This window comes from Lemur catta, chromosome 1 (genome assembly GCF_020740605.2).
Source record: "Lemur catta isolate mLemCat1 chromosome 1, mLemCat1.pri, whole genome shotgun sequence".
NCBI classification, from domain to species: domain Eukaryota; kingdom Metazoa; phylum Chordata; class Mammalia; order Primates; family Lemuridae; genus Lemur; species Lemur catta.
In genome coordinates, this window is record NC_059128.1 from 103302811 (window position 1) to 103588725 (window position 285915).

Here is a 285915-nt window from a genome sequence, read left to right on the forward strand (position 1 = left end):
GCCTTCAGAACTCACAAACCTAGACTTGATTCACGCACTGCAGATAGTAGCAAAGGCCCCAGCCCTCTGCCCAGCTCCATGGCCAGAAAAGTTTTGATACCAGGAAGTTTAGCTTTACCATACCACATTTTGCTTCGAATCGTCTCCTCCTTCTTCCCTGAGAGACCCAAGGCATCCCAGCAGACCAAGAAGGCGAAAGCAAGATGCCTCCAGAGAAAGTGTAGGGCTAGGTTCCTGGCCCACTGGGTGAAGCCAAGAGCCTCATGCTGCTCTGGGCAGTTGAAGAGCTCTTCCCCAGCCCTGCACCTAAGCCTGTGGCCCTGAAGCCAGCAGTGGAGCCCGGGCCAGGCTCAAGGACACTCGGTTTCATATGCTGGACAGCTATGGCCCCCAGTGTCTGCTCTGCGCAAAGTTAAGGCAAACTAAGAAACACCTGTCCCTGCCTTTAAGAACTAAGAATTCAAATGGTTTCAGAATCAATGAAAACACTTTCCATGTGCACAAGAACTCCCAACACACAATCCACTTCACCGACATCATCCCTGCCAGTCCTACATTCTCTCCTTCACTGAGGGAGGGAGCATAACTGCTTTTAAGAGAAGGAAACTGAGCTGGGTTCGGTGGCTCACACCTGTAATCCTAGCACTCTGGGAGGCCGAGGCGGGTGGATCACTTGAGCTCTGAATGTTCAAGACCAGCCTGAGCAAGAGCGAGACCCCATCTCTGTTAAAAAAAAAAAAAAAGAAAAGAAAAGAAAAGAAAAGAAAAGAAACCTTAGCTGGGTGTGCCGGTGTGCACCTGAGGCAGGAGGATGGCTTGAGGCCAGGAGTTGGAGGTTGCAGTGAGCTATGATGACGCCACTGCACTCTACCTGGGGCGACAGAGCGAGACTGTTTCAAATAAAGAGAAGGAAACTGAGGTATAAGAAGGGGAAGGGACCTGCCCAAGGTCAACTGCTAAATGGTAAAACCCAGATGGGAACCTGGGTTTTCTGACTCCAGTAACAACTGCTAACACCGTGGTTCCTATGTGCTGTGTGCATTTCATAGTCTCACCTGGACTCATTTAATCTTCACAATCCTATGAGATAGGAGCAATTATTCACCTTCCTTTACAATGAGGAAATGAAGACACAGAGAGGGGATGTGATCTGCCAGGATCACACAGACGGTTAGAGGCGGGGCTGGGATTGAAACTCAGGTGGTGTCTCTCTAGAGAAGCCACAGAACTTCTCTCAGCGTGATGTGCCCTTGCACTGCTAACTCCTATCTGTGGCTGGATTCTGGGTCCAACCATCCTCAGAAACATGCAGACAGGGCTCAGGTCACCAGCTGCTGGGCAGGAGGGCAGGCCAGGAGCCTCGCTCAACCTCCCAATCAATAGGGCAGCAGATGGAAACTGGGGTAGATGCCAGATAATTTTTTTTCCAGGCTGGAGGGGGCTTCAGGAGTAGTACTGAAGACCATCCTCCCCCCAACCCAGCCAACCTGGGGACAAAGGGCCAGGGCCAGATGGCAGCCCACTCCTGGTTGGCTGCAGGCAGCCAGGGCAGGTGAGAACTGGGTCCATGACTTGAGGCAATAGCTTTATAGAGAGAAAGGCAGCTAGACTGTGGGGCAACAGAGGAGAGCAGGTACTGAGACCAGTGTTTAGGCTTGAACTTTCCTGCCTTAGGCAGCACAGAGAAATCAAATCAGGACAGCATAAGTGGTGTCAGGTACCTGCCTGCTTCACTGGAGGCCAAGGCTGGCTCTTGAAGCTGGACCAAGGACAGAGGCACAATCCCCATACACAGCCACTGATGAGAAGTGGCCCAGCAGAGGCAGGAACAGATGTAGATGCCGACAGATCTGAAGGCGAGGCACGTTCCTGTCCTTTCTATCCCCAAGACTCCACATTCAGGGGAAGGGAGAGGCTAGGAGAAAGAAACAATGCAGAGGCTTCTATCTGAGTGAAAAATACCATGATGAGGTCACTTCTTGAGCCCCATGGGCAGCCGAGGCACAGCCAAATCCAAGAAGGCCCCTTGAAGAATCAAAGAAATGGACACACACAGACCTGAGTTCCATGGCCCTGAAGCAGCAGCAGAGGCCCTGGGCGTCCTCCCTAATGTTCCAACGAAAGCCTCTCACCTTTTAGGGCCCAATTCAGCTCATCCTTCCATACTCCAAGCTTCTCTGACCTCCTCCTCAGCCCTGATTCCGTGGCTACCCACGGCCCTCACAGGAGTGGTCCGCCCCAAACAAGAGGCCTGGGGGAGGTATACCGATTCAGTGAGGAGGTAACACATGCAGACATATGGCCACCCACAAACAGCTCACTTTCTTTCATGGATACGATGACCCAAGAATGCCAATTATAGAAGTAGCTCTCAGAGGCCATTCAGCCCCCAACAGCCCCCTCATGCTACACCCCACCCCTACTGTGAGGCCCCAGAGCCTGGAGTCCACTCAGGCCTCTTGGCTACTAACAACAATTCCTACTGCCGCCACCACCACCACCTATTGTTGGGGCAGAGAGACCAGGCCCACTGGGTTAAGCCAAGAGCCCCATGATGCTCTGGGCAATCTAAGAGCTCCTCCCTAGCCCTGCACCTAAGCCTATGGCCCTGAAGCCAGCAGTGGAGCCTGGGCCAGGCTAGTCTCCAAGACACTTGGTTTGATATAATGGACAGCTATGGCCCCCAGTGTCTGCTCTGTGCAAAGTTAAGGCAAACTAAGAAACACCTGCCCCTGCCTTTAAGGGGATGCGAATGAGGAAAGTGGGTGGGCTGGGGACACTGGAGGGCACCTGCCCTGTCTACAGAGCATCTCCTACTCAACTTTAGCCCATTTGACCATGGAGACGTATACCTAGTAGCAACAGGTAGGTCTGATTTTTCAAGAGAAGCTAAAAATTGAGTATTTGTTGAAACTCTGTTTTAAAATATTGGCAAATAATTCAAAGGTTAAAGACGATGGATATGGTCAAATAAAACTAGGTCTGTAGGCCACATCTGGGAACTCCAACATACCACGTGCTCACTGTGACTGTCTCACAGGCACAACGCCCTTAGCTACCACTGCACCTGGCCCAACTCTCAGAAGACCATGTCAGGGCTAGGGACTGCACCAGGAGAGGAGTGCAGAGGAAACCCTCCTTGGGCTGCGCAGACCATGCCTCACCCTCCCCACAGTGCTCAGCCCACCTCCAAATCTCTTCTAGCACATTCTCCTGCCTCTTCCTTCTAGGTACCAGCTCAGAGCCCACTGCCTCCCAGATGTCTACTCAGCCCACTGTGAAAAGAGAACTTCTCAAATTGCCACCACCCTTCTTGGCCCCAAGGATTAATGCTTGTCAGTGGCATCCCATTCTTGTGTCTCCTTTCTCTGTCTTTGTCATTCTAGGTGCATTTTTATTTGATTGGCCCTACCCTAAATTGCTAAGATCTGAGTCTGGCCAGCCAAGTTAAGTGAGGGACCAAAAAAGTAAAAATCCGCAAGGGAATAGTCAGTGATGGACATAGGACTGGCAGAGAGGAGATAGACCTTTTCTCCTCCTATCAGGGTACTCAGCTCACCTAAAAACATGACAGGTCCCAGGCTGTCTAGGGATAGCCCAGCATCTTTAGCCAACTTGGCCAACGTAGCACTGGGCTTGTGGTGGGAGCGCCATCTGGTGGCCACCTTGGACAGGGCCGAGTCAGCAGAAACTGTAGACTTCTTAAGACTTTCTGGAGGCCAGGCGCAGTGGCTCACACCTGCAATCTTAGCACTCCCTAGGTGGGAGGATCACTTGAGGTCAGGATTTGGAGACCAGCCTGAACAAGAGTGAAACCCTGTCCCTACTAAAAATAGAAAAATTAGCCGGGCGTGGTGGTGTGTGCCTGTAGTTCCAGCTACTTGGGAGGCTGAGGCAGGAGGATCCCTTGAGCCCAGGAGTTTGAGGTTGCTGTGAGCTAGGCTGACGCGCTGGCACTCTAGCCCAGGTGACAGAGTGAGACTCCGTCTCAAAAAAACAGACTTTCTGGAGACAAACTCCTTCCTCCACCCACTTTCGTGCTCCAAATCCATCTCTGAGCCTCTATTCTCAGTGCCCATGACCTGAGGCAGAGCAAGATCTCATGGCAGTCATGTGAAATCCATGTAGACTAACAAAATCTCCTGACTAGACATGGCCGGGAGGCGGACAGTCGAGTCCCAGCTTGGCCACTGATGAGGTAGGCAAGGCTCTTCCCCAGCTCAGGCCTCAGTTCGTTTATAAAATGATAAAGAGAGATCAAACGGCAGCTCTTCTTCTGGTTTATCTCCTCTCTAAACCAGGAACCGACAAAACTTTCTCATCCTATCTTCTGCATCTCCTTCTGTAGGTTGAATTAAACATGCTTTTTAAATGACGTCCACAGGATAGAGTGTGTCCCAGGACACTCTCAGGTCTGACGTGATCCGTAGGCCTGCGGGGGCTGCTTCAGTGAGGACACGCACGTGCAGCACGCAGACACGTTTTCAGCACAGAGCTCTCTTTCTTTCATGAATACAGTAATCCAAGAATCTTGATTCTTGGGATTAGAAGTAACTCTCAGAGAGTACTCAGTCCAACCTTAGCGCCCCTCACAAGAGCCCTTCCAGTGGCCATGTAGCTTCTGCTTACATACCTCCAGTGGCGATGAGCTCCCTCCTGAGCCACCCTTGTCCATCTAGTTTAGCTGACACAAAGCCTTCTTCTCCAGTGCCCAGTGATCCTAAATCTGCCCTGTGAGGCCACATGGACCATGTCTAATCCCCCTTCCTAAAGTTCTTCAAGCATTTCAATAGGGAGGTCATGTCCTTCTAAATCTGTTTTCAGGGTAAATAACCCCAGTTTCAAATAGGTCCCTCCTGGGGCTTTCCTTGGAGTCTCTCTAATCCTGGTTGATTCCCAGAACATGATCAGTCATTTGACAAACTTCCACAGAGCTCTTCCTAGGTCCTAAGCAGTCCAGGCTGTGTCCATTCCTTTCAAAGATCAAGCTGCAGATCAAAACACAACCCCTAGGGCGGAGGCTGAGCAGTAAAGGGCTAACAGACTGGTTTCTTTGCTCCCGAGTCTGGCACCTCCAAAGGCACTGTCTTACTGGGTTGAGACACCAAGCTGTTAAATCCCGTTGATCTTAGCCCAGGGTTATCCCTGGGTCAATTCCTAACCATCAGTAGTGGCTCTCTGGGATGCTGGTTTGAGAAAGATTGTGAGTTTGAATGTAGGCCCAGGAGGAGAAGAAACAAAACCCCATGCTGCATAAGAGCAATTAGTTTTCTGGTTCCCACTGCAGGACCTTAGACTTTCCTTGTTCCTATCTTTGTTAGGGTTATTTCATTGTCTGGGCCCCGACTCCACCTAGAACATTCACCAGCCCAACTCTGAATGCCTGGCCTCTGATGCACGCTGTCAATATCCACTTATATAAATTGAGGCAAAATATCAAATGGGACACAACTGAGGAAAAGTGACCTAAACCTCAGACAGTATGACTTAGAAGCCTAATTCCCCTCCAAGACCGCTCCTCCCAGGATGAGTGGTTAGCAGACCCGTCAGCTAGCCTGGCACAAGGCCCCAGGTGGGTGCACTGACGGCTGGCATCATGCTGATACAATCCCACCCAAGCCCTGGAAAGGCCTGTTTACCGCCACACAGTCACGTCCTACTAACCGGAAGCACTTGTCTGTACATGGGGATAATCTGATCCACTTCCCAGAGTTGTTATGAGGATCCACTGAGACGGCACATGTGAGTGCCCAGCTCAATGCCTGGCACAGAGGGGGTGCTTGATAAATGAGCACCATTGTACTGCGCTGCTGTTAGCTAAGTTTTTGCCAAGACAGAGGAGGCCAGTGCCTGGGTCGCTGCAAAGGCATCAAGCTTGGAGGAAGCTGAATTCTTCTCCCAGCGACCTCAGAGCTTATGGAAGCGAGACAGCCAGGCACAGGGAAACCAAGGGGACAACCTATTAGATAGGCTGGGTAAGCTGATAGAGAGGCCTGAACTCACTCCCCACCATCCTCACCAAACATTCACTGTCAAAGCCTGAGGCAGAGGAAACAAGAAGCCACCTCAGGGTAGGGCTCTGAGAGCTTGGTCTGGGGCCCCCGCCAGATGGGGCTGAGGAGAGGAACAGAACTGGGGCCCATGTGCCCAGCAAACTGTGCCAGCCCAGCCCATGCCAGCCCAGCCAAATCCGAGTTATATCGGGAGAAGGGATCTGTTCAGAAAACTCACCCATCTCTACATATTTGCATATTCTATTTCAGGGTCTCTTCCTTTTTTTCCCCCTTAGCTTCCTAGAAAAGTTCTTGTGATCATTTCCAACTTCACCTCTGCTGAACTGCAAAAGCTCACTCTCAATCCCACCTCCCTCCAACTACTACCCTACCCCTACCCCTTCTCTGCCCTCCCTGCATCCCTGCCTCTCACCTATTCAGTCCTCAACCCCTGCAATCTGGCTCTGGTTCCACCGGAACGTCTCCTCAAGGTCACCATGGCTCAAGTTGGCAAGTTCAAGGTCAGCCCTTCTGTTACTAGGTTTGTCTGTGGCATCTGACCCCACTGACCATGCTCTTTGTCCAGTCCCTTCCACTCCCTCAGCTTTGGTGACTCCTGCCCCACTTCTGTGTCTCCTGTCTATCAGTCACCATTTCCTATAAAGCCCAACTCCTTAGTGAGTACCCCCTTTTCCTCTGCTTTCCCTGAAAAGTTGAATTACCTTCTCACATGACAAAAGCCCAGTGTTCAACTCAGAACTTCAACTGATCACTATCTCAGCCCAGACACAGGTCTGTAAGACATCCCCACCTGGCTGGCCCATGGCACCTCACTCCAAGTCATCACCTAAGTCCCTTATTCTTGCCACACCCCCATCCACCTGATCACAGCCCGTCTGCCTCCCCACTCTCCCTCAGCCCCCAGAGCTCGTCTGTCCTTCACACCTCACAGCATCACCCCCCCCAGCTCCCCTGCTGCAGCTCCAGTGGAGGCCCCCACCGTGTCCCATCTGGAGGCTCCAGTCAGCCTCCTAGCTGGTTGCCCACCCCAGTCTCACTTCCCACAAATCCAGCCTCCACACAGCTGTCAGATTATCTCACACACGATCCGGTCCTGCTGCCCTGCCTAAAGCTGCCCCAGGAGTGTTCTTTGCCCTCAAGATAAAGTCCTAGGTCCTCAGCCGATGAGAGCCCTCATCACCTCCCATTCTTCTATGCTTCAGAGCCATGGGCAGCAGGAGGAAGGGCATCAGCTCTGGAGTCAGACAGATCTGAGTTTCTAGGCCTACCTGTCTACTTCTTAACCATGAGATTATGGACAGGTGATCTCACCCGTCTGAACCCTGGTGTCCCCATCTGTTCAAGGAGTCAATTGTACACTCATCTTTCCCAAAGATCTGATACCAATTGTAACTCCTAAACTCTCTCTGCCCACTCCTTCCCTTCCCCACTGCCAGGGCAGCCCACCATCCGTTCTAAGTGGATCACTGCCACAACTTCCTCCCTGCTCTCCCTTGAGCTTGCCCACCCCCACCCCAGTCTATGCATTACACAGCTGCCAGAGCAAACTTTCTAAAATACAAATCTGACTGACTCTGCCCTGATTAAAATTCTAGGACTCCCTATTACCCTTGGGGTAAGTCTAAACTCTTTATATGGCTTAAGATGATCCAGCCCCTGCCTACCTGCCTGTCTTGCTATCCACCCTCACGACAAGGCTGCAGGAGCTATATTTTTGCCCCAATCCCAGCCTGCTCAGCACACATACCTTCCTGCCCGATGCTTCCTTACCCTTCCCATTTCAGCTTAGATGCCACCTTCTCCAAGAAGCTTTCCCTCACACACACACACCCTCCCCTAGCCCAAGTTAGCCCCTCTTCCTGTGAGCCCCCACAGCCTCTGGACTTGCCTGGCCCACTTCTCATCAGGCTTGAGTGTAAACACTGGTTTGTCTGTCTTACCGACACCGTTGAGAGCAAGGATGCCATCATGTTTACCTGGCACAGAACAAGGGCTCAATGTTTGTTGAAAGGGTGAGAGGGACAATGGTTAGGAAGGAGTCCTTGGACCATGGAAAGCCCCTGGCTCAGTGGGGGCACTTATCAGACCCAACATACACTATTTAAAACATGGCCACAGGAAGCAAAGCCAACCTGCCAAGCCCCTGGAGGAAAGAGCTGACAAAGAAGGGAAAGGGAAACCATGGGGCGCCTCAATTCTGGGAAACAGTATAACTAGTATTGGGGGTCGGTTTCAGGGATTGGGCAGGATGACCCAAAAGTTCCACAGCACAAGTGAGAACCCCAGTGCCTAAAGGCAGTCCTTGGAGGCAGGGGGAGAGTTGCCGCAGTATGGAAACCAGCTGTGGGGAGGCTGTATCGTGGGGACAGGAAGGGCTGTGTCAGCCCCATTTGACCAACACAGACCCATGAGGATGGGACTGGCCTTTGTTTCTACCACAAGCAAGCAAGAGACACTGGGTTCAAGGACAGAGCTTCCTGGTCTTTGCTCCAAACCACAGGGAGGCAGCTGGGCTCCAGGCAGACCACTGAGGCACAAAGAGGGCTGGCGCCAAGAAGTCCAGAGAGTTTTGAAACTTTTCTGCCAATGCAAACACCTCTCTACATGAATCCCAGACTGAGCGGGAAACGCAGAGGGATTTATCAAACTTTCTGGAGGAGGCAAAGAACAACGTGATGTTCAGGCCGTATATGGAATAATGGGTCCCCCTGAGTACCTCCCTTTGAGAGCATCACTGATAAACTAGCGGTCATCCAGGGAAAAGGACATGCTGGGAACCCAAACCAGGACAGGTCTGAGGGGCAAGTGAGTCACCCACCACCACTCTCCCTAAGTAACTGTAGCCCTGCTCATTTAGAAGAGGGAGCAGGCTTGTTCTGAGTGGTTCCTTAGGGCAGAAAGGGGACTAAGGAGCAAATGCTCTGGGGAGCAGTTAAAGGACAGAATAGGCTGTCCCTAAGTGGTAAACCTCTTGTCCCAGGAGGACACAAGCAGAAGCTGAATGACCACGACTGGGAATGGTGGGGAAGGAACGTCTGCCAAGGCACAGGGCAGGAACAGACCTCTGAGCTCCTTCCTACCCACGTTAGGTCCCAAATGAACAGAGACTGAAGAAGTGTTTTCCTTACAAAGTACTCAAAGCACATGAAACTCACTTTCTCAACTTGGAAACGTCTGTGATGCCACAAAAACACCACAGGGAGTGCCATGCCAGGGAGAATGAGCACAGGCAGATGGAGCAGCAGCTTGGGGGTTGGTGCCCTCTTCAATATTAAAGCTGAGCTCTGTTCGTGTTGGTGTTGTTCAGTATTGTTATTTAACTGCTCTTGTGTTTATGCCTTCAGGACAGAGGAGAGGGTCCTGCCTCCTGGCACAGCTCTGAGACCTGGATTCCGGCATCATTACATGATAGGCATCAAAAAATGCTTGGTGAGAGTAGGCTAGGGAGGGGCGGCCTAAAGATTCTAAAAGGAATCTTTTAGAAGCCTTTGGGAGAGGGAGTGATGTGGAAGGCAAACTGCCCCCATGTGCTCCCCCTGGAAGTCCACCCAGTCACTCCCAAGGCTGTGGACATTTCAGAAGCATGAGCCTCTTCTGGCCATAGCTGTAACCCGGCAGCCATCCTGAAGACTGGGCAGCAGCCCTGCCCCAGCCTTAGGCATGTCCTGAGGCCGCCATACCCCAAAGCACCCAAGAGTCCAAGAGCTACCACTGGAAACTTCTGCCAAAGGTGAACATGGGTATCACACATCATCTCATAGCATGGATCTAAAATCCTCCATCCGGGGCCCAGACCCAGGGGCCAGCCCTGCGCCCTGATGCCACAGCACCAAGATCCACACACCTTGCTTGCCCCACTGCCTCCACCAGCTCAGATCAGCCAGAAAGGCCAAGCACTGGACAAAGCAGGAGAGTTGACCATCAGGTATATTGGGGAGGGGAAAGATGGAGGCACCTTCCTGAGTGCCTCCTGTGGCAACAGCCTCTACAACGTGCTAGGGGATCAGGGGGAACGGGAGGTTCATGGGGCTCCTCCGGCAAAGATGAGCTCCAGGGCCGCCTGGATGTCCCCCCCGGTGGCCTGCAGGGCCCTCAGGCTCAGCTCATCATCCTGGATGCCCATGTCGCGCAGCTGCTGCAGCTGGGGCTGCCACTGGCTCTGTGGAAAGACAGGAGCAGGCAGAGGCTGTTAGTTGGGACCCTAAAGAAGACTCACTTAGCTCTGTGCTTTCAGGGGAAGGAAAGAAAGATAGGAGTCCTACAGCAAAGTCACGGATGCTAAGTTCCACAGAACACAGGGCTTCTAGGAAGACTAAAAGATACGCTTGAGAGTGAAGAGAACAAATTCAGTTTTATGATTAAAAAAGGAAATTCTTAACATAAGGATAAAAAGAGAAAGCACAAATTATTCAATGCCTAAATTCCAAAAGACTAAATTACTTTCTTTCTCCTGCTATATGTATATACACACACAAAAATAAGTGGGGGTAGAGGAATAAATTTTATACTAGTTTTGTTTGGCTTCTTCTTCTGTTTTTTTTTTTGAAACAGGAAACAGGGTTTTGCTCTGTTGCCTGGGCTAGAGTGCGGTGGCATCATTATAGCTCACTGCAACCTCAAACTCCTGGGCTCCAGCGATCCTCCTGCCTCAGCCTCCAGAGTAGCTGGGACTACAGGTGCCCACCATGCCCCGCTAATTTTGGTTTTGTTTTTTTTAACATGATATACAGTGAAGTCTTACTCTCATCCACTCCTATTCCTACCCCAGATAACCAATTTTATTTTCTTTGAGGAAATATAAATATATATTCTTATATTTACCCTTTTCTTATACCCCCATTCTACATCCATTCCCCAACCCTCTTTTTTTTTTAACGTAATCAATCTACCCTGCAGACCTTTCTATGCTGATATATAAAACATTTTTTAATAATTATATAATATTCCAACCCGTGGAGGTCCTGCAATGTACCACAATTGGACTGTTTCCTATCTTTTGCCATGACAAAATAATTATTACAAATAATGCTGCCATGACTGACTCCATACAAATGTCATTTTCCACATGCACACACATCTCCAGGATAAATTCCTAGAAATGGGATTGCTAGGAATTACATGGGTTTAAGGATGTGTACTTCCTTTTCAGTGAATAGTTTATTCATATCCTTTTCCCACTTTTCTATGGGGTTACTGATCTTAAATTTCTAGAACCTCTATACATCAGGGAAATTGTGACCTTTATGTGATATGTGTTACATATTTTTTTCCCAGTTTATTGTTAACCCTTAGACTTTGCTTCTTTTTTTGTTTGGTTTGCCATGCAGAAATTTTCAACTTTTCAAGCTTAAAATGGATAACTCTTTTATTTAACGGCTCCCGGATTTTGAGTTTCAGCCATGAAAGGCCTTCTCTACTATGAGGATTTAAAGAAAGTCACCCACGTTTTCTTCTAGTACTTTCATGGCTTCATTAATCTATTTCGTAACAGGAGGGAAGTGCGCAACAGGGAAAACAACCTGCTCACACACAGGGAGAAGGCAACGCAAATGGAAAGGGGAAGAAACGCAAATTCAGAGAGGCGAGCAGGGGTGAGATGTGCAGAGCTTAAAACAAACCCACACGTATCAACTCAGATTCATTTTGCAGGCCAGGTGGAGCAGCAAATGCTCCTGAACCGGGGAACAAAGCAAACAGGCATCTCGCCAGGGAGGATGACAGAATGGAGAAGACAAGTTATCCACATGTCCTGCTCCCGTTCTCCTCACTGTCTACGAGGACCACATGGGGTAGTGAAAACCACATGAGCTTGAACCCTGTCTTTACCACTTCATGGCTCTATGACCTCGGACAAGTTCCAGGATTGAGGCTCACCCCACAGGCGTACTGTGAGCAGTAAAGGAAACAGACATGAAACAAGTAGCTCGTGTATGGAGGCACATGATATAACACTGCTCACCCTTGAGTCTCCCACTTAGCTGCCAGGGTGACCACTCCCCTCCTTAAAGCCTCCCATGGCTCCCTAGAGACTGCTAGATCAAGTCTAATCCATCTAGGTTGGCATTCGAGGCCCTTCACACGCAGGCTCCTGCTCTCTCTTTCTCTGGCTCCATCTCAGGATCTTCTACGCTAGGACACAGCATTCTAGCCTTGTAGTTTTGATATGTCACACAGACCTCATAGTTGCCTCCACCTGGAAATCATCCCCTCCCTACCTCAGACACCCCTGGTTAACCTCTAACGAATTCTTTTGACAATCGGCTTAAACACCCCTTCCTCAGAAAAGTTTTGCCTGACCCAGGACCCCACCTCCAGTGGCTGGGCTTCTCACCTTGCTGCTCCCCGGGTCAGTACGCGCCTGGTGCCCTCCACAGCAGGGAAGAGGACCAGCTCACCCCTGGCCCCGGCATCTGCCCCAGGCCTGTTACGTGCATACTCAATGCTCAGTCATCACTCACTGAATGAATGAATGCCTGCTTGACTAAAACTGCCGTGATTATCCAAGGCAGGTGGTCAGGGAAGTCAGGCCACCGTCACTAGGGGCAGGAGGAGACCACAGGGACCACTCTGAGATTGTGCCCTTGCTAGGAACACTCCTTCCTCACCTGTCACTGCCATGCTCCAGCTGTCCTAGAGTGAAGCCTGCCAACTAGGAAGGGCCTCCAGAGAGTAGAAAAAGGCTCGGCATCCAAAGTAACGAGGAAGCCACATGGAAACCAGGAAGTGGGAAGACTGACCTGAAGGCTGGGCTGCCCAGAGGCCTGCAGGGCGTGCTGTAGGGCTTGGCTGAAGAGATCATTGGTGATGGGCGTCCCTGACTGGACGCCAGAGGACATTGGTGAGGTCCCTGAGGAATGGCCCTAGAGAAAAATCAGTGGTGGTTGTCACCCTCAGAGCCATCACTGTCTCAGAGTAGATACCCACGTTGTCACATCACCCCACAATGCTCCTAGGGTAGCCAACTACTGCCTCCCAACAAGGGCCTGCCATGAGACAACTGCACAAAGCTCTCTATGTGGGCAGGAAAGATTTCATTCTCTTCTGCTCAGAGCCCCCTGACCCTGATCCAGCCTAGGACCCCAGCAATGGGAGAGATGGCCATGAAAGCTCGAATGACTTATCACCAGAAATGCTTAAGTCAGCAATGTCTGCTCCCTATCAGATATGAGGAAGGGCACACTGTGTGAGGGGAGGTTCTTCTGAACTACAAGGAGGAATCAATCAGGACTATGCTAAACCCTGGACTTCTGGTCCCTAAAGGCAAGTGAGGGTCACCCAAGCTACAGTAAGAATCCCCACCAGGGCTCCAGGGCTCAGCTCAAGCCAATTCTAGGGTTGGCAAAGGCAAATCTACACTACTGCTAGGGATCTTCTCCCTCAGGAGCTTGGCCTTGGTCTTCCCGGCCCTCTCTCCATACCTGGGTGCCAGGAGTCGGCGTATGAGAGCTGCTCTCCGGAGTGCTGGCCAGGGCCAGGGCAGTGGCCAGCTCGCTCTGGGTGATGGGCCGGGGCCCAGCGGCTCCACTGTAGCCAAGGGAGGCTGGGCGGGAGCTGTGTGTGCTGCTCGAGGGCGTGGACCGGGTGCTCTGGAGAAGGGAGGCACCAGAATCAGGGAAGCAACACCGTGAAATTCACAAATGAACCCCACCCTACTCCAGAAACAGTTCTCAGGGACACTCTCTAAGCTCCCAGGTTCAGAAGGGAATCCAGAAAAAGGAACAGCATGACATGGTCTTGGCCTCCTAAGGGCCTATGACCACCTCCCAGCCTTGGGCGTGCCTGGTCCCAGAGAGTGGCTCATTCCCAGCACCACCTTCCCCAAATACCAGGCAGACAGGCCACTTACCGGGTGAAAGTCATCCTCATCGTCTGAAAGCCCTTCAAACAGGAAGCCACCTGGAGGAGGGTGAACAGATTTCAGGAGGAAGAACAGAAAGGCACAGGCGCAGCTCCAGACTCTCAGCTCAAGTTACTCTCCAAATTCATATTTTTATCTCTCCCCTTGGAAAATTACAGGACAGATGCACTTCCTGACTCAAACCGAGAGTTCCCAAGGAACGCCCTCTGCCAACACTATACATAGCTGCTGAGTAAAGCAAATCCCTGGGCCACTGCCGGCTCCTGAGGCCTACTTGACGATCTTCTGGGGCTCACCTGGCATCTCCCGGTACGAGCTGGAGGGCATGCTCCGGGAAGAGGAGTCAGCCCCTGGCATCGGGGCGCTGCCTGCTACCGAGTGCAGAACCAGGATGATGGCATTGACCAGGGCCGGGTGAGCAGGCACCAATCTAGGACAGGGCAGGAAGAAACCCATCGGTGACTAAGAAGGAAAGAGTACCCTCAGCCATGACAGGAGTTCTGGGTGCCCCTCACAATGATGGAGCCACCTGTGCCTGCCCTCAGATTCCTCAGTCTTCAGCGTCTTCCACCAGGAAGCTTTATCCGCCTGTGGATCTGCCCCAGCCACAGCAGCAGGGCCTTCAGTTCCTGGGCTCTGCTGCACATTCTTGACCTTCGCTCAGGCAAGGCATGATCGGAGAGAGACAGCTCGGTGGCCAGGGCTCACCTCTGTTCTAGGCGTCTTTGCTCCTACACTAGGCAACCCTGGACAGGTCCCTTCTGTTTCCAGCGTGGGGCTATTTTCTTCACTTACAAAATAAGTGAAGAAAATAGCCCTTCCAGCTCTAGCATTTTATGAATCTGTATACCTGCTTCTCCTTCCTTCGGCTTAAAACCCTTCAAAGGCTCCCTAATATCTACTGAACGAAATCTAAACTGAACCTGGCAGGCAAAGCCCTCTCCCTCGGAATCCTGCATCCTCCTGACACTCTTTGTGTGTCCCTGCCCTTGCCCTGTCTCACCTCCTCACATTATGAGAAGGCAGACTGGTTGACAGACTGCAGATAGCCTCCAGGAGCAGATTCCAGCCAGGGTGACAATTAGGCTTCTGTTCTGACCACGGGAGGAGAGATGAGGGACTCTAATACAACAGTTACACTTACGTATCAAGCATGTTGGGATCAGCGAAGACAGAGAAGAGGTCCTTGTCCTGAAGAACCCCTGGAAGAGAACAGGGCTCACCTGAGAGAATGGAAATCTGGCCAGATCTAGGAGGGAGAAGATGCTTTAGGTCTCAGGGTAATAAGCTCAACAGGGACATAGGACCATTAACCTCATGAGAAGCAGGGGAAGCAAAGCACCAAGCCACACAACCCAAGCATTCTCCATCTTGTTCCAGTGGGGATGTTCCCCTGCTCTCCACACCCCCTTGCACTTACGTCACATACTGAGGACCAATACACTGGTCTCTTTCCCCTGGGTCTCTGCATTCTTCCCTTATTCATCAAGGTGTGCAGAACATCTTCCCTGATTGCTGTGATCTGGGCTAACTGTTGCTCTCATTTGGCATCCTCATACCCTAATTGATGATGTTAGGCCATTATCTCTCTGTGGGACTGAGAGCTCTTAGAGGACCGGGTATATCAAACACATCTTGATTACTCTCCCTCTTCCCACAAGACCAGTGACTCTTTAAAAGATGGTCAAAGTCTCTTTAGGGTAACTGCCTTCTCCTGATTTCTCCTTTTCCAACATCTCCTATTTTCTCAAATTCAGTCCTGCACTTACCGAGAGCAATGGGGTCACTGCTGAGGCCTGGAGTGGCCACAATGATCTGATCCAGAGATTCCTTATTGCTGAGCATCTTAAAGACCTGCAGGAGAAATGGGGAGGGCTGAGCACTTCAACTAGCTCAATGCACTCATCAAATACCCGCACTCTGCTGAAGGACTTCCTCCCACTAAGTGCTTGCACGTATACCACAGCACAATAGAAAAATAGCCCCAGAAACAGATGAACCTCTTTTTGCTCTGAGATCATAGCTTACTGGAGGGAAAACAAACAATTAAAAAAAAAAGAAAGAAAAGAAAAAAGCAAGACTACAGTAAACCTTCAATCTCTGTGGTGCTTTCCTCTGTCTACAGCTCTAATGCTTCCAAAATAAAAACTCTCATTACAAGCCAAATAACAAAGGTTTCTCCAGGTCCCAAAAATTCTTTTCAATCTCTGTACAATTACTATTTCATATTCATATGTATTGAGAAGTTCACAGCTGTATTAATTTTGCCTGTCAACTCTCCTATAGAAAGACATCAGCCCATTTTCCCAGTGAGGACATTGAGGTCAAGGGGTGGTAAGCAGGCAGTTCAGCCAAAGTTAAAGAATGAGGCCCAGCTGAGACAGTATGTAGATGCATTGGCTATCAACAAATTCAGTCCATGAGGTCAGTATCAAGAGAGGTTGTATCATTATCATTAAAGGGAATCAACAATGCCTGACTGAGAAAGGCTCTTTGGGGAAAGACAGAGCTCTACTGAGGCCCACAGACATGGCAAAAACTCCCCAAGAAACTCCTGGTTGCCATGGCAATGGGCTTCTAGCTCCCACTCCACAGCCCTTGCCTGCATTCACACCCTCTCCTGCAGTCCTGGCTGGGGGCCGTGGCACACACTCACCGCCTCCCTGTAGGAGGAGCTGCTGTGCAGGGCAGTATGCAGCACCCGGAACTCCCTCATGGCAGCCACTTTGTCCACAGGTTCTGGGGAACAAGACACTCAGAATTACCCCACAGCTCAGGTCCTGTCCCTGCCACAAACATGGCAACATCATTTTAGCATGTGCCCACGTGTGCCCTGGTGTGCACGTTCCCTTCCCTCATCCCCCTCTAAGAATGTGAATGCCCATTCATAAAAACCCATTTGTGCCACAGATGTGAAAACTGCACACTCTTGTAAGCATCTTCAGCAGATAAAACAAACAAACAAATTCAAGTTCCAGCAGAGAGGAATCTTACCACATGAAAGAGACTGCTCTGATCAACATGTCACTGTAAAAATCCTGGACTTCTTATATTTTAATCAACTCAGATTCTTACACAGTGATTTACAGTAAGTGAGCTGAGTCAGCTGAGAAGTGAGCAGGGCTGCTGTTCGGCCTTTTTCTCCCAGAGGCACCACAAGAGAGAACGGTTGGCCATGCTGTCCTTGATCAAAGGTGATCAGCACTGCAAAAGCCCCAGGGGCCACTGGTCCCTATAGCCAAGCTGTGTTTGTGGAGAGCACCATTTACCAGGACAGATATGCATGGACCCTTCAAGGGAACAACTTGTGCCAGGACGGGTAGCAAAAGAAGCTAAACAAGCTCTGGAAAACGTGGGCGAAATTCTGAAAGCTGCAGGCCGACTTCACTAATGTGGTAAAAACAACTGTTTTGCTGGCTGACATAAATGACTTCAATACTGTCAATGAAATCTGCAAACAGTATTTCAAAAGTAGTTTTCCTGCTAAAGCTGCTTACCAGGTTGTTACTTTGCCCAAAGGAGACCGAATTGAAATTGAAGCAGTAGCTGTCCAAGGACCTCTCACAACAGCATGACTGTCAGTGGGCCCAGTGTTTGTTTAGTTTGGAATTTTTACATTTTTTTACTTTTTTTTTTTTTTGAGACAGAGTCTCGCCGTGTTGCCCGGGCTAGAGTGAGTGCCGTGGCATCAGCCTAGCTCACAGCAACCTCAAACTCCTGGGCTTAAGCAATCCTACTGCCTCAGCCTCCCCAGTAGCTGGGACTACAGGCATGTGCCACCATGCCCGGCTAATTTTTTCTATATATATATTTTAGTTGGACAGATAATTTCTTTCTATTTTTAGTAGAGACGGGGTCTCACTCTTGCTCAGGCTGGTCTTGAATTCCTGACCTCGAGCAATCCACCCGCCTCGGCCTCCCAGAGTGCTAGGATTACAGGCGTGAGCCACCACGCCCGGCCTAGTTTGGAATTTTTAACATCTTAATTTTTACAATTGCTGATAGCATAAGTTTGACTAAAATATCTGGTTATTATGGAAATACCATATAATAAGGGTAGTTGAACATGAATTGACAATTAATGAATCCAGTTACTGATGTTACAAATTACACTTATGTACACGCGTATTATGAATGTAGGAAAGAGATACACAATAATCACCTAATTCAAACTAATTTAATGATGTGAAATATTTAATTCTCACGTCAGATGTGTGATTCTTCTTTTACTTGAGCAAAATTAAAGTATTTAAATTTGAATGGCAGAGTTCACGGAAAAGAAAGTGGAACAAAATTTTATATAGATGGTATTTTTCTAAAGTAAATAAAATAGACATGCAGATTTTAAAAAATAAGTGTGCCACAAGCCATCATAACAATACAGAGCTATGCTGACACAATGTTAAGAGAAAGAACCGGACCACAAAGTTGTATATGCATTCTCTGGTAAAACTATGTAAAATGTGTCAGTGTGCACCTGGTCCAAGGCTTGAGGGAACAACAGGAAGACAGCACTTAGGCAGGGTAACAGGATCGGGGTAACTGTTGTCACTTTGATATTTTCTTTCAGGTTTCTGTAATAGTATTTTGAATTAAAAAAAAAATACCAAGGACCAAGAAAACACACTGTACTTCTAAAGCTCTTAGCAAACTTTCAGCACATGCCCAATAGCAAGTGATCTTTGGACATTATGATTCAAATACATGGGAAAATTTAGCAGTTGTGTTAGTTTACTTGGTTATCCTACCATTTAGGACATCAGCCCATTTTAGAAGTGAAGAAATGTGGTAACAGGAGGGAAGTAGGTAGGAAATTCACCCTAGGTCACACTTTTTAAAGTGTGGTTACCCTCATCCAGGACTGCGACGCTGCCCAACTCCAGGGACACCACTTCCAAAGCAAGGCGAATAGCACCACTGGGGCTCAGGGTGGCAGCCACATCCTTACCTATAGTTCTGATTATGATATTCCTCTTTTGAAAAATATTTATCTTACGTAAATTACCTAATTTATTCATTCAACAAACATGTACTAAGCATTTACTCTACCCTGGCTTTGGGCAAGGCACAGGAATGTGAAAAATAGGAATCCCTGCCATCAAGGAACTCTTACAGCAGTAGGAGAAATGAGACTACCTCAAACACACAATTATAAAATATTAATACCATTCTGAGGACCTCAGCAGAGATGTGGACCCAAGCTAGGATGCTAGGAACACAGAGGCAGACAGCTATCACTGAGAGGGAGGGCTAGGACACAGAGCTGTCTCCCAGAGGAGACCATTTGAGAGAGGCATCAAAGGCAGGGCAGATGCTTACTGGGGGTAAAGGTAGTCCAAGCCTAAGTGAGAATATGTGAAAAGACATGGGAGAATAAAAGAATACAGGGCTTTGAAGGAACAGCAAGTAGTTCTTTGTGGCCAGAGCTTGGGGTACACATCCCTGTTCAAATAGCAAGCTAAGGTGATGTCCTGAGGGATCTATCACCTTCCATAAAGAACCACCAAAGGGATCCAGGTGGGAAGGGAGGTACTAAAGGGTTCTCCTCCTACAGGGTCTAATCTAGTGGGAGAATAAGAAATGTGCTTCCTTTTGGAAGAAAAGTGCTCAAGTAGAAAATATCTAAAATACTGTCACAAAACAATTTCTTCACAGATCTACAAGTTTATTTTCACCTCCCAACAAGAAGTCCATTTGTTGCAAAAATAAATCTCCAGGCAGAAGGTGGGAGGAAAAGGACTCTTAATATCTAATCAGCTAAAAGTAATGGTTGTCTTTGTAACATCTCTGAGCTAAGCTCACCCTTTCCAAGTGGAAAGCAGCCAGCCCCGTGGAAAGAACATGGGCTCTTGAGCCAAGAAAACCTAGGTCCATATCCCAGCTCTTGCATTCACTTCCTAAGTAGGTGACCTTGAATAAATACCTTACTAACCCTTTTTCTTCATCTAAGATATGTTAATGCTGCTACCTATCCTGCAGAGCCGCTGTAATGATTAAATGAGGTATAAAAGGGAAAAAAATCTGGCTCACAGAAGCCACAAATGTTATTTTCCTTCTGTCAATGCCATCCAGCCAAAGGGCCCGTATTTGAGTAAGCTGGGTTTACTGCTCAGTACAGAGAGAATGCACACCATAGGGAATCATGCGGTGTCTCAATAAGAGGATATTAAAAAGGACTTAGTATAGGATTTGGGTTTGGGCTGGGTGATTCAAGGGATAAGTTTAAAGAAACGAGGCTTTACTCTGGATTGGATACTGTCGGGAAGTGGGGGTGATTCTATAATTGGGTATCTTAATAATCCTTATCTGGATGGAAGGAAAAGTAGAGCAAGGTGAAAGCTACAATTATTAAAGAAGCAGCAGTCACTCTTTTCAGCCAGGATAGAGGGATATTTGGTCACTTCTGTGGCTTAGACAATGCTCAGGTTTTGTCTCTGTTTAGAAATTATAAGGATCTTGTTCTTGACTTCATCCATGACGGTCTCAGAGTGACCTTGTCTGATGCTGGTGATCTGTACAATTGTTCACGTTCCACAAAAGGACTCCAAGGTGTGGTTGTAAATGCCAGGCAACCCTCTAGATGTCACGGGCTCCCTTTCACTTTCTCACTTCCCATTAGCATACAAGAGATGATGTTTTTGTCCTTAATGTTTAGAATTGATAAAAGGGTAAATTTCAAGCTGATAACTAATCACAGCAATCACAAACATTATAAAAATATGCAAATCTGCTGGTTTAACAAAGCTACTCTCTGTTACACAGCTTAGCTTTATCCTTCGGGAGGCTTGTAAAACACAAATGCAAAATTTAAATTATAAATTCTAAGCAGGACTTTCTATTAATAAATCAAAAAGGCATTTGAGGCTTTGTATATTTTTTCCAAGAGCTATTTTAATACTGTTCAAATATTTTCAGGAAAGTAAATTACCAGTAGAGCAGGAGCAGTTAGCTGACTGAACAAATCACCACCCGAGGCAGTTTGCAGGAAGATTTGTTAACAAGAGAACAAAAATACAGCATTAGAGAACTGCCAGAAGTTTCCAGCTTTTTTTCTAATGAAAACAAATACAACAATAATAAAAGGATACAAAGTTCACTGAGAAATAAACTGTTAACCTAAAAGAGTTTAAGTAGACACACTCCCCATCCCATCAGAAAACAGTGGCTAATTAACTTAGAAAATAGAGAAACAAATCCCCCTCCCACAGTTGTGTTGGCAGCAAGAAAAAGTCAAAATTGGACCCTGCTTATCAGACAAGATCGGGTGCATTCAGAGCGTTATGGCCATAGAAAGGACCCTGCTTATCAATATGGTCTTATCCAGTAAGTAATAAAGACATCCCCTATCATCAGCTCCGTAAATCATGCCTCTGTTCTACTCAGGCCCGTGCCTTAACACACAGGCCCTTTCCTTACAGATACTACAGAAACTGTGCCTGGCTAAGGGCCATCCCTCACTCACCAGGTTTCTGATCAGGTTCGGGCCAAGACTTGCGCAAAACATGAACCGTGGACCCAGGCTGAATGCCATAGAAGTCAAGGGTCTGGTCATCTTTTAGCTTCCGGCCACAGTAGATCAGATCTAAAAAAAGAATTGTCCATTTATATTTTGCTCCTCAAAACAATTTAGGTGGTTTCTGTCCCCTGAGAACCTTATTTTGATTGGACAGATAGCTGGAGAATGATACATACTTTAAAAGATACTACATAATAAATACATTTTAAAAACAATTGTCAGCAAGTACAAACTCATAAAATGGATTTATACAGAACCTATCCACAGAAAAGCTCTGGAGCTTAACATTGTAGAGACTGTTCGATTTAAATAAATGGAAAAATTCAACAACCAAAAAGGATTAACCTAATCCAGGTATGACTAAAAACACCTTCCTGTCAATCAGATTCCTTAGCCATTATAAATTATCTTTTATTATGTTATATATATATATATTTTTTTTTTAAGACAGAGTCTCGCTCTTTTGCCTAATCTAAAGTGCCGTGGCATCAGCCTAGCTCATAGCAACCTCAAACTCCTAGGCTTAAGCGATCCTCCTGCCTCAGCCTCCCGAGTAGCTGGGACTACAGGCATGTGCCACCATGCCCAGCTAATTTTTTCTATATGTATTTTCAGTTGTCCATATAATTTCTTTCTATTTTAGTAGAGACAGGGTCTCTCTCTTGCTCAGGCTGGTTTCAAATTCCTGAGCTCAAACGATCCACCCGCCTCGGCCTCCCAGAGTGCTAGGATTACAGGCGTAAGCCACCAAGCCCAGCCTATTATGTTATATTTAAGTTCCTTCTTCTTCCACCTGCCTGCCCTTGCCATCTCCATTTTCTTTTTTAACGCCTTTGCTCTAATCAACCAAATAAAAATCCTTCTAATCATCCTTTAAAATCTACCTCAAAAGCCATATACTGAGGAGCCTCCCCTGAAAAACTCCTCCTTCCCTAGCCCACCCCAAATTTCTGCTCTTTCCCAGAAAAAATTCAACAATGTCATGGTTAAAGAACTTTGTGATAAAGTAGTTCTGTATAATACATGACTGAAATAGCAACCAATAGTTTTATTATATGATTTGTGTTTCTATAATATTTATGCAACACTCACTTCCCTGGAGTGTTAACATTAAGAGGCAACAAATCCCAAGCCCTTAATTTATTCTTATAATTCCAGAAGTAACCTCCCCCAAAAGAGATCAGAGCAGCAGCCCAACCCCAGTCCAGAGAGACTCACCAATCAGCTCAGGGTCTGGAACAGACTCCTGGAGTTTGCCAGCAATAAGCTGCTTCAGAAATGAAATACTATAGCCCCCTAGTGAGTATTCTCCCAGTTCTGTCTCTGGTAACCGAAGAATAGACTTTGGAGCCAGTGGCTGGTCAGCCAGCTTCACCGCCAGGTGCCAGTCTGAGAGAGACATCCTCTCTCTTTCGCGCTCTCTCTTTCTCCCTATAAAAGAACAAAGCCTCAGTGGTTAAGGTACAGACCACCAACCTACTCCACCTCCACCCACCAAAGGGTTGAATGAGAGACAAAGCAGTGTAACACTGTTAGAGAGGCAGAGGATGCAGCATTAGAAGGCCAGAACTAGAATGTGGGGATCTCTCTTTACTCATCCTGTGATAGACAGCTCTTTAGGCCTCAGTTTCTCCATCTTTAAAATGGACATAAAAACACCATCCAACCTAATAGCAATGTTGTGAGATTAAAATGAGATCATCCAACTCTCTCCCTTCTGTACACTCCTTATTTCCAAATTTCTTCATCTAGTTTCACTTGAACTGTTACAACAGCTTTATAACAAGTTTCCTGCCTCTTGCCTCTCCCTATCAAAGATCTGTGCTGCCACCTAACACATTATTCTAAAACACAGATCTGATTAAGTTACTTCTCTGCTTAGAACTTCTTCAATGGCTCCAAACCATCTATATGAATAAGTCTAAACCACATAGCCTGGCTTCAAAAATCACTAACATTCTGCCCCCTGCCAGCTTTCCTCCCCAACAGAGCCCTGCCCCACTGGGCCCCCACAACATGTAAGTACACCCCACTAAGCCTCCATTCATAACAAAGCGCTCCCCCATTTTACACCTCTGCTCATCTGTTAACTCTACATGTAATTTCTCTTCCCTTCTTGGCCTCTGGGCAAACTCCTACCAAGATCAACCCAAATTCAAGCACCTAGGTTCCCCCTCTCTTTCCTCTGTTGTTCCCACATCCCCTTAGGGCAAATATCTATCTCCCTCTCAGCCCCTTCTTCCAACTCAATTCTTGAAGGTCCCTGAAAGCAAAGACTAGAATTTTCACCTCTGTTGTCCTCATGCCTGGCATATATGAATGCCCAGAAAATAAATCAGAAACTCTGTGGGTGGAAGAATCTTGCAAAGCAAGACAAGATCTTGTTAGAGTCATCATTGCTTCCAAAGAGGCCTCTCGTAGGGAAGAGGAAAGAAAAGGCAGTGAGGCTGCCTAGCTGGCCTTAAAGCATCCTCAAAGTACCTTCCACCTCCAAGTTTATGACGAAGGAACAAGTCTTTTTAATATACCTTATCTCAATCCTCACAACTGTTCCCTGAGGCAGACATTACCATTCACATTTTACAGCTAAGGAAACCAAGACTCAGAAAGGTAAAGTCACTGGCCCAAGGTCACAGACAGCTAGTTGTGGAACGGGGACACTGCCCGGTGACGACCCCAGCGCTCCCGTGGGACTAGTTAACTATCTACCCACAACGAATCCGCGCTGCCCGGGGCCCAGCGCCCTCACCCGTCCCGCGGAAGGAACCCGGCCGCAGAGCCGCCGGTTGTAAACACTCACTCTGGCCCGCTCGCCGGAAACCGGAAGCTCCGCGCTGCATTCTGGGAGTTGCAGTTCCCGCTGCGGTCCCGCCCTCTATAAAGCGCCCGCCAGCAAGGGGCGCTAGTTGCAAAGCTTCCGGTTCCAGGGAGGGCGTGGCTCCTGGGCTGTTTGAAATCCCCGGCGCGAAGGCTTCACGAGGGAGGGCTCTATTTCCTATCAGTGTTCAGGGTCGCAAGTCGCGACAGGGAGGCCTGGTGTGGGCTTTTCCAATTGATGAACAGCTGCGTGATTCCCACGCTGTCCTGAGAAGCATATGGAGTCCGTCGTTTCTGCCGGGTTGTGGGAATGCCCGCTGCCGGAGGGTGGCGGACCCCGGATCCCCTCGCGCTACGACCCTTCCCTTTAGAAATGCCCTTTCCCAAGCGGCCGCTTCGTGCGGTTCCCCGCAGCCCTCATAAAAACGGCAGCCCTCGGGTGAAGTCAGCCTCTTTGGTGCTCCTCGTGGCGGACTTAACCTATGGGGGTGTACCAGGAACCAAACGGTGACCCCCCTCCAAAAGCTGGGTTCTTGGGAGCTACTAAATTGGGTTCCTGATACGCCCTCAACATGCAGTGGTGAGGTTCATCTAACAGTCATTCATAGAATCAGTTTGGGGAGGGGAATTTCCACTGAACTCTCATAGAGGAACTGCATATTTTCAATGACTGAAAAAGTTCTGCATGGCTAAAATTGGATTGTGTTTGCTCAGAAATCAGGATTAGCTAAAATATTGAAGAGGGACTATTTTTGATTGGACTCTCCTCAAGGACTTAATTCAAGAACTAAGGAAAGCAAAAAGAAAAAAGTGACTATAAGAAAATGATGAGGTTGATCAATGCAGCTAAAGCCTTATTCGACCCGGGCAAATGTGAAAGCTGAACTCTCCAGCATCCCAATGTACAGCCTGAGACTAGGGCTGCAATTGAGCAGCACAGCTTGACTGAGGAGAGCGAAGAGACTCGTAGGGTCTGGGAGGGCCTAACATTGAAGACTGGTCACTCTCTACTGTTCTAATAAATTATGTAGGGAGTTTTCAATGTCTTCGGGCTGAAGCCCAGGTTCCTAAGACTGTTCCCAAAGTACCCCTTCCCCACCCTACACATCTTTAGATATAACCCCTCTTTCACCTAACTAACCAGCCTTCTTCAGGCTCCTTCTTCTCCTATCTAAGTTACTTGCACCTGTGATAAGGAAAACCCCCATCAATTACTTAGCACAGCAGCCACCTGAGACCCCCCACCCCTCACGGAAGACCCACATTAGCATATTACTAACCTAACATCTAGCACATCAGCATAACACTAAACCTAATTACCTGGTGCAGGACACTAACCTAACCTATTACCTGGCAGGCATTAGTCACCTGAGACCCCTCCCCTTGGATCACCCCCAACTTAATAAAAATGGGAAAAATTGGGTAGACGGGGCTCAGAATTTGGTAGCAAGACCCCTCTGAGCCCGCCGGCAAATAAACCTTGATTCTCCGACTCTCTGTGTGCAGCTTGGTTTGTCCTCGGGACCACTCACTGTAACCCTTGCTGTAACACCTGCGCCTCATAATTTATTGTCTTAATAAACTTTGTTCATGGCCAGGCATGGTGGTTCACGCCTATAATCCCCGCACTTTGGGAGGCTGAGGCAGGAGGATTGCTTGAGCCCAGGATTTCCAGCCTGGGCAACGGAGGCAGACCCTGTCTCTATTTTTTTAAAAAATTAAAAATTAACACAAAAAAAATAAACTATGTTCAATATGGTGCCTAATTGCCTGCAGGAAAAGGCAGGGACCCTGTCTCATTTTGTTTTCCTCAAAGTGGAACTGAATATACTGTGTTCATGAATTTCTTATCTGGATTAATTTCATTATACTCTCCATGGGGGAATGGACTATGACTATATTGCCCTCCACTTTACCTTCAGCTGTTGACCAGAGCCTGGCACATGGTAGGTTAACAATATGTATGTGTTGAATGACTAATTCAGGCCAAAGCTATTGATATATACCAAACATAGCTGTCTTGCTGTAGCCTGTTGTTCCCAAGAGAGGGGGTAAGCCTCTCGGAGTTCTGAATCATTATAATGTTCAGAAACATTGTAATGATAAATTATTAAGTGAGCAAATGAATGATACCTTAAACAGATTCAAGTAGACCTACCATTCGATCCAGCAATCCCATTATTGGGCATCTACCCAGAAGAACAGAAGTCATTCTATGAAAAAGACACCTGCACCCCAATGTTTATAGCAGCATAATTCACAATTGCAAAGATGTGATAAATTATTAAGTGAGCAAATGAATGAAGGAATAACCCAGGACCAGTTTCTTTAGGTGCTGTGTTCTGAAGCAAGGGTCAGAGCCTAGAAAAAATTAGAAGCCTAGACACAACACAAAGTTGCATGACCAGATATTTGGTGAGAAGCAAAGTGTCCAGGACCAATCCTTCAGCCAACTCACATTTGGAGACATCATCAGCTCTTTCTGAGAAAGTACTAGGCAATTATTCATTAAACCTTTAAGAGATTACTGAGCCCAGTTATTAACTTGTGGAAAACAAATTATAAAGATTCATGTTTACATTTTTAAAATAATTTTACTCTTTTTAGGCCAGGCACAGTAATCCTAACACTCTGGGAGGCTGAGGTGGGAGGATCACTCGAGGTCAGGAGTTTGAGACCAACCTGAGCAAGAGAGAGACCCCCATCTCTACTAAAAATAGAAGGAAATGATCTGGACAGCTAAAAATATATATAGAAAAAGATTAGCCGGGCATGGTGGCACATGCCTATAGTCCCAGCTACTCGGGAGCCTGAGCCAGAAGAATTGCTTGAACCCAGGAGTTTGAGGTTGCTGTGAGCTAGGCTGATGCCACGGCACTCTAGCCTGGGCAACAAAGCAAGACTGTCTCAAAAAAAAAAATTTTTTTACTCTTTATAAAATTAGTTTGGGGATTTCTGGATCTGGCAACGTAGCAAAAGAAAATCATCTATAATTACTCCTACTGCAAACACAATGTTACATAAAATAATACAGATAGCTGTGGTCATAGGAGAAACGGGAAATCTTAAGATGCCAAAGATGAAAGAGGAACTGAAAACTTGGCAGTGAGCTTAAGAGCTGATGAGCACCTCCCCAGAAAAATTAGTAGTCCTAGAAAACTTGCTTGGGAGTTTTGTTTTAACACCAAAGCACTGGGCCCCTCAGAGACTGAAACCGACACCTCCACATGAAGTTGAAACTCTTAAATGATTTGTACCCCAAGTGAAAGGGCAGACTACCGAAAAAAAAGACCCGAAATCATACACCAGCACTAAGAGAAGGCCAGAAAAATCCTCTGTGCTTGTCTCTGAGAGGAGGGCAGTGGAAGGAGAACTGATGTGTGAAAAAATTGTCTTCCCTGAGAATTTGAAAACCACCTGTGCTTTGTGCAAGTTTGAGGTCAAACTTTACAAGATTTTCCAGGAATGTCCAAAACTAGTCCTGGAGCTCTTGGTTAAACAAATTTAAATGCTCTTTGGAGCAAGACTACCAAAACCCATGTCATCTGACAGGAAAGAAAAAAGCCAGCCTGAAAGTGATTTCACAGAAAGAATTAGCAAATAATCATGGAAATAATCCATTGTAAGAAAGAGCAGAAAAGCAAGAGTCATAACACCAAAAATGTCGGGTATTAGGAAGTCAATATGGAAGGAAATAAAATAAGCATGAAAAAATTTATTAAAGACACTACGAAAATATCAAGTCTTTAAGAAAGGATAAGAAATGATGAAAAATATTTGAGAGGAACCAAAAAAACTTTTAGAAATAAGTATTGTCACTGAAAAATTCAACTGATGTGGGTCCTTATCAAAAATATACATTGTGAATTTCTTCTCCCAGTTTGTGGCTTTTTTACTCCCTTAATGGTGTTTTTAAAGAATTTCTTAATTGTAATAAAGTCCAATTTATGACATTTTTGATGGTTAGTGTCTTTTATGTTCTATTTAAGAAATATTTGAAGCTATTGTCCTATGTTTTATCTTTCACATACTGGTCTATGATTAATTTCAAATTAATTCTTGTGTATGATGAGAATTAGGCATCAAGATTCTTATCTTCCATATGGGTATACAATTGATCCAGCGCTATTTGTTTTAAAAATTCTGTTCTCACTGAATTTCAGTGGCAGCTTTGTCATAAATCAGGTGACTGTGTATGTATGGGTCTATTCTGTCCCATGGGTATATTTTTCTGTCACTGTGCCAATACCATGCCTCTTGATTTCTGTAGCTTTAAAGTAGCTCTGATATCTGGTAGCATAAGTCCTCCAGCTTTTGCTTTAAGATGGGCATAGCTATTCTATCATCAATAGATGACAATTGTTCACTTTGGTTTTATGCATCTAAAAATATAATTTTATTGGATTAAATATATGTATTCAGCAAAATTTAGATTACACTGTACATTTGTTTAGTAATCTACATATGTCACTTAGCTTGACTATTTCCCCTGTGCTCAAATTATCTTTGAATGTGATATTTTTACTTTTTATTTTGAAATAATTTCAAGTTTACAGTAAAGTTGCAAAAATGTTACAAAATAACTCCCTCAAACCCTCAACCCAAAGTTCCCAGTTATTAATATTTTACAAAATTCACCTTATCATTCTTTCTCTCTCTCTTTCTAGGCATATTGGGTCCCCGCCACACCCCCTGACTGGAGCCATTTGAGAGCAGGTTGCAGACATGATGTCCCACTACCCTTAAATATTTCAGTGGGTATTTCCTGAAAACAAGGGCACATTCTACTACACAGCCACAATACAACCCATCAGAGAATCAAGAAATTAATATTAATATAGTACTACCATCTAATCTACAATCTCAAATTTTATCAACTGTCCTAGTTAGGTGGAGGCTGGTCACCTCTCTGCAATCTTCATAAGTTATATAGGAGTTTTTCAGAAGGATGGGGGAAGGGAAAGGGGAAGGGGAAGGGGAGAAAAGAAAAAACGACTGGGGTCAATTTTGGTAAATAGTATTTTTGTAGGAAATTATTTAATCTAGGTTTTCAATTCTGTTTGTCTAGAATTGCAAAAAGTAGTATCTTAGGATTTTAAAATTTTCTTCTGTTTCAATGGTTATGTCTTCTTCCTTGTTATTTCTTATATATTTATGCCATTTCCCTTTTGTTCTTTTTAAAAAATGTTTATGGGTACATAATAGTTGTACATATTTATTTATGAGGTAAATGTGATATTTTGATACAAGCATACAATGTGTAATGATCAAATCTGGGTAACTGGGATATCCACCACCTCAAACATTTATCATTTCTTTGTGTTGGGAGCATATCTTTCTGTTCATATCTCTGTTCTTAATTAGGTTAGTTAGTAGTTTGTCTGCTTGATTGGTTTTTTTCCCTAAGAAACAACAGTTTAGGCCTGGCTCGGTGGCTCACGCCTGTAATCCTAGCACTCTGGGAAGCCGAGGCGGGTGGATCGCTCAAGGTCAGGAGTTCAAGACCAGCCTGAGCAAGACCAAGACCCCATCTCTAGTAAAAATAGAAAGAAATTAGCCTGACAACTAAAAAATATATATATATAGAAAAAATTAGCCAGGCATGGTGGTGCATGCCTGTAGTCCGAGCTACTTGGGAGGCTGAGGCAGGAGGATTGCTTGAGCCCAGGAGTTTGAGGTTGCTGTGAGCTAGGCTGATGCCACGGCACTTTAGCCCCAGCGACAGAGCGAGACTCTGTCTCAAAAAAAAAAAAAGAAGAACAGTTTAAAAGAAAAAGAAAAAAGGAACAGCAAATTGGATTAATTTATTCTTTTTAGATTTTTTTGCTTTCTTTTCTTTTTTTAAATAATCCAATTTTTATTCAAATAGAATTACATTTAACAATTAAGGTTGTATGACTTAAAAACTTCAAAGCTGGGTTTTGGACTCAGATGAATAGTTTCATTGTCAATAGCCGTTAATATAATGTTCTTGATCTAGGACCAAATAAAGAAAAGGGACACAAACAATTTCTTTTCATTGACTTTTCTAGTGTAACTTAAATTTCATTAAATAATATGTCTTGAGGCCAGGTGCCATGGCTCAAATCTGTAATCCTAGCACTATGGGAGGCTGAGGCTGGAGGATCGCTTGAGGCCAGAAGTTGGAGACCAACCTGGGCAACATAGCAAGACCCTATCTCTACAAAAAAAAAATAATGTCTTTTATAAAACTATAAATGAAACAAACTGGATTTTAAAAGGCAGTGGGCATAAGGAGGGCTGCTATGCAATCCACCCTAGTCCCCACACTGAATATTTTTATTGTTTTTGTATCATAAAATGAAATTAAGCTCTAGTCTCATCCCAGTGTTGAGAGTTCACCTGATGAACCCCCACACCCTTCCTTGCCCATAGCATCCTGCAGATAGAAATTCTACCTCTAAGGGAATCAAGTTCTTTTTTTCCCCATTACCATGGTTCAAGAACTCACACTATAGCTTCAGAAGGTTATCCAATATTTATGAATTTTAGTCACAGAATTCTATAACTAAGCTTTTCCTTAAAGAAAGAAAACAGGTTCTCTTTCATTCTGTTTATTTAGGACAGCCTTCCTATGCCCGTTTGTTTTCCCGCTAGTGACTGTACTAATCTAATTCAAGCAAAGGTTAAGTGAGTGAAGTAAGACAGATGTGAGGAATCAGCCTGGGATCTGAGGCCCCCCACCCATGTGCCCTCGACTTACCTTTCCAGTCTTCCCCCACTGCTCCTCCCCAACCTTAAACTCTAGGTCAGACAGTCTACAAGCGACTTTCCAAACTCCAAACGTGGTTCAAGCTTTCCTTCTTGCATCCTGTTGCTCAAATTATTTCATTTCCTTGGAAACACTGCCTTCCTCTCAGCCCCATTCAGTCTTTACTTGTTTACATCCTATTCTTTGGAGACCCAGCCAGCCCAGCGGGGACAGCTCAACTCCTCAGGCAGCCTTTCTTAACACTTCCCACCTACAGGAGGTCACGGAAGCCCAGAGCCACAGCACGGCCCACGGCTGCCGTGCTCATGGGGCTAACTCCACTCTCTTTCCCCTTGTAGAACTTAAGATCTGTCTGGGTGAGGCCTGTAAAGTCTTCAAAGATTATAGCAACCATTTATTAAAAATATTCATCTGCTTCTGTTTTACAGTGCAAATATTCAGTAGGGCATCTTCCCCATTGCTCTCAAGATTTCATCTCTCTGCTGCTGTCCACTCATTCTGTCTTCTTTGGACCATGATAGAATTCCAGAACGTCCAGCAGTCTTTGTACTGCAAGAAGTAAGCAGAATGCCTTTCCCTGTCATAATTACTTTCAGCCACACACCTGGTAGAAGCATCAGCTTCCGACAGCAAGGATTTATGTCAGGATCTTTCGGCCTCCACATCCTACCTAAGAGTCTTCTTACAGAGGGCGACCCCGAGGTAAAACAGAGAAACTGGAGAGAGGTGAATCCCAGGCCTTGCTGTCTCCTGCCTGCTGGTGCGGCCAGGAGCATCTAATCCTGGATGGAGCACGGGGGACACACCTTGCTTAGGGCCTTCAACGGTGAGAGAAAGTCAGGGGCAAGGAAAACGCAGGAAACTGGGGGTGGGGGCAGGCAATCGTGCTTCAAAGGCTGAGGTGAAGCTGGGTGAAGGGAGAGCTGGGGGTGCCTGGACAAGACAGGGGTCACTTTCTCACCAGGCCGCGCAGTTTCACCAGTGGCCAGGCTATCTTCAGCTCCAAACACCATTTTGTCTGTTTTCTAACTCATTAATTTCTGCTTATATCTGTATTAGTTCCTTTTTTAAAAAAATAATAATTCCTTCCTTCTGCTTTCTTTTTGTATACTTGACCTTTTTTCTAGCTTTTTAGTTGATGTTTAATTCTACTGATACAAGTGTTTGAGGTAATCCATTTTCTTCTGACAACTAACTGCATTTGCACTATCTCAGAGATTCAGATGAGCTGTGTCTTCATTATTGCTGTTTCATGAAATTCTGTAATTTTGGTTTGTATTACCCTATTGACCCAAGAGCTGCTTAAGGGAGTTCTTAAAAGTTTCTAGGTGGAAAGGTCTTCTTGCTTTTAATTTTCTTATTAATTTATAATTTTATTGCATTGTAATCAGAGAATGTTGGCTTGTTTTTGTTTTTGTTTTTCCGTAGAGATGAGGTCTTGCTATGCTGCCCAGGCTGGAGCACAGTGGCTATTCACAGGTGCGAGCACAGCGTAGTGCAGCCTTGAACTCCTGGCCTCAGGCGATCCTCCTACCTCAGCCTCCCCAGTAGCTGGGACTACAGGTGCACATGGCTTTACTATTGCTATTTTTAAAGTTATTGAGGTACCCATGGACATAGAAAGTGGAATAATAGACACTGGAGACTTGGAAAAGTGGGAGGGTGGGAGGGAGGTGAAGCATGAGAAATCACTGACTGGGAACAATGTGCACTATTCAAATGATGACTATGCTAGAAGCCCAGACTTCCCACTATGCAATATATCCATGTAACAAAACTACACATGTACCCCCTAAATTTATTTTTTTAAAAACAGTTATTGAGGTTTTCTTTGTGATCTAATATATAATCAGAATGTTCACTTCCATTACTCAGTAGACAGTGCTCTGACCCAACAGGTCTCAGACCTGTCCGTAGTGTTTCCCCTGTCAGGACGGGAGCTTCTGCTTCTGGGGATAATGCTAGCTGATGCCACCTGTGTCCAGCCACCTCTAGGACCCTGATGTCCTCTGCTTTCTTCCACACAACTGGCTGCCTCCTGATCAGGTGGGAGCTCTAGAGCAGGCTCCCTGGTTTCGGATACTTATCTCCCTATTTACATGTAAATTGAAGCTTGAGTTGTTCCCTTTCTCCTAGAGTGGCCGTGGGGGAAGGCTGGGGTGGTTTCATTTGCTTTCATTGTTGGTTTTTATGGTTTTGAAGGACTGTGAAGGGATTTAGGCAGCTGCCATTACTCTACAGGAATCAGGAAGCTTTGTGTTTTCTCTTTAGCGTATCTTTCCTTTGCGGCTTTTTCTTCACTCCTGCTTTCCACTGGCTTAGTCAAAGTTTCTCCTTTGTCCTCAGGTTGGGGTAGGTAAAAATAAATTTAAAAAATGGGAAAAAAACACCAAATTTTCTCCTTCCCTTTCCATCCACATCGAAGTCACAGTTCTATTTCTGTTCTCTTCGTGGTAACCGGGTTCAAGGGCACAGTACGCTGTGATCACACCTGGGTAGCCACTGCGCTCCGGCCTGGGCGGCAAGCAAGAGCCTATCTGTAGGAAAAAAAACACAGTCTCTGATTACAATGCAATAACATAATAAATTAATAAGAAAATTAAAAGCAAGAAGACCTTTCCACCTAGAAAATTTTAAGAACTCTATTAAGCAACTCTTGGGTCAACAGCATGTACATTTAGCTTAGCAAAGTCTAAAGTTAATTACTGTCACCACCTTCCTTCCAAACAATATAAAGACCTTAGAGTGCTTTCACTCTCATCATCTCCCTCTCATAGTATTATTCATTCAACAAACATTTGCGAGCACTTAGCACCTACCACGTTGATACAGTAAGGAACAAAAGAAGGGGGGTGGGAAGGAATCCTGTTCTAATGGATTTTCCACTCTAGTGGGAGAGACAAACAAGATGCAGATTGACAATCCGCAGTATGCGCATAGTGAAAACTACTCAGGAGCCAAAAATAAAGCAGGATGGGGAATCTGAAGGGGGTTGAGAAAATCCTCACTGGAAAGGTGAATTCTGAATTAAGACCTGAAGGAAGTGAAAGAGAGCTAGTCATGCAGGTATCTTGGGGAAGAACATTCTAGGCAAAGAGAACAGCAAGTGCAAACGCCCTAAAGAACTTTTTGACATGTTTAAGGGAGAGAGCAAGGAGGCCCACAAGGCTACAGAGAAAGGAATGAGGGGAAGAGAGGTAGGATTTTGAGGTCCCAGAGCTATTAAGGAGAACAAAGTAGGACCCTGTAGTCCACACTGAGGATTTCAGCCTTTATTCTGAGATGGTGACCCATTCAAGAGTGCCGAGTGACATGTTGCCATATCCTGCATCAGGATCACTCTCGTTGCTGTATTAAGAACAGAATGCCGGGGTAAAGCCAGTTAGGAGGTAGGACAGCAATCCACACGTGAGACAGTGGTGACTGGCCCAGGGTAGTGTGGTGGGAGCTGATGGGAAGTGCCTGAATTCTGAGTGTGTTTTGAAAACAGAATGGACAGAATTTGTTGACTAGCCAGTGAGGTGGGACGAAAAGTGAGAGGTCAAGGATGACACCCAATATTTTGACCTGAGCAACTGCAAGAATAGAGTTGCCCTTAATTGACTGGAATTTAATTAATCACATGGCATAGTAGGCAGACTTCTAAGAATTCCTCCAATGACCATCTCCCTGGTATAATCCTTTCCTTCCTCTGAGGGTAGGTAGAACCTGCAATATGATCTCACTCCTATGATTATGTTCTGTTATTGGGCAAAAGGGAGATTATCCAGGTGCCACTAATCTAATCATAAGCCCTTGAAAATCACAGAGTTTTTCCAGCTACTGGGAAAAAGGGGCAGTCAGAGTGTATTAATAAGGGTTCTCCAGAAAGACAGACCAACAGGATAGATAGATAGATAGATAGATAGATAGATAGATAGATAGATAGATAGATAGATAGATATAGATAGAGGAAAGGAACTTTATTAGGGGAATAGGCTCATGCTATTATAGAGGCTAAGAGGTCCCACAACAGGCTCTCCACAAGCTGGAGACTCTGGGACTGGTAGCGGGACTCAGTCCAAGTCTAAAGGCTTCAGAACTGGGAAAGCCAATGATATAACTCTCAAAAGGAGACAGCTGGTGTAAGTCTTAGAATCTGAAAGCGGATAAGCTTGGAGTTTCCAAAGACAGGCTAGGAAGAATATACCCCCACTCGGGCAGATAGACATATTTGTCTTCTCTCTGTTTTTGCTGTCTCTCGGCCCCAGCAGGTTAGATGGTGCCCAGCTACATTGACAGTACATCCCCCCATCTAATCTACTCAGACTCACATGCTAATCTCCTCTGGAAACACCCTCACAGACATACCCCAAAATAATGCTTTGCCAGGTTTCTGGGTATTCCTTAACCCAGTTAAGTTGACATCTAAAATTAACCATCACAGAGAGCTTCTAAGCATGAGAGAGACACTGCACCAACGCTGCTTTGAAGATGGTGGGGGCCACATAAGGTGTCCAGGCAGCCTCTAACAAGAGCAGCACCACCTCACGGCCAGCAAGGACCAAGGTCCTCAGATCTACAGCCACAAGGAACTGGTTTCTGCCAACCCAGATGAGTTTAGAAGTGGGTTCTTCCCTAGTCTCCAGACAAGAGCCCAGCTTATAGACACCTTGATTTCCGCCTTGTGGTGCTCTGAGCAGAGAACCCAGCCAAGCCCAGACTTCTGACCTACACAGTTCTCAGATAATAAGTGGGTGTTGTTTTAAGCTGCTAAATTTGTGGTCACTTGTTACCCTGCAATAGAAAACAAATACACCTGTCCACACCCAATTCTTGGGGAGGCTGGGAAATGGTGTCTCCAGCTGAACACTCAGGTTCATTGTCAAACTTGGGAGAGGAGTTCTATAATGAAAGAAACAGGGGAAGCTGAGGCGGGAGGATTGCTTGAGCTCAGAGAGCCTGTAGTCCCAGCTACTTGGCAGTCTGAAGCAGGAGGATCGCTTGAGCCCAGGAGTTTGAGGTTGCAGTGAGCTATGATGAGGCCACTGCACTCTAGCCCAAGTAACAAAGCGAGACACTGTCTCAAAAAATAAAAATAAAATGGAAGAAAGAAAGAAAGAAAGGAAGGCAGGCAGAGAAAGGAACTCTCCCAGTCACACTCAGGAAACCTGTTTTCCCAGACCACGTTAAAACACTAGTTGATGAAGGTCTTGGTCTTGGATGCGAAAAAAGGCTATGACGTTAGGTTGCCACCACCGTGGCGAGGCAGAGGATGCCTGTACCACCATGATTCATCCTTTGAAGCTGGGCACACCACAGTCCCATAGAACCTAAGTTCTAGTAGCAATGGGGGAGGCAGTGGCTGTTGTGTAGGGAGGTATCACAGTCTACCTTTATGGGAGCTTGAGTAAACAACATGCTGTCACTCAGCCTCACCGGGACACATGTGTAGTGCCCTCTGGTGGACAGTGGTGGCACTTGAGCCAGGCTGATTAGAATCCCCCATTCCTCACCACCTCCACCGCCTTCCTGCCAGCCATCATCATCTCAGGGAAGAACCCTCCCAGGAGACTCCTAATTGGTCTCCCTGCCTCCACTTCAGCCCACCAGATTGACCTTGTAAAACCTTCATCAGGTCATGTTACTCCCCTGCTCAAAACTCAGCACAACTTCCCTTCTTAGGGTTAAGGCCAAAGTCCTCAATGTGGTCTGCTCCATATGAGCACCACCACCCACCCCAGCCACCTTTCTGTCCCCAAGTCCCACCCTCTTCCCCTTACTCTCTCCGCTCAGCCACATGGGGCTGCTGGCTCTCGCTCTGCAGCATAACACACGGAGCAGCCTTTGCAGTTGCTGTCTGGCCTGCCTGCAGTGCATGGACTACTCCTTCATCTCCTTCACTCCTGTGCTCAGACATCCCACACCACCTTATCATCCCAGATTAAAAAAACAAACAACCTTCGCCCAGCACTCCATACCCCCTCAACTGTAGTCATTCTTTACCATAACATTTAACACCATCTGACACATTGCATGTTTATTTACTTGTACATATTTATTACTTGTCTCTCCCTACTAAAATGTAAACTTCAAAAAAGCGGAAACTTTGTTTCGTTCCCAGTTGTGTCCCCAGCATCTAGAACAGTTCCTAGCATGTAGTAGGTGCTCAAAAATATATGTTGGATAAATAAATGAAATAAGACTTGAACAATGAACAGGCACTGTATGGTCTTCATTGTTTCATCTTGGATATCAAGGCTTGTCACTTTCGAAGACTGAAAAAGGTTAAAAAAGGAAAAAAGAAAAAGAAAAATAAGACTTGTCACAAAAGATTAACTCTCTAAACATTTATATAAAATTTTAAAAATTCCCATTATAATCCCAACAGTTTCTTTTTAATTGGATTAAATTATCTTGCACTTTGCTTGTAAAAAAGAAAGTCTTCCAAGTAGCCGATAAATGTAGGAAGAAGTACACTAAGGATGCACTTTGCTTACCACATATCAGAAGGCATTATAAAGCTACCATAACAACATCAATATAATATTGGCCAGTGAATAGGCAAATAATCCAGTGGAAGGAATACAATAGAAAATCCAGGAATAGGTATCTGTTTGTAAGATTATAACATATGAATGTTGAAATTTTAATTCAGTGGGAAATGGATGATTATATAATAAATGGTGATGGTATTATCTACCAGTAAAATAACTGGGCCTCTACTTCATATCACATACAAAAATAAGTTAGAAGTAGATTAAATGCTGAAACATAACTGGTATTTTTAGACCCCAACATAAATTCAGAATATCGTTAATTTGGTCCTCATGCCTATAAGAAGCCTTCTAACTGATACCATCACAGTTGCCATTGATAGTGCACATTCTTAATCCTTTGTCTTTAAAAAGCCCCACTTCACGGCTGGGCTTAGAGCCTCAAAGCCCAAGCAGAATGAGGAGGGAGTCTGTGGTGGGGGTGGGGTGCCAGGGATTGGTGGTACAAGAGTGGGGTGGTGGGGCCCAAGCAGGAGGAGGGTTTCCCCAGGGGGATTGGGGTAGTGGCTGTAGCTGCCCATCTGGGACTGTCAGAGTCCAAGCCAGGTGAAGGCAGTGTTCACGGAGGGGCAGGACAAGAGACTGATCAAATAAGTAAGTCATTTGAGGATAACAGGAACCAAGTTTCTCTCTATTAAAAATGAAAGGACACCTAGCACTCTGGGAGGCTGAGACGGGAGGATCGCTCAAGGTCAGGAGTTCAAGACCAGCCTGAGCAAGAGCGAGACCCCTGTCTCTACTTAAAAAATAGAAAGAAATTATCTGGACAACTAAAAATATATATAGAAAAAATTAACCAGGCATGGTGGCACATGCCTGTAGTCCCAGCTACTCGGGAGGCTGAGGAAGGAGGATCGCTTAAGCCCAGGAGTTTGAGGTTGCTGTGAGCTAGGCTGATGCCACGGCACTCTAGCCTGGGCAACAGAGTGAGACTCTGCCTCAAAAAAAAAAAAAAAAAAAGATAGAAAAGAAAAGAAGAAAAATGAAAGGACAAATATAGTAGTGGAGAAACTAGGATGAACCCTGTGGCGTTGGACTGGGATTGGAGGTATCAGGGGTGAATTCATGGTTTTCATTTGATATAAAGAGATGTAATATATGTGTAAATATGAGTATATGTGTATAAAACATATATTTTCTACATATATCCACTGAGAGGAACTGGGAGCAGCGACATCCTAAAGCAAGGAGCCTGCTAAGCACCCAGATCTTAGATTCTGAGTGCTAAGAAGCCTGGAAAACAGCATCTTAATCAAGTAAACCAAGTTATCAAAGTTAACATTGCCAGTAATGCAACAGACTGTGCACCACTTGATAGGATGCAATGGGAAGAACACAGAATTATTTCTGCTATATTTCTGTCAAAGATGCATAATTTGAATCTAGACATGAGGATACATCAGACAAACTCAGATCAACATTCTACAAAATAACTGGGCTGTTATCTCCAAAAGTGGTTATGAAGGTTAAGGAAAGACTGCAGAACTATCCCAGACGAAAGAGGGATGAAAACCAAAAGCAATGTGTGATCCTGGGTTGGATTCTTTTGCAAGGACATTATTGGGACAATTGGTGAAACTTCAGTGGGGTATGTCAATTAGATTACATTAAAATATCATTGTCACTGTCTTGGTTTTGATGGTTTTATTGTACTTATGTAAGGGAATGTTGCTGTTTGTAGGAAATACGGTGTAGTATTCTCATGATTGACAGGGCATATTGCTGGCAACATACTGTTAAATGGCTCAGGCCAAAAATCTTTTTTTGCAGTTGCCTTGCAATTTTTCTGTGGGTTTAAAATTATTCAAAATAAGAAGAAAGTGAAATAATCTTGTTTTAACCAGGAATCCAATGGGGAAAAAAAGAAACAAAAACAAAATTTTATGTGTACAATTGAAATTTATAAGCCAGGTGCACAGTGGCTCACACCTGTAATTCCAGCTACTCCAGAGACTGAGGCAGGAGGATCACTTGAGCCCAGGAGTTCAAGGCCACAGTGAGCTATGCAACACCCCAGACTGACAACAGAGCAAGATCCTTCCATCTCTAAAAACTAAAAAACAAAACAACAACAAAAAAGAACTTATAGTTATGAGTACCTGTATATGTACTTCAATATAAAAAAATAATTGTCAGCTCCCAGAAGGAATGATCTGATGCGTTTCCAGATAGAAAGTCACTGGGCATGAAAAGCCAACCTATAATCACCCATATCAGAAATCCATACTGTCCTTTCTAGCATTATTCCAAACACTTGTGGAAGAAGAATCAATTAGTAAAGGTTTGAGGATACACGAACGTGCTTGAGCACTGCTCCTATTATATTGATTCAGTGTGTTTCTGTATCCTGGAGAATGGCATCCCACCTTTGCAGAGTATTGTCTCTGCTTCAGCAGACTGCCTCAACACTCTCTCTATCAGGCAAGTACAGCACAGAATATGATCTGTAAATACCATGGCCATGAGTCTCTGGTCTGGTACAGATGTGGGATCCCATGCCAGTGGATCAAACACTCTGTAAACCCTTGGGTAGTAGTGCTGGCTCAGACCTGTGCACAGAAAATGCACACACATACCTGAAATATGTGTCTATTCCTGTGAGAATGAACCTCTGGCCCTTTCAGGATGGAAGGAATCCAATGTGGTCAAATTTCTACCAAGTGGTTAGCTGGTCTCCTCAAGGAATGGTATCACATCCAGAGCTCTGAGCTGGTCTTTGTTATTGGAAAGCTGGACATTTGGCTGAGGCAGTAGGTAGATCAGCCTTGGTAAGTGAAAGTCCAAATTTTTGGTCCCATGAGTGGCCTCCATCTCTGCCACTGTGGCCACATTATTCATGTGTCCTTAGTGCCAGCACTGGGCTAGAGTGTCTGAGAACAGAGGCTGGTTAAGGTCAATTGGCTGGGTCATTTTTGTCTTCTTTGTTATTTAAAGCCTTCTTAGCGGATGCTCTCTGGTAGGCATTAACATGTGACAAACCATCTTCACACTTCAGGCCCACTCCCATATGTCTATCCACATGGCCCTACCCCAGACCGATTTGTCTTCAGTCTTGCAATGTTCTTCCTTTCGGGCCTCTGACCAGTCAGCTGGGACATTTCCCATTGCCCATGAGTCTATATATATTCTAATTCAGGGCCACTTCTTTTTCTACACAAAGAGAATCACAAGGTGCACTGCTCAAAGTTCTGCCCCTTCACCGCTGTCTTTGAAAGCCACTTATGAGGGATGCTGTCCACTGCTCACTTGTTCCTTGCCCCTACATACTAAGCTGACCCATGGTTGCACCAAGCACAGGCTTTTTCCTCCCCCTCTTAGCTGGTCATATAGGACCCTCATACAGTCACAGACATGAGATGAGGAAGAGTCATTGGTTCCACAGTGGTGAGGACTATGGGAGTCTGAGCTATCCGCTCATGCAGCTTTCTCATGTCTTCTGGTCCTACTTGTCATTGGTACCAGACATACCACTTCAATATGATGATGGATTGTTGCTGGGCACTCCTGACCTTACGAATTGCTGGTTCTGAGAGGACTTACATCATGATGGGAAATTCCAGCTGCACAGATGTTTGATATCTCATGGTCAGCCCCTCTGTCTCTACAAAGGCCAGAGTTGTTTTTCAAAGAGAATTTCATTCTCCACTACAGATGACATGGTCTTGCTCCAGAGCCCCAGGGACCCTTCTAGAACTTGACACGAATTACACACAGCATCTTCCCCTGCCTCTGATAATCTCCAGCACCGTAGGGTCTGCTGAATGGTGTGATGCCATCAATGGGACTGTTTGCACCGTAGCCTGTACCTACTCAAAGCTCTGTCACACTCTGGGCCTGCTCGAGGCCTTCCTTGCTCGAAGCTGCCAGCCTCTCCTGACGGCTGGTGTATAGGCTGGAGCAGTATCCTTAGGTGTGGGATGTGCTGCTCTAGAACCTGGAAAGCCCCAGCAAGTGTTGTGCTTCCTTTTTAGTGTTAGAATGCGTAAGACGCAATAATTTGTCTTTCACTTTGAAGGGGATATTCTAACATGCCACTCATGACTGGAATCCTAAAAATTTTATGTATGTAGAAGGCCCCCGAGCCCTCACAGAGGGCCAGAGTGCACGTGTCTTTTTTTTTTTTTTTTTTCTTATTCTGAGACAGAGTCTCACTCTGTCACCCAGGTTGGAATACAGTGGCATGATCACAGCTCACTGCAGCCTCAAACTCCTGGGCTTAACCAATCCTCTTGCTTCAGCCTTCTGAGTAGCTAGGACTACAGGCACGCACCACCACACACACCTGGCTAATTTTTCTATTTTTTGTAGAGATGGGGTCTTCCTATGCTGCCCAGGTGGGTCTTGAACTCCTGGCCTCAAGTAAACTTGCCACCTCAGCCTCCCAAAGTGCTGGGATTATAGGCATGAGCCACCGCTCCCAGCCTAGGGTGCGTGTGTCTCACCAAGGCCTGCAGTGCACTCTCCGCTTCTTGTTCATCTGGCTCCTTTTCATAACGTCATCAATGCAATGGATTAGCATGACACTCTGAAGTATGACCAGATAGTCCAAACCTCTCCAGACTATGTTATGACATGGGATAGGTGACAACCCTGGGGGAAAACTTTCAGCGTATATTATATTATTGTCCATTCCATGTTAGTGCAAATGTTTTTCTGACTCTTTTTTAAAAAATTGGGATAGAAAAGAATACATTCGCCAAATCAGTTGTACAGCATGTACCTGCGGCCAAAGTCATCTGCTCCAGCAAAGACACCACACCCGGCACAGCAGCTGTAATCGGAGCTGTACTGCCTGGTTGAACTGAAGGTAGTCTACAGTCACCCTCCAAGATCCATCTGGTTTCTGCAGGGTCAAGAATGGTGAATTAAACAAATATATAATATATTAATAATAGAAACCACCATCCCTGCACCCTTTATATCCTAAGGAAGGAACTTATTTGTTAGTTCTAACAGTTTCCAACACTCCCAACACTTTCCCATGTTGACCCCCAGGAGTAAACCAATCCTGATTATATACTCAGGGACTGGGAAATGACCACTGAGTGGGCCCAAGGACCCAGTGGACTGTAAGCCAGACAGAAGACAGGATTCCACTTATTACCTGGCCCCCATGTGCCTCCCCAACTCTAACAGGTGGAGGCATGACAATCAATGTCTGCATTATCAGTGTCAACACAGACCCTACATCTAACAGACCTTGGTATGTCTGGGTATTTCTCTTTCCCCAGTGCACAGTTACCCACATAAATGGCCGTCAGTCTCCTTGAGAAGGAACTAGGGGAATCATTATCACGTATTCTTGCTATAGTATTAAGGGTCCTTCTACCTATGGACTCAGCCATCTCTTTAGTCGTGAGATTCCAAGTCTGAACACTATGGCCAGGAGCGGTGGCTCACTCCTATAATCCTAGCGTTCTGGGAGGCCAAGGTTGGAGGATCACTTGAGCTCAACAGTTTGAGATCAGCCTGAGCAACAGCAAGACCCTGTCTCTGCTAAAAACAGAAAAAATTAGCCAGGTTTGGTGGCACATGCCTGTAGTCCCAGCTACTTGTGAGGCTGAGGCAGGAGGATTGCTTGAGCCCGGGAGTTTGAGGTTGCTGTGAGCTAGGCTGACGCCACGGCATTCTACTCAGGGCAACAGAGTGAGACCCTGTCACATAAATAAATAAATAAATAAATAAATAAATAAATAAATAAATAAATAAAATTAAATAAACTTCCTTTGGCATGGGTCATCACTTTTTCCATGCTTCTAGTGTCCACCCTGGTGGTGAGTTTGTACCATCTCCTAGAGTCCTTGCCAAGCTATTAAATCCTGTACCTCGAGAGAGGGACCCTAAGTCAATTAAATCTTCCCTGTCCAATTTTATGTTCCTTTTCACTTCATCAGGCACTCTCAGAATCCAGTTCCACATGTATCTCCTTGGCTCCTACCAGGACACGTGGCTAGGTCTTGCTGCTTTTGTGGCATGTAGTCCCTTTCCTCCCTTATCAGGCCCAGCACTTCCCAGCTGGGTTACGCTGCAGCTAACCTAGTATAGGCTAAGAGGGGGAATGGGGGCAGATCCTGAGGGGGTCCCTGTTGCTTTGCTGGGGAGAGGCACTGCATTGTCTCCCAGCAGGGAGGGGTACTAGCTCTCACTCGGAGGAATGGGCCACTTTAGCCAGCTCAGAAGAGACAGAGGACTTTGTGCAGTCAAAATCTTCAGAAGCATCCACTCTGATATCTCCATTCCATGTTTCAGAGTCCCAGGTTTTTCCAACCAGGACTTTGACTTTGGCATAAAAAAATCTGCCTTATTTGAACATGTAACTGTCTTTGAAGTCAGGTGCTCAGACTATTAAGTCCTGGGTTTAGTCCTTGGTTTTCCCTGCTCTTTCACTGCAGGAGATGTGGGCTTCTTGGGTGAACAGAAAAGGCCTCTGCTGTTCATAACCTGGCTTTCAACTGCCCACTACTGGCCCTAAGTTATCTATTACCCTATACAGCACATCCATGAGCTTAGCAAGAGCCACCAATTCCATCATCCTTTTAGCTACTACTCCCTCCATACATCTCAAACACCTGGTACATTGTGCCCTCTAGAGTATCCCATTCTACTGGTACACTCTCCCAATTTGCCACTGGTTGTCCATTCTTCGCCTGCCTCCAATAGTGGGGTCCTCATTGTCAGATGGGTGGTGATCCAGTACCAAAACTCCGTCTTATCTTCTGCTTTCTCATCCACACCCGGTAGCAGCTGTTGAAGGCCAGGTTCTCAAAAAAGAGAAGGCAAGATAGAGTTTGGGATGCAAAATGTTTACTAGGTACCCACATTTGTGAAAGGAAGCGGGAGAAAGCAGGATTGGGCAGAGTCAACGTGTGCTGCAGGCTCAACCAAGTCTCAGCCAATCAGCGGGTGACTCTAGAGTGAGAAGTGCTCATCAGAGTTGTCCAGCATCAAGTCCAAGGGGCTGGACCTTGGTACCCCTGCCTAGCTCAGTGACCAGATGTGGCCTGCTCCAAGAAGGGCATGACCTCAGGTGAGACAGCTGTCTGCAGCTGAGGCAGGCTCTAAAGGAACTGAGAGCTGGCACTGTCTGCTGACCTCTCCCTGCAGCTGGGCACAGGTCCTTCATTGAATGTGATCTGGGCCACACATCACCTTGTGTCCCAAAATAACTTACATACATGAAAGGACATAAATCCAAAGTATACAGCTTGGTAATCTCACCCATGTAACCATCACCCAGCTCAAGAAACAGAAATTATTGGCACCACGGAAGCCCCCTTTACCCCTCCTCTCAGTCAATATCTCTTCCCCAAGGTTGTTGACCACTACCCTTCTTCTATCACCATAAACTCGTTTACCTGCCTTTTTTTATTTTAATTTTTAACTGTGGTGAAATACATATAACATAAAATTTACCATCGGAACCATTTTTAAGTGTACACTTCAGTAGTATTAAGTACAACCACATTGTTGTACAACTAGTCTCTAGAACTCTTCATTTCACAAAACTAAAACTCTGTACCTATTAAACAACTCCCCATTCCCTTTCTCCTCAGCCCCTGGCAACCACCATGCTACTTTCTCTCTCTATGAATTTCACTAATCTAGATACCTCATATAAGTGGAATCATAAAGTACTTTTCTTTCTGGGACTGGCTTATTTTACTTAGCATAATATACTTAAGGTTCGTCCATGTCATAGTGTGTGTCAGAATTTCCTTCCTAGGCCAAGCGTGGTGGCTCAAGCCTGTAATCTTAGCACTCTGGGAGGCCAAGGCAGGACAATTGCTTGAGCTCAGGAGTTCGAGACCAGCCTGAGCAAGAGTGAGTCTCTTAAAAAAAAATAGGGGAAAAAAAAGAATTTCTTTCCTTTTTAAGGCTGAATGGCATTCCATTGTATGTATATACCACATTTTGCTTACCCATTCATTTATCAGTAGACACTTGGGTTGCTTCACCTTTTGGCTATTGTGAATAATGCTGCTATGAACATGGGTGTACTCATTTATTTACCTGCTTTTGAACTTTATGTAAATGAAATGAATTATATTGTGTATTCTTTTGTGTCCTGTTTCTTTACCTCAACATTGTGTTTATGAAAAGCATCTATCTTGTTACATGTAGCAATAGTGTATTCTTTTTTTTTTTTTTTTTGAGACAAGGTCTCACTCTGTCACCCAGGCTAAAGTGCAGTGGTGTCATCATAGCTCACTGCAACCTCAAACTCCTGGGCTAAAGCAACCCTCCTGCCTCAGCCTCCCGAGAAGCTGGGACTACAGGTGTGCCACCACGCTCAGCTAAGTTTTCTATTTTCTGTAGAGACTGGGTCTCGCTCTTGCTCAGACTGGTCTTAAACTCCTAGCCTCGAGCAATCCTTCCACCTTGGCCTCCCAGAGTGCTAGGATTACAAGTGTGAGCCACTGTGCCTGGCCAATAGTTTCTTCTTTGTCATTGATACATCGTATTCCATGGTATGATCAAAATTTGTTTCTCCATTCTACGGTTGATGGACATCTAGGTTGTTTCTGCATTTTATCTATTATGAATAGTGTCACTATAAACGTTTTTGTTTGTGTCTTTTTGTTTGTATACATATATACATTCTGAGATTATACACCTAGGAGTTAAATTGCTGGGTCATAGATTATGTGTGTTTAGTTTTACTAGCTACTGTCAAATAGTTTTTCCAAAATGAATACACCAATTTACCCTCTCATGGAGCACTGAATGAGCATTCTAGTTGTTTCAAATCCTCAACAACACTTGATATCAGCAGTTATTTTAATTTTGGTCATTCTCATTGGTATATAGTGGCATCTCATTGTGGTTTTACTTTGTATTTCCCTGATGACTAATGAAGTTGAAAAACTTTTCATGTTTATCAGTCAACTGGATATTCCTTTTTGTGAAGTGCTTGCTCATGTTTTTTGCCCTTAATTTAGTTGTCTGTTTTTTTCTTATTGCTATGTAGTATTGTAGGATGTGTACGTATTTTTCAAAGGGCGATTCTCCACTGCAGATGGCATGGCCTTGCTCCAGAAACCCAAACACCCTCTGGGGCTTGCCACAAAGCACACACCGCACCTTCCCCCACCTTCTATGCAAATACGCATGTGTGCATATGTATTCTTGATAAGGGTCCACTGCTGGATACATGTACTGCAAATATATTCTCCCTCTCTGTGGCTTGCCTTTTTGCTCTCTTAATAGTGTTTTTTGATGAACAGTAGTTCTGCATTTTAATACATTCAAATTTTCTTTTTCCTTATGGTTAGTACTTTTTGTGTTCTGCTTACTACCTATTTTTTAAATACACATAAGAATAAACATGTGTCTATTGAAATAAAAATATTCTTTTGTGAGCCACCTAAGACTATCTTGTGAAACACCAGTGGCCTTGGTCGGCCCGCTGGATGAAGTCCACACTACCCACCATGAAACACATGATTGTGCACCTGCCGGGCTCCCCAGCCTCGTACCGCTGCTCCCTTCTCTGCACTTCACCCTTCAACTGTTCTGAGCAGCTCTCCCGTGGTGTGACATTGCTAGTCACCCTGCCCTTGTACCAGCAGTGTGGAAAGAGCAGTGTGTCAGCACTGTGGCGGATGCTCCTCCTCTTTCCCTCCAGAGCCCTGGTTTTGTTCAGGTGACCACCCTCCTCCACCCTCCTCCCGTGCTTCGGAGAAGATGCTGCCCCCCAGCCACAAGCGGGGCATCCTGACCACCTGGTCCAACCACAGCCTCACATTCCTCCTGCCATGGACATGGGACCCAATTCTGGCTAACGAGATGGGAGGGGCTCCTGGGAAAGTCATCCTTGCTGCTGCCAAAGACAATAGGAAGAAGTGGCCTGTTACTCTCTCACATTGGATGTTATCAGGCCTGAGGGCAAATCCCACACTGAGGACAGCAGAGCACAGACTTGTCCGAAAGAAGGTCGGGCGTTGATGATGTGGAGTGCCAGTGACCTTACTACACTCGAAGAACAACCTTCTGCTGGTCAACAGTTCCTCAAGATTGAAGCCAGTTTGAATCAGGGTTTCTGTCCCTTTCAAATGAAAACACCTCACTAGTTGGACCTCTCTGTCTCTCTGTCTCTGTCTCTCTCTCTATATATGTGTATGTATGTACACACATATACATACATATATATATACACACAGACACATATATATATTTTATAAATAAAATTATTTTTCTAGAACCCTTTGAGAATACAATGAAGACACACGATTAAATTTTACCCCTAAATACTTGAATATAAGGCCAGGCGCGCTGGCTCACGCCTGTAATCCTAGCACTCTGGGAGGCCAAGGCGGGTGGATTGTTTGAGCTCAGGAGTTCAAGACCAGCCTGAGCAAGAGCAAGACTCCATCTCTACTAAAAAATAGAAAGAAATTATATGGACAGCTAAAAATATATATAGAAAAAATTAGCCGGGCATGGTGGCTCGTGCCTGTAGTCCCAGCTACTTGGGAGACTGAGCCAGGAGGATGGCTTGAGCCCAGGAGTTTGAGGTTGCTGTGAGCTGGGCTGACGCCACAGCACTCTAGCCAGGGTGACAGAGTGGGACTCTGCCTCAAAAAAAAAAAAAAATACTTGAGTATATTTGTTTCCCAAAACAAGAATATTGTATTCTCTTACATAACAATAGCACAATTATATAATTTTAAAAATAACATTGACACAATAATATTATATAACCTAGAGGTCTTATTCAGATAGCATCAATTGTCTCAATAACCGTCTTCACTGCAAAAAGAGAAATAGTGCTTCTGGCTCAGGATCCAATCCAGGATCACACATTGCATTTAGCACACAAGTCTTTTTAGTTTCTTTCAGTCTGGAATAATTCCTCAGTCTTTCTTTGCCTTACATGATCCCTTGTCACTTGAAGAGTACAGGTCAGATATTTGGTAAAAAGTCCTTCGATTTAGGGTTATCTGGTTCTTTCTCTCATGATTAGATCCAGACTATGTATTTTTGGCAGGAATATCATAAAAATGATGCTACGTTCTTCTCAGTTCATTAAATCAGGAGGCACATAATATCCATCTGTCCTGTTACTGATGAAGTTAACTTCGATTTCTAGGTGTCTGTCAGATTTTCCACTGCAAAGTTATCCTTTGTCCATTTGTAATTAATAAGTATCTTGTGGGGAGCTATCTTGAGACTATATCCTGTTCCTCATAAAATTTTCACCCACTAGTTTTAGCTCCATTGATGGTGAAATGACAACTTCTTTAATTGAAAAAGTATACACAAGCCAATGGTTAAAAATCCCAAACGATATAGTGAATAGCACAGTGAAAGGTAATCTTCTGATATGAGATCCTCAGACTCCTTCCTCCTGTTCTTTGTGTCCTGTGGCAGAGACAATGCCACATGATACTGAAACTCATTTCATTTTCTTTTTTCTGAGCATGAAGGATGATAATATTTCCTGCCCTGCTTTGCAGTGAGGCTGGGACCATGAGACTGGTCCTGATTCAAGGGCTATGAACAGAAGTGATATGTGCACTCTTAGACCAAAGCATTTAGTGTCAGTATATGACTCTTTGGCTGTCCCTTCCTTTGTTGTAGCAATTACGGAGGCCATGCATTTTGATGGTGGAGCCACAAGATGGAAACAGCCTGGATCCCTGAATCACCACATGGAGAACAGCTGCCCTGAAGAGTTGCCCATCTTGCACTGAACAGGTACATGCACAATATAAGCCTCTGCTATGGTTAAGAACTGAGTTTTCTTTTCTTTCTTTCTTTCTTTTTTTTTTTTTTTTTTGAGACAGAGTCTGGCTCTTTTGCTCTGGCTAGAGTGCTGTGGCGTCAGCCTAGCTCACAGCAACCTCAAATTCCTGGGCTCAAGCAGTCCTTCTGCCTCAGCCTCCAGAGTAGCTGGGACTACAAGCATGCGCCACCATGCCTGGCTAATTTTTATATATGTATTTTTTTAGTTGTCCAGCTAATTTCTTTCTATTTTTTTAGTAGAGATGGGGTCTCGCTCTTGCTCAGGCTGGTCTTAAACTCCTGATCCCAAGCGATCCTCCCACCTCGGACTCCCAGAGTGCTAGGATTACAGGCAAAAGCCACCGCGCCCGGCCAAGAAGTGAGTTTTCAAGTTTAAGATGTTACTACAACATAATTTAGTCTATCCTGATAAAACCCTTTCAGAAATGTTCTTCACATATTCAAAAATATGTATTTATGCATAGTTTTACTGTATGTAAATAGGCACATTATGACATATTCTGTATCTCCCTTTTCTTACCTAACAATGTATTTTGAGATTTTTCTACATTAGAATATATAGCTTATTCTTTTTAAGATTTGCAAAGTGCTCCAAATCTTAATTTGTATGAATATATTTTAATGTATTTAAGAAGTACATTAATTTAAATTTTTTGAATAGCTATTACATACCGTATGGCTTAAAATTAAAACAGTTCAAAAAAGTATATACATGAGGCCGGGTGCAGTGGCTCAGGCTTGTAATCCCAGCACTTTGGGAAGCTGAGGCAGGAGGATTGCTTGAGGCCAGAAGTTCAAGGGCAACATAGCAAGACCCTGTCTCTACAAAAAAATTTTAAAAATTAGGCAGGCATGGTGGCATGTACCTGTAGTCCCACCTAGTTGGGAGCCTGAAGCAGGAGAATTGCTTGAGCCCAGGAATTTGAGGTTGCAGTGAGCTATGATGACGCCACTATACTCCAGCCTTGGCAACAGAAGAAGACCCTTTCTCAAATAAATAAATAAATAAATAAATGTATATATTAATACATGAAATTAAGCAGTGGTTCACAAGCAAAAAAAAAAAAAGTATATACGTGAAAAACCCTCCCTTTCACTGCTGCCATGAGCCAACAAATCCCCCATCAACGGTAACCAATACTTCCTGTTCCATATGTATACTTCCAGAGTTATGTTGTACATAGGATGTTTAAGTGAACCTCACTTAGTGTCATGTTTGGCTGAGACCCCAAAACAATAAGGTCACATTTCAAAGTTAGGTGCAAGTCCACTGACACAGGATTTGCAAAAGAAGATTTATAGAAAACCAGTTTTCACCTTTAGTTCACCACTCACTTCCAGTCTACAAAAGATTTTGGAGAGGTTGAAAAAAAGATAGTAGATTCAAGGTTGTTAGAGAAAGCTATCGGATACAGAGTCACTGAGTCACTGCCACCACTCCTAATCTCATCCTAAGGGATGCATGCTCCTTATCTCACACTAATATAAGGAGTTTTACTGGGATCACACAGCAGAACATAACACATATCCTTCTACTGTGAGAGACACAGTGGACTGAAGTCTGAGTTATGCCTGGGATATGCAAGGGGTGAAGGGCAAATGCAGGCGTCCTGTGGGATGCAGATGAGGCTGCGGTTTGGGATACACCAGCACTCACAATAATGGGTTTCTCCAGTCTAAATATGGTACAATCATGCAAGAGCTCTGGAGAAGGGTTGTCTTGGATCCTGTTCAAGAAAGCTGCCTAGAGAAGTGAGTGGACTTCAGCAGAAGGAGGTGTATCACTAGCTGTCTAGAGTCTCAAGAAAGAATTGTAAACAAACAACTGTAAAAGCAATGCAGTCACCTATGCAAAAGAAACTGCAGAGATGAGATCCTTAGTGATGGGAGGAGAGAGCTTTGAAGAATTCAGGATTACAGCCCACATACAAAAAGAGAAAGCCTCAAGCACCTGCCAACCCTAGAGAGTACAGATACCATTTACGACAGTACTAGTCAAATGTGAACCTTACTGTCTCCTCTATTACTTTCTCCATGTGTTCCAACCCTAACAGGCCTTATGACTGTGTGATTCACTTACTGCTAAAGCATGCCTAGATGAAGGTGCAAATGGAGGTTGAAGTCCAGTCTGAGTTCCATTTTCCAAATTGCACGCCCTGGCATGGGGTTATGTCTGCTTGGAAGAAGAGTTGCCTTTTTCTAATTCACAAGAGGTACAGTTCTCTTACCATGGTGTCACATGCACCCAGAAGGGGAATATTTTTCTAATCTACAGAAGCACCAGATGGACTAGCAGCCACCCAGCTTGGAAGGCTCAGCGTCAGTGGCTAGCAAGATGAGGAGAGGAGTAGAAGATTGAATGAGAAAGAAGCAAAGCTGCCACCCACTCCTTTTCCATAGTAGGTGACCCACCTCACAGAGGCCCACGATGGGAGAGAGGGCAAAGCCTCCCTCTTACATGAATTTCATAGCAATGGTTGTTAGAGAGGGGCTGGACATTTTTATTACCTGACTGATACTGTTTGGGCGACTAGGATGATAGGAGGACTTTTATAAAAATACCTAAGAGTGACCAGAAAAGTTGAGGGACTTGACCAAAGTTTCATCTAAGGGGACTGGGGAAAACTAGCCCTAGAGGATAAATTAAAGGGCAAAGAGAAGATAAAAAATAATTTTTTTTTTTTGAGATAGAGTCTCACTCTGTTGCCTGGGCTAGAGTGCCGTGGCGTCAGCCTAGCTCACAGCAACCTCAAACTCCTGGGCTCAAACAATCCTTCTGCCTCAGCCTCCCGAGTAGCTGGGACTACAGGCATGTGCCACCATGCCCAGCTAATTTTTTCTATATATATTTTTAGCTGTCCAAATAATTTCTTTCTATTTTTTAGTAGAGCCGGGGTCTCGCTCTTGCTCAGGCTGGTCTCGAACTCCTGACCTCGAGCGATCCTCCCGCCTCGGCCTCCCAGAGTGCTAGGATTACAGGCATGAGCCACTGCGCCCAGCCAGAAGATAAAAATTGAGATGTTTGCGGATTTACATTTTGTAGAAGAGACTCCCTACTAATATACATTCTCTCCTTTAGGCACAAAACTAGGCTGTATTTCCCTGTGGCCCTTGCAGTTTGGCATAACCTTTTGCCGAAACTCTCTCCAGTGTGATGTTGGATGGGTTAGGGTTAATGACAGGTGCCACTTGCAGGACTGGCGTACCACTCCCACCCCCGTCCCCCATGAAACTCTTTTCCTTTTTCCCCCTTCTGCCAACTTGATGCAGATGGTGACAATGGCTCAAATGATGACAGCTAGAAGGAATCATGAAATGATTGAAAGGGGGAGGGCTTCCCCACCAAGTTAAAACACCTGTCCAAGAGTACTATGTGAGCAGGAAATAAACCTCTATTTTGTTAATCCAGTATATTTTAGGTTTACTCATGTTAAAGGAATCACAAGTCTTTTAAATCTGGAAACAAAAGTAGAATTTTATGTCTTGCAGGGCAAGGAAGAACTGCAAGGAGACACGTAATCTCTGTAAACAAAGTAAAAGATAGGGTTTATCCAGGACTTGTGGAAAATATAAATGACTGCCTTTGATTGGATCACAGTAGAGTGGGGTTAGTCACTGATTAGATGGGTTTTCAAGAGCAGATCTATTGATGTAGGTGGGGTTTGATGACTGTGAGTGATTCAGCCCAAGACTGATACTAAGTGATTGGTCTTATAGCTTCCTGGGTAAGTGCCTGAGGGCATGAGTAGGTCCTTCAGGCAAGAGTGGAATTTTCCATCCTCATCTCCCCTTTTGCCCTCTTTGACAGGTCATGGAAGAGGCCTTTAGATATTGTCTAGAACAGTGATGGGCATTTTTTTCTGTAAAGGGCCAAAACATAAATATATTAGGCTGTGTGAGCCCTAATGGCTCTGTTATAACTCCACTGTTGTAGTACAAAAGCAACATAGATAATATGCAAATGATAGTTGTGCCTTTGTTCCAATAAAACTTTACTTATAAAAACAAGTGGTGGAGCCTGGTGCAGTGGCTCACGCCTGTAATCCTAGCACTCTGGGAGGCCGAGGCAGGTGGATTGTTTGAGCTCAGGAGTTCGAGACCAGCCTGAGCAAGAGCAAGACCCCGTCTCTACTAAAAATAGAAAGAAATTATATGGACAGTTAAAAATATATATATAGAAAAAATTAGCCGGGCATGGTGGTGTATACCTGTAGTCCCAGCTACTCCGGAGGCTGAGGCAGGAGGATTGCTCCAGCCCAGGAGTTTGAGGTTGCTGTGAGCTAGGCTGACACCACAGCACTCTAGCCCGGGCAACAGAGTGAGACTCTGTCTCAAAAAACCAACCAAACAAACAAACAAACAAAAAAACAGGTGGTGGGCCAGATTTGACCCATCGGTCATAGTTTGCTGACCCCTGTTTTTTCTTATGGGGTAAAACGGTGGTTGTGCTGATCATCAAGATTTCACTTTGTTTTTATTTTTTTATTTTTATTTATTTATTTATTTATTTTTGAGACAGAGTCTCACTCTGTTGCCCAGTCTAGAGTGCTGTGGCATCAGCCTAGCTCACACCAACCTCATAACTCCTAGGCTCAAGCAATCCTCCAACCTCAGCCTCCCGAGTAGCTGGGACTACAGGTACACGCCACCATGCCCAGCTAATTTTTTCTATATGTATTTTTAGTTATCCAGCTAATTTCTTTCTATTTTTTCAGTAGAGACGGGGTCTCACTCTTGTTCAGGCTGGTCTCGAACTCCTGAGCTCAAACAATCCGCCTGCCTCGGCCTCCCAGAGTGCTAGGATTATAGGCGTGAGCCACCGCACCCAGCCTTGTTTTTATTTTTGTTTTGTTGTTCTTGGTTTTTTGTTGTTGTTTGTTTTGAGATAAGGTCTCATTCTGTCATCCAGGCTGGAGTGCAGTGATCTGATCACAGCTCACTGTAGCCTTGAATTCCTGATTCCTGATTCCTGATTCCTGATTCCTTCAAGCAATCCTCTTACCTCAGCCTCCAGAGTAGCTGGGACTACAGGTGTGCTCTACAATGCCTGGCTAATTTTTCTTATTTTTTTTAGAGATGGGGTCTCACTATGTTGCCAGGCTGGTTTTGAACTCCTGGGCTCAAACAATCTTCCCAAAGTGCTGGTATTACAGGTGTGAGCCACTGTACCCAGCCTGCATTTTGTTTTTGATTCAGGATCATGTGTTGCACCATCTGATGAGACGGCCAACAAGCAGTAAAGTTTAAAATTCTCAACATCAACCTAGACAGTATATGGATGCAACATAAACAAATGTGCAACTAGTAGAATAAGAAAGGACTAGAAAGTGTACCAAAACCATAATACAAGTTTTCACAGATTAAACCCTCATAAAAGATCCTCTTCTTGACCTGAATTATGGGAATAAGACAAAAGAATATTGACCAGGTTGTTATTTTTTGAAATTTTTTTCAAATTTATCTGATCTTTTTGATAATGTTGAAAATTTCTTTTATTTTTTTAATTTTTTTTCTCTTTTTTTCTTTTTTCTTTCTTTCTTTATTTTTGAGACAGAGTCTCACTCTGTTGCCTGAGCTAGAGTGCCCTGGCATCAGCCTAGCTCACAGCAACCTCAAACTCCTGGGTTCAAGCCATCCTCCTGCCTCAGCCTCCCGAGTAGCTGGGACTACAGGCATGCGCCACCATGCCCAGATAATTTTTTCTATATATATTTTTAGTTGGCCAGATGATTTCTTTCTATTTTTTAGTAGAGGCGGTGTCTCACTCTTGCTCAGGCTGGTCTCGAACTCCTGACTCGAGCGATCCACCTGCCTCGGCCTCCCAGAGTGCTAGGATTACAGGCGTGGGCCACCGCGCCCAGCCAATGTTGAAAATTTCTGAGTGAACTTTGTGAATGTAAGTGCAATATTTCCCTTAGTACAGTACAAATTCCTTTTTGTAAGACAAGAAGAGTATCTAAGGACACCCTATTTTGGCTGACTATCTTCTATTTTAGTGCCTTATTTCAATAGCAAGTCTAAAGCTTTGTTAAGCTTTTAGTCATTTGTATAGTCATAACTTGAAGAACTCTCCCAAATTTATGTGTCCCCTGCAAGGCCTGGTGTAAAGTTGTCTGGGGGCAGAAAAACACTAACTTCTTTTATGCCAAGATTTAACTGTTTAAATCAGGAATGAAAGGATTTCTCTTTATATGACATTGACCAAAAGGGTATATGAATGAGGTCCTGCATTATTATAAATGCAGGAATCAGCTGCCATCAGTAGAAACTTATTGCCAATTTTCAGGGACTATCCAGGAGCCCTTTATTCCACAAAGCAAATACCACTCATTACAGGCTAACTAGGAACTGGGTTCAGGCCGGGATAATCCAGAGCTCTCAATATAGATCCTGGCAAAGATAGTGGATCTGAGACTACTTCGGTTTGAAACTAATTTAAAATTTCTGGAGTCGACATTTGAGTTTAACTGTGATTAGAAATGCTGAAAGGATCCATAGTTACATATGTGTGTCTCATCTGTCTTCTGGTCATTTAATGCACATCTGCCTATAGAGTGAATATTTGCAGTTGAAAAGTCCTTGGCATTTTCTTAAGGGAAGAAAAAGAGCTAAATATGGAGCACTTGATTGCTAAGTAGAGGAAAACTGAACACAATTAACACACTATGGAGCAAGAGAAACACAAGTCATGTGCAATCTGCAGCCAAGGACACAGCTTGGTTTCAGTAGGTCCCTGAGCTATTGAACACTCTTTCTCCTTTGGTGAGCTTAGCTACAGCTCAAAATAGAAAGAGTATTAGCAAGGAAGTTAGACTGTCCTGGGTTCAAAGACTGGCTCTATCAGCTCCAGACAGTATGCCCATAGACAAGTAGATAGTACACAGCCTAAGTTTCCTGATCTTACTAGTTAAGAAGACTAAATAACAATAATTAAAAGAAGGGGGGTGAGAAAAAATTTTTTAAAAAGCAATTAAAAGAAGACAAAATAATAAAATAAAATGTCTGAAAGATTAGTCGGGTGTGGTGGCTCGCACCTGTAGTCCCAGCTACTTGGGAGGCTGAGGCAGAAGGATCGTTTGAGCCCAGGCGTTAGAAGCTGTAGTGAGCTATAATGACACCACCACACTCTAACCTGGGTGACAGAGTGAGACCCTGTCTCAGAAAAAATTAAATAAATAAATAGGTCCCCACTTTAGGCCCTTTAGTTTGATTTCTGTGTAAGCAAAAATGTCCTACTGTAGGCATAACAATAAATGGTATTGGCAGTTTGGAGTTATTAGGTTTGTGATGGTGGTTACCAGTTATTATATTGAGTTTTTACTGGTTATGAAATTACTGATATCATTTGAGGAAATTACTAACAAAAGGAAATATACAACCTAAAGGGAAGTGAGTGCAACCCAGCAACTGGAATTAGCTACCTGTGGGCTAATTATGGACAAGTAATTGTAGTGTGCAAGGAGTTCAGGAAGACAAGAGTGCCAACAACAGAAATAGGAATAAGAAAAGGCCAGAGAGGTGGCTCATGCCTGTAATCCTAGCACTCTGGGATGCCGAGGCGGGAGGATTGTTTGAGCTCAGGAGTTCAAGACCAGCCTGAGCAAGAGCGAGACCCCATCTCTACTAAAAATAGAAAGAAATTAGCTGGACAACTAAAAATATATAGAAAAAATTAGCCGGGCATGGTGGCATATGCCTGTAGTCTCAGCTACTTGGGAGGCTGAGGAAGGAGGATTGCTTGAGCTCAGGAGTTTGAGGTTGCTGTGAGCTAGGCTGACACCCGGCACTCACTCTAGCCCAGGCAAAAGAGTGAGACTCTGTCTCAAAAAAAAAAAAAAAGAGAAAGAAAAGAAAAATTAGCCGGGCATGGTAGCACTTGCCTGTAGTCCCAGCTTCTCGGGAGGCTGAGGCAGGAGAATAGCTTGAGCCCATGAGTTTGAGGTTGCTGTGAGCTAGGCTGACACCACAGCACTCTAGCCTGGGTGACAGAGTGACACTCTATCTCAAAAAAAGAAAAATGTATATAATCCTATGGTATGCTATCTCTGGGTAAGAAATAAAAGGCAAGAAATAAGGAAATATACATGTGTATACTCATTTGTGCAAAAAGAAACGTGAGACAGATCAACCAAAAACTAATGAGATTGGTTACCTACAAGAGGTAGATGATAATGGGATGGAGAGAAAGGAAGATGGAAACAGATTAGAAAGCATGGAGGGAGGGGCACTTCTCTGACTACAAGTACAGACGTTTATAACCATGTTAGTGCTTCAAATACTAAAAAAAAAAAAAAATCAACAAGTTAGGGGTGGGGCCCCCAAATGGAACATAACTATGAACAAGTGACCCACCTGCCTTTCAAATGAATAATTTAACTACACTGAAGGGAGGAAAAACTAACCCAAGTAACTTTTGAACACTGTGTTGATTAGATAACTTCAGCCTAAAGCAAAACAAACAAACAAAAAACCTGGAAAAAATATTGAACTCTAGTTAGATTTGTTTTTCACACTGGAATGGGTTAACAATTCTGAAACTACTTTATGTGTATTCTAGGATGGAGCAAAGAAATAAATATATTGTGGTAAATAAGAGGCAGGTTTCTTGTTGTTGAGAAAGAGAGTTACAAATATGGAAAAGTGGAAGATAAGAATAAACCCTGTGGTGGTGTTGAACTGAAAATTAGAGATATCATTATATATTCATATATTTTTATTTTATTTCGAGACAGGTCTCACTGTCTCACTCAGGCTGGTCTCAAACTCCTGGCTTCAAGGAATCCTGCTGCTTCAGCCTCCCAAGTAGCTAGGACCACAGGTGCAAGCCACTGCACCCAGCTTGTATTTGTATTTATAATGTGGGGAGCGGGAAAGAGAAATGGCTTGAGATGTGTATACTTACATGCACATTCATATATATCTGAATTATAATATATAATATGCAACTATATATACATATATATGTGTATATATATAATTTCTTAGCTCTGTTGAAAGAGTCTAAAAGCAATAACACAATAATCTCCCACTAACCATGAGTACATCTCACACCCACATCTTATTCTCTTTAATACCATTCTCCACTGAAACGAATCAAGGCTCTTCGGAGAAATGGCTGAGTCCAGGGAAAGGACAAGATAAGCCTGGAACAATTTGTTCTGCCAGAAAATAAGGCAGTGATCAAAGAATGTTGGAGTCACGTCAAAAATAACAGAGAAGGTAGCTTGAAAGAGTTAGCCAGGTCTGCCTGGGAGAGGTTAGAATCAAGTACAGGTGGAGAGATTCCTAGTTATGTGGGCCTGCTGACGGTGACCAACTCACAGGGAGACAGCCTCTGGGGTCCTGAATGGGCAGAATGTTTACAGCAAGTGTCACAGCGGGTGGTCCCGAGGACAAACCAAGCGGCACACGGAGAGTCGGAGAATCAAGGTTTATTCGCCAGTGGGCTCAGAGGGGTCTCGCCACCAAATTCTGAAACCCGTCTACCTGATTTTTCCCACTCTTATTAAGTTGGAGTGGTCCGAGGGGTGGGGTCTCAGGTGGCTAAGGTAATAGATTAGTTGATGGGCCAGGTAATATGTTAGTATTATGCTGATATGGGTCTTCCGTGAGGGGTGGGGGTCTCAGGTGGCTTATGGGGGTTTTCCTTATCATTCCCCCCTTTGATGTCCTTACATGTCTACTATAGGGCATCATTTCCCAGTGGGTGATAGTCCTGTAAGGCCATTATGTGAGCTGTTGCTCTCCGGGTTACAGCTGTCTCTGAATTTTATAACCACGTTCAGTATGTAGGGGCCTGTAATGGTGCCAGTCCAGTATTTCTTTCCCTGCTGTGGCACACCTGAGCCTAACTATAACATGTCTTTGGCATGTAGGTGCGGACTGTGAAACCTCCCGTGGTCTGGAAGCTGGAGTAATATTATTAGTGGAGGGAATCCAAGTCCCATTATAACAAGTCTCAGGGCAGCATTTCTCTGCCATAGTTGTTAGGGCGAGTGTCCCAACCAGGAGGAGGGTAGGGACTAAGGCAGGAGTAGACATCCTATAATGAGTCAAAATACCACAGTTAGAGACGCCCTCTATAGTCTAGTCCAATCTCCCGGGGTTACTGAGAAGAGTCCAGTCCCCAGTAAGGTCACTACAACCCCAGTGAGGGCCAGGGCCAGTGGTCCCATTTACTGTTGTTCAGTCCTGGGTGTGGCTGTCCTCGTTAGGAGACGGTTAAGCTTGATCTTTAGTGGGTTCTGTTGGTCCTGATGTGCAGTCCAGAGATCAGTTTCGTTGTCTGGTTCAGCCTTTTTCACCCAGGAGTGATGGATCCACAGAGTGATACCTGTAACTTTAACAGCAGTGTGAGTAACTAGTATCACAGTATGGGACCCTTCCAGGCAGGCTCTAGGGCTGTTTTTTTCCAGTCCTTTACCCAGACTAGATCCCCAGGTTGGTGGGGGTGGACAGGAAGATCCAGGGCAATAGGGTTTTTTTCTAGGACGGTGTGGTTGATATGGCACATAGTTTTGGCTAAGGCTTGGAGGTGTGTGTTTATATTTAATTCCCCTAGTTGTCTGATGTCTCCCCTTAATCACTTGATGAGTTGGGGAGGTCTACCGAACAGGATTTCAAAGAGTGTGTGGGCCCCGGTGTGCACCTGACTCTGAACAGGGCTAGGCTTAGCATCTCTACCCAGGGTAATTGTGTTTCCTGACATAGTTTTGCTAGAGTGGTCTTGAGGGTCCAGTTCATGTGCTCTACTTTCCCTAAGCTCTGTGGCCTGTAGGCTGCATGTAGTTTCTATTTGATTTCTCGTGCCTTGGTGAGGGTTTGCATGACCTCCACAGTGAAGTTTGGTTCAACGTCACTGTCAAAGGAGAATGGTAGACCATATCTGGGGATGATTTTTCTTAATAGAAACTTTGTCACTTCCCTAGCCTTTTTGGTCCAGGTAGGGACTGCCTCAACCCAGCCTGAGAAAGTGCATATCACTACCAGCAGGTATTTATAGCCCCAACATGATTTTATTTCTGTGAAATCAACTTTCACACCCTCGAATGGAGAGGTTCCAGTGTACTGAATTCCTGAGGCGGGTCTTGGCCTGACCACTGTATTGTTTTTAGCACAGGTCTGGCAGCGGGCGCTGACTGTTGCAATGATGGATGGAAGTTTGGCGATGTAGTAGTACCGGGCGAGAAGCTGCGTGAGAGCTGATTTCCCTAAGTGAGTCAGGTTGTGATGTCAGGAGAAAATAGAGTATGTTAATTTATTGGGGATAAAGATGTTATGGTTCCATAGGTGCCACCACCCGTCTGCATCCTTCTTGGCCTTCTCCTGCTTTGCCCACTGGTTCTCTTCTGGGGTATATTTTGGTTCTCCAGGCCACTCGGGTGCCAACAAGATTTGGCACTGGGTTGGAGTGTTGTCCTCTGAACATTCTCCGGTGGCTGTATTTTTGGCTGCTTGGTCTGCCAGGCGATTGCCGGTGGCAATTGAATCTCTGCCCTTTTGATGCCCTCAACAGTGGATGACTGCAATTTCTTTTGGCTCCCAAACTGCCTCCAGCAGTTGGAGGATTTTATTTCTATTTTTGATCTCCTTTCCACCTGCAGTCAGCAGTCTCCTCTCCATGTATATTGCCCCGTGGATATGTATTGTGGCAAAGGCATATTTAGAATCTGTGTATATGTTTGCCTTCTTACCCCGGGCAGGCCTGAGGACTTGGATGAGGGCCCATAGCTCCGCCGTTTGTGCCGACCACCCTTGGGGCAAAGGGGCTGACATGATGACCTCACCAACTGTGGTGACTGTGAAGCCCACCAGTTGTTTCCCATTCTGGATAAAACTGCTGCCATCTGTGTAGAGTTCTAAGTCCAGTGCTGGCAGAGGACTATCTTTCAGGTCTGGCCGGCTGGCATAGACCTCCTCTACCGCCTCGGTGCAGTCATGGTCTGGGGGCCCTGGCTTGGTGGGTAGGAGGGTGGCGGGATTCAAGGTCCGCACAGTCTCCAGGGTGACCCGTGGATTTTCACATAGCAGTCTTTGGTATTGCGCTAACCGGTCGCTTGAGAGCCACCGGGGCCCCGAGGTGTTCATTAGAGATATTACTGTATGAGGGACTTGCACACAGAGTTTTGTCCCAGTGTGAGTCTGTCTGCTTCCTTGACTAGCAGGACGGTGGCCGCCAGTGCACGGAGGCAAGGTGGCCATCGTGCAGCTACCGGATCCAATTGTTTTGACAAGTAAGTCACTGGTCTCTGCCAGGGGCCCACAGTTTGAGTCAAAACCCCAGAGCCACTTGTTTCTTCTCATGTACAAACAGGTTAAAGTCTTTGGTGAGGTCCGGGAGCCCTAGTGTAGGGGCTCTTTTTAGTAAGTCTTTTATTTCCTGGAAAGCCTTTCCTGACTCTGGGCCCATTCCAATTCTTTGTTTTCAGGCCCGCCTAGGGCCTCATACACAGGCTTGGCTTTTAGGGAGAAACCTGGGAACTAGATATGGCAGAATCTGGCTGCGCCGAGGAATTCCCTGAGTTGTCTCCGTCTGGTTGACCTGGGAATTGTACAGACGGTCTGCTTCCACTCATGTCCCAGTGTTCGGCACCCCTGAGTGATGTGGAAACTGAGGTACTTCACCTGTTGCCTGCAGCTCTGTGCGTTTTTCCAGGAGACTTTGTATCCTTTGTCAGTGAGCAATTGGAGCAGGCACTGGGTTCCCCAGTGGCAGTCTTTTCTGGTTGGGCTTTCCAGAAGGAGGTCATCAACGTACTGTAGAAGTGTGCAGCGGGTTTCTTTTTGCAGAAAGGAGATGAGGTCAGTGGCTAGAGCCTCCCCGAATAGAGTTGCTGAATTTTTAAATCCCTATGGTAGTCGCGTCCAGGTGAGCTGGGTTTTCCTTCTAGTCTGAGGATCCTCCTACTTGAAGGTGAACAGAGGCTGGCTCTTCAGAGAGAGCCACAGGTAGAAGAAAGCATCCTTTAAGTCCAGGCAGAAGAACCAAGCGGCATCAGGAGGAATGAGCCCCAGGAGGGTGTAGGGATTCGGTACCACCGGGTGGAGAGTCACTGTAGCCTCATTAATTAGTCATAGGTCTTGGACAGGCCAGTATCCACTTCCACTGGGCTTTTTAACTGGCAGGAGGGGAGTGTTCCATGGGGATTGGCACTGCACCAAAATCCCCTCCCACCTAAGTCTATCAATGTGTTTCTGAATTCCCTCTCAAGCCTCCTTGGGGGTGGGGTCCTGTTGTCTCCTGGTGGGATGGGATCCCGGTTTCATCTCGATCACCAGGGGTGCTTGATGGTGTGCAAGACGGGGGTGGGGGTCGTCCTCTGACTGTACCAATGGAAAATCCTGTCAGAAGTCAGGAGGGTTCTGTTCCTCTTTGGCCTCGTCGTATAGTTTCCATTCCAATTCCCGGGGCAGGGTGACCGCCATTATGAGAGTCTCTGGGGTACCGAGCATGAGGCTCACGGTCCCTTCCAGGTGGAGCTGATCTGGCCTTCCAGTTTGCTCAGGAGATCTCGACCTAGTAGGGGAACAGGGTAGTCCAGTATGTATAAGAATTCACGTCTTATCTGGTGGCCTCCCATCTAGCATATTCGGGATTGGCAGAAGAGACGAGCTATTTCAGTTCTAGTGGCTCCCATAATGGTGGTTTTCCCCTTTGTAAGTGGAGCCACCACAGTTGTTGTCACTGAATGTTCTGCCTCAGTGTCCACCATGAATGTTATTGGTCAGCCCCCCACTTCCATTACAACCATAAGCTCCCAGGCCCAAGAGTCAGGGAACCTGGTTGATCCTATTTCAAGTCGACCCCAGTGAGACCGATGAGGTCCTGGGTCTCCAGCTCCTGTTGGAAGCCCCTGGGCAGGTTCCTGTTTGACAGTGGGTTGTTTCTTTTGTTGCAGCATTTATGCTTCTAGTGACCAAACTTCTTATAATAGGCGCACTGGTCAGGCTTCGGGGTTCCTCATCTCCTAGGTCCTAGGTCCTCCTTCCCGGGGTGGGCCAGGTCTCTTGGCTGGGTCAGGTCTTCTGAGGGCAGCATTTTTATGTCATTTTTCCTCCGAACGGTCCAGTCTCAATTAACATAGACCTTTTGGGCCACTTCCATCAGCTGCATGATGTTTATTCCTGCAAACCCCGCAAGTTTCTGGAGTTTGTGTCGGATGTCAGTATAGGACTGCCTAATAAATGCGACATTCACCATCCACTGATTTTCGGCTGCCTCTGGGTCAAAGGGTGTGTAGACTCAGTAGGCCTCACAAAGGCACTGATAGAATTCGCTCAGTGATTCCTCCAGCTTCTGGGTGATCAGAGCGACTTTGTTCATGTTAGTTGGTTTTCTGGCTCCCTCCTGGATCCCGTGGAGGAGAGTTTCCCAGTATCTTCTGAGAGCCTCTCGTCTGCTCAGGGAGTTGAAATCCCAATCCGGGTTGGTCTCGGGTGTAGCTCTCTGTGCCCACTGCTCCACGTCCAAGGTCTCTGCTGGAGCCTGCTCCTGGAGGCACCTCCGGGTCACAGCTACAATGTGGCGTCATTCTTCCATGTTAAAAAGGGTCAGAAGGAGCTGGCAGCCATCTTCCCAAGTGGGATGGTGGGTCTGAAAGATGGATTCCAGGAGGTCAACGAGGGCCTGAGGTTTTTTGGAGTATGGCGGGTGTGGTGCTTCCAGTTCAGAAGGTCAGTGGTGGAGAAGGGCTGGTAGTACAGGACTGGCTGCCCTGGCTGAACTGACCCATCGTCCGTGACCTGCATCAGACCTGGCATCTCACACGGGGCATCTGGAGGGCTGACATTGGGGCCTGAGCTGACCATAGTCAGCGGGTGATGGGTGTGTTGGCACCTGATTGGTCCAGAACTGACGGTGGGGAGACTGATGGTGGCAGAGTGTCTGGTGGATTTGGGAGTACTTCAGGAGGTGTCACCGTAGGGTTAGAGAGCGGTGGTGGTGGATCCTCTTCAGGAGTTTCTTGATGGATGGGTTTGGACAGTTTGGAGTCTCTGGTCCTTTGGGCCACAAAAATCCTGCTCTGTCCCTTATTAGCACAGAACCGGACCCAAGGGGGCAGGGTCTGAGTAATCTCTAGCCATGAATCTATGTGAGGGAATTTGTTGGGGTGGCCAGGAGTCCCGGTCATGATTTTCCAAATTGCTCGGATGGTGGGGAGGTCTAAGGTTCCTGTTGCAGGCCAGTCGACCCCAAATGTGGGCCATTCGTGTTCACAGAGGGCCCTAAGTCTACCTGGACTCATTGTGATGGTGTAATCTCCCGTGAAACCCTTCTTAAAGTTCTTTAACATGCATTTAAGGACCGTAGGCTTAGATTTTAGCTACCCATCTTAGACCCTTGAATGGTGTCATAGTTTAATAGACAAAGGGGGGGGAGTTTCTCTCAGGTGTCCACCTCGTTGCATCCCTCGCAGGAACTTAGGTGCGTCTTGGAGAAGGTGTGCCCGTATAAACCCCGGGCCTCGTCGCTTCCTTTAGGGGAGTGAATCACTGTTATGTCATACAACACCGCTGCAGAACTGCAGGTGAGGACCCACTTAAGTTCTGTAGCCGTAGTCATGGAACTACAGTCACTCTTTATTTACTCTTTATTCATTTATTCAGACAGGCAGAGGTTACCACTCTTGCCCTGGTACTCCCTGTATTCAGGAGGAGATTAAGTTCCTCTTCCGTCATCTGATGGGCCTGACTTGGACAGGTCCTGAGACCTTACCCGGTCCGATGCCTCCAGACCTGATTTGACTTGTCCATCCCTCCAGCATGTCCGGGCGAGTTTGGGACCCCGCGGCTGGCGGGAGCTCTTGAGGAGCGAAGATATTCCACAAAATGTGGTTGGCGCCTGTTCGCTTCTGTCGCCGAGGTCCTGCCGGTCATTGTGCCTGTCCCCAAACCGGTGGCTTCAAGGCTCCAGCACGGTTGGTTTTCCTAGTCAGGGAACCAAAATGTTACAGCAAGTGTCACAGCGGGTGGTCCCGAGGACAAACCAAGCGGCACACAGAGAGTCGGAGAATCAAAGTTTCTTCACCGGTGGGCTCAGAGGGTTCTCACCACCAAATTCTGAGCCCCGTCTACCCGATTTTTCCCACTTTTATTAAGTTGGGGTGGTCTGAGGGGTGGGGTCTCAGGGGGCTAAGGTAATGGGTTAGTTGATGGGCCAGGTAATAGGTTAGTGTTATGCTGATGTGAGTCTTCCGTGAAGGGTGGGGGTCTCAGGTGGCTGATGGGGGTTTTCCTTATCAGGAACACAGACTCAGGCCGGGCGCGGTGGCTCACACCTGTAATCCTAGCACTCTGGGAGGCCGAGGCGGGTGGATGGTTTGAGCTCAGGAGTTCGAGACCAGCCTGAGCAAGAGCCAGACCCCCATCTCTACTAAAAACGGAAAGAAATTAGCTGGACAACTAAAAATATATTAAAAATTTAGCCGGGCATGGTGGTGCATGCCTGTAGTCCCAGCTACTTGGGAGTCTGAAGCAGAAGGATCACTTGAACCCAGGAGTTGGAGGTTGCTGTGAGCTAGGCTGACGCCACGGCACTCTAGCCGGGGCCACAGAGTGAGACTCTGTCTCAAAAAATAATAATAATACAATAAAAAAAAAAAAAAGAACACAGACTCATAGAGCCAAGGATAGTACTGAAGGCTGTGGAAACTCAAGTGTGCCTGATAGTTTAGTTCAGTGAAGTTTTAGTATTCCATTCGTTCTCTTGACTTTTCTAAATGACTGAGAATGGTAAGGACACTGAGACATCTACATGACAGGCAATGCTTGACATAGCTCAAGAATAATGTCCTAAGTAAAATAAGTTTCTCTATCATTAAATGATTAAGTTGAAGTAGCCTCTGGGGGGAATACACAGTCTAATAGTTTCTTAGCTACTGTGAGTGTTACGACAGGGGAGGGACCAACTCATCCAGAAAAGAAACACACTACTACCAATACACATTCAAAACTCACAAGAGGAGGTTATTGTGTGAGGTCCCTTTGCAGATGTTCCAAGGATCTCTTAGGATGTGATTCCAACCTACATGTCACCTTTATAAGATTTCCAGGGTTATGGTTGTTCACAAATGAGGCATGCATTGGCCAGATCCCCTGCTGTCTAAGAAAAGTTTCCCAGCAGTGTTTAATATCACAGTGTGGTAGATTGTCCCATGGAGAACTTTTGAAAGTCTCCATTTTAAGTTTCCTGGTGCTACCTGGAGGATGTCCTCATGGATCTTACAACCCAATATTGTGCATATATGATGGAATTCTTGAATCTCTCCATTGACTCATCATTCTGTTGTTAAAAGAAGTCGCTGTTGAAATACTTCACACAGAGCAGCTTGCAGGCACAAAGATCTGTTAAAGCATTTCCTCTCGGTTTTTTAGTGTGGGCCTCACTTAATGACAGTGATTTCTAAGACATCATGAAACTCCTCTGGGGCACATTTTCTTAAAAAGGGGGCACATATTTCAGAACCTCTTGAAAACATGTGCGATAGGTCATCGGTCACATTCAGCTCAGAATAAGTGCAAGGAAGGAAGGAAGGAAAGGAAGGATGAAAGGCAGGCATTTATTTGATGTCCATTTTTAATAGGGATATTAACTGAGGAGGGAAAAGTTTTCTTTCTTTCCACGGTATTCTGAAGTCGTGGCCCCTGAGTCAGAGTGTCAGTGTGTATTGGTTGTTCCTTGCTGTGTTTACCAAGCTATAGTAGGAGATAAGCTGGTTTGCAAGTGAAATGAGAAGGAATAGAAGTCCAGAAACGGGGCCTTCCATGTTTAGAAAAGATGAAAACAGCAGGAAAAAAGACTGAAAATGCTGTGAGAAACAAAGGTCCACAAAGATGTTTCAATCAAACAGAGGAATTCAGCACTGCGGCAAAACACTTTAAAGTATTTAAAGGTATTTCGTTCCTACCTGAGCCTGTTGTTTCACAGGGCCCCACAATAACTGCCATTAAGTTGAAAGAGGGAGGCGTGGAGTGAAGAGAGAAAGAGATAAATAAGAGTTGATATTTATGTCTTGAAAATCTTTAGGCATGATTTCTGGCACAAGAAAATGTTTGTTTTGAAGCAAATATATCCAAAAAGTTTCTGAGAGAACTGAATTGCCAAAAACCCCACCAGGCTGGTTTGAATAAATAAGTAAGACCGTAAAATAACACTTGGCTATCCGAACTTGGACCATCAGGAAGAAGGCTGTCAAAGCTGTATGGTCCCCAAGGAGGGCATGCGTCCCACTTCACACAAAGCCAGGGAGAACCATAACTGAGGAAGAACTTGTCAGAGGGTAGAATCAGGGTATACGGAGAACAATAGTAGAGAATTTTTCCTAAAGAGCAAAATCTGGTCTAATCTAGGAACTTCCTCCACTGCCAGGAAAGGGCGTCTTCATAAGGCGTATCTAGCAGACTCCATAATTGCTTTGGCCACGAAGGTGGGGTGTTTTCCATCCTCCCTTTTCCAAAGGACTTTTTATTGCTATTTTCCTGTCCCCACATCATCATTGTGTGTTGGGTGGGTGGATTTATTGGGGTGGTGATAAAGTGGCAACAACTTGGCTTTTAGTTCACAGGTTGCTGGACCATCAGGAAATTCATCCAGGCCAATTAGAAAAGACCACAATGCAGATTTCTTTTTCTTTTTCTTCTTCTTTTTTCTTTAAGAGACCGGGTCTCACTCTGTGACTTAGGCTGGAGTACAGTGTCACATTCATAGCTTACGGCAGCCTTGAACTCCTGGGCTCAAGTGATCCTCCTGCCTCAGCCTCCTGAGTGGCTAGGACTACAGGCATATGCCACCCACAGATAATTTTTTATTTTTTTTGTAGAGACGGGGTCTTGTTATGTTGTCCAGGCTGGTCTCGAACTCCTGGCCTCATGTGATGCTCCTGCTTCAACCTTCCAAAATGCTGGGATTATAGGCATGAGCCACCTTGACTGGCCTATCCAGATTTTGATATGAATGAACGAACGGGAGTTTTTGTCATCACCCTTGGGGAAAGAGTGAGTATGAGATTTGCTGGTCAAGCCAGACACCATGGCTCAAGCTTTTAGTCCCAGCTACTCAGGAGGCTGAGGAGGGAAGATTGCTTGAGGCCAGGAATTTGAGATCAGTCTAGGTGATACAGCGAGACCCTGTCTCTTAAAAAAAGAAAAAGAAAAAGAAATTTTCTGGTCAGAGAGGCTGACTGGAGCAGAGACTCCTTGCTATCTACCAAAAGTCATTGTTCTGTTTAGGCACCCAACTGGACTATGCTTCCATACTCCTGAGAACTAAAAATAAAATCCTAAGTCCCTCAACCTACTGAATGGACCCCCTTTTAGCCAAGGGGACCCTAGAGAAACCTTAAAAACAGAGTTCCCAGCCATGACAGGAGAGGAGGCCAGACACATCCCCTTATTACCCCCTCCCTTTTGCTGTTTAGACACCACAACTGACTAGCATTAATGTTAAAATAGAGATCACAAGACTGATGGAACAGACCCTTTGCAGCAGTAAGATATCAGATTATAAACAGAACCTAAGGCCATGCCAGGCAAGGCTTAAGTCATGTACCCCTCCAGTTAAAGAATAAACCATGTCCTAACTGCCCCAAGGTTTTACTTTTTCTCCAGCAGCTAAACAAGCACTGGCCTCAGGATAAATAATATTGAAACAATTGTAGCACATCTATCACCAGATGTTGACTAAGTGAATGCCCTGTTCCACCAGTCACAACTACAGCTTGGATTGGACAAGAGACTGAACCTTCTCCTGATAAGAGATCACCAACCATGGACTGGTTCTGGCTGGTTTACAGTGGCTGCCCACCTACCTGTCTTTGTTTCCCTCCTTAACCTTTTGACATAGAGGGCCTAATTGTAATATGTTGTTTAAATGTTAAGTCTCTACCCCAAAGTGAACATGGGACACACGTAACATGCATGTTTATCACGCACGAGTGCAATCGTTTCGTGAATATTTGTAGCTCCCCCTATAACCAGTTGAGTATGTATACTTCGCCAACTTGTTCAGCACGGTTCCATGTTGCACCTTCCCCTCCATCAAAGTGCCAGCCTTTGGTTTTGGCTGGAGGTCTGCTTCCCAGCTTGTACGTTTAACTCTTTATAAGAAATAAAGTCTCATTTCCAAATTTATAAAGTCCTTGTGATTTTTCACTTGACACTCCCTTTCAATTTCAGTGTGGCTATGTGACAAAGTTTTCTCCAATATAATGTGAGTGGAGGCAATGTGTGTGTCACTTTCTGACCCAGGGGATGGTAGAGCACCAGACAGGTGGAGTCTGGGCCCTGAATGAAAACAATGGCAGAGAGCCACCTCACTGACCTGAATGTCTGCCCAGGGCTGTTAGCATTTTACTGAGTCATGTTTTGGATTTATTTGTTGCAGCAGTTTAGCCTACATTAACTGATACATACCGCACCCCATGAGTCATGCTTGTTCAACATGATTATATATGTATATCCTTTGTAAAAATAATTGTTAATGGTAACATACGAAGCACCCTGTAGAGAACCTTGTTTTTTTCATTTAATGTCTCAGAAAGTGTTCCATATCAGTACATTAAAAACTTCTTTATTTTACTTTTCTTTACGTTTCCTAGCCCTGAGTATGTTACTGAGCTCCTATAAGCATTTGTTTTCTCACCCGTAAAGTGGGGATTATTGTGGGGGTTAAATGTTAATGAAGTGCTCAGCACATGGTAAGATTCATTTAACAAGTATTGTAGATTTTTTCGTAAAACATAAATTTCTTTTTAATTACCAAAGAAAGCCAAAGTTAAACTTGATTCTAAAGATAGGACATGTATCATAACTGTCTTTATCGTTAAGATGGGTCATTGTTTTTCAAAAGACTAAATCATCATTTGTTATATTTTTCAAAATTTTATTTTTACATACTTCTCTGAAACTTGCTAGTTTCTCCTTAAATTGTACTACTGACACCTTCTTATGTCAGTAGAAGTATATTCATTCTTTTTAATGGCTGGAATCTTTTTTTTTTTTTTTTTTTTTGGTAACCATTTTTAATAAAGAGAGATTCTTCAAATTTTGTGACAGTTCATTAAATTTTATAATCACACTATTAGGGTTTGATTGTATCGGAGCTGATCTGATACTATAGGTTCAGGAAAGTCAGTCACTGCAGATGCCATATTTAACATTAAAGCCAACAACACAGAGGCATCATCATCGCTTTGGGGAGTAAGAAGAGAAGGAGAGGTAGAAATGTACACAAATGTAAATACCAGTCCCCCAGCACTGGGATTCCAGAAGTGAAACTGAAAGCCTGAACTGTCCATATTAGGAAATGACTGGTTGCTTGATAACCACAGTGTTAAGCTAAGTATTTGTCCCTTTTGGGGGGGTGGTGGAGTATGGAAGGAAATTGATCAAAATATTAGATCAGTTAGATTTATAACCACTCTATTCTCTTCCAACATAATCTCAGTACAGTTATAAGCATTATAAAATCAAGCTTTCACTTTAATTTAACAGACTGAAAATCTAGCTCACTTTTTAAAGGTGAGGTTTCTAAATCAGATTCCTAAATGAGGTTATCTGTTACTCCCTGAAATTGTAGCAGGGTTTAAAATCTGTGTGGAGACCAGGTGCCGCGGTTCACACCTGTAATTCCATCACTTTGGGAGGCCAAGGTGAGAGTCACTTGAGCCAGGAATCGAGATCAGCCTGGGCAACATAGCGAGGCCTGGTCGCTACAAAAAATAAAATTAGCCAAGCATGATGGTGTGTACCTGTAGTCCTAGCTACTCAGGAGGCTGAGACAGGAAGATTGCTTGGGCCCAGGAGTTTGAGGCTGCAGTGAGTCATGATTACACCACTGTACTCCAGCCTAGGTGACAGAGTGAGACCTTGTCTCTTAAAAAAAAAAAAAAATCTGTGTTGAGATTGGTTTGAATCAATCCAAGCATTCAATATATGCTCTTGCCATAAAGCAGTAAGCAAACACCTGGAGTATAGACAACCTTTCAATCTCTCTGGCATTTCATATATTTCACCTTAATAAAATTTCAAGGACTCTTATTACACTATAATTAGCTTCTTTTAGCTAAGAATCAGGGATAAAACAGCATTAAGCTTGCAACAGGAACATAGTTGTGTAGTATGCGCTGTGTCAGGAAATGAATATGTAATGGACCAGGAGCCCAGATAATCTTAAACCTCATGGCAGTGAGTACTCTCCACCCTGTATTTGGTGTATTTGGGAAACTCCTTTTCCATGTAAGTTTCTCCAGAATATCTTGCATCCTCGGAGCTCATGTTTCTATGAATAAAATACTTGCCTAGTGTCCTCCATAACTTCTCCATACTTTTTTCCTGCTGAAATTGACACATTGGTTATTTTGCTTTTTAAATCTTTTTTATTAAAAAAAATTTTTTTTAGGGATGGGGTCTCCATCGCCCAGGCTGGAGTGCAGCAGTGCAATCATAGCTCACTGCAGCCTTGAACTCCTGGGCCCAAGCAATCTTCCCATCTCAGCCTCCAGAGTAGCTGGGACTACAGGTATATAGTCCTACTACACCTGCCTAATTTTTTTATTTTTTGTAGAGACAAGATCTTGCTACGTTGCCCAGGCAGGTCTCAAAATGCTAGCTTCAAGTAATTCCCCACCTTGGCCTCCTAAAGTGCTGCGATTATAGGCCTGAGCCATCACACCCGGCCTGTTTTAATTTTTTTTTTTTTTTAACCCAGAGATAACAAGGGTCCTAGCCAATCTTGACCATAGAAAATGTTTACTACTGTCTGTGATAGACCAACACTCAGTTTTGGTGCTTGGAAACTAAGATTTTTGAGGACTATAAAGCCCCTGGGCCTGTGCAGGTGTCTGTGCACACATTTACAGGAATTGGTTGGCCTCATGATTCTCCCACCCAGTCAAGCTCATTGCCAGGCTGAATTGGGGTTTGGCACCCTCTCCTCTTAGTCTCAGCAACACTTGACAGGGTCTGGCTTATCACAGGTCTGTTGGATGGAGAGGAGATGGCTCCCAAAGAGCCCCGATCAGAGGCACAGGCCTATGACCAGATGTCCTGGTCTAGGACAGATGGCTCGAACTGCTTCCTACTCCCTTTTGCTTTGGCAGTCTCTGGGACTGCTGAGTGCTGAGGCCACCACAGAAATCTGGATTGGAGATTTGCAAAGACTGCTTTTCATTAAGTATCAAGGAGAGTGAAACAATCCAATGAGTCACTTTGGGATTGGCCTTTTTGCTTGCCTTAGAGGTCTGCCCTCTTCTATTCCCAGGTGAGAGAAAGAACAATATAGTCGAATTAAAATATCAGAATGTTGGCAAATCACAGAGCCACAGGCTTGGAAAGGATCTCTGCAGTGAGAGCATGTGGAAAGGGAATGTGGCAAGAGTGCAGCTACCTCCAGGGGAAAGTTGGTCTGCCCACTGCCAGGAGGCCTCATTACTTTGAAGAAATTCTCAAAGCTTAGTTTTGGGCCTCAGTCACTAGGTGCTGGCATTAATGGTTGAGTGGTTAATGTAGGCTGACATATCACATAACCCAGGTCATCAGACACCAAATACCAACTGTCTGATTTAAAATATAAACAGTTGTATGAAAGGTGACCCAAGGAGTGAGCCTGATGGGCATATCCACTCCCTGCAGGATGACACACTGGAAGCCTACTCAGGCTGCAGATACCTGCACAGCTAGAAAGGCCCCCTCAGGAATGTGTTGACTTGATACACCTTCTTTCAGGGCCCCCCTCTGCCACATTCTTTCTTTACACATGTTAGTTAATGTTAATACCATTTACCCAGCAGAGGCTTTACACATGCTAATAGAGGCTTCTGAGGCTATACCTTAATCTCAGGATGTGAAGAAACCTTAATCGTCTGGTTACATTTTAATTTTCTGTGACAGTAAAAGGCACAGTAACTGCAGACAGTCCTTTCTTGCCTTTTAGGGTAATTAACTCTCAAAAAATCTCTTGTGGGCTGGGCAGGGTAGCTCACGCCTGTAATCCTAGCACTTTGAGAGGCTGAGGCGGGAGGATCACTTGAGCTTAGGAGTTGGAGATCAGCCTGAGCAAGAGTGAGACCCTGTCTCTAGACCCTATCTCTACTAAAAATAGAAAAATCAGCCGGGCGTCATGGCTCGCAGCTGTAGTCCCAGCTACGTGGGAGGCTGAGGCAGGAAGATCGCTTGAGCCCAGGAGTTTGAGGTTGCTGTGAGCTATGATGATGCCACTGCACTCTGGGTGACAGAGTGAGACTCTGTCCCGCCCCCCCAAAAAAGGAAAAAAAAAATCTCTTGTGGGGCCAATTCAAATAGAAAATGTAATCGCTATTAATTTCAATGGGAGAACATTTTATATGTTCACAGAGTCCCAAATTTGACACCCACTCATTCTAAAACACCAAATCTCATTAAGGCAGACACAATTACATCAACAATTAACATTGACTATCATAAACACAAACTAAAGGCATTTTCGCTTCATTAGTTATGACTAATTACATTATTATTGTATAATAATGGCCATTTATCTGTTGTTTATTTTTTTCTTTTTCTGTACCTGCAGAAGTATATCTGTTGTTTCTTAGCTTTTATGCATGTACATTTAAGACTAACTTTATATAACAAAACATATACAAAATACCCAATGTTTTATACAACTCAACCTTTATTTTAAAAGAGTAATAAAATCAATGAAAACCATGCAAATGATACTACCTTCACTGAACCAAACACATGATGTATAATATTATCCCTTACACATTTTTGCTATAAATAAGCAAAGCTATGAGAAATCTGATGAGAGAACTTTAAGTAACTTAAGGTAACGTATGTCAATGATGTGGAGATAGATGGATGGTGGCTCTCTTCTTCAGGCGCTCAGCAGCTCCAAGAAGTACACCAAACAAATCCATCCTGACAGACATAAAGAAATGCCTTGTGTATGAGCTATCTTTTATTCCAAAACAAACCACCTCAGAACTTACTGGTTTAACTCTAAAACAATAAATATTTATTCTTTTTCATCAATCTGTGGGTTTATTGGGAAGTTGTGGTGTGGTCCAGCTGAGCTAGGCCTGGATGGTCTAGAATGCCCTGGCAAACATGTCTGGTGATTGGTAGGATAGTTTTAAGGGGCCACACTCATAATCAGGTTCCTTCCCTCCTTTCTACCCTCCTTCACTTCTTCCTTGAGACATGGTCTCACTATTTTGCGCAGGCTGGTCTCAAACTCCTGGCCTCAAGTGATCCTCCCCTCCCCTCAGCTTCCCAAAGTGCTGGGATTACAGGTATGAACCACCACACCTGGCCACATTTCACCTCTTGATGGGAGAAGCTAAAAAACACTGTGGCTATTCTGTTCAATCTACCACACCTTGGAAGCCAAAGTAGAGATTAAATTATATTCCTTGTCACACAAATGGGTGTATATCAGGGTTTAACCATCTAGATTTCAGGGCATTCTATACTTTCTGTTACTTATATTTCTGTGATGGCGGATGTTCTTCTGTTTCAGCTACTGAGGTCATCTAGTAAGGCCACTTTCCCAGGCCCTCTACTATACATTGAGACAAAGAGATAAAGAGATCAAACCAAAGAGGTGGGCAAGAGGCTAAATTTTCCTAGAGCCCTGTAGGCCACATGAAGGAATTTAGACCTTGGTACCAAGAGCAATGAGAGGCCATAGAGCATTTTAAGAAGAAAGATCAGATCATTTGGACTGCAAATAAGGACAGTAACTCTAGAAGGTTTGCCAGGAAGGGGCATAGTGAGATAAGGCTTTCTTTAGTCATAGAACGTGGGATCGAGGGAAAGGGTTTTTTTTTAAGCAAAATATAGGTGAAACTAGAGTTTGCCTGAATAGCGATGGAAGGATCCAACACTGCAAGAGGTTAAAGGGCGATCCCTGAGAATTGTGAAGGGAAACTCGAGCATGTGTGGAAAGTTTGGCTTTTAGGAAAAAAATTTCCTACAAAATTGACTTTAATTTTGTTATATACAGTTCTACGTATTTTAGCACATCTATGGATTTAGGTAACTACCACCTTAATTAGGATTCAGAAGAGCTCCATCACCCCACCTCCTTTTTGCTATCCCTTTATACTTATCCCTCTACCCTCTCCTAGCTCCTGGCAATCACTGACTTATTCTCCATCACTATAATTTTAATATTTACGAGTGTCATTTTGAGGCTGATTTGTTTCACTTGGCATAATGCCTTTATTATGTTGTTGTTATGTATATCAACACTTCATTCATTTCTGTTGTTGAGTAATATTTCATTTGTGTTGGCTTCTGACGGTATCCCCCAGGCCAGCAAATGATATCACTATTCTAAAAGTTACTAGGGCCAAAAACCTTGGCAACATCCTTGACTCTCTTCTCTAACCTATACAACCAATATATCAACAAATCGTGGTGGCTCCACTTTCAAAATACACTGCTATCTGACCACTTCTCACCACATGGCTCCACTGCCGTTATCTAGCTCAGGCCATACCATCTTCTGCCAGGATTAGTGTTTCTGCTTTTACCCCTTTATCCTCACAGTCTATTCCCCACACAGCATTTGATCCCTTTATGGAGTTAAATCTGATCAAGTTACTCTTCTGTTCAGAACTCTCCAGTGGTTTCAGTGGTAACTGGCAAAGTTGTTACCATGATCTATAAGGCCCTGTGTGATTTGGCCCCTGGCTACCTTTCTGATCTCATCTCCTACCACTCTCCCCTTCACTCACTCTGCATCAGTCATAGTGGTCTTCTTACTATTCCTATAGCACTTCAAAAATGCCCTTGCCTCAGAGTATTTGAATTTGCTGTCTGCTCTTCCTGGAAGACTCTTCCCCTAGATATCCACATGGCTCATGTCCATCAAGTCAACTCCAGTTTCTGCTTATGTGCTCCTTCTCAAGAAGTTCTTCTCTGAGCAACATCTGAGATAACAGCTACCTGATACTACTGTCTAATCCTTACCCTGCTTTGTTCTTCTTTGTAGCACATATACCTGCACTATATATTTGTTTTTCTGTCTCTCTGAACTAGTAATGATCCTTGAGGGCAGGGAATTTGTTTTGTCCACTCCTCAGTAAGCACTTAGATGAGTGCCTGGCTTGGCACATAGTGGGAGTCCAGTGAATATTTTGGATTAAATAAATTTTAGGTGGGAGCAACAGTACAGGAATACATTTCAGCAGATTTCTAGATTTCAGAACACCGTATCTTTTCTGTTATTTTTTACAATAATGAAATCGGGGGAAGTAATAAGGAGAGTAGAGGGTTAGAGATTTGCAAAGATAGTAGACAGCAAGGTGACCAGAAAAATACAATGAAATTTCTAGGCACGGTTTACAGTCCATTTAAGGTTTATAATTACTAATTAGGTGATGCCAATCTGTTCAGCAGGACAATTTTCTATGACAAGATCCAAGCATGGAGGAACACGTAGGTCCATCCAGGGTGGGGGACTTAGTTGAGGAAAAGGGAGTGTCGTTGGAGGTATTAAATAGAAGTGAGATTGTAATGATATACCATTGAATCTAAAATGGATAAGGAGGGAAATGAAGAGTGGAGTCAGTTAATGGATAAGAAATAAACGTAAAGGCTTTCAACAGATTAGCGGTTCTGATAAAGTGAAAGTACAGTTATGCTGTAACTCCTGAGTAGTCAAGCTGAGGGGAGAGCAGGCTGTGGTTGGACACAGGGATGTTCGAATTACGATGGGGTTTCTGATGACTAGGATTGGGAGGCTGATAATAAGGGTCGTCGTTAGGTGTGTTGTCCACACAGACTCTGAAACTATCAAGAAGGATAATCAGAGGGCAGAAAGTAAGACAAGGAGCTGGATACACAACTCGACAGATTATCTCTACGGGCTGGTTCAATGGGTGGCAAAGTCTAAGAGGAAGCGTCGGAGAAGCGAGAGTTTTTACGAGAGTTGACGGTACTCGGCACATAGCCCCCACTTTTGGAAACTGGGAAGTGAGAACACTAATTCATGTGAGGGAGTTCCAGGCGACGCAGCATTCTCGGGACAGTCAGGTCTTTCTGCCCAGGAATGAGTGAAGCTGAGAGAAAAGCTGACCTAAAAGCGGGAATCCCTGAGGAAGACCAGTTTGAAGGCGGGAGAGCAGGGAAGGGACTGAAGCAGCGGAAAGCCCTAACATTCCTTTGCCTTTTATTTACCTTCCTCTCAACCTCCAGCCCACAGCACACCAACCTCGCAACCAGAGGACACTCAGACAACACTGCATCCTGCCCGGCTCTTTTCAACTCTCCGCGGAAGTGCTCACTCCGGAACCCCTCAGTGTCCGCACGTCCCCATTGGCTGGAGTTTCCACCCGCTGCCGCCCACTTCCGCCCACGACTAAGCCAGGCGGTGCCGTACCTAGAAATCACTTCCGCTTGGCCCCACCCCCTCGTTCCCTTTTCAGCCACTTCCGGCCCCAGGCCCCGCCCCGTCCCCCTATGGCCCCGCCCCGCCCCCGCCCCGGGCCGGCTGTCCGGCCCCGCGGCGCCGCTTCCGGTGCGGGCCCCGCCCCGGCTGTGGCCCCCGGCTGCGGAGGAGTCCAAGACGCAGCTGCCGCGCCGGGGCTTGAGCGGCCGCCTGCTCCACCGACCGAGGACCGGAGAGCCCTGCTCAGGTAAGCTGAGCAGGTCCTGGCTCCCTCACCCGAGGCGGGAGCGGGGGCTGTGGCAGGTGGAGGGGATGTGGGGGTAGGGTCGGAGGCAGGTGTGTAGGGGAGACTGGAAGGCGCGGGCCGCCGCAGCGCGAGGGCCGCGAGGGAAAAGTGAGAGCACGGGGAGGGGCCCCGAGGCGCCCTGTGCCCATTAGGGTGATTTGAGATAAAGAGATGGGGAGAATGGGGGGCCCCTGGGAACTGAGAGGGCGAGGATAGGTGTGGTTGGGGCGATTGGAGAGGAGCAGCGGATTGGCTGGGAAGGCTTGCTAGAGGTAAAAGTGATAGGGCTGGATTGGGAGGAGTGTATAAAGAATGGGGGGTGGGTGCTGGAGGAACCGGGGAGGTGGGGTATGGGGCTTGAAGGGGCACGAGGCCGGAGGAATCCCCCAGAAAAGGTGGGGGGAATGGTCAGCAGGGCCGGGTTCAAAGCTGCAGGCAGTCCGTTGCGCCCGGCTTGGTGGTATGGGAACTTTTGGGAAATGGGGGAGGGGGCTGTGTGAAGGGATGAAGTGGTTTAGATTTGAGACATAAGTTCTCCAAATGTAAAGAGGTGGTATTGTTTGGATCAGTGGGTGCTTAGGGATTGGGGGAAGGTGGGCTCTTTGAGGGAGAGTGTGTGTATTGAGTTGTAGAACTGAGTCATCTCGGTCTTACTAAAAAGGCTATGGGACACCTCCCCCCTCTGCTGGGGACAGCGTACAGAGAAGATGGTGCTACAAGACTAGAAGAAGCAGTTGTTCAGTGACTGGCAGGACTTGGTTGAAAATTATCATAATGTATATATTATTCCAATAGTATGTAAATTATTCTGATTGTGATTGATTGTAATGATTATAAGGATATTTAAAATGACCATCGAATTATTTGGTTTATTCCTTATTTAATCTTCTTTGACCCAAATTGTTTTTATTTTAAATGAACACTTTTGCCAACTGGATTTAATGTGGGTGTAAATCTTTTCATGCTGTTTTACACTATAAGAAGAGCTAAAGCAGAATGAAAGTATTGCTGCAGACATAACTCACACTTTCTAAAGTGCCAAGAGAGGAAGTAAAGGCAGTAAGAGGCAAATTGGAATTTGAATTTTTCACAGAATACAAAAGGCACATGCAGTGCTCTAAGATAAACAGAAAAGGAGAATTTTTTTTACTCTCTACTAATTTGCTTAGCTTTAAAAATTGTGCCTTTTTTACTCTAACCTATAAAAAATTATAAATCCAAGTGGTTTTTATTATAAATTATAAATCCAAGGGATGTGATTACTTTCCCCTGAATTTCTGAAGATGTTAGAGACACTTAATTTTTTTGTCTTTGGACCCAATCCTAAAACACTGAAACAATGCAAATATCAAGTCCCAACCTGTGCAATGCAGCTTCTTCTTTCATGTGATGACAAAATTGTACACCATGTTGCAAGTCCTGTTCACCTAAAATTTGCCCTTGCATAGTAACCCATTCTGTTATGGAGATTTGCTGAGGAAACATAAGTCAAGTGAGGCTTGTTGGGTGTTGGGGGTGGGAGCCTGAAGAGGTTGGGGGGAGTTGGAGAAGAGGGTGTGAAAGGGGTGTGTGTTTGGAGACTGATTGGTAAGAATGCAGATAAACCTGTCCCCAGAATGCTTTTGGCCTGAAAGGCTTTTCTTTTTGTATTTGTTAGAGAATATCATAGAAGAAGTAAATCAGAAAGAAAGGGGATGTGAAGAGATTTACTTGGCTGTTGATAAAAAAGAAGCCTTAACTTGTTTAGGCAATATTGATATCTGTTTCAAATTAATTAACTTTAAAATCTCCAGAGGAATTCCCCCGTTTGTTTTTGAATGACGATTGCAATTTGAGACTCTTGCCTGCTTGCATGTTTCTTTCTTTCATGTTGTTGAAATTGGATTCTTTTTGAGGCTGTAATGTCCAGTTAGTATGGCTCAGTCCACTCGACAAGCAGGCTGGCAATTTGATCTGGGAAATCTGAAAAAGTTTAAACCCAAGAGCAGTTTGCCTGGTCTTGTTTTTTCTGAGAATAGTCATTCTGTCTGTCTGATAGCTCTGTGTGGAGCTTGGAGGTAATATCTTTCTCTGATTTGCCTGGGAACATAAGCAATATTCTTTCTTTTGGAGGCAAGCGCTTTCTCTTTATTATTGTGGTTTTCATAGTTACATTTCTATACAGTATAAACACAGTTGCCTTTTCAGTAATAAACAGATTAATGTTTGATAACGTAAAGGAAGAGAGATCAGAACACTGATGTTAGCAGACTAGATACTGTCTGGATTTACTTATTTTAAAACCCTCAGTAGTCTACCACTACTGAGATTCTTCCTCTTTTTCCCCTCTTAGATCCTGTGCTGCTGCTTCACAACTTTCCTTACCCAGCCCCCAAACCCCTACACTCACTCATCTTAAAACTTAAGTTTAGGTCAGGAGCATATATTTAGTGTTCAGAGCTCATGCCCTTTACAGGAGAAAAGAAAGCATTTTTATACCTGTTTTACATAGTTGGTTTTTGCCCCCTCCTTCTTTGTGGTTTCTGTTAATCACTCAAGGTTTAGACCCAGTGTGCCTGGTGGGCTGTGCCCAGGTTCAGAGCCATGCCAGTCTGTGGGTGACGCCTGAGGCAGTAATGGAGCCACTACAGCAGCAGCAGCAGCAGCAGCAGCAGCAACAGCAACAGCAACAGCAACAGCAGCAACAACAACAGAAGCAGCCGCACCTGGCTCCTTTGCAGATGGATGCCAGAGAGAAGCAGGGACAGCAGACGAGAGAAGCCCCATTCTTGTATGCCCAGAAGCTGGTCACACAGCCGACTCTTCTTTCTCCTGCACCTGGGAGGCCTTCTGGCAGCCCTGCACTGGGTCCCTTAGTCAGAGTTCCACAGGCCACAGTAGTGGCCCGAGTTTTTGAACGGGGCAATGTGAACTCAGGGCCTAAGGAAGAGGAAGGAGGTTTGGAAGATGAGGATGGAGATGATGAAGTTGCAGAGGTTACTGAGAAAGACACCCAGGCTGCTTCAAAATATTTTCATGGGCAGAAAGCAACTCGCCAAGAACCCCGAGCAGCACCCGTGTCTAATCTGCTGCCAGCACCAGGGCTCCCACTGCATGGACAACAAGCTAAAGAAGACCATACCAAAGATGCCTCCAAGGCCCCACCTTCCATCTCCACACCAGGGCAGCCGAACTGGAATCTGGATGAGCAGCTCAAGCAGGTCAGTCTTACTGGTATGGGAGGTCATTTGTTCTTCCTAAAGGCCAGCTAGTGAGGGGTACAAGGCAGGCAGGGGCTATGCCAGTCTGTGCCTTCTCACCCACTTCGGTGACCAATCAGCCTACACATGAATAGACTTTGAATTATTTTCTCACTTAACATTTGTTTTCTTGATTAAAGCAATGAAATGCACAAGTTACTCTTAATATAGATTGTTCCAAGTTTGATGTGAAAGGATGTCAGTATAATCTCTTTTTTTAAAGGAAGGATGAGGTTGCAACAGTGTTATGAGGAATATCTAATTACGAGACATGTGACTAATTACTGTTTTTCTAACAGTAGTGTAAAAGACCTATCTTGCCTAAGATAGTTTCTTAGCTCCAGGCTAACCCAGGATCCTACTCTTTAAGGAGAGTTTATTATTTTGCAGCTAAACATAAATGACAAGAAGTGCTTGCATTGTGTATATTTTCTAACAGAGAGCCGTATAGACATGATTTCATTTCAGCCTTGCCTCATCCCCTTTGAAACAAGGAAGAGTAGACCTGAAAATTCCCTTTTTAGCCAAGGGAAGCTGAAGTGACTTACAAACTTGGCTGAGCATCAGAGTCAGCTAGGGAGCTTAAAAAAAAAATACAGATTGCAGAATCTTAATGAATTACATTATCTGAGAGAGCAGAGCCTAGGGAATCTGTGTTCTCAGCCAATCCTTTGATTTCTAATTCCTCTTTATGACCTATGAGCAGTTTTTCTTTACCCAAAAAGTGGGAGTAATGAGAAGTTGTTCCAGATTAAGTGACTTGTTGGTGCTTAGGCAGGGGGTTCATGATAAAGCCTGGTGGTGCCTGGGTACTGTGTGTAAGCACACGCTCTTCATGTGGTCAGTGTGCAAGTTAGAAATCATTTGCGAAGAGCTGTGGGTTTTCACAGGGCAACTGAGAAGTCATATACGAAAAGTCTTTTGGAACCTGAAAAATCACACATCTTGGATCAAGGAGCCCTGTGTAGTAAGTAGATCTGAGTTTTGCAACAGCGGTGTTTGCAGTAGACTCTAAAGTGAGAAGCAAGGGTCAAATCCTATCTCTTCCACGTATTGCCTTTGTGATCTTTTGGTAGAATTGCTGTGCCTGTGTCTTCTCATCTGTGAAATAAAAAGAAGGAAGGTGCCTCCCAAGAATGTCGTGAGGATTAACTGAGCTAGCACACATGAAAGTCTGTTCAGTGCCAGGCACGTGGTAGGTAGCAGTGCCCCAGGAGCTCTTTTATGCAAACAGTGCCCTCGTCTCCTGCATCCACACAGATGTGCCTCTGAAGCAGGAGAGATACTGAGATGCACAGAGGTTTTCCCTCACATCCCCCAGGGAGATGGTGGCAGAGCTAGAACTAGAATCAGAGAATCCCAACTTCCACGACAGCAGCACCCTGGCCGTCAGCCCAGACCCGCCTCCCACCGATTGCTTTGGTTTAGCAAAACATCTGTGAGTTGCCGTCAGCCCCCGCACTGCTGTGTGGTTGGCAGAGTTCCATGCCGGCCGCTGAGTCAGCTCATAGCAGGATCCTGCCCTGACAGTGCTGGGAAAGTTCAGGCCCGAGGCGGCTGGGCTGCCCCCGCCTTGGCAGCTGGCCAGACTCTGCGTGTGTGCGGTCGTTCCTAGAAAGTGCAGCCGCATGCGAGGAACAAGTGGAGCTCCAGAGCCTGTCTGTCTTCAGGAAGTGTAGCAGGTGTTGAGGTCAGGCAAGCCATTAGAGCTTTGAAAAAAGAGATTCTTCGGAACTGGCGTGTGCACACACACATGTGTGCATAGTGGCAGGACACCCAATGCCAAGTTTTAGATGCCTGCAGCCCTGTGACTACACAGCTCTGTGTTCAGTGGGCTAGCTGTTGGCATTTGAGACCGTTTGAGTGCATTTTAAGGTTCTGAAGCATACTCACTAATTATAGACTGCCTGGCAGAGCACCTGCCAAAATGTTTTTAAATGCCAGAATAGCTGAGGCCTAATCCCTCAGCCTAAATTTACCTTCCCCCTGGATTTGAAGATCAAGAATTGGGTTGGGGGCATTGGGTAGCAATGACTTAAAACCTTAGATGTGCACCTCCTTTTCCTCTTTTGAATTTAATTTTTTGAAATCAATTTGGTCTGTGCTCTCTTTTTCTAAATCCTGCCTTTAAAGGAGTAAAATATTAATAATATGCTTGAGGACTTAAAGTTTTTTTTTAGTTGTGCTTTGGAAGAAGGAATAAAAAATAATATCACTGGGGAGAACCTATAGAAAACCTAATAGAAAAGCTATGAGACTATCTTTTTTTTATTATTCAAAGTCTTTTGTTTCTTTATGTAATTAACTTCGGAAGAGCAGAAATTGAGTACCCTTGCTCTAGCAAGTTACAAAGGCCTTTTACAGTTGACACAGATCTTATTGTTCATGTGATACAGTGTCCATCTTGTTCTTTAAAACAAACTTTTACAGAGGCTGCTTTGTGCCAGGCCTGTGCTCCATAAAAGAAGGCATGTTTCTCCCTCAAGGAGCTCACGGTCTAGCAGTGGCAGTGTGGGACCCTTTAGGGGGATTGGAACTTGGGTTGCAATAATTTGATTCTGTCCTGAGTCTGCCTAAACTCAACCACCCAATCTGTGCTATGGTGCAGATATTTTAAAACGGGGTTTTGTTTCAAACATTAGCAAATCAAAGTAAAAAAGCTAATTTTGTCTACACCTTAGCATAGCTTAGCAAATCAACAGGAATGCTCAAAAGTATCTTGCAAGTTTTTGGGGAGGGTGGGGGAAGGCATCTGCCAACTGAAAAGCAAAACTGGAAAAGCTTAAGGATTCCATAGGTTATTCTTTGTTTCTGAAATCTCTTTCTTAGAACACATACAATCAAAATTATTTCATGGATTCTCTCTGAAGAAAATCTTAGAAAATATTTGTTTCTCAAGTCCTGGATGGTTATACAGTATTCTCTGACACCAGAGTGGTGGGAAAATGGATAACACCGTTGAGGCAAGCATTCTAAAACCCATCAGATTTTGATGGGCAGAGTAAATAATTGTAAAACAAGATAACAAAGAACCAAGTGTCCCTTCTCTTAAAGGAGATCACACAGCCAACTAGCGGGTGTTGCTGGCCTTTTAGGGGTGGCCTTCTGTCCTCCTGGTGGAGGGAGGCCCAGGTAGTACAAGCTTTGTCTGTTTTGAGCCCATTAGAGCCCATTAGTAGAGCTAGGTTTCCAGAAGGACAGAGACCCCTTCCATAAAATAGAAAGATGAACGATGGTTTGATAGACGTGTGTGGGCTAGAGTGTATGTGTCTGATTTTCTGCATACTTTGGCAGTCACTTTGGTTACTGCATGTGGCTGTGATCCAAACACGGGGCTTAAGATAAGCCCCGTGTTTGGGTCACAGCCAGCTCAGTGCAAAGCACTGGGAGTCATTGCTCGATAAATGTTGGCCTCCCTCCTCATCTCCTCCCCTTCTAGCATGTTTTACAAGGTTTTGTTTCAGGATTGCCTTCTAAGATAGAAAAGTTTAATTTCAGGAAACTTGCAATTAAAGAATTTGTAACATTTCTTAAAGCTTGCTGATCATATGTGTTAACGAGGACGGGATATTGCCAATTCTAGACACCTCAAAGCTGCTTGGGGCACCCTCAGCTGGTGGCAGCTGTGTGAGTTCTCTGTGAATTTGCTGGAGTACCACCTCTATGGTACGGAAGCACAGTGGCAAATGTTAAGAATCAGTCATGTTAGATGGACACTGGGAGACAAAGAGAATGTGATCTGAGAAGAGGGAATTTTGTTTTCTTGCCTATTCTTATAACCACGTACAAAATCAATCTCATCTTAACTGTGAGAGATGACTTCCTGCTGGCCAAGTAGCAAAGAGGCTACTGCCAATTTCTCCTAATGCTGTGACTGATTGGTCTTCAGAATCTGTCCCTCTAAGTAAAGTGTGGTCTCTTGGGCTAGGCCTCCTTTTCTTGGTACATACTACATGACTATAGAACAGTTGAGGCTTTTTGTAAAATTTGGGCAGAATACTGCCTGAGCAAGAAAATGCTTGTAGACTTTCCCCACTTTCTATGTAGTGCTATCTTGCATGCCTTGTGTTTTTTTTTTTTTAATTTTACTTTTAATTTTTATTTTAGAGACAGAGTCTCACTCTGTTACCCAGGCTGGAGTGCAGTGGTGGCATCATAACTCACTGCAGCCTCGAGCTCCTGGGCTCAAGTGATTTTCCTGCCCTAGCCTCCCAAGTAGTTGGGACTTATAGGCATGTAGTACCTCACCCGGCTGTCATTTCTAATTTCAGTGTCCTTGTTGAATTCATGTATGTTTTTTGTAGTCATCTGGGTGTAGAGACTGTCACTTGGAACAGGATTGGGGCCTAGAACTTGAGATCTTTTGCTTGGCTCTATCAAGTGATTCTTCCAGCCCAGCATACCACGATTTCTGTGGTGATTTGTGAGAGAGCGTGGTTGCCTTTCTGGACATTAACCTCAAAAGGTCAAGGCATAAATATTTGGCAAACTTGTTACTTAGTAACAGATTTAAATGGTAAGTCAGCTTTTTGGAGCCAAAAGATACAGTTTTAGATCCCACTTCCACCACTTGCTTGCTATGTAGTACTTTGGACAAATAAATGTCCTAACCTACCTCTCTGAACCCATGCATCCATCTATTCCAGAGGATGATAATCCTCTCCCATCATCTTTAGGAAGCTATTTTAAAGATATTACAAAGATGAAAAATATGAGTTTGAAAGATCTTTGTAAAATGTTTACCAGGCGGTGGCTCATGCCTGTAATCCCAGCACTTTGGGAGGCTGAGACTATATAATTTTTCAGTCTTTATGACTTTTATAGGTATGAGCTCCACAAATCTAGACACTACTCTAAAACAACTCCTTTTCAAGTTTTCTAGATCTATGACCAAACTCTAGTGTTCTGAAGTTCTCTGAAACCTTTCAAGATTATCTGAGTTTAAACCATGGCACTTTTGAAGCTGCCGCTTTCCATGTTAACATAGGGATATGTACATATTTTTCCTTTAGGTAGAAGTAATCATTATTGATACTAAGTTCTTATAAATTCATGATCACTGAATTAACTTGAATCTTTATCCTTTTTACCAAATACTGATCCCTCCACATGTGTCCCAAATCCCATCCCCTCCTAGGTTTTTGGGGACTTGTTTCATCAGTGAACCCTTCCCTTTCTTGACTTTTGGACTCATTCTCTTCTGAAGCTTTCTCCACATTCGCACATCTTCTGTCTCCCAAACTTAAGGGAAAAAACCCCGAAACCTTCTTTAATCCTAAAATCTGTCTCATTCACTTATTAACAAGGAAATGAGAGATCACTTTAAAAATTTTTCTTGACTACACATTATTGCCAGCTTTTTCTCTATTCCTGTCTCCCCTCTTCCTGCAACAAAAATTCTTAAAGGAGTTGTTTGTACTTCTTGCCTCCAATCCACTTTGCCACCTCCTACTCACTCCTCAACATACTCCAGTCTGATCTCTGCCCCTTGCGTGTCCCTGAAGTTCCTCTTGCTGAGATCTCCAATCACCGCCATGTTGCTAAGCCCGGCCTGCCTGACCTTATTTGTTTTCTCAGCATTATTGAATACAGTGGACCACTCCCTTCTTGAAACATGCTCCTCTTTTGCTTTCCAACCCCTCATTCTGCTAATTTCCTTTAACTTTCTCTTCAGTCTGGCCTCTAAAACGCCACGTTCCCCAGGGCTCACTCCTAGGCAGTCTTCTCTGCATGCTCTCCCTAGGCGGTTTCTTTCATTCCTACGGCTTTAATTGCTATGTACAAGCCAGTGACTCCAATGTATATTGTTTGAGCCCACATTTCTTTTTTATTTTCTTTTTTATTTTTTTCCATCCTTTCACCCAGCCCCCTTACCTTGTACCATCCTTATCCCCCCAGGCTCCCTCACCCCCACCAGGCCCCCTCACCCGAGGCCCTCTCACTTCCCAGCCCACCCAGACCCCCACTGAGCCCACATTTCTATCTGAATTCAATGCATGTGTCCCCAGCTACCTGCTTGGCATTTCCATTTAGATGTTTTACTGGCCTCTCAAGTTTAATACATATAAAACTGAACTCTCGATTTCCAACCTACTCCCCCACAGTTATTTCCTCCTTTACTTTCGTTCTCTGTAAATGGCATTTCTACCCACTGACACATTCATATCAGAAACCTTAGAGTTGACTGTCTTTCTCATACTTCCTATTCTGTCACTCACGTCCAGTCCATCACCAAGTCTTAGCAGTTCTACAATCTAAATACCTAGAATCCTTCCACTTCTCTCTTTCTCCTCCATCACCTACTAGTCCAAGCTACCCACCTACTGCTGTAGCTCTCAACAGGTTTTTGTGCCACCTCCCACCCACCCATTCTAATCCGCGCTCTACACAGCTGCTGGAGTGAGATCTTCTAAAAAACGCATCAGATTATTTCACTCCTTCAATGCCCTCTGAGAATAATGTCAGTTTCTGTAATTATAAAATTCAAAATCTACATGATCTGACCCCTGTCCACTTCTCTAGCCTTATCTTTGACAGTCTTCTGACCTGTCACTGCTCCAAGCACCCTGGCCTTTGCATATGCTCGTTTTCTGCCTAGAACATTCTTGTCCATACTGACTCTGACCCAGCCTTTAGTTCTCACCTTTAACCATCGCTTTCTCAGAGGCACTGTTTTCCCTCTAAGTGTAGATCAGGTTCTCCTGTTAACATGCTGTGTTGAACATTATACTTTTATGTTTGTGTGGGTGGTTGTTTGATATTTGATTTCTATATTAGATGGTAAGTTCTCAGAGGACAGGAACCATGTCTGTTTTGGTTATCATGTACCCCCAGCACCCAACACAGTGATGGCACATAGTAGGCACTCAATAAATATTTGCTGCTTCTACTTTCTTTTAATTTACTCTGTTCTTTTTTTTATGTGAATAAAAATAGACTTTAAAAATAGCCCTTATTTTTTTAGAGCAGCTTTAGGTTCACAGCAAAATTGAACAAAAGGTACGGAGATTTCTCATATGCCGCCTCCTTTCTCCCATGCACAGCCTCCCCTGTTATCACAATCCTGCACCAGAGTGGTACCTTTGTTAGAGTCCATGAACCTACATTGACATACCATTGTTACCCAGAGTCCACAGTTTACTTTCAGGTTCATTCTCGGTGTTCTCTTGCATTTTGACAAATGTATTATGACACATACTCACCATTATAGTATCACACAAAGCAATTTCACTGCCCTAAAAATCATCTGTGCTTTCCCTATTCATCCTTCTGCTGCTCCCCACTAACCCCTGGCAGCCACTGATCCTTTTATTGTCTTCATGGTTTTGCCTTTTCCAGAGTCATTCAGTATGTAGCCTTTTCAGATAGGCTTCTTTCACTCAGTAATATGCATTTAATATTCCTCTGGGTGTTTCCATGGTTTGATAGCTCATTTCTTTCTAGTGCTGAATAATATGCCATTGTCTGGATGTACCACAGTTTATCCATTCACCTACTGAAGGACATCTTGGTTGCTTCCAAGTTTTGGCAATTATGTATAAAGCTGCTGTATACATCCATATGCAGGTTTTTGTGCGGACACAAGTTTCAGTTCATTTCGGTAAATACCAAGTAGTGAGATTGCTGGATTCTGTGGTAAGGGTATTTTCAGATTTGTAAGAAACTGCCGAACTGTCTTTCAAAGTGGCTATACCCATCAGCAGTGAATGAGAGTTCCTATTGCTTCACATCCTCACTAGCATTTGGTATTGTTAGTGTTTGGGATTTTGGGCTGTGTTTTTTGTTGTTGCTGTTTTTGTTTTGTTTTGTTTTTGAGAGATAAGGTCTTGCTCTGTCGCCCGGGCTGGAGTACACTGGAGTACACAGTGGCACAATCATAGCTCACTGCAGCCTCCAACTCCTGGGCTTAAGCAAGTCTCCTGGCTCAGCCTCCTGAGTAGCTAGAACTACTAGGACTACAGATGCTCACCACCACACCCAGCAAATTTTTTTTTTTTTTTTCTGAGAGATAGGGTCTCTTTATGCTGTCCATTCTGGTCTTGAACTTCTGGCCTCAGGTGATCCTCCCACCTCAGCCTCCTAAGTAGCTGGGACTATAGGTACATGCCACCATGCCTGGCTAAGTTTTTTATTTTTTGTGGAGAGGAGGTCTCACTATGTTGCCCAGGCTGGTCTTGAACTCCTGGCCTTAAGCAACCCTCCTGCCTTGGCCTTCCAAAGTGCTGGGATTGCAGGTGTGAGCCACTGCGCCTGGCTATTGGTTACTTTTAGATTGTAATTTGTATTTTTTGTCTTTTATACTATAGGCATATCCCAGTGATAATGCAGATTTGGTTCCAGACCATCGTAATAAAGAAAATATCGCAATAAAGCGAGTCACACGAATTTTTTTGGTTTCCCAGTACATAAAAAAATTATATTTACACTGTAGTCTATAAAGTGTGTAACAGTATTATGTCTAGTAAAATAATGTACATACCTTAATTAAAAATTACTTTATTGCTAAAAAATGTTAACAGTCGTCTGAGTCTTCAGTGAGTCATAATCTTTTTGCTGGTGGAGGGTCTTGCCTCGATGTTGATGGCTTCTAACTGATCAGGGTAGTGATTGCTGAAGCTTAGGGTGACTGTGGCAATTTCTCAAAATAAGACAACAGTGAAGTTTGTTGCATTGATTGATTTTTCCTTTCATGGAAGATTTCTCTCTAGCATGCGATGCTGTTTGACAGCATTTTACCTACAGCAGAACTTCTTTCAAAATTGCAGTCAGTCTTCTCAAACCCTGCCGCTACTTTATCAACTAAGTTTATGTCGTATTAAAATCCTTTGTGTTCATTTCAACAATGTTCACAGCGTCTTCACCAATAGAGTCCATCTCAAGAAACCAGTTTCTTTGCTCATCTGTAAGAAGCAACTCTTCATCCATTCAAGTTTTATCATGAGATTGCAGCAGTTCAGTCAAATCTTCAGATTCCATTTCTAATTCTGGTTCTCTTGCTACTTTCTCCACATCTGCAGTTACTTCCTCCATTGAAGTCTTGAACCCCTCAAAGTCATCTATGAGGGTTAAAATCAGCTTATTTCAAATGTTGATATTTTGACCTGCTCCCATGAATCATGAAATGTTCTTAATGGCATCTATAATGGTGAATCCTTTCCAGAAGATTGTTAATTTGCTTTGCCCAGATTCATCAGAGGAATCTCTGTCTATGGCAGCTATAGCCTTATGAAATGTATTTCTTAAATAATAAACCTTGAAAGTTGAAATTACTCCTTGATCTGTGGGCTGCAGGAAGGATGGTGTATTAGTAAGCATGAAATAACACTAATCTCCTTGTACATCTCCATCAGAGCTCTTGGAGTAACCAGGTGCATCGTCAGTGAACACTAATATTTTGAAAAGGATCTTTTTTTTTGTCTAAGCAGGTCTCAACAGTGAGCTTAAAATATTTGGTAAGCCATGCTGTCATCCAGGCTCTATTGTTGCATTTGTAGAGCACAGGCAGAGTAGATTTAGCACAATTCTTAAAGGCCCTAGGATTTTCAGAATAGTGAGTGAGCATTGGCTTCTACTCCAAGTCACTAGATGGAATAGCCTCTAAAAAGAGAATCAGCTTGTCCTTTGAAGTTTTGAAGCTAGGCATTTATTTCTCTCTAGCTATAAAAGTCCTAGATGTCATCTTCCAATAGAAGGATGTTTCGTTTACATTGAAAATCTGTTACGTAGTGTAGTCACCTTCATCAATGATCTTAGCTAGATCTTCTGGATAACTTGCTGCAGCTTCTACATCAGCACTTGCACTTTTATGTTATGAGGATGAGTTTTTTTCTTGAACCTCATGAACCAAACTAGCTTCTGACTTTTCTTCTGCAGTTTCCTCACCTCTTAGCCTTCATAGAATTGAAGAGAGTTAGGGCCTTGCTCTAGATTAGGTTTGGCTTAAGGGAATGTTATGGCTGGTTTGAGCTTCTATTCAGACCACTAAAACTTTCTTCATAACAGCAATAAGGCTGTTTCACTTTATTATCATTCACGTGTTCACTGGAGTAGCACTGGAGTAGCACTCCCCGCCCCATACCTAAGGACAGTATGGAGTAGCACTTAATTTCCTTTAATAACTTTTCCTTTGCATTCACAATTTGGCTAACTGGAGCAAGAGGCCTAGGTTTCAGCCTGTCTCAGCTTTCAACATACCATCCTCATTAAACTTAATCGTTTCTAGCTTTTGATTTAAAGTGAGAGGAGTGCAACTTTTCCTTTCACTTGAACACTTAGAGACCATTGTAGGGTTATTAATTGGCCTAATTTCAATATATTTGTGTCTCAGGGAATAGGCCTGAGAAGAGGGAGAGAGATGGGGGAACAGCCAGTTGGTGGAGCAGTCAGAACACAGTGCGACATTTATCAATTAAGATTGCTGTCTTAATTGGAGATGGCTCTTGGCTCCGCCAAACAATTAAGATAGTGACAGCAAAGATCACTGATCACAGATCACCATAACAGATACAATAATAATGAAAAAATTTGAAATATTGCAAGAATTACCAAAATGTGACACAGAGACATGAAGTGAGCACAGGCTATTGGAAAAATGGTGCCGATAGACTTGCATGAAGCAGGGTTGCCACACACACACCTTCAGTTTGTAAAATCACATTATCTGCAAAGTGCAATAAAAGCGCAGTGAGGTATGCCTGTGCCTTCAAACATTAGTACCTTAGAAATTCTAGTTTTAACTTCTACTTCTCCAGTCCCTTCTTCTAGTTTATAGTGGCCGATAATTTGAGTTCCAATTTGTTTTAACCCCTCCCCAAATTAGTTTTTTGCCCTAACAGTCATTATTTATTTAGACTTACCAAGTTTATCTGTTTTTTGCTCACTGTTGTTTGTATCCTACTCTTTTCCTCTGGGCTCACTTTCCTTTTTCCTTCTTTACTAACTTTTTAAGCAAGGATTTATATGTGATAAACTCAATCTTGGTATAACTTAAACTTTTTTTTATATGATGCTTAATTTGCCCTGACTTTTATATAGTTGTTCATAGCTTTAGATTGACCATTATTTTCCTTAACACTTTGATGATGAGATTTCATTGTCTCCTAGCAACTACTTTTGTTGTTGAGAAGTCTTTTATCAGTTTGTTACCATTGTGAATCTTTTTCTCTCCTGTTGCTTTTAAGATTTTTTTCTTTTTGATTCTGATTTTGCATTTTCACTACAGTATTCTAGGTTTGGACTTACTTTTATTTATTCCACTTGGTCTTTGATCTGCTCCTTCAACCTGATTTGTGTCTTTTTTTTTTTCTTGGCCACTATTTTTTCTTGGCTAGTGTTCTAATAGAAGTACTTGAACTTTGTCTTCTGTGCATCTTTTCTTTTATAACCTTATCTCTTTATGTTATTCTCCTGCATTCTGGAATATTTTCACATTCAATTTTTCAATTTCTAATTCTCTTTTCAGCTCTGTCTATTCTACTTTATAGCTCTTTAAAAAATGGTTTGTCTTAATTATTGTGTTTATTTATAAATTTTTTGGCATTTAAAAATCTGCCTTTGTTTACTATTTCTATTCTTTCCTTTAGCATTTTGAACATCTTTTTTTTTTTTGAGACAGTCTCTCTTTGTTGCCCGGGCTAGAGTGAGTGCCGTGGTGTCAGCCTAGCTCACAGCAACCTCAAACTCCTGGGCTTCAGCAATCCTACTGCCTCAGCCTCCCGAGTAGCTGGGACTACAGGCATGTGCCACCATGCCCGGCTAATTTTTGCTATATATATTTTAGTTGGCCAGATAATTTCTTTCTATTTTTTTTAGTTGAGACGGAGTCTCGCTCTTGCTCAGGCTGGTCTCGAACTCCTGACCTTGAGCGATCCACCCGCCTCGGCCTCCCAGAGTGCCAGGATTACAGGCATGAGCCACTGCGCCCGGCCTTGAACATCTTTAACTTCTAAAAATTCTATATTATGGAATTGCTAAAACAGTATGGACAGTTTTTTTTTCGATTATCTCTCTGTATGGAACATCATGGAAATTTGAAACATACAAAAGAAGAGAGAATGGTAATGAACTGCCTGTGTCCTTTTTCTCAGCTTTCAACAAGAGTCAACATTCTGCCATTCCTTTAAAACATGATTATTTTAAAGATACTTTTAGATTCTAGTATTATCTTTAATTCTTGAGGTTCAAGTTCTCCCTGTGTCATGTGACTCTCCTTATGATGGTTTATTTCCTCTAGTGGTGGTTTTTGTTTTTGTTTTTTTTCAATGTAAGCTTATTTTCAGTGGGGGATTTGTTTCTATGGTAGTCCCATGTGCCTTGGATGGTGGAAGCATTCCTAAGGGGAGTTTTGTTTTTCCCTCTTCTGGGGTTCCGCAAGTTTTACTGGTTGCATTAGTTTAGGTAGTATGAATTTAAAGTTGACATCTGTGCCTAGTGAGAACCTAGTTTCCATGGACACCTTTTTTTATATGAGGCCCCTGGAAGATGGGAAGGTTCCTTGTTTCTCCTCCAGGCTGGTGGGCACTTTTTCCAGGCCCAGTTCATGGTGGGTAGTGGATGTAGCCCTTCATGGCCTCTGGCTTCATGCAGTTATTTCAGTTCCGGTTCCTGGCACACAGGAGACCTGCAGCCTGAACGCTTCTCCCGCGACAGTGGTTAAATCCCCCCAGTCCTCAGCTCTCCACTTTTAAGAACCATATCCTGTCCCATTCTCCCTTGAGCCTTCAGCGTTGGCACTTGCTTGCTGCTCGCTGATTTCTTCCTTTTTGTTTCTGGCACTGTGGACTCTGCTTGTTTTCTTGGTTTCAAGCTTAGCTATGTGTGTAGGGGGTTAAATTTTATCTAGCATTCTATGGGGAGAGAGGGAGGCTATAGAGTTCCTCTACATCAGACTATCCTCACTCACGGTTTTGTTTGCTTCTTTGTTTTCTTGTTTTTGTTTTTTAATAGCTAAGACTTTTCAACCTCCCTATGTCAAGTACTGGCTTTATTTTATTGTATGTGTGAGGCTGATCCTAATATTCTCCCCACAGGGTGTTTGTTTTATTTACAGATGAGGAAAGAGAGGTAAAGTGGGCTGCTTGTGATCTCACAGTTGGGAAGTCCGGCAGTGAATCGAGGCAGTCTGACTTCCAGCTCCAGCTCCGTACCTCCTCTTGCTTCAGTCTAGATAAAGCAGGGGGAAAATAATCTTTTCTCAGTGGTTTCATCACTCTAAAAGTAATTTTTATTTGTTTTTTCTGATTGTGAAAGTAATTCAGGTTCATTTTAGAAAACATGAAAAATAAAAAAATTTATGAAGAAGTGATTTAATATTTTTATAATCACCACAACCACATAACTTAGATGTGATTGTAAAACATTTATTGTATTTCCTTTGTGTTTTGGAGAAAAGTGCCTATTATAACAGGTTAAAAAAAAAGAAAAAAAGAAGAAAAATGCCTATTATAGGTATATTTTAAAATTTTATATACAATTTTGTGCCCAACTTTTATCATCTAACAGACCACGAGCAGTTATCATTAAAATTTATTTTAAAGCATTATTTAAAAATATTTTAGTTTTTAAAATATATTACAGAAGTAATAATAACTCAAATAATTTTAGAAATAAAGCAGTGTGTAAAGTAAAAGTCATTCTGACTCTTCAGGGATACTTGTTAACAATTTGGTCTGCACCTTTTGGGAACTTTTTCTATTCACAAATAAATCTATCTATCTCTCTATATATTTTATTAAAGACAAGGTATCTCTCTCTCTGTTGCCCAGGCTAGAGCACAGTGGCATCATTATAGCTCACTGCAACCTCAAACTCTTGGGTTCAAACGATTCTCTTGCCTCAGCCTACTGAGTAGCTGGGACTACAGGTGCACACCACCACACCTGGCTAATTTTTCTATTTTTAGTAGAGATGGGGTCTCGCTCTTGCTCAGGCTGGTCTCAAACTCAAGCAATCCTCCCATCTCGACTCCTAAAGTGCTAGGATTACAGGCATGAGCCACTGTGCTCGGCCATTCACAAATATATTTTGTTTGTTTTTAACAAAAATTAGAACTCTGCATATTGTTCTACCACTTGCTTTTTTACTCAAGGCTGTGGCAGTCCTCCATGAGAGTTCATGAAGCTCTATTTATTCATGCCATTATAATCATTTATTTCAAAATCACATAAGTAATATCAGTAGGTGCTCATGAAAATTAAAACAATATAGAAAAATACAGGGTAAAAATTCATAGTTTAAAAAAATATATTATAGCATCCTGTTGCCTATCCTACATTCTTCCCCCCACGCCCTTTCCAGGGAAAACAACAATTAGGAGTGAATCAGCTTCTAGGACTGTAATGTGTATTTATCTATTTAAGGGTGTAGTCACAGAACATGTGAGTGTGAGTATACTTATGTATGTGTGTTCAGCATAAATATAGACTATTTTTGTATAAGTCATGTAACCCTATACCCTAATGTATGTATTTGTGTGGTAGGATAGATTATTCTAGAGATTGAATTAGGAATATCAGGGAATATGTATGTGTATATAACTTTTTAATATATACTGTTACATTACCTTCAAAAAATGTTAATTTGCTTTGCTACAATAATGTATTTTCCCAAACCTTTTCCAGTGTTGGTTGTTATCCATCCTTTTATTTTTACTATTCTTTTCATATTTGTTTGCCTTTTGTATCTGTTCTATGAATTGCCTGCTTATAGCCTATGTTCATTTTCTATTCTATTTATCTTCTTAATGATCTGTAGCAGCTCTTTGCACGGGCCCTTGTCTCTATGCATGTTCCAAATATTTTCCATAGTTTGCCTTTCAGCTTGATGTATGGTTCTTTTATAAGGGTAGGAGTTTAAAATTTTGATGTGGCTAAATTTATTGATCTTTCTCTTTGTGGATTCTGTCATACTTAAGAAAGCCTTTCCTTCTCCAGGTTTATAAAAGTATTATTCTTTATTCTTATTATTTTATGATTATGTTTTTATGCATAGATCTTTAACTACATCTGAAATTGATGAGGATTGAGTAGGGATTTAATGTTTTTAAAAAGCAATGTTTTTTGTTTGTTTGTTTGTTTTGAGACAGAGCCTTGCTCTGTCCCCCTGGGTAGAGAGTGCAGTGGGTCATCATAGCTCATAGCAACCTCAAACTCATGCTCTCAAGCCATCTTCCTGCCTCAGCCTCCCAAGTAGTCAGTAGGTATACAGCAGGACTTCCAGCTAATTTTACTGTTTTTAGTAGAGACAGGGTCTTGCTCTTGCTCAGGCTGGTCTTTAAGTCTTGAGCTCAAGCGATCCTCCCGCCTTGGCCTCCCAGAGTACTAGGATTACAGGGCGATGCTGTGTTTAATGGTTACATAATGTTCTGTCACAGAGATAGGGCCTTCATGTGTTGCCCATTCCCTTAATGTCAGACATTTAGGCTGTTTCTCATTTTTGCTGTTATAAATAAAATTGTACTGTATTTCTGGTTATTTCCTCAGGATAGAGAGACAAGAGGTGAGGCAGTTAGAATCAGGGCCTTAGAACTGCACTTGATTCTCAACTCCACCACTTGGCTTGTAACCAAGTCACTCAACTTCCTTGTGCCTTTGGTTTTCTCATCTGAAAAGTGAGGATAATAATAGTATCCACCTCAGAGCATTGTACTGTTTACAGAGCATTAAATGTTTAATACACATAAAATACTGGTATAGTGCTTGGCACATAAGTACAGGTGGTCTCTGACTTATGGTGGTTCAACTTAATGATTTTTCAACTTTATGATGATGAGAAAGCCATACGCATTGATTAGAAACCATACTTCAAGTACCTATACGACCATTTTATTTTTCACTTTTGGTACAGTATTCAGTAAGTTACATGAAATATTCAGTACTTCTTATAAAATATCCTTCGTGTTCAATTACTAGTTGTTCCTGTTGTTTTTATTGTGATGGACATTTTAAGGCAAGTGACTTTGTAGAAAGGTCATGCCATTCTGTATTTCCAGTATGGGAATATGGGAGATCCCATTGTACCAACCCTTATTACCACTGAATTGAATATTATCATTGAAGCTTTGCTACTTTTGTGTATGAATGATGGGTCTCTTCTTGATACACACTTTTAAGTTTCTCTCTTGGGCCTTAAAATTAAACTGCTATCTTTAGGAAATGGCTTATTGCCTTCTAGATCCCTTTTCTGGGGAACTTGTAGCCCACCTTTTTACAAGCATATTCTTATTTTTCCCCCAAATTCATCACTTAGCTTGTGTCAATTCTCCTAAATTTATTCTTGTTGGCTTGTTCTTCAGGTACCTACATTTATTTGAGCCCTTACCATCTGCTGGGCCCTGTGCTGGGTGCACAAGCCTCACAGAGGAGTCAGTCCCTGTCCCTGTGTGAGAGAGACTCACAGTCTGGTAGAGGTGGCAGGTAGCACAGGAACAGCTGTAACCAGAGTAGGAGTGTGTATGCCATAGTACCACCCTGGGATAGGGGTGTTTGTTTGGGAGAAGCCCTGAAAATCTGTGAATGGGACTGACTGTTAAACACAAGCTATGACTGTGTTCTGCCTCAGAAAATTGGCTCTGTGGAATCCCAAACTTGAAAATAAAGGAGAGATTTTATTTTTAGCTTTATAAAATAATCTATGATAGCAGTTTTTAAAAAAATGTGTTGTTTCTATACATTTAACACATGTGGTTTAATTTTTTAAAAAAAGAAGTTTTATGAAACTTTTGTGAGGCATTGACTTTGGGCAAGTTTCCTAACCTCTTAGGTCTGTTTTCCCTTCTGTCATATTGAAGGTCCGATGAGGTTTTCCTACTAGGCTCTCCAGCTCTGACTTCATGCAAATCTGAGTGGAGCTCTGTGGTGTAAGTGGCTGTCAGTAAGCATCATGGAAGTTCAGGTGGTAGCTCAAGTGTGGGAGTAAGCCAGAGCGCTGCCAGCTCAGATTCTGCAGAGAAAAGGGACTGGGACTGTGCTCTGTGGCTCTCAGACTTGAATTGGCTGGGCCATTTCATGCCTTGGCATCGGGGTGTCCTCATCACCGGCACTGCATTTTAGTTTTTTCCCTCCTCTTGTAGGAACACCCTATTTCTGGGCAGTATTTTTGATCATTGCATGGAGTGATTCTGTGCCCAGTGGAAAGGTAGGACTGCTGGCCTCTGTCCCTCCCACACCCTGCCCTCTTTCTACTGCTTAGTCAGAAAGGTGTCCCTTAGCTGTTTTTCCAACCCACTGAGTTTGAATTGATCTCCCTTGCTAGGAAGGGGCGGGGCAGGCTCTTTCTGGTTCCTGCTAAAGTTACCTGACAGCGGAAGGTGTGCATCTGATAATTATAACTCCAGTGCTTCTAAGGCCTGAGTGATTTAGTTAAGAGCAGTAATCCTGATCTTATCAGGTGGGTTTTGTAGTCCAACAATGTTGCTTATAACAGTATCTGTTTTACTTCCTGGGGCTCCCCTCTCCTCCTAGGATTCTCCTGTAATCCTCCCATTACGCCCTTGTGCATGTCTCATTATCTCCTGGAGTCAGTTAAAATTGGTGGGAGGGCAAAGACTGTTATTTTCTTCATACCAAGATCTGGGAATTGGACTTTTAACATTACAACATCATCAACCAGGCCAGCAGTATAGAGCAGTGACAAATGTGGTACGTGTAATACTTATAAGAGCCCTGGACCTGGTCAAAGGTAGTTTATATGTTGCTTATTAAAAAAAGAAAAGAAAAGAAAAAAACAACTAACAGCAGCCATATTCAGCCTAAATACTTTAAATTTTGTATTTTGAAGCAGTTAATTAGTATCCGTGAGCTTGGCATCAGCCCCTTTGAAATCTAGTGATTTTGCTAATGACTACTTTCAGATTCAGGTCCTAAAAATTTGCCTAGATCCTTGACCTTGGGGTTCATAATCTATTAGATTAGAGAGTAGACAGAATGGAAACATTACTTTTCGGTGTCTTCACAGAACTCTCAAGAATCTTTATAAAAGGTGGCAGGATGTGTAATGGTGATTTAAGGACAGGACAGTTTCTTAGAGGTTCCAGAATATTGGGAACCCCAGCGAAAACTTGGCAGTTTAGCCCCTGTACTTTAAACCCTAAGAAAGGGTTAACTCTTGCCTTGGGGAAGAATGAGGAATGGGAACTAAAATTGCTTTGGACATCTGAGCTGTGCTTTAATAAGATATTCCAGGTGGTCAAAGAGTAATCCCAAAATAGCCTAGATACTTAATTGCTTTTAAAGTCAGGCGCTCCTGTCTCTGGGGAGGTACAGCTCTAAGGAATGCAGTGCTGGCTCCTGAGATCTTAGAGGCGTGGTCTGGTGGAGTTGGTTTGCTTGTTTTTGGGGGGGCTTTTTTTTTTCTTTTTCAAATCCTAGTAAAAAGAAAGGCCCACTGTAGCTTCTTGGGTCAGGAGATGTTTGTTAAATCTCCCCTTTTCTCCTCATGGGAAGGTTAGCAGTAAGCTTTTGGCTTCTGCCCTCACTTGGCTTTCTCTAGGGCTGTGGGATTGGTTTTGTCACCCCACCCCCTAGACAGTGGTCTGTTTTCATTAGTGCTTAAAGGCTTCCTGCTTGATCCCCTGCCCAGCTTCTATTTGCATCAGAACATACCTTTCTCATTATAAGAATTCAAATTAATTCTTCTCTTTCTCTTTCATTCCCTCTGTCCAGATCCAGTTGCTTCTCTGACTTGGCTGCATCTTGGGACAGTCTTTCTCGCTAGTTCTGTTGCTCCCCTTCCCTCCTGGGCCGGATTCTCACATTGCCGCCCAGCACAGCGCCAGCTTTCCCTCCTAGATCTTCAATACTGTTTACCAAAGAAATATATTGGCATTATAAATGATTACTGAGGGGCATTAGGAATATATTTGATTAAATGAAGAGCCATACTACTCTCTTACCTGAAAGACTAAATATTGTGAAAGTGTCAGTCTGGTGGTAACTTATTCTATAATTTCAGTGCAGACCAAATCTTCTTTGTTGGTCTGGGGGGGACGGTGGCAAGTGATAGGTCTTGACAAGTGGTTCAAAAGTTAATCTAGAAAATAGTAAGAATTTTTTTTGTTTTTGTTTTTGTTTTTTTTTTGAGACAGAGTCTCGCTGTGTTGCCCGGGCTAGAGTGAGTGCCGTGGCGTCAGCCTAGCTCACAGCAACCTCAAACTCCTGGGCCTAAGCGATCCTACTGCCTCAGCCTCCCCAGTAGCTGGGACTACAGGCATGCGCCACCATGCCCGGCTAATTTTTTTCTATATATATATTTTAGTTGACAGATAATTTCTTTCTATTTTTAGTAGAGACGGGGTCTCGCTCTTGCTGAGGCTGGTCTTGAACTCTTTACCTCGAGCGATCCACCCGCCTCGGCCTCCCAGAGTGCTAGGATTACAGGCATGAGCCACTGCGCCCGGCCAGCAAAAATAGTAAGAATTTTTAAAAATAAAAAATAATATAAACACAATTGGCTTTAATTTAGTATATCCTAGTTGGTCAAATGTTTGTATAATACATGAATGAATATGATGAAAAAAATTGAAAAGTGGAAGTCCCCTATAATCCCAATCCAATTAGGTGTCTGTGTACACTTATATTTGTATATGATACTTTTTCAACACAAATGGGTCATCAAAGCAGCCTAAAACATTGATTTACTCATTTGTTTTTTCTGTTCAGAACATATCCACTGCTTCCCCGCCGTTCAGAGTTCAGATTTACTCCTGGTATTCGATGCATCTCACAGCCTGCTTCCACCTTAACTGTTCACACTTGCTGTCCTTCCATGCTCCCTGCCCAAACATGCCTTGTTTACCCCCCACTCTGTGCTCATCTAAACTGTAAGTCTCCCCTCAGCCCACTCTTCAAGGCCAGCTCCCAGCCTTTTCTTCCACCTCCTGGGCACTGTGTGTTTTGGCACTTGTTGCCTTGCACTACTAAATGCTATATGTGTGTTCAGCTTGTTTTTCCAACTCTGTGGTAAAACTCCCAGTGGTGGGAACCACTTCTGTTTTTTTTTTTTTAGTTTTTTTGGTATTCTCAGAAGCTTGCACAGTGCTGTACCTGGGGTGGATTCTCAGGCAATCTGTGCTGAATGAATTTGTCATTGGATGTTCACTTCTCAGGACAGAAAGGGCCCCTAGAGGCTATCTTGTCCCACCCTGTCTCCTGTTGGATTCCACGCCATGACATCCCAGACAGATGGTAATCCAGAGACAGGAAGCTTCCACCTCCTGGGGAGGCTCACTTCATTACTGGGCAGTTCTAGCTGTTTAAAAAAAAATCCTTCTTCTGTAGACCTGAAATCCTCCTTCTGGTAACTTCTGCCCAGTCACTATAATTTTGCCCTCTGGGGCTTTAGAGAGAAGAAAAGAAAAAAAAAAAAGCCTGATTACTCTTCTACAAGGCAACCTTTTAGTTTTTCAAAGGTTGTGAATCTTGTTGTTTCCCCTCTGTCTTGTTGAGACAGGTTGGGTTCCAAGGTTGAGACGCTGAGGAAGCACTATTTTAATTTTGAGTAGCATTGAGGTTAGACCTTGATCCATTATTTTTTGTGTGTACATGTGTGCATGTGACAGTGCTGGCTTCCATATTCTTCTGGTCCATTCGGGGATGTAACCCTTTTCTCTCTCTCCTTCCTCATCCCCTGTCTCCTGGGGGAAGATGGGGCTCATCCTACCATGGATGATCTGTTTTGGAGGGAGGGAGAAGAAGTTAGCAATTCTTATTTCAGTACCCCCAGAACCCCAGATAACTCCCCTGGGCAAGTGTGGTTTTTGTTTGGCTGAAGTACCCAGATGAAACCAGTGAGATAAAGCAGGGAATAAAAGGACCTCCCGTTGATGGAGCTGCTCAGTGCCATGGCTTGTGCTTTCTAGCATTTTGTGAACAGAGAACTTTATTCTCACGTTTTTTTCCTCCCTCTCTTCCTTCCTCATCTCCCACCCAGAACACTTTCTACTGTTCTTTCATCCCATGGGGCAGCATGGTGTAACAAAGGGAGCCACACAGGCCTGAGTTTAAATGCTGACACTGCCACTTAGAAGCTCTGAGACCCTGGGCAAGGTACCTGAGTTCTTTGAGCTACTGTTTTCCCATCTCCAAAATAACCACCTCACCATTATAGAAAGAAGTGAGGAAATGCTTGTAAGGCTCCTGGTGCAGTCCTTGGAAGCAGAAGGCACACAGACACCAGCTTCCAGCTCCCGGTTCTGCCCCGCCAACCTTCTTTCACTACCATTTTTGAGGGATTTAAAGGCAAAACACTGTAGTTTTCCTGGGAAAAATAAGCTGAATGTGGGTATAGCAGCCAAAGCTAGTCTTGGGTGGGTATTTGGGAACAAACGGTCAGTTTCCTGTGAGCTCCTGGTGAGATCAAAGATGTTAAAAGAGAGTTCTCAAGTAGAGGAGGCTGAGAAGGCTGTAAACGGCAATAAGTGACCACTGCAGCTACTGTTGACTCCCCACACACGTTTCAGGGATATTTAGTGCTGTTGCCTAAAGCCTGCTCCCCGGGCAGGTCCAACTTACATGCAGTCTTTGCCCTTCAACTGAAACGCCTTCCGTGTTGACCCCTCTTGATCCCTAAAATGTTAAGCTGTCTCTTTTTGGGTGTGTTTCCCCCACAGGCCATCTGTCTCTGCCACTCCCTGCTTTCTTCCACCAATACAGTCTCAGTCGGCCACAGGCAGCATCCAAAAAAAAATTATTTCTGGGCTCATAACTCTCTAGTAGTCACACTCACACCCTATTGATAGGCCAAGACATCTCCCGAACATAAACTTGAATTGCATAAGTGAGCCATGTTTTATAGTAGTTGATCAGAGTTAAGAACCAAGAAAATAACTGCTTAGGCCTGTAACCCTCCGAGTGAAAGGAGGAGGGGAAGACAAGAGTTGTGGGGTTTGGGGGCCCACAGGGGAGCCCATCTCTGCCTTTTCGGTAGATGTGTCAGTGCTTTCTGTGTGCTGGGGGCTAGGGATACCCAGACGGGATGCCTACAGATTGGGGACACAAGGAGCCAGAACATGAGGTGACAGAGCCCAGAGCAGACAGGTGCTGACTGTGCAGGCTGTGCAGAGGCAGGAGGCTCCTGGAGGAGATGGCGCTCCAGCTGGTCTAGGAAAGGCAGGCCGGGCTCAGGAATTACTCTCACCTCAGCCAGAAAATCCTGGGAGGCAGGATGAAAGTTTAACTGCCTCAAGACAAAGAAATTAAAGCATATCGGACATTTCTCCATCAGCGCCAGCTGACTATTTTAAGTGGACCATCTTTGCCTTGGAGTTGGACAAAAGACACCCTCACTCTGGGCAACTATTTTCCCCACGTTTCTTTCAACAGAGTAACTGAGAGTTCCTGTCTCCCTGTCTTCTGTGGTCACCGAGCTGGAGGCATTTTAAGCTAAGTGGGTCACACTGAGTGGGCTGTGGCTAGTGCAAGGTGTCACCATCCTGCTGCTCAGTTCTCGTGCGGTTTGGGCAGAGCTGGAGAAGCCTAGAGGAGCTGATGGCCCCAGCCCCCAGCCTGCCAAGTCATTCTGCTCTGTTCCTGGAGCTGAGCTCTTGCAGGCAGGTGTTTATTTTCACACATAGTCACGTAGTGGTCACACTGGCATGCTTGTTTTCACACTTCTCTCCTGCTGCAGACAGCCCTGTCTGAGATTGTGGGTTGTGGATTCTGTCCTCTCTACCCAACTGAGTGTTAAATAGTTTGAGTGAGCATTCAGAGTGCCTGGAGGTTACTGTAATTAGCAAAAAAGGGTGTTTTCATCTCTCTTGGTGACTGGCAGAGAAAGAATCCTCCTGTGAACAAGAGATCAGCTTCAGAGCTCTGGCCATCAAGCTGCTGCAGTAAACAGCTGACATAACAGAAGCGGCAATGATCCCCTATTAACTGTCTTTCAGCCGATAGGGGCTCCCAGGATAATTGACTTTCCAGCAGGAATTACTGGCTCAAACAAAATCACTGAGCATTAGGGCAACCTACTGAATCCTTTGAAAGGGGGAATGTAACTCTGACTGGTTTTGCTGACCTGACAGGCATAATTCATCTTGATTATTCATGTGCTGGTTGCCACCAGATGACACCAGATTTCTGGTGACTGTAATTACAATATGGGGTGAGTTTTAGCTTCTTTTTTTTTTTTAAAAAAAAACAGTGCCCCTCCTGCTTGGTTACTGGCTTCCCTGAGCTGAAGGTGCCATGGGAAGGTTTCTAAGAGTGTCTGCCTTGGGAGATGATGAGTGCACACAACCAGATAGCATTTACTGAGCGCTTCCTTACACATGTCTTTTACCAGATAAGGAGGGAAACAATTTAGGGTAGCCTGTTTCATTTCAACTGATAGGGTGTCACTTCTCATTGGATATACTTACCTCACTATGTGCTGAATTGCTGCTATCGGAGAGTGGGTCAGCATCTCAGAGCCCACTTTGAGTAGGGTAAGCAAAGTATGGCCCCCAAATATACCCGAATAATGCCTCCTGCTTTATTACAGGAGAAGGTGGGAGAGAAAGGAATTCAACTAGGCTTTCACCTTATTGGCATGGTTTTAGAATGAGATATCCATGCAGTCCAAAGAATTTTGTGCCAAGAAACCTCTGCCTCCTCGCCCCACGTGCCCTTCCCCCACCACATACACACCGCAGCCAGCTAGGTCGCATGTGTGTGCCTGTGCCTGTGGTCCTGGGGGAAAAATGAGAGTTATAGGCTCTTACAGGCTCAGTGTGTCCGGTCCCATCCACTGGGTCCTCCGTTGACCAGTGGGTTGTGGATGAAGAGCAGTCACACCATGAGATTTCATACTCCCCACTAGCACGCAGGCTTTGGGTATATGTGTTTGTATATTTTTTGAAGAGATGCTTAATTGGTGTGCCCGACTATTGGTTCTGTTGGAGACAAAGACACCTTTGCTGTCAAGGAGCTTACCATATTTTGGGGGTGACAGATACTTCCAAAGTAATATGTTAAATTCTAAGCTAGAAATGGGCAGAGATTGCTTCTAGAATACTTAGTGCAGCTGCGAGGGAAGAGAAGGCTTCCCACGGAAGAGATGCCTGGTTTGAGGAATAAGAGTTGCCTGACTGGCTAAAGGTAGGAAGCCAACTTAAGGAATATAAACAAAGCTCTGTTTGCCATTTCCTCTTATTCAGTTGAATGGTGTTGCTTTAACCCAGACTTAAATTAGGCTTAGGTTTTCATAATTTCTCTAGTGAAAATGAATTCTCACCCTAGTGGCAGAGTCTGTACCTTGGGAGCAATCTCAGGCTATGGTGGCCCTCAGGAGTTACTAAGGACTTCTTAGCACTAGGCTTAGGGCTTCTAATGGCGAGCCTTGGCTGAGAGACTACAACTCCAAGATCCCTTTGGCCCTTTTCCCCCCATTTACAGTGTTGTGTGGGAAACCAGGCAAGATTTCTTTACAACCTGCAGAAAAGTGGTACATCTCAGTGGTGGCTTCTGGAAGATCAGCTGGGAATGACTAGGTTCTCAGCAGCCTGGGCCTTTATGTCCTCCTCTTCCAAGATCATCAAGTAAAAATGACACTCGTCTTTCTCCAACAAGGTGAAATCTTCCACCTGACTTCCTCTTATTCTAGAAAAGTACTCAAAAGCAAAAAAAGGTGTCCCTGTAAGGGTGGCAGAGGTGGTCACCTGAGCAGCCTTTTATGGTGTGAGCCAGGATAGCACCATTGCTAAGGGTCTTCATCTTCCCCCTGGATGATTGCCCTGCCCTCTACCACTCATTCTCCTCCTATTCGCCTGTCAACTTTGTGTTTTGTTCCCTTCTAGAATGGTGGTGTGGCCTGGAGTGATGATGCAGATGGAGGCCGGGGAAGAGAGATCTCTCGAGATTTTGCCAAGGTCTGTAGTATTTCCTTTGTCATAAAGATAGGGGCAGTTCTGCAGTGAGTAGTTGTGTCTGATTCACAAGGAATAAGGACAGGAGCGGCCAATGAGTCACATTTGTAGATATTTAGATGGTTGTAGTAGCTCTGATATAAGATTTCCTGCAGCAAGATGGAATTTTTCATTGTGTTTTTTTCTTGGGGAATTGGGATTGCAGCTGTATGAACTGGACGGTGATCCTGAAAGGAAAGAGTTCCTGGATGACCTCTTCGTCTTTATGCAAAAGAGGGGTGAGTGTGCCGTCTACTCATCATTCCAGTTCAGTGAATATTTATTGAGTGCCTACTGTGTGCTAGTCACTGCTAGCCGTCTTTGGACAAAAGACATTTACTGCTGATGGGTTCTGGATTTAGCCAGATAATTTACAGCCAGATAAAAGAGGGCAGAGAGGGCCTTGGCAAAAAAATGGATGGAACGATCATCCGCATTTGGCCCTGCCTTATCTCTGTCTCTCTTCTTCTAATTAACTGGTCTCTGGAGTCATTTCAAATTCAAATATACTTTTATTTTAGCCTTATAGATGCCTGGGCTTCACTTATACTAGCATGTGGGGCTTCTTGTTGGTATATCTAGTCTTATAGAGACTGAGAAAGGTAAGTGAAAGAATCGAGGCCACTCCGTTTTGGGGAGGGTCTGAAATGATCTGTGGGAAGGAAAGGCCAACTCTTTTTTTCTTATCTGTTGGCTTTTGATTTTTGCATTCACTGGCTTGGTTGGAACATTCCTGCAGTTTAATTGTAGGGTACAATAGCATCTGCTTTATAATGCACCTTCCCAATTCTCTGTCCTCTCCTCACCCCTCACCACCCCCCCAGTAGCCATCTCCACTGTGGACCATGGTGTGACTGAGTTGAGCCCAGTCACTCAACTTCCTGGCTTTATATCCTGTCATAGCAATGGGTTCACCAGCTGGGGCAGCTCTCAGGAAACATGGCCAGAACCCCAGCCTGTCTAGGAGAAGGTCACCTGTGTGGCTCCCCCTTTATCAGCCTCAGGACAAAGCCATAGGAGAGAGATGTTCCCACCAAACTCTTCCCCAGGATCCTTCTTATATCTGATCATGCATCCTTCGGTGTCTGTGTCAGCAGCATTATTGAGACCTGGGAATGAAATCCTCTTTATCCTCCACCGAGGTATAATGGCAGCCCCCAGCAGTTACATGTTCTGAGTTAACTTCTCTCTCTCTCTGTCCCTCTCCCACCTCTCCCCTTCCCCCTTCTCTCCCTCTCCCCCTCCTCTCCCCCTTCCCCTCCCTCCTCCTCCCCCTCCTTCTCTCCCTCCCTCTATCTCCTTCCCCTTCCTTTACCTTCCAAAGCCTTATTGCCTTTTTGGTGGCATACCTATTACTGCTGGTTTCCATAAAAGGGCAATTGAAAGTTTTGAGTCTTGGTCCCTGCAATCTCCAAGCCTATCAAAGCAGTCTAAGGAGCCTTAATTAGTTTACTCCTCCAACTGTTATCTGGAACTGCATGTGTCAGTAAAAACAAGAATATAATCCTGAAAGATAATGTGACTGGCAGCAATGAAACTCCCTAGTTGCCCTGCAAGAGAGAAATCCATTTAATACTTCAGTCTCCCCTTCCAATTACCTTTTAATTATTTACGAGCTCTGCAAGCCCAGCTGGTACAAACCCAGGAGCTGATCCTGTCTCAGAGGGGCTGCCATAGCAATATAGATTTTAATCAGTAGTGTAGCTCCACGGCTTTATTTTCTACTTTATTGTTTTTCTCCCTTCCCAGAAGGATTTTTAAAGGAAAATGGAAGTTAGATCAGCCGAGAGTGGAGATCAGTAATTGTTTACTACTGTATGTCCCCACTAGATGAGGAGCTTCTCGAGGACAGCCACTTTTTCATTCCTTTGTGTCCCCCATGCTAGCACAGGGCCAGGTGAAAGGTGCTCAGGACATGTTTGCTGTATGAGCAGTCTTGTTGGTTTTCTTGACTCAGCTTGCCACATGCAGGGTAGCTCAGCTGCCCTATAATTGAGGGTCGGAAGCAGAAAACAGGCTTTGCTACATATCCTGCTATTCTGCAGTAGTCTGCGGAAGAGCGGAGTGCTACCTAGTATATTTCTGAGTAAACCCAGAGCAGGAGTGAGTGACTCCCTTTGATAATGTCAATTTACCATTATTCGGGTCCTGAGTAAGTCTTTGTCCTGTCTTCAGCACTTATGTCAGGTATTTCACTGTTTGCTGACATTACCAATAGAAAGGAGACTGTTCAAGCCTGCTACTTGTTAGTTACTCTAATATGAGGTTTCTCAGCCTTAGCACTGTTGACTTTTGGGACAGTATAGTCCTTTGTTGTGGGGGCTGTCCTGTGTAGGATGTTTAGTAGTATCTGTGGCCTTACCCACTAGATGCCAATAGCAAGCCCCAGTCATGACAACCAAAAATGTCTCTAGACATTGTAAATATCTCCTGGGGGACAAATTTGCGCACTGTGGAAACCATAGAAGGGTGAGAAAGAGAATAAAGATCTAAAGTTTCCTCTGCAGAGGAAAACTCTTTATGGAAGTCGTCTTACCTCCAATCAGGTACCTGGGAGTGGGGCTGTGTCAGGTGGTATTACGAGCTCCCTTCCTGTGAGTGAGTGTCAAAGGAGTGAGTGCTGGGACCCCATCCTGGGCTGGAGTGCAGAGAAGGCCTCTGGGGGGAGCCATGGCTCCCGTGTATCGGAGCCAACCCCATAGATTGAGGCAGAAATGCTGGGGCACCTGTGGCCCTGGACAGGTGGAGGAACTCTTGTCTGTGGCCTGGAACCAGAGGCTATGCTGGGTTGGTCAGCTAGCACCAGAATCTGAACAGCCATGTTTGGCCAAGAAGTTAGTACTTCAGTCTATAGAACAGCCAAGTTATTGAGAGCAAAACAGGGGCTTTCAGGAAACTTGCTGTGGCCTTGTTAGGCTGCAGAGGGTAGACTGAGGCAGAAAAGTCATGTGAAGGTTGTTCTTTTAAATTCACAGTGATCTCCTTCCTGGAGAACCCTTGTCTGGTAGTTTAAATTAGAGCTGGTGGTTGAAGAGGGCTGGAAGCAGATTGTACTTTTTTTTTTTTTTTTTTTTTGAGACAGAGTCTCACTCTGTTGCCTGGGCTAGAGTGCCATGGTGTCAGCCTAGCTCACAGCAACCTCAAACTCCTGGGCTCAAGCAATCCTCCTGCCTCAGCCTCCCGAGTAGCTGGGACTACAGGCATGCGCCACCATGCCCGGCTAATTTTTTCTATATATTTTTAGTTGTCTAGCTAATTTCTTTCTATTTGTAGTAGAGACGGGGGTCTCGCTCTTGCTCAGGCTGGTCTCGAACTCCTGACCTCGAGCAATCCGCCTGCTTCTGCCTCCCAGAGTGCTAGGATTACAGGCGTGAGCCACTGCGCCCGGCCCAGATTGTACTTTTAATCATGTGAAGCTTACTGTCTTTGCTCTTCACAGAATAGTGAGACTAAGGCCCCGTAGACATTTGTGACTTATTTGTCACTCCCAAAGTAGTGTCTGGGGCCCTCAAAAGGCAGGTCTTGTTAGCTGGGACCAAGGAAAAGCCTCATAGACCTCAGCAGCAGGTCAGCAGCTCAGCCTCCAGAGCTCATGTGAAGGATAAGCAGCGGATTTCACAGGAGCCACTGCAAACAGCCTGAGTTTGAAAGGCCTGGTGACTCCCAGCTGGGCTGGGAGTGGGGCCGGGCTGCTTTGACACAGCAGGTAGCACCCACAGAGGAAGCAGACAGAGCTCCAAGGGAGGCAGCACGCAGCAGGCTCCCCCAAATGACTGCAGCTGCAAGTGATAAAACAGCTGTCCAGTAGAAGGGGACAGGCTGTAACTGCTGCTTTGTGCTGTGTCTCTCGCTTGTTAACACGTTTAGGTGAATTGACTGCAACAGATGGGCCTTTCAGCCCTTAGCACCTTGGTTTCCAGGCCAGACCAGGGTGACTTGCACCATGGTAGCCTCCTCCCTGACAGGCAGAGCAACCTGCCCGTAGAGGAGCCTGAGCAGAGTGGAGTGGGTGGAGGAGACGGTGCCCCTCGGGCTCACTGTCTCCCATCAGTCTCAGGAAACGGCTCCACTGCAGCCGTGTTCGAAGGCCTGTGGAGGTGAAAAGAGCTCTGGACTGCTGAGTGCAAAGCCAGGGCTGGCTCTCCTCCCTGCCCTGTGATCTTGAGCCGGTCTTTTCTCTCTGGTGGCCAGTTTCCTTATCTACAAAATGAAGGGGTTCATTTAGAATTAACTTGTAAGTTCCTATGTTTGTTCTTACATATCCATGACTATGTCTGTTGAGTTACTCTTGATGAACAAAAAACAAAAGAAGAAAAGCCCCTTTAGCAATTTTATATCAAAATAATTGTGTGAAAACTATACCAAGAATCTCCAAGACCAAATGCTTCACTCCTTTCCTTGCTGAGTAATGTGTTTCTTCTTTTGGTTACTGAAGCCAAATTGAATTAAACACATTGCCCTTAATTCTGTTTCCCCCCAGACTATTTCTCCAGAAAACATGGGTTAGATTTCAGAATCTGGTGCCCCTTTGTGCTTACCTTTTGCTGTGTCTGCGTGTGTATGTATGCAAAAAATACACACTTCTTTGCCAAAAATAAGGCCAGACAGTTCTAGATAAAATTGTCTAGCTAATTTAACTCACTGTAGGTGGTTTCTGAGATATCATACCATCATAGATTTTCCATTTAGTGTTCCAGTGCCCAAGGGGAAGGACTAATTTATGAGTCTAATAAGCAAAGGCTATGTATAAACAATGCCATTTTTTCCTTCAGTGTGAAAGAAAGGTTTGTTCCCTTACTCCCTAGGAGGTGAAGCAGGATTGTGGTCTTACAAAGAGTCAGGATGATGATGATGGTGACTTTGCTATTATTTTTATTATCCCATACACTTTACAGAACTCTTTCATCTCATTATCTGATCTGCTGTTCCCCACAGCTCCAGCTCTGTGGGGTAGAGCGAGCAAAGGTTACCACCGGTAGCCGTAAAGAATCAGCCCCGAGGTTAAGTGACTTACCTAAAGCCACAGAACAGACTCAGCACTAGTCTTCTAAGTCCCAGGCCAGTGTGTACCCTTCTGTCCTGCCTCTGAGAAACTTGTTCCCAAGCACCAGCAAGCCCTTCACTCCCTCCTGGGGCAGCAGGCAAGCCTTGTCTGTCCTGCAGCTTTCGGGGCCCCACAGATAGTGCCAGGCTGCCTCCTCACGCCACTGTCCAGCAGAAGGTCTGACAGCACCTAGCTGGTTAACATGGGTTAGAACTCTGTGCAAGAAGGGTCTTCATGCCAGGGAAGGGCAGATGTGACAACTCACAGTGGCACAGAGGCTGCCATGTGTTGAGGCAGAATGGGGTAGGGGTGGGGAGCACAGGAGAATGCCCACAAGCAAGGCTCTCCTTTCCTGCCCCAGCCCCATCTGGACACACCAGGCTAAGGACTGCTCGGTCTGATGGAAGACAAGTTTTGTCAAGACCTCGCTTGTAGAGCTGCCCGCCCACCCCCACCACTTCTGTTCAAGGCTGCAAACTGACCTTGGTTTTCCCGAATGGCTTGTTGGATCTGTTTTTGATGTGTATATACAAAGAATTGACTGTGGGAAAGGGGCTTGGTCTGCCTCAAAGTGCAATTTGAGTGTTTTTCCTTCTGTTGTGTGCTTATCTATCCATCTCAGGCAAGGAAATGTTCATGACATATATTGCCTTGCCTTTTGGTGGAAGCAGTTTCTCGTATATTCTTTGTATCTTGCAATAAATGGTCTGTACCCTGGACACCCTTCCTGATAGACTAAAATATATTGTCTTTGTCAGACGAAATAGGCTTTGGGGCTTCATTTTCTAACTTTATCCCCAAATGAAAGTCTAAAATGCAAATCTTAAACTCTTAGGATTAGCTCTTTGTCTGAGGCTAGATATTTTTCTCTCTCCTAGTAATCCAGCTGCCATTGATAAACGCGCCGTTTTCTTTTCCCCATTTTTAACAGTCATTTAATATCCTATAAAAACCTAGTTTTCCATGATAATGGGAAGGGGGCCTGGGTTTTGAAAGGCACAATTAATTTGAATAGCCCACTTTTGTCATTAAATTCAGCCTCTTCCCCTTCGAAATCTTTTATTGGTACTTCTAGCACTTGGTAAATTGAGTTATTTGATAGTTTTGCCTGTTTTGCTCCAAGGTGAGCCAATATTTAGTAAATCATCGAGGGTTGGTATAGAGAAAGGTTTACATGAGGGTTTGGCCCACTTACACTGTGGGGAAGCTCTGCTGGGTCTTGAAAGCCTAGTGGCATGGACAGCAGCAGAAGCTCAGACAGCTATGCACTGCCCAGGCCAGAAAGCTCTAGAGGTCTGCCCGTGCCTGGCCACGTCTGAGATCCAGCCGCAGGCTAAGCAGAGAACCCCACAGTCCACCTCCCCCTGACTCCCTGGCCAGCTTCTCTGAATGCAGTTGTTACGGAAAGAGGTGGCACAGGCATAGCACTAATTTTACTATTAGCCATAACAGAATACAGTATCACATATGTTGTTGAACTTCACCTAAAGAGATTAGTGCAAGCTGGAATATCGAAAAAAGTAATGAATTTAAAATTAGTCTCCCAGGTTGAAGAGCAACTAGAGCTCCCATGCCTTGTGGATGGGAGTCTAAATGTGTATAACCATTTTGGAAATCTGTTTGGTAGTGTTCACTAAAGCTAAACAGATTCTGTCCCTGTTACCCAGCAATCCACTGCTGGATGTGTACCCACCAGAAATGAATGCTTATGTTCACTTAAAGATACCTGCAAGAATACTCACAGCAGCACCATTTATTATAGCCCAAACTGGAAAAAATGCAAACATCCTAGCATAGTCACATAGTGGAATACTGCATAACAGTGAAAAAGAATTAACTACTGCCATACACAACTGGAATCACTCACAGCCCAATGTTGAGCACAAGAAGCCAGACACAAAAGAATATATATTAATACTATATGATTACATTTATGTATATAAAATCCAAGAAAATGTATGTCAGGATAATGGTTACCTCCAGGGGGGATAGGGAGGGGGCATGGATATTGACTGGGAAAGGGGCATGAGGAAGTTTTCTGGGGTACTGGAAATGTTATGTATGTTGATCTGAGGGCTGGTTACGTGAGTGGATATGTAAGTACAAATGCAGTGAGCTGTATACTTAAGATTAATGTGCTGTATGTAAGGTAGACCCACTCACTGGGAGTTGGAGGTAGAGGGCTTAAGGTCAGTCCAGTATAGGATATTGGCACGTCCTTGCCTCTGTCCTGTCTCGTGGAACAGTCGAACTACAAACTACACTGCAGATTGCCAGACACTGCTGTTAGTTTCTCAGAAGGAGATATTTTCTACATAAACAAGTCAGGGAAAATAATCTTTGCCCATTTCTGGGTAGCAGGACTAGAGTAGAGCAAGAATTAATATGCAGAGGAGTGGTCAGGAGGCCCGCCTGCCTGTACATGTTCCCTGCTTAACATGGGTCCTACCTCTTCTAGGCTGATTGGTCAGCTTTCTTGACTGTCAGGCTATGGAAATGATTAATGATCTTTTTCAAAGCCCGGAAAAAGCAGCAAGGGTCCCTGGCAGGGCCACACCCTGGGCTCTGGGCCCTCACCCCTGGCCAGTAGGCAGGAAGGCAGCCTTGTGAGTCTGTCTGGAGTCCCTCCCCTGATTGCTTCTGGTCTTCGCTAGAACATGCCCACTCTCTGCAATCTCCCGTCTTTGTCTCCAGAGCCAGAGGAGGCCATCTCTTCTCCTTCTGCCCTCACCCCTACCCGCAGCTACATCTCTGTTTTCTGAGTGGTAGGAAAGAAAGCAAAGTGCCAGGGAGCAGCTTTTGTTTGGCCGCATCTGCACTGGAAGCTCCTGGTCGCAGCCTTGGCTGCTAGTGCCAGGCCCAGCAGAATTCCCACCAACAAGGGCTGAAGCCCCAGGAGCCCTGCCAGGCTCACTGGGCCTGTGGCCCTCATAAAAGCCTTTTACATCCGTCCCTGGGGCTGCCTTGGGCTCCCTGGCTGAAATCTGATAAGGGCCCTCTTTGTTACAACTGTCAGTCTCCTTTATTGAGGAGGGAACTGGAGACCAGTGGCACTTCTTGGGGTGCAGATAAGGCCCTGGATTCCTGTCAGAGAGCATGATTAATTACCCTCAATCCCAGCTCCTGCTTTGATAGCAGTGACTGACAGTCCACAGGCTTCCCCATCAGGTGCTCACCCGCCTCTGGGAGGCATGATGGGGGCAGAGATTCAGTCTCCTGCAGGACCAACACCAGTGACCCACAAAGAACTCTCTTCGGTGGGTGTTTGCCTCCTTCCTGGCACTCTGCAGGTTGCTTTTACATTTCTTGTGAACAGAGGCCTGTCTCTCTCAGGTGAAGAGCCTCCTTGGAGGAAGATAAAACACAGCCCAGAGACCCCCTGCTCCCTTCCCTGGAAGGCTGTGGAAGGAGCCATTGCTTGAGGCAGGCGAGAATTCCACTGGAGCGCCAGTGCCATTGCTTGTGGATATGACCTTCATGGACCTGGTCTTAAGCCACATAGGGGGCCTTCACAGACAAGATCCCAAACCATCTGTTTGTTTCAAGGTCATTTGGCAACATTATTCCATAATTAAGACAAGCTCCTAAAATCAAGCTAAACATATGCTGTCCTAAGCATATGCCCTAAGCAGTTCTCAGTCTGATAAGTCACATTCTGTGTGACTATAAAGAAGCTAGTTTTTAATGAAATTTTTACAACTGTAACAGTGTTGTCCTTCAAAGAAACCATCCCAAATGGGTAGACAGTCAGTCCAATAACTACTCAAAGTGAATTTGTAATTCCTCTCTGGGGAGTTGCCTTCAGAGGCAGTTTGAGCCACACTAGAAAACCTGTCATGATTTGTGTCCATACCTTCAGTCAAAAATAGTGTAAACAGCCTGGTCCTTTCATCCTTTTCACCTGGCTTGCCTCCAAATGAATGATGACCATTTCTGAAAGGAAAACATATTCTCTATGTGTGAAGATTTGTCACCATTGAAGAAATCCAAAAGAATATAGTGCAAACTCTGAAAGCTATTCACAGATGGAGTTCCAAAGCCATCTGGCTGTCCAAGGTGACCTTCTGAAGGACAGCACTTCTTCAGCTGGGTAAGCCCTGCTGTGCTGGTTCAGCACTCTGCCACATGTGTTCTGTGTCTGTCACACATCTAGCCGCCTTCTGCTCTTTAGCACCTGTCTTCCCTTCCCTTTGACCCCATTCTATGGAGTCAAAGTTTCTTTGCCATCTCAAAATCCCCAACTCTCCATCCATTCTTCTCCTTTTGCTAGTTTTCTTATTGTGGGACCTGGAAGGAAGCAAAGAGCTTAACCACTCTGGGCCTCAGTTCCCTATCTGTTTAATAAGGGTCATGACCCTAATGGCCCATGCTAGGACCTGGGAAGAGAAGGTGACTTCCGTTCGGGGGACTATCAGCATTAGACACTTACAGCTAGTCTCCGCAGGCACACCACAGGCAGGAAGCAAATATACTTCAAGATACCCAGTTGAGCTGGGCGTAGTGGTGCATGCCTGTAGTCCCAGCTACACAGAAGTCTGAGGTAGGAGGATCACTTGAGCCCAGAAGTTCAAGTCCAGCCTGGGCAACACAGCAAGATCCTATCTCTAATAAAAATCCATTTAACTTTAAAAAAAAAAAAAAGATTCCCAGTTGAGTTACCACAGAGCTGTTTGCTTTGACTCTGAGAAGGATTTTTTTTAATGTGCATAGTAGGTTAATTTATTAACACTGTAATATTCAAGGCATGGTGAAGGAAAGACAATCTCTGCCCTCATAGAGCTAACAGTCCTCCTGGGATACCAAGTGAACATATATGAAATAATCAGAGAATAATAATTTGCTGAACTTATAGGGGTGTAATAGAAATTCTGAGAGGGAAAGAGCCACGTGAGCTGGAGTAGTTAGAAAATTCTTCCTGGAGGGAATAGACATGGAAGGACACTGGAGGATTTGAGTGGAGGCGGGTGATGTGAGGCTTGTGGAGGGCAAGTAAGGTAGAGGCAGAAATGAGCTCTGTTGGAGGGTGACAGTGAGAAGGCCCAATTAACTGGAGTAAGAGTGAGTTGTTGGGGTCTGCTGGAAATCCTTCACACGTGATCATTTAAGGGAGTGTTGGAGACATAGGTCACGAATGGACATGTAGGGTGGGATAGGTAAGCAATAGGAAGAGTTTTTGTAGGTTTTTAAACAGGGAAGCAAGCAAGATGGTGAAAATAGTATTTTAGTAAGATTGGCTGCACTGTGTAAGTTGGACGTATGGATAAGAAGCAGCTGGGCTGCTGCAGGCGTCTAATTGTGAGCCCACGAGGACCTCGTCCAGGGCGGCAACTGCGGCCTGGAAAGGAAGATGCCTTTGAAAGGTACCTCAAAGGATGAATCTGTGGATCCTCCGAACAATCTAAAAGTGGGCTTTAAAGAGAGAAGAGACACCAGTGCTGAAGTTCCTGGGTAACCTCAGTAAATGATGGTGTTGCTAGAACAAACTGGAGGTGATAGGAAAGGGGAGCTAGTTTAGTGGGCTGAGGGGAGCCTAGTGTGAACATTCTGACTTGGAAGGGAACAGGTCACACATGGGAAGATGCCCTGGAAGCTTCTGGAAATGTGAGCTTAGGGGCATTGCAAGGGGACCTTGGGAGTGGTCCTCCCAGACTGTCCAGGTGATGCCATGGAAGGTGTAGACTCACCAAGGTTGTGATGTGCCTGGGCACACAGGCCTCCAAAAGAAGGTGGACATTAGTCTGTCCTGTCTGGGGCCAGTTCTGCCACATCAGGCTTTTTTGTCTTTATGGTAGGGGGAAGATACGATGTCTAGAACAGCACATGGAGAAGTTAACAGACACGTGGGCTGTGTGTTTTAGCAGTATGCCAGTGATCCTCTGATATTTTTATCTATGAATTTGTGGCTCTAATTCCATGACACCTTTGTCTTTGATCCTCCAAAGACCCTCTAGTCAAGACAAAGGTCTTGGAGATCAGTAGCTCCCTTCCCACACCTAGAAAAAAGACCTGGTTATGCCTGTAATCCCAGCGCTTTGAGAGGCCAAGGCAGGAAGATCACTTGAGGCCAGGAGTTTGAGATCAGCATAGACAACATAGCAAGACCCCATTTCTATAAAATTTTTAAAAAATTAGCCAGGTGTGGTGTTGCGCACCTGTAGTCCTAGCTGTTAATACTTGAGAGGCTGGGGCAGGAGGATCCCTTGAGCCCAGGAGTTTGAGGCTTCAGTGTCTCACGCCCGTAATCCCAACACTTTGGGAGGCCAAGGCGGGGGAAGATTGCTTGAGGGCAGGAGTTCAAGACCAGCCTAGGCAACATAGCCGAGCCCCTGACTCTACAAAAAATTTAAAAATTAGCTGGGTGTGGTGGCATGTGCCTGTAGTCCTAGCTACGTGAGAAGCTGAGGTGGGAGGATTATTTGAGCCCGGGAGTTTGAGGCTGTAGTGAGCTGTGATGACGATACTATACTCCAGCCTTGGTGACAGAGTGGGGGGGAAAAAAGATTTGGTGAGGCTACCATTCCTTTAGGGGAAGGAAGCAGGAGGAGCAGAAACAAGCAGCACTTCTCTGCTCAAGCTGGTCTAACATCCACCAGGCCGCTCAGTGAGACCTCAGTGGGAGGAGGCAAGACAGAGGAGCAGCAGCCTGTATACAGTAAAAGGAGTTGCCATCAAAAGGCAACAAGTCTCATACCCTGCCCCGGACGGTGACCCTTCCCTGTGGAATTCTCCCCTCTGACCTCCAGATCATTAATCCTGAGGCTGCCAAATGACAGTCATCCATCATGCCTCCTGACAAGCATCCCAGCCGGCTGTGAAAGGACCCTGCCCCGCCCTCCCTGCCTCCCCTGGTGCTCATTAGTAGCCCTTCCTGCTCGGTGCCAGGTTTCCTAATCAAGTCCCTGGCTCCTCTCACTTCCCCTCGGGGCCAGTGGGCGGAAGCTGCTCTGACCCTCCCTCTTTCAGAGGCCAGGGAGGGGGTGGAGTGATTAGTGGGGAGAGAATTGTTGAGTGGCTTTTCATTCCCTTGGAGACCAGGGTGTCCAGCGGCTCCTTTGCCATGGCGGGGCCCACGGGAGAGAAAGAAACTATCTCTCCATCGTGCAGCAGGAGAGGAGAGAGCAGGTGGTATGTAAATGAGCACACTGTTACAGACTGCGTGGAGAGCTACCAGAGAGAAGCCCAGGGAGCTGTCCAGGTGCATGACGAGGCAAGGCCTCCCCTCCTAGGAAGTCAGGGAGGGCTTCCTAGAGGAGGTGGCCACTGCATGGAGTCTGAAGGCTCCAGAGGAGTGTAAGCTGCCAGATCATTGGGAAATAGTCCAGAATTGTCCTGCTAGAAAAAAATAAACAAAACCTACCTTTGAAATCATCTAGTCCTCTCATTTATAGATGGGAAAACAGGACCAGAAAGGCTAAGTGTTTTGCCAAAGGCCACACACAGCCTGTTGGATTTGTTCTTCTGCTCATCCCAAAGGGAACTGACAGCTGGTCTGATAGCATTCAGGTTTGGGGCCCTGAGTCAAATTACTTTTCCAAATAGTTTCATGAGCATTATTTCCACTCCGCTAAAGACGAGCGTACGCAGATGTCTTCTTTGTCAGCTTGGTGATGACACAACCCTCTATTTCTCTTGTTGGACGACCACAGGGACCCCCATCAACCGAATCCCCATCATGGCCAAGCAGATCCTGGACCTGTACATGCTGTATAAGCTGGTGACCGAGAAGGGGGGCCTGGTGGAGATCATCAACAGGAAGATCTGGAGGGAGATCACCAAAGGCCTGAACCTGCCCACGTCCATCACCAGCGCCGCCTTCACCCTCAGGACCCAGTGAGTGGCCAGCGCTGCGGGCAGGAAGTGAGGCTGGAGAGAGGGGATGTTTTAGCCTAGAGGACAGGAAGGAAGGAAATGCCATTGTACAGTCAGCCAGAGAAGTGGAATTTCTTAAACAATGGGGAGCTTTCTGAGATGAGTCTGTCACTAGACCAAGTAATGCGGAGAGCTGCCATTATCAGGCGCCTCCCATGTGCTGCTGTGTTAGCGTCTGTCTCATTTAAACCTCGCAGTCAACCCTGTAAGGTAGGTGTTGCCCCGTTTTCCAGATTACAGAAAGTCTTCAAGGTTAAATAACTCAGCCAAGGCCATACAACCAGTAAGTAGCACAGCCGAGATTCAGACCTGGGCTCCTGTCTCTGAAATCAGTGCTCTTCCCAGGACATCGTCTCCAGACAGCACCTCCACCCCAGGTGGGCCCTCTCACCTGACATTCAGCTTGCCCAGCAACAGAGGACCCAGAGGAAGGCAGGCAGGCAGCGCCCGTTGGATTGGCAACCTATTTTTATTACCATTTGAGTTAATTACAAAGGTGATGGAAGCAGTGAAACCAAAGTAGCACTAGAGAATGAGGGCCAGAGGAACATTCTGGAAGTTGCTCTGTGAAGAATATGGAATAAACAGCTGACATATCAGGTAGCATGTTGTGGCCTTGTTGAAAAGTATTAATAGAATGGTTTTTATTCCAGCAGAAGTTGGGGACAGGGCCATAACCAGAATAGCAAGGTTCTTGGGTAAAGAACTGCTTCTTGGGACATAGGACACAAAGGACAGCACATCTAGGTACCATGCACAATGGGAAGAATTGCTTCTCTCTGACCAGCCTAACTCGGAATGGTTAGGGAATCAAGGAGCCAGAACGGCATTGCAAAACATGGGCTTAATTTCTCCCAGGCACTAAAAAAGCACCAAAACAAATGTGACAATGTCAACTAAGATGTTACCTATTTTCCTTAATGAACAATGCTTCAAATTTGAGCACTGTTTAGGATTTAGCAGCAGCTAGAGGAGCCTGGGCCAGAGTGTCCATCGATCCCAGACTTCTCTGCCAAGTGCATCAGAGGTGCCCTAGAGGCCTGCCCAACAGAGACAGCTTCCAGAGACTCGGCCAGCTAAACCAGGAGGTGTCTGGTGCTATGTTTTGTTGGATTTTTCTTGCTTCCATCTTTTCCTCCAGGTACATGAAGTATCTATATGCCTATGAGTGTGAGAAGAAAGCCCTGAGCTCCCCAGCTGAGCTCCAGGCAGCCATTGATGGCAACCGGAGGGAGGGCCGACGGCCCAGCTACAGCTCCTCCCTCTTCGGCTACTCACCCGCTGCTGCCACTGCCGCTGCCGCTGCCGGGGCCCCTGCCCTTCTCTCCCCACCCAAAATCCGCTTCCCCATCCTCGGGCTTGGTTCCAGCAGTGGCACCAATACCAGCAGCCCTCGGATACCTCCAGCAGCCACTCTCAGGAAAGGTCAGCAGGGCCCTTGGGGAAGCAAGGGAGGAAGGGAGCTCAGGGTCTCTGTGTCCAGGGTTAGGGTTTTTGAGTGAGAGGGTCGATTGTGGATTGGTCCAGTTTCAGTTCCTTTGCAGGTGATGGAGTCCCTGTGACAACAGTGCCCGTGCCAAATCGCCTGGCTGTGCCTGTGACGCTGGCAGGCCAGCAGGCCAGTGCTCGGACCGCCACACTGGAGCAGCTGCGGGAGCGGCTGGAGTCAGGGGAGCCCCCTGAGAAGAAGGCATCGAGGCTGTCTGAGGAGGAGCAGCGCCTGGTGCAGCAGGCCTTCCAGCGCAACTTCTTCAGCATGGCGCGGCAGCTCCCCATGAAAATCAGGATCAACGGCAGGGGTGAGCCCAGCGCAGGGCGGGCTCTTCCCTTCCTGATGAATGCCAAACCCCAGCTCCACTGAAGGCCCATTCACGCACGCCTCCTGGGACCAGTGGGGGCTGGGGGCTGTGTGGGGTATTACTCCCAACCTGGAAAGGGCCCCTCCAGGTTCTGCCTTCCAGGCCCCCAGAAGGGTCCAGAGGCCAGAAGAGAGCCATGTGGGCTTGCTGTGGCCGCTGAGATCTCAGTTCACCAAGCTGAGGTGGTTTGCCCAGGGACCACAGATTGCCTCAGGCAGTGCCCTGTTCTCTAGCAAGAAGGAAAAGCAGTTGCTCAAGGAGGAGCCAGAACCCTCCAGAGACAGCTGCTGTGCTTCTGTCTCCCGCCAGCCTTTTGATCTGTCTAAATTAAAGGGCTCAGCCTTCACCGCAGCACCTCGCCGGATGTAGGCAAGAGCAGAGCACCGTGGGCAGGTCTGGGAGGAAGACACCCCAGCATTCAGGGGCCAGAGTTGCCTCGGGCGGGACGGTGGGGCTGCCAGTGACCCTCAAACATCAGAGGGAAGGAGGAAAGGAGGAAATGCGAGTTTGGCAGCATAACTGACATGTTCTCCCTTCTCCTCTGCATTTTTCTAGTGCCCCACCTTCTCTTCCCCAAGCTGTGCTCTCCGTTTCCCTCGTTCCTCTTTCTCCCCTGTCCCCTCACACGGCATGTGCCCTCTTTGCCATTCCTGCCCTTGACTCTGCCTCAGAGCAAACCTGCGGAGGGGTCAGGTGTGAGGGAGCTGGCGCCTGTTCCCAGGCAGCCCCACCCTGTCCCGCTCACCGCTAGGTGAGAAGCGGAAGGGAGCTGGGAGGTCGCCCACAGAGCGAGGGGCTGATAGAAAGGGCAGCTCGCCTGGAAGAGTGAATTCCAGGCACTCTCTGTGGTGAGCGGGCAGAGGCCCTGTGTGCCAGCACCTGCAGCCTTCCGCAAACGCCGGCTGCCCCTGTGGGCATGGCGGCCAGGTTCTGGGGACACAGACCTCTCTCCTCAAGGGACTCACAGTCAAGGGGAAGGGGGCCTGGTGTGCAGTGGGTGCTCGGTTAGGGTTTGCCTAGCTGCCTTGTGTTGGTGCACAGCTGTGGAGCCGGGGTCGGCCTCCTTGCCGGCTGGGGTCCTTTTTCTCTGAGAGTAGAGGCGTGGGGGAAGTGAACTGGTTTGGTGGAGGGAGCCAGCAGCAAGAGGTTGGCGAGCCTGGGTTCTTCTGCCGCACCGTGTGCTCAGGAGGTTACACAGACGCTTTCTAACGGTGTGAGGCGCTGGGCTGGAGTGGCCGGGCAGCGTCAGAGAGAGCAGCAGGAATGCTGTGGAAAGCCTGACCAGGCCCGCTTTCTCCTTGTGCCCAGCAGAAGACAGAGCAGAGACCTCAGCGGCAGCCCTGAACCTGACCACGAGCAGCATTGGGAGCATTAACATGTCCGTGGACATCGACGGCACCACCTACGCGGGTGAGGCCCTGGGGTTTGGGGGGAGGCCCACGCAGTGGCAGCCAGCCACAGGGGCAGCCCCCTGGCTGGCCCTGCCTGTTGCCCTCGTGTCTGAACACCTCCCAGGGTGTCTGCCTCGTCTCGGGGTTGCGATGGTAAAGCAGCCCTTGTGGACTAGCAGAGGCTGTGGATTGTTACCAGCACAACCGGCCTCCTCTTTGACAGGAGCCCCTCGCCAGTCCTCGCAGACCAGTGGTGGTCCAGTAGCTGAAGGGGTCAGGCAGTGTCCACCATGCCCGGGTCCTCTAAGGCACAGGTCTCCTCTCTTTGACCGTGGTTCACTGTTCTCTTCTTTTTGTAATACACACTCATACTATGTCATCTGCCATTTCCTTGCTTTAAAACCGACCGAGGACTGATGTGCAGGCAGGGGGATCTGCGTGCAGCAGGATCAGCCTACATTTCTAGGATGTTTTCCCTCCAGCCTTTCACAGCTGCCTCTCCCTTAGACCTAATTTGGCAACAGTTTCTTGCTGGTTGATTGGTTTAGCACCTTTTCCAAGTCTTTCCAAGGCATTCGTAGAAGTATCAGTCGTGTTCCACTCCCATTTCATTGGTTTAGGGAGGAGCTTGAGAACAAACCCAGCTGACTCTCATAAGCACAGCTTGGTGAGTGGGGCCTCAAGAGCTAGCCCAGGGCACCCCAACTATTTTGCCAAGTGGAGAATGTGGGCCAGCCTCTCCAGGGGAGAGGGCTGGGAGCCCTGCAGCTTCTTCCTCCACCATAGTGGGGGCATTTTTTAGGCCTGCTCCCATTCTAGGGCTACATCGCCTCAGAACACCATCCTGCAGGCCCCATGGGGGACCCCTCACACTCTGCATCTCTGTTGGGCAGCCTGCCACAGGCGTGGGCGGGGACGGGCAGGGAAGGGGTGGAATGCCAGGTTGGCTCGCCAGGGGCCACATTCAGAGGTCTCTGCCTGACACGAGGGGCCCCTAGAGGAGGTAGGGTCTGGCACCCTGTGCTATCTGCAGGAGTGCAGTTGCCCAGGCCAGGAGCGTGGAGGGAGGGCATTCCTGAGAGCCCCTCACCATCCTTACTTTCCCCGAGCTAACCTCTCCTGCACAGCTGCTCTCCTGCCCATCCTTGCTGCCACTCTTCGAGCAAATCCTTCTTCCCCTCCATTGTTACCCGTATTCCTCCCACTCCATGGAGAGAGTGTTCTCAAATGCAGATCTGATGTCCTTCTGCTGCTCAGAACTTTCTGGGCCTCCCCCACCTCTCCAGGTAACACCTGCACTTCCTAAGAGGCACACGAGGCCCTGACGCAGCCCTTGCCCCAATACCCTTCTTAATTTGGCCACTTTTCCTTCTAACAGCCCAGACATGCTCTCCCCCTGGAGCCTTTCCTTGCCAGCCTTCCCCTGGCCCCCAGAACCCACCTTGTAATCCCACAACACCCTGGGTGCACCTGTCTCACAGTAGTTAGGACATTTCAGCAAAATCACTCTGTCGACCTGTCTGTCCCCCTCACCAGCTCATAAGCACCTGAAGGCAGGACGGCGTCGAGGACGTCTGTCAGCCCCAGTGCAGTGTCTGCAGCAGAGCTAGGCCAGCAGCGAATACCTGCTGAAGTGAGCTGACCGCGCCTTCTCTCCCCTCTGCCCACCTGCCTCTCCTCCCCCACCCAGGTGTGCTGTTTGCCCAGAAGCCTGTGGTCCACCTCATCGCGGGGTCTGCTCCCCAGAGCCTGGGCAGCGCCAGCAGCAGCAGCAGCTCCCACTGCTCGCCGAGTCCTACCTCGTCCCGGGGCACCCCCAGCGCAGAGCCCTCCACCAGCTGGTCCCTCTGACGGCTGGACCCCGCTTCCCACTCCCCACTCTCCTGCTGAGGGTGAAGGAAGTTGCTGCACAGAATTTACCTCATCTCACGGAGCCCGTGTGAACACCACTTGGCCAGACACTGCACGTTTGGACGTGTCCGTCTGTCCAGGCTCCATTCAGGTCCTGCTGTACTCTGGGGGCAGAGAGAGGCCGGAGGGGCAGGACAAGGCAGCGTTGTCCAATCAGGGATTGTCCTGGAGAACTGGGCGGGGGTCTTTGGGCGTCCAGCTTTCTCCAGGGTTCCCCGGCCACCTCCCACCCCGGGGCACAGTGTATCGACAATCTGTAAGCCGACACAGGGCTGGAGGCCCTCCATTTCCCTTCCCCTTTAATTTATTTCCCTGCCTTCTGCCATGACCCCAGGGTCACTAGTCTCTTCCCCTGCTCAGTCCCCCAGTTTTTAAGTCCCACGTGGGGCTGTCAGGAACCACGAGCACGCCTTCCCGGTCCTTCTCTGCTGAGCGTGGGATACAGCTCTCCTAGCCCGCCTTGCCTGCTGTTTGGTTCCCCAAATGGTTCCCCTGCATTTGGGTCCCTCAAATGCAGGTCTAGAATCAGTCCTCAGGGCCCCGTATCCCCCTTCAGTGGTCCCAGGAAGGAGCAGGTGAGGGTCACCTTCAGGTCCCAGGGCCTGCTGGGCATCTGCTGAGGGGGGAGGCAGAGCCTCTGGGCTGTCCAGGCCCTGGCACCGGTTTCACGCGGGCCTTTTTCTGACCCCCCCAAACCTCATGTTCCCCACTTGCCCTGGTTGGCCAGCTCTCCCAAGAGCAGCCCACTTGTTCCTTGCCCCCCCTTCTCTCACGGGGCCATCTCAGCCCCACCATCCCCAAACGTGCCGATGTCAGGTTCATTGAAATACCTCAGATTTGTAATTGTCGATGTTTGATTCTTCAGGAAGTATTTGCATCTCTGAAATCTTTTTTATATGTGTTTTGCTGACTATTGTTTTTTATTTTAAAATTTTTATTGTTATTGTTGTAGCACCAAAGAAATGAAAACAGATGACCCCCAAAGCCAAGCAAGTGATTTGGTCCCCCCCCCACTGGCCCTTCCCTAGAACCCCAGCGCGGAGGCAGGGGAGGCAGGCGGGGGCGACGACTCAGGGATCTCAGTGACGGGGAGGTGGAATGGAGAGACCGCTCTCACGCCGGTCGGGGCCTGAAACCGCACCAGTTCTGAAGAGAGTCCTGGACCTGTTTCCTGCCACACACCCCCCCCCACCCCCAGGTGACCAGGTTGGGGGCAGGACATCTCCCCTTAGCCCAGCATTCCCAGCACAGGACACGTGGAGGCTGTGGGCCTTGCCTGCCCTGCTGGCCGAGGCTTGAGCTGCCCTGGGGAATGTGGAGGTGCTGAGAAAACTCTGTCTCTCGCCTGGGGCCCTGGGGTGGGGCAGGTGCTCCTGTGTTGTGAAGAAAAGGTGATTCTTGCTCAAGGCCCACTTCATCCGAGTAAGCCCTGAAGAGTTCAGTGGCACGCCACCACTGTCGTCGGGCTGTGGTGGTGGGAGACGCTGCGTGTGACGTGAGCGGTGTGTGGCGACACAGCTAGCATTCAGTCCTGTCTAGGAAAGGAAAGGGAAATCAAAAGCTTGAGCACAAAACAGATACCTCAGCCTGGTAAGCTGCAGCTCTGCTGGACTGTGTCTCCCCTCCCCTGCCCTCCATGCTCACACGCATCCGGCCCGTCCCCCGGGGCCGACCTTCCTGGGGCCTCAGAAGCCTTGCCCACCAGGCAAGTGGAAGGCGTGGTGGAGAAAGGCATCCGGGATCTGGTGCCGGTAAGGAGCCCAGTTGGCTGGCGCTGGGCTTACTCAAAGGTGTCTCAGACATTTGGCCAGTGTGTCTTTCTCAGGGTTTGGTCACGAAGGATGGACTCTTCCCACCCAGAGGATGCAGGGACAGCACACTATGTCTTTCTGGTCATTGGATCCTCTCCCTTTCCCCAGGCAGCTTGCCTGACCTCACCTTCTGAGCAAACCCTCACTGCCCTCTAGGACAACAGCAGGGTCTCGGCCAAAAAGCCCAAGATTGGGGGTGCCAGCAGGTGCCCCCAGGAGTGGGGCCCTGGCCCAAGCAGAGCTTTCCCTGCAAGTGCAGTCCTGAAGGCCATGTGGTAGGCAGTCAGCCAGGGCAGCTCTGTCCCCTCCCCCTTCCCATCTTATATGTATTCTAACCAGGAAAAATGTGATAGCACATGGGTAGCCTAGGCAGCAAATAAATACCTCAGATGTCCTCTTGCAGCAAGTGTCTGTATATGTTGTGGTTATTTTCTATCTTACATGTTCTCGAATGTTTATATTTCAATAAACCTCTACCTCTTCACACAAGCAGGTCTCTCTTGGTTGCTTTGAGTGACCCTTCCATTGGACAGGAACAGGGGAGGGGCTAGATCCTTCAGAGTACAAAGGGACTGAGTGAACTCTGATACCCTGATTTTTCCTGAACCTTCCCCCCTTCACTGCTTACCCATCCTTTCTCCAAAGCGCTTACTCGCAGGTTATCTTCTGTATTAGTAAAGTACTCTGGCATTGTGTGATCACCAAAACTGACTCCAGTGGTGTCACATCAGTGTCCTGACAGGCACAGGGCCAGGGAATTGTCTCCTTGATGTAACAAGCCCTTGTTGAGCTCCTATTGGGTCAGACACTAAGGGAGGAGACACATAGTTGTCTGAACAGAGACCAGTTCTTTAGAATACAGCATGACTGGGACTCCAGACAGTACACTACCACTGTGGGCAGATAGAAGCCAGAGCAGCTCTAGAACATCTGGAAGGCTTTTCAGAGGCAGTGACATTAAAGCTGGATCAGAGACTGCCAACTAGAAATGTGAGAAGAAATAAATACAGAGAAATAAAATACATACATTTGGATACAGATGAAATTCCTAGCAGAGAAATAAAATACATACATTTGGATACACATGGAAACACAGTGGCAGAGGACCTGGCATTGGAGGAGTGTGGCCAGTGCCTAGGGTCAGTGGGGTAGAGTGGAGGGGAATTGGGACAAAGCGCATCTGGGGCCAGGATGGGTCCTGGGCTAATGGATTTGGGTGCCATCCTCTAAGCATAGAGGGTGTTTTTAAGCATAGAGGGTGTTTTTATTTTTTATTTCAGCTTATTATGGAGGTACAAAAATTTAGGTTATGTATATTGCCCATGCCCCACTTTTTTTTTTTGAGCCAGAGTTTCACTCTTGCCCAGGCTAGACTTCTGTGGCATCAGCCTAGCTCACAGCAACCTCAAACTCCCGGGCTCAAGCAATCCTTCTGCCTCAGCCTCCCGAGTAGCTGGGACTACAGGCAGGCACCACCATGCCCGGCTAATTTTTTTCTATATATGTTTTTAGTTGTCCAGCTAATTTCTTTCTATTTTTAGTAGAGATGGGGTCTCGCTCTTGCTCAGGCTGGTCTCGAACTCCTGACCTCGAGTGATCCTCCCGCCTCGGCCTCCCAGAGTGCTAGGATTACAGGTATGAGCCACTGCGCCCGGCCAAGGGTGTGTTTTAACAAGGGCATGGGTTTAGAGAGCGGCTTTTCTAGAAGGGTGATGTGAAGCTGGGCATGGACAACCTGGGTCACTGCCAGTGAAGCTTGGGCCTAGACCCAAAGTGCTCACCCCTTCTCTGCTGTGATGCGCACTCCCATGGGCACAGCCTGAAGAAATGTGCAGAGGCAAAGCCTTGGGTGGGTTGGTAACTGCCTTCTCCATCATGATACTACCCATCTGTGCACCGTTTGAGGCAATCTAGTAGGATTCCCTTTCTCTAGCCTTTTGAAGTCTTAGGAAAAGAGGGTGACATTGGGACAACCTTGAGCTCTCTTCCTGATTTTTAAAATCTTTTGAAAAAAATGACTGATACTTCAGTACTTTCATTACTGGTAACCACTGGCAAATACTGACAACTTCCTGTGCCACATGGAGATGAAATGGGCCTGTCTAGAAGGGAGCTGAGAGATGAAGAGCAGAACCAGGGTCCAGAGACACTGGAGGTGGAGACTGCACACAGTGACTGGCGGGGGAACGGGGCTACTCGGAGGAGTGGCAGCTGAGAGATGGAGAAGCCAGGGAGGGCAAGGCCCCGGCCACTGCAATTCCATGCCGTCTCAAACTAACAGAGAAGAATATATAGGAGAATATCTTGACCTTCAGAAAAGGAAGAATTTTTCAAGCTAGACCCGCCCCCCCCCCAAAAGAGTTCATTGAATGATACCATACAGTAAAAAAGACAAGGAGAAGATACTTGCAACACATAACTAACAAAGTAGTAGTCAGAATTTTTTCAAAATGCTTATTCTTTTTTGTTTTTGAGACAGGGTCGCACTCTGTCACCCGGGATAGAGTGCAGTGGTGTCATCATACCTCACTGCAGTCTCAAACTCCTGGGCTCAAGTGATCCTCCTGTCTCAGCCTCCTGAGTAGCTGGGACTACAGGTGCACACCTCCACACCTGGCTAATTATGTTATTTTTTGTAGAGAGAGGGTCTCGCTGTGTCGCCCAGGCTGGTCTTGAACTCCTAGCCTCAAGTGATCCTCTTGCCTCAGCCTCCCAAAGTGCTGGGATTACAGGTGTGAGCCACTGTGCCCAGCCCTGCTTATTGGGTTTGTTTTGTTTTGTTTGTTTTGAGACAGTCTTGCTCTGTCACCCTGGCTAGAGTGCAGTAGTGTCATCATAGCAACCTCAAACTCCTGCCTCAGCCTCCCGAATAGCTGGGACACACACCTAGCTAATTTTTCTGTTTTTAGTAGAGATGGGGTCTCCCACTTGCTCAGGCTGGTCTTAAACTTCTGACCTCAAGCGATCTTCCCACTTCAGCCTCCCAGAGTGCTGGGATTAATAGGTGTGTGAGTCACTGTGCTTATTAATTCTTAAGACAAATGCAAAAAGAATTGAGGGGGGCAATGTCTCTTCTTTTTGCAGAAGAAACACAAATGGCTTGATCTCATTAGCAATCAAGGAAATGCACAAGAAACCATTTCACACCATCAGATTGGCAAGAATGAGGAGCAATGGGAAGTCTCACCACTTCTGGGGTGGTGTAAATCAGTCTAACCAATCTGGAAACCACTTTGGCCTTACCTAGTGCGGAGTTTCAGTCTGAAATGTTGATTCTTAGAGCATTCATGGCTGAAGAATGACCAGACATGCCAAAGTAAGGAAAGAATGAAAATGGAGTTTATTGAGGAGAGAAAGATAGGATTATAGAATAAGAGCAAGATACAAGTTTACATACGCCACAGATGACAACCAGACCCATTGTTGCAGCCAAGGGAGAGCAGAAGGAAGGACAAAAAAGGGCCTGGTTATGGTCTGTGTCTTGTTTCATGGTGCCGGATTGGGAGCTCCCTCATGGCTAAGACGTCCCCATGGAACCACTTTGATTGGACAGTTGGGAGTTACATGACGTCTTACTATGCGCGTGGGTTCTAGGTTACTTTCCCGTCTCTGTCATACCTAAATGCTGCTTGGCCCATGGGCTAGAGTCGTCTGCATTCTTTTGCAGTTGGCTCAATAAGTTCTGACTGGCAGATTCGTAGGGTATTCCCTCCTACCCCACGTATGGCAGTCCCTCGGGAAAGGTGGGGCAGGACCAAGATGGGGCTTGGGGCCCACCCTTATCCTTCTTCCCAGGTGGGGCAATTGCAGCAAGGCAAAGCGCCCACTTCCGCCCCTAGGAGACCCGGAATCCCTTGCTAACTACCTAACACTAGTACAGCTGATCACGCGCTTGCCCTAGGGCCCTGTAATTTCACTCCTGGGCTTGTGTCCAGGAGGTGGACTGGAAGGTTCAGCAGCACTGATGGTGATAACTTGGCTGTGAAACTGCCAGTTATCGAACCTGGTGTGGGCCAGGTGCCGTTCTCAGTTCTTTACAGGAATTAACTCATTGAATCCTCTACACACTTGTGAGATGGGACCGTTATGCCCAGTTACAGATAAAGGTGCAGAGCTTGTGCCACCAGCCTGAGGCCCCAGCGCTAGTGCGCAGAGGAGCGGGTCTGCCCCCACCGCGAGTGCTGAGCGCTCCACACGCATTGTCGCATTTCGTCCTCCCCGCGCCACCCCGGGGGCGGTTACTTCGTTCATTTTACAAATGAAGAAACCAAAGAAGGGAAATATGCTCAAGGTCACCTATCCAGTGAATGGCAGGCTGGCATTGGACTCCAAAGTGGCTGCCCTTCACCTCTCTCCCATGTGCCGCCCTCAGGGAGGGGAAGGGGCCCGCCAGCTTGGTGACCAGGAGGAGGAAGATGGAAGAGTGGTTGTCCCTAGGTCTCTGCTCTGTCCCGCTACTCCCAACCTGGGTCTCCGGCGCCCCTTGGCAACTCTGGCGAAAACTGTCCCGGCTACACAGCAGGCCGCCTCCCATTGGCCAGAGTTCGGCCACGTGCCCTGCCCAGAGCCAATGGGAGCGAGGGGGCGGGACACCTAGGACCGCCCTTGGACCGGGTGCCCGGCGGCGCTGGGCGCGGGAGGCCCCGAGCGGGCTGCGCCGCGGCGGGCAGGGCTGGGGCGCCGGAGCGCCCGTGAAGCGGAGCGGAGGTCACTACGGACAAGGAGAGGGGAGGTGGTGGCCGAAGGGCTTATGAAACAAGGTTTGGAATCAGCGCTGGAGAGAAGGGGAGAAGGAACCAAGCAGGAACAGCGGGAACAGGAAGGGACTAGGGATAGGAAGCCGGGCTTGGGGACAGGGGGTACAAACGCCTGCGGGTGCAGGGACAGACGGGAAGCCGAGGGGCTGGTGGGGTGCGCGCCTTTGACAAGCCAGTGGCACTCCCCTCACTGGGGTGCGGTGTGCTGGGACTAGGGCGGGGACTGAGGAGCAGCAGTCGGGGATTGATGCCCCGGCCTCAAGGGAGGCCTTCCCGCGGGCCAGGCGCTTCCCCGCGAGCAGCGCTGGCCGCGTGCGCCTGGCAAGCGCTCTCTGTGAGCAGTCAGCCACTCAGGCCAATGGCAGCAGAGAGGAGAGGGGTTTATTCTTGCACCCCAGGATGTGTGGAGGAGCCCGAGGGCCGCTGGACTCGGTGCTGGCCTCAGGAAGGCCCTGGAACTGGGAAGCTCAGCCCACAAAGATGTTCCTGACCACCCCAAAACTCCGCTGATGTCTTCTCATGACATGCATGAGGGCCCCCTGGGCTGAGCCAGCATCTCTCCATCCCAATTCCACCTTCTGGGAATTGTCGATTCCATGTGCTCTCACTGAAATCTAGCTTTTTCCACATGGTAAAAAACTTCAGGCAGTTGACAATTCCCAAGATTTAGGTGTCCAGTCTTCGGCCCTGGAGTGGTGACACTTCTGCTCCGGCCCAGGGATCCCAGGAAGGGGCCCATTGGCCCAGTTTGGCTCAGTACTCAGCCCTGGGTCAGTCAGCTGAGGCTGGTGGGGGCGGTTATGGAAGAAGTCAGCGTGAATGGTTCCGGGTAAATGACCCAGAGGTGTTCTGTCCTCCATGGGACCACAGAGCCCTCCTCTGAGAAACGGCTTTCCTGAAGGAGGAGATGGAGGGGGTTCAGTGAGAGGGTTGAGGAAGGTTCTGGGGGCACACGGCCCAGCTGGCAGCTCTGCAGGGGGAGGAAGCACTCAGCAGGCTGGGGAGGGGAGTTCAGAGAAAGAATGGGCAGATGACCCCGAGGAGGCCAACCCTGAGCCCTGAGCCAGCCTTGCCTGTGTGGCCGTTGAGTATGGTCATGCTGTCAAGCTCAGAATAGGCAGTGTGAAATGAGAAACCACCTTTCTGGGACAGGTTAGGGGACCAGGGGGCTTAGCTGCTGTTTTGCTGTGTGACCTACAGTAAATTCTCTAGACAGTGTCACTGAAATGGGGACTGTAGTGTGGTCTGAGGCACAAATGAGTGAGAGGTCACTTAGAAACTTATGAAGCCCAGTGCCCAAGGCCATCACCAGTAAAACAGAGGGTCCCTGGTGGGCACTGTGCTGGCACTGGGGCAGTAAGTGGGCCCTACAGCTCCCCAGCACCCTCACTGGCCACTCCCTGCCCAGCTCTACTCCTAGCCACAGGGTCCCCTGGGAAGGTGCCACGTGGCCTCATCCATGGAGAGGAAGGAACCTTATTGGCACCCCTGGGCCAACATGGGCATTTCAGGCCCCATAGCAGGCAGAGGACGAGAAGTTTCTGCCAAAGAGGCCTCTGACTACAGCTGCTTAGGACAGGCCCTACGCCTCAGGCCTGGCAGAAACCCTGACCTGGGGGGCTGAAGGCACAGGGGCCTCCCCTCTCCCCAGGAAGTCCTTGCCCAATCTTGGTTCCCTGAGGCCTCCCCACCCAGCCCCTCTATGCCAGGGGCCACCCAGCTCGCTGGGGGATGGGCAAGGGCCTGACCCCAACCTCTCGTGCTGCGGAGTGAGGCTGTGAGTCTGTCCGCTGACAGCTCTGAGCCACAGTCTCCGTACTGCCTGGCCACTGCCCCTGGCTTCCAACTTTTCTCAGATGCTCCTCTCCTCTGGGCTCCAGAGCTGTGGCTGGGATCTGGGGGCAGATGAGACAGAGGCTGACACCATGGTGGGCAGAGAGGCAGGGCAGGTACCCAGCCATGGGGCAGCTCCCGCTCTGTCCAAGGAGGGGGGGTGCTAACTCAGGAATCCATTTAGAACCAGCAAAAGCCCAAGCTGGAAGGACTTTTTGAGCCTCTGTCTCCTCCAACTTGCAGATGGGAAGACCAAGGCACAGACAGGAAGTGGGCGTGGGTCCCACTGGGAGGCAGGGATCACTCTTCCCCCCTCTCTACAGGGTCCCCATGTGCTGCCTTCAGGGACTGAGAGGTGGCTGCAGGCTCCTGTCCTCCTGGCCCTGGAGCCCTTGCTGCTGGGAGCTGCAGAAGCTCCTACTCCCTGAGGACACAGCTCTCAGCCTGAGGGTCAGAACTTTTCCAGTCACCCAGGCCCTACTGGCAGCTCTGGCCCTGTGTGTGAGGGTCCCCAAAGAACAGCTAAGGCAAAGGACAGGAGCACCCACCCCATCCAGCTCCTTGGTGCATAGCTCAAAGATGAGGAGCTGGGTCAGAGTGAAACGGTATCAAGCACCAGTGAGCAGCTGTGCAGTTGGCAGGATGTGCTGTCTTTTCTACCATTGGTGGCTCCACAGTATAACAAACTGTTTCCTGAGTTTCATCAGAAGTGCAAATAAAGCCTTGTTGATTGCACATTGGATCAGCAGACTTTGCGACTAAAGCTCACATGCACCGGTCCTAGGCACACGTGCATGGCTTTTTGCCTTTGGTACTGATTAGCCTAAGTGGACCCCAGACACAAGGGAAGCTGAAGAGGACGGGAAAAACAGGCACCATACCAGGTATGTCATGTCACATGCCACCCTCACATCAACCCATGTGGTGGCACCATCAGTGTCCCAATTTTACAGATGCGGCCACTGAGGCCTAGCAAGGCAAGACATGCTGGCACTCACCGAGCTGACCAGTGCACAGAGAAGCACCGCATTCTCTGCTCTGACGGCCACTCTCCTTCCATCCATCACTCCAGCCCCAGGAACCCGGACATCCCGATTCTCTGTGCCCCCGGAGCCTGCCTAGCCATGTCCCCTCCTGCCCCTGCCGCCGGGGTCTCCGGCCGACCAGGAGATACATCAGGCACCGGCCTGGCAGTGCCCTCGGCCTGCTGGCCCACCCTATCCTAGCCCCCGAGGGGATGAGAGGGTGCCCTCCACGGCATGTCCCTAGATCCTCAGGGAAGAGGAAAAGCCGTGGGGCCTAGGAAGCATCTCTGCAAGGGACGGTAGCGTTCCCCCCACCAGAGCCCCTCAGACGTGGACACCCCTCGCCCCATGGTCCTTGCTTTTCCACAGCTCTGCTTGGGAGTCCTAAGCTTCTCGACATGGCTCTGCCAGCTTGGGGGCGAAGGGGAGAGGCAGAGAGCATGTTCCAGGGCCTGAGTCCTCCCTGGGGGCAGCAAGGGCTTGGGAGGGACTTGACTGACCAAGCATGGGGAAGGGAGGGTGGATGGCCACTGTGGGTCCCAGGGACTGGGCGTGGGGAAGGCTGTGGGGACAGCCTGGCAGAGGCACAGCACTGGGGGGTGCTACCGAGCACCCGGTTCTGGGCAGCCTGCAGGGCCTGCTGCTGAGCCTCTAGTTCCGAGTCTCGAGCTTCCAGCATGTCCCAGACCCTGCCCAGTTCAGCCCCACCTGTGCCAGCGCCGAGCCTGCCTCCCACAGGGAAGAGAGGTGGGCAGGTTGGCTCTTGCCTTGATCTAGTGCTTCTCCAAGGACGTCGCCCCCCTTGCATTCAGACTTCCACCCTACAGGGAGCTTCCTAGGACTGTGCCTTGAACCAAAGAAGGGGGTATGATGGGGGGTGTCAGGAGCAGTGCTGAGGGGACAGCACTGGGGGAGGCAGCAAGATGGCTCATCTTGCCCCCCCGCCCCAAGCTGTATAGGTAGCTAAAATCCAGAACACTTGCCCTGAACCCACCATCCTTCACTTACCTCTTTCTTTTCCCCCAAGTCCAAAAATATGGATGCGTGAGAGTCTCTCTGTGCTCCCTGCATGTCTGGTACTGCCCAGCCCGAGAGCCCGAGGGCAGGCCCAGGTCTTCCAGTCGCACTCCATCTCCAGACCCTGCACTCTGCCTGCCCGCACAGGGCCCCTGTGTGCAGGGCTGGGCCCGCAGAGCCTGCGCCCCTGACACACGCGTTTCGCATCGATTCCTGAGTCCACCCTACCAAGGAGTGACTGCCTACTCCCCTCCCGGGACCACGCTGAGATTGTGGGAGGCCAGAGCAGCCAGGGGGATGAGTCTAGGCTGAGCCCTTGTCCCTCAGTGGAGACACCCCACCCTGACTCTTGGTTCCAACAAGCTGGGCACCCTACCTGTCCCCCTGCCTCCAGGCGCAGGCCCCACCTTCTCTTCTCCACATGGCTTCAGTCTCAGCTCCTCCACTTCCTGGAAACAAAGGTCCGTCTTAGAGGGCCCAGTCCACGTGGCAAAGGGAGACCAGAGCACCGTTCTCTGCCTGAGAGGTCCCACCTGCAGCCCCTGCATCCAGCTTGGTCTTGAGAGGGCAATCAGGGCTGCCCCAGGTCAACTCTCCCCCTACGAGGGGCTGTGGCAGCTCCACCCCAGCCTGCCCCTGAGCTCTGCCCACTCTGCAGACTCGGCTCCTCTGCAGGCCTCGTTTCTTGCAGCTCCTGGGGACTGGGAGGCATGGTTGCTGCTGGGGTGCTCCCCCGTCCCATTCTGAGTGTCATTTGTCCAACCAAGGCCACTGGGCCACTCAGCTGGGACATAGGCCCAGTTCTATAGAGCTGGAGAGACTGTGACACACAGTCACTGTGGTGACCCAGTGGGTAAAGTGGACAGGGTCATAGGATCACTGAGTGTCAGGGCTCCTCACAATCCCCCCAGCACCACTGCCAGTGTACGGTGGCAACCTGAGCCCCAGAGATAGCGAGGGGCTTGCCAAGGCCACAGGCCAGTCTGTGGCATGGCTGGGCCAGACTCTCCACCTGCGTGTCCTGATGGAGACCTGGGAGGACCCCCGATGGGCCCTGGGGGGATCCCACAGCAGCCCCACCCATAGCTGTGGGGCCCAATGTGGAGCGGGGTGGGGCTTGGCACAGGCCCACTCAGGTAAATGCCAGTGTGGTCCCCAGGGAGAAGCTGAGCTGGGCCCAGACCCCCACAGGGGCCTGGATGGGCTGGGCTGGGGTGGAGCCCACCTTCCACTTGTAGAGTCCAGGAGCTGGCCTCGGTCTCCGCCCTGTGGGGACAGGGTAGTGGTGAGGGCTCAGGAGCACCTGGGTTGCTCTTGGGGCGGCTGCCCTCCCTTCTAGCTGGCAGGATTGTCCAGGTTCTCATGTCCCTGTCCTCGGGTGTGGGCAAGCTCAGGCCACCTGACCCTCGATTTGGCACTGCAGGTTGTGGTGCCAGTGGCAGCCAAAGTCCTGCTCCTGCCCACGGGCATCCAGCTCAGCATGGAGTACAAGGGCCTTGTCCATTCCTGGCCCCACAGCCCTGGGCCCATGCCCCAGGGTACTATAGGGCCAAGGACCCATTATATAGACAGAGAAGTTGAGGCCCCATGAGGAGAAGGGGCTGTAACTGCGGCAGAGCCCAGGCCTTCCACTTTTTTGCACTAGGCCCCTGATTTTGGATTCGGGGAGGACTCTAGGGTTCTCAGGAGTGACTCTTTGGGGGCCCTGAGCCCAGATGGGTCCCACCTCACCCCACCCCAGGCAGACCCCAGCTCCTCCCCACCTTCCACCTCTGGCTCCAGCAGCCCGAGGTGTTCTCCTCCTCAGAGTCCCACCCCTGCTGCTAGCTGGGGAGGTGCACATTGCACCCCATCTGAGGGGGCCTGTGCTCCCATCCTCTCATGCGGAATCCCCCACACAGGAGCCCAATCTCCAGCTTGCCCTCCCCTTGCCCAGGATGCGGACGAGGTGCCCAAGGATCAGGGAGCAGCGCCCCGCCCCCCCGCCCCGGCAGTTCCCCCTGCGCACACTCTGGCCTTTCTGCAGCTGGGGGAGGATCCTGGGATTACATGAGGGGAAAAACAAGACAGGAAGCAGCTGGGCCCTTGAGGTCCCAAGTCACACCCAAACCACCACCAGGGAAGGGAGCAGGAAGCAAACTGGAGGTGTTATGGGTTGAATTGTATCGCCCCTCCCCACCCCCCCAAACAAAAGATATACCGAAGTCCTCGGTACCTCTAAATGAGAACTTTTTTGGAGATAGGCTCTTTACAGAGGTAACCAGGTTAAAATGAAGTCATTAGACTGGGCCTTCACCCAATGTGACAGATGTCCTATAAAAAGGGGAAGTTTGGACACAGACGCACACACAGGGAGAACACCGTGCACAGATGCAGAGAGCCACTGGGAATGTCAAAGCAGCTGGCAAACCACCAGAAGCCAGGGGAGAGGCCTGGGACAGACCCTCCCTCACAGCCCGCAGAAGGGACCAACCCAGCTGACACCTTGATCGGAACTTCCAGCCCCCGGAACTGAGGGACAATAATGCCTGTTGTTTGAGCTACCCAGTCTGTGGCAGTTTGTGACCACAGCCCCAGCAGACTAATACAGAGGGCAAATGGGGTCAAACCCCATGTGGCAGCTCTCTGGCCCCCAAAGGACCCTGCTTTCTAGGGGAACTTTCTTCTCGAAGCTGCCACACCTGTAGCAGCAGGAGTGTGCAATGATAGCAGCTAACATTTCGTGACTGTACCCACTGGGTTTCCAAGCCTGTTGGATGTAACCCTCACAGGCACCTGCTGGAGGAGGACAACGCTATTCTCATTTTTACAGATGAGGTGCAGAGATGTGCCCAGGGTCACCCAGCTGGTATATTGTGGAGTCAAGATTTAAACCCAGCATTCAGGCTCCTGAGCCCACAATCTCAAATACTAATCTGGGGACAGTGAAGGCACTGGATCCTGGAGTTGAAGAGGAAGCCAGATTGAGGTAAGGCCCAGAGAGGGCAGGGTGGAAGGAGCTTGAGGTTGGGGATGGGACAGGAGGTGGAGTGTGCCACAGGCCCTGGGAGCCCCGGGGGCCAAGCTCTCGCACCTCCTGACCAGCCAGATGTTGAGGCACTACGGGCTTCGTCCCAACTTCATCCCGCTGTTGCCCCAGCTCCGAGGGCCTTGTCCTGCTGGAAGAGCACTGCTGTGAGTTTGGTCCATCGGCCACTCTGCACAAGGACCCCTGCCCACGGCCCAGGGCCTACATTTTACGACCCCCTCCCTCGGCAGGCCCAGGGAACTTGCCTGCTCAGAGAGAAGGAGTCCTGAGCCAGCCTTCCAGGGGTCTGGCAGAGCATAGAAATGGCCTGGGCAGTCCCTGAGGGACTGGAAGAAGACCCTACACTTGGGGCCCAGTTGGCACTGGCTTTATGTCAGTTGCATGCCAAGTATACAGTTCACCCAGTGCCACTTCCCGCCAGGAGCCGAATCTGCCCAGGGGCCCAGCCCTCAGCCACCCTATGCCCCGCCTTCTTGCTGACATTGTCCACTGCCGGTCCTCTAACCCGACTAGAGAATAGAGACCTATAAGTCCTGAGGACACGTCATCTGACCCCCAAGGGTCTGGTTTGAGAAATGACAAAAACAAACTGAGACGCTATTCTGTACAAATGTGCAGTGGCAGACTATCACTGCAAATTTAAGGAACTAACAGCCCCTCAGAGCACAGCTCTGTACCCCAGTCTGAGATACACTGAACTCAGCCTTTTATGAGGCCCAAGGCCAGCCAAGACTTTCTCTCCCTGTCCTTCCAGCCAGATCAACAGATCAGCTTCAGTCAGGGGTCCCGTGGCAGAGCATAGATCCGACCTTGGGTCCTTACAACACTACCTCTCTATGGCTCCCAGACACTTGATTGGTATCTGTATCTGTCTCTGTGTGTGCACCTCTGGGAGTGTGCGTGTCTGTCTTATGTGAACCTTAGTGTGGGCGTGTGTCTAAGCACACATACATTTGCCCAGGAGGCAGAGGGAGGTTGGCTGGGAGGAGGCAGTCACCAAGCTGGAGCTGAGTTAGGTGAACAGGGCCTGGGACACCCAGGCCCTTGATCTGGCCCCTGTCCCACATGTCACAGTAACCCCCTCACCCACTCCGCTTCTCACTGGGTCCGGGACTATTTACAGCACCCTACTCCCATTCCTCTCTGCGTCTTGGCATGTGCTGTGTCCTCTCTCCTGCAAAAGGCCTGCCTATCCTTCAGTGAGGGTTGAGAGGCTCAGGAACCCCCTCTTTGGGGAGGACTTTCCTATCTGCCACCCCTCATCCAGCTCCCATTGTGCCTCTCCCCTCATCTGGCGCATTAAAGTGTAACTTTGGGCTCAATGACTGTGTGTCCCCAAACCGTAAGCTTTGGGGGACAAGGAGCGGTCTGATTTGACATTGGTTCTCCTGAATAAATAAGAGGACCAGACGTAGTAGATGCTCAATAAATGCATGCTGAATGGCTGGCTGGAGAATGCTGGGGCATGAGGAGGAAGGGGCAGGAAAAGGGAAGGAAGTATGGGCTCAAACTAGGGGGTAGGAGACTAGAGGGCTGGCACCAGGAATGACTGGGTGGTGGGAACACACTGGGGGAAGGGGCTCATGGGGAGGGAGAAGGAGGGGGTGGGCAGAGCACCCACCCGGGGAGGCAACATCCCACTCTGTCTCTGGAGTCTCTGCACTTCCTGCTCCTTAAATTCCAGGGCAGCTGCCACCTGTGCCAGCGTGCCTGCCAGTACTCAGCACTTCACCTCGTGAAGGCTGGGACACGATCCTTGCTCCTCCAGCTCTTTCCTGAGGGGCACTGGTGCCTCTGGACCTGCAGGGTACTGGTAGAAATGGGGACTGTAGGCCCGGCATAGATCCCAGCTCGCCCCCACCCCACCCCTCCCTGTTCAATCCTTTCTTTCCAGGTTAGATGTCTTTACCATGTCTCACTAGCCGGGAAGGCGGGTGTGGCAAACAAGGCTCCTTCGTGGCTCCCTGCATGCGCCAAGCCTCTCTGGACTGGCACTTCCACTTGCAAGCGTCCTGACTTGAGCCCAGCAGCTAAGGTCATCTCACCGCCACCGCACCCCCACCTGGCCCTGAGCCAGCAGGAGGGGTTGGCCATGTACAAGGGAGACAGGACTTCTTCATGCTGAAAGATTGCCCACATGTCCCCATAAAGGATCCAGAATGTGACAGCCAGGACTGCTGATACCTGGAGAAGGGAGTCTGGCCCTGGCCATGGGGCTGTTCCCCTTCACCCAGCAGGTGGCAGAGGCTGGCCCACTTCCTGCCAACAGGGCCATCTCACCCAGTGTGAGAATAGGGCACGCCCCACCCAGTCTAGCTTGGACACTCTGAGGGCGTGCCCGGCAGCCACCTACCAGGCCTGTTGGCCCAGGGCCACCCCAGCACTGCTAGCAGCACCGACTTGTCCCCGCAGCCTCTGAGCTCCTTTTCCTCTGGGTCTCAGCTCTTCTAGGAGACCTCTCTGACCACCCCAGCACGCAGTGGCTTCTCCACACTCCAGGCTTCGACTTGGGACCAGCGCCTGGCCGTATGCGGGCAGAGGGGCCAGTTGTGTGGACCACAGTGTGCACAGCGCTCTAGAGGTAAGCTGTGTGAGGGCCCTGCTAGAATCTGTCCCTCCTGGTCATTCTCTTTTCCACTGTGTCCCTAGAGCCCCTTGCCCAACCTTGGAATCGCTCAGGAACAGGGTCCAGGCTCCCTTGCCTCCCTGCCCTGGGTACCAGTGGGCACAGCTGTCTCAGTCGGTGCCAGGATTCCCTTCCCTGCCCCTGCCAGTTGTCATCACCCGCCTGGCTGAGCCTCGGCAGCTGCTCCTGCAGTCAGGCTGTGTCCTGAGCCTGGGCAGTGTCTCTGTCTGGGCCCTGAAGGACCCGGGCCCTATCCCCACCCCTGCTCTGCTCCAGGATCCGCAGGCCTGGCGCCAGCATCTCCTGTAGATACAGTCAGTCCAGGATCCTGGAGTCTCCTCCCAGCCTCTAGACCACACTGGGGTGGTCTTGGCAGACCCTTGGTGCCTCAGGGGCATGTTGTGGCAGAGGCCTGGCCCCAGCTGGAAAAGCTCTCCCCTACCCTGTGGTCTCAGTTTTCCCATCTGAACCAGTGGCTGGATGATCCCAGGGTCTTTCCAAATGTTGGGAGGGGGTCCCTCTCTGGGCTGGACAGAAGCCCCTGCACTGCCTTCCTTCCCCAGTGACTGCACCAGGAATGAGGACCAGAGAATTAGGTGCAGGGCAGGGTCAAAGGTAGGGCAGGACTGTGCTCAGGGCCACATGCCCACTTGGGCAATCTCCAGTCTGGGCTCCGGGCCAAGGGGCTGCCAGCTTATCTGGTCCAAACACTCCTGGGCCTTTTCCACTTCCGTCTGCAGTGGCAGGATCCTGGGGGCCTGTCCCCTAGCACTCTGCCCCTCTCCCATCTCCCAGCACCCCTCATTATCTTCTATGTCCTGGTCTGGCCTCCTCCACTCCTCCTGTCCCTGGGATCCCTGCAGCCGGGGCCTCTCCTGCTCCAGGCTGGCCGGGGAGCATTCCCCCTGCCGCGGAGCCCCCTGGAGACGGCCGACCTAGCCTCCCTGCCCCACACCAAGCAGGGCAGTGTCTGCCGCCTCAGATAAAGCAGGCAGACTCCCAGCCAGGGGCCAGATGACGCCCCGCGTGGACCTGCGCTCCACCGCCCTATCACTACGGGCTGCAGCGGAAGGTGCCTCTGTCTCCAGCTGGACCCGAGATGCACCCACCTCCCCACCCCCACTGCTGGTGGCTTCAGAGCTTAGGCCAGCAAGGGGACTGGGATGCTGTTGTGGAATGCTAGAGATCAGGCAGGCATGAGGCTGTCAACTGGGTCCTAAGGGTCACCCAGGCCTGGTAGGGAGCAGTGGCTCTGGGAGGGTCAGCTGGGGGCTGAGACACCAGGGTCACTAAGGGTTTGGGTATCTAGGCTGTCACCGGGCAGTCTGTCCTCCCCTCCCATGGCAGGGATGCTGGCAACCTCCCCAGAAAGCCCCAGCTTGCACAGCCGCCTCTCCCTCTCTGGGGGTCGCCTCCTCCACCAGGGCCGCTGTGCTTCCAAGGAAGCTCTTTCGTCTATGGAGCTAAAACGGGCCCCGCCCTCCTACAGACCGTGGCCCTTCCTTTGCCTCCAGTGGTGTCCCCAGCCATGCCTGGCACATGTTTCTCAGGCCACACACTGCACACCTCCAGGGGCGCCATTCAGAGCCACCTCTGTTAAACATGGGGGCCCTGCGGGGAGCTTCATTCCCCTTTCTTCTTCCCCGGACCCTGGCAAACCTTCCTGAGAACATGGCACCAGACGTGGGCACTGGCCCTGGGCATTCGGGATTGTTTAGCCTGGTAAGGGGACCTTGCTAGCTCAGGGGACTTCCTTGGGGCTGCAGAAGTGCAAGGAAGATCTGCGGGAGAGCACGGGAGCCTCACTTTCTGCTTCAGGGCCAGCAGCTCGCGCTGGCCTGGCTGAGTCCCAGCCTGTGCTCCTGCCTCTGCAGCCTCTGGGCTTGCTCCGACAGGGCCTCCAGCACTGCCCGCAGACGGCCGGCCAGCTCGGGCCGCTGCCGCCTGCTCTCTCCAGCCGCTCCCACAAGTCCTTCTCTGATGCCTCCAGTCCTGCTCGGGGGAGGACCCTGCCTGCACCTGTCAGGGAGAGGGCAGCCAGACTTGGGGCTGCTCTGCCCACCTTCCCCATGCTCACCTGCCCCCTTCAGTGGGGCTCGGTGGGCAGACATGGTCCAGTGGGCAGAGGTGACAGGAGTCCCAGGGACAGCAGGCAGGGCTGGGCATCAGGTCTATGGACTGTGCCTCAGTGGGCCCTGAGAGCAGGACAGATCCTGGAGCTGGGGCAGTCCTGACACCAGCCTCTAAGGCCCCTCCTCGGACGCAGAAGTGAGGCCCTGGGCTGAGCATGCACTGCTGCATAAACGCAATCTCCTTTAATCCTCACAGGCAGCCCCTGAGGAGAAGCCAGTGCCCCAGGTCATGCAGTGAGTCCAGTGAAGAGCTGGAGTCTGGCACCAGAGCCCACATTCCCCTACCCTTGATGCCCCACGCTGCACCCCTCCCAGTGTGAGAGCCTGGAAATGGGAGGGGTCAGAGGAACATCTGGGGGCTATCATAGTTTAGCTATGACCCTGGGGGTCAGAAGCCCTCAAATCACGTCACTGCTATGGCACCTCTCTGGCTTCCACATCTTCAGCTGTAAGACAGGGGCCCTGACCCCCATGCCCACCAGTTTGGCAAGGAGCTCATGGAGTGTTGCCACTCCCCACTCCTCCCCATCGTCACCCTCCTCACCTCCAGGGTCCAAGCCTGAGTCTACCACTGCCTGTGCACCCCCACCCCCACTCCCACTCCTGGGTGTCAGGCGCCCCGCCCCAGCTCTGTAGGGGCACAGGAGGTGTGTCTCCACCCAAACAGACCCCCCATCCTGACTTGCCCACTCCTCACGTTCCCAGACCTTCCCCGCTCAGGACAGCAGTACTGCTCACCAGGCCTTCCTCCCTCCAGATGACTTGACTCTCCTCTCCCGATTCCAGGACCAGATTCGCACAGCCCCTCCCGAGTCGTCTCCCCTCATCACCACCAGGCAAGGCCTCTCTAAAACGGACCATGACTGGCCCCTGCTCCCACCTCCCACACCTGGACACAGAACCCACAACGCCGCTCTAACTGGATGCTCTGTCTTCCCAGTTAGAAGCGAGGGGCTAGGGTGGGCACCATGACTCACTCCTGTAATTCTAGCACTCTGGGAGGCTGAGGTGGGAGGATGGCTTGAGCTCAGGAGTTCAAGATCAACCTGACCAAGAGTGAGACCCTGTCTCTACTAAAAATAGAAAAAATTAGCCGGGCATTGTGGCGCATGCCACAACACTCTGGCCTGGGCAACAGAACGAGACTCTGTCTGAAAAAAAATAAATCAAGAAAGAAGTGACGGGCTTTCCACAGGCAGTCCCCTGCCCTTACGGAGAACCTGAGCTAGGCCTGGCTTGGCTGTGCAGAGGCTTATGGCCTGCGGGGTGGAGAGTGTGCACACGCCAGACTGTTGAGCATGGGGGGCAGGTGCAGAGGAAAGCACAGCCTCCGCGCGCTGGACAGACGAGCAGCACCAAGCTGTGGGTGAACAGGGAAGGGGGCCTGACTCTCCTTTGGGGCTCCCAGGAAGGCTTTCCAGGAAGTTGACCCTGGAGCCGAGGCTCAAAGGTGAATTCACTGCCCCCAGAGAAGGCAAAGCTGGATGTGGCAGGCAGAGGAGAATGAAGACAGCAGGACAAGGAGGCCATCAGAGCAGCTGGAGCCTAGAGGGGGCACTGAGCTGAGCAGGAGCCGGGTTGGGGTGGGGGACAAAAGAGAGAACAAGAACACAGAGGAGCTGTGGGGTTCAGGTGGATGCAGGGCAGGGGCAGCTCCCTGGAACCCTGGGATCATGTTGCAGACCTCAGCCACACAGAAAAGGCTTGGTGGGCACAGAGGTTGAGGACTGCAAAAAGAGGTTGGGCCTGAGGGGCTGTAGGGATGGACCAAGCCTCCTCTGGGGTGGAGTGGGGGGCTTACCCAATCCTCATCTCAAGGTAGATCTTTTTCTAAGGGACTATCTGATAGTTGTGAGTTCCTTTAGGAAGAAAGAGACAAAAGAGTGACTCTCTAATGGTAGAATCTCAGGCAGGATGGCCTCCAGGCTGCAAATTATGGAGAGGGAGAGTGCTGGGAGATGGCTCCTATTCCATTTCAAAAAAAGAGAGTTGCTGCATTACTGGGAGGCAGGGATTCCTGCTTTCTCCATGGTGGGAGGCCTAGTGGGAAGACGCTTCACTTACTTCAACAGAGCCTGGCGTCCAGGGCAGGGCTGGGGATGGGACCTTCTCTGAGGACTTCAGCCCCTGGAGAAATGGAAACCGCGGGCAACACTAAGTGCGGGAGGAGGACACACCACAGAATGCTCCCACCTCATCTGTGCCGATGAAGCCCCCAAGATGGAACTTGGCTGGTATGGCCACGGCCTTGGGGACACGGCGGGAATGGGATCTCAGGATGCCTGGGATTTTTCAGAATTTTGAACTCCTGTAGCAGGACCTTAGGGGGCGGGATCGAGGCGCAGGGACAGCGGACCTCTGGGTCACCCATTGCACACTGAAACGGCTCCTAAATTTCTATATTGGGGGCCAGGGGGCGGTCGGTCTTAAGGCTGCATAGCTAGCAAGGACCTAGTTTTTAATTAGCTTCTGTTACTTCGGGTAGGGGTTGTAGAGCTAACGGAGGTTTGGGGGCATTAAGCACCCCCTCAAGCCACGCCGTCAGAACCTGCTTTCGGGTGAGTCAGAGGCAAAAGACTAGAGGCACAGCCCCAGTTCTAGAGCTGACAGCGCCTGCCCGGGCGTGGGGACGGCGTCCCGCGTCAGGGGCGTGACCCGAGCGTAGACGCCGTCCCGCGGTCTGGGGAAGCCCTGCCACTTGCGCGAACCCGTGCCGGGGAGCGGCGCCTGGGCGGAAACTCCGCCCCGGCTGCGAGTTTCGAGCCCTCGCGTGGCGTAGGGGCAATTAGGGGCCGCGCCCGCCCTCTTAGCTGTGGCGTGGTGCGCACACGCTCGCAAAGTGAGGTCTCGCAAAGAGCCCCGGCCTCGGTTTTCTCCTCTGGAAAGTGGGGCCTCACAATCCGTCCCAAGCGCGGGACAAAAGGTGGAAGCGGTTTTGGTGGGCCCACGGTCGAGGCCTCTGCAAAAGCGGGTCGTCAGGTGACTCGAAGAGGCCAGCGGGACCTGACCGCAACAGGGCGTGGGGCTTTTGTTCGGCGGGGGGTTCTTAAGTGAGAAACTATGCCGGCCGGCAGTAAGTCGCACCAAGGAAAGGGGGATCTCCTCTTCCCCCCGATCTCGGCCCCTCCAAGAGGCCCCACTGACGTGGCTCTCGGGTATCTTTTCAGAAACTGCCCTGCGTGCACAGGCGAGCTGGGGCGTGTCGCCATGGTTTTAAAAAAACCCGCACACACCGAGCGAATAACGTGCCGTTTGCTTCTTTCACGCAAGCGGAGTCACGCCCGCCTTCCCGAGGCCCGGCGCACGGACTTCCAAGGTCTCTAGCGCCCTCGGGGCCCCCGGGAACAATGCCCATGCTCTCCGCACGCAGGAAGGAGTTGGCGGACATGGCGGGGTCGAGGCGGCAGAGCGGGTCGAGCCCCGCGGCCGGATGGGGGCTCCACTTTTCGGCTCCGAGCTGCCAGCTGGCAAGGGACAGGCACCTGCCCGGTCCGGGAGCCTACGTGCGTCGCGACACGGCAGGCGGCTGGCCGGGCAGGCGACGTCCCTTCGGTCCTCCCGGAACTAGTCTACACAGCTGCGGCACCGACCGGAGCAGAGACGGCGGTTGCCCCAGAGCCTTCGAGTCGCGGGCTAGAGCGGTCAGGCCTCCGAGCCGGGTCGAACCAGGGCTGGCTACGGCTGCGTCACGCGAGGAGGCGGGGCTGCCACGGGCGGAGGCCGGAGCCGGAAGCGGAAGAGGCTCTCGGAGCGGAGAGTGGGGCCTAGCAACCGCCGGAGCCTGGGAGACGGTGAGTGTGGGCCGGGGTCGGCGACGGCGGCGGCGGCGGCGGCGGCTGGGGGTGAGTTGGCGGGGGTTTGCGCGCTGGTGCCGTCCCCAGGCTCCCTGTTCGGTCTTAGTCTATTCCCTTTCTTTCTCCTCTTCGGCACACCTCAGGCCGCGGCCCCGACCTCTCACCCCTGACCCGCCGCTTCTCCCTCTGAGGGCGGTCACTACAGACCCCGACCTCTTGGCCCCGCGGTGTTGAAGGCGAAGCCTGAGCGGCCTCTGAGGCCCCTTCAAGGGTCCAGTTGCGGCCCAGCGTCTACTCTCGGAATGGGGCCGGAGTCCGAAGTGGGATAGCCAGAAAGGGCCTTCAGACTTCTCCCTGTCCTCGGCTTGAGGCTTGGTCTGCAGACTCTTCTTTGCCGCGCGACCTGGAGTTTGATTCTGACCCAGGCTGGCCTTTCCCCTGTCCCGGGGTCTGCCCCTGGGTCTCCCCTCGGTGCCACTGGTGGCGGTTACTGGGGAATTGGGCTTTGAGATCCCTGGGACCCGGGGCGGCAGGAAAGGACGCGAGCGAGGGCCGCAGCCCCCGTGTGTGTTTCGTTTTGATGATGGAGCCGCTCCAGTCCGGGGCTATGGGCCGGGCCAAACTGACAGTACAGATGCCTAGGCTGCTCCTTGGTTCGGCCCTGGAGTCTCTGTGCTTTAGTTCCGGGTGTGGGTTCGCTGGTGTGGAGCTTGGGTGGGAATTGCCTGAGCCAGGCCCCTATCTAGGCGGAGCTGGCAGCCTTCCAGCTTCCCTCCTCCATGCCCTTGAAAAGGAGGAGCGTTTCACTGTTGGTGGTGGCGCTTTGCGAGGTGGCAGGTTTGAGGTTGCAGTGGTGGGGCACTGCCAGCCAAAAATAACCATGGGGCGCTGGGGTGGTTGGAATCCAGGAGGGCAGCCGCTGCCCTGGCTGGCTGCTCTTCTTGTCAGCCCAGTTCTTTGGCCAGGAACAGCAAATAAGAAGCCGACAAGGCCTGTGCTCAAAGAAAAGTTGGCACCCTTGCCTTGGTTTCTTTTACATTGCCTTTTTCTTCATTGTGCAGAGCAGAGCCTCCCAAAGCATAATTGTGGCCCTTAGCGTCTTCAAACAAGCTGTTTGCTGCGGTTTCAGAGAATCAGAGACTGTTGATGAGAAATGGGCTCTAGAGCCCTGGCTGGGAAGATGACATCTGGTAGTGTTTTCAGTATTTTACCTGCCTAGAATGTGTTAAAAAGGAGGGATGACCTTCTTCTCTAATATTGCCTTGTGTGTGGTACTTTATAGCTCTCATACTTGTCATCTCCTTTGCCAGGCTGGGAGACATTATCTCTGTTTTCCACACTTGGTAACCATGTGACTTGTGTAAGGTCATGAGGTCAGTAAGTGGCAGCGCTGGGATTTAGTTTAGGGTTTTCTGCCAGAGCCCTCTCCTCCCAGATCTCTTGGAAGGGACTTACAAGATGTCCTTAAGGTATTTAACACAGCCGTGAGGTGTTACCTGGAACTTTTTAATGGTAATGGAAAACTGTCTTTAGTGTCTCTGGGCACAAATCTGTTCTGGGCATTTGACTTAGAGGAGAGACATATTTAATCCTCACAGAACCTTGTAAGACATTACTATTCCCTTGTTGCAAGAGGAAACTGAAAGAGTAGTTTAATAACTTTCTGGCACACAACTAGAAGTGGCATTGCCACAATTCGGATTGACATCTGTCTGATTCTGAAGCTATGCTTTTTCCACTCATGTGAACATGTATGGACATAAGAATCTTCTGAGTCCCAGGAGGGAGTCTTTGTCCTGGTGTGGGATAGACCATGTCCTCCAGCTCTAGTGTTTTGTCTGTCTAGTAAGGATAGGCAGGACCACACTTGCCTTGTGGGAGGGTGTGTGTCCTGGCCAATGGAGCGTCTTCTGGGTCAATTAGTGAGATGGGAGATATGGCTTTTAGCTCATAGCTTGGGCACCTGACCCAGGGTAATTGCAGGAAAACAGTGAAACATTAGTCAGCTGATCATCAAAACAACAAATCTAAGCTCTTGGGAAGGTGTTGGTGCTTTTACATAGTGTTTATCTCCAAGGACTTCACAGGTAGACAGAGGAAGACATCTGGTAGTGAGGAGACGGAGGGCAGTGACTTTCTTAGGATCACAGAGAAGTGCCCAGCGGTTTGGTCAGATATGCCTCTTTGTCCTGCTCATCCATGGGGAGACATTCCATGCTGGACTTCTTCTGACAGACCCTGCTGATGAGATGAGGGAGCCTTGATGGGGTTTGTCCAAAATGTGTTTGGTCAGGCAAGTCCAGGACTGACCACGACTGGAGGTTGGCTATGGCCAAGTGAAGGGTGGGGAAGAAGGCAGGTGTGGTCTCTGGCGCACAGCCTTCCTGTGGAGGCAGTGTCAGAAGTTTGAGTATAGGTGGAGCAGGGAGCTGTCTTCACATAGCTAGCTTTCTCAGCTGGTGGCAGATCCAGCCCGGCAATTTCCTGTGGTGGCTCTAAGTCCCCACTGAACAGGGACAGTGAAATGGGGCTCTTTTGGCCTGCCAGGCTAGTTCTGAGAGAGGCGTAGGAGAGGGTACTGGAGCAGGGGAGCTAGAAGAGGGGACAGCATGGTACTGTTGGATAAAGGTGAGGCACCTGGCATGGTACTGCAGGGTGCTCAGTGGGCCTTGGGCAAGAAACTTGGGTACCCTGAGGACCCTGGAGTTCTCACTGGTGCTGAGACCATGTGTGAACCAGCAAGGCCCCTGGGCCCATGTCTACTTGGGTAGACCCTTGGGTGGGCTAGGAAATGTTTACGAGACCCTGCGTGCCTCTTTCTCCAAGGGCTGGTCTTCTCATTTCTGCTGTGGCTCCTCATACTGACTGTGATCCTTACTCCCTTGAGTGGAGTCCACTTCAGGGCCTCAGCCGGGCAGCTTTCAGCTTCTCAAACTTGAGGGCTTTGAGCCCTCGCTCCCATGTGTTGGCTCCATGCCAGCAGCCCTGGCTTTACAGAGCATATGCTTCATAGGACACCCCCCCCCCCCGCCCCGGCAGGAGAGAATCGAGCACAGGAGGCTCCCCTTTCTCCCTGTCTTTAGTCTCCTTGTGACAGTGCCCACCATCTCTGCCCTGTGTCCCTGCCTCAGCACCTGGGCCCTGGCTCACCTGCTTCCCTGAGTGCTCTGGCCACTAGGCCAGTGGTGCTTTCCTGGGAGGCAGCTGTTTGTTTGTTCACTGGCAAAGGAGGGTGTTACTCATTGTCTGCTATTTGACCAGTGTGACCTCAGAGTTCTTCACTTCATAAACCCCTGGGAGGGGCTGCCCCCAAACAGAACAATGGGCCTCTTCAGGAGCAACTGGGCTGTCCCACGCAGCCCTGTGGCTGGAGGTGGCTGGCTGTGTATTTAGCAGGGCTTTCCATTTCTCGTGGCCTAGATGCATCACTGTAAGCGATACCGCTCCCCTGAGCCAGACCCGTACCTGAGCTACCGATGGAAAAGGAGGAGATCTTACAGTCGGGAACATGAAGGGAGACTACGATACCCGTCCCGAAGGGAGCCTCCCCCCCGGAGATCTCGGTCCAGAAGGTGAGAGAGAACTAGGTAGGAAGGAAGGGCTCCTTCCTTCAGCTGGGCTAGCGAGATTGTCCAGAAGCTGTGTCAGCCCCAGACTCCTTGAGATGATTCCACCCCTGCCCAGCTGCCTAGCTGCCTTTGCATCCCTGCCTTGTCCCCTTGGGCTCCTCCCCTAATCTCACCTGCATGCCCTGGCCACAGCAGTAGCTACCATCCTTGCTGCCCCTTCTTTCTCTGTCCTGGAGTGTTCTTTCTTCTTCTCCCTACATATGCCCCCATTTTCTAGGCCAGCATCTCCCCTGCTGGCCTTCTGAGCCTTCCTCAGTGAGGATTAGGAACAGAACCTCAGCCCTGGAAAGGTTTCTTCTTGGGTCTTATCTCAGCCCCCAGGCCAAAGTTACAGTCATAGCAAGTCCCATGCTTGTGTCCCCTTGCACCCTTCTTCCTGTGGCACTGGAGGGATGCCATCATGAGCCATATCTCCGGAGACCAAGCCTTGTACCTTTGCACCTTGCCCCCTCCTGCCCACTTGCCACCAGTCTGAATGCTTGGGCCCGTCAAGCACTCTGTGAGCCCTCTAACAGGGACCCAACTGACTAGTGTCCCCATCCCCCTTTTGGCAGCCATGACCGCCTGCCCTACCAGAGGAGATACCGGGAACGCCGTGACAGTGATGCATACCGGTGTGAAGAACGGAGCCCCTCCTTTGGAGAGGACTGCTATGGATCTTCACGTTCTCGTCATCGTCGGCGGTCACGAGAGAGGGGGCCATACCGGACCCGCAAGCACGCCCACCATTGCCACAAACGTCGCACCAGGTCTTGTAGCAGTGCCTCCTCGGTGAGTGGTGGCCAGAGTGTGCTGGCTGGGGCTTAAAGGCCTCATCTCTTTCTAGCCTTCTCTCAGGCTGGCTGGTCTGGGTGAGTACTGCCAGCCTTGCGCACACGCGCTGGTGTGCGTGCATGTGTGTGTGTATGTGTCGTCTGGTCTAGTTGCAGGGCTCAGCAGGGGGTTCCGGCTCCTCTGTCTTCTGGCCCCTTGCCAGTGGCAGCTGTAGGGCCTCTGGCTCCGTCGCTGGCTGTCCCCAGCCTGTCTGTGTCTACACACTGCATAAGACATAGGCCACATGGTGCAAGTGGCCGGAGTCACTTCTTAGGGATCCTAGTAGTATTGCCAGTATGCGGTCTGCAGCTAAATGGCCTGGTCCTTCCCCCACAGAGACTCTCCCGTGTATAGCTGAATGCTCTGACTGGTGTGGACCACGCCCACCTCTGTGGGCTCATCTCCACACCCCTCCCCAAAGGCCCAGAGGCTGTCGAGCCCCATTGATGTGCCCCATGGGAGGGGAGGATTTACCTATCAGTCAGCTCAGACTGGGGAGCTGCTTCCCTTCTGACCCCCAGCCAGGCCCTCTCTAGCTCAGCCTCTTTGTGAGGGACAGTCATGGAGAGGAGGGCGTGTGAAGAAATGACAGAAAGGCCCATAGCCTCAGGTTTCCCCTGCCTTGTCCACTTGCAGGACACATGCCAAGGCCAGGGCCTGGCCAGTGTCTCTAGCGTTGCGCAGGTCTCTATTGAGACCAGGAGCCCCCGCTGCGCTCAGTCCCCTGGGGATGGCAAATCAGTTGTGTATTTCTGAGGTTATGTGCGGTCTTCTCTTCTCCCCTCATCCCTCCTTCCTGCTTCCCTCCTGCCAGCCGTGAGGCCCCTGCGGAGCCATGGAGGGCCCAGGCATCTTCTCTGCCCAGCTGTCTTCTGCGACTTCTTTGAGCGGCCATGGGTTGAGGGTTGACTCTGTATGGGCCTGTCCAGCATGGCCTGGTGGCCTCTCTGCATACTGCCACATACTGCCACAGGATGGCACTGCAAATCTGGCTCTGCTGCTTGTCTTTTTGGTGCCCTCTGTCGTGAGGCTCGGGATGGGCCTGGATTGTGAACAGCATCGGCGCCAAGGCCAGGACAGGAGCTGGCATGAGGCCTGTGTGGGCCATTGTGGTAGAGGGCCTGGAGGTCAACCAGCCCAGAGGATCCCAGGCTCCTTTCCTGCTGGAGGCTGGTGGCAGGAGGGCTGCCGACGGAAGGCCGTTTCTGGTAGTGATGGTTAAGTCTGGCCAAGATTGCCTTCTGGGGGCAGGTGGCAGCTTGGCTGTGAGTGGCAGCTGTTGGGTATGTGCAAGGCTGTGTGGGTGAACAGAGGCAGGCAAGCACAGGCTGGGTGTTCTGCACCTGAAGCCAGCGTAGCTCTCTGACCAGTCTGGATGGTTGGACCCTGGCTGGGCCAGCTGCCTTCTTGCGCCGTTCTCACTGCATCTTCAGCTCTGGCCGAAGGCACCACGGGAGGGCTCGGGAGGGGGAGACTTGGAGCAGGAGAGAGTCAGGGCTGTAGCTCTCTCACCACCTGCCCCTCAGCAGCAGAGGCTGGTCATCTTTCTGAGCATTTGCGGCGCTCCTCTTATAGATAATGTCCGAGTTTTCTTTACGTACCTGTAGCTGTTTTTACTTTTCTGTTTTTGAAGTCAGTTTGTGTCTTGACGTGTCCCTTGCAATATCCCTATCGTTATATATGCTGTGTGCCTTATGAAATGCTGGGATCTGGAAAATCCAACCAACCAACCAACCCACCGGCTCCTCACCGTCTCCACCTCTGCCTTTGACTGACACTTCAATCTGTCAATCGGAACCGCCTACCATGCGATTGGTCGGATGGCGTTTCGGGGGGCGGTGCATGCAGAGAAGCCAACAGAGCAGTAAGCGCAGCAGCCGAAGTGTGGAAGATGACAAGGAGGGCCACCTGGTGTGCCGGATCGGCGATTGGCTCCAAGAGCGATGTACAGCCACCTTTCGTAAAACTTTACCTCTCTACTTTCTACCCCCCTTGTTAGACAAGATCTCTCCTGCCTGGAGGGGCCTCTAGTGCGCGTGGCGCCTTAGCGGGGCCACCAGTAATTGCCTGAATGACACAGACGCTAGCAACTTCTGTTTTTAAGAGTGTAGCAGTGAGAGAGAAACCTTTTTTGTTTTTGAGAATTTGAATGCTGTGAACTTGCAGGAGCTGCCGCCTCCCTGCCCTCCAGACTCTTATGCCCAACTTCTTTTCTCTTCTAGATGAGATCGTGGGGAACCTGGGTGAAGGCACCTTTGGCAAGGTGGTAGAGTGCTTGGACCATGCCAGGTGAGGGGCTGGGCAGTACAGCTGGCTCTGGATGTGATCTTCCTGGGGTGGGTAGCCTGGGGTTCGCGAGGGCAGTGGCTATCAGAACTTAACTTTCTTCTTTTTGAAGGGTAGCACCAAAGTAGGGGTCTGACCTGTACACATTGGAGTTTTGCTGATCCCTCAAAATAAGGGAGAAAATCTTGGGGCTCTGCAGGCATGTGGCATCCCTACCTAAGAAGTGCTGGTCAGTGAATGGTTCTGCCCCAGTTTCTGCACTTCTCCAAGGCTGTGATGGTGGATATCAGAACAGGGCCGAGGCCCTGGCTCCTCTGTGCTTGGAGTTGCTTCCTGCGATCTCTTTTAGGTTCTTGGCTTGGGAAGGGGTTGGGAGTGCCACTAAGCCCAGCCCAAGCATGAGCCCTCGCCCCCTGAGGGTTTTCATGAGAGGTCGTGCAGGTCCCAGTTGAGAGAAACAAGACCCTGGGCTTTCTCACCAAGCAGGCCACTGCTTCTCCAGTGTGGCTAGGGTAGCATGTGGTCCCTGCTGAGTGTGCTTAGGAAGAGTGGGTATATGCCTGTGTGTCGTGCTGCTGGGGGCACCTTGCTACCTCCCAGGCGTAACAGTATAACACTTTGTCCCCTTACCATTCCTCAAGACTACAACCCTTGCTTCCTCCTGTAGCTCTGGGTTGGGGAGATACCTCCTGGGAGCCAACTGCCTCCCTGCCTTAATGGCCCTCTAACTGATTTGGTACTTTAGCTACAAAGTGCTAGTGTCCTCATTTTGAGTCAAGTGCTACCCATATGTGGCCCTCTCGATTTTAGAGATGAATAAATCTGCTCAGCATTTGCCCAAATCCACTGTTGATGGCGGAGCTGGGTACCACTATACTGTAGTGGTACCACTGTACTGTAGTGCTCCCACATTAAGGAGAGTGATCAGAAAGGACAGTCACACCCGGGAGTCCAGCCATCCCTGTGGCCATAAGATAAAGGTGGCAGCAGTGACTGAGAGGAAGCTTCCCTTTCTCCCAGTTCCCATTTAAACACCCCTCGGACCCAGTGTGGCACAAGAGGTCAGGGCTGGGACCCATGGATAGAGGGACATGTGTAGACTGTACTGTGACCAGATGGAGATATGGCAGATCTAAGAGCTGTAATGCATGAGGGCAGAACTGAACTACCTGGAGTGTGCCGCTCTGGGTAGCTAGAGGGAAAATGAGCCTCTGAAGTCACTAAGGGGCAGGCACAAGGTCCAGGGAACTTTCAGGGGACTCAAACAGAGTCAGGGCCGGTGGGGGTGATTATGCAGAGGCAGAATGCAGCTCACTAAAAGGAAGGGCCTTACTCTCAGACCCACACAGTCCTGGCAGGGGTGGCCTTTGGAAGTGCTGAGCTCCCTGTGTTGAGGACTGGAGTGCCACGGAGAGAGCCTGTTCTAGGAGGAGGCTGGAGTATGTAGCTTTTCCTCTGAGCTCCTCTCCTGCTCTGACAATCTGGGCAAATGGGTTACAGAGAAAATATCCTCTAGAAGATGCCTTTGCTCTGTGGCCCTTTCCCTGGGCACCAGGGCCAGCCTCCCTGAGGTCTCGGAGGACATATCGTTGTGGGCCAGGGCTGTTGACACCGTAGATTCCCCACTGAGCACCTGAATTCCAGCTGTCCCTTCCTGACAGCCTGGCAACTGAGCCTCAGCAGCAGGTTTCCTGTCTCTGCCCACACCCTGCAGATGGCCTGCTGGGATGGGGTTTGGGGTATGAAGTACAGAGCAGGGACTGTTAAAATCCTCATTGGACACTTAAGGGTTCCTGGCACTCTGTGGTCACTGATAAGTGCTGTGGCAGGTAGGTGGGCCTGGAGAGGGGCATGGTAAAGAAATTGGCCCTGGCCTTCACAGTGAGAGGATCCCATTGCTGGCACCCTTACCTGTTGCCAGACCATCCCTCCATCCTGGAACCCCCAGCCCAAGGGGAACTGTTTGCTCAGACTTGAAGATGACATGCTCGGGAAGGTCAAGAGGTGCTGTGGGAGGATTCTGGGTGGAGAGGCATGGCTGGGGTCAGGGCTGACCGGCCTAAAGGTTAGGTTACGGTGTAACCTCCTGGGCTGGTGCCAGCCAGCAGGATTAGCCTCTGCTCTGCCCACACTCTCTCCTGGAGCTGGCAGTGGCTGAGAACACAGAAGCCTAAGGCTGGCATGGAGGCTGAGAGCATTAAATCACAGATACCAGGGAGCTTGCCTTTGGGTGGAAAGGGGTCTGGTGTTGCATGGGGGAGGCTGGGCATAGAGTATGTCCTCTGTGCAGTGCAGGCCGTTCCCGGAGCAGTGTTTGTTGGGAGTTGCTGGGCTGGGGAGGAGGGTGGGAGAAGGCCTGGGCAGCTGCTGATGAGAACCTCTGCTTCCTTCCCGAGTACCAGAGGGAAGTCTCAGGTTGCCCTGAAGATCATCCGCAACGTGGGCAAGTACCGGGAGGCTGCCCGACTAGAAATCAATGTTCTTAAAAAAATCAAGGAGAAGGACAAAGAGAACAAGTTGTGAGTGTCTGCAAGGAGTGGGAGGGTAGCCTTTAGTGGAGACAGAATCTACTTCAGCCCCAACTGCTTGGCCCCCCCCAGTGGCTTAGCAGTGTCCCATCACCTGCTTGGCACTGTGCCTTCTGTCTACCCTCAGAGGCAGAGGAGTCTGGCAAGCAAGTCTTGCTGGAAGGAGCCTTTGGACTTGAGTCTAGGCTCTATGCCAACTGGCGTTGTGTTCAGAGCCAGGGCTCCCAGCCCTGCATTTGTGAATTGGGGACCTCACTGGGTTGTGGTGGGCGCATGAGGCTGTTCAGGGCTCTCACACAGTAGGAGACATCCAAAGGAGGGCCTTGCTTTGGCAAACACACTGAGCACTTTCCCCAAGCACTGTGCTGAACATGGGCAGATGGGTGAATCCAGCACCCTCGTGAAGCTCAGTAGTGTGTGAGTTGAAAAAAGCAACACTATTCCATCTCTTCCTCAGCAGCTCTGAGGCAGGGCTAATCCCCACATCCTAAATAAGGGAGGGGGGCTTGGAGAACTCGGACCAGAACCCTGTCCCCCTTCCCACCCCACCTCCATGCAGGAAGTTCATTCCTTGCCTAGAGCTCGTCTGGGTGATGGCTGGTGGGGAGATGTGTTCTTGCTCTGATTCTCTTTCTTCATGTGTATCTGTGTCCTGGTGTTATGACCCAGTGGCCTAGGAGAGAATGGGGACTGGCTTCACCTGAGAGGGGGGTGAGAGAGGCCCCCAGCACAGAGCCTGAGCCCCACCCATCCTTCTCCCTCAGCCTGTGTGTCTTGATGTCTGACTGGTTCAACTTCCACGGTCACATGTGCATCGCCTTTGAGCTTCTGGGCAAGAACACCTTTGAGTTCCTGAAGGAGAATAATTTCCAGCCTTACCCCCTACCACACGTGCGGCACATGGCCTACCAGCTCTGCCACGCCCTTAGATGTAAGTGTCTACCCTCCCATGGAGCACGGGGTGGCCACACCCCGCAGCACAGGCATCTGGTGATCTTGCTTTCCATTCACTCTGACACATTGCTAACCATTCCGCTGGGCCTAAGACATACCAGAGCCCCTTTGGCTGAAAGGCCTTCCGTCTTCAGGTAGGAGTCTCGGTGTGAGGATGGATGGGAAGGCTAAAATCCCATCCAGGGACTTGCTAGGCTAGCCTTTGCCCTGGGCACTCAGGAAGAAAAAAGGAAAGAGCTGCTGTAGAACTGGCCCAGCTGCCAACCCTATAGCATCAAAAGGTAGAAGCCTGACCTGACATCCCACTGCATGGAGACCCTCTGTCTAACCATCACTCTTCGTCTGCTTACCAGCCTTGAATAGCTGGTGGTGCCAGTGCTCAGCACAGTAGGGTTTGTGATGGTTGGAGAGTATAGAAAGGTTTCTTGGAGAGGAGGTCAGTAGACCTAGAGCCAAAATGAGCAGGATCTGGACAGATGGAGCCGGGACAGGCATTCCGAGCAAGGAGAACAGTTCCGTGAAGGCCTAGAGCCTGGCATGTGCTGAGACTCACTCTAATGGAGGGGGGGCTCATACTGGGAAGTGGTGGGCCACACCATTGTGAGGCTCTTGAATGCCAGATGGGAGCATTGACCCTGAAAGTGACAAGTAGCAGGAAGCCACTGTCAGGAGGATGGGCTGCTCAGGGCTAGTGACTAGGAGAGGCAGGTCTGGCTTCCTGGGTGTGTGACTTGTACAGTCAGTCACATAGGAGCCTGTGCTTGATTTTGTGCTGTTGCCACCCCCTTAACATTCTTAGTATTTTTTAAACAAGGGGACCTGCATTTTCATTTTGCAACGGGCCTTGTATTCTAAGTGGTGTTGGGGAGAGGGAGCCACCCCAAGGCTGTTGCTGTAGCTTTGAAGAGAGACAGGTGAGGAGGCCTGGTATCTGCAGAGGAGGTAGAGGGAGGTTTTTTGAATGGGAAAAGTCTTCCCTGTCCAAGGCCTCAAGAATAGGAACCCTTGAGAGGAAAGCCAGGAGAAAGGCAGGGTGAGGCCCGGCTCCCTGCTTAGGTTGCGGGGGTGTTGCTGGCTTTGGAGTCGGGCTCTGGCCAAGAGCCGGCAGGAGCTGGCCAGTAGGCACAGGTTCTCAGTGCCTCCTTCCTTCCTCTCCTAGTTCTGCATGAGAACCAGCTGACCCACACAGACTTAAAGCCAGAGAACATCCTATTTGTGAATTCTGAGTTTGAAACCCTCTACAATGAGCACAAGGTACTGACGGGGGCGAGGGTGAGGCCCTGCTCCGGGGGTGGGTTACCTCCTGGGACAGACTCCTGACCTTGCTTACCTGCCTTGCCCTTCAGAGTTGTGAGGAGAAGTCAGTCAAGAACACCAGCATCCGAGTGGCTGACTTCGGCAGTGCCACCTTTGACCATGAGCATCACACGACCATTGTGGCCACTCGTCACTATCGCCCACCTGAGGTGATCCTTGGTGAGTTTCTGGTAGCCCCGGACCTTGTTACACCTGACAGTTGTTGGGAGGCTATGAACAGAAGCGGCCTGCCAGTCAGTCTGCCCCCCAGGGCAGTCAGAACATCTCAGACAGAGGGGCCGGTGTCCTGAGACACTGAGGTTGCCGACTTGGCCTTGTCAGTCAGCCTTACTGAAAGAGGGCCTTGTACTCGGCAGGGGTCCTGCCAGCCAGTGTGGCTGCTGCTCTGTGATCTCCAGGCGAGGAGCACAGAACTGGATCTCACAGCCTCTCCTTATCTTGGCTTTCAGAGCTGGGCTGGGCACAGCCCTGCGACGTTTGGAGTATCGGCTGCATCCTCTTTGAGTACTACCGGGGCTTCACACTCTTCCAGGTACAGTGCCCCACACTGCTTCCCTGCCCTGAGCATTGCCACTCTGGGGAAGGAAACCCCATGTGGCTGAAGAGACAGGTGTCTTCCACCTTGTCACTTGTCAGGTTGTAAGATTCAGACTCTCAAGGGTTGTAGATGCCCAGGGGAAGAAGGCAGAGGTCCATGTGGCTGCCATCAAGGATGGAGGGGCAGGAGGAGCGAGCGTTTTAGGCAGGGGATACAGCATGAGTGAGGGCATGGGGACGGCTGGAACATGTTCTGGGGAGAGAGTGGAGCTAAGCAGAGAGAAGTGTGCAGTCACGGCCAAGTGTATGTGAAGGGCTGAGGAGTGTGAGCTGTTCCTGAGAGAACAGGCTGGCAAGCTGCCACCAGGTCAGAGATGCTGGGACTGCTGTTCCGTTGGTAATTTGCATCTCAAATGCCCCTCTCTCTCATCCCTTATTGTCCCTGAGGGGGTGAGGCTGGGACTATCCCTTACTTGCTCTGTCCCTGATCTTCCACAGACCCACGAAAACCGAGAGCACTTGGTGATGATGGAGAAGATTCTAGGGCCCATCCCATCACACATGATCCACCGCACCAGGTAAGGACCCCGGTAGCTCCTTTGGGGTTGACACAGGAACCTTTCCCTTCTCGGCTGGGTGTTAACAGTGTACTGGATATAGAATAGAAAGTCTTTGCCAGACATTCGTGGCTCCCAACAGCCTTCCCTGTATGCCCTGGCTTTGCTGCCAGTCTCTAGACTGCCACCGTGTTGAGTCTGGCTGGAGCTGCTCTTCCTCACCGCCCCCCAGAGGCTTGTCCCCCTACCACTCCCACAACCTGACTCCTACTCCCCCGGCCCCCCCACATTTTCAGGAAGCAGAAATATTTCTACAAAGGGGGCCTGGTCTGGGATGAGAACAGCTCTGACGGCCGGTATGTGAAGGAGAACTGCAAACCTCTGAAGGTCAGTTTCTGGCTTCCCCCAGCTCAACTCATGCCAAGGAGACCCCAGGCACTGGGCAGACACACAGCAGAGAGACAGGCCAGGCAGCTAAAGGCTGCCTCCTCGTTCCAGCTCTGTGGGAGGCAGCACCCAAGAGTGGGTGCTGGCAGTTGGGCTTCTTGCAAACTGCCCCAGAGGGGCCCTTAGCCCTACCCCTTCCCTATGGGGTGGCTATGAATGTAATTGGGGAACACCAGAAGAGCCAGATGTCAGAGACCTTGCTGCTTCCTGTCCCACCCTCTTCTCTCAATTGTGGGAAGAACTAGGCAGGACTGAGGTGAGGGGGAGGGAAGACCTAGCCATGGCCAGGAAGCCTCTGTCAACTGCATTTGGTGCTCAGACAAGTGAATTTCGCAGAGGTGATCTCTACCCACCTGTCAGGACTTTGCATGTGGGGCAGAGGCACCAACCCAGCAAGACACCTAGTAGCCTGACAAGTGCCGAGCAGAACGTTAAACACGGGCATGAAAGGAAAGGAGCTGCTCGTTGTCCAGGAGGGCGGAAGTAGAGTCCTCCAAGGAGGTATAACTGCCCCCTCGGCCCAGTCCAGCAAGGCATCCCAGAGGCAAGGGGACCTGCTGTGGCTTCCCCGCGACCCTGCCATCACACTGAGGCACCTTGTGTCCCTGAGCAGAGTTACATGCTCCAGGACACTCTGGAGCACGTGCAGCTGTTTGACCTGATGAGGAGGATGTTAGAATTTGACCCTGCCCAGCGCATCACACTGGCCGAGGCCCTGCTGCACCCCTTCTTTGCTGGCTTGACCCCTGAGGAGCGGTCCTTCCACAGCAGCCGCAACCCAAGCAGATGACAGGTGCAGGCCACCTTGCAAGGAGATGGAGAGCAGGACTGGGCTGTCCAGCCCCTTTTCTCCAGCCTCTGCCACCGGCCCCAGGGCCACAGCCACCCAACGAACAGTGCAATGTGAAGGAAGGCAGGAGCCTGCAGGGGAGGAGACTTGGTGCCCAGCTGCCAGAAAGCACAGATTTGACCCAAGCTATTTATATGTTGTAAAGTTATAATAAAGTGTTTCTTACTGTTTGTAACCCCTGGTACCAGTGTGTCCGTCTCCAGGCTCCCTGCCTTCTTCCTTCCCCGACCTCATTAATAAAGTCTTTCTTAGCAGTTCAGCTTGTGGAGAGCTAAGTGTGAACCAGGCCAGGCACAGAAGAGCTAGCCAGTAGAAAGACCAGAAGTGGGGACATCTCTCGGCCCAGGAGAAAAACAGTCCAGCCCCAAGGTGGAGCTGAGGTGGCAGGCTGTTGAGCAGTTCTAGGTGACATCTGGGCCCCATCCTGTGCCCCCACCCTGCTGGCTCCTGTACTTCCCAGCCCCAAAGAACCTAAGGGAAACAGCCCACTGCAGCTAGCCAGGCAGGGTCTGGTTGTCCCTGCCCTGCCAGCCCTGTCACTGGCTGGGACTGTAGGTAACCAACAACTATGGCCAACTGAGGGCATGTGATGACTGGATCAGGTTCCTACAGCTGGGGGAGGCAGGACCTCATCACCCTGCAGAGCAATTCACCACAGAGCACAGGACTCAGTCATTCAGCTTTATTTTAGTGCTGGTTTTGGTTCCCCAAGAGCTGCATGAGATAGGCTTGCTATCTGATTGGGGCCCCCTGCGGGCTGGGCACTCTAGGCTTGATGCCTCTGAAAAGAGCTGCAGATAGAGGAATCATGCTTATTAATACCTCTGGGGAAGGCCCAGGCTGAGGGCAAGGAGAGGCCCCAATGCCACCTGGGGAGAGAAAGGTTGGGGAGAGACTTGGGCACAAAGTCCCAGTGGCCCCTCAACAAGGTTATCACCCCCAGGGCCCCAGCAACTCACTGGAACCAGCAGTTTTCTGGGCCAGAGTTCTTCCGTCTCATTTCCCATTGTACCTAATCAGGACCAAACTGCATTCTCAGGCAGCCAGAACCTGTTTTAATGGTTGCCTACTAAAATGCCTGTAACCTAGACTGCCCCTCAGGTTGTGGCCCTGTCCCTGAAGAGGGGACCCCAGCTTGGGAGCTGCTTGGCCCTCAGAGTGAGCAGAGGCTCTGGGAGGAGACACAGCATGAAGCTTACAGTCCCAGCCCCTCCCCACTGCTGGAGATGATTTAACATTGGAGAGAGGATGGGAGGAAGGGAGGGGCCAGCCCTCTCTGCCCTGCCTCATCCGCTCCTGGCTATGCTCCTACAAGAAAAGTGATAAGCAGCCTGAAACCTATGGCGCCAGGGCCTACCCTGCGTCCACAGTCCTGGCACGCCCCCCACTCCCTACCCCCTCAACCAGTGGGTGCGCACAACAGAAGGAAGCCTGAAGCCCTGGAAAAGGCTTAAGCACAAATCCTTTGCAAGGGTCCCTGCCAGGGTTCCAGGCATGGCTCCTGTTCCACCAGCCTCTCTGGGGCCTAGGCCTGGGAAGGTCCTGGTCTCAGCGCCTTAGGACGTGAGCAGCAGTATGTTCCTATGGCTGAGCCCCGCCAGCTAGCTCATCCAGAACTAGCCTCATTTTGGCATCTTTGAGACAGGGCACTGGCCCCCAGGCCGACTCATCTAGAGTGGACACCCATAAAGGGTTCAAAGCCCAGATGTTGTAAGAACTGGGGTGGAGCCCAGGCAGGGGAGGGACATGCACCCTGCTCCGGGATGACAGCTGCAGAGGACCGTTTCAGGGTTAGGGCAGAGGGAGCAGAAAAGTGGGGTATGTCTGTGCAGGCAAGGAGATGGGGGAGTGGTGGCCTAGGACAGAAGCACCAGGGAGCCTCTTCTGGCTCAGCACCAGGCTCCCCCAGGGGCCTCCCCAATACTGAACATTAAAGCTGCACCCTGAGGGGTCTGGCCCAGACTAGGCAAAGGCTCGGCCCCAGCCGGGGGGGAGGGGGGGCACTGCTGGCAAGATGGGCACTGTGGTTCTACAGTAACATAACCTGACACTACCTTTGCTGAAGACGACAGAAGAACAATATAAAACCCCAATACAGTAACACCATCCTGATGCCACCCCCTTCCCTACCTCTGAATGACAGAGAGTAAAGAAGGGAGAGACCCGTGGAAAAATCCCAGCAAAACATGGATCAGCTCAGGAGAAAGGGTCAAAAGTCCCCAAATCAACTCGGGCTAGGGTTAGGGGTAGGCCTAGTCTGTCACAGCCCATAAAATGAAAGAAGCACACAGGTCTGCCCTCTAGTGGACAGCGGCCGTGCAGCCGGTCTACATGATTGGTGGGCAGGGCTGCGCAGCAGCAGGTAAGCAGGGGAGTCACAAGCCACAAGCTCTGACGTAGAGCAGGTACAGGCCCCAGAAGGGACCTGGCCCACCCCGAAGGTGCTCGCCCAGGCCCAGTGGCTATAAACCTAGAACACCGTCAGAGAGCTGCCTGTGTCTGTAAACAAAGGCCCACCTGGTGCACAGGGGGCCAAGGGTAGAGATGCCTGGAGCCACTGCACACTCAGCTGCTGCCCTGCCCTGCACGCCCTGTGGGAAAGCCTTCCCTGGCTAAGGGCAGGTGACAGGTCAGTTTTAGGTGAGTAAGTTCTGTTCTATCACAGAAGAAACAAACCCAAAAGAGAAAAACTTTAACAACAAGGTCCATGAAACTTCACATCCTTAAGGCGTTCGTCATCAGGTTCAGTGTCAGGAGCAGCAGGGACTGCAGGATCCAGCCTGCCCAGGGCCCCCTAGGCAGAGTGCAGGGGGATGACAAACTTGCAGCCAAAGGGTGAGTGGTAGTTGATGCCCACCTCCTGGAAGACCTGCTGGGGAATGCCGATGTCGCACAAATAGACGCGGCCTGCATGCTCCCCCAGCGGCAGAGGCAGGCCCAGTGCCAGTGACCATTTGGCATCAATGCCCTGTTCAGCTTCATGCACAGGAGGGTCTATGCTGAGTACTGGAGCCCGGTTCTGGTTGGCCCAGGCCACAGCTGCCTTGTACCAGGGCTGATCCCGCAGGAAGGCGTTTTCGGGGCAATCCAGGCAGTTGATGACCAGGTCCACAGGGCTAGTGGGCAGATCTGCAGGTGGAAAGAGTGCTGTCTGAACATCCCTATAGGCAGAGAGCAGCCCAGGCTGGGACTAGAGCCCAGGTGGCACCAAGAATGTTTTGTTTTCTAGACACCACACCAAAAGCTGGCCTTCTCAAGGCTGGGCCAGGACACAGGCCCTGAGAGTTCCAAGGCCTGGTTGGGCTGGGTGTTAAAGACCAAGGGCATGTCAGCCTGATGAACCACTGCCTTCTGGGAGCTCCCAGACCAAAGCACTGTCCTGCTGAGTGTGCAGAGCTGCTCTGGGCACAAAGGCCTCACCTCTTCTGCCTTGTCTGGGCAAGTCTTTGTATATCTGACTAATGCCCCAAATACATTATGAGCTCTGGGAAGGCAGAGTCCATTGCCAAGTCAGCCCTCACAGGGAAGTCCTGTTCAGGGCTCAGCAAAATGAGAGCAAGCCTGCTTATTCTTCTCCAGACTAGCCTCCTCATTCTACTCTAGCCAGCCTGCCCTCCTCTCTGGCCTTTCTCATTCTCTCATAGGAATGGGTCCTCCAGTCAGCCCAACCTTTAAGAATGAGGAGGGAACCTATCACTATTTACCAGGCATTTAAAAAGGCTCCTCTGTCCTAACCAGGCTTCTGGGACAGTATAAGAACAGGATGCCTTGACCAGTATGTATATCTTGGACTGGCCTAAGAGGTTAAACTGACAATAGCATAAATAAACTCAAGGGTCGTCACTCTCAGACCTGTCTCCTGGGGAGATTGGGATAGGAAGCCTTCTGGGCAGCCAAGGAAAAGAATTGCCTGGAATAGGACATCATGTTCAAAGTTTCAAGATGGGGAACCCACATCTTGAAATGTGGCCCCCTTCTCAGGCCCCCTTCTCAGCTCTAGGCCTAGAGCAATGGCATTTCTCAACTAGAGACCCACGGCTTCCCTACTTAGAACGTGCCACCATGGGAGTCCCTGTGGGCCGTGAGGATGTCAAGAATGAGACTGGTGTCCTATCTTATCTTCTGGGTGCCTACAGGAGCCTGGCCCAAGGCTTAGGAAACTGAGGTTCTCATCTAGGCTCTGTCTCTGACTTGCCATCTGACCTCTGGCAAGGCCCTGTCTCTGGGCCATATTTGCTCTCTCCAATTCTTCTCCCCAGTTTCTCACGTAAACCCGGTGCAGTCAGACTTTGCCCCCACCACTTCACTTGAAACTGCTCTTGTCAAGCTCACCAGGGGCCTCCAACATGGCTAAATCCAGTGGTCAACTGCCAGTCTCCCTTTGAGCTTAACCTCGAGTGGGGCTTGCTGACGCAGATGATCACATGCTCCTTTCTTCACTTGACTTTCAACTACCATACTCTCCTGGTTTTTCCTTCTCCCTCACTGACCATTCCTGCCCTGTGTCTCCTAGGCTGGTTTCTCCCCTCCTTGACTTCTGAACAAAGAGCTTAGTCTTCCAACTTGTTTTTCTTTTGTTAAGCAACCAATGTAAAAGTTTTGTTTGTTTTTTTTTTTAAGGGACAGGTTCTTGTTATGTTGCCCAGGCTGGAGTTGAACTCCTGTGCTCAAGCAATCTTCCCATCTCAGCCTCCCCACTAGCTGGGACTGTAGGCACATGCCACCATGTCCAGTTCCCAACTTCTCTCTCTTCCTAGGTGATATTATATCCAGGCTTATCATGGCTTAAATATTATCTACAATTGTAACTCTAGGTTAGAGCCCTTCATTTAACTCCAGGTGCATATCACTCCTGCCCAATCAGCTTCTCCCCCTGTATATCCAACAGACGCCCCAAACTGCACTTCTGGTCTTCCTCCCCAAACCTCCTCTACTGAGTCTCTCTATCTCCATGACTGCACCTCGGTTTCTCAGGCCAAAACCCTTGGAATCATTCTTTCCTCCTTTTTTATTTGTTTTTTTTTTTTTTGGTGTGAGACTAGGTCTCACTCTGTTGCCCAGCCTGGAACAGTGGTGTGATCACAGCTCACTGTAACCTCGATCTCCTGGGCTCAAGCGATCTGACCACCTCAGACTCCCAAGTAGCTGCAACTACAGGCGTGTGCCACCACCATGCTCGGTTTGTAATGCTTTCTTTACAGCTGTAGCCAGTATACTTCTTGTTACACTCAGTCTGTTGTTTTGTATCATTCTCAAGTTAATTTATAGAAATCTTGTCACCCTAACTAAATATTAATGGTCTTGGGAACAGGGAAACATGACGATTTCCTCCTTTTATGTTCCCCTACTATAAATTCTTAAAATTTTTTTAGCTTTCCATTTTGAACTTATTTTATTTTTTTTAGAGACAGGGTCTTTGGCCAGGTGTGGTGGCTCACGCCTATAATCCTAGCACTCTGGGAGGCTGAGGTGGGAGGATCACTCGAGGTCAGGAGTTCAAGACCAGCCTGAGCAAGAGCAAGACCCCGTCTCTACTAAAATTAGAAAGAAATTAGCTGGACAACTAAAACTATATACAAAAAAATTAGCCGGGCATGGTGGCGCATGCCTGTAGTCCCAGCTACTCGGGAGGGTGAGGCAGGAGGATCACTTGAGCCCAGGAATTTGAGGTCACTGTAAGTTAGGCTGATGCCATAGCACTCTAGCCTGGGCAACAGAGCAAGACTCTGTCTCAAAAATATATAAATAAATAAAAATAAAATAAAAAAAGAGAGACAGGGTCTTGCTCTGTCGCCCAGGCTAGAGTGCAATGGTGTGATAACAGCTAACTGCAACCTTGAACTCCAGGCTCAAGTGATCCTCCTGCCTCAGCCTTCCGAGTAGCTGAGACTATGGGTGCATGCTATTGTGCCCAGCTAATTTTAAAAATTTTTTGTAGAGATGGGGGTCTCACTATGTTGCTCAGGCTGGTCTTGAACTCCTGGCCTTACGGAAGCCTCCTACTTCAGCCTCCCAAAGCACTAGGATTACAGGTGTGGGGCACTGCGCCTGGCCAGCCATTCTTAACTCTTCTCCTTCACCCCCTACATCCTTTTCTGTGGACTCCATCTTTCAAATTCATTCAGAAGCTAACCACTTGTAGCACCTGTGCCACTATCACTCTGTCTCAGCTACCATCATCTTTCTCTCCGATGAACAGAACAGCCTTTTAACACCTCTTTGTTCTCTTACAGTTCACTCTCAAACAAATCCAGAATGATTGTTTGGAACCTAAGTTGGATTATATCCATCCTCTACTTATTCCTCTAGTGAGTCTCCATCTTACCCAGAATGAAAGCCCAAACCCTTCTAGTGATCCACAGGCCCTTCACGACCCGACCCTGAGATTTCTAGGTCTCCTCCTTCCTGCCCAACCCCCTGTATCTGCCTTCTCTGCTTTATTTTTCTTCATAACACTTACTACCATCTGATGTAATACACATTACTTATTTGTGTGTTCGTCTCTCCTAACCAGAATATATACTCTATGGAAGAATGGATTTAAAAAACATCTGTTGCCATATCCCAAGCATCAACAGTGCTTGTTCCATAAATGTTTGTGAAATGAATAAACGGGTCTCCAGCTCTTCATCTGAGTAGTGGGGGAGGGAGAAGGGGAAGGTGATGGGAAGTAGGCACATCAACACCAAGTGTTTCACACACTAAGATTTAGAGGCAGATCATTATCCTTACACATGTGGTGCCTTTTCACCTGTCACCACTGGGTGGCACCACCAAACCATCAAACTACCAAGAAGGGATGAAACCTTCAGCCCCACCCTTTGGTTAAATGCTCACCTTTGAGGCTAGACACTTGTTGGCCTTGGGTCTTGCTGAAGAGTGACAGCTCATTGGTGATGGACTCCAGCATCTTGACAAAGTTGGGCAGGAAGAGGATGACCTGGACATCATGGTTGGCCAGATGCCTTCCACAGCTGATGCCCTGAGCCCCCTTCACGTGGGGCCCACATAGTAGGGCCACTGTAGGCCTCTGGTGAACATTTTTGGGATTCAACCTAGAGCAGAAGGGAAAGCAGCATTATCAGCTACAGATTTTCCAATCCCTGGCACCCCCTACTGGACAATTGCCTGTAGGCACCTGCTGCTCTCAGAGCTCTCTCCCCCAGCTCACCAAGTCCCAGGCTCCAGAGGGGGCCCAAACCCACTGCAGGCCAGGTCTACAGAGTGGCATGCCCACTGTCCCACACCCCAGCAGCACTTCATTGCTGGGTCCTCCCACTAGGCAGTTCACCCAGATCTTGTTCTATACAACACTGTTGCCAGAACACTGTTTTCTGAGCCATGAACACAAATGGTTCCTCCCTGTTTGACCTATTAGGTCCAAATTCTGCTTGGCAAAGAGGTTTTGCCACCTCTGCAGCCTTCTCTGCTCTTCTTCCCCAGCATGTCTGCTCTACCCAGAAAGGCTGGTCTCATCCTCTTCTGTACCTGTAAGGCTTTTCCCTGCTTATGCTCAGACTAGGTCCCCTGCCAAGAAGCCCTTCACTTTCCAAACTCTGACTTGCCTTTTCTTGGAGGTCCAGCTCTAGGCTTCCCTCTTCTGGGATTACTCTGGCTCCCATTCTTTCCTTTTCTCAACTCCTAATGAACTCACAGCAAGTACCAGTTCAGGCTCGTTCTCAATTGTCCTCGATCAGTTGCCAATCCCAGTTCTCTTTACTGAGCTTATTAGCTCACTAACACTAACAAGCAATGCTGTAGATATTAACAGTGCCTATTTCAGAGGATGCCATGTGGACTACTGGAGGCACAGCAGTGCCCAACACGTAGGAAGTGCTCAATCGTTCCCGACCATCAAAGAAGCAGAGGCTAGGGACTACCCACTCTCCTAGGCTGGCAGCTGCCTTAGATGAAGTCACTTCCAGTTTTCTGCTATTCAAAGCTGACACTCCTATGGCCTCAGAGAAGCCACAAAGCAAGGTGGTGTGGAGGATTAGCCCCGGAGCTCTGCCCAGCTCACAGGCAGCACAGTCGGCTCACAGGACAGCAAGGCAGAGAAGAGATAGACAAGGCTGCAGGTCTCTGCTGAGGGGCAGAGCAATGACAGTCACTGATTTCCCAAAGAGAGGAAGCAGACAGACACTGTCAAGCCAAAAAGGAACTTCGTAACTGCCCCCTTCCCAAATTCTGGAGAATTTAGAAATGTACTCTACGCATAGACAGCAAACCATTCACTTTCCTCACTACTTTTACACCTAGAAGAAATATGGTAGGTACTTCTCCCTTCAACAGATGCTGCAGTTCTGGCATCCGACTCACCATTTCCTAAATGGGTTCTCCCTCTCATAGAGGCGCACTCCACTACCCCCCTCAAAAGAACCAAAGCAGCAGCAGGCGGAGTACAGGCCCTGCAAACAGACCTATGCGGAGCAGAGACCCAGCTCTACCATGGACCAGCAGTGTCAAATGGGAAAGTCCTTCAGCTGTAGCTTGCTCATCTTAAACCATGCTGTTATTTACCTCTGAGGTGAAGTTATGAGGATCACATTAAAGCCCTGTGAAAAAACGCCATGGCACTTGGCATACATTAAACTGCAAGGTTACTAACTATGGGTTTGATTTCTCAAAGCAAAACCAGCCACTGCTGCAAAGGACAGGAGATCAGACGCTAAGAGAAAAGACAGGCACAAGTACGGCCAGCACCAAGGAGCTGGCTAGAGGGGAAAGTGACTTGGTGAGGACATTCAGCTCCTGCCCCAAAATTACCATTTCGGGAAGCTACGTAATGGCCTCAAATACCGGCAGAGGAGCTTGTTCCAGGAGCCGCTCCAATGGCTGCTCCGGGAGGAGGGCGGCAGACGCCATCCCCAAGGGCCCGATGCCCCTTCAGAGGGCACCTCACCCTACTCCCTCCTTTAGGCATCTCCACTGGCTCTTCCCTGGCACCGGAGAGGCCAGGGATCCCACACAGCTGGGAAGCAGCTTAAACTAAGGGCCAAGGAGGAATGAACACCACAACCCACTTCAAACAGGAAAGGGAGGCAGAGGAGCAGGGAGGGGAGATCTCACACCCAGCTTGGATCAAACCTGCTTTAATTACTATCACGTCAGAATCGGGAGATGCCTCCCATGCAAACACAGCATCCCCAGGCCCCGAGAATGGACAGAGGCTGCAGTGAGGAGCTGTGGGGTTTATCCACAATATCAGTATTCTGGCAAGAACCCCCAATACCATGGCTGGAAACACAAGCCAAGGACAGGCTTCCATTTCCCCAACAGGAAAGGGGCTCTGCGGGAAGCAACATCCTGTCGTGTGAGGCTCCAGATCTGTAAGTGCTGCTCAGGGAAACGAGGCTTTCCTTGCTCTGCTACACCGACATCCACCCTGCTCCCTCAAGACACCACTCTCCCCTAAGGCTGCCCATGTCCTCTTCCATTTTAATTCACAAATCCAACAGATACTTGTCAATTCTAATTTTGCTTTATCTCAATCTCTCAGAAGTACCACTGCTAATCATTCCTTTTTTCCGTGAATACTATTTCCTTGGTTCCTACACACTACCCTCTTGCTTTTCTCACCCCTCTAGCTCTCTTCCTCATCCTCATAACTGTGCCTTAAATGCTGGTGTTCCCCAGAAGCCCAGCTTAGGCCCTTTCACACCCTTCTCCTTAGAAGATCTTATCTATTCTTACACCATCGATAGGCAAACAACTCCCAAACCTCTAGCTTCAGCTCAGACCCTTTTCTGAACTTCAAATCCATACAGCTAACAGTCTATGTGGATATCTCACAGGGATTCCAAACTCAACACATCCAAAACAAAACCCACTATCTCCCCAAAACCTGCTCCTCTTCCCCCCTTCCCTATCACGGTGAATGTTATCACCATCCAACCAGGTGTCCAAGCTGGAAAGCCTGAAGGTCAGTGATCACCGACATTCCACTTTCCATCACCTCCAACACCCATTCAATTACCTTGCCCTGATGAATTTACCGTAAAAAAAAAATATATATATATATATATCCCTCATATGTCCACCTTTCTGATCCCTACTCAGCTGGGTAGGCTACCATCATCTGAGCCCTGGGTCAATTTTCTAAGTGTTACAGTTTTCACTTACCTTCAGTCGTGCCTCCACTCGGTCACCTGTCCACACTGTAGGCAAAGTCATCTTTTTTTTTTTTTTTTTTTTGAGACAGAGTGTCACTTTGTTGCCCTGGCTAGAGTGAGTGCCGTGGCATCAGCCTAGCTCACAGCAACCTCAAACTCCTGGGCTTAAGTGATCCTACTGCCTCAGCCTCCCCAGTAGCTGGGACTACAGGCATGCGCCACCATGCCCAGCTAATTTTTTCTATATATATTTTAGTTGGCCAGATAATTTCTTTCTATTTTTAGTAGAGACGGGGTCTCGCTCTTGCTCAGGCTGGTCTCGAACTCCTGACCTCGAGCAATCCACCTGCCTCGGCCTCCCAGAGTGCTAGGATTACAGGCGTGAGCCACCGCGCCCGGCCCAAAGTCATCTTTTTAAATACAAGACAGATCATGTCACAGCCCGACAGAAATCCCTGCAGCAGCTCCCTACTGCTCAGCTGCACCAAGGGCCGACTTTCTGGCCATGAAGAATGACTGACGGATCCCCAGCAGTTCCATGGTCTCTCAGTTCTCTTGGTACCTGCCACTTCCTACACCCAGAATACTTTCCCCCTTTCTTCCTTGCCCCTAAAGAACAGCTTGTTCTTTAGGACTCTAATTGAATGCCACTGCCACTGCTGCTCCAGGAAAGGTGACTGGGGTAGAAATATAGCTTCCTAGAGAACTTCCTATTTCTTCTGCAACAGCTGTATTTTATTCTTTTTTGTATCCTCAGTGTCTAGGATAAGGTCTGGTACATGGTATTAGTGAATGTCTACAAATAAAATAAAGCACTACTCCTGATGTATGAGCCCAAGGGGCAGGTAGGAAGGTGCCAAACCCCAGCTCCCCTACCTAGTTATCAGGGTGGTTCTAGAAGTTCTTGGGTATGAAGCTCGGGATTCATCTGCATCCCAGCCATTTAAAGTAAATGACGAGTGCCAAAGGCCAAGTCTCTGAAGGCTCCTGGAAGGAAGACCTCTGATAGTTAACAGGAGTCTCAAAGCCAGGCAGCTGCTGTCAGGAAAGAAAGGGTCAAAGGGTGGCTTGCTGGGAGAAGAATGAGGACTTCCAGGAAATGAGTAAGAGGAGGGGCAAACAAAGAAATCCAGCAGCTTCTAGGAAAGTGACTTCAGAGAGACCCTCAAATTAGACTGTCTAACGACTCTCCTGTGTGCATGCAAGGCATGGAGGTGGTGCCCAGGCAGAGCATCCTCACTCTACACTCAGCCCCTGCCAGTTAAAGGCATTTACCTGTTGGGTCCTCCGAGGAGGGTCAGTGCCATCTGACTGGCACACACACCTGTCATCTCCAGTCTCCGCTCCAGGGTCAGTCCGTGCTTCTCAGCCACGGATAGCAGCTTTTTATGCAGCTCATAGGAAACACTTGGAACAACCAGGCCAGAGTCTGCGGTTCAAAAGGTGGAAAGAGAAAGGGAAAGTGATTAGGGGAAACAAGGTTCAAAAATGAGTGTACTCGATCCAGGATTGTGTGAATGCCAACATTTTAAGACTGAACCTCCCCTGGCCCAGCCTCTTTGTCTTGTGGGGCTAAGGCATGCTCTGCAGCCCTCCAGAGCTCAAGTAGTAGGTGGTGAACTGAGTAACAACTTGTTCCAGGTCACCATAGAGCAGGGACGAACTTAAGCTCCCTCAGCAGTTTAGCTTTAGACTACGAGGGCCAAATCCACCATGATACATCCACCATAAACCGTCACGAAACGGCCAGCACACAGCATGTACCAGCAACCCACACACCACATTAGAAGAGCACGTGCTTTCCCCACATGGGCCAGTGCCGATCTGCGCAGTGGGCTTTTCTCACGAGCAGGCTCCTCATCCTTCCCGAGAAGCGGAACAGACACCAGCTAATCCTTCTCACCCTCTGGCCCCTGCTGTTCTGGTCAAACTCAAGGCAGGATGACTTGCTGGTTGCATCTGCTCCCTACTTCCTCTTCCTTCTCTCTTCTATTTCTATCTTCCTCTTTGCTTAAGAAATTCAGCTAGCAACTTATTTTCTCAAATAATTTGTCATTTTCTCCCCATCTGAGGTGAGTATAACGCAATACACCACAGGGAAAGAGTATATGGAAAGTAACCTATGGCTTGCTTTAAGCTACCTAGAATCTAGAACATTTTTTATTCACCACAAAAAAGACAACTCTATAAAGGTTGGGGAGAATTACTGTCATTAAAAGTACATCATGGGAAAAAATAAAGAAAAATAAAAATAACAACAAAAAAGAAAGACAAAACAACAACAACAACAACAAAAGTACACCATGGAAAGTACTTGGTTTTTCAAGCTCAAAGCCAAAGTCTGCTGTGGCTGGCATACTTGAAGTCTATAGTATTGTTATATGCATCCATATCAAACCAGTGCTGTTTCAGGGCCCAGAAAACCAAGAGAAGAAAGAAACAGCAAACTCAAAAAACTGTGATATGCAATGGACAACTCTTGCCTTGACAAGGTCTTCCTCCCTCCAAGATGCCAATGCCACCTTACAAGTGCGAAGGCCACTGGGCTGGCCACAGGGGAGCATATGCTTTGTAAAAGAGCCCCATCTGTCTTCACTGGCTGATGGACGAACAAACACAAAGCCATTGTGGGATCGCATGTACCTAGTTCCGTCTGGCAGGATCAGATGCCTTTTTAGATTCTGTGTCCTCAACTATATTGGACTGTAAATTCCTTGAGACAGGGAAATACATCTTGTCTTTCTTTCTTTCCTTTTTTTTTTTTTTTTTTTTGAGACAGAGTCTCACTCTGTTGCCCTGCATAGAGTGCTGTGGCGTCAGCCTAGCTCACAGCAACCTCAAACTCCTGGGCTTAAGTGATCCTCCTGCCTCAGCCTTCCGAGTAGCTGGGACTATAGGCACACACCACCACACCTGCCTGATTTTTTCCATTTTTAGTAGAGATGGGGTCTCACTCTTGCTCAGGCCAGTCTCAAACTCCTGAGCTCAAGCGATCCTCCCCCTCCTTGGCCTCCCAGAGTGCTAGGATTACAGGCGTGAGCCACTGCGCCCAGCCATACATCTTGTATTTCTTTAGCTCTTGCTTCCTCAACTTGTTCCAGCTATAATTATCAACACAGGTGAGTTCTCATCAGGTACTCAAATACATAAATGGTGTAAATCTAGTGCTATTTATGGCCTGGCCTAACTCTAAGGTAGAAGTTCCATTATTCCAGTGTCCTACAGAGAAAAAAACTGTCTTCCTCACTGGTATTCAGGAAAAATCTCTTGAGGTTCTATCAGGTATCCAGTCTTGTCTGCATAGACTCTTAAAACCACACAGAATGAGGCTACAGCTTTATGTTTCAACAATAGGAAATCAAGCACAAAGACTGAACCTATAGCCCCCAGGTCTGTAACCTCTCAAGGGAAGACAGAATAATAATATAATGATGATGATAAAAAACGTTTAACATATCAAAATAAACACTATCCTGTGGGTTAACAGAGCACCTCTACTTGCCCAAGTCCTATTCCTGTCTTGGGCAGAGACAACAAACAGTGCCACGAGATGCACTCAATCTCTCCTCCAGCTCTTTCTGAAATGTCAGTTCATTGATGTTCCAGGTGCCAATGCTGGAGGCTACTGCCTGACCTTGCATGTCAACAGCTGATTAAAACAGCCACTTTTATGGCCTGCTTCAGACACACACATATTATCAGAACTAATTAAGCTGAACAGTTCTAAAGAGTCCCATGCCACTAACAACCCCAAACCTGTCAGACAAGTCACGCACCTCCCTATTTCAAACACGCTCTTTACCTGCAAAGTCACGCAAGGTAGAGCTTTCACTCAAGTCTACGCATTTCTTCACCTATTTATCAGTATTCTTTCTGTTGGATTTGAAATGCATCAGGGCAGTGACTCTTGGGGCTGCTACTCCACAAATCAAGTTTGCTTTCTGGGTCTGGCTCTTGTGCTATGTATACAGGCAGGCAGCCTCCTCTGGTTCTGAGGGCTCTCTCGGAGCAGGCAGAAGCATTTTCTGCTAGCTATCCCCTCAAAATCCTTAGGCGTCCAAAACTCCTGGTATAGGGAGAGGAAAGATCACCCCACCCTGGCTGGCTAGATGCTGCAGCTGAAAATAGTGAGGCTATTACCATCCCTTCATTGATCTGTGTTAGGGGGGCAGGGCACCGTTGATCAACTGGCATATTTTTGTAGTCTAGGGAAAGACAAGGCCAAGAACCCTGTCTGCTCAGAGTCTGGCAGTTGCAGGGTCTAGGACTCCACTGTACCCTGATTGCTTCTCTGAAAGGAACGTGCCAGCACCACAAAATGTTCCTTTTAAACATTTATACACAAAGTCCAACCAGTTAGACTGGCTTATCAGAAACAGGCAGAGGGAATAAAATAAACTCCAAAGGAAGGGAACCAAGAACATAGCGTGTAAATTGCAAACAATAACACTGCAAAAGCCTGAACGTGGGCCAAGCCTAATTATGTTTGGGTTGGAAAGTGAATCTTTTATTGTTCAGAATCAAGGCAGTAAAATCAGTTAGGGTTTCTCTGAATATTAGTATGTATTTTACAGCTGTTGGTAAAACAAGAGAGATATAATTATAACCAGTTTGTGACATGCCGAGTACTTCTTATGATCTGATTTAACCTTAGGGTGTCAAGGAAAACCAACTCAAGCACACTCACTACAGGCCAGGAAAGAAGACTCCTCCCCGCAAAACTGACCTCCACTGCATGAGGCTGGGGTGGTCTCTTCGGGCCATGGAACCCAGTGGCCTAGCACTGCACGTGCCTGCTTCAGTCTGCCCCTGGGGTCGTGTCCTCACTTTTGCACTGCTCACTGCAGCACACCTCCCTTATGGACACACACGCACGCTCTTACGCCCTCCATCACACTTCACCCTCAGACACCCTTCAGTGCCATGTCATGTCCAAGCTCTCTCTCTCCTTCCAACAGCCTGGCCTTTCTGCTGTGTAACAAGGACCCCACAACAAAGCGCCACCTCAGACCTAACACAATCCTCTCACTGACGCGGCCCTCTGACTGGAAAGGCCGTGTGTGTCTCATGTCTTGTCAGTGAGAAGCACAGCTCATTAGCAGGCAGGGGATTTCTCCAGGACTGTGAATTCTGATTCCATTCTGTGGTGGTCACAAAATTGGGCGGCAATGTCACACTGGTTCTTTTTGGGATATAAAGCCATTGGTAAATTTATACTCTCAGAGCAGTGTCCATACAGCCGCTCTAGGCCTACATTAAAGTGACCACAATTTGCTGGCAAGGCAATTTGGTGTCAAGTGTATGTCTGAAGGAAGGATTTGTTATAAGAAGCCTACATACATACTCCCAATACTCTATTTTGGCCCAAAAGACCTCTCCCCACCTGGGCCTGTCTGCTCACCACCGTCACCTGGCACCCAACCTGCACTGCACCCCAGACATCTTGGCTGCCTTTTGGTTCCTAAATACCCCAAGTTCCTTCTGGCTTCAAGAAACAGGTCCCTTCACATGCTTTCCCTCTCCTGGCATTCTCTTCTCTCTTCCAACACCACCCCCGCACACAGCTGGCTCCTCATTCTTCAGGGCCAGCATGCCCCTATTTCCTTCACTGTATTCACTACGTCTGACTCTCTCCATACCACGCCCCTCCCTGATTTACAACAACCACCCTGTCCACACTGGACCTTATTCCTCCAGGCTAATACTCCACTGGAACAAGCTTTGGACTCCAGAGGTAAAGAACTGCTCAACAAGATAACTTACTAATTATGACGGGAAAAATTATCTTTACAATGAAGAAATCTGACAGATGACACCTTACCAAGTGATCAAACTTAGCCCCAGTGATGGGACAAACTGATGTGACACATTGAGAAAGACACAACCCCACTAAAATCCTGGAAAACATGTTTAACATGGATCAAATCAAAAGGAAACAATCAAAACTAAGGGACATTCTGCAAATCAACTGGCCTAGACTCTTCACAAATATCAATCTCACAAAGACAACAAAAGTTGTGAGAACTATTCTAGATTAAAAGAAACAACAGAGATAATATGACAACTGAATGTAATGTGCAACGGTTGATTAAAAATGCAGCTATCAAGGACATTATTGGAACAATTGGAAAGTTTTACATATGGAGCATGTATTAGACAACACTTTAAAATTTCCTGCGAGCAATCCTGTCATGTAATAAATATTCCACTGAATATATGTCTTGTGGCAGTACTTAGGGGTGAAATGTAATGATGAGTGAAACCAAATCTCAAATGGGTCAGAAATGTGTGTGTGTGTGTGTATGTATTTATTTTATATGAAGCAAATGTGTCAAAATGTTGACTGGTGAAGCTAAATGAAGAGTATATGGCATGTTCATTATACTATCCTAGCAACTTTTCTGAAAGTTTGAAATTTTTTTTTTTTTTTTGAGACAGACTGTCACTTTGTTGCCCAGGCTAGAGTGAGTGCCGTGGCGTCAGCCTAGCTCACAGCAACCTCAAACTCCTGGGCTTAAGCGATCCTCCTGCCTCAGCCTCCTGAGTAGCTGGGACTACAGGCATGCACCATTATGCCTGGCTAATTTTTTCTATATATATTTTTAGTTGGCCAGATAGTTTCTTTTTTTGTTTTTAGTAGAGACGGGGTCTCGCTCAGGCTGGTCTCGAACTCCTGACCTCGAGCGATCCACCCGCCTCGGCCTCCCAGAGGGCTAGGATTACAGGCGTGAGCCACCACGCCCAGCTGAAATTTTTTATTATCTTAATTATTTTTTAATATGAAGGAGGGCAAGTGAAGAGGGAGGTTCATTTTGCCTTTTTTTTTTTCAGACACAGTATCGGTCTGTAGCCCTGGGTAGAGTGCAGTGGCATCAGCCTAGCTCACGGTAACCTCAAACCCCTGGGCTCAAGCAATCCTCCTGCCTCCAGTCCCAGCCCAAGCAGCTGGGACTACAGGTGTGTGCCATAATGCCCGGCTAATTTTTTCTATTTTCAGTAGAGACAGGGTCTCACTCTCACTCAGGTTGGTCTTGAACTCCTGAGTTCAAGTGATCCTCCCACCTTGGCCTCCCAGAATGCTAGGATTATAGACATGAGCCACCATGCCTGGCCAAAACTTTTTTTATAAAAAGTTGGAGAGAAAAAAGAGAAACAGAAAGTGCTTCCACATATGATCAACAAGTTTGCAGAGTAACAACACACCAAGTCAGTGGTGAATGTCAGGGAGTAGAAAAGATAAAGAGTATAAAGACAGACCCTGTACCCAGAATCTTATAATCTAGCTGGAAACAAAAAATGCGTATGTGCAAACATCAGAGCATACGCAACAGTCCTAAACTGTGTTACCCTGAGCACAAGTGCAAAGTGTGGATTTTAAGTTCTCAATTTGAACAATGCCTTGAAAGCCAGGCAGGATTGTAGTCATAATGAACAGAAGAGGGACTCCAGGTAGAGCTGGGGAGGAACCATGAACAAAGCTCCAGAGGCCAGAATGGGTGTGACACCCAGAGACTGGTGTGAAAGCTCAGCTTAGAGTAGTGGGCAGGGCCAGACTTCAGAAGGCTTTAAAAACTGAGTTGTTTTATGCAAGTTGTCTTAAGCAATATGAAATTGACAGGTTAGAAAATGAGGCTAAGAAGACCAGGAATTGATTTCAAGGGACATAGGGAACCTATGGGGTAGCACAAGAACTAAAAGGTCATGAGAATTTCAAGGGGAAATCTGAAGGAAGATGAGAATCTGGAGCCAGAATGAATACTACTGAGGATAAAGAAAAATTTTCTGCCAGGGCTGCTACAGAGCAAATCCCCAGTGTCTGCTATTACATTTTAAAAAATGGCCTCCTGAGTCCGTTCCAGACTTGAATTTTCATGAAAAGGAACAGGGAAAGGTAGTCCCAGAGTTTCATGCTGGACACTTAAAGAATGGCGAGTCCACTGAAACAAATGGGAATGCCAAAGAGTCAAGGATACAGGTGGGTGTGAACAACTCAGCTTTGGTGTGTTCAATTTGAGGATGGTAGATACACTGAAATCAAACTTTCTCACTGTCTAGACACTTGTGGCTCTGAAATGGCCAGAGACACATATTAGTAAAGGAGTCACATCAGCACAGACTGATGCAGTTCTGGAATGACCAACTGGCAGCTTCATCAAAAACTCAGGTGTCAGGCCATAATCCTCCAGCCCTTAGTTTGAGCTTAAACTCTTTAAATGCTGGCAACAAGTTGCCAAGAGACCTTTTCTAGTGGCATAAGAGTTCAGCCAAGACACCTGTCGTAACAGTACTGCTCAAAAAACTCATAATATCACTAATGACTACAACCAAACCCTTGAGGCCTGGCCTATGACAACCATCCATCTTATTATTCAAGCCCAGAAACTCTGAAGAATTCCAAGTTAAAGAGACTGATTACTTCTTCCACTCCTGGCAATGGAGGATCCGCTAGAACCCAAGGTTCCCCAAATCAACCAAGCCACTGTCAAGGACATCTGCCTGCTGAGACACAATTTCAGAAACTAGGCTCATTTGCTCTGCTCAATAAAAAACTGTGACACTTGGTGCAGGAGCACAGGTTTATCAGAGCAGAACACCTCCTAGAATGTACTTCCTGGTGTCTCCCTCTGGCTCTCTCTCAGAATGACATCCCTGTAGCACCTGATCTAGCCTGTATGCACAGGATGGGGGGCGGAGACTAAGGCAGGAACCTGTGTGGGTTGGGTCTACGGTATGAGGCGGCAATGAGATGAGGACCAGCTCCACTGCAACAGAGATTCTCTGAGCGAGAAGGATTCTCTTTAGGAGTACGACAGCTGCTGAAGGACGCCTCGCTACCTTCAGCATAAAATTCTTCAGTAGCACTTCTAAACGCCAAGATTTATTTCTTCCTGAATTCCGTTTGAACACACACCACACAAAATCAACACAGATTTCCTGACCACCTGTTTTGAGATATAAAAGCACTGCTGGTCAGCTGGGCATGGTAGCTCACGCCTGTAATCCCAGCACTATGAGAGGCCAAGGCAGGAGGATCACTTGAGGCCTGGACTTTGAGACTAGCCTGGGCAACAAAACAACACCCTGCCTCTACGAAAAGTAATTAGCTGGGTGTGGTGGCGCACACCTGTAGTCCCAGGTACTCAGAAGGCTGAGGCAGAAGACCTGCCTGAGCCCAGGAGTTCGAGGTTGCAGTGAGCTATGATCACATCATTGCACTCTAGCCCGGGCAACAGAGTGAGATCCTGTCATTCATTCATTCATTCATTCATAAATAAATAACACTGCTGGTCTTAAAAGCCTTAGAATGCTTCTAGAAGGTCTCTTGGTGACAAGAAGCAGAGGAAGATAGCCAAGGCTCAGAGGCAGGTAGAATGCCAGCTATGAAAAACAAATGCCAGCAATGGAAAACAAATGCCAGCCTGGAATAGTAAAGCCAAACTTGTCCTGAGAACACTGAGGCCCAAAGACTTAGCTAGCACGGTGGAAAGAGCAGAGCCAAGAAGCAGCAGGCTTCACTGGCTGCTCCCCTTCAGAGTAGGAACCAGAACTGCTTTTACCAAGAGAAATGGGTAAGGGTAAGTGGTGCTGGAGCTCAGACTACAGGGCCTCACCCAAGCTTTGACTGGATCCTTTGCAAGACAGTAAACAGTAACTCTAGTTCAGGTCATCCTCATGCATTTGCTGTTCCCTAAATCTCAGCACACATAGTGCGGAGGTGACAAAGCTAATGGGACCAAGTGCAGAGATTCAGTGCCTGCACAATAGCACTCCACTGCCTCTCACCTGGGCTTCTACATACCTGAGGACAGAAGAGGGCTACCCAGTAGAAAACTAATGGTGGAGGCTAAATAGGAAGTCTACCCAAAAGGAAGGCCTCATGAATAGAGAAGAATGTATTGGAACCTATGGAATGAAGAATTTGAGTCACTTTTAAGTCATTCTTAATTAAAAGTGTACTGGAACATCTACCTTCAGGAAAATGGAAATAATCACAAAATGGGGATAACAGTACAACCTCATAGAGATGCCATGAAAATTCAGTGAGACAAACATATGAGGTGCTTAGAACAGACCTAATACCCAGTGAATGTTAGCCATCATGATTATGATGATGTTGCTTCTCCTGACCAGGACCCCACCTCCTCTTCCTCTAAACCTTGACCTGCCACCTCAAATCTTGTACACATTTCTATTATTTGTATATTTACACATTTGGTTACACTATACTCTAAGCCTCCTGAGGTGATGAACCATGACTTACCCACAGTATCCAGAACAGTGTCTGGCACATGTTGATGCTTTGAAATAATCTTACTGAGGCAGCCTTTGCGAATTCACATTTGAAGCCAAATATTTACTGAATAACAAGTGGGTATTGTGCTAGCTGCTTTCCCACATATTCTTATTTAATTGGGAAGTATCACCCCACTTTACAGATAAAGAAACCAGCTCTGTAGCATCTCCTTGGCTACATAACTCAATTTCCCAACTCTCGAGAACCGCCCCCCGCCCCACCACCACTAAAGCCCTTAATAACTAGTAACTCCCTTACCTTTCTATCCCTCAATGTAGCAACTCTTCTATTTGCTTTCTCTGGACTTAGCCACAAAGTATTGCAGAAAGAAAGAAAAAAAAAAAAATCACAAAAGTAGACTTGGCCCACTGCACAGTCATGCACTCTAACTGCCATTCTTCCTGCCCCATAGGTTCAACACCTCCGAATCCTCTGGCTCACTCAACCCTTATCCATCTCATTTCAATCCTTCTAGCCTATCAAATTCCCCTCTGGCACTTCTCTCACATCTTTGTGTTCCTTTCTATTGAATGGTCCAAATCCCCAGCACGTTAGTTACATCACCAACACGACTGGTCCTGCTCTGGTCTCCTTTCTCCCCCTCTCTTCCACCCAGAATCCTACCACAAGACCAGTCTTCCTAAAAGAGATTTAGATCATGTCATTTTCCCACCCCAAATCCTTTAGATGTTCCCCATGGCCATAGGGCAAAGATAGCATTGGCACACAAGGCCTGCTGTGCACTGGTCCAAAGCTATTTTTAATGCCTTCTACTCCCCTACACAAATTCTCTGCCCTGGCCAAACCTGCCAATGACTGATCTCCCACACAGCCCTTTGCTCACACCATTCACCAGCATCTGCCTCACCCATGGATATCCTGTTTCACTGTCCAGGGAAATCCTGCCCATGCTTCTAGGCTTCTGTTTGGTTCTGTCCTGCTCTCCCTTTTCCAGGCTCTAGGACCTCTCCTGCCTCTCAACACCTAGTGCACTTAAATGTTCATACCTTCACTGGACTCTGGGCATATACAGTATCTTTACATCTCCTACTACATCTTAATAACTTGAAGGCAAGGACTTATGGTGACTTACACTAAATAAGCACAGTGTTATCACTGACTCAAACAGTCTTAAATATTTCTTTCAGAATATTATGAGTGCTGGCCAGGCGCGGTGGCTCACGCCTGTAATCCTAGCACTCTAGGAGGCTGAGGTGGGTGGATCGCTCGAGGTCAGGAGTTCAAGACCAGCCTGAGCAAGAGCGAGACCCCGTCTCTACTAAAAATAGAAAGAAATTATCTGGCCAACTAAAAATATATATATAGAAAAAATTAGCCAGGCATGGTGGCGCATGCCTGTAGTCCCAGCTACTTGGGAGGCTGAGGCAGTAGGATCACTTAAGCCCAGGAGTTTGAGGTTGCTGTGAGCTAGGCTGACGCCATGGCACTCACATGCTCTTTTTCTAGCTCGGGCCCTGCTTGGCAAAGGGACTACATTTCCACTCCTTATCACTGTTAAGAACAAAAACCAGATGGCACGAAGCTGCTGGGTTTCCTGTCCCCTCACTGTCAAGAACCAGTGGAGTGCAACTGTTGCCATACACAAGCCACCATACCTGAGTTCTTGGCCAAGGACTGGCATGTGTGGTTTGTAGCATGTTTATGTTTGTTGATAGTAACTTAAAGGAGAGCAGAGAATTTTTCACTTCTGCCATTAAAAACAAAAGAGGTGTGAAGATCAGTAAGGGAGGTGGAGTGTGTAGAAGGAAGTAATTTCCACCTCTCCTTTTGTCTACTTTAGCAAATATTTTCTCAGGTTCTTTTAGATCTGAAAATCCTTCCTGATTCTCACTGTTATTCTCACATTTTTAGCCACTTCACTCCAAGGCAGACCATAATCTTCCCCAATTCAGGAATTTTCCTGCAGTGTAAATAATTTCAGGGACAGTACATACTGCACAACCCAACAACCTCAGCAGCATCACCCGGACTATGATATGGACAGCTACCAGTAGCAGCAGCTTATTTTACAGACGAGAGCAATAAAAAAGGAAGCAGTCAGAGGTGGATAGTTGGCAGATCTTGGAACAGCACTAGACCTAAAGATGATAACTACCTTTGAAAGGCCTAAAACCAGCAATTTTTAAGCCTGATTCTGAGCTAGGCTGTTTGCCTTTACACAAGTAGTAAAAATCAAAGGAGTTTGTCAATTCACACCATTACTGTCACTTAAGGAAACTACCTTAGTAAAGAGGCATACCTACCAGAGTCTGCTAGTGAGAGACTGAAACCATTTAGCAGTCCTTTTTAGCCTGACAGCCTATTTTTCTTTTTTAGCACAAGCTACTATACTCAGCAAAACCAAATACAACAGAGCCCTACTGTTGTCTATAAAAGAGGCACATTTGATTTTCTTCCAAATACAATTAAGCTGTCTCTATAATTTTCCCTATAACAGCTACCAGCATTCAAAATTTATATTCCCTATATTCCAAACTTCAAACCAAAGTGAAAATATTATACTCAGTTCCTTTACTAATAAAATGATTATGATTTATTATGATTTCCCCTTTAGCTCTTAGGATCATTCAATAACAATGGTTTTCAAACTGTGATCCAAGAAGCCCAGTTAAAATGTGGTTTGGGGGTAGGGATGGGGACAGGGAAGAGGTGAACTGCCTCTCCCACAGCTGCTTTTATCTGCTTCATATGCTATACATTTGAAGAAAAGGTTCTAATTTAGCAAAGAAAGAAAGACAGAAAGAAACTTAAACATCACTAAGGTAAGAGAACCAGACTATCATATACCAATATAACTACCAAGGCACTACTTTGTTCCATAAAAATTATAACTAGCCAAATTAAATAACCAGGGTTAACAGGAAACGAAGACAGCATGTTAAATAAATATAATTTAATGAATCCCTAATTTTAGCCAATAATTTTAATCATCCATCTTCAACTGGTTTTGCACCAGCAAATAGTATAACAGAGTTGAACTTATGCTGAAAGGTACAGGCAGTAGTAACAGGGAAGCCTAAGTGCAAACAGATCTGATGATTTGAATCTAAATAGCCCCAAAGGCCTTTATTTGCTACTCATAAAGCTAGTACTAAATAAACAGTAGACCAGACCCTGCCAGATAAAGGATATAAACAGACATGTAGAGAAATTACCCCCCACCGTGGTAGACTGCTGTATTGGCCACAATCCCCAAGAGACACCAATACTGGGCCAACCACGAAGCCACTCAATTCCTAATGTCAAATTCTGACTCAGAAACAAAAGTCTTTTTTTTTTTTTGAGAGAGTCTCACTCTGTTGCCCGGGCTACAGTGCTGTGGCGTCAGCCTAGCTCACAGCAACCTCAAACTCCTGGGCTCAAGCAATCCTCCTGCCTCAGCCTCCCGAGTAGCTGGGACTACAGGCATGCGCCACCACGCCCGGCTAATTTTTATATATATATATTTTTAGTTGGCCCGCTAATTTTTCTACCTTTTTTTTTTTTTAGGAGAGACAGGGTCTCACTCTTGCTCAGGCTGGTATTGAACTCCTGACCTCGAGTGATCCACCCACCTCGGCCTCCCAGAGTGCTAGGATTACAGGCATGAGCCACCGCGCCCAGCCAGAAACAGAGTCTTTTTGTTTCAAGCATAATGGAAAGCAAAGAACAGCCGGTGGGATGTGGGACCTGGTGCAACTGACCTGTGCAGAACTCCTTGCTCACGTTGTGGGGCACTGTGATCCGTCGGTACACAATGGGCTCCGACTCCAGGATGTTCTCATCGTGGCGGTACCGAGTAGGCCTTTCACTCGGGATGCCCCGGGAACGGGAACCACTTCTCCTCTCATTGGTATCAATCTCCTCAAACACAGCCGCCTTGTCAAAAAGGGCCAGGTTCCCTTCAAAATCAAAATCTGTGTCTGGGATCTCCTCAATATCATCCCCGAAGCACTCATCATCTTTATTCTTCATTTGACCATTCTTTAAACCACTTTTCTTTGGAGTTGCCTGATTTGGGTGCCTGCTACTAGATGACCCTGGAGAAAAAACAGGGACTAAAGTCAGCGTGCCCACAGAAAGTGCTCAGTGCAAGTGGACAATACAGTACATTAGTTGTCTGCAAAGAATGTTCCAGGAATCAAAGTGAAGATGGTAAAGGTAAGCTATTTCTAAATCATATTAAATAGCACAAACCACACATCTCATGTGGAGAGCAGACTTTAATTACCCAAACAACTAGTTAATGAATATGAAGTAAGCAGCAGTCCTGGAAATCTTAACCACTTCCGCCCTTTATAAGGAAACTGGTAATAACTGAAGCTTTTCTGACAACTTAATATCAAGAAAAGAAGTGGAAGGACAGTCTCTCCCCACAGACCAGGGTGGTTTGAGTCTGAAAGTCCAGCAGTTATTGAAGAAAGAAATACCCATGGAGTACAAGAAGGCCAAGGCCTCACAACCTGAAGCCTAAAGGAAGATATTATTTAACTGGCTCTTAATTCTACGCTTACTCAGCAAGCAACCTTCTGATTTTTAATTTGCTCTCAGGCTAGACTCCAGTAGGAGAGAATCTTTGGTTTATATAAGAGATTCCATATCTTGAGCCAGATATATAGCTACCACTGGTATTCTGACTTACAAACATGTCTTTAGACCTTTTGGTTAATGTGATCTCTTTTTCTCAGAATTTTATCTCTTCTGAGTAAGCAGTTTCTGAACCATCAAATAATGACAAGGTCCATACTGAGCTGATCCTGTAGCCACACCAAGACGCACATCAACACCAGAGTAGCCAGCTATCCTCTGAGACCCTACGTGGCTACCACACATCAGTCAACAACTACTCTAGCAACCAAGGCAGAGGGCCTCACAGAATTCTCCAAACCATCCATTTCCAGAAAATCTTGAATTAAATTTATATGCTGATTCCCATCTAAGTACCCTGAAAGGGTGGACCAGATAACTGGTATGCCAAACTGAACCTCTACCGTGGTCAAATAAATGTGATGCACTTCCTTTTGAAAGACTGAGCCCCTCAACTACTGACAACACTCAAGTGACAGAATATCACAAGCAAACCCTCTCATATATACCATACCAACTATATTGCTCTAACTCTTCTCATAGCAACCCCTACAACCCAATGGACAAAGAGTCAGGAGACCTAGGATCTAGTTGCAGTTCCATCATTAAAATGTTATATAATCTCATATCCATCGTCTAACTTCTCAGGGCCCTCAATTTCCTTGTGTGTAAAATGTTCATACATACTGGTACCCCCAAGTAGAGTTTCCAGCATATAGCAGGCAGCCAATAAATATCTGTTTAACAAAGTAATCAATATCAGCAAGATCAAATAAATACATTAACTATTCTGAAAGGTGTGTACTATGCAAATATAATTTATGCCTAAGTCTTCCTAACCCCAAGTACTGGTATGGAAAAAAGCTGCAATGGTAGTGAAGATACGATTTAGGACTCTGAAAAAAACCAAGGCTGACCAAAATTATGAAGGTGAAGAAGAGTGCTTGAGACACCATAAACAGCTCAGATTATGAACCAATAAGAAGCTAGTCAGAGTTTGGGTTAAGTTCTAGTTCTAATAATTGGATAAAATATTCAGTGAAAGGCCAGGTGTGGTGGCTCATGTCTGTAATCCTAGCACCTTGGGAGGCCAGGCATGAGGACCACTTGAAGCCAGGAGTTCAAGACTATCCTGAACATAAGCGAGACCCTGTCTCTTCAAAAAAAAAATAGAAAAAATCAGCCAGGCATAGTGGTGTGTGCCTGTAGTCCTAGCTACTTGGGAGACTGAGGCAGGAGGATTGTTTGAGCCCAGGAGTTTGAGGTTGCAGTGAGCTATAATGACACCACTGCACTCTGGCCCCAGCAACAGAAAAAAAAAAATTCACTGAGAACCTATTGTATGCTCCAGCTAGGTGCTAGGAACACATGATGAAAATACAATGTGATTAGCATTATAAAAGAAGTTTATATAAAGTGCATAGAAATATGGATAAGAAAGCAGAGGTAGATTAGGAAAGGAGAACGGATACGAAAACACAAGATCAGGATAACACCATTAGCAATATATGTAAGCAACGGAATAACAAGAGAATAAGGATTATCAAAGTACTATCCCAGTATTAAATCAAACCATCCTATTAGGAAACAGGTCTCTTGCCCAGTGGTCTCTCTTCAGTGGATGTGTGCAACCCCAGAGGTATACAGGATGATCCACTGCAATGCAGGAAGAAGATATTGAATATTCTATTTACTTCTTAACTAAAAATAATAAGAAATAAAACTTTATGAATTTAATGTATTGATAGAAACTGGCACCCTTATAAAGCTTCATGCCAGCCAAATGTTGCTAGTATTCAAGTTATCTGAGGAAAATGTGACATTCCATGCAAATGCATTTACATCATTTTTTTTTAAATTGTGGTAAAATATATGTAACATACAATTTACCATCTTAACCATTTTTAAATGTACAGTTCAGTGGCATTAAGTACTTCACATTGTACAACTGCGCCAATTTTTAACTAAAACAAACAAAAATGAATATGTGGCTTTAAAAAATTCTTAAAGAATTCCTCTTAGAGGCATTCTTTACCCAGGTTTTTAAAAAATTAATCAGATTTATGAAGATGGCTCCCCTGAATTAAAAAGTATCAAGAAGGTTATTCTAAACATGAATCCACATTGACTATCACTAATTAACTTTACCGTAAATGTATACACTCTACATTAAAAGTCTGCAAATCATAGCCCACAGGCCAAATCCAAAACGCTGCCTGTTTCTATAAATAAAATTTTATCGGAACACACACTCATTTGTTTACATATTGTTTAAGGCTTGTTTTTGTGCTACAAAGGCAAAGTTAAGTATTTGGGATGGAGGCCCTATGGCCTGCAAAGCCTAAAATATTTACCACCTAACCCTTTACAGAAAAGGTTTGCTGACCCTGCTTCCACATCATGCCTCTCAGAAGTATTCCTTCCAGCTATGACTATCATTAAAAACAAACCAACCAAAATTAACTGAACCTAGGACCAGTTCTCTGAGTCTTTTTCTTCTTCTTTTTTTTTTTTGAGACAGAGTCTCACTCTGTTGCCCTGCGTAGAGTGCCATGGCGTCAGCCTAGCTCACAGCAACCTCAAACTCCTGGGCTCAAGAGATCCTCCTGCCTCAGCCTCTCAAGTAGCTGGAACTACAGACATGTGCCACCATGCCCGGCTAATTTTTTCCATATATATTTTTAGTTGTCCATATAATTTCTTTCTATTTTTAGTAGAGACGGGGTCTCACTCTTGCTCAGGCTGGTCTCAAACTCCTGAGCGCAAAGGATCCATCCACCTCGGCCTCCCAGAGTGCTAGGATTACAGGTGTGAGCCACCACACCTGGCCTCTATTACTTTTTAATAAGCAAAAAATATTTTGAACCATTAACAAAATATTACTCTAAAAATAGTTGTTTAATACTTTAAAGTCCACAAATTAGTGGCTAACCAAGAGTTCCTTTCACATAGAAATGTTTAGTTCTAAAGGAGGAAGTATAAGAAATCTAATGAAATGGTATCAATATTTCGAGTCAAATATTTACTTCTTATTTTAAGGCATTATTTAGTTCAAAGCATAATTCCTTTGAAACTGAATATAGTTTATCTGGAAGAAAAGAATGAGCATAGTCTAAATGAGTCTCCTCATTTCAACCAACTGTATTCATAATCACACCACAACTGCTCCTGAATCCAAAACACCACTTCACCCATGAGAGTATTTTGATCAGCATTTTTCCATATTCATTCGTTCATTCAAACAATACTCATTAAGCATATGTTATGTACTGGGATCTGTGCTAGGTGCTAGAGATTCAATGGTAAATAATATAAACCTAAGTCCAGTCTTTATTTAATATTACACTCACCCCTACCATCATTCCAAAATCACTTCTGTGGACCTAATTGTCAAACTGCCTGCATGTGTCCAACATAGTTCTTTCAATGACCTCTTGCCATAGGTAAGCAATTTTAGTGTGAAATGTTTTTTCCGTGTAGCAGATCCTGTTGTTGCCTATTCAACATTTAGACCCCTCTACCCTAAGAACAAAACTCCATTTTTTCAGATACCTTCCTCTCAGGTGAGGGAGCTGATTCATTCCTAAATCAATCATGGTGGTGTTCATGACGACTTAGTTAAACATAGGCATGTGAAGTAGTATTGCTCAAGAAGACATGATGGGACGGGGTTGGGGAAGGGAGATCTTCTAATAGTTTCTGATAAAGGTTTTCTCACTCCTGAAGAACTCCTGATTCTCAATCAGGGACAATTTTGCCCCCAACAGGACATTTGACAATGCCTGGAGACATTTTTGGTTGTTACGACTGGTGGTGGTAGTGGTGAGGGTGCTACTGGCATCTAGTAGGTAGAATACAGGGATGCTGGCAGGGCACGGTGGCTTACACCTGTAATTCTAGCACTCTGGGAGGCCAAGGCAGGACGATTGCTTGAGGTCAGGAGTTCAAGATCAGCCCAAGCAAGAGCAACACCCTGTCTCTACTAAAAATAGAAAACATTAGCCGGGTGACTAAAAAGAGAAAAAAAAAAAAATTTGCTGGACATGGTAGTACATGCCTGTAGTCCCAGCTACTTTGAGAGGCTGAGGCAGAAGGATCACTTGAGCCCAGGAGTTTGAGGTTGCTGTGAGCTAAGCTGATACCCTGACAGTCTAGCCCGGGCAACAGAGCAAGACTCTGTCTCAAAAAAAAAAAACCCAGAATACAGGGATGCTGCTAAATATCCTATGATGCACACAACAGTCCCCCACAACAAAAAATTATCTGGCCCCAAATATTAATAGTACTGAGTTTGAAAAACTGTGCTAAAGATGATACACTGAAAGACATGATCTCTTTTCTCCTTCTGAAGAATGCCATGTCTAGATGAGACACATGGAACTGCCAGAGCCAGCTAGTATCAATCTGAGGATGTAGCTAACACACAAGGCAGAGTTTCAGAGAAATAAGGTTGAAGTCTTGATTATACTATATTTGCAAATGACAACCTCTGGACGTACTGTGATATAATTTCTTTATTATTTAAGCCACTGAGTAGGATTTTCTATGATTCACAGTCAGAGCACCCTGATATAATTTAGCTAACTAGTACTTTTAAAAATTACCATGAGCTTTTCCACGAAGATTACTTAATTCTTATAATACCTTGTGGTATTATAAGATATTAGGGAAGCATGAAAATACTTTAAGATGGTTATTGTCTAGAGTCACTTACTAGCCTAGAGCAAAGGAAGAAAGATAGTCAAGACTCCCACCATTTGTAATCCTGCAGAACCTATGTAGCTGACACCATCTTAGGCTTTGATATACATATTATTTTGATTTTTCTTCTGAACAACCTGATTAAAATTACCGTTCTACAAATGAGGAAACTAAGGGTGAGAGGTGAAGTAGCCTGCTCCAGATTTATACTGAGTTAGGATGTGAACTTTATAAGATTCCAAATTCTACAGTTTTCACATATAAAAATGTGGAAATAGGAGTAGGGAAACCATGTGGCTCTGACAGACCTAGATAAAGTTAAAAGTACAGAGAGTGTCATGTCTAGAAAATGAGCACACAACGCAAAAATCAAACAACATTCAGTATAGCACAACAGTAAAAGAAGGAATTCAAAGGCAACAGGAAACAAGTATTCCTTTTTTAAAATAACTTTTAATAGATGTTCATAATAGATAATGCACAAAATATATAGAAAATTGCAAATATTCACATGACATTTTTATGTATTTCCTTTTAGTAAAAAATCTGCATCCATCTTATAAAGTTTTATATCCTGCTTTCTTGTTTAGGAGAATCTTACCATTTCATAAAAAGAATTCTTCAAATACTGTACCTTACTTTTTATGGCTGTATAAATTACAGATTATACCATATAGAAGACTATCCCTACTGATGAACTCTTAAGCTATTTCTCATTTTTGCTGTTACAGACTCAGTCGAAACATACTCTTTGCCTACTGCTGCTGAAAAATCACTCCCATCTGACTACTTACGACAATGTGGGTACCAATGACTTAGCACTTACACTATACCATCGACTTCGTTCTGTAGTTAAATCTGTGTTCTTGCTCTAACTCCCCAAGGAGCTTATAAGACAACAGAGGGCAGGAATGACGTCATTCATACCTGTCACCTAATACTATGCCTGGCAAGCATAAATGCACAGATCTCTGAATTAATAAATAAAAACAGCCATATAAAATAAGCAAAACAAAACAAAAAACACCAAACAAAAGTTAAAAGTTTAAAAAGAAGTTGTAACAGAAAGGGCAATTTGAGATTAACTACAAGAAAGAAAGGGAACCATGAAAAATTATGCTAGTTTGTTGCGTGACTGAAACACAACAGGAAGATGAAGCTGTTGACAATAAAACGAGGGGGAGTATGAGGCAAGGGCTTCAGAGGAAAAAAGTTCAGTCATGTCCAATATAAACCAACAATGAACTATCCGGGAACTGTCATGATGACAGATGAAAATAAGCAATTGATCACTGAGAGAGAAGACAGGGTAACAGAAACAAAATGGGAAATCATTCCCGTTCAGATGAAACCCTGAGCTCCGGAAACCAGATGACAGACCAAGAATAAAGCACAGAGGAAAAGGGATATAGATATTGTTAAACAGGAACAGGCAGAGGCACAAAAAAAGTTGCAGGAGAAAACAGAAAAGAATCAAGACTTCAAAGACCCCAAAACTCTCTAGATAGCTCTGAAGTCCCAAATGACACTGGTATAAGGCCAGTTAGTTATCTAGTGCTAAAGTCTGCTTCATGCAAAAATCATCAGTTGCTTCTCTAATAACTAGCTCCGTGTTTATTATCACTAAACACTGGGCTAATACTAACAAGAAAGTGTTCAAAAGCACAGGTTGAGCATCCCTAATCCAAAAAGTTCTACAATTAAAAAATTTTTGAGTGCTGACATGATGCTCAAAAAAATGTTCGCTGGAGCATTTTGGATTTCAGATTTTCCAATTAGGGATGCTCAAACCAGTATGTATTCTACAAATATTCCAAAATCTGAAAAAATCCAAAATCAAGATACTCCTAGTCCCAAGCATTCTGGATAAGGGATACTCAACCTGTATTTGGGGAGAGAGGGTACAGTGTGGAAACAAAACTTTCGGCTCCAATTTTTTAAAGAAATGGCTAATAAATGGCATCTACTTCATACCACGCCAGACAATGAAGAACTAATGAAAAGCAAAGTAAAAAAGCAAAGAAAAAGAGCTGTAAAGCTCTTTCTCAGCACACTGACAAAGTGCCCCACTATGAAGACTAACAGGATTCACAGTGGGAGATGCCCCAAATCTGCCCTAATGATGCTGGGCACTGGTCATCACCATTTTTGGCTCTGCTGTATGACTCTACAAATATAACTTGCAACAAAAACAGAGCTGTGGTTTTTAGAAGGTTTCAGGTATTTTCTTGTGCCCCTCTGAACATAGGACCTTCTATTCATTCATTAGCGAAATATACACTAAGGACTAGCTACGTTCCAAACACTCAGGAAAGCAGAGAGTGAGAAACATTTCCAAGACAAAGTACTGACACCACAGGTTAGCAAGAGAATATAAAATAAATGAAAGTCAGGCTAATACGCTCAGTTGTCTCTTATTCTTCCCTTTTCTCACACTTTAACACAAATATTAGTAAGTTCTGGGTGAATAAGCTGTTGCAATACTTGGCCTACTTAGCCCAAAGGGCCTTAGCTCTGCATTAAACTGGCCTTTGGCCCCTCCGGGAGAAACGTACTTCCCTTAGAAAAGATAAACAGTCCTTCCCAGATTTCTTACCTTTCAACTACAAGGGCCAAGCATGTGTTAAGACTAGAATTTGGCTGCCTTCCTGTGCCGTTTTTTTTGCCAGCCTTTGGCACGGAGGCCCTTTGGCCGGGACAATTTGTAACAAACCCATTGTTGTGTAATCCTCAGTGCCACTTATTTATTGGTTTTTGTCACACACAGACTGTAAAGGGGAACTTTGTCCTGTACTGAACATGCTAAAGGGTTCCTGAAGGTCAAACTGCAAATGTTTTAGTGCCAGATTCAATGGGTGTCATGAGAAGGTGCCTGAGAATATCTGGGATCTTCTTTTCAACTCCCAAATTCTAGGCCCTGGGGTTTCAAGTCTGTTAAGATACATGAAGCACATCCAAGGAGGTTAAGAAGTCAAAAGGACCTCAATAGGACCATAAAAACTCGGCAAAAAATAACTTGTTGGCCAAGAGTGGTGGCTCATACCTATAATCCTAGCAATCTGGGAGGTCAAGGCAGGAGGATTGCTTGAGCTCAGGAGTTTGAGACCAGCCTGAGCAAAAGCAAAACCCTGTCTCTACTAAAAATAAAAAGAAATTAGCCAGACAACTAAAAAATAGAAAACATTAGCCGCGAGTGGTGGTGCACACCTGTAGTCCCAGCTACTCGGCAGGTTGAGGCAGGAGGATCGCTTGAGCCCAGGAATTTGAGGTTGCTGTGAGCTAGGCTGATGTCACAGCACTCTAGCCCAGGCAACAGAGCAAGACTCTGTCTCAAATAAAAATAAATAAATAACTTCTGACCTCAGATGGTAGGATCATTGTTACACTGGACTATTAAAGCCCAACCATACTGTAACAAGATAATATCCAACATTTTTCAATTTAAAAAGTTCAATTCCACTTCCTTATTTCTCTCCACCTCTAGAAACAAAGGAAAATCGGTCGTGCCTATGGGACCACCACTACCTTTATATAAATGAGTTAAAGCCCAGCTATATACTTTCATCATCTATAGGCAAAAGAGCCTTAACTCAACGTTAAATTTTTATTCAACTGCACGTAGCCAGTGATTACACTCAAGTTTATAGACTGAAATTTCAGAGAAGGGTAGATTTCATCTGCCCGTCATGGTTACCATTTTTAGCTCTGAATCAAGATTTCACAAATATGAATTGTACCCAAACAAAGACCTGTATCCTTCACAAGCCTTAATTGGTTTCCCTCTGCTCCCTGGGACTGATATTCCATTCATCTACTTGACAAATATTCTGAGTGGTAATACAAACTATACTTTAAACCCACCCCTACTTCCAAGCCAAGTGAAGAGATTAAAATCCGCTTGAGCTAAATCTCTCATCAATGTTGGATTAAGTAACTAGAACCAACAAATCCCTCAACTCCTCACTGCCAACCTTGAAAGGACACTGAACAGCCAGAACTGAAGAGAGATTATATTCCTATAGTTCCTTCTATCTACCAGGCTCAACATCAATGTACACGTATCAGAGAAAATGCTAAGGCAGACCTTTCTACTCATCTTACAGGACTTACTGAGCAGATAAATAAATGTAATTCTACCATCCACCAGAAACCAATTCTAAGCCACATTTCATCATCATATTCCCAGGCCACACACATTTTCCACACTAACCTGGATTCAAAAGAAATTCCCTAAAAGAGAATAACATTTTACTACCCCATGATCCCTTTACCTTATTTATGTACAGTTAACAATCCAGGAAAAGGAAACTGACCAAACAGCAAAAGCAGAATAAGTATCACCTAGGGTGTACTTTTCAGAATGAGAATAAACCCACTTTTTGACATATCAGAGTGACTTGTTAAATGTCAAGTATAATAAATTACTCATTTTGAAATTAACTACCCTCTTTCAAAAGAGTTACTATAATTGGTTAATGAGAACAAAAAAACAGAAACAAACTAATAGTCTTACCAAAACATCCAGCAGTTGCTCTCCTTGGTACTTACACAACTGATCTGAAAATTACGTTCACACAAAAACCTGCACACAAATGTTTATAGTAGCTTTATTCATAATCACCAAAAGCTGGAAGCAACTAACATATCCTTTAATAGATGAATAAACAAACTGATACATCCATACAATGGAATATTATCCAACAATAAAAAGAAAGGCACTATGAAGCCACAAAAGACATGAATGAATCTTAAACATATATATCTAAGTGAAAGAAGTCTGTCTGAAAAGATATATACTACAGTATGATTTTAATTACGTGACATTTAGGAAAAGGCAAAACTACAGAGATGATAAAAAGATAAATAGTTGCCAGGAGGAAGTAGGGAGGGAAGAGAGGGAGAGTTGAACAGGTAAAGCACAGAAGATTGTTTAGGACAGTGAAACTGTTCTGTTTAATATTGTAATGACAGATACATGACACTACATATTTGTCAAAACTTACTGAACTTAACAGCACAAAGAGTGAGCCTTAATGTATGTAAATTTTAAAGAATCATTTAGGAGGCTAGGGGAATCCCAGGATGGATGCAGAATATGACAAAACAATTTAACTTTGCAGTCCCTTCATCCTGCAAAAAAAATTAAAAAAAACAGAAAGAATAACAAAAATAAAGAAAAAATTAAAAAAAACCAATTTAACTGTATTACAAATATATGAAACAAGTCAATGAAGGGGGTGGGAGACCTAAGTAACTCTGGAAATAAATGAAGTCTGTAAGATGAAAGGCCAAAGGAACTGTGCATAAGCACTGTATTCTATTTGATAGTCTCCCATGGGAGTGGGGGATACAGATAAATAATTCTGATATCACTACATATGTATACTGGAACTGAATAATTATATAAATGGATGACAGGCCAGGCATGGTGGTTCACACTTGGAATCCCAGCATTTGGGAGGCCAAGGTGGGAGGACTGCTTGAGGTCAGGAGTTCAAGACCAGCCTGGGCAAGACCAGAGCAAGACCAAAGCGAGACCCCATCTCTACAAACAATAAAATAATTAGCTGGGCGTGGCGGTATATGCCTGTAGTCCCAGCTACTCAGAAGGCTGAGATAGGAAGATTCCTTGAGCACAGGCATCTGAGGCTGCAGTGAACTATGATTGCACCATTGCACTCCAGTCTGGGTGACAGAGCAAGACCCTGTCTCTTAAAAAAAACTTTTAAAGAATGGATGACAGACGGTGGGAGACAGGTTTCTCACTGTTGGAGTGAGAGGTTACAGATAAGCAAAAGGAGAAAGCTAGAATGATCCATATGGTAATGGATTAAAGTTGGAGAAATTAGTATGAACTCATACTTAGCACAGTACAGTATATACAGTTACATACAGAAATATTTACAGATATGTGTACATACATTGGTTAAGTATACACACATATATTTTCTTGTTGTCAGCTACAAGGGTGACACCCAGTAGCAATCAGCACACCAAGTGTGCCCAGATCTGGGTTTCTAATACCAGTCTCCAATAAAAGGAAACAGGGCTCCTTAGAGAGATGCGGCTGATTTTAGGGCTAGGGCAGAAAATATACAAGATAAGACTCAAGTACAAGCCAGGCACAGCGCCTCATGCCTGTAATCCTAACACTCTGGGAGGCCAAGGTGGGAGGATCGCTTGAGGTCAGGAATTCGAGACCAGCCTGAGCAAGGGCAAGACACCATCTCTACTAAAAAACCAGAAAAAATTAGCCAGGCAACTAAAAATAAAACAAAAAATTAGCTGGGTGTGGTGGTGAGCGCCTGTAGTCCGAGCTACTTGGGAGGCTGGAGCAGAAGGATTACTTGAGCCCAGGAGTTTGAGGCTGCTGTGAGCTAGGCTGACGCCACAGTGCTCTAGTCTAGGCAACAGAGGCAGATTCTGTCTCAAAAAAAAAAGGACTCAAGTACAACCTGTAGTCCCAACTACTCACGAAGCCAAAGCAGGAGGATTGCTTGAGGCCAGGAGTTTGAGATCAGCCTGAGCAACACAGCAAGACCTCATTTCTACATAAAAAATAAAAAAATTAGCCAAGCACAGTGGTGCACGCCTGTAGCCCCAGATACTCGGGAGGCTGAGGCAGGAGGATCGACTGAGTCCAGGAGTTTGAGGTTGCAGTGAGCTATGATGACACCACTGCACTCTAGCCTGGCACATGGGAGCCAAACGAAAGAGCTCCCTATGACAGGCCAAAGCTGAGAAAATCTGGGTACCAAAATAAAGTAATAGTGAATTATATGCCAAAGTATAAAATAAATACCCTAAGTCCATACTGATATAGATAAACAACTGAATAAATACATAAACAGGGAGAAGAGATAAATCTCTGGTGCAGGATAATTCTAAATAATTTATGTTGATGCTGTGCCCTCAAGGAGAAAGGGAACATAATTCCTTACTCTTTGGGTATGAGCTGCACACAGTGACATCCTTACAAACAGTACAGTATGTAAAGGAAGAAGAAAGAGTCACTTTATGGAGGAAAAATCTGACAAACACTACCTCAGCCAAGTGATCAAGGTCATAAACCATGGTGATAGTACGTACCTTTGATACAATGTGATGAAAATGATACTTTACCTCTGTGGTCTTCCTTCCAAAACACATGACCCGAGTCTAATCATGAGAAAAATATCAGACAATACCAACTGAGGAGCATCCTACAAAATAACAGTACCCATCAAAACTGTCTAGGTCATCAAAAACAAAGAAAGTCTGAGAAACTGTCAGAGCCAACCAGAGACGTGATACTAAATGTAACATGGCATGCTGGATGGGATCCGGAACAAGGACATCGGGTAAAAAGTAGGGCAATCTGAATAAAATATGGACTTTATTTTATAACAAGGTATCAATGTTGGTTCACTAATTATAACAAATGTACCATGACAATGTAAGATGTTAATAATAGGTAAAAAATATGCAGGAAAACTAAAATACAAATTGCTAGTAAGGGTCATCTTTAAATGCATGCAAGATTATAAACTGCTTAAATATTCATACTTTTAACAAACAAGTTAATTTTTGGGAAAGAAAAATGACTGTTTTTAAAGAGAGAATAAAACAAAACAGAGAAGGTTAAAGTATAAACAGAAAGAGTCATTTTTTATATCCAAGCATTCTATCAGTTTTTCTAAGGACACAAAACAATAACAACTGAATTTCAGTCTCAAGTTTTTAGTCACTATCAATTCTGATTAGTGGCTTCTCATGCACTTAAAAGATGGCCTTGAAATACATTTTTTAAAAAAAAAAACACCTTTAATTTCAGTTATTTATTCACTTGAATCAGGCATTTGCAAACCTTAAAATGTTAATGCCTGACACAGATGTTACACCACAAACTAGAATTCACATGGCACACAAAAATCTCACTACAATGGCACGGGGACTACAGTTTGAGATGTAACAAAGGCAGCAAGCAATATCTGGAATTTTTTGTAATAAACTCCCTGAATGTGGGTTCTAGAGAGACCTAGCTCACTTTAAATGCTGCCTTTTAGAAGGTAATGCCATAGCATTACTCTAGCTGATAAGTTAATATGACTTAATGAATATTCACTTAAAATTCCTAATATTCTGCCATTATCTGAATACAAAACCATCTAAGTAAAAATTTTTGTCAAAAGTCTGTCATTTAGAAGCAATTTTTTTTTTTTGAGACAGAGTCTCACTCTGTTGCCCGGGCTAGAGTGCCGTGGCGTCAGCCTAGCTCACAGCAACCTCAAACTCCTGGGCTCAAGCAATCCTCCTGCCTCAGCCTCCTAAGTAGCTGGGACTACAGGCATGCACCACCATGCCCGGCTAATTTTTTCTACATATATTTTTAGTTGTCCATATAATTTCTTTCTATTTTTAGTAGAGATGGGGTCTCGCTCTAGTTCAGGATGGTCTCGAACTCCTGAGCTCAAACTATCCACCAGCCTCTGCCTCCCAGAGTGCTAGTATTACAGGCGTGAGCCACCACGCCCAGCCTAGAAGCAATTTTTTAAAAGAACATTTGTATTCATTTAAGGAACACAACAGAGCTGTAACATTATTCTAGTGAATATGTTAAAGAGCATAACAGGTTAACTGTGGGCTGTAATCAACCAATGGCATTTGACAACGTGTCAGTACCACACAAAACTGGGCAGCAACACACACCAGTGCATGCACTCTTTCATGTGCCAGTAGGGACAGTAAATACAGCAAATTTTAAATTGTTGGTCTGTCAGAAAATGAAAGATCACAGAGGTGTCTAAGCCAGTCTCCTCCTCTCCTCTTACTAAGGATGGGAGTCAAATCATAAGAAGAAAGTTACACAACAATCCCCAGAACAGCCCAAGTGCGGGTTCAACTCAGATATCACCACCACCATCAGTGACTGAATTTAAAAACATCACTATTAGTTTCAACAAACTGTGCGGACTTTTCCTGAAGGATGTGAAGTGGTGGCAGAGGGCAGGAAGCTTGTGTGCATCTCTAACAACTTATTTCCTTTCCCTTAACATCTTGAAGGACTAGCCCTGGAATAAAAGAACCATGCCACATTTTTGTGAAGCTCTGCCAGCATCCTTTTTTTATTAGAGTAATAAAGGAATTGTTTAAAGAGCAGTAGTAGATAAGAGCTTACAGCCCTGAAAAATGAGGTTAAGAAGAAATATCAACTTGACCCTACTTACAGGAGTTGTGCCGACGGCGGAAACCTTTGGACTGACTCAAGGATTCCATGTGTCTGTCCACATAGCTCTTTGAGCACTGTTGCTGCTGGGGGGAAACGGCAACATCTTGGCTCTTCACATCTGTCCTCTTAGGAATGTTCTGAGGGGCACTGCTGGAAGAGGCTGGCTTCTTGACCAACTTGCCCGTGCCGTTCTGATTGACACCCATTTGGTATCCAACACCAGAGAGGCCTAATTCTGTCTGATGAAGCTCTCCAAAATGCTGGTTGTCTCCAGGACCTGGTATCTCCAGAATTTTTAGTTCTGTAATGTCACCTGCCCTGAAAGACACAAATGAGTCCAAGTGTCAAAATTATAATAGTGATAGAAACAATGAAAATGGGATCAATAGCAAACAGCTACTCCTTCCTTGCAGGACTGCATTTCATATGAGAGGCAAAAACTAGGAAAGGCAGCTGTGCACTTAAAGACAGGGCTTAGCCACCAACATCCAACTGACCAGTACCTTTAAAAAGTGACTACTGTTAACAACAAAACAAAGATATCTTGAATTTAAGATAGGTTGTGGGATATATTACCATCTTAGATTTCTAGAACACTTGATGGCTTTTTTTTTTTTCACTTCTTCACTCACCCATTCAATAGGCATATATATAATACTTGCTTACTATGTAGTAAGCCCTGTGCTAGGATAGGGAATACAGAAATGAAAACCAACATGTACCCACAAGGAATTCACTCTGGTGAGTGGAAAAGTACACAATCAACTAAAAGTGTTAAATGCTATGACACAGGTATACACAAGGGACCAGAAAGCCCAAAAGCAAAATATTTAAGTTAGTTTGGTGGAGGTGGATACGATATTTAAGCTAAGTCTGGCCAGGGGCAGGAGGCTAAGAGTCGGCCAAGCAGAGGAGAGTATGGAGAAAGGCATCTCAGGCAGAGGTTCAGATTGAGAAAAGGTGGTCCATGTGAGGAACTGCAAATGTTACAGTGTTACTAAAGGAAAGGATGCTTGCAGAGGACCATCAGAAAGTAAGGCTGCAGCTGACGCCATCTTAGCCTCAGCCTGTCTGCACGCAGATGTTAAAAAAAAAAAAAGAAAAGAAAGAAAGTAAGTAAGGCTGCAGGCCCGGCACGGTGGCTCACGCCTGTAATCCTAGCACTCTGGGAGGGCGAGGTGGGCGGATCGTTTGAGCTCAGGAGTTCGAGACCAGCCTGAGCAAGAGCGAGACCTCGTCTCTACTAAAAATAGAAAGAAATTATCTGGACAACTAAAAATATATATAGGAAAAATTAGCCAGGCATGGTGGTGCATGCTTGTAGTCCCAGCTACTTGGGAGGCTGAGGTAGGAGGATCGCTTGAGCCCAGGAGTTTGAGGTTGCTGTGAGCTAGGCTGATGCCATGGCACTCTAGCCCGGACAACAGAGTGAAACTCTGTCTCAAATAAATAAATAAATACGAAGAAAGTAAGGCTGCAGAGGTAACCAGGAGCCAGATCATGATCACAATAGATTTTTCTGGTGGCTGTAAGACAAGCGGAGAAACCAGAGGCAGGGGGTACCAGTTAAGAGACCAAGCAAAAAATAAGAGGGGCTGACTAGGCAAGTGACAATACAAGGGAAGAAGGGAGAATGGACCAAAAGACATCTAGAATCCATAGGATTCGGTGACTAACTGAACAGGAAGATTAAAGAAAAAGAACAGTTTATTATGATTCCTAATTTTCTAACTTAGGGGAAAGGTATATTAGTCATCAATAATTGGTAGACCTTTGCAGAAAGAAATCTGCAGGTACACACAGTGAGATCAGCTCTGAAAATCTTGAATTTAAAATAGCTTGTGGGCAGCTGGGTGTAGTGGCTCACACCTGTAATCCCAGCACTTTGGGAGGCCGAGGCAGGAGGATCACTTGAGGCTAAGCGTTGAAGACCAGCCTGGTCAACACATAAGACTCTAGTCTCTACAAAATTTTTTTTTTTAAATTAGCCAGGCATGGTGGCACACACCTAAAGTCACAGGAGGCTGACGTGGGAGGAGTCCTTGAGCCCAGGCTCTTGAGGCTTCAGTGAGTTATAACCAAACCATTGCATTCCAGCCTGGGAAACAGAGTGAGACCCTGTCTCTTAAAAAAAAAAGATATCCTGTGGGGGTATCCAACTGGAAATGACCAGTAGATACTTAAAATGTCTGGAGCTCAGACAATGGTCCTAAATTAAAGATAAAGATTTTAGGTCTCATTAATGTATAAGATGGTACATATGAGATTGTCTAGAGAATACAAACTGAGAAAAGAACCAGTGAAAAGAACCCTACTTCAGTCTTAAGAGGTGAGTATGGGGGGAAAAAAAAAAGAACCAAAAAAGGAATGGAGAAATATGTGGAATACATGCAAAGATAAAACCCAGAGGTAACAGAGAAACTAAGAGAACTAAGAGAAAAGAGTACTTCAAGAGTCAGGGAGCATTCACGTAAGATTAGAACTGAGACACTGACATTGAATTTGGGAACTAGGTCATCTGTAACCCTGGCAAGAGCTAATTCAGCAAGATGATAAAGTTAGAAAAAGAGAAAAAAGATAATGGTGGGGGAGGGATAAGAAGGGACTAGAGAATGAAGCCACAAAAGGGAGTGAAAGCAGACTATTTTGCTCTGAAAAGCACTGTAGGTGTAAAGGGAAGAGAAATGAAAGGGCAATACCTAATGGCAAGTGCCAGGTTGAGTGGAGAGGGCTGTTTTTAATATGGGGGAGGGCTGGGAATGTCAGAATGCAAAGAGAAAAGAAGCAGTATAAAGACTGAAACTGAAAACACAAAAGAGATGAAGTAAGGTCTGAACGAAGTACAAAAGGATAACACCTAAAGCCTACATGATAAGGTTAGCCCTGAACACAAGGGGTACTTCTTTCTTGAGACTGCAGAGGAGGTAAGCAATAAGAATGAATGGGTATACCCACAAAAAAGGTCCTGTGTGGGTATGTGTAGAAACTGAATTGCTCCGAAAATCAAGGAAGCTCTTACTTGACAGCCTCTTTTTTTTTTTTGGTACCTAGGAATGGAAGGCTATCTGCCAAACTCATGAAAAAAGGGGTATGCAGACACAAGTGAACTTGAGAACTGTTGGCAAATACTAAGAAAAAACCTTTCCTGTAACTAAGGACTTTAGCTACTGGCTACAATGTGTTTCTGGGGATAAATCATAATACAAATCTACAAAGAGGGACATATTTACCCAGGGGAAAAAATTAATAAGGAACTTAGATGTAAGAAAGCACATATAATACAAAACTGAGAAAGAAAATCTAAAACCATTAAAGAAAAAGAAAGGTTATTCTGATTTGACCTATTTAAATAATATAATATTGCATGCTTGACAGAGATAAGAAAAAGGTTTCACACATCCTGAATCACTGGCTGAAAGCTAATTACAACACAAAGTCTCTGCTGAGAATAGCAGCTGGACTATTAACACCTAAGACTGCAAAATCTCACATCTGGAAAGACTACTCAAAATCAGCCCGATGCAAGAGAATACTGGGAATCAGACCTCCAATCAAGCTCCACAGACCACCATATGTTGGATTTAGAAGAATCAGTCAGGACACTCACCTGAAGGTGACTTCTGGCACAAGACATTTCACTCCATTGTGGAAAGGCCGGGTGAGAGAAATGGTCTGGCTGACCTGATCTACTGCTGACACTCGTCCCTGATAGACACCCAAGCTATCTCCACAGTTGATGGACACAATACTGCCGAGCCAATCTGTAGCCATATTTCAGAAATGAGACCACCGTGAAAACAGGTACCTTGAGGAGTAGACAAACCTTTAATTAAATTCAGCAAATATTATGTCACGCTCTGTACCAAGTGTTGGTTAATAAGACATATTCTGCCACATCTTTACCTGAGGTAATGAACCACAAAAAAATGTCAAACTAAAACTATTTCAGTAAGAGTTTGAATATTAATGAATAAACAACATTATTTAATACATATAAAGATCTGGTAATTGTTTTAAAGCACATGCATTGGATAAAGATAATATTTACCAGACATCAAATCACACGAACTATAACCTATTGTACGTTAATAAATCTGCCATCAAAATGCTTTCATAGAGTATATGTTGCCAAAAAATAATATATATTACCAAGAAATACTGGTAATGCCAGAGTAGCTCATACCAGACTAAACCTTTTGTTGATGATAATGATAAATTCTGGACAAATTTTTTTTTTTTAAAGCCAATTGAAGGCACCACAGAACACTACATCTAACAACTACAGAATATACATTCAAGTCCCTAGGGAATGTTCACCAACATATACTCGGCCTTAAACAAGTATGAATAAATTTCAAAGGACTGAAATTACACAGAGTCAATTCTCTTCCCACAATAGAATTAAATTTAAAATTGATAATAGATATTTATAATATTCTCAGATAGTTGAAAATTAAGCAAGACATTCCCAAATAACTTATCAGTAAAAGAAATCAGAAGGGAAGTAAGAAAATAGTTCAAATTCAATGACAACATGAAAACACATCATATCAACATTTGTAGCATATGCTTAATACAGCATGCAAAGGGGAAATTTATAGGTTTAAAGGCTTGTATTAGAAAAGAAAGGTTTAAAATCAATAGTCTAAGCTTCCATCTTAAGAATTAGTAGGAAAAAAAAGGAGCAAGTTAACAGAAAGAAAATCGAGCAGAAATCAATAAAATAAACAAGAAAAATACAACAAAAAATTAGCTCTTTGAAAATATTAATAAAGGTGATAAACCCCTAACTAGATTGATCAAGAAAAAAAAGATAAAACACATATTACCAATATCCAGAATGAACAAGTAAACATCATAGACATTAAAAAGATAATTTTATGCTAGTAAATTTGACAACTTAGGTAAAATGAGTAAATTCCTTGAAAGACAAAAGTTACCAAAACTGATACAAGAAATAGAAAATCTGAATAGCTCTATATCTATTTTAAAAACTGAATTTGTCAACAGAATAAGACAAGCCACAGACCAAAAGAAAATATTTGCTAAAGACATATCTGATTAACCACTGTTATCCAAAATATACCAAGAAGTCTTAAAACTCATCAGTAAGAAAATAGCCCGCTTAAAAAATGGACAACAGACCTAAACAGACACTTCACCATACAGAAAGGAAGCATTTGAAAAGATGCTCCACATCATATCTCGTTAGGGAAATGCAAATTAAAACAATGAGATGCAACTACACACCTATCAGAATGGCCAAAACCCAAAACACTGACAACACCAAATGCTGACAAGGACATAGAGCAACAGGAACCTCCATTCACTGCCGGTGAAATGCAAAATGGTACAGCTACTCTGAAAGACAGTTCAGCAGTTTCTTACAAAACTAAACATACTATACAATCCAGCAATCGCACTCTTTGGTATTTTCCCAAATAAACTGAAAACTTAAGTCCACACAAAAATCTGCAAACGAATGTTTACAGCAGCTTATTCATGATTGCCAGAACTTCGAAGCAACCAAGATGTCCTTCAGTAGGTGAATGGATAAACTGTGGTACATCTAGACAATGGAATATTATTTGGCTCTGAAAAGAAATGAGCTACCAAGCCACGAAAAGACATGGAGAAACGATAAATACATTATTATTAAGTGAAAGAAGCCAATCTAAAAAAGCTCAATACTGTATGATTCCAACTATATGACATTCTGGAAAAGGTAAAACTATGAAGACGGTAAAAGGAGCCAGGGGTTGGGGGAAGAGATGGATGAACAGGAAAAACACAGAGGATTTTAGTGCAGTGAAACTATTCTGTACGATACTATTAATACAATGGTGAATACATGTCACTTCAAAACCTACAGAATGTACAACACCAAGAGTGAACCCTGATGTAAACTATGGACTCTGGGTGATATGAAATGTCAACATAGGTTCATCAATTATAACAAGGTACCAGTCTGGTGTGGGATGTTAAGAATGGAGGAGTCCTGTAGGAATACGTATTGTGCAAGGGGCACAGGGGGAGATATATAGAAACTCTCTGTTCAATTTTCTTTCTTTTTTTTTCCATACAGAGTTTCACTCTGTCACCCCAGTAGAGTGCAGTGGCATTATCGTAGCTCACTGCAGCCTCAAACTCCTGAGCTCAAGCAATCCTCCTGCCTCAGCCTCCTGAGTAGCTGGGACTATAGGCACGCACCATGACACTCGCCTAATTTATCTATTTTTTAGTAGAGATGGGGTCTTGCTCTTGCTCAGGATGGTCTAGGCTGGTCTTGGACTCCTGAGCTCAAGCAATCCTCCCACCTTGGCCTCCCAGAGTGCGAGGATTACAGGCATGAGCCACAGCACCTGGCCAGTTTTTTTTAAAAGTTGTATCAATGTAGGCCGGGAGCGGTGGCTCATGCCTGTAATCCTCGCACTCTGGGAGGCCAAGGTGGGAGGATCGCTCGAGGTCAGGAGTTCGAGACCAGCCTGAGCAAGAGCGAGACCCCGTCTCTACTAAAAATAGAAAGAAATTAGCTGGCCAACTAAAATATATATAGAAAAAATTAGCCGGGCATGGTGGCGCATGCCTGTAGTCCCAGCTACTCAGGAGGCTGAGGTAGGAGGATCGCTTAAGCCCAGGAGTTTGAGGTTGCTGTGAGCTAGGCTGACACCACGGCACTCACTCTAGCCAGGGCAACAAAGCGACACTCTGTCTCAAAAAAAAAAAAAAAAAAAAAAGTTATATCAATGTAGAATACCAGCAGGCATTATCTTCCCCCCTAAATGTTATATTTAATAATGTTAATTTTTGGTGGTTGTTTATTAAATGTTAAAGAGGAAAAAAAAATCAGAAAACACAGGACAATGAAACACTTCCGAACCTGTTCAACAAGGCCAGCATAACCCTGATGGGAAAGCCTCTCCACAAAGGAATTATAGGAAGAAAAAATAAAAATAAATATAGATCTCAAATATAGACCTCAAACCCTCAACAAGATGTTAACAAATCAAACCAGCAATAAATTGTAAAAGTCCATATATATCATGATGATTTAGGTATTTACTCCTGGAATGCAAAGTTGGTTTGAGATTTTAAAAATCAATCAATTTTAAAATCATTTTATTTTAACAGAATAAATGAGAAAATCATATAATTTTCTCACATCAATAAATGCAGGAAAATTATCCTGATGACAAAACCTGACAAAGACAGTACAAAAATAAAACTACATAACAGGCCGGGCACGGTGGCTCACGCCTGTAATCCTAGCACTCTGGGAGGCCGAGGCGGGTGGATCGCTCAGGGTCAGGAGTTCGAGACCAGCCTGAGCAAGAGCAAGACCCCATCTCTACTAGAAATAGAGACGAATTAGCTGGCCAACTAAAATATATATAGAAAAAATTAGCCGGGCATGGTGGCGCATACCTGTAGTCCCAGCTACTCGGGAGGCTGAGGCAGGAGGATCGCTTAAGCCCAGGAGTTTGAGGTTGCTGTGAGCTAGGCTGATGCCACGGCACTCACTCTAGCCAGGGCAACAAAGTGACACTCTGTCTCAAAAAAAACAAAAACAAAAACAAAAAAAAACTACAGAACAATATTCCTCATAAATATAGACATAAAATTCCTTATCAAAATATCACCCAACAGAATTCAATGATAAACAAAAAGAATTATACACGATGACCAGGTAGAATTTATTCCAAGGATGCAATGTTGGCTCAGCATTAGAAAACCAATCAAGGTAATCTACCATATTAACAGGTTAAAGAAGAAAAAACACATGATCATAATAATTAATGCAGAAAAGGCCTTTGACAAAATTCAACACCCATTTATGACTTAAAAAAAAAGTCAGGTGGGCAAAGTGGCTCATGCTTGCAATCCCAGTACTTTGGGAGCCTGAGGTGGAAGGATTGCTTGAGCCCAGGAGTTTGAGACCAGCCTAGGCAACAAAGCCAGATCTCATCTCTACAAAAAAATTTTTTTAAAAATTAGTTGGGCATGGTGGTGCACACGTGTCGTCCTAGCTACTTGGGAGGCTGAGGCAGGAGGATCCCTTGAGCCCAGGAGTTTGAGACTGAAGTGAACTATGATCATGCCATTGCACTCCAGCCTGTTGGTGATCGAGCGAGACCTGGTCTCTAAAGAAAGAAACCAAACAACAACCAAAAAACACACACACACAACTCTCAGAAAAATGGCAATGTGAGACAAACTCCCTCAATTTGATAGAGAGCATCCAAAACACCCCTACAGTTAATATTATAATTAACGGTGAAAGACTGAATGCTTTCCCCCAAGATCAGGGCAAGGATGTTCACTCTCACCAGTCTTATTCAACATAGCACTAGAAGTTCTGACAATAAGACAAGAAAAAGAAATAAAAGGCATACATATTGGACAGGAAAAAACAAAACTGTTCATATTTCGGATGATATGACTGTCTATATAGAAAATTCCAAAGGCCTACAAAAAAAGTCTTAGCACTCAATATGTCAGTTCAGCAAGATCACAGGATATAATATAAACATACAAAAGTCAATGTTATTTCAAGATACTAGCAATGAACACATGGACACCAAAATTAAAAATACAAAACCATTTACAATTGCTCAAAAAAAAAAGAAATACCAGGTGTAGGTCTAAAGAAACATGTACAGGGCCAGGCATAGTGGCTCATGCCTAGCTACTCGGGAGGCTGAGGCAGAAGGATCCTTTAAGCCCAGGAGTTTGAGGTCGCAGTGACCTATGATGATGCCACTGTCCTCTAGCCTGGGAAACAGAAAGACCCTGTCTCAAAATAAATAAATTTTAAAAATAAAAAATTAAATAAATAAACAAACATGGACAGGATTTGCATGCTGAAAACTATGCAATACTGAGGAGAAAAATCAAAATGCTAAAGAAGATATAACACGTTTCCTAGATTAAAAGACTCAACATAGTAAGTATGTCAATTCTCCCCAAACTGATATAAAGGATTAATGCAATTCCCATCAAAATCCCAGCAGGATTTGTAGATATACATAAGATTATTCTAAAATTTGTAGGAAAGGCAAAGGAACTAAAATAGCTAAATCAATTTTGACAAGAAAGTGGAGGCAATCAGTCTACCTGATTTCAAGACTTAATATACAGCTATGGCAATCAAGACCATATAGTATTGGTGAAGGGATAGACACAAAAATCAATAAAATAAAATAGAGAACCCAGAAACAGACTCACACAGATAGGCCCAACTGATTTTTGACAAAATGCAAAAACAATTCAATGGGGGCTGTATAGCTTTTACAACAAATGGTGCTGGAGCAAATGGACATCCATCAGCAAAAAAAATGAACCTCAACCTAAGTCTATCTTACATAAAAATTTACTCAAAATGGATCATGACCTTAAATGTAAAACATCAAACTCTAAAACTTTTAGAAAAAGCACAAGAGAAACCTTCAGGAACTAGGGCTAGGCAAAGAGTTCTTAGACTTGACAACAAAAGCACAATCTATAAAAAGAAACTGATTAGACTTCCCAAAAATTAAAAACGTTTATTCTGCAAAAGACTTGTTAAAAGGACAAAAAGAATACAGACTAGGAGCAAATATCTGCAAATCACATATCTGACAAAGACAAAGAACTAATATCTAGAATATATAATGAACTCTCAAAATTTAACAGTAAAAAAAATATAAAATTTAACAGTAAAAAAATCTAATCAGAAAATGGATAAAAGACATGAAAAGATGCTTCCCCAAAAGGAATATACAGATGGCAAATAAACACATAAAAAGATGTTCAACATCATTAACAATTAGGGAAATGCAAATTGAAACCACAGTGAGATATCGCTACATACCTTTCAAAATGGTTAAAATAAAAAACAGTGACAAAACTAAGTGCCAGCAAGGATATGGAAAAACCGGATCAGTCTTACATTGATAGTGGGACTATTAAATGGTATAGTCACTCTCGGAAAAAATGTGGCAGTTTATAAAAAATCCATAAACATGCAATTCCTGTATGATCCAGCAATTGCACTCCTGGTCATTTATCCCACAGAAAGGAAGACCTAAATTCCCACAAAAACCTGTATACAAATGTTTTTATCAGGTTTACTCATAATAGCTGCAAGCTAGAAACCACCCAGATGACCTTCAATCGGTGAACAGTTAAACTTGTGGTACATCCATGCAACCATGAAAAAAGTGAAAAAAGCAAACTCCAAAAGGTTACATTTTGCATGATTCAATTTATGTAACATTCTTGAAATGACAGAGCTATAGCAATGGAGAACAGATTAGCAGCTCCAGGGGTTAAGGGAACGGTAGGGGCAGGAGAGAAGCGGACATGGCTTTAAAGGACAACATGAGGGATCCTTGTGGTAATGGAAATGTTCTACATATTGACTATATCATTGTCAATATCCTAATAGTTACTGTATTATAGTTCTCCAAGATGTTACCAAAGACGAGAACTAGGTAGGGTATAAGGAATCTCTCCGTATTATTTCTTACAATTGTACGTGAATCTACAATTATCTCAAAATAAAAAGGTTAATTAAAAAAATCAGCATCTTCCATGACATTAACAATATCAATGACAAAATCATGTATGATCATATGAATAAATGCAGAAAGATAATTTGACAAATTCAACACCCATTCAGGATATTTAAAAAAGGTAGGTACCTCTGTGTATTCCCTGAAAGAAAAAAGAGAGGAAAAAAAAAAAGAAATAAAGGTTGGGGAGCCGGCATCTACAAAACAACTACAGTTAACATCATACTTCATGATAAAATAATGAATGCTTTTCCCCTAAGACTGAGGACAAGGCAAGGATATCTACTGTCGCCACTTGTACTTCTATTCAACATTATACTGTAGGTCCTAGCCAGTGCAATAAAACAAGAAAAAGAAATAAAAAGTATAAATATTGGAAAAAGCATAAATATTGGAAAAGAAGAAATAAAACTGTCTTTATTTGCAATGACATGATTGACTATGTATGTATAACATCCTAAAGAATGCACACAAAAAAAGTCCTAGAACTAACAAACGTTTAGCAAGGTCACAGGATATACACTCATATGGAAAACTCAACCACATTCTATATAATAGCAACAAATAACTTAAAATAAAATTTAAAAATACCATTTATAATAGTATTAAAAAACAAAATACTTAGGAATAAATACAATGAAAAATTCACAGGCACTGTACAATGAAGACTATGAAAGACTGCTGAGAAAAATTAAAGATCTCAATAAACAGAAAGATGTATTCAGATTGAAGAACTTAATGTTTTCAATTCTCCCAAATTGATCTATGGGTCAAGTACAAATATCAATCAAAAACCCAGCTGGCCTTTTTGGAGAAATTGAAAAACTGAATCCAAAATATATATGGAAATGTATAGTACTTATAATAGCCAATATAACTGTAAAAAAGAAAAACAAAGACTTTTTACACTATCATGTTTCAAAGAAATCAAGAAACTTCCCTCCCACTATTCTCCACACACAATGGCCTTCCTACCGTTCCTTAAACACATCAAGCTTGTTCCCTGAGAAATTAGCACCAGGTATTCCCAGAACATTCTTTCCCCGGCTCCATGAATGGCCAGCTCCATTCTGTCTTTCTGGTATCTGGCAAAAATGTTAACACCTCAGAGAAGCCTTCCCTGGCTACCCAATCTAATGTGGCTACTCATTACTCTCTCATACCTCACTTTCTGTTATGATCTCAAAATGGATCACTGTATGAATTATCTTATTTGTTTGTTTATATTGTGTCACCCCACTAGAATAGGGCAAAAGACTTTGTCTTGTTCAGCCAGTAAGAGTGCCTAGAATGGAAGAAAAATTCAATAAATATTGATTCAATCAATGAATGAACCAGACATAATACATATTGATTCAATGAATGAATGAATTAGACATAATAGATATGACAGAAGTCAATAATGCAGGATCTAGAGAGCAATTCTATAAAATTGGGATTCACTCAAGAGGCCATAGTTAAGGATCTAGAAGGCCACATGTGGCCTTAAGACTGCAGGTTCCCCACTCCTGATAGAGTATCTAAATATTTATATCTAAAAATGCCTTGGCTCTTCTTGAAAATGGTTCTAAAAATACAATATCTTTAAAGCATACTCTATGCAAAATCCTATACAAGATACAAAATCTAGCATTTCCCTACTCACAGAAGGAAGTCAGGAAATAGCTAGCAGATGAATATAAATATAACAAAGATGTTAAGCACAAAGTGAAACACTGGTTCAGTATTTTCTGAGGGAAAAAAAAAGGAAGCATTTCACGCTGTTTTCAAATATTAATTTCAGATGTATACCTACATAAAACGTACAGTCTAAAAGAAGAAAAAAGGGCAAAAAAGCATATAAGTAAGCACTCTTCTGGTAAAAAGAGTACGTCCATCAGACACAAGACATGAAAGAGCCCAGCTCTAGGGACTGATCAAACTCTAGACAGTTCTCTAGTGATTTAACTAAGCAAGTATCACAAAACTATGCTGACGGAACAGAAAATAATGCATTAGCGGGCTCATCCATAAGGCTTTTTTTTAAATGTCTTATTATAGAAAATTTCAAACGTACAAATATAGAGAGAACTGCATAATGAACCCCCACATATCATCACTAAGTTGCAATAATTATCAACATATCTGTAAGAATTTAAGAGATCAGATCAATTTCCAATGCAACACAATTTCAACGATGATGGTAAAAAGGCATAAAATACACAAACTTTAGGCTTATATCCCCTTCCTGAGCAGCCTTTGCCTACTTAATGTCACAAAAGCACAAATTTCCTTTTTTATCATTTATACTCCATCATAATTCTACTCTGATGCTTGTTTTAGATAGATGCAGTCTAAAAAGCTGTAATAACAAGAATTTTGAAATACCAGAAATTAACCAGATATGAAAAGCCTTTTACTTCTCCATTCAACATATATCTTTAAGACACTCATACTGTATACCCAAGTTTATATATTAATAACTGAATAGAATTTTTAATACTTTGAAAATGTGGAGGCTAGTTGACAAGTATGTATTTTCTATTTAATTCTCTATTAATAGAAACTTTTTAAAAACCACTAAATGTGTAACAAACTGCCCTTTCATTTTATCAGAAACTTCCCTCTGTAAAACACATTAATGCATTATTCAAAACTCATCAAAGAGGGTTATTCTATTTTTAAAATTCTGTTATTTACAGAATCTAAAAGAAGTAGAGTACCAACTGGGCTGCTAATCAGTTGACTACACTAAGGGGGTTTCATCAATTATAGGCCTAATACCAGCATGTCAAAAGAGCTATAGCTAAAGCAGGAGATACAGGAGGTACATAAGTTACCAAAGGGTAACATATCTAGTAAGTCTATGTATTTTATATATACAGCTCCATGAAATTTTACATATCAATTCGCCCACGTGACCAGCACTTCCAATCAAGATACAGAATATTTCCAATACCCCAAAAGGCTGCAATGTATCCCACAAAGGTAGTCATTATTCTGACATCTATCATGAAAGATTAGTTTAGCCTGTATTTGAACATCATATAAATGGAATCATAAAGGTTCTCTTAAGAGTGTTCAGCTTCTTTTGCTCAACAGTACATCTATGAGATTCATCCCCATTGCTGCATGTATGAAAATTTCATTCTTTCTCATGGCTGCTATATTCTATTACATAAGTATGCCTCAGTGTACTTATCCATTCGACTGTTGATACAGTTGGATTATTTCCAGTTCTGGGCTATTATGAATAATTAACATTCTTTTACTCTACACAGTAAATTTTTGTGGTGGACAAGTGTACCCACTTCTGCTGGGCATATTACACAAGAAGTCACATTACATTTGGCTTTATTAGGAACTGCCATACAGTTCTTTTTTCTCCCCATTTAAAAATTTTTTTTATTGAGGTAAAATACGCATATATAATTTTTAAGTGGTTGCCAAATAGTTTTTCAAAATGGTTGTACCATTTTACACTCCCATCTGCATTCAGACAAACCACCATATGCACATTCCTGTTGCTCCCCATCTTCAACACTTGGCATTGTGGCTATCTTTAACTTTACTCATTCAGGTGGGGGCGCAATGGTTTTGATATTTTCTTAAACATACTCCTGCATACTCTTGCTCCACTGATACTATTTTCTCCTAATCCATCATTTCTAGCGCATTGTAGTGACTATTAAACTCAGAAACATTGTGAATATTATTTGGTCAATAACTTGCTAGAAAGTTCACTTACTCTTAGTTGTTTTCCTTCTGCTTCCATTTCTTAAGCATCTCCAAGTAAGGACACTTTGGTTCATTTATCATTCTGTCCTAATACTATTTTAATATCCTTCATCTCAATGCATTCCTCTACTTACGTAAGTTTGGTGACAGGATTTGATGTACATGTACAAAAAACATGTATTATTTTCCTTGAAAAGCCTATTCGTGATAGTGAATCCTTCAAACAATTCCATCTCTAAAAAGAACTAATTCTTTTGTATGATATTCAACAATGTTAACTAACAGGATGTTTGCAAAAAATGCAAATTTGGTGCAACTAGCTAGCCAACACTTATTTTGTCAATTTGCTATTAAAATCTATGCTAACAATCTGTTTGTGTAATTAGGAAGGGAGCCACAGATGTCAGATCATCAGGATATTCCAGATTACTTTTAATTATGGTGCTATTTTGCTCAAATCTTGAACTATCAGGATTTCCAGACTACTGAATGCCAAACTAAGCACAGGACTTTACTGTATCATTTCTCTCATAAGAAGCCTTTAGATAACAAAATCAGGTAGCGCTAAATGGTCTTCCATCTATTATGTAACTGAGGCAGCTGCCCAAATGGTCCATAAACTACAAATAAACAATTTGCCAATTACAGACCTAGCTAATTCCATCTCATCTGCCACATTATAAGAACTCACAGCATTCAGATCCTACCAAGCCTTGGCCTGCTAAGGATAATTATAACTAACAGCTGTGGATGAGTGCGTGGTTAGTTATGAATTTCTGGAAAACTAGGTATTTTTTCCCACACACCAGTAAAGTATTTATCAAATCAAAATCCTGGAAATGGCAGAGACCTTAAAAGAAAACATCCAATATAATCCTAGTACTAAATCCATACCTTCTACAAAAGACAGCACAGTGGAAAGAAAATAAAATTCTTAGACATTGCAGCCCCTGGTTTACGTCTGTATTTCCTTGCTTACCAGCACTATGACCTGGGCAAATTACCTAATCTGAGTCTCAAGTGCCTCGTCGACAAAATAGGAATTATACCAATTATACCACTATCTCATAGAATCACTGTTAAGATGAAATTACATAATCCACACAGTGTCTACCATATAACAAATTTTAGTTCAAATGTCTCCCTTTGGCAGAAAGAATACTGGTCCCATAGGAGACTTAAGTTACGGCCTTGGAAAATCATACCTTGAGGGCCACCTCCCTTCTCACCCAAACAAAACTACAAAAATGCATGAATTTCTTCTAGAACATCTTAGAAATGCAGTCCTGGTCTGCAAACTGCAAAACACATATCCCTGGGGATACATGAAGATATGCAAGCAAGGGAATCAATTTCCACACTACTCTTTCACAAATCTGATCTTAATTGGGCAATCAAAAAATACTTAATCATAAAACATATTACTTCAGGAAAGGGGTCAGAAAACTACAGCCCACAGGCCAATCTGGCCTAACTAATAAAATTTTATTGGAACACAACCACGCTCAGTTGCTTGCATATTGTCAATAGCTGTTTTTGCACTACAGTGAAAGGGTTGAGCAGTAATGAAAGAAATCACATGGCCCATAAAGCCTCTCATCTGGCCCTTTATAGAAAAAGTTTGCTGACCTCTGCTTTGGGATGAAATTCTGTGGGAAAAGTGAAATGGATACAAGTTCAAAGAGAAAAAAGAAAAATACGAAATGGACAAATTCCCAGAATGATAAAAATTATCCAAACTAATTCAAGATAGAACTAGATCAAGTAAAAAAATTAAACTAGCAAAATCTTCCCACAAAGAAAAGGCCAGGTGCACAGGACTTCACTAGTAGATTCCATGAAACAAAAGAAATAATACAAATCTTACACAAACTCTTTCACAAAACAGAGGAGGAAGGAACACTCTCCAATTCATTTTATGAGGTAATATTACTCTGCTACTAAGGCCAGAGACATGATAAGAAAAGGAACACAGACACAGAAATTCTTAAGAAAATGTTAGCAAAGTTAATTCAGCTATATATAAAAAAATTTATACACATAACTAAGTGGGGTTCATTTCAGGAATGCAAGATTGGCTTAACATCTAAAAATCAAGTAATGTAATATACTATGCTATATATATTTTATAGTCTTTTAAAAAGAGGTTATTTGTATATTTTTAAAACGTTAAATTGCTATCATACTTAGATAATTTTCTACTTTTTAAAAAGTCAATATAATACATGTCAGAAATTACACCCGAACTATTTGAAATTAAACATTTAAACTTATTAAATCTATGATGCAAAGTTTCAGACGTCAACTTAAAAGTTTGTAAGATCTACACAGATTTCCCAATCTTTGAGAACTCTCAAGCAAAAAAAAAAATTTTTTTCTGAAACAGAGTCTCGCTCAGACGTCAACTTAAAAATTTGTAAGATCTACACAGATTTCCCAATCTTGGAGAACTCTCAAGCAAAAAAAAAAATTTTTTTTTGAAACAGAGTCTCGCTGTCACCCTGGGTAAAGTGCAATGGCATGATCGTAGCTCACTGCAGCCTCAAACTCCTGCCTCAGCCTCCCAAGTCGCTGGGACAGGCGCTTGAGCCACCATGCCCAGCTAATTTTTCTGTTTTTTTGTAGAGATGGTCAGGATGGTCTCCAACTCCTGGCCTCAAGCAATCCTTCCACCTCAGCCTCTCAGAGTGCTGGGATTACAGGTGTGAGCCACTGCACTCGGCCCAGCAAAGATCTTAAAACGTTTTCTAATCTAATGTTTTTCAAACTATAGGTCCAATTTAGTGAGTTTCAACCAACTTATTTTTTTCCTTTAATGAAATGGAAAATGTCAGAGGGCATCATCTGTAGAAAGGTAAGTTGTGTGTGTGTGTGTGTGCATGTGTCTACACGCAGTATGCAGGGGCACATCGAGTCATGTTGTAAAATGTCTAACTGTGGGGCACAGGTCAAAAAAATCTGAGATACTTTTCTAGTCCCACAGCCCTACTCCCACGAACGACAAGGCTCCACCAAAAAATTCTTAGTAATCAAAAAGTCACGTTCTTTACAACCACTTTCACTTCATACAGAGAAAACAAACAGGATTTGGGGCTCAGTACACCTAATATGCCATTCATTTAAAAAAAGATCAGAATCCACCTGAGGTTTCCAGTTAAATACTAAACTGCTTAGAGGCAGTCATTTCTGTTTGCGTGGGAATAAAACCTATATTTTACAGACAGCAGGCCGAAATCAATTTAGTCTGTAGCTAGAGAAGAAAAACCATTCTGGGTTGCGAGTTCCTCATCTTTAACCACAGGAGAGGACTGTTAGGACTCCTCTTAGCTCTGCAATTGGGAGATTAACTGAAAATCAACTGATCCAGCTGACAAGAACTATGCTCCCCCCACACACACTCCAAAACACTTCAACTATTCAACAAGTCAACTGTTGATAAACACAATCAATATAACACAAAGGGTAATGGTAATAAGAACCACAGACGTACACTAAGGGCAGAAATAAATCAAGGGAGAAGTTCCTGGGATTCAGGAAAAGTGTGCCCTGGTAGGTACCAATTTCTCAGGCAGCCTCTTCTCCTAAACCCCAATTCACCTCTGTCCTCAAGCTATCAGTCATAGATGTGGCACTCGGGTTCTTCCCTGCCACCCTACCTCACCGTGGAAAAGGAAACTGAGGCATGAAGCAATGAGTGAGCTGCAGCAGTCCCCGACAAGGCTGGCCTAACAAACAGCCCAGGCCGCTAACGCCCCCCACCCACACAATCCCGACTAATTAGAATCCCGCTGTCCTCAGCCTCCCACCTCAAACCAAACTCCTGGCGACATCGCTAGTACCTGGCCCCCCGCGCACCCGAAGCATCCCCCCAGCTCGTGCCCGCCTCTAAACAAGCGTACGAGGCCTGGAACCCCAGAGCCTAAAAGCAATCCCGGTGGCCAACTCCGGAAGCCCCCTCCCACGAGTGCCCACACACTGGCCGCCTCCCCTCGCTCCCACCTCAGCGCCGTCTGGCCTGCGCCTCCGCCGCGCACCACACCAAGGCGACCACGCAACACGAGAGGACCCACGGAGGGGCTTCTCCACACCCACCCCAACCACCGCGACCGCCGGAAGCGCCCCCGCGTCTCCACGCCACCGTGGTGAGGTCACTTCCGGCGCGACGCTTTGCAATCTTGAAGGCCGGCGGTTGAGGGGCGGGGCGCCCGGGAAATTTGAGAGACCGGGAGAAAGCCGCAAAGGCCGGTCTTTCAGAAAAGCGCTTGGGCCGCCATTTTGCGTGCCCCGCTTTCTCGTTAATATATCCGATGGAGTCTTGGCTGTAATCAGCTAGGCTAACTCCCCAGCCTAGCTGCCTGCCCCCACCACCTTGCAGGCTCGATGAAAACCAGCCACTTCCCCTCTTGTCCCCCAGCACCAATCGCTAAGCTAGAGCGGACTCGGGGTGGGGGTGGGGCCCTGGTGATGCGCGACCTCGTCCTTGCTAAATTGCAGCGGTGGGATTCAATAAGTAGGCCAACCCCCTGACGGATTGGAGGAAACCTGAAATTTCCTCCGTGTTTGTTCTTCAGAGTTTATCAGCTTCAGCCCATTTGGGGGTTTAGAATCAGCCCTTCTGTGCTTGACTGCTCCCCTCTCCACAGTACTCAGTACATGGGAAAGTGCCACTCTCTTCCCCATAGCATTTCAGAGTATTGGTAGTCTTGATTTTGGAGCGCGGGGAAAGCATACATTTAGAGCCAAGACAATATAATAAGGAATTTTAGAGTTTCAAATGTGCACGGCGCTACTTGAAGCCTGACACCTCATTTGGGAACCACTGCTTGGGCAGGCAGCGTAGAGTAGGGTAGTAGTTCCAAACCTGGCTCTACAAAATTACTTAAGGAACTTTACTAAATTTCCACTTTCTAGGGATCTACTTCACTCCTTCTCCCACGGCCCCATCACCAGAGATTCCCTAGGTTGGGGTTGCAGGGGACCCTAGTCTTTTTATTATTATTATTAATAAACTTTGTTTTTTAGAGCAGCTTTAGGTTCAGAGCAAAATTGAGAAGAAATTACAGAGAGTTTCCATATATCCCCTGTACATACACACACACACACACACACACACACACACACACACACACGCACAAAACCTCTCTCCGTATGGACATCCTCTGCCACAGTGGTATATTTGTTAACAACTGATGAACCATCATTATCAACCAGAGTCCACAGTTTACATTGGCGTTCACTCTTGATGTTGTATATTCTATGAGTTTTGACAAGTGTATAGTGACATGTATCCACCATTACAGTATCATGCAGAATAGTTTCACTGTCCTAAAAATGCTCTGTGCTCTGTGCTCTGCCTGTGCTGATCCTTCCCTCCCCCAATCCCTGGCAACCTCTATTCCTGTTACTGTCTTCATAGTTTTGTCTTTTCCAGAATGTCATATAGTTGGAACCATACAGTATCAAGCCTTTTCGGATTGGCTTCTTTTAGTAATATGCATTTAAGATTTCTCTATGTCTTTTCATGGCTTAATAGCTCATTTCTTTTTACTGCTGAATACCATTCCATTGTCTGGTTGTACCACAGTTTATCCATTCACCTACTGAAGGACATCTCGATTGCTTCCAAGTTTTGGCAATTACACGTAAAGCTACTATTTACATCCATGTGCAGATTTTTGCACGTACTTAAGTTTCCAGTTCATCTGGGTAAATACCAAGAAGTGCAGCTGTTGGATCATATGGTATGTTTAGTTTTATAAGAAACTGCCAAACTGTCGTTGAAAGTGGCTATATCATTTTGCATTTCCACCAGTAGTGAATGACAGTTCCTGTTGCTCAACATCCTCATTAGCATTTTGTGGTGTCAGTATTGTGGATTTTAGCCATTCTAACAGTTGTTGTAGTAGCTCTTTGTTGTTGTAATATGTAATTCCCTAATTACGTATGATGTTGAATATCTTTTTATATGCTTACTTGCTATGTGTATGTCTTCTTTGGTGAAGTGCTTGTTCAAGTATTTTGCCTATTTTTTAATCAGGTTATTTGTTTTCTTATTGTTGAATTTTAAGAGTTCTTTATCGGATATGTCTTTTGCAAATATTTTCTCCCAATGTGTGGCTTGTCTTCTCATTTTCTTGATATGGTCTTTCACGGTGCAGAAGTTTTCAATTTTAATGAAGTCCAGCTTATCAATTATTTTTTTCATGGATCATGCGTTTGGTGTTGTACCTAAAAAAATCAATGCTATGTCCAAGGTCAGTTAGGTTTTCTCCTATGTTATCTTCTAGGAGTTTTATAGTCTTTGCAATTTTAGATTTCGGTCTACAATCCGTTTTGAGTTAATTTTTTTGAAGGGTGTAAGGTGTTTGTCTAGATGAACATTTTTGCATGTGTAAATCCACTTGTTCCAGTACCATTTTTGAAAAAATGATCTTTGCCCCATTGTATTGCTTTTACTCCTTTCACAAAGATCAGTTGACTATATTTATGTGAGTCTATTTCCAGATTACTTATTCTGTTCCATTGTTGTATTTGTCTGTTCTTTCACCAATACCACCCTGTCTTGATTACTGTAATTGATAGCAAGTCTTGAAGTTGGGTAGTGTCAGTCCTCCAACTTTGTTCTTCTCCTTCAATATTGAGTTGGCTATTCTGGGCATTTTGTCTCTCCATATAAATTTTAGAATCAATTGGTTGATATTCACAAAAATAACATGCAGGGACTTTGGGAGTGTGTTGAATCTACAGATAAAGTTGGGAAGAACTGATGTTTTGACAATATTGAGTCTTCGTATACATGAACATGAAATATATCTCTCAATATTTTGAGCTCTTCTTTGATATCTTTGATCAGAGTTTTATATTTTTCTTCATATTGATTACATTAGTCCATTTAATGTTGTGATAAAGGAATACCTAAGGCTGGGTAATTTATAAAGAAAAGAGGTTCGGCCGGGCGCGGTGGCTCACGCCTGTAATCCTAGCTCTGGGAGGCCGAGGCGGGTGGATCGCTTGAGGTCAGGAGTTCGAGACCAGCCTGAGCAAGAGTGAGACCCCGTCTCTACTAAAAATAGAAAGAAATTATCTGGCCAACTAAAAAATATATATACAAAAAAATTAGCCGGGCATGGTGGCTCATGCCTGTAGTCCCAGCTACTAGGGAGGCTGAGGCAGTAGGATCGCTTAAGCCCAGGAGTCTGAGGTTGCTGTGAGCTAGGCTGATGCCACGGCACTCATTCTAGCCCGGGCAACAAAGTGACACTCTGTCTCAAAAAAAAAAAAAAAAAAAAGAAAAGAGGTTCATTTGGCTCACAGTTCTGCAGGCTGTGCAAGAAGTGTGACAACAGCATCTGATTCTGGTGCAGGCTTCAAGCTGCTTCCACTCATGACAGAAGGCAAAGCTGAGCTGGCATGTGCAGAGATCACAAGAAGAGAGAGAGGAAGCAAGGGAAAGGGGAGGTGCCAGGCTGTTTTTAACAACCAGTTCTTGAGGGAACTCTTGTGGAAACTAATAGAACAAGAACTCATCCACCCCCTGCCCAAGTAGGAGATTAATCTATTCATGTGAGATCCACCCCCTAGAATCAAACACCTCCCATTAGGTCCCACCTCCAATAGTGGCAATCAAATTTCAACGTGAGATTTGGAGGGGTCAAACAAACCAAACTATAGCATAGATTTTGTACAAATTTTGTTAGATTTATACCTAAATAGTTCATTTTGGGGGGTGCTAATGTAAATGTTGATGGGTATTTATTTTTATTTTATTTTTATTTATTTATTTATTTATTTATTTATTTATTTATTTATTTTGGTGGAGGTGCTGGGGATTGAATCCAGGGACTCATGCTGTTGGGTATTTAATTTCAAATTGTTCATTCCTGGTATATAGAAAAACAAATGACTTGGATATTAACCTTGTATCCTGCAAACTTTCTATAAAAAGGAGTTTTTTGTCAATTCTTTCAGATTTTCTACACAAACAAGATGTCATCTGCAAACAAAAACAGCTTGATTTCTTCCTTCTCAGTCTGTATACTTTTTATTGCCTATTCTTGTCTTATTGCATTAGCTAGGACTTCCAGAATGATGTTGAAAAGTGGTGAGAGGAGATATCCTTGCCTTGTTCCTGATCTTAGTGAGAAGACCTCAAGTTTTTCACCATTAAGCTATAGGATTTTTGTATCTATTCTTTATCAAGCTGAGGAAATTCCCCTCTATTCCTAATTTGCTGAGAGTTTTTATTGTAAATGGATGTTGGATTTTGTCAAATGCTTTTTTTGCATCTATTGACATTATTATGTGATCTTTCTTCTTTAGCCTGCTGGTGTGATGGATTACATTAATGGATTTTCAAATGTTGAACCAGGTGTGCACACTTGGGGTAAATCTCACCTGGTCATGGTGCATGATTCTTTTTAAACACTATTGTGTTTGACTTGCTAATATTTTGTTGAGGATTTCTTGCATCTATGTTCATGAGCAATATTTGTCTGCAATTTCCTTGTAATGTCTTTCTCTGGTTTGAGTATCAGAGTAATGCTGGCCTCATAAAATGAGTTTTGAAGTATTTCCTCAACTTCTAACTTCTGGAAAATATAGTAGAGAATTGTTATGATTTCTTCCTCAAATGTTTGGTAAAATTCTCCAGTGAACTCATTCAGCTCTAGTGCTTTCTGTTTTGGAATACTATTAATTATTGATTTAATTTCTTTAATAGAAATAGTTCTATTCAGATTGTCCCTTCTTGTGTGAGTTTTGGCAGATTGTATCTTTCAAAGAATTGGTCCATTTCATCTAGGTTATCAAATTTGGGGCCATAGGGTTGTTCATAGTATTTCTTTATTATATTTTTAATATCTATAAGATCTGTAGTAATGTCTACTCTTTTATTTTTTATATTAGTAATTTGTGTCTCCTCTTTTTTTGTTAGTTACCCCAGCTAGAGGCATATTATTTTATTGATCTTTTCAAAGAACTACTTTTGGTTTTGTTGATTTTCTCAATTGATTTCTTATTTTCAATTTCATTGATTCCTGCTCTAATTTTTTATGTGTCTTCTTCCGCTTACTTTGAATTTAATTTGCTCTTCTTTTTCTAGCTTCCTAAGGTGAAAACTTAATTATTTTAAATCTTTTTTCTTTTCTAATATATGAATTCAATGCTATAAATTTCCCTTTCAGCACTGCTTTTTCTGCATCCCACAAACTTAAATAAGTTGTATTTTCATTTTCATTTAGTTCAAAATGTTTTAAAATTTGTCTTGAGGTATGTCTTTGACCCATGTACTATTTTGAAATGTATTGCCAATTTTGGGATTCAAGCTATCTTTCTGTTATCAACTTCTGGTTTAATTCCATTGTGGTTTGAGACCAGCCTGAGCAAGAGTGAGACCCCATCTCTACTAAAAATAGAAAGAAATGATCTGGGCAGCTAAAAATATATAGAAAAAATTAGCCGGGCATGGTGGCACATGCCTGTAGTCCCAGCTACTCAGGAGGCTGAGACAGAAGGATTGCTTGAGCCCAGGAGTTTGAGGTTGTTGTGAGCTAGGCTGACGCCACGGCACTATAGCCCAGGCAACAGGGCAAGACTCTGTTTCAAAAAAAAAAGAACTCACTCGGTTCTCCATTACTTACATGTAGGGGGAACATATGTCCCAGTTTGCCTGGAACAGTCCCAGTTCATGCCTGTTATCCCATCACAAGTATTAATTTTTTATTTTAAATTTTTTTAGATTTAAAATGTATTTTTTAGAGACAAGGTCTTATTCCATCATTCAGGCTGGAGTGTGGTGGTGCCATCATTACTCGCTGTAACCTCAAACTCCTGGCCTCAAGCAATCTTCCCGCCTCGACCTCCCAAAGTGCTAGGATTATAGGCAAGAGCCACTGTGCCTGGCCCCCATCATAATTACTAATATCGCCTCCTTTTACTCTCAAATATTATGGTTTCAGTGATAAATTTCTATAGCCACCTTACTGATATGGCATAGATTTTGTGGCTAGGCAAGCATTATTAATTACTTAACATAAGATTAGTTTTCTTTTATATGATCTCAAAGGTTTAAGTGTCTTAAATTCTTAACTGTCACTTTATAAATGAGGTAATGTACTTTAAGCCAGGCCCCAGACTACAAAATGCTAAATAAAGATTAGAATTAAAAAGAATAATAACCTTGATGAGGCAACAGTTTCTTAAATATGGTACTAAAAGCACAAGCAAAAAAAGAAAATAAATAAATTAGACTTCATCAAAATTAAAAACTTTTGTGTATCAAAGGATATATCAAAAAGGGGAAAAGATAGCCCACAGATTGGGAGAAAATATTTGCAAGTCATATATCTGTAAGGGTCTAATATTTAGAATATATAAAGAACTGTCATGACTCAACAACAAAAAGATAAACAACCTAATTTTAAAATAGGCAAAGTACTTAATAGATATGTCTCCAAAGAAGATATACAAATGGCCAACAAGTGTATGAAAAGATGCTCAACATCATTAGTCATTAGATGAAAAGATGCTCAACATCATTAGTCGTTAGGGAAATAAAAATGAAAACCACAGTGAGATACTACCTCACACCCATTTGGATGGCTATGATTTTAAAAAATGAAAATAAATGCTGACGTGGATATGGAGAAATTGGAACCATCGTGCATTGCTGGTTGGAATGTAAAATGGTGGAGCCACTGAGGAAAACAATTTGGCAGTTCCTCAAAAAGTTAAACGTAGAATTACTATATGACCCAGCAATTCTACTTCTAGGTATTCCATATATGCCAAGAGAATGGAAAACATATGTTGAAACAAAATTTTGTGCACAAATGTTCATAGCAGCACTATATACAATAGCCAAAGGTGAAAACAACTTAAATGTCAATCAACAGATGAGTGGATAAACATAGAGACAGAAAGTAAGTTGGTGGTTGCCAGAAGCTAAGGGGAAGGGGGAACAGGAAGCAGCTGCTTTATGGGTACAGGGTCTCTATGCATTTGCCTATTCTGAACATTTCATATAAATAGAATCTTACAATATGTGGTCTTTTGTGATTAACTTATTTCACTTAGTGTAATGTTTTCAAGTTCATTCATGTTTTACCATATATCAGTACTTCATTCCTTTTTATGACTGAACAATATTCTGTTATATAGATATACGACATTTTGTATACAGATTCACGTATAAGTTAGTTGAACACTTGTTTTCAATTCTCTTGGGTATTTCTAGAAGAGGAATTGTTGGATCACACAAGAATTTTGTGTTTAACTGTTCTGAGGTGGGCAGGTCTATGCAAACCTACACCCAAAGTTCAAGGGAGCTAAAAGGTCAACATATCCACTTTCTCAGAAACAAACATTTAATAGGGCCTTATAAACAGAAGCTAAGTCTCAGGCTGCTGCAAGACAGTGGACCCCCACTCAGTCCCAAGGATTATATACCGTAGGGAAGGAAGGTGTAGGACAATTGAAGTCGACCCCTCCGGGAAAGGCAAGAATGCTATGTGAATCTGCTTAAGGGCAGGACTTATGGTCAAGTTGGTTCTGCTCTAAGGGCAAGATATATGGTACCAGCAGAAATCTTAGAGGCATTCCAGAGTAGGGGTTAATCAGAAGTCAACGTGGCAGATTAGCATCCATGATGGAGTTGCATCTTAACATGGATTTTGAGGGGGGAAAAAAAACAAGATGGAGTTGCTTTAGCTTCCACGTTAACTTACTGAGGAGCTGCCATACTGTTTTCTATATGGCTGCAGCATTTTACATTTTCACCAGCAACATAGAAGGGTTCTGATTTCTCCATGTCCTTGCCAATATTTATTTCTCATTTTTTAATTATTGCCATCCTCATGTATGTGAAGTACCTCATTGTAATTTTCATTTTCATTTCCCTAATAACTGATGACATTGAGTACTTTTTCATGTGCTTCTTGGCCATTTTTTGGCCATGTCTTCTTTGGAGACACGTTTATCAAGTCCTTTGCTCATTTTTTGATTGGGTTGTTTGTCTTTTTGTTGATGAGATAGGGTGTTTTTTTTAGGTGAGGTGATAAAAATGTTCTAGAGTCAAAGAGTGGTGATAATTGTACAACACTGTGAATATACCAAAAGTCACTGAATTGTACACCAAAAATAGTTAAAAGGGTGGATTTTATGTTATGTGAATTTTACCTCAATAAAGAAAACTTCAAACAATAATATATGTAATGCACAATGAATATCCAGTTCTTTAAAAAAATTTTTTTAGTTCTCTCCCTGTTGGCATCATTATCACAATTATTTTTGCCTGCAGGGACAGAAACTCTCTCCACCAGTGCAGGCCATCAGCTTTTGTCGTGGAGGTCAATGGTGGAAGGGAATTCATTGCAGAGAAACTTGCATCTTGCAATTTCCCCATCCCATTAATCAAGCACTCCCCAAATAAAAGAATTCAGATTTGGTTTTTGGCTGCAATCATCTGAAAATAGCTTTCCTTTTCTACCTCATTTTGGCAAAATCAACTTAGGCAGGAAACAGTGATCTGGTGCAGTAAACAGGGACCTTGAATTGCAGCAGATGAGGCTAGATTAGAATTCTGACCTCAGGGAGCCTTGTTTTCTTCCTCCAGCAAACATCTCTTCCCCACGCCCTGTCTCCTGTCACACCGCTCCCATGATACCCTGGAATCCTCACCTCTTGGCCTGCGCTCTCATGTTCCTTTCTCTGTGTCTAAACGAGAGAATGTTCTTAATTAAAAAATGGAGCAGGGACCGGGCGCGATGGCTCACGCCTGTAATCCTAGCACTCTGGGAGGCCGAGGCGGGTGGATCGCTCGAGGTCAGGAGTTCGAGACCAGCCTGAGCAAGAGCGAGACCCCCCCCGTCTCTTCTAAAAATAGAAAGAAATTATCTGGCCAACTAAAAAATATATATATAGAAAAAATTAGCCAGGCATGGTGGCGCATGCCTGTAGTCCCAGCTACTCGGGAGGCTGAGGCAGTAGGATCGCTTAAGCCCAGGAGTTTGACGTTGCTGTGAGCTAGGCTGACGCCACAGCACTCACTTTAGCCTGGGCAACAGAGCGAGACTCTGTCTCAAAAAAAATAAAATAAAATAAAAATGGAGCAGGGATAGATGTTGAACATAAAGAATAGGGAGAATCTGGAACTGTGCTGAGTAATAGAGTAGGCTGTGTTGCCTGTTGGAAAAGACATCCAAGAAGAGAACAGACAACTGTCACTGGTGTGGTAGCAGCCCCTGCGTCAGTCATAGGGCCCCTCCCAGCTCCAGCTGCTCTACTTCTGCTGTGTCCTCGCTCCTTCCCGTCCTGGGATCTGCACTCAGAGAGAAACTGGCTCAGCAACAACTGGGCTTTTCATATACTGCTGGTGAGTTTCCACTTCTTATTCCTGTCCTGAGGCTTTTAACAGTCAGGAATGCCAGCTTTGGCATCTCACATCTCGTCTCAGGTTCCCAGGCAGGCCTGCGGGGTTGCGTGCAGACGCGGCGGCTCCCAGTTTTTCTTACCTGCAAGCCAACTATTAAGATATTCAGGGGAGGTGATCTTAAACTGTGCGGGCACAGAACCAGACTAAATAGAAGCCCAGATGGTGGCGGAGAGAGAGGGTGTGGTTTAGGGAAGCTTCCCAAGTCATCCTGGCAAACAACCCAGAGAACCCAGAAGAGACAGGTGATATCCCAAGCATACCTTAAGGATCAGATCACTGCGCAGAATGTTTAGGAGTCCAGGGCACTGGTGTGTGTTCCCCACAGCCCAGATGGATGCAAAGTGCAAATTGTATACCTCTTGCTCCCTTGTTCTCTGAGGAAGCCCTTCCCCTCCACTACCACACACTTCAATCCCACATCCTGAGATATCTGACATCTGACATTCTCCCTGCAAGAGAAGTACAGGGAAAAGTGGGAAGAAAATGAATAATTTTTCATGCAGGGTGAAAGTATTTACACAAACTTTGTGATAAACTCAAGAATATTTCACAAACTCTGTTTCACAACCCCGCATTAAAAAAAAAAATAGATTGTGTATTCACTCTGGAAAAGTCCTGACATGGAGACTGATAACTTTATTTACTCATAGTCCAATCCTTTGGAAAGAGTAGACAGAGGTGTGAACAGGACAGAGATAAACCCAGAGGCAAAACAATATGCTCAAGGTCACCCAACCAACCAATAAAGTTTCTAATGAAGACTGATTAATCAACAGGTATTTATGGTATGTCACTCATGTGCAGAAAATTCTGGTTGGCTCTTAGACCAAAGCTGAGCAACTTCAACATTCTACAAGGCTGGTTCATTCTGGCTTCCTAGTCCCTGCTGTGAATTTTTTTCTTTACATTTTTTACAATTTATTTTTCACTGTGGAGAAATACACATAACATAAAATTTACCACTAGTGACATTTAGTACATTCATGATGTTGTGCAACCATCACCAGTATCTACTCTAGAACGTTTCAACACCCAAGAGGAAACCCCATACCCAAGAAACAGTCACTCCCTACGCTTCACTCCCTACCAGTCCCTGTCAACCACCAATCTAGTTTTTGTCTCTGCAGGTTTGCTGACTCCAGATGTTTCATATAAACGGGATCATACAATATGTGGCCTTTGTATCTGGTTTCTTCCCTTTAGTATAATGTTTTCAAGGTTCATCCATGTTGCAGCATGTGTCAGTACTTCATTCCTTTTTTTGTTTGTTTGTTTCTTTGTTTGAGACAGGGCCTCTCTCTGTTGCCTGGGCTAGAGTACCATGGCATCATCAGAGCTCACTTCCACCTCAGACTTCTGGGCTCAAGCGATCCTCCTGCCTCAGCCTCCCAAGTAGGGCGGACTACAGGTGCATGTCACCATGCCCAGCTAATTTTTCTTATTTTTTGTGAAGACAGGGTTTCGCTATTGCCCATGCTGGTCTCAAACTCCTGGCCTCAAGCGATGCTCCCCCCTTGGCCTCCCAAAGCACTAGGATTACAGGTGTGAGCCACTGTGCCTGGCCTCATTCCTTTTTATAGATGAATAGTATTCCATTGTATGGATATACCACATTTTGTTTATTCATTCCTCAGATGATGAACATTTGGGTTGTTTCCATTTTGTGGCTATTGTGAATAATGCTGTTATGAACATCCATGTACAAGTTTTTGTTTAAACATGTGTTTTCAATTCTTTTCAGTATGTATCTAGAAATGCAATTGCTTGGTTATATGGTAATTCTATGTTTAACTTATTGAGGAACTGCCAAACTGTTTTCCACAGTGGCTACACCACCATTTTATATTCTCAGGGCAATATACAAAGATTCCAATTTCCCTACATCTTCACCAATACTTGATTTTTTTCCTTTTTAAAAAAATTATAGCCATCCTAATGAACGTGAAGCGGTATCTCATTGTGGTTTTGACTTGCATTTCCTGCGTGACTAATGATGTTGAACATCTTTTTATATTCTTTTTGGCCATTTCTATAACTTCTTTGGAGAAATGTCTATTCAATCCTTTGCTAATTTATTATTTGGGTAGGTTGTCTTTTTGTTGTTGAGTTGTAGGAGTTCTTTATATATTCCAGACATTAGTTCCTTACCATATATGTGATTTGCAAATTTTTTTTTTTTGAAACAGAGTCTCATTCTGTTGCCCCGGCTATAATGCAGTGGCATCATGATAGCTCACTGCAACCTCAAATTCCTGGGGTCAAGTAATCCTCCTGCCTCAGTCTCCTAAGTAGCTGGGACTACAGGTGCACACCACCATGCCTGGCTAATTTTTTCTATTTTTAGAAGAGAGGGGGCCAGGCATGGTGGCTCACGTCTGTAATCCTAGCACTCTGGGAGGCCGAGGTGGGAGGATTGTTTGAGCTCAGGAGTTCAAGACCAGCCTGAGCAAGAGCGAGACCCTGTCTCTACTAAAATTAGAAAGGAATTATATGGACAGCTAAAAATATATATAGAAAAATTAGCCGGGCATGGTGGCGCATGCCTGTAGTCCCAGCTACTCGGGAGGCTGAGGCAGGAGGATTGCTTGAGCCCAGAAGTTTGAGGTTGCTGTGAGCTAGGTTGACGTCACGGCACTCTGTTCAGGGCAACAGAGTGAGACTCTGTCTCAAAAAAAAAAAAAAAAAGAAGAAGAAGAGAGGGGATCTCACTTTTCCCAGGATGGTCTGAAACTCCTGGCCTCAAGCAATCCTCCTGCCTCAGCCTCCCGGAGTGTTAGAATTACAGGCATGAGCCACTGAACTGAGCCATGATTTGCTAATATTTTTTTCCATTCTGCGTGTTGTCTTTTTACTCTCTTGCTATGTCCTTTGAAGCACAAAAGTTTTTAATTTCACTGAAGTCCAATTTATCTATTTTTTCTATTGTTGCCTTGCTTTTGTTGTCATATCTAAGAAACTATTGCCAAAGATTTACCTCTTTGTTTTCTTCTAAGAGTTTTATAATTTTAGCTCTTATATTTAGGTCTTTGATCCATTTTTGGTTAATTTTTATATATTATATGAAATAAGAGCCCCAACTTTATTATTTTATTAAGGTTATTAAGTATGAAATGTTTGATTTCCTTAGGTACTAAGTTTGACAGTTGGTATCTCTGACATTTCACTTTGACACTTCTTGTGTTATGTTTATTGTGAAGGTACATCCTCAGTCTTTCAAACGCACATTTTGGCTTGTGATTATCTTTCAAATTGTTTTTTTAGAGCAATTTTTGTGAAACCATGGATAAGTTAAAAATCTGTGTTATTTTCGAATATGAGTTCCAGCCAAGAAACAATGCAGCACAGACAGCTTGAAATATCAATGACATTTTGGGAAAGATGTGGCTAATGAACACACAACATGTTGATGGTTTGAGTAGTTCCATTCTGGTGATTGTAATTTTGAAAATGAGCCATGTGGGCGACCTGAGACCAAGGTGGATAATGATGAGCTAAAAGATGTAGTGGAAGCGAATCCATCTCAACCTATGCATGAATTATCAGCAAGGTTTGATGTTACTGTTCCAACAACATTGTGCCATTTGAAACTAATGGGCAAGGTAAAGAAGCTGGATAGATGGGTTCCACATGAATTCAATGAGTGTCAAAAGAGAAATCATCTCGAAGCTTGCCTTTCTTTGCTGTCATGACATAAGATGAACCATTTCTACACCGCATTGTGATGTGTGATGAAAAATGGATTTTTATTTTTTCTGAAAATAAGACTTTATTATTTCTCTTTTGTATACCAAACTGGCTTCTTTAAAGCCAGAAGACAACATTACTGCAACTTTCTTTTTTTTTTTTTTTTTTTTTTGAGACAGAGTCTCACTTTGTTGCCTGGGCTAGAGTGCCGTGGCGTCAGCCTAGCTCACAGCAACCTCAAACTCCTGGGCTTGAGCAATCCTCCTGCCTCAGCCTCCCAAGAAGCTGGGACTACAGGCATGCGCCACCATGTCCGGCTAATTTTTTCTATATATATTTTTAGTTGTCCAGCTAATTTCTTTCTATTTTTAGTAGAGACAGGGTCTCATTCTTGCTCAGGCTGGTCTCGAACTCCTGAGCTCAAATGATCCACCCGCCTCGGCCTCCCGGAGTGCTAGGATTACAGGCGTGAGCCACCATGCCAGGCCCTACTGAAACTTTTTAACATCTAAGCAACAGGAATCAGGGGCCCTTGAGAAGCCAGTATTTATTTATATTTCCATTTGGGACACACAGCACCATACAGGAAAATAAACGAAGAAGAGCTAGACATTCCCTCTACCCACTGTTTCCTTCCCCTCTGCCATTCATTTTCCAGTGGAATTTAAAAAATAGAATGTGAGTAGAAGAATGATGAGACTATAAAAATGGATTCTTTTTGACAATCACAAGCATTTAGCACAATGGCTGGATAAAGATGAAGTGCCGAAACACAGTCCAAAACTGAATATTCATCAAAAACAGCTAACAGTGTCTGTTTGGTGGTCCAACGCTGGTATTATCCACTATAGCTTCATGAAACCTGGTCAATCCATTACAGCAGATGTCTACTGCAACCAACTGGACGAAATGATGAGGATACTTGCAATTAAGCAGCCGAGATTGGTCAATACAGACAGGCCAATTCTCTTGCAAGACAACACTCGACCACATGTCGCACAAACAATGCTGCTCAAACTGCAGAAGCTGGACTTGGAAACTCTCTGTCATCCACTGTATTCACCAAACCTTGCACCAACTGACAACCACTTCTTCCAGGCTTTGAACCACTTCTTGCGAGGAAAAATATTCAATTTTCAACACACTGTGGAAAATGTCTTTTGCGATTTCATCACCACTCGCTCTCCAGGCTTCCTTGCTACTGGCATAAGCAAGCTACCGTTAAGATGGCAAAACTGTACCGATAGTTTAGGCGCATACCTGGATTCATTGTAGTGCTTCTTGTCTGAGGTACAATAAACTATACTTTTGATATGAAATTGGACTTTTCCTACTTAATGAGATGGATACCAAATACTATTTGTTGAAGAGATGACTTTCCCCATTGAATGGTCTTGGCACCCTTGTCAAAATCAACTGGACATAGATGTATGGATTTACTTCTGGACAGTCAGTTATATTCCACTGACCTATAAGTCTGTCCTTATGCCACACTGCTTTGATTACTGTACCTTTGTAGTAAGAGTTAAAAGCAGTAAGTGTGATTCCTCCAACTTTATTCCTCTTTTTCCCTGATATGAATTTAAACGGCAGAGTTTCTCAGGGTCTTGTGATTTAAAATAATAATATTTCTCAGCACTGTCCTTGATGTTGATGTGATTTCAATGAACATGACAATATTATGCCCTTGGTACTTGTCAGAAGCAGCACCCTATTTGTCCTTTTCACAGTCTTCCTTTTTTATCTAAGACGAGACCTCAAAATTCTGATTCATGTCCCTAGATTTTCACAGCTGTGTTTATTCCTACTCTGCATCCAGCTGATCATCAGTTGTTTAAATTGAGTTGATGTCATAAGTGATGAATTTCTCTTCTCTGCAGTGCCATTTGGTGAATTGGTTTTCAAACCAGTGGCTGCATGGTTGCTTTTGAGATTCTGGAGTTCGAGCATCATGTGACTCTGGCATAAAGATGCCAATTAGAAAGAACTATAAAGAGAGTTTGAAAGCACTTCCAAATCATAACTTGAGGTTTCCCAAGACTTAGTCATGAGAATTGATTCCAAAAGAGTGGTTTTGAAAGCCAAGCAGCTTATTCTTGGATTTTGTGTAAAGACCTTTCTACTTGAGCAGAAGCATTTATTCAAATATACAAGAGGAAGTATTTGTCAATGAATAGACACCACTTTATTTAGCCAACAAGTAGCCAATCTAATTCTATAATCTAATGCCATGGTGGTAAATAAATCAAGGCTCTTTTTTTGGGCATCAGCTATGATTGCAATAGAAAGAAAAAGATTTTGTGTATAATGTTCAAATGCAGGTACACAAGCCAAAGAGCAAATACACTCACTACGTATTAGAAAGCAGTTTCTTGGCTGGGCGCGGTGGCTCACGCCTGTAATCCTAGCACTCTGGGAGGCCAAGGCGGGTGGATTGCTCGAGGTCAGGAGTTCAAGACCAGCCTCAGCAAGAGTGAGACCCCATCTCTACTAAAAATAGAAAGAAATTATCTGGCCAACTAAAAAATATAGAGAGAAAAAAATTAGCCGGGCATGGTGGCACATGCCTATAGTCCCAGCTACTGGGGAGCCTGAGGAAGTAGGATTGCTTAAGCCCAGGAGTTTGAGGTTGCTGTGAGCTAGGCTGACGCCACAGCACTCACTCTAGCCTGGGTAACACAGCGAGACTCTGTCTCAAAAAAAAAAAGCAGTTTCTTGGACTCCTCTTGAATGATCTGCACTTTAACTATCAATGAGAAGGCCAGGCGCGGTGGCTCACACCTGTAATCCTAGCACTCTGGGAGGCCGAGGCGGGTGGATCGCTCAAGCTCAGGAGTTCGAGACCAGCCTGAGCAAGAGTGAGACCCCGTCTCTACTAAAAATAGAAAGAAATGATTTGGACAGCTAAAAATCTATATAGAAAAAATTAGCCGGGCATGGTGGTGCATGCCTGTAGTCCCAGCTACTCGGGAGGCTGAGGCAGTAGGATTGCTTGAGCCCAGGAGTTTGAGGTTGCTGTGAGCTAGACTGATGCCATGGCACTCACTCTAGCCTGGGCAACAGTGCAAGACTCTGTCTCAAAAAAAATAAAAATAAAAAAATAACTATCAATGAGAGCAGAAACAGTCATTTGAGGTACTATCAGAGAGTGGGAAAGTATTAAAATCCAAGAAAGGCATAAAAACCATTCCTATGTGCAGCCTCCTCACTCCCTTCAAGGTCCCCATTGTGTAGCAATATTCCTTTGGCATAAACATGCAAAGCACAACCTGTAATTTTGATAAATTTGCAATATATTTCTCAGATGTCCGGGAATCATTATAGTTAAATATGTCTAATGCGACAACCAAAATGGTGTAGTTAGTTCTGCCGGCACAAGGGTATTTTCCTTGATTAATTAGTTGAGTGTAAAGGTTAGTTATTGGTTATTTCCAGTGATGTGGCACAATTAGCAAGATCTTATATTATATGGCTCTACTGAAAACTCATCATCCTTTATAACTAAGATATTTATGTCATACATACATGTGCTTTCTTAACACAAGCCACTTACTTAAAAAATAATTTGGGACTATTATAACTAACTAGTTTTGTTTTCCTTGATGTAATCAGCCTGTATGATGTACTTCTTTTAACATTAAAATTACTTGTGCGGAGCAGTCAGAAACAGAAATTAATTTCCATGCAGGAGCCTTATCACAGTTGCAGCTGGTAGCATGTTGGGCAGAATACTCTGATAGAAGGGAGCTCCCCAGTAGTGTTGGAGACTGGTGACAAATCCAACAGCAAGTTACATTTCCTGAGGTAGCTACTGAATCTATTAATAACAAATGAGCTGTCTATATCTGGTTTGTTCTAGAATTGAGATGGTCAGAAAAATTAAACATTTAAATTTCATTATTAAAAATAAAGAGTTAAAAGGTAAGTCAGTAGCTCTATGTATAGGCATTGATCTTGATCCAAAGACCCTGAGGTTGAGCTGTCTCTTTCCATGAAGTCCCTGCCTCCAGACTAAAAAGGTCCTAGAGACCCTGACGTGGTCCCTTAGGAGAGACTAGTGAGCGTCTGCTGGCTGTTATTGAAGTTTTTTGATGTCCTTCTAAGAGACTCAATTTCTGCTCTACACCTTGTAGCAGGGACCATTAGGCCAATGTAAGGAAACAAACAGAAACTACTTCAGAATGATAAGACTGGATGACTCTGGTTAATTTATTTTAATAATCAACAGTACTGGAATGATTGGAATCCTCTGTTGAGAATAATGCACATCTGCTTATAAAGACTTAGCCCGTCATTTACCCTATAAAACATTTTTATGATAGTTTCCAATTGAAAGGGTATTTAAACCTAGAAACAAAAATTGTTCATCAATCTGTGTACACTTATTGTTTTAGTTGTTGTACATGAACATGACAGTGGTTATTCTCAAACTGAAAAGTACATAGTCCCTGAAACAAATTTATATTAGTAATAATACCAAATTTCTCTCTCTCTCTATTTTTTTTTTGAAAGAGGGTCTTGCTCTGTGGTCCAGGCTGGAGTGCTGTGGAGTCATCACAGCTCACTGCAACCTCAAACTCCTGGCCTTAAGTCATTCTCCTGCCTCAGCCTCCCAGGTAGTTGGGATGACAGGCACGCGCCACCACACCCAGCTAATTTTTCTATTTTTTACAGAGATGGGGTCTTGCTCTTGCTCAGGCTGGTCTTAAACTCCTGGCCTCAAACGATCCTCCTGCCTCAACCTCCCAAAGTGCTAGGATTATAGGCATGAGCTACCATGTCAGACCAAGCTTATGTTTTGATATGTCATTTAATTTGTTTTCATCCCGGGTTTGGAAAACAAAAGAATTTTCTCAATAGTTTTAAGTTAAGTAATATCTGAAAGTTAACAGCAATAACAACAACAAAAACTTAGTTCTTGTTATTATTCCTCCTTTTGTGAAAAGAAGAAGCAAATCTCTGTAGTTCCCTAGTGACTGTGTAGAAAACTCCAAAGTCAGTTTAGATACAAAAGACTCTTTTTATTTTCTTTTTTTTTGAGACAGTCTCACTTTGTTGCCCGGGCTAGAGTGAGTGCCATGGCGTCAGCCTAGCTCACAGCAACCTCAAACTCCTGGGCTCAAGTGATCCTCCTGCCTCAGCCTTCCAAGTAGCTTGGACTACAGGCATGCGCCACCATGCCCGGCTAATTTTTTCTGTATAGATTTTTAGCTGTCCAAATCATTTCTTTCTATTTTTAGTAGAGACGGGGTCTCGCTCTTGCTCAGGCTGGTCTCGAACTCCTAACCTCGAGCAATCCACCCACCTCGGCCTCCCAGAGGGCTAGGATTACAGGTGTGAGCCACCACGCCCGGCCTCTTTTCTTTTTTTAATTGTCATAAAATATATATTATATGAAGTTTATTTGCCATTTCAACCATTGTTAGGGTACAATTTAGTGGCATTGAGTACATTCATGATGTTGTGTAACCATCACCACTGTCGTAAGGACTTAATATTTCATTATTCTGAATTTAGGAGAGGCAATGTCAAACGTCATGAGAAACAGACTGGCCACAAGAACAAGGAATATATTGTTGTTTTGACTACCTCATTAATCAGAATGATAATAATAATATTTAAAATAAACATAACAAAAGTTAACATCATAATCATTAAAAATTTTAGTCCTTCCTAAAGTAAAGAATTCTTGTTCCTTTATTTTAAACAACCTAGGATCATGGTAAGAGGCAACATGGAAACAAACAAAAAAAAAACTTTTGAGAATTGAGAGTATACATATAGGTGAGGCAAAAATAAAACTTTTGTCTTGAGTAGAGTATACAGAGGACAAAGAATAATTCTTTTTTATTATTTTTATTGTTTCTGAGGCAGGGTCTTGCTCTGTTGCCTGGGTAGAGTGCAGTGGCATCATTGTAGCTCACTGCAACCTCAAACTCCTGGGCTCAAGCGATCCTCCCACCATGGCTTCCCAAAGTGCTGGGATGATAGGCATGAGCCACCATGCCCAGCCATAACTCTATTTGTTTATACCTAGAGAAAACTGCATATTCCAGGTCATAATTTTCCTTTAGCTATAAGTCTCCTTTTTCCTATCATATTTAAATTTTTGGCTCACTGACATTACTGTTTGTATATATGTATATATTTAAAGATTTAGTCATACCCTACAATATTCAATGACAATGTTATTTAAAGTTTTAATTTTCATTAAGTATAATTAATCTTGTTAACATATTATCAGATGCTGTATATATCACATTGGCTTTGCCATATTTACTTAAGCTTTATAAAGGATAACTACATATGTAGGCAAAAGTATGAGAAAAAGCTATTATCTTACTATATTTGTTCTCCTACTTCTATAGATTCTAATTTCTTTAGGTTATTTTATAATTAAAAATTAATAATTAATGACTTTGGGCTGGGTGCGGTGGCTCACGCCTGTGATCCTAGAATTCTGGGAGGCCGAGGCAGGAGGATCGCTCGAGGTTTGGAGTTTGAGACCAGCCTGAGCAAGAGTGAGACCCCGTCTCTACTAAAAATAGAAAGAAATTATGTGGACAACTAAAAATATATATAGAAAAATTAGCTGGGCATGGTGGCACATGCCTGTAGTCCCAGCTACTCAGGAGGCTGAAGCAGAAGGATTGCTTGAGCCCAGGAGTTTGAGGTTGCTGTGAGTTAGGCTGATGCCACAGCACTCTAGCCCGGGCAACAGAGTGAGACTCTGCCTCAAAAAAAAAAAAAATTAATGACTTTCAAGACCTCAAAGTCAGTTAGAGATCTTAAAGTACTAAATTTAAGTCACCCTTAAATACCATCAATATTAATATAAAAAATCACCAGAAAATAATATGACATTTTTAGAATTCACATGGATAGCTCAAGTTTAGATTCAAATAATTTGTAGTACTGTCTGAAGTTACAAAAACATATCTCTTTAATGAAAACAGTTATTATAATTTTATTTAGATGAACCCATAGGTTTATATGTTTGTAATTATGAAAGTAATGTTAGTGTATCTGACTGGTAAAACTAGTACAGGAAATTTATTAGGCTTTCTTTGAGAAAGTAAATCAAGTTTTGCGTCACCTAGAATATTGCTAGAATTGCTAAAATTGTAATAAAATCAGGGATAAGTCATATTATCAAACCAGGCTAATTTCCAAGGATTTGTCCTAACTAGAAATATTGTTTTATTTTTTTCTTTTAATGGTAATATTCCAATTATTAAATTACTTAAATTGATTAAAAGCTTTGAGTGGCCTGCATCTTTTTTTACCTTTTAACTCAGTAACCAAGGTCATTACCTTAATTCAGTTATTCATTTTTTGCCCTCAGAGTTTAGCTGCAATTGGAGAGGGAAAAAAAGTCTTTAAAGAGCCAGGATATTTAAAGCAGTATAAGTTAAAATTTTCTTTTTCTTTTATAAATTCTAGTTAAAAAAATACAAGATGCCCAGTTACATTTGAATTTCAGAAAAATGATGATTACTTTTTTAGTATAAGTATGTCCCAAATATTGCAGGGGATATATTTATACTAAAAAGTTATTACAGGGCAGGCATGGTGGCTCATGCCTGTGATCCCAGTACTTTGGGAGGTTGAGATGGGAGGATCGTTGGAGCCCAGGTGTTTGAGACCAGCCTGAACAACATAGCAAAACTCCCTTTCCACAAAAAATGTCAAAATGAGCCTGGTGTGGTGGTGCACGCCTGTAGTCCTAGCTACTCAGGAAGCTGAGAAAGGAGGATCCCTTGAGCCCAGGAGTTTGAGATCACAGTGAGCTATGATCAGGCCTTGGTGACAGAGAGAGATCCTGTCTCAAAAAAAAAAAAATAGTTATTACAGCTCCTGGCACCAGCTTGGGAAGGCCCTTATTATTAGACTTGTGCCTCTATCTGTTCCTTTAAATTTTACAGCTCCTTTATAACAATCAGAACAAAAATTATCAGGGAATGAAAAAATAGCATTAACAGGTAAGTAAAAGTAACAGAAAATAAATAGAGTTAGTAAAGTAAAGGGTTGCCTAATGAATTAAACCAAAGAGAACCACAAGGAGCCGAGGCTAACCTAGGATAACAAAATACAGCAATGAGAACTCAGCAGAAATCCTTGAAGCTCAGTATTGTCCTTGAGACGTAGTCTCCCAGCAGCAGATCTGGAAGACAATCAGTGAAGGGCACACAGCAGGTCAGAACTGGGCACTCAAGAATTGACAGTCCTGTGGGATTGCCACCATGTGGGGCCTTGACTTTGGTGAAGCTTCCAAACCGTTAATAAGATAAGGAGACCAACTGAAAGACAAAGGCGAAGCTGAATTTATTAGACTTGCTGAGCACCAGATAGCTGCTTGCATTTGGAAACACAGTCTTTCCCAATGGTGTTTCAGCTGTTCATACACATGTTTACTAAACGCGGTATGCACAGAGGATGCTGATAGGCTCTAACAGAGGGTGTGATGCTTAATTTTATGTGTCACCTCAACTGGGCCACAGGATGCTCAAATAACTGGTTTAAACACTATTTGGGGGCGTGTCTGCGAGGGTGTTTCCAGAAGAGATTAGTGTTTGGATTGGTGAGCTGAGTAGAGCAGATGGCCCTCCCCAATGTGGGTGGGCCTCATCCAATCAGTTGAGGGACTGGATAGAACAAAAAGGCAGAAGGTTGAATTAACTCTGCCTGACCTATTGAACTGAGATATTGCTCTTCTGTCCTTGTGCCCCTGGTTCTCAGGCCTTCAGACCCAGGTTGGAATCTATACCATCAGCTCTCTGGTTCTCAGGGCTTGGAACTACACCATTGGCTTTTCAGGGTCTCCAGCTAGCAGATGACAGATCGTGGGACGTCTCAGCCTCCAGAGTCACGTAAGCCCATACCTTATGATAAATCTCTTTTATATATATATATATAGTCATATACAGAGTTATATGTACAGTCATGCATATAGTCATATGTGGAGTTATATATATATACTCATATATATAGCTATATATGGTCATATATATATATGCCCTGCACTATTCATGCCCTGGTTCAGGTATTGCAGCCATAGACCCCAAGGCTGATCACAGATGGAGAACAAGGCCTTTGTAAGCACACTGTGGCCCAAATTTCAACACTGAAAGCCTCTATCCACATGGGACAGCAGAGTGATGGTGCCAAGTCTGGGCAGAGGTTGGACCCACACAACCAGGAGCTGCTCTAAGGGGCTAAGGGGAGACGCATCTTGGGATGTGAGCCCCCTTACCCCACACCAGCCCAGCTTTCTTCCTGAAGTGCTGTGTGGAGGCCAGAACTGGCCATGCATGCGCCGTGCTTGCGGCAGAGTTAGACAGCTCTCACTGTCTAACTGGCCACTGCAAGGAACAAGCAAGCTCAGTCAGCTGAAGAAACTTGCTTGGTGTAGGAGGATGAGAAATTTGGTGCCTAATTGTTCTCATATTGGTTTATTTTCTACTTAAAAAGACAACTTGTATTGTATGCTATAACATAGACAAGCCTTGAAAACACACAAAGCGAAAGAAGCCAGGCACGAAAGGCCATGTATTGTATGATTCCACTCATGTGAAATGTCCAGAAGGGACAAATTCCTAGAGGCAGAAAGTAGATCGGTAGTTGCCAGGGAACAGGGGGCAGGGCAAATGGGGAAGTGTAGGGTTTACTCCAGGGGCGATGGAAACATTCTAGAACTAGGTAGTGGTAATGGTTGTACAACTTTGTGAATATACTAAAACCCAATGAGTCATGCAGTTTAAAATGCTTAATACGGTAGAAAAAATGTTTGCTGGCCGGGCGCGGTGGCTCACGCCTGTAATCCTAGCACTCTGGGAGGCCGAGGCGGGTGGATCGCTCGAGGTCAGGAGTTAGAGACCAGCCTGACTGAGACCCCGTCTCTACTAAAAATAGAAATAAAAATTATCTGGACAACTAAAAATATATATAGAAAAACAATTGGCCGGGCATGGTGGCGCATGCCTGTAGTCCCAGCTACTCGGGAGGCTGAGGCAGGAGGATCGCTTAAGCCCAGGAGTTTGAGGTTGCTGTGAGCTAGGCTGACGCCACAGCACTCACTCTAGCCCGGGCAACAAAGTGAGACTCTGTCTCAAAAAAAAAAAAAAAAAAAAGAAAAGAAAAAATGTTTGCCAATCTTTGTTCTAAAAAAAAAAGTAACGGAGGAATGGAGCACAGCATATGCAAAACAAGTTATGTAACTGTCTCGGTAATCACTTTGGAATTGGGAATATTAGTATTGCGATTTTGAGACTATAGTGTAATGTGAGATAAAATAAAAGAGTAGTTAATAATGAGAATTGGCCAGGCACGGTAGCTGACGCCTGTAATCCTAACACTCTGGGAGGCTGAGGTGGGAGGATCGCTTGAGGTCAGGAGTTCGAGAGCAGCCTAAACAAGAGCAAGACCCCATCTCTACAAAAAATAGAAAAATTAGCCGGATATGGTGGTGTGTGCCTGTAGTCCCAGCTACTTGGGAGGCCGAGGCAGGAGGATGGCTTGAGCCCAGGAGTTTGAGGTTGCCGTGAGCTATGATGATGCCACGGCACTCTAGTCTCGCTGTGTCTCAAAGAAAACAAAATGAAGATATTCTAATTCATCATCCCCTTTATCCTTGAGAGCCAGGACTTTTGGTATGGAAAAAAGGAGATACAGATGTCATATAGAAATGGTTAAGTTTTAAAAAACATACCCTATACCTGTATCTATTATCTATGTATCTAATCTTTCTTTCTTGCTTTCTTTCAAGTGCTGGAAACAATGACCAGCTCATAGCAATGAGCATCCTAGTTCCCTAACAGACAGATTATGATCCAGGGCTGCTTCTTGGAGAAACAGCTGTTTACAAATCTGGGACCTGGAATATAAAAGACAAGCCTGGAACACTGGGTCATACCAGAGAGAAAGGATGCTACAAAGACTGCCAGAGCTTGATCAAGTCTTTCTGGAGCCAACTTGAAGAGGCTCCAACTCTTGGAGACAGGACAACTTAAGTGTCAACAATAATAATAGGGTGGGTGCGGTGACTCTGTCTCAAATAACAATAATAATAGCCATGGATTAAAATCCATCAAATATGTTTGAATCCGTGAGTTCATACTTTTTTTAAAAGAGAGCTGGTTCTTCAGAGGAACCAGTTACTGAATTCAAAAGTGAAAATCCAAGGTCAAGAATCAAGTATGTCTCCTACCTTTCCTATGTGAACTATACCTTTGAATCACCAAACAGTAGATTAGAATAAGAATCTCTTAATAAAAGTATTCCAACTAATAAAAGAAAAAGAAATAGTAGAATTAGATTGTCACTCTTTGGCAGCCACCAATAAATTAATAGATCTGGGCATTGTGTCCAACAACTGCTAACATCCTAAAAAGAGAGGAAACCAGACATCATGTGACTACCAAAGAAAGAACATGACAGCATCTGTAATGTTGTCAAGGGGGTCGAACCAGAGCCTGACCAAGCCTCTGGATCCAGCAATTTGCGATAACTGCAGAGGATGAAGGGACATGTTGAACTGCAGAGTGAGCGTGCAGTCAGTAGAATTCAGACGTTGGGAGACTCTGTAGGTCTATGGGCCTTCTGCAACAGAAAACTGCAAGGGAAAGACAGGGATGGAGGGGAAACCTGTAGATGAACAGAGACTTAAAAGACATGTCAGATTTTAAGAGATGAACAACTCTGAACTATAGCGTCTAGGGATACACACTTAGTGATAGAACTATAAAGAGCAGGGAAACGATTGCTATGAGAGCTTGAAGAGTGGTTAATTCTGAGGGGAAGGAGTGAGTTATAGTTGACATGAGATATGTGGAGGGCTTCTGGCCTGGTTGATAAAGTTCTATTTCTTGACCTGGTTGTGTTTACAAGGATGTTTATTATGAGTAACACTATTATGAACATTCATGGGCATATTTTTGTGTGAACATATGTTTTCATTTCTCTCTGGTGTATATCTAGGAGTGGAATTGCTCAGTCTTATGGCAACTATGTGTAACCTTTTGAGGAACTGTAGACTTTTCCAAAGCAGATGTACCATTTTACATTTTTACTGCAATGGATGAGGGTTTCTTTTTAGGGACACTAAAATATAAATATATCATGCTTCCTGTAAAAGACACTCAGCAGCCTCCAAAATGAGGCAAGCACAGATTATTCAGAACTTTCAGAAAGGATAACTGATTCCCTCTTCATGTGTACTCTGCCAGCTACAATTCCCTCAGTTGGAATAGTATAGCTAGAAAAAGTTCAAAGCTTTTGTCTGACCTACCAGAAGTGATATATGACACCACTTCTGCTCAGAAAACCCAACAAACTAGTCTAACTTCATTAACTAGAATTGTCATGGTCAGTCACATAGCCCTTGGTTTCCTCTTGGCCAGCCAAGGGAGAATTTGTGCTATGGCAAATGCTACTTGCTGTACCTATATAAATACTATAGGACAAATAGTAAAAGCTACCTGACTCCCTAAACCAGATTCTGGGACATGTTTTCATTGCCTGGATTTCATAATTTAGGCCCTTGGCTTCCAGCCCTATTACAAGGACTAAGAGTTATTTTGATTCTGGTAAGTGCCTGTGTTACAACTGGCTGATGTAGCCTGAGCGGAATCTTAAGTGCTACTGCACAGCCATTGCCACATTGGATGGTCTAGTAACTTATCCTGCAACAGAAGAAGAAAAGATGAATTCTGGTTCAATTGCACACTACGTTCAGTGGGTGCTCTTCGTGACCAACAAATGGATCTTAATCAGCAAGATCTTGGCAAGGATGGACATCTGGGTATAATGCATTAACGTCTTGAGATCTAACTTTGTCCTTGACCAAAAAGGAGACTTGAGAAAGAACAGCCTCTGTCACCTAAAACTATTCTGCTGTCTGTGTGCTATGATAAGCTGGTCTGGTGCTCACGGGCTGTTCCGTTCTCCTGTCCTCCAGTTCTCTTCTCCCAGAACATCATCATCAGACATGGTTACTCTGCAACCATGATAAAATGAAACAAAACAAAGCCACTTCATAATTTTGCCTAAGCACAGATAAAAGCAAGGACTCTGTGTTACTCATCAAATACCCAATCATAGAATTGTCCCCACTTTCTGACAGCATCCAACCTAGAGCTAACCCCAGCTACCTTAGATCTTGTCCCAAATCATTCAGCGAAAGCCCAAATCCCACAATCAATAATTCTAACACCCTCTTATTGAGCCTCATGGTTCCCCACTGCAATGAGTAATAAATCTGACTTGTCTGACTACACATGTTTTCCCTTTGGTCTTTGGCTGAAGGGCATTGACAACATATATTAATTATATATATCTAAAAAACAAAAAGCAATAAAAGCTATTTATATGATTTTCTTCATTTTTGAAGAGCAAAAATCCTTGTAAACACAACCAGGTCAAGAAATAGAACATCATCAACCATGCGAGAAGCCCTCCACATGTTCCATTTCAATTATTACTCACTCCTTCCCCTCAAAATTAACCACTCTTCAAGCTCTCATAGCAATCGTTTCCCTGCTCTTTATAGTTCTATCACTAAGTGTGTATCCCTAGACGCTATAGTTCAGAGTTGTTCATCTCTTAAAATCTGACATGTCTTTTAAGTCTCTGTTCATCTACAGGTTTCCCCTCCATCCCTGTCTTTCCCTTGCAGTTTTCTGTTGCAGAAGGCCCATAGACCTACAGAGTCTCCCAACGTCTGAATTCTACTGACTGCACGCTCACTCTGCAGTTCAACATGTCCCTTCATCCTCTGCAGTTATCGCAAATTGCTGGATCCAGAGGCTTGGTCAGGCTCTGGTTCGACCCCCTTGACAACATTACAGATGCTGTCATGTTCTTTCTTTGGTAGTCACATGATGTCTGGTTTCCTCTCTTTTTAGGATGTTAGCAGTTGTTGGACACAATGCCCAGATCTATTAATTTATTGGTGGCTGCCAAAGAGTGACAATCTAATTCTACTATTTCTTTTTCTTTTATTAGTTGGAATACTTTTATTAAGAGATTCTTATTCTAATCTACTGTTTGGTGATTCAAAGGTATAGTTCACATAGGAAAGGTAGGAGACATACTTGATTCTTGACCTTGGATTTTCACTTTTGAATTCAGTAACTGGTTCCTCTGAAGAACCAGCTCTCTTTTAAAAAAAGTATGAACTCACGGATTCAAACATATTTGATGGATTTTAATCCATGGCTATTATTATTGTTATTTGAGACAGAGTCACCGCACCCACCCTATTATTATTGTTGACACTTAAGTTGTCCTGTCTCCAAGAGTTGGAGCCTCTTCAAGTTGGCTCCAGAAAGACTTGATCAAGCTCTGGCAGTCTTTGTAGCATCCTTTCTCTCTGGTATGACCCAGTGTTCCAGGCTTGTCTTTTATATTCCAGGTCCCAGATTTGTAAACAGCTGTTTCTCCAAGAAGCAGCCCTGGATCATAATCTGTCTGTTAGGGAACTAGGATGCTCATTGCTATGAGCTGGTCATTGTTTCCAGCACTTGAAAGAAAGCAAGAAAGAAAGATTAGATACATAGATAATAGATACAGGTATAGGGTATGTTTTTTAAAGCTTAACCATTTCTATATGACATCTGTATCTCCTTTTTTCCATACCAGAAGTCCTGGCTCTCAAGGATAAAGGGGATGATGAATTAGAATATCTTCATTTTGTTTTCTTTGAGACACAGCGAGACTAGAGTGCTGTGGTATCATCATAGCTCACGGCAACCTCAAACTCCTGGGCTCAAGCCATCCTCCTGCCTCGGCCTCCCAAGTAGCTGGGACTACAGGCACACACCACCATATCCGGCTAATTTTTCTATTTTTTGTAGAGATGGGGTCTTGCTCTTGTTCAGGCTGCTCTCGAACTCCTGACCTCAAGCGATCCTCCCATCTCAGCCTCCCAGAGTGTTAGCATTACAGGCGTGAGCCACCGTGCCTGGCCAATCCTCATTATTAATTACTCCTTTGTTTTATCTCACATTACGCTATAGTCTCAAAATCGCAATACTAATATTCCCAATTCCAAAGTGATTACCGAGACAGTTACATAACTTGTTTTGCATATGCTGTCTCCGTTCCTCCCTCACTTTTTTTTAGAACAAAGATTGGCAAACATTTTTTCTACCATCTTAAGCATTTTAAACTGCATGACTCATTGGGTTTTAGTATATTCACAAAGTTGTACAACCATCATCACTACCTAGTTCTAGAATGTTTCCATCGCCCCTGGAGTAAACCCTACACTTCCCCATTTGCCCTGCCCCCTGTTCCCTGGCAACTACCAATCTACTTTCTGCCTCTAGGAATTTGCCCCTTCTGGACATTTCACATGAGTGGAATCATACAATACATGATCTTTCCTGTCTGGCTTCTTTTGCTTTGCGTGTTTTCAAGCCTTGTCTATGTTATAGCATACAATACAAGTTGTCTTTTTAAGTAGAAAATAAACCAATATGAGAACAATTAGGCACCAAATTTCTCATCCTCCTACACCAAGCAAGTTTCTCCAGCTGATTGCAGCTTGCTTGTTCCTTGCAGTGGCCTGAACCTCTTGGTGAGTGAGAGCTGTCTAACCCTGCCGGCAAGCACAGCGCATGTGTGGCCAGTTCTGGCCGCCACACAGCGCTTCAGGAAGAAAGCTAGGCTGGTGTGGGGTAAGGGGACTCACATCCCAAGATGCGTCTCCCCTTAGCCCCTTAGAGCAGCTCCTGGCTGTGTGGGTTCAGCCTCTGCCCGGACTTGGCACCATCACTCTGCTGTGCCACGCGGACAGGGGCTTTCAGCGTTGAAATTTGGGCCACAGTGTGCTTACAAAGGCCTTGTTCTCCATCTGTGATCAGCCTTGGGGTCTATGGCTGCAGTACCTGAACCAGGGCATGAATAGAGAGGGGCAGACTTCAACCTCCAAGCTGAGAGCCCTTCTCCCCCCAAAACTGTGACCAGAGCCTACCCCCTTGGGCTTCAGCATCTAATGCTGTGAGTCTCAGGTAAGATGGTCCCTCATCCTGCATGGAAGGATCGACTCAGATATCTCCAAGACCTGGGAACTTCTCCCAGAGCCTGCTCCCACCCAGCCCACCCCCAGCTCTTGACTCCACCCTTCTATAGGTATCTGTCTGGTGGAGCTCTGATCACAATGAATTGAATGACGTGTTTAAGTGGCAGTTCCCTCAACCAGTTTGGGAGGCTTTTGAAAGCAGGGACTGTGTTTTACTCATTTTATACCCCCAGTGCCTGGTTTTGAGAATACTCTTCATCAGTGTGTGATAAGTTAGGGAAGAAGTCAGTGAAGTGATAAAAGAGTCTTGTCCCCCAAACAGAATGCTTGAGAGCAGTGGTTTTACCTCTTCACTGCTCCCTCCCCGCAGTAAAACCCCACGTAGGACGGGGCTCAGGGGAGTATGTAGACGAGTGATATCTTCATTTAAGATCCAAAAAGTCTCCACCTATAGGACTTTGGGAGAATATCTTTATTTAGCTCAGGTAGATGTTCCTCCACATTTTTGGATACTTGGGTTAGAATTTTCTCTATTGCATTAAATCAATGGTTCTTGAGCCCTTATATATGATAAATGCGAACATGCAAACACAATACAGGCTAGAATAAAAAGGCTAGTGTTTACAAACATTAAAAATAGATATACTCATACAGGGTGTGGAGAAGGGAAACCAGCAGAAGGTCATTGAAATACCACCCGCCTCCTGGCCCTCATCCTGGTGCCCAGATATGTGCACTCCATCTGCTCTCTACTCCTCTTAGACACAAGTCCTCAGAGCCTCCTGGACAGGAACAGGCCTGACAAGGCCAAGAGGCAGCCCATTTGTTCCTGCTTGCAGGGAGGGCAGAGGAAGGTGATTCCCCAGGCACAATACCCAGACCCATGGGGTCAGATTGCTCAGCGTTGTTCAAGCAGCGAGACCGCCTCTGTGCCGGTATCCTAGGTCGTCTTTTCTCTTCAGTCTTGGTGGCTCCCAGTTGTCAAAGAGATTGGACGGGTCGGCATGGTGTGCTCTGTTTCTCAAACCAGTCAATACCCCCATAGAGCCAGCCAGCTGCTGAGCCGAGGGGCTTCCAGAGAGCTCTTCAGAGGTTCTCAGAGGCCTCCTTGACCCTACCAGGCCTCCTAGCTCAAGCACAACTTCAGACGGCTCCATCGGCTCCTGCTGTGTTCACTGTCTTGGTCAACATGGAGAGGGACAAGTCCAGGCCAGGGGCAGGCATGATCCCTCAGGCTTGCCCACAGGTCTGAGAGCAAAAACAGCCAAGCCAGTCTGTGAGTTTCAGGCTAAAGCTTAGGCACCCCTAGGCCAAGCCCCTGATCAGGCTGCCCAGGTAGGCCAGGTAGACAGAGTCTGGGCTTCAGGGTTCTCAGGCCCCTACGAGCGCATATGCACTTGGAAGTGCTCACAACGGGCATACCTCATGCTCAGCCCATAGATGGGCGTCATGTCCACCTTCATGCCTGGCAACACACTGAATTCCACCTGCTGCAGCAGGGTGGCCAGGAAAAGAAAGACCTCCAAGCGGCCAATGGTCTCCCCGATGCACTTCCGCTTGCCCAAGCCAAAGAGAATCACCTTCTCACTCAGCGCCTTATTGATAATGCCATCAGGGGTGAGAAATCGCTCGGGCCGGAACTCGAATGGGTCACCCCACAGCTTCCTGTAACCAGAGGGAGGCAGCTAAAGTGGTGGGCTGGGGGCTCGGAAGCATGAAGTGGATTGAGCTCCAGCCCCAAAGGATAGGGAATGGGCAGGGAGCCCACAGACAGGAGGGTCTGAACCCCAGGAGAGGAGAGGCCCAGCCTTTCCCATGCCCCTCTCTGAACTTACTGGTCATGGTTGATCTGCCACTGGTTCACAAAGACACAATGCCCCTTGGGGATGTAAAAGCCATTCAAACTTGTGTCTCTCGTGGTGCTGAGGAGAAAGGAAGCTCAGTCAGGCTCACATGCCACATCCCTCCCACTGCCCTAATTGGGTACATGGACGGGAGTAAGGCGAGTGTCAGAAGCAGCGGATCTATAGGGCTTTACCAGTGGGGGATGGTGAAAGGGATGAAGGAGGAGTGTCGGAAGGTCTCCAGAATGAAGGCCTCCAAGTAGGGCAGCTGGGGCCTGTCAGACAGCCGGGGCCGCCGCGCCCTGCCGATCACTGCGTCTGCGGAACACAGAGGACCAGATTGGTTAAGGGGCTGGCTAGACCTGGGCCAGGCTTCTGACCTTGAGCCCTTCGAAGGGAGCTACCACCTACCCAGCTCCTCCTGGATCTTTCTCTGTATCCTGGGGTTCATCACCAAGTACATTAGGCTCCAGGAGATGGCAGTTGTGACTGTGTCAAACCCTGGGCAAGGTAGAACAAAGGGAGAATTTAGGCAGGTCGTGGGCCAGGGCACTTGGGTACAGGAAGGGCACAATGGGGTAACTCATACCGGCTCCAAAGATATCCGAGACAACGTTAATGATCTTCTCATCCGACAGCTGAATGTTGGCGTTCTCATCCAGCTTCTTGTCCTGACAGTGCTCAATCAGGCTATCTGTGATGTCCTTGATATGGCCCTGGGTAGGGAAGGTCCACAAGTGAGCAAGATACCAAACTCAGACCTACCTCTTCATCCACGCCTGGCTCCACGACCCCTAGCACCTTTGATCAAGAGGTGACACTCCCTGAGGCTGTCATCTCAGCTTCTCTCTCCTCCCCCAGGCTCTCTCCTACCTCAGAATACTGTTAGCCTCAACTCAAGGGACACCTGACACACAGAGTCTGGTACTGTGACCATCTGGATGTGCTCTTTAACTTTTTTCTACCATGTGGCTAGGAGACAAACTCTCTAACTCTTCCTAGTCCCTGAAAAAGTGGCCCAGAGTCCTGCATGTGTGAGTGTGCAGTGGCCACTGCTATCTGACAGAAGTGTGGAAAGGACACTGGAGAAAAAGTTCTATTTCCCTGCCAAGGATGGAGTCCACTCCACAACTGGGTGAAGCCTCCCTGAGAATATCCCAAACCCCATGCTGTCCCTCTTATCTCTGACCTTGCAGCCCCTGACCCTACCTGCTTCCACCACCCCCTATCTCTCCCCAGCCTGTACCTTCTCAAATGTTTTGTAATGCTCCTTGACCATCTTCTGCATGAAGCCGTAGAACTTCTTATTCAGGTCCTTGTAGGCATCCAGGGCAGAGTTGGGCAGGTAGCGGAGGATGGGGAAGAAGTCAGCTGAGTTTCCTGAGGCCACCACCTCCCCAAACTCATTATTCAGGTTGACTATGCTAAGCAGTTCTTGGTTGTCATGGTCATAGCGCCGGCCAAAGCATATAGCACAGATGACATTGGCCACTGACACAACCACATACCTATGGGGGTCAAAGTGTCCAGCCCCTGCCATCAGCTCCTGGAACTTGCTGATTAGGTACTCAGCCTCCTTGCTCACATGCTCCTCCAGGTAGCAGGAGGACGAGGAAGTCGGGTCGGAGGCAATGGAGAAGGCCTTGAGGGCATTCTGGGCCAGGCGCCGGCGGGCAGCCCATACCGGTCCGGAGTCTGGGCTGAAGGTCATGCTCTGGCCACCACTGATGAAGGTGAAGGTGTAGAAGTCGGGCCGGCCCTTGAAATCATCACCCTGCCGCACCAGGGCCTGCCGGATGGTGTCCAGGCCGCTCAGCACCAGCACAGGCGTGGAGCCAAGGCGGATCTGCAGCACGTCCCCGTACTGCTGGCTCAGCCTGGCCAGTGCCAGGTGCGGGCTCTTCCCCAGGGTCAGCACATGCCCGATCAGGGGCCAGCCCCATGGCCCTGGTGGGCTCTTCAGGCCTTTGGGGACCTGAGGCCTCGAGGCCCTGACCACCCAGAACACCAGGCAGAAGATAGCAGATGCCAGAAGAAGCTCCATGGCCGAGATGGGGGGTGGGAGTCCAAGCACAGAAAGCATGATCAGTGTAGGGATCTTGGAGGTGGCTGCTGAGAGATGGGGCAGGAAGAAAAACCAAACCATCAGACGGAGGTATGAAGGAGCCAACAACCCAGTGTCATCATGCTGGTGAGGGAAAGGGGAAACCTTTCCACCTCGAACTGCTGCCTGGACACGAAGAGGAAGAGAGGGTGGGAAGAAGTTGTTTGTTAAGCTGCCACTGTGTGCCAAGAATTTCTCAGTCATTCTTCACTCAGTCCTGGCCACAAATCTATGAGGGAGACTGCAGTGAGGCTCAGGGTAAGTAACTTGGCCAGGGTCACACAGCCAGACAGTGCTGGGTACAGACTCCCAACCCAAGTTGCCTAATTCTAGGACCCCTTCTCTTAACTGTACCAATCTGAAATGGCATCTTCCAAACCAGTCTGTGATTTCCATATAACACCACTACTATTACTTCACATGTCCCTAAAATCAACCTTAAATCCACCCACATAGCATCATCCTAAACAATATCTGTGTGAAAATACAGCTTTGAGTTGTTTCCCTAACATATGAAAATAAACACATAATCAACGTTTATCACCCCAAATCCCTTTGAGTCCTACCCACCACACTTGGGAAAACCATACTATCAGAGGAACTAGAGATTATTCATTCCTTTGGCCTCATTTCACATCTAGAGAAATTGACCTCCAGAAGGGGTACTCACTGATTCGCCCAGATTCACCCAGCAATCAGTGACAGAGCCAGGACTCAGGCCCCCTAGGGACAGACAGCTCCTGGGAAGTTTCCATCTGCTGTCACAGGTACCTCCCTTTGAAGAGTGGTCAGGTCAATGAAGGAATTTTTCCAGAATGCTCAGTTCTCTACTGCTCAATCCCAGGATCTGGGAAATCCTACCAGACCCCAGGACAGGGTCAGGAGGGGACAGGGGACAACAAAGCCACTGCCCAAGCCACACTGCTCTCAGTCCCAGCTCTCTGAGTTCAGCTGGCCCACAGTTTAAAGCAGCTGGAGACCAGTGATATTGAGCTCCCAGCCACAGAATTCCAGGCCAGGATTTTCGCTGGGCTCAATTCTCAATGAATGAACAGTCTGGGCCTTCCCCTTTTTCGGGTCACCTAAGAGCCAAGGATAAATGGAAGGCTCCCACTAGGCTGTAAAAAAGCTCCAGACTGGAATAGTGAAAATCAGGAATGGAGCTGAACTTAACAGAAGCTGAACTGATGCTTTCTCTCTAGGTCTGGTCTAGAAGGGCTATGCAAATTTATCGGCCACTCTCTCCAAGGCATCAGGCTCTGCCTGGGGCATATGCCTGGTGCTGGGACTAGAGGTCAGGAGACCCAGTGTTCCAGCCCAAGTGGCCTTAAACTAGTCATTTCACCTTTGTGGGTTTTAATTATAACACGTGAGAGAGTGTGGGGGGCGGGAATCTCCCATTTCAGAGGGCCCAGCAGGATCCTAGGGAGGCAGGAACCCAGATCTGCTCTGAGGAAGCACAGTCTCGCCCACAGGAGAACCATACAAGGCAGGGAGCTATGTGGTTCCTACCCAAGCATTATAGCCTCATAGTGTAGGGAGGCTTCCTGGAGAGCTGAATCCCAAAACATGCTAGGCCCCTAATTCACCGCCAGCCCTTGGTGTGCCGTTGTCCCCTTCTTCACTGCCAGGACCTCTAGCCTTTGTGAGATGGTAGGAGGCCAAGGGAGATGTGACTGGTGAGTTTTCAGGGACCAGTGTTTCCAGCTCCCTGCAGCTGGCAGTCTGTCACACTGGCTGCCTCCCAACAGAGCACAGAGAAGACAGTCAATGGGATAGGAAAGGCCCCTGGGCAGTGCCTGGGACTCCTACTCAGATTAGCCTCTCAGCTCTGCCAAGCCATCCCTTGGGGGGGCAGAGCCTGCCAGGGTAGCTTTTAGATAGGGTGGGGCACAGCTGGTAAGAACCTAGCCTGCTCCCTCCATCCACCCTGCCCGACTGGGGAGAAGCCCCTGTCATCACATAGCCTGAGGGAGGGGCTGCACAGGTTTCCAGCTTCCCTCAGCTGTGTCCTTATTCCAGCCTCCCAGGTAACCCTGATGGGAAAGCCCCGGGGTGGTCTGGGAGTGAGGGATAGAGCCAGAGCCTGGGTCCTGAAGTCCTGAATGGGAGGCCACCTACAACTAGAAGTCTGGTACTAGCTGTGGGAAGATGGGCAAGTCCTGCTCTTCCCCTGGCCTTAGTTTCCCCACTAGGGGGCTAGGCTGACTGGTCACTAAGGACGTTCTTACCTAGCCTCCTTTTACAGAGATGCTAGTCCAGTGGCTACCTAGGAAGACCTGGAGGCACCAAAATTTTCCTTTTATTGGGAGGGAAGAGGCAAGCCAGACGGCCCCCAGCACTCACCTGTGGCTGTGAGGAGGTGCTGAGCTGGGAAGACTGGACTGTGGAGCCAGGGACACCCAAGGAGGATCAGAGAAGGCTCCTAGGCACTGTCACCTTCAGAGTGAGGGTGAAGGCACTGCCACCTTTATAGGCAGGCTCGTGCATGTGGCCACGCCTCCTTCCTTGGAGGACAGTGATGGGACAGAGGGAGGGGCAGCCTGAGGAGGGCTGATTACTCCAGGATATGAGGGGGACTACAGGGGTGGGGGACAAGAACTCATCCAGGTGCCAGCACGTAAAGGGGTGAGGGCTGGGGGCACCTGGGACCCCTAGTTCCAAGACACCCCAAGGGCAGCCCAGAACCCAGCCAAGGTGGAGGTTTAGGGAGAAGTCCCAGGACAGCCTGAAGAGAAGGGCTATCCATCCTGGGGCACGGGGACTCCTCTTCATCATTTTTGCACCCCCTGGAACATCAGGCGTGCAAATGCCTCCCCCTCACTGCTAGCCAACCGGGGCCAGGCAGGCAGGGACGGGGCTGCCGGCTGTGGCCTCCTTCCGCCGGGTCTGGGTCCCCGCTCCGCCGCTCGCGTGAGAAGCGCGGCGACCCCGGCCCTGAGGTCACGGGGCCGGAAGGCCAGAGGCGCCGCTGGGCTGGCCCTGTCCCCCCAGAGCCCCGGCGACTAGCACAGGGGCGCGCTTCTCGCTTGAGGGACGGGAATGGATGGCAGACGTGCAGTCTCGCCCAGCGCTTGCTGGTGGCCAGGCGCGGCCTCTGGGGTCACCTTAGACGTGCTGCAACCCGGGATCCCTCTAGCGGGGACCCGCCGGCCCTTGAGGGCCCCTCTTGGCTCCCGGGATTGCAAGCGCTTGGGCTGGAGGGCAGAGAAATCTGGAGGCGGGACGCGCGGCCAGCGGTGGGTGGCCGAGGGAAGGGTTGGAGGGGGACCCCCGGGACCGCGGAGGGCACCTGGCGCGGAGGCTCCCGGGCTAGGGCTAGCGTACGTGCCTCTGCCACATCTCCCCAGGGGCAGAGGTCAGGCGGCCCGTCCCCGCCCCATCTGGCCCGGGGCGCGGTGCCCAGGAGTTGCGTGAGAAGGGCCCGGAGGCCCGCGCAGCCACCCAGCCGCCCAACTCCCCAGCCTGGCGCGGGTCTCGGCACAGTCACGCGAGGGGGGAGGGGGGATTTCGGGGTGGGGCTCTTAAAGGGCCAGTCTCTCGCGAAGTGGGCGTGGAGGGAGAAGAGCCCCGAAACGTCGCGGGTGGGCAATTGGGTGGGGTGTTTGCGGTGCAAAAGGTCAGGGTTTGCGTGCGGAGCTCGGCTTCTGCCTGCGAGGAGTAGGCGCCTGTGGGTGTCCGCATTTTGGGTCCACGCCTGTGGCAGGACACGGCAGCCCCAGCGGCGCCCGGCACGCCTGGCTGGCTGCCTGCCTGCGCGCGACGCTGCCCCCGCCCCTGCCGAGCCCTCCCGATGTAGAATGTCCAGGGAGAAAAGTGTATTTGAGTGTCACTCTAGCTCAACCTGTCCCCAACCAACATCACCACTCGCCATCCCGTCGTGCTCCCCAACCCAGCAAATAGCACCACCCCCATCCATCCGCTGATACCGGCCAGAAAACAGCCTCCTGCCGCCCCTCACCTCCCACTCCAGTCAGATGCCACCTCGTGCATTGCACAAATATTTACATGTATTTACCAAGCGCCTACTATGTGCTGGGCGCTGTTCTGAGTCGCTGGCGATTGACAAAAAGGGAAACAAAACCGAAAACCGAAAACCGAAAACTCTCTTGCTTTCCTGGAGCTTACATTCTGGCCAAAGGAGACAGGTAATAGGCCCCCAAATGCAGAGTGCCAGGGTAAAAAATGCCATAGAAAAAAATAAACCAGAAAAGGGGTAGGAATTATGTGAGGGCAGATTGTAATTCAAAATAGGGTGGTGGAGAAGGCCTCTAGGAGATGACACAGAGCAGAGGCAGAGGGAGTGTGGCATCAAGAATCCAGGCGCACAGGTAGCTGGATGGAGCCTGCACCTGGCAGCGGGAACAAGGCCAAAGGCCCTGCAAGTGGTTGGTGAGGAAGGGAGCAGTACGGGAGGAGGCGCTGGAAGCGTGGGGGCCATGTGACTGGGGAGTTCTCCTGGCCTTGAGTGAGGAGATGGGATGCCAAGGGGGGACACCCCTGCCCCATGTGCAGGGAGCGCCCCACTGAGAAACATGGGACTTTCCCTAGGTGACACAGAGGCATTGCTGGGGTCTTAGTGGGGCAAGATCGCTCTGGCTGCTGTGCTGAGAATAGACTCGAGGGGCAAAGGCTCATTTCTCCACTGTGACATCTGTCCAGCTGCACTGCCACACCCCGTGCAGGCCCCCAGCGTTGCCTCCTGGCCTCCGGACCCTTCCCATTTGTCTCTTGCTCCTTCCAATTCTTTCTCCTGTCACACCCAGAGTGGTCTTTTCAAAAATGCAAAATCTGGCCAGGCGCGGTGGCTCACACCTGTAATCCTAGCACTCTGGGAGGCCGAGGCAGGTGGATTGCTCAAGGTCAGGAGTTCGAGACCAGCCTGAGCAAGAGCAAGACCCTGTCTCTACTAAAAATAGAAAGAAATTATATGGCCAACTAAAAATCTATATAGAAAAAATTAGCTGGGCATAGTGGCGCATGCCTGTACTCCCAGCTACTCGGGAGGCTGAGGCAGGAGGATCGTTTAAGCCGAGAGTCTGAGGTTGCTGTGAGCTAGGCTGACACCACAGCACTCATTCTAGCCTGGTCAACAAAGCGAGACTCTGCCTCGAAAAAAAAAAAAATGCAAAGTCTCACTCCATCACCACCTTCCTTAAACCCCTTTGGTAGCTCCTGCCACTCTGAAGATTGAAATAAGAATCTTTAACATAACCCACCACGCCTGCCTGCCTCTACTTCTAATGTCCCCTACTTTGAGTCTCAGGTAAAATGTTGCGTCCTCTGGACTGCCTTCCCGACCCTCTCCACAGCGGGTTAGATTTCTCCTGGTCTCTGCTTCCAGCACTTCTCCATGGCAATTCTCAGGACATTTGACCCTCACCGTGACCCTGACCCAATCTGCCACTTCTTCCTGTATGCTCTAACATGGAAGACCAACCTGCAAGAAATTGATCTGATAAGCCAAGACCTGGCAAGATACGAATAACTGGTAATGGAGTTAGACACAGCTGTTCTATAGATGGAGCAAATGGCGAGAGTGATGTTGAACTCAAAGTGCTGGTGCTATGATGGTGGAACTTAGGCAACGGAACAGGCAGGGGACAGGGAGGTATTGCTGGGCTCTCTCAGCGTCCTTCCAATCATTCCACCTTCAACATCTTTGGCTCAGCCTAAGGAGCTTCATGGTACCCAAGAGAGGTCTGTCCTTCAATCCTAGTAGGAGCTAGGGCCACAGAGAATAGAACAAGTGGGTGTGGAAGTCATGGAAAGGAAGTGGGAAGCAAAGCACTCCTAGATCTCCCATCCTGCTCTGTAGCCCAACCTCTCCTCCAATGCCCCAGCTCTGGAGAATCATGGTAGCCTGGTTACCAGGGCTGGGAGACCTGAGCAGGGACCCAGGAAGCCCCTTCTCTTGGCTGAAGATGCACTGCTTTGCTCATGTTCTTTAAGGGGCTCTTGACCTCAAAGAAATTCGTAAGCTAATAAAGCCAATTCCTCACCCACTCCTTTGTTGGACAGACTAATGCCAGAAAGAAAAGGCCCAAGTACATATGGCAAATCAAAGCAGAACCTAGAACACTTTTGCTTCCAGGCTGGGGCTCTTTCCACTATGATTTCCTGTCCCAGACTATTTGCAAAGTCTCAGGAAGCCAAAGGTAGAAAGGCTCAACCCCTGGCCAGGGCCCCCGTCTCCCCAGACCCCTGGCCTAGTGCACTGGGGTTACAGGAGGTGTTGCAGTTCTCACTGCCAAGCCCCCTCTCGGCTAACAGCCTACAATGACAGGAAGGGGGCCCGCACAGAGCACTGGGCAGAGAAGGAGGGAGACAGGCAGGAGGTTACAGGACCTTGGCCTGGAGCGAACACTCAAACCTGGGTCAAAGTTTGCATGCCTTTGCGTGAGAAGCTCTTTGGCTAGGATTCCCTAGTGACTGATACCAAGGACAGGGGCGAGGGGCTGGGGAAGGGAGAGGGCTCTGGGCTGGAGGCATGGAGATAGCTAAGGGTCTTGACCCCGCAGTCATCCAGCCTGGAGCCGTCAGTCAGCACTGCTGAGGGCTGTGTGACAGGGGACGGGGAGATAAGCAAGACCCATAGCAAGCCCCTGCCCTATGGGGATGGGAGCCTCGTGCCAAACAGGACCTGTGCTGAGTCTGGAGATTCTATGGGAGCTGTGAGGAAGCTGGGGGTGGGGGGTGGTTAAAGGGACTCTCCAGAGAGTGATGAACTAGAGAAGAGTCATTGAGTCTGATGAGTATAGAAAGGGCATTCCTGGCAAGGGGAGGGGCATGACATGAACAAAAGATGTTAGTGGGAGGCCAGGCTGACACAGTTTGGGAAGAGTGCAGTGTGGGTGAGTGTGGAGAACTGGGACTTTTCTCCCAGTGTGTCCTCACCCCACCCAGCCACCCCCTACCCCACAGGAGATCTGAGCCCTGAGCACACTTCCCTCCTCTCCTGCCTGTGCTCAGAGAGCCAGGCAGACCTAATTTGCAGGACCCAGGGCTCAGATGGGGTAGCCCTTGGCTTCCTCCTTGCTCTTGACTGCTATTGTTAGGGTGATAGTACTTTCCCAGGACAGTCTTTGTCTAAGCCTGTTGTCCTGGAATGATTATTAAAAGTGCCCTCTCTCACTTTCAAAAGATCCTAGTTTGCTAGCACTCTGGGAGGCCGAGGCCAGAGCATTGCTTGAGGTCAGGAGTTTAAGATCAGCCTGAGCAAGAGCGAGAACCCTCATCTCTACAAAAGAAATTAGCTGGGCATGGTGGCACATGCCTGTAGTCCCAGCCACTCAGGAGGCTGAGGCAGGAGGATTGCTTGAGCCCAGGAGTTTGAGGTTGAGTTTGAGGTGAGCTAAGCTGACACCACGGCACTCTAGCCCAGGTGACAGAGTGAGACTCTGTCTCAAAAAAAAAGATCCTAGTTTGAATAATAAGTTATACGGTCACCCCAGTGAGTGGTAGTGGACATCTGAGGATTTTGTAGGCCCAGCATCTGTTCTCTCTTCTTCTGGCAATACTACATCCATTGTCCTTAGAGGACCATCCCTCCCTTCTCTCAGCCATTGGGTCTGGTGGAGCTGACCCTGCCTCAGGCAGCCCAGTGAGACCCCTGTGGGGCTTTTGATGAAATCACTGGAAAAGAGAAATCCTCCTGCCAGGGATGGTTATGCTGGTTAGAAAATAAGTCTGGAGCTGCCAGTAGACATTTCTTAAGAAAATCTTTTATGGAATGATGCCTATCCAGAGGGAAGCAGAACTGAGAGATGAGAGGAGAATGGATGACACATTAAGCATCTAGATCCAGCTATTCCTGAAGCCAGTGCAGGTCACCCATAGAATATTCCTGTTGTATAAACCACTATCACCACCACCTCCCTCTTCTCCTCCTTTCCCCGTTTTTCCTTCTTTACCACCACCTCTTTCCCTTACTCCTTCTTCTCCTCCCCCTCCTTCTCTTCCTCTTCTAGTATGAGTTGGGCTTGGGGGCCTTGCAACTGCAGGGATTATAACCCAATCCTGCCAGCCAGAAAACCTTGCCCAACAGAGCTCTCCGAGTGACTGAACCTCGGCACCTGACACAGGCCACAGGAAGACCTACCCAGGATGGACAGAGTCCTAAGAACTTACTCCTATCTCACAGCTTCCCCCTGGTCTGCCCCTGTGCCAAAATGGCCACCAGCAGAGCCACTTTGGAGGCCAGTTGTTCCTCCAGAGGACCCCATGATGGTGTTGAGTTGGTGGCTGGTGAGCCTGGGAGAGAACCCACGTGTGAGCAAGTTGATCAGTTGCATCTGTACTGTGTCACTGCAGTTCCTCCTGCATTTCCAGCAGGCTGGGAGCAGAGCTCACACCACAGTGGCTGGAGGCTCCTTGGCTCCAAGTGAATGGCCAGGACAAGGCCATTGCCAAGTTCCTGCCGTGCCATTTGCTCCCTGCTCCTCTCAGCCTCCAGCCATGTAGCTCCCAGATGAGGAAGAGACGCCAGCCTTTCCCGAGTTCAGGCCGGGTGGAGTTGTCCTCAAGAGGAAGCCTCAGAGGGAGTTCAGGGCAAACGGTCCTTCCAATGCCTGCGAGGCCTCTCCGGAGCTGGCTCCCATTACCTCTCTGACCTCCACACCTCTTACTGTCCCTCCCCGGGCTCATTCCTCTCCAGGCACAAAAGCCCCTCTGATGTTCCTAAGACGCTCCGGACAAGTCCCTGCCTGTATCTCTCAGGGTCAGTCCCTGCAGGAAACAGTCAAACTGGGTCACTGAGGGGAGTTTCATAAAGTGACCATTTGCAAAGATGTGGCCGAGGTTTAGGAAAACCCTTAAGGGATAATGAAGCACCTCGGGGAGTTTGTGCTTACTCTTCCTTCCACCAGCAAACTCTTCTTTCCCCAAATCCTCATGTCTGACTTTCTCAAACATCACCTCTTAGTCTGCCTTCCTTGGCCTTCCTATCTAAAACTGTTACCCTAACTCACAGTCTCTGTCCCTCTCTGTACTTGATTTTTATTTGTAGCCACTTAGAAACTCCGAACATACTATATGTTTCACTTTATTTATGTTATGTATGGTCTATATCCCTCAATTAGAATGTAAGCTCCAGCAAAGCAGGGACTTTTGTATGTTTTGATCAATGCTTCGTCAATAGCACCTAGCACATAGTGGATGCTAAATAAATATTTGTTAAATGAGTGAATGGAAGCATGTCAAACTCCCAAAGAGGAAAATACAGCAGATTTGAAATGGTAGAGTCCTGGAATGAGATTCTGGGTCTTGGTAGGCAGAGCCTCGGGTCCAAGATGGTCAGCTAAATGGATCCCCCCAGCCCTGATGCTTTCCCCAGTGCCTGCCAGGTGGGTTAGTCATTGTGCTGCCAGGAGACAGCCGATCAGGCCTCATCCTGCTCTGAGAAGTTCATCCCGGTCTGGCCTAGCTTAGCATCTTGGCTTGTGCCAACTTCACCCCTGTCCAAGGCTGGTAGCTGGGCTAGGTCTCATTGTCAGCCACATGGCGTGATCACCAGAAGTCGCCAACCTCTTCCAATTTCAAAGCCTCCGGGTTCCTCCCAGAAGGAGGGCTCCTCCCTCCACACTCCAGACCCACCACTGTAATAGGGGGGATCAGGTTCAGAAGCTGCTCTCGGCACAGAGAGGGCTCTGCAGGACAGGGACAAGAGATCCCTCATGTTTTTTTTTTTGGGTTTTTTTTTTTGAGACAGAGTCTCGCTCTGTTGCCCGGGCTAGAGTGAGTGCCGTGGCGTCAGCCTAGCTCACAGCAACCTCAAACTCCTGGGCTTAAGCAATCCTCTTGCCTCAGCCTCCCGAGTAGCTGGGACTACAGGCATGCGCCACCATGCCTAGCTAATTTTTTCTATATATATTTTTAGTTGGCCAGATAATTTCTTTCTATTTTTAGTAGAGACGAGGTCTCGCTCTTGCTCAGGCTGGTCTCGAACTCCTGAGCTCAAACGATCCTCCCACCTCGGCCTCCCAGAGTGCTAGGATTACAGGCGTGAGCCACCGTGCCCAGCCGATCCCCCATGTTTTGATGGGTGGGGAAGGGCCATGGAGACCCAGACCCTGGGACATTGCCCAGGGAAAGCTGGGGAAACGATGGCCTAGAAGTTCTAGGCTGACCCTAGATAGAGGACAGTGGAGATGAAAGGAGACCTTGTTTCTCCTTTTTCTCTTCTTCCTCTAATAGCATCAAATATAATTAATTTAGACCCATATTATAGAACAGAATTTGACTAACTCTTTTTGAGTTGGCAGTTTCTGTCATTGCTGGGGAAATGTTTGCCAAGCCAGTGAATTGTGAAAATGGCCTTGCAGCGAGATGTTTGATCTACTGAAGGGCATGTTCAGCATGATCAGAAGAACACTCTGTTTCCAAGTTAGAGGTGACTCTTTACACATAAACACTGAGGTTTGTTCGTAATGAAGGTTGTTGTCCTCTCATCAAAGCAGAGCCTCTGAGGACCCTTCTCTGCCAAATGCTCCTAGAAGTGCTCTGCTATGGTTTGAATGTATCCCCCAAATTTCATGGGTTAGAAACTTAATTCCTAAATTCATATGCTGATTGGAGGTGGGGCCTCTGGGAGGTGATTAGGATTAGATGAGGTTATCAGGGTGGGGCCCCATGGTGGGACTGGAGGCTTTATAAGAAGGAGAGACCTGGGCTGACACCCTCGCTCTGGCCCTCTCGCTGTGCAATGCCTTCCACCATGCTATGAGGCAGACAGAAGGCCCTCACCAGATCCCAGCACCATGCTCTTGGACTTCCAGCCTCCAGAACTGTGAGCTAAACAAACTTCTCTCCTTTATGTTACCCAGTATGTGGTATTCTGTGATAGCAACGGAAATGTTCCTGACTGAGACATGCTCCTTTCGTCTCTACCAGGGAGGTAGCCACATTCACATCCATGGCACATGGCCTCACTGTCCCACCAGCCAGTGAGGGCCACTCAGCCAACTTAGGAATCCCTTTCCAACTGCTCCGCCACCTGTAGACACCCAACAGCCATTCCCCTCAACCTTGACTTTTCCTCCTTCCCAGCGCTCCCCATCCCAGTGGGGCCAGAGCAGCAAGGAAGGGAGCTGAAGACAGACTCAGAGATGGTGGCTACAGGAGGCTATAGAGAGGAGTCGTGGCCTTTGGCAGAGGGCTGAAGCTAGTGCTCGAAGACCCTGTGGGGAGAGAGCCTAAATATCCTCTACTTTCCTTTCTTTTTACTTTTTGGGGTTTTTTCGTTTGGTTTTTTTGTTTGGGGTTTTTGTTTTTTGATACAGGGTCTTGCTCTGTCACCCAGGCTGGAGTACAGTGGCATCATGATAGCTCACTGCAGCCTACAACTCCTGGGCTCAAGTGATCCTCCTGCATCGGCCCGTGGAGCACCTGGGACTATAGGTGTGCACCACCACCCAGCTAATGTTTCTTGTTTTTTGTAGATACAGGGTCTTGCTCTTGCTCAGGCTGGTCTTGAACTCCTGAGCTCAAGCGATCCTTCCACCTCAGCCTCCTAGAGTACTGAGATTACAGGTGTGAGCCACTGTACCTGGCCCTCCACTTCCTTTTGATCAATGCTTCGTCAATAGCACCTAGCACATAGTGGATGCTAAATAAATATTTGTGCTATGTGCTTTAGGGATGCAGTCCCCAACCTCTGGGCCGAGGACCAGTACCCATCTGTGGCCTGTTAGGAACCGGGCCATACAGCAGGAGGTGAGCAGCGGGTGACCCAGCAGAGCTTCATCTGTATTTACGGCCACTCTCCATCGCTTGCATCACCACCTGAGCTCTGCCTCCCCCCACCCCACTCCCCATCCGTGGAAAAATTTGTCTTCCATGAAATTGGTCCCTGGTGCCAAAAAGGTTGGGGGCTGCTGCTCTAGGGGCAGCTGACCCCAGCTCCAGCCTCAGTTATTGTGGCCCCAGTTGTCTTGCTGGTGATTGGATTAAACATGAATCTGTGACATGATTCTGGCCAATACATGCAGATGAAATCTGCTGGGACAGCTTTTGGGAAAGGTGTCCTCATTCTTAAAAGGGACACATGGCAATTCTGGCCCTTGTCATGTCCTGATGTAATAGCCAAAACTACAGCAGCCATCTTGTGACAATGAGGGGGCCAGCTTGGGGGGAACCTGACATTCCAAGGATGGCAGTACAGAAATGCAGGAAGAGTGAGTTCATTATCCAGGATCCTGGCAGTAAACAGAGGAGCCACTGACACTGAGTCATTGGGAGAGTTTAATAAGGGACTATTTATAAAGCTGTGAGGAGAGTATAGAGAAGCCAACACAGGATAGTATAGAACCATAGGACTAGTAACAGGAGGGAGCCCTCACCACCTTGGGCCAGAAGGTAGCCAGTGGCTGCCCCACCAGATCGTGCAGATATAGACAATTTCCATCATCACAGAAAGTTCTATTGGACAATACTGGCCCAAAGGCAGTGAGATCAAGTAGGAGCTTCCTGCAAAAGTACGGGGGAGAGGTGGTGCTCAGAGCCTCTCCAGGGCAGCAGCCACAGCAACAGAGAGAAGAGGTGGGACTCAAGAGGTATTCAGGAGGTAGAATCTTGAGGATTCAGGCCAGGTGCCATGGCTCACACCTGTAATTCCAGCACTTTGGGAGACTGAGGCAGGTGGATCGCGTGAGCCTGGGAGTTTAAGACCAGCCTGAGCAACATAGTGAGACCACCATCTCTACAAAAATAAGAAAATTTAGCCAGGTGTAATGGTGTGTGCTTGTAGTCCCAGCTACTTGGGAGACTGAAGCAGGAGGATCGCTTGAGCCCAGGAGCTATGATGATGGCACTGAATACCAACCTGGGTGACAGAGCAAGACTCTATTTCAAAAAAAAAAAATAGAATCTTGAGGATTCAGTGGGAGGGGAATGAAAGGTGAAGGGGGACGTGGCGGCCAGCAGAGCCAGAAAGGTGAGCAAGAGTGGCTGCTGAAGCTTTTGTGTATGAAGCAAAGTAGTTTAGTTTGTATCCTGAAATCTATGGGAAACACTAAAGGACTTTAAAATAGGAAGGAGTTGGCTGGGCGTTTGAGGCCAGCCTGAGCAAGAGTGACACCCCCGTCTCTACAAAAAAAAAATTTTTTTTAATTGTCTGGGTGCAGTGGTACAAGCCTATAGTTCCAGCTACTCGGGAGGCTGAGGCAGGGAGTTTTCAATTGCTTGAGCCCAGGGAGTTTGAGGTTGCAGTGAGCTACGATGATGCCACCACACTCTACCCAGGATGACAGAGCAAGACTCTGTCTCAAAAAAAAAGGGGAAGGAGTCAACATATCTCTCGAGTGGCTTAAATGAAAAAGATTGAATATATTCAGTGGTGGTGAGGAGGAGAAGCAGCTGGAGCCTTCATACACAGCTGCTGGGAGTACAAATTGGTTCACCTACTTTGGAAAGTCATTTGGTAGCAGCTACTAAAGCTGGACATTCACGTATCCTGTGACCCAACAATTCCAGTCCACAGCAGACATGCACTCAAAAATAAGAATGTTCCTGGTAGCAGGCTCATCATAGCCCAACCTGGAAAACAATCCAAATGTCAATCAACAGTTGAATGGACGGAGAAGGTGTTGAGTGTTCAGATTATAATGGAACACCACACAGCAATGAGAATGAACTACACCTACACCTAATGCTGTAGCTGAGTCTCATAAAAAAGGATGTTAAGTGACAGCCAGACACGAGAGTACGGACTACCCACTGACATAAAACAGTTAAAATGGTAAATTTTATGTATGTTTTACCACAATTTAAAAAGTGGGGGAAAATCCACAGTACTGTACAACATAAACAAGCACCTTAATTTAAACTCTGGCCTTTAGTTACTAATAACGCATCAACATTCATCCGTCAGCTGTAAGGACTGCGCCACACTAATGCGAGATGTTAATAAGAGAAACGGGGGGTGGAGGAAGGGAAATGGGAGATCTCACTTTCCACTTAATTTTTCTGTAAACCAAAAACTGTTCTAAAAAATAAAATCTATTAATTTTTCAAATTCCACGCTCCCCCCAAAAAGAGTACACATGGTACGATTTCATTTATAGAAAGACCAAAAACAGGCGAAAGTAATCCATGCATTTAGAAGCCGTGGTTACCCCTGGGGAGGGAACACCGAGGGTGCTGATGAGGCGCCGTCTCTTGATCTGACAGCCAGTTACATGGGTTTGTTAAGTGTGGGAAAATTCAATGAGCTATACATGATATATGCACTTTTCTGTGTCGTATCTTGTAATTTAATTTTAAAAGTTTTAAGAAAACATTAAAAATAAAAAGGCAGTCTCTTATACAGAAGAATTCCAAATAGTTTATGTAGATACTCTGTCCTCAAGGAAAAGGAGCGTAACTCCCCACTCCTTAGGTGTGGGCTGCACACGGTGACTTCCTTCCAAAGTGCACAGTATGGAAAGCGGGAAGGAAGAGTCATTTTACAGAGGAGAAATCTGACATGCCCTACCTCAGCTGGGCAATCAAGGTCAACATCAATAGTCGTAAGTCATGTTGATAGTACATACACTCGAGATGATGTGATAAAAATGGCACTTTACCTCTGAGGATTTCCTACTGATCACCCATAACCCAGGCTCACTGTGAGAAAAACATCACACAAATCCCAGTCGTGAGCATCCTGTGAAATACCTGACCAGGACTCCTGAAAATTGTCAAGGTCATCAAAAACAAGGATAGTCCAGAAAACTGTCACAGCCAAGAGGAGTCCAAAGAGACACGATGACCAAATGATATGTGATATCTTCAATGGGTTCTTGGAACAAAAAAAAGGACATTAGGTAAAAAACAAGGAAATCTAAACAAACTTTGGACTTTAGTTAGTGAGTGGGATAGAGAGAGGAGGACAGAGACAGGGAGGTAGAGAGACAGAGAGACAGAAAGAAAAAGAAAGAATCAGTCTTCTATAAAACTCAGCCTAACCTCAAACTTTAACCTTGTTCATTGAGTGAGCTGAACCAGGAGAGACACAGACGGGACACAGTTTTCCTTTCCAATTGCCCACCGTGTTCAAACGTGCTCTGTCACTCTATTGGATTCCCCATACTTGCACCTTGACATCGTCACAGGCTGATCCTACAGCTTTCTCATTTTCAGCAATAAAAAGCTCAATCCACTCTAAATCAAAATTTCCTTCTTACATCCAATTTAAGGCTTGTCCTCATCCTCCTCTTCAACCTGACTGAGACCTTAGTTGCTCTTAAAGTCTCGTTTAGTACAAGAAACATTCTTATGTCTTCACCTAGGTTCATGGATAGCTGACATTTCTCATATTTACTTTCTCTTGACAGATAGATAGATGCATGTTGTTAACAGAGCCATTTGAAAGGAGGTTGCAGGCGCTATGACATTTCACCCCTAAACACTACAGCATTAATCTCCTAAGAATAAGGTTATACACCCATAGAACCACGATACTATGTTCACACCTAAGAATATTAACATTTATTCCAGAATATAATCTAATCTCCAGTCCATGTTCACATGTCCCCAATTGTCTCAAAAGCTTTAAAAAAATTTTGGTTAAATACTGTATTCAATCAAGGTTCACATATCACATTTGGTTGTATGTCTCTAAGTCTTTGCTCTATAGAATAGGCCCTTGTCTTTTTTTTTTTAAAGACTTTGATTATTTTGAAGAGTCCAAGCTGGCTGCCACGAGGAACAGCCCACACGTGGATTTTCTTCGTTCCTTTTTGAATTTCCTTCCATCTCTGACACAGGTAGGAAGTGGGTGAGGGTCTCTCTTTCGAATGCAAATCCTCATCATCGCTTCTTTTCAGATCGGGGACTTGTGTTGGAAATTGGAGGCAGCTGGCACATGCCTATTTCCCTTTGGCTCCGCAGGCTGCTGAAGGGTACCACAGAGACCCTTCTGCAGAGGAGCAGTGAGCCCGGTTGGCCAGGACTGAGAGCCCAGGCAGGACTCTTCCTCCTGGCTGCGGTGGGAAAGAAGGCTAGGCCAGCCCAGAGCCCTAACTTGCACTCTCAGCACCCTGCCCTGCCCATGGGAAACATAGGCACCCCCCATCCTGAACCCTGAAAAGAGCTGGATATTCATCCCCAGGAGCCCAGCACCCCTTCTGGCCTGTGCCCAGAGAGCAAGCTCCCCCAGGCCCTGGATAGCAGGTGCAGCTGAGGGATCATGGCCCAAGGCCAATTGTTGATCCTTCCCGCTTTGTTCAATGATCCAACTTTAATATCAGGTGACCAGGACAGCCAGGCCAAATCCATAGGGGTGGGGTTTATAAACAGTCCCCGCACGTAGACCCAGAAGCTCTAGACCAGACCCTACAGCCCTGCTGATTTCAAGCACCTGCCTCTACAGGTACCTCTCTTGGGCTCCTTTTTCAGTCCCTTGGACTCTCCCCCACTATATATCCTGGGAACTAGTGGAATAGAAAGGTGGGGGGACCTCAGGCTAGGTATGGGAGGCCTGAGTTCTAATTCTTGCTACTCAGCTCTGGGCCTCGGTTTCTTTTTTTTTTTTTTTTTTTGAGACAGAGTCTCGTTCTGTTGTCCTGGCTAGAGTACCTAAGCTCAAGCAATCTGCCTGCCTTGGCCTCCCAGAGTGCTAGGATTACAGGCATGAGCCACCGCACCCAGCCAGTTTCTCCATTTTTATTTATTTATTATTTATTTTTTGAGACAGGGTCTCACTCTGTCACCCAGACTAGAGTGCAGTGGCACAATCATAGCTCACTGCAAACTCAAACTCTCACTATGCTGCTGCCCAGGCTATTCTCAGTCTCCATTTGTAAATGAGCAACTTGGACTAGGCCACCTCTAAGGACCCTCACTTGGTTGGAGTAGAGAAATGGGGAGGGGTGCCCCCTGGCACAAGAGCAGCCCTGGCCCTGGCTACAGCCCAACCTCAGCCTCTAAGACTGTGAGGGGAGCCTGGGCAACATAGCAAGACCCTGTTTCTGCAAAATATTTTTTTTAAAAATTAGCCAGGCATGGTAGGACACACCTCTAGTCCCAGCTACTCGGGAGGCTGAGGCAGGAGGATTGCTTGAGCCTAGGAGTTCAAGGTTACAGTGAGCTATGATCACGTCACTGCACTCCAGCCTGGGTGACAGCGAGACCCTACCTCTAAAATATATAAATGCATAAAAAGACTGTGAGGGGACGGGAACTCATCCTTGGAGGAGGTGCCTTCCTTAGTGTTGATAAACAGTGTCATGGGGAGGGGGCATTACAGGCCATTTGCATCAGCCCTGGGATCTTGGTCTCCTCAGTGTCACTAAGGAGGGGAACTCCCTGTCCCCTGAGTATGTAAGATGTATCAGCAGGAAGCCAGCACCAGTGGGGACCCTTTGGCACAATACCCAGTGTACTCGCTGTGCCGGGGCAGGCAGGGGTGCTGTCCTCGGCTTCCCTTTTCTGGAGTGGTCACCTGCCTCCTCTCCAGCCTCAGAATTGGAAGCTGAGATGATGTGTAGAGGAGAGAGCCAGGGCTTGGCGTTCAGACACTCAAGGTGGGACTCTTGAGGCTCCTTTCCAGCCTTAAGATGCTGTGATGTGCTAAGGGTGAGCTCCTGGGGCAAAGGACAAGTGGAAGATGTATCTCAGTCTTTCTGGTGTCTAGCTGGGAGGCAAGCACAGAACATGTCAGTGTTTATCGACTGTCTAAGTGAATGAATGAATGAATGCCTCCATCTCAAGCCCCAGCCTAGACTCTCCTTCCTTTTCCCCTGTAGTTGGCACAGATGGCATTGTCCCAGGCTGTTCCCTTCTCAGCCACGGAGCTTCTCCTGGCATCTGCCGTCTTCTGCCTGGTGTTCTGGGTGGTCAGGGCCTCGAGGCCTCAGGTCCCCAAAGGCCTGAAGAGCCCACCAGGGCCATGGGGCTGGCCCCTGATCGGGCATGTGCTGACCCTGGGGAAGAACCCGCACCTGGCACTGGCCAGGCTGAGCCAGCAGTACGGGGACGTGCTGCAGATCCGCCTTGGCTCCACGCCTGTGCTGGTGCTGAGCGGCCTGGACACCATCCGGCAGGCCCTGGTGCGGCAGGGTGACGATTTCAAGGGCCGGCCCGACTTCTACACCTTCACCCTGGTCAGTGATGGTCAGAGCATGAGCTTCAGCCCAGACTCCGGACCGATGTGGGCTGCCCGCCGGCGCCTGGCCCAGAATGCCCTCAACACCTTCTCCATTGCCTCCGACCCGGCTTCCTCGTCCTCCTGCTACCTAGAGGAGCATGTGAGCAAGGAGGCTGAAGCCCTAATCAGCAGGTTCCAGGAGCTGATGGCAGGGGCTGGGCACTTTGACCCCTACAGCCAGGTGGCGGAGTCGGTGGCCAATGTCATCGGTGCCATGTGCTTTGGGCAGCACTTCCCCCAGGGCAGTGAGGAAATGCTGAGCCTCGTAAGCAACAGCCATGAGTTTTCAGAGTCTGCCACCTCTGGGAACCCCATGGACTTCTTCCCCATCCTTCGCTACCTGCCCAACCCTGCCTTGCAGAGGTTCAAAGACTTCAACCAGAGGTTCCTGCGGTTTCTGCAGAAAACAGTCCGGGAGCACTATCAGGACTTTGACAAGGTGAGCCCGGGGTGCAGTTGGTGAGGAGCACCCTGCAGGGCCTGTGTGCAGCCCCTCTTGCCCAGCTGCAATGTGCCCATGAGGCCGACGCACTGCCCAGGCCTAGGGAGACTGTACACCTCAGACTGGTGTCTGTCCTAGAGCCAACCCCTTCCCCTCTCTGGGCCCCAGTTTCCTCACCCTTACAGCCTCCCTCTCAGGGCTGCTCAAAGCCCCTCACAGAAAAGGCCTGTGAATGGGACCTGGCAGAGTCCTGCAATGTGGGCGGCCCGTGAGGGAGAAGAAGGCTTTTGTTCTTCAGGAACCTGAACCCCAACAGAGGCTAATCCCCAGCTCTAGTGTCACCCTGCTTCCCTAAATTCACACTAACCTCTTCCTTTTCTGAAATTGGATCCCTGGGGTTATTGAGAAGAAGAGTCAACGGGGCATGAAGTGATACTTTAAGCCTTACCCAGTGCTGCTACCTGCCACTGCTGTGAGCCCCAGCCCAGGCCTGGGGGTGGGGGCAGTGCCCATCCCCCAGGGGCAGGTCAGGGGGGTGAAGTAAAGTATAGCTTTTGGCCCTGGAACCTCCAGGGGTGCCCCTAAGCTTTTGGCCCCTCAGAACAGCGTCCAGGACATCACCGGCGCCCTGTTCAAGTACAGAGAGATGGGCTCCAGAGCCAGCGGTGACCTCATTCCCCAGGAGAAGATTATCAACCTTATCAACGACATCTTTGGAGCCGGTAGGAGCCAGACCTCTGCCCCTCCAGCCATCAGAGCCTGTTGTCCACCCACAGCCTTGCCCAGCCCAAGCCCATCAAATAATCTGCCAACCACACACCAGATGGTACAAGACACAGAGACCTGACCTGGGATCAGGATTTGAACCCAGGCTGTGCCACCAACTCCCAGTAGAAACTCAACCAAATCCCTCTCCTCCCCTGTCCTTTCCTCCTCAGTTTCCCCATCTGAACAATAAAGGCCTGTAAGTCTAGGCTCCTATAATTCCAGCATCTAATTATGAAACCAACGTCTCAAGTTGATGTTGAAGAGACCTAGCCCCTGCCCTCAGGAAACTCACGGGCTAGGGCCAGAGGAAGGTAATCCTTGGTACACACATGGTGGATGCTTGGTAAATGATGGTTTCCTGTTCCTGTCTTCCTTCCTCCCTCACCTCACCCTACGCTAACTAGGGTTTGACACGATCACAACTGCCATCTCCTGGAGCCTTATGTACCTTGTGACCAAGCCTGACATACAGAGAAAGATCCAGAAGGAGCTGGGTATGTGGTGGCCCCCAACCCTATGGCCAGGAGAAGCCTTGGGACCGAGGTGGTTTTTTCAGTCTACAAATACCTGTTACTTGCCTACTATGTGCAAGCCCTAGGTATACAGTGGTGCCCACCCTTGCCCAGAAGATGTGGAGGGTTAATGGGGTCTCAGACATGTAATATAGTCTCACATAGAGTGACATGGGATATAATAGGGGACACGGATGCCATGGAGCAGTCGGGGCAGCCCTCAAGCTCTGTGTGTCCTCTGTGTTCCGCAGACGCAGTGATCGGCAGGGCGCGGCGGCCCCGGCTGTCTGACAGGCCCCAGCTGCCCTACTTGGAGGCCTTCATCCTGGAGACCTTCCGACACTCCTCCTTCGTCCCTTTCACCATCCCCCACTGGTGAGAACTGCCTATCCTGCCTGCCCACCTGCGAAGTCCTTGCCATGTTTTCCCCTCCCAGCTTCTCAGCCCTGGTCCTGGCTTGGACGTTGGCATTTCCTTCCTGACCACAGCGCCAGGTTCCTCACAGACCCCAGCCAGTCCAGTCCAAACATGCTCAAACCACCAGCTCTCCTCCACCTCTGCTCCTGCTCCCTCCCTACGAGTCCCTCTGCTCCAGCCAGTTCGGCCTCCCTGTCCCTCACCAGCATGATCCCGCCAGCCCCCAATTTAGCTTACGCTGGACCTTCTGCCTGCAATGCCTTCTACCCTCTTCTGTGACTACCGGAATCCCACCCTAGCTCAAGGTCAATCCCCACACAAGCTGTTCCTGCCCACAAGCCTTTTTGCCTCGTCCTGCCGGCACAGCTTCATTCTTGATGTCTTATAGGACTTACAGCCATTGTTCATGTCCTGAAATTGTAACAATCTCCAGAGAGTTAACGAACATTCATATCTGCCCAAATACTGGTCTAGTTATTCCTGCAGTGAAAGGCTTGACTCCCCAGCCAGGCTAGAAACTCTCCAGGGCTGGCCCAGACTTCCTGCTCCTTGGCTCCCAAGAATGGCCAAGCGCACAGTTGGGCACAGAGAGAGGCTTAGTGAACATTTGCTGAAGTAGAGGAACAGCAGCCAAGGGAAGGAGAGGGTGATTCCCCCCTCCTCCCTGTACCCCACATTCCCCCTGGTATAGGGTTTGGAGACCACAGCAGGCAGGCCCTTGGGGTGGGGCGGAGGTAGCCACGAGACACACCCTACGTTCCAGCCTGAGCCTGATGGAGTCCTCTTCCTTCCTCAGCACAACAAGGGACACGACACTGAATGGCTTCTACATTCCCAAAGAATGCTGTGTCTTCATAAACCAGTGGCAGGTCAACCACGACCAGTGAGTACACATCCATCACAGAGAAATGCGTGCACGTTCGGCAGTTGGGAAGGCTGTTTGTGCCCGCTAGGAACTTGTTCTATGATGAAGGAACAGGGCCTCAACTGCTATATGGCTCGTTCTAAGTGACAAAATTTAGGTCCATGCTCCTCAAACTCTAGTGCACATGAGAATGGACTAGGAAGTTCATTCCAAATGAGGCTGATGGAGCCCGGAGCCCCCAGGATTCCGAGTTCACCAGAATCACATCAGGTGATTCCAATCTGAAGGCCCAGAGACCTCTCTTTGGAAAACCCCACTTTAGTCTCTAGGCAGGGGGACCATGTAATTTACCACCCAAACTGGGACACTTCGGAGTGTGAAAGTGCTGTCAACATTCGCACTGTTAATAATTACTCCGAAACAATAAGCATAAACCAGAACACACTGTTGATGCCCCTTGCTACAGGCACATTTTGAGTAGAATGAAGGTAAACATGTTTTCCTTCTTTTAATTTCTTTTAGACTAAAGCATTATTTAAAATCACAAATTAATATGAAAAGGCACTATCTTCAAGGCTGGTCACTTCAGAGAGAGATTTTTTAAAAAAGGGAGCATCACAGTTCAGTTTGGTCCCCTTCCCACTAACCCTTCGTTGCTTTCAATCTATTCTGACCTTGTGTTCTCAGCGGAAGTCTGTTCAGACGTCTCCCCCAGGCCTTTCCTCCCAGGCGAACCCCCCACAAAGTCCTGAGATCGCATTTCCTCTGTTCTTCTTGCAGGGAGATATGGGGGGACCCATCTGAGTTCCGGCCGGAGCGATTCCTCACTGCCAAAGGCACCGCCATGGACAGGCCCTTGAGTGAGAAGGTGATGCTGTTTGGCCTGGGCAAGCGCCGCTGCATCGGGGAGGTCCTGGCCAGGTGGGAGGTCTTCCTGTTCCTGGCCATCCTGCTGCAGCAGCTGGAGTTCAGCGTGCCACCAGGCCTGAACGTGGACCTGACCCCCATCTACGGGCTGACCATGAAGCACCCGCGCTGTGAGCAGGTCCAGGCGCGCATGCGCTTCTCCATCCAGTGAAGAAGGCACCATTGCGCCGCCGGGCGGGGAGTTCACCTATGGAGTCTAGCCTTTGTTTCTTTCCCTTTCTTTTTTTTTTTTAACAAAAAATTGTGGGTTTACAGAGAGATAATTCTTATACTATATAATTCACCTTCTTGGAGTGTACGCTCCAATGGCTATTGGTATATTCACAGAGTTGTACAGCCATTGCCACCATTTTAGAACATTCTCATCACCCACAAAAGAAACCCCGCGCCCCTTAGCAGTCCCTGCCCATTTCCCCCCAACCTTCCTCCTCCCTCGCCTCACCAGCCCCAGGCCCCTACTAATCTGCTGTCTGTCTCCATAGATTTGCTACTCTGGACTTTTCATATAAATGAATTGTACAATGAGTGGTCTTTTGTGACTGGCTTCTTTCACTTAGCATAATGTTTTCAAGGTTCATTCTTGTCGTGGCATGTTATCAGTAAGCCCTGGTTTCTTTTCGTTTCTTTCGAGACGGAGTCTCAGTCTGTCATCTGAACTCCAGTGCAGTGGCATCAGCCTAGCTCACAGCAACCTCAAACTCCTGGGCTCAAGCCATCCTCCTGCCTGAGCCTCCCAAGTAGCTGGGACTGCAGGCGAGGTGTCCACCACCACGCATGGCTAATTTTTCTATTTTTGGTAGAGACAGGGTGTTGTTCTTGCTCAGGCTGGTCTAGAACTCCTGAGCTCAAGCGATCCTCCTGCCTCGGACTCCCAGAGTGCTGGGATTACAAAGCCCTTGTTTCTGAGACAGGTCCAGGTCCGTTTTCTCAGTCATTGATGGGCATTGATGATGCTCTCTCTTCTTTCCTTTCTTGCTTGACCCAAGTCCTTGAATACTTGAGGAGAGCGGGGAGGAAGGGATCCAGCCTTGTGGACCAAACCCAAATGGGTAAATGGGGATCCCTCCTCAAAAGGTAGAACACAGGGCTTCTCACAAGGCCTTGATTTGCTCATGCACAGCCGGGGAGGATAAGCCCCCCAGAAGTGCTTGGGTGACTTGCAAAAGGCCCAGGTCTTATCAAAGGACAGTATCAAGAAAGTGGAAAGGCAACCCACAGAATGGGAGACAATATTTGCAAAACACATATCTGATAAGGCAGATATATATAAAGAACTCCTACAGCTCAACAACAACAAAAACTTAATTAAAAATGGGCAAAGAACTGGAATAAACAGTTCTCTAAAGAAGATATACAAATGGTCAAGAAGCACGTGAAAAGATGTTCCACATCACTGGTCATTACGGAAATGTAAATCAAAGCCACAGTGAAACACCACTTCGCACCCACCAAGATGGCTTTGATAAAAACAAAATAAGGGCCGGTGCAGTGGCACACGCCTATAGTCCCAGCTACTTGGGAGGCTGAGGTGGGAGGGTCACTTGAGCCCAGGAGTTTGAGGTTGCAGTGAGCTATGGTGGTGTCACTGCACTCCAGCCTGGGTGACAGAGTGAGATCCCGTCTCTAAAACAAACAGAAATAATAACAAGTGTTGGTGAGAATGTGGAGAAATTATAATTCTTATGCAGTGCTTAAGGGAATGTAAATGCTACAGCCACCGTGGAAAATGGTTTAATGGTCACTCAAAAAGTTAAACATAGAATTACCATATAATCTAGCCATTTCACTCCTAGGTATATATCCCTAAAGAATTAAAAACAAGTGTTCAAACAAAAACTTGTACACGAATGTTTATAGCAGCCTTATTCGCAACAGTCGAAAGTAGAAACAACTCAACTGCCCACCAACAGATGAATGGATAAACAAAATATGGTATATTCATAGAATGGAATATTATTCAGCCATTAAAAGGAACAAAATTCTAGCATGTGCTACAAGAATAACCCTTGAAAACATTATGCTAAATGAAATAAGGAAAAGGACAAATAGTGTTTGATTCCATTTATATGAGGTTCCATTCAGATGAGGAATAGACAAATTTATAGACAAAGAAAGTAGAGTGACGGTTACTAGGGACTGAGGGAAGGCGGGGTGGGGAGTTACTGTTTAATGGCTACGGAGTTTCTGTTTGGGGTGATGAAAAAGTTCTAGAAGTGGGTAGTGGTGGTGGTTGCACAATGTTGTGAACGTACTTAACACTGCTAAACTGTACACTGAAAATGGTTAAAATGATACATTTTATGTATATTTTACCACAGTTTTTTTAAAAGGCAAATCACACAATAAAATATAGTATGTGATAAAAAGAGATGAGCTATAAAGCCACAAAAGGACATGGCAGAACTCTAAAGGCATGTTGCTAAGTGAAAGAAGCCAATCTGAGAAGGCTACATACCTTAAGATTCCAACTTAGGACATTCTGGAAAAGGCAAACTGTGGAAAGGCCAGGGGTTGCCAGGAGTTCGGGGCTAAGGAGGGAGGGATGAACAGGTGGGACACAGAGGATTTCTAGGGCAGTGAAACTACTCTCTGTGACACCGTAACGGTGGACACCTGTCATTATATATTTGTCAAAACCCATAGAACGTACATCACTGAGAGTGAACCCTACTGTAAACTATGGACCTCAGTTAACAAAAGTGTATCAATAGTGATTTATCAATTGTAACAGATATGCCTAATAATGCAAGATGTTAGGGGGAACTGGGTCTATGGAAACTCTCTGTACATTCCACTCATTTTTCTACATCTAAAACTCCTCCAAAAACAGTCTATTGACTAAAAAAACAAAAAGGCAAGTAACATGATAAAATACTGCTCAAACATTTTTTTTTTTTTTTTTTTGAGACAGAGTCTCACTCTGTTGCCCGGGCTAGAGTGAGTGCCATGGCATCAGCCTAGCTCACAGCAACTTCAAACTCCTGGACTCAAGCGATCCTACTGCCTCAGCCTCCCGAGTAGCTGGGACTACAGGCATGCGCCACCATGCCCCGTTAATTTTTTTTTTCTATATATATTTTTTAGCTGTCCATATAATTTCTTTCTATTTTTTTTTTTAGTAGAGACGGGGTCTCGCTCTTGCTCAGGCTGGTCTTGAACTCCTGAGCTCAAACGATCCGCCTGCCTTGGCCTCCCAGAGTGCTAGGATTACAGGCGTGAGCCACCGGCCGGCCTACTCAAACCTCAAACATTTTTAAAAGTGCAGGCCCTCCCCTTCCTCCACACAGCAGGGCGGGGTGGGGCGGGGGCTGCATCGTGCTCACTTCCACCGTGCCAGCGCCCCCCTTTCTACTCTCATGCTCCCTAATTTCACCCCCAATGTGTCCCCCTGCAAAATGCAGGCAGAATTGGATTAGCTGCTCTCATAGGAGCTCTAGGTTCTAAATGCACAATAAATTTCCTTTGTTCTTTCCAAGATGAGAAGGCTGTTCATTATGTTTTATTTCCTGTGTGTGAGCCAGGTCCCTCCCCACTGAAAAATAGACACAGCAAGACAGAGACTCTCCCTCCACCACACGCACATACACACCTGGACTGACCGTCACCCTATCTCCTTAATGCCCCTTAATTTCTGAGGACACAACTTTATGCCTGGAGAGGCGACTTGGCTATAGTGTGATTCCAAGCTACCTCCCAGGTATGGGGTATGAAGGAAGAAAAATGATGACAAGAATCCTCAGGGAGAGTCCAAGAAAGAGGTAGAAGAGAAATGACCCAGAAGAATGGCTATGCCCACCCATCTGTCATGACCCCCTGTGCTGTGTTTTGAATGTGTCCCCCAAACGTTCATGTCTTGGAACGTGGTCCTGATGCTGCAGTATTGAGAGATGGGAACTTTGGGAGGGCTATGCCCTCATGAGTGGATTAATCCATTCATGGATTCATGGGCTATCGAGGGGATGGGTTAGTTATCATGAGAGTAGGTGTCTCATGAGACACTGTCACCTTGCCGTGCAATGCTCTGCACCACCTCAAAACTCTGCAGAGAGTCCCCACCAGCAAGAAGGCCCTGGTCAGATGCCCCCAACCTTGGACTTCCCATCCTGCAGAACCATGAGCTAAATAAGCCTCTATTCTTTATAAATTATCCAGTCTGTGGTATTCAGTTATAACAACAGAAAAAAGACTAAGGCACCGGCTTCCTGGAACAGACTCACCTAGACCCATGGGCAGTAGAATGGATCTCTGCAAAGCAAATCCTGTTTTCCTATTGTCTCTTTAATAACTATATTAGAGGTGTGTTGTGTAGAAAAAAAAAATCCACTAATAGTTCAAGTTGAAAATTTAGTAAGAAAATGGTTCACAAGGTGACTAACCCCTAGGTGTTATAGTTCTAGGAATGAGGGCTTTGACCCTGCCAGCACCCCTTTCCAAGTAGCCCTCTTGATATCACCAAGAACATAGCTGCCACTTCTCCTTCTGTCTGAGTAGTTACCACAAAGACTAATAGAGCTAGGCTGCAATGCCACTCTTGACTAACAGGAGCTGCTGTCTAATATATGCCATCTGCACTCTTGCCCAAGAGTTCCTTCAGTTTACTTTTGCTTTCCTTATCATTCATCAAGGCCCGACTATATCTGTCCTACAAATTATGATACCCTTAGGTGGGCTGAAAATGAGCCAGATCTTCATTTCTAAAGAGTTCATCCAGTGGTCGGCCGGGCGCGATGGCTCACACCTGTAATCCTAGCACTCTGGGAGGCTGAAGCGGGAGGATGGCTTGAGTTCAGGAGTTTGAGACCAGGCTGAGCAAGAGCGAGACCCCGTCTCTACCAAAAATAGAAAAATTAGCCAGGCATTCCAGCGTGTGCCTGTAGTCCCAACAACTCAGGAGGCTGAGGCAGGAGGATCACTGCAGCCCAGAAGTTTGAGGTTGCAGTGAGCTATGATCACACCAATACACTCTACCTGGGATGACAGAGCAAGACTCTGTCTCAAAAAAAAAAAAAAAAGGCAGAGTTCATCCAATGGTATTATTGCCCCATCATTCTGGAAATAATTGTGGCCATCTGTGGCTTTGAAGAGAATAATACATTTAAGAAGTTAAATTAGCTGGAGCCCATGCTAAAATCCTAGAGGGAGGCAGCACCTCACCTGAGCTCTGTCTGTGTCTATGGCTGTCCTCAAACCCCAAGCAGACCCCTAAGGAACTGCCACCTGAGAGGAGGCCCAGCTCCTCTCCTAGAGTGAAGAAGGCACAGCTCCGCCCTAGGAAACCGCAGTCTGAGAGGGAATACAGAGCCCTGCCCTGGGATCCCAAGACTTAGCAGGGCATGACCCTGCCCTGGACATGACAGACGGAGAGAGGAGACAAAGCCCTGCCTGAGGGCTCCAGTCTGAGGAGAAAATGGCCTTCCTCTGAGTGTCCCATGTGATGTGGGAGATGCAGCTCAGCTCTTGGCTTCCTGGGAAAAATAAGCCTGTTCCGGGATCCCTGGTCTGAGGGAGGAAACACGGCTTTGTCCTGGGAGATCCCACAGATATGGCCCTGCCGTGAGGGTCCGATCTGAGGGGGTGGGCAGAGCCTGTCTCTGAGATCCCTAAATTGAAGGGAGCACAACTTTGTCACGGGAATCTTGGGAAAAGGCAATTTGTCCCTGTCTGAGCGAGGAGACAGGGCCAAGCCCGGGGAGCTCTAGTCTGAGGGGGACATGGCCCTACCCTGCAGGACCCCTGGACTGGCGGGAAGCTCACTGATGCACCAGATGGCACATTTAAACACCCCCGACAGGCAGCAAGCAGACACTACCATAGTTTATCAAGCCACGGCTCAGCAAGGCCCAGCTCCCTGGGGGATTTCAAGACAGGCCTGAGGTGCCCCCGGGTCACCCAACAGTCACTGCTTCATCCAGCTGTGTGGTCAGGAGTTGGCCTGAGCTTCTCACGCACACCTGGCCAATCTTTAACTGGCTGGCCTAGGGCTCTCCTCTGGCCGCAGCCAGGGCAGAAGGAATTGGACACTCAGACTTTGCTCCCCTGCACGCCATCCCTGTCCCCTAAAACTGGCTGGAGGCAGACTGGACCAATCTGTCCTGCCCCTTCCTGGCATGCCCTGGACACACATCATCTCGGGCTGTTCTCACAGCCACCATGGGATGCGAGCTCCATCATCCCCACTTTAGAGATAAGAAACCTGAGGCTCAGAAAGCCCTCACTGGGAATGGGTCAGGGAGGGACTCGGGAAGGTGCCATTTGCCCTACACCATGTCCACAGTCTCCTCCTGGCCTGTCCCTCACCCCCGAGTCAGGACTGTGTGGCTGCAACAGGGCAGCTTGGAAAGACAACATGATCCGTGGCCGGTGTGCAGAGCTGGAAAGAGCGCTTGGCGGGAGCATTAGGAGACCTGCGCTCAGGCTCTAGGTGCTGGTGCTCGAGCAAGCCCTGCCCTCACTGGCCTCAGGTCCCCGTCTTCAGTCTTCAGCCGCCTCCAGCACCATCAGCCTGAAGTCCTGGCCACTGACAACGACCTGGTCTCCCAGCGCACTTAAGGCTATGGGTCGAATCCAGTGAGGGTCTGGCAGACTTAGAAGCGCAGCACACGGGGGAGACTAATTTTGGTGAAGACGAGATAGTGGGGAAAGCCCTGGGCTGGGAATCCCACCTTGGTCTCCCAGGGAAAAGTAGGAGACTTCTCCAGGCCTCTCAGCTTGTCCAGTTCAGATCCTCAACTCCTGTTATCTCACGAATCTGCCACCAACCAGAGCTTTCCATCACATCTCTTAGCTCGGGTTCTTTGTTTTTTTGGTTTTTTTCTTTAGAGATGAGGTGTCGCTATCTTGCCCAGGCTGGAGTGCAGTGGCTGTTCACAGGTGGGACCATGGCACACTACACCCTCGAACTCCTGGGCCACCACACTGGGCTAGTTCAGGTTCTTGAGCGAGGAGTTTGATTGGCTCAGGTCATCTTTTTGAACCAGGCCATACAGGTCAAAGGTCACAGGGCAGTCAGCGGTTGGGTCCCCTCGGAGCGGTGTCCACCGTGGCCCAAATAGCCACAGCCAACAGCAACAGGAGCAGGGTCACAGCACCTTGGCTACCTTGGCAGGGGGCCCCTACACACCAGGCCAGCAGAGACAATGGCATAGCGGAAGGCCAGCAGAGCCACACAAGAGCCTCCACTTGTCACTTTTCCATCCTGCCCTGCCCAGCCCTCCTCACACCCCCAGTGCAAAGTAAGCTCATCCTTGCTCTCAGTCTCCCCTGGGACTCCCAACACTGGGACTCCTAACAGATTAGACAAAGATCCATCAGTGTTCTTATTCCAAATCAGCTCACCCCTTCTCTGAAGGAGGCTGTGACGCTAGGTTGGGTGGTCCTGCCTGGCTCTTTTCTGCCTCAGGGTGACCTCCTTCCCAGGATCCCCTCCATCCCTATGCAATTAACCCAGTCACTGGGGTTCCACTCACCCAGATCTACCCGGATAAATCTCAGTCCTAAGGCAACTTGACCCCCAAGGAAGGATCTTGCAGCTGGCAAAGGAATCTGAGGGGGAGTGCATGCAGACTGTCTGAAAACATGGTAGTGAGTGCACCGTCTGGGTGGGGGAAACCAAGCTGAGCTGGATTTTCCCAGACCAGAGTTTATGAAATTCAAAGAGTCAGTCCCTGAGTTTACCCTCCACCTTCTCACTGCCACTGCCTCCTGTCCCTGGGAGGGCTGCCACCAGAGGTGGCCGCACATTGAGTTGAGCTTCCCATCCCTCAGCAGCCCTGTCAAAATCAGCTCCCTGAGACCTCGCACTCTGTTCCCCCCTCTGCCCTGGAGTGCAGCTATGGTGGGGGCTCTCAGCACAACAGGGAGACTTTTGGGCAAGGAGACTGCCGATGCCCCTTGCCCTGCTCCCTGAGCACTGCGAGTGCCAGCAGGTTTTTCTGAGTTTAGAGGGGTAATAGGGTGACACTTGATAGGCTTCCCAGGCCAGCCCTCCACCCCAGGCCAGTAATTAGGATAACAGAATGCAATCGTCCACAGGCAAAAGGGAAAGGGGTCGAGCAGGGAGGCTGGCTTACAGATCGAGACCCAGACTCTAGCTCCCCACTAACCTTGGGCCAGCTGCACAACCTTTCTGAGTCTAGGTTTTCTCATCTCGCAACTGGGGATGATAATCCTACCCCACAGGCCTGGTACAGTGTCAGGTACCAGGCCAGTGCACAACACACACACACACACACACACACACACACACACACACATACACACACACTCGCACGCCAGGAATGTTGGGAAAGGTGGTCTTGGGGTGAGACGGAGCCCCTGACGTGTGTGTGGCATGTGCGGGTGTGTGCATAGCGGGCCTACGCATGTGAGCCAGCATTCCCCAAAACCCTGCACCCTCCCGCTGAGGTCTTGCCAGGGTCTGGGCTCAGCCCACTTCCTTCCACTGCTCCCCCCACACAGAAGCTGGGGAGGGCTGGGGGTGCTGGCGTGCCAGGAAACAATGGGCCCCCAGCCCCTTCCCGCCCATTGCGTGAGAAGGAGCTGTCGGAAGGAAACTCACCTCCCAAGGGAACAGGCCACCGCCCCCTGACGCCTGCCCGGGGAAGCCTAGAGACCCCCAGGCTGCTCAAGGCGAGGGCTTCTGTACACTCCAGGCCTCTCAGCCTCAGCGCACCCTGTTCCCACCACCTGGACTGGCTTCCCCACTCCTCTTTCAGAGAAGACTGTCCCTGACCCCCTCCCTGGGGCTGGGCTGGGTCCCCCCCAAGAGTCAAGGGCCCTGTTCTCATTCACCTCGGTGTCCCCATGTGTAGTCTGCCCCAGAGTAGTCTCAGTGAGTGTTGGCCAACAGAATGAGTGACAGTGAAGGCGGACAGTCCAGGGGTGATTGGGGGCCCACAAGCTGAGCCAGAAAGGCTGGGAGAGAGAAGGACTCAACCGGGGTGTCCAGAACTCCCTCACTGCAGATAGGGGTGGGGTTAGGGCCCCAGCAATGCCTCCAGACAGCACAAGGCACCCTGCTGGGGTGGGGGTGCTCTCCCCCAAAATCCTCCCAGCTCAGAGTTTCACCTACACCCCCGACTTCCTCTCTCATACACAATCACTCTCATTCCAGGTGGGCCAGTGCGTCCACCGTCAGATGAGGGCTCCCTGAGGCAGGGCTGGGGGGAGGAGGGCAAGAAGAGGTGGGAGCTGCTCTCTCACTATGACTGTCCACACCCAGCAGGACAGCTCAGAGGGTCCCCACCAGGCGGGCTGCTGACCAGAGACTCTGATCATAAGTTTCCCCACCTAGAAAATGGGGGAGAGGGCAGGGGGGCTGGACAAAACTAGCCCCGTGCTGGGCCTGCTGGCCTGGGGTGTGTAGTGGAGGCCCTGGCCAGAGTACAGCCCGTCTGGAATGCAGGTGGCTGCTCAAGTCTGCCTGATCTTGCCCAGCTATTTGTTTTCCCACCATGGTCTCCCAAAACTTTGGACAGGGTCTCAGCTCCTAATGTCCAGGGAGGCAGTGTCACCAGATCCAGATCTCCTAGTCCTCAGATGTGACCATTCCCAGCCAGCAGGAGAAGAAGCACGTTTCCCAAACCTGCCTGATTTCCCAGCCAGCCACCTCCCCACCTCCACTTGCACCTTGGAGGAAGCTCTAATCTGGGGACCGAAAGATTCCTTGATTCCCACGCAAGGAGGACTCTCAGGCACGCAAGCCAGCGGCTCCCTTGGCCCCGAGGGCACAGGAGATAGCAGGCACACCTGCAAACACACGCCTGGCTACAAGCACGCACATACCTGGCTGGTGTGCTGATCCACCTGAACACACACCTGGAGAACTCACGCACACGTGTACACCTCATGCTCCAGGCCCACGTTTGCCCATTCATGTGCACCCACTGAGAATTGGCACTCCACATCTGCAGCCTTGTACACACACCTCTGGGACTAGCATTTGACATGTGGGCCCATGCCTGTCCCCACTTCCACAGCCCCACTGGTCCTCTTGGCTGCACAACCCCAGGAACTACACCCTTTTGGGGACCCCATACCACCTCCACTACAGAGGCCCAGAGGACACTAGGGGTGTGACAGGGCTTTGGGAATGGACCCCAGGCAGGGCCCAGGGGTAACCATGTGGTGCAATGCTGTGTGGTGGAGCATACAGCAGTGGGTGTCCTTCCCCAGAAATCCTACCAATTCATTCATTCATAAAAGTTTTTATTAAAAGGTAACATTTTAGATCAGTGGGGAAAATATAATATTGAATACATAATGTCAAAAAAAACTGCATACCTACCTCTCTCCTAACACCAAAATAAATTCAAATGGGTCAAAGATTTAAATGTTAGAAACAGTCCTCCCAGCTAGCTCCGTCAGTAAAGCAGGAGACTCTTGAATGTTAAAAATAAAACCATAAAGATCCAGAAGTGGCCAGGCACGGTGGCTCACGCCTGTAATCCTAGCACTTTGGGAGGCTGAGGTGGGAGGATCACTCGAGTTCGGAAGTTCAAGACCAGCCTGAGCAAGAGCAAGACCCTGTCTCTACTAAAAATAGAAAGAAATTAGCCAGACAGCTGAAAAATTAGCCGGGCATGGTGGTGCATGCCTGTAGTCCCAGCTACTTGGGAGACTGAGGCAGGAGGATTGCTTAAGCCCAGGAGTTTGAGGTTGCTGTGAGCTAGGCTGACGCCACTGCACTCTAGCCCAGGCAACAGAGTGAGACTCTGTCTCAAAAAAAAAAAAAATTTAAAAAAGAGCTAGAAGTAAACATGAAATTGATTTTTTAAAATGAGAGTGGAAAAAGCCTTTCAAAGTTTGACAGAAGTCCAGAAGCTGTAAAAGTAAAGATTGGATGCTGCTACATAAAATTCAGTCATTTCTGCATCCCAGAGAATCGTAAACACAGTCAGAGGACAGACACCCGATGTGTGCTGTTGGCTTCCAGTCCCCCCTCCCGAGCCCCTCTCCATCCTGTGCTCCATCCCGGGAGGCTGACCTGCAGAGGCCTCACCCGCAGGCTCCCTGGCCCTCTGGTTCCTAGCTGGGTCCATGGAACAGAGGCTCTAATGGGGGACAGGGACACGTCCTCTCAGGCGTCCCTCTCCCGGCAGCTCTCTGCCTCAGCAGTATCCTTCAGGCAACTGCATTACCCTTGTAGGTCCCCCTGTTGCCTACCTGCCCCCTTGTAAATAATTCCTGTGTTAAACTTTCCTCGAATTAAACTGATGTGAGCATACTATCTGTTTCCTACTGGGACCCTGAATGATACACAGATAAAAGGTTAATATCCTTAATATGCAAAGAGTTCCTATAAAAAACCAACAATCCAATAAAAAATAGACAAAGAACATGAACAGTTAACAGAACAGGAAAATGTAAATGAATTTTAAAACATAAAGAGATGCTTGGCCTCCCTTCTTACCAGTGAACTGTAACATAAAGATATCACATGCAATTTTTCACCAATTAGATTGGCAAAGATAAAACGTCCAGTAATACACTGTGCTGGCGAGGGTACTGAAAAACAGGCACTCATATTCATTATTGGTGAGAGTGTATTTTAGTTAAAAAGTAAAGCTCTAAACATTACGCTAAGTGAAATCAGCCAGTCACAAAAAAACAAATACTGTATGATTCCACTTATGTGAGATACCTGGAGTAGTCAAAATCTTAGAGGTAAAAAGTAGAACAGTGGTTGTCAGGACTTGGGGAAGAAGGAATGAAGAGTTGTTGTTAATGGGCACAAGTCCAGTTTTACAAGACGAAAAGCGTTCTGGACATGGATGGTGGTGGTGGTTGCACAACACTATAAATGTATTTAATAACACTGAATTGTACACTTAAAAGTGGTTAAGATGATAAATTTTATGTTATGTGTATTTTACCAAAATAAAAAATGGAAAAAAGTAAAGCTCTAAAAAATAAACTTGACAATATTTATCAAAATTTTAAAAGTACACGTCCTTTGACCCAGCAATGCCACTCCTAGAAATTTATCCTTCAGTTAAGCTTACACAAATGGTAATAACATGGCAGGGCATGGTGGCTCACGCCTGTAATCCTAGCACTCTGGGAGGCCGAGGAGGGAAGATCACTTGAGGTCAGGAGTTCAAGACCAGTCTGAGCAAGAGCGAGACCACGTTTCTACTAAAAAATAGAAAAAATATTAGCCCGGCATGGTGGTGTGTGCCTGTAATCCCAACTACTCGGGAGGCTGAGGCAGGAGGATTGCTTGAGCCCAGGAGTTTGAGGTTGCTGTGAGCTAGGCTGACGCCACGGCACTCTAATCTGGGCAACAGAGCAAGACCCTATCTCTGAAAAAAAAAAAAAAAAGGACAACATGTTCAAGGATTTTGTTGCAGCATTCCATTAATTCCAATAATGCCAAAAATGACTACATAAAATATATCCACATAAAATAACATGCATGATGTGGAAGAACCTCCAGAACAAGGTGTACAGGTTGTTTTTAAGCAACTTAAAGGAATGAGAACAAGGTATACAGTTTCGTTACCATTTATGTTTTTATTTATCTTTTTGCCACTCTAGCTTCAGAAGCATTTATATTTTTAAACACAGATATGTGCTGATATATGCAGAGAGCATCCTGGAAGGATGGATAAGAAAAGGTAAGTTTCTTCTCCAGGGAAGGTAACAGATGTATAGGGACGTGAGTTTGAGGGAGATTTCATCCTTTCTTAACTTCTGGACTTTGTACCATGCATACAGATTTTCTGTTTCAAGAAGCAATTTACATTGATTGAACATCTATTATGTACCAGATGCTGTGCTGTGCTGGCTGGTGGAGACATGACGATGAGCAAGATTAGCACGGTATCTTCTGCTCTCATGAAGTTTATGGTCCAATGGGGAAAAAGACACTAAAACAATAAATATGCAAATGAATATCCAGTTACAAACTGTAATGAGTGCTATGAAGAAGCAAGGCTCCTAGGAAGGGACAAACAGAGATGATGACTTTAGATAAGTTGATCAGGAAGGCTTCTCGGAGGAGGTAGAATTAAATCAGAGCAGAGGAAAGAGTTCTAGACAGAAGCACCAACAAGCGCAAAGGCCCTGAGGCAGGAAAGGGCAAATGAGCACCCCTCTTAGGGAAGGCACAGCCTCACCTGTGAAATACCCCATTTTAGAGATGGAGAGACAGAAGCTCAGAGAGGGGCGATGGCTTCCCCAGGAAAGCGAAGAGCCAGAACTGAAACCTAGATCTTTTGGTTCCATGAACTCAGTTCTATGCTGGCTATGCATTTGGGGACCTTTTGCAGGATTGTAAAGACCAGGAAGGGAGGAGAAGTGGGGAAGAAGCTGGCCACTCCCCTGGCTTTGTCCCCATATCAGGGACTGAGGGAGGGAAAAAAATCAGAAGGTGCATGCACATGGGAATGTGTACACACGTGCCATGGGCACCAACCATGGACCACAAACAGGTGAGCTGCTAACTTACCACGGTCACCTTGGGCCTGAGTCGGACCTTCCTCTTCTTTGCTCCACCCCCACCCCAGCCCTAGAAATGTGCCTGTCCTAAAGTGCTACCGCTTTTGTGTACAAACCTGAGTATGTGTGTCTTTGTGCACCTTTCAGCTTATGGGTGC

At 46.5% G+C, this 285915-nt stretch overlaps 6 protein-coding genes, 1 long non-coding RNA gene and 1 pseudogene across 16 annotated transcripts; 5 read left to right on the forward strand and 3 right to left on the reverse strand.

The window, feature by feature from the left end:
* Positions 1–9923: 9923 nt before the first annotated feature.
* UBL7 (ubiquitin like 7) lies at positions 9924–24219 on the reverse strand. 3 transcript variants are annotated; one of them, XM_045531992.1, is made up of 11 exons: positions 24189–24219; positions 22607–22819; positions 21335–21454; positions 16529–16611; positions 15642–15726; positions 15017–15074; positions 14169–14302; positions 13861–13910; positions 13433–13600; positions 12752–12874; positions 9924–10173 (listed from the first exon to the last, which is right to left on the reverse strand). In XM_045531992.1, exons 2-11 carry the CDS (start codon positions 22788–22790, stop codon positions 10036–10038), a joined length of 1143 nt encoding a protein of 380 aa, XP_045387948.1. In that variant the 5' UTR covers positions 22791–22819; positions 24189–24219; the 3' UTR covers positions 9924–10035. The 3 variants fall into 3 exon arrangements, with proteins under 3 accessions (XP_045387948.1, XP_045387937.1, XP_045387958.1); XM_045531981.1 differs by having other exon boundaries at positions 24138–24208; XM_045532002.1 differs by lacking the exon at positions 24189–24219 and adding an exon at positions 23870–23889.
* On the forward strand, positions 16750–17447 carry LOC123643060 (annotated as a pseudogene).
* Positions 24220–80414: 56195 nt separating the features above from the next.
* ARID3B (AT-rich interaction domain 3B) lies at positions 80415–124852 on the forward strand. Its single transcript, XM_045532016.1, has 8 exons — positions 80415–81080; positions 105886–105957; positions 106160–106232; positions 118684–118867; positions 120048–120331; positions 120451–120705; positions 122077–122175; positions 123847–124852. Exons 1-8 carry the CDS (start codon positions 80496–80498, stop codon positions 124005–124007), a joined length of 1713 nt encoding a protein of 570 aa, XP_045387972.1. The 5' UTR covers positions 80415–80495; the 3' UTR covers positions 124008–124852.
* A 12473-nt stretch (positions 124853–137325) lies between these two features.
* Positions 137326–144524, forward strand: LOC123624335. 3 transcript variants are annotated; one of them, XR_006730112.1, is made up of 3 exons: positions 137326–137478; positions 139981–140119; positions 144369–144524. It is a non-coding gene; the product is annotated as an uncharacterized LOC123624335 (long non-coding RNA). The 3 variants fall into 3 exon arrangements; XR_006730113.1 differs by lacking the exon at positions 144369–144524 and adding an exon at positions 143002–143336; XR_006730115.1 differs by lacking the exon at positions 144369–144524 and adding an exon at positions 142493–143002.
* A 592-nt stretch (positions 144525–145116) lies between these two features.
* On the forward strand, positions 145117–160183 carry CLK3 (CDC like kinase 3). 3 transcript variants are annotated; one of them, XM_045532059.1, is made up of 13 exons: positions 145117–146087; positions 149511–149662; positions 150274–150490; positions 152381–152477; positions 152755–152821; positions 155221–155337; positions 156111–156277; positions 157460–157554; positions 157647–157776; positions 158067–158149; positions 158653–158732; positions 159008–159098; positions 159772–160183. In XM_045532059.1, exons 1-13 carry the CDS (start codon positions 145644–145646, stop codon positions 159946–159948), a joined length of 1917 nt encoding a protein of 638 aa, XP_045388015.1. In that variant the 5' UTR covers positions 145117–145643; the 3' UTR covers positions 159949–160183. The 3 variants fall into 3 exon arrangements, with proteins under 3 accessions (XP_045388015.1, XP_045388006.1, XP_045387998.1); XM_045532042.1 differs by having other exon boundaries at positions 146042–146138; XM_045532050.1 differs by having other exon boundaries at positions 145586–146087; positions 159008–160183.
* Positions 160184–160675: 492 nt separating this feature from the next.
* Positions 160676–217300, reverse strand: EDC3 (enhancer of mRNA decapping 3). 2 transcript variants are annotated; one of them, XM_045532072.1, is made up of 7 exons: positions 217180–217300; positions 202518–202715; positions 198909–199228; positions 184119–184454; positions 171396–171549; positions 166846–167063; positions 160676–163137 (listed from the first exon to the last, which is right to left on the reverse strand). In XM_045532072.1, the coding sequence occupies exons 2-7, from the start codon at positions 202679–202681 to the stop codon at positions 162803–162805; spliced, it is 1527 nt and encodes a 508-aa protein (XP_045388028.1). In that variant the 5' UTR covers positions 202682–202715; positions 217180–217300; the 3' UTR covers positions 160676–162802. The 2 variants fall into 2 exon arrangements, with proteins under 2 accessions (XP_045388028.1, XP_045388039.1); XM_045532083.1 differs by lacking the exon at positions 217180–217300 and having other exon boundaries at positions 202518–202729.
* A 30393-nt stretch (positions 217301–247693) lies between these two features.
* On the reverse strand, positions 247694–250241 carry LOC123624369 (cytochrome P450 1A1). Of its 2 annotated transcripts, XM_045532096.1 has the most exons (6): positions 249405–250241; positions 248748–248874; positions 248570–248659; positions 248353–248476; positions 248150–248236; positions 247694–247979 (listed from the first exon to the last, which is right to left on the reverse strand). In XM_045532096.1, exons 1-6 carry the CDS (start codon positions 250239–250241, stop codon positions 247694–247696), a joined length of 1551 nt encoding a protein of 516 aa, XP_045388052.1. The 2 variants fall into 2 exon arrangements, with proteins under 2 accessions (XP_045388052.1, XP_045388060.1); XM_045532104.1 differs by lacking the exon at positions 248150–248236.
* Positions 250242–266581: 16340 nt separating this feature from the next.
* LOC123624379 (cytochrome P450 1A2) lies at positions 266582–272809 on the forward strand. 2 transcript variants are annotated; one of them, XM_045532116.1, is made up of 7 exons: positions 266582–266610; positions 267986–268825; positions 269430–269550; positions 270001–270090; positions 270360–270483; positions 271322–271408; positions 272171–272809. In XM_045532116.1, the coding sequence occupies exons 2-7, from the start codon at positions 267995–267997 to the stop codon at positions 272466–272468; spliced, it is 1551 nt and encodes a 516-aa protein (XP_045388072.1). In that variant the 5' UTR covers positions 266582–266610; positions 267986–267994; the 3' UTR covers positions 272469–272809. The 2 variants fall into 2 exon arrangements, with proteins under 2 accessions (XP_045388072.1, XP_045388079.1); XM_045532123.1 differs by lacking the exons at positions 266582–266610; positions 271322–271408 and having other exon boundaries at positions 267995–268825.
* The last annotated feature ends 13106 nt before the right edge of the window (positions 272810–285915 follow it).

Coding starts and splice junctions, on each gene's coding strand:
- LOC123624369 (XM_045532096.1), bottom strand. CDS start 250,241: ATGCTTTCTGTGCTTGGACTCCCACCCCCCATCTCGGCCATGGAGCTT. Junction 248,875..249,404: donor ATTACAAAACATTTGAGAAG/GTACAGGCTGGG, acceptor TTCCCTACCCAG/GGCCATATCAAGGACATCAC. Junction 247,980..248,149: donor TGGCAGATCAACCATGACCA/GTAAGTTCAGAG, acceptor CTCTGGTTACAG/GAAGCTGTGGGGTGACCCAT.
- UBL7 (XM_045531992.1), bottom strand. CDS start 22,790: ATGTCTCTCTCAGACTGGCACCTGGCGGTGAAGCTGGCTGACCAGCCA. Junction 21,455..22,606: donor TCCAGACCCTGAGCTGATTG/GTGAGTCTCTCT, acceptor TTCTTTTTTTAG/ATCTGATCTACTGTGGCCGG. Junction 15,075..15,641: donor CAGTGACCCCATTGCTCTCG/GTAAGTGCAGGA, acceptor GTTCTCTTCCAG/GGGTTCTTCAGGACAAGGAC.
- EDC3 (XM_045532072.1), bottom strand. CDS start 202,681: ATGGCTACAGATTGGCTCGGCAGTATTGTGTCCATCAACTGTGGAGAT. Junction 199,229..202,517: donor GTGCCAGAAGTCACCTTCAG/GTGAGTGTCCTG, acceptor TGTGTCTTTCAG/GGCAGGTGACATTACAGAAC. Junction 167,064..171,395: donor CTCCTCGGAGGACCCAACAG/GTAAATGCCTTT, acceptor CTTCTGCTCTAG/GTTGAATCCCAAAAATGTTC.
- ARID3B (XM_045532016.1), top strand. CDS start 80,496: ATGGAGCCACTACAGCAGCAGCAGCAGCAGCAGCAGCAGCAACAGCAA. Junction 81,081..105,885: donor TGGATGAGCAGCTCAAGCAG/GTCAGTCTTACT, acceptor GTTCCCTTCTAG/AATGGTGGTGTGGCCTGGAG. Junction 120,332..120,450: donor AGCAGCCACTCTCAGGAAAG/GTCAGCAGGGCC, acceptor GTTCCTTTGCAG/GTGATGGAGTCCCTGTGACA.
- LOC123624379 (XM_045532116.1), top strand. CDS start 267,995: ATGGCATTGTCCCAGGCTGTTCCCTTCTCAGCCACGGAGCTTCTCCTG. Junction 268,826..269,429: donor ACTATCAGGACTTTGACAAG/GTGAGCCCGGGG, acceptor TTGGCCCCTCAG/AACAGCGTCCAGGACATCAC. Junction 270,484..271,321: donor CCTTTCACCATCCCCCACTG/GTGAGAACTGCC, acceptor TTCCTTCCTCAG/CACAACAAGGGACACGACAC.
- CLK3 (XM_045532050.1), top strand. CDS start 145,644: ATGCCCATGCTCTCCGCACGCAGGAAGGAGTTGGCGGACATGGCGGGG. Junction 146,088..149,510: donor CCGCCGGAGCCTGGGAGACG/GTGAGTGTGGGC, acceptor CTCGTGGCCTAG/ATGCATCACTGTAAGCGATA. Junction 149,663..150,273: donor CGGAGATCTCGGTCCAGAAG/GTGAGAGAGAAC, acceptor CCCTTTTGGCAG/CCATGACCGCCTGCCCTACC.